Source organism: Cuculus canorus, chromosome 3, assembly GCF_017976375.1.
Source record: "Cuculus canorus isolate bCucCan1 chromosome 3, bCucCan1.pri, whole genome shotgun sequence".
NCBI lineage: Eukaryota > Metazoa > Chordata > Aves > Cuculiformes > Cuculidae > Cuculus > Cuculus canorus.
Window position 1 is genome coordinate 97,610,888 of NC_071403.1, and position 288,358 is coordinate 97,899,245.

The 288,358-nt window shown below is 39.0% G+C and overlaps 1 protein-coding gene across 5 annotated transcripts; it reads left to right on the forward strand.

Moving 5' to 3' along the window:
- The first annotated feature begins 42,600 nt into the window (after positions 1–42,600).
- On the forward strand, positions 42,601–208,707 carry EML4 (EMAP like 4). 5 transcript variants are annotated; one of them, XM_054061252.1, is made up of 24 exons: positions 42,601–42,889; positions 132,769–132,951; positions 143,293–143,422; positions 149,251–149,424; positions 151,538–151,666; positions 154,691–154,716; positions 155,168–155,200; positions 167,384–167,507; positions 172,630–172,779; positions 174,285–174,354; positions 175,670–175,780; positions 178,148–178,243; positions 180,355–180,489; positions 180,710–180,845; positions 182,655–182,806; positions 184,346–184,471; positions 184,590–184,721; positions 185,337–185,404; positions 192,069–192,157; positions 193,331–193,428; positions 198,209–198,296; positions 199,540–199,638; positions 205,370–205,500; positions 205,901–208,707. In XM_054061252.1, exons 1-24 carry the CDS (start codon positions 42,796–42,798, stop codon positions 206,363–206,365), a joined length of 3,039 nt encoding a protein of 1,012 aa, XP_053917227.1. In that variant the 5' UTR covers positions 42,601–42,795; the 3' UTR covers positions 206,366–208,707. The 5 variants fall into 5 exon arrangements, with proteins under 5 accessions (XP_053917227.1, XP_053917229.1, XP_053917230.1 ...); XM_054061253.1 differs by lacking the exon at positions 42,601–42,889 and adding an exon at positions 112,484–112,562; XM_054061254.1 differs by lacking the exon at positions 155,168–155,200.
- Positions 208,708–288,358: the final 79,651 nt, after the last annotated feature.

The following is a 288,358-nucleotide window of genomic DNA, read 5'->3' on the forward strand; positions in this document are numbered from 1 at the left end:
AAAACATTGTTACACAAAATAGTTGCTTTTCCACCTCAGAATTGGCACTTTGAGCTCTTTTTTATCTTTCTCCTTGGCCTGTTTACTTTCCCCGGACTTTCCAAACCCATCCTATTTTCTCTTAGGTGACTTAGAAAGAAAGTCACTGACCAGCCACAGTTCATCTCTTGTACAAACTGGATTGAAGGATTTGTGTTTTTAAGAAGGAGGGTAGGTAGAGGTTTCTGACTGCTTGGTGGATGGTGCAGTTTCCCCAGTGATCTGTCTTGGGCCATGCCCTGTTCACAGAGCTAGACAACATTGCTACACAGCATTAGCTGCCCAAGAATTAAGCAGGTTATATCACTATGTTCCCAAAAAGTTATTACTTCTCAGCAGTCCCTTTGTTCACTGGATGATTGAAGTATTTCTTGTAGCTTTTCATCATTACTCGGATCTGAACAGGTGCAGCCAATTATTAATTCATATTCATTGTGAGTCTTGGATACTCAGTCAACTGCATCACAGCACTTAGTCCTCAACATTTGCTAATTTCAGAAAACATTGTGAAGAATGGGACCTTTGTAATGTTCCTCTGAATATTTTTAAGCATGTTTGCTTGCAGTTTGTTTACAGAAATCACATCTGTTATTCCTGTGCTGGTGGAACTTGTGTGCCCTGAGCTATGTCTTGGCACCTACACAGAGATATTGTATAATTATATACATAGCAGATTTTTTGGCTGCTCAGGACTGGACTAGCTATTGCTTCCTGGCAATATCTTAGCAAGTAAGTTTATTGGCATAAATACTCAATCAGTTAAAACAAGTCTGAAGTGGCTCCCAATAGATGTCTATTTTGAATTGGTATCATGCAAAATCTCTGTAAGAACCCAGTTTTCTGAAGTATAGACATCCGATCAAGGAATGTACTGGAACACTCACAACCAGCAAACACGCTCAGCTTCACACTTTGGTATGTTATTAAATACTTGCAGGGAACTGATATTTGATGTGCTACTCCCCATCCTAAACTTCCTTGAGCTTCTACTTCAACACTCTCCCTATTGGGCTTTTCATCAGCCAAATCCCCAACAGCAGAAACACCTCACAAGGAGAAGAGATTCTAGTGTCTCTCAAGTTTGGGATATCCAGGTCGGAATTAATGGATTGTAGCTCCAAGAAGCAGCTTCTCTCTGTAGAGCCTGAGGGAGCAGACAGGCTCAGCCACAGTCTGTTCCACATCTGGTTGGCTGCTCCAGCTTTTGGCACTGATTCTGCACGGATATTTGCCGTCTGTCGAGTGGTTTGATGAACATGTCAATACTATGGTCAAGCACATCGGTTTTCATTTCATGTAGCATTCCCAAAGTATGTTTTTATTTAAAGTAAAGCTATTTTGAAACTCACTTTCGTTCTTCTGTGATGTCTCACAGATTACTGAAACTCATTTTTGGAAGGCTTAAGTGACCTTAACAGCTTAAACTCTGGGCTGTTCAGGGAATCTGCACACATGTCCCCACCCTGAACTCTACCACAGGCAGGTAGAACAGCTTTCAATGTTACGCTTTGTGCATACAAAAATCCCAGCAATACTCACATTTTGCAATATTTATAAGTAACCGCAGAACAGGTTTTCTCCCTTCTGGAAGGGTCTTGACAGGATTGGAACAGCGTAAGAGTTGTTCCACATTATGTGAGTCTTCTTCAAGGGAAGACATTATGTAACAAGGAAGGAAAAAATAAATCTGTTTGAATGAACCTTTCTGTATACAAGGGTTAAAATGCGCTCCCTTTCTTCCTTGCTCCTGGCAACTGAACTATACTTCTGCAACAAATCTTTCCCTAGGAATAAGTCTTGCTCCCTTTCTTCTCCTGAACTATTACAATTAGTCTTATTTCTCTCATATCCGTGGTTAGAACAAGGACTACCTCAAGGAACAAGCAAAATGCATATTACAGGAAGTTTAAAAAGCCTTCAAAAAAAGGGGGCTTCTAAAAAAATAGGAGGGAACAACTAAGCCATGATACGGGGGAAAGGTTCTTCATAAAAAACTAGAAGAGCTGTATACAGGGCCACCTCCTCATCCATATTTTATCTGTAAGGTCTCAAGGAGGAGATGCCAACTCTGCCCTCCTTCTTTGAGGCAGTTGGTGAGGCATTGCCTACCACGGAGTGCACTGTGCACCCGAATTAAACCTGATTTAAGTCTTTCCCTTCCTCCCTCTTTCTACAGCAGTTTTATCCAGGGGGGAAAATCTCACCAACTTCAGAGAGAGAAAGCAGTATCGTACCAGCCTAATTAGCACAACGTTCGCTACAGGAGAAATGTCCCAATGTCATTTCAGTTCAGGCTAGCCTCTGAGAGGGCTATGTGTTTCTGCAAGTGAGGAGACCCGTGAAAGTTAATCCTCTGTAGTCTGTAAAGTGGATTGGTTAAACTAAATTAAACTCTTCATATAGATGCTTTTAACCCTGCCAAAGGGAATAAGCACTGAAGCACTGACAGCCACGGTGGTGTGTTTAACAGTGTCCACAGGGCAGTTTAATTAATTAATTTTTGAATTCATTAATTAAATTAAATTCAAGTTCACTTTCTAAATATACGATTTATTGACCAGCCCTAAAAGAGCAGTCCTTTAAACAAGGCTATCTTTTTTGTTAACCAAAAGATAGGAGAAATTATTCTAGGACATTAGTGTAGCTCAAGGGAAAGGAGCTGTAGGAGAAGCTGGTACAAGGCACTGCTTGGCTTTGTTTTAAACTACAAGCCTTTCAATGGCATTTAATATAATTTCTCTATTCCTCCTTCAGGCTTCTAAGGAAGAGTTCAAGATGCAATTAAATTATAAGAATGTCTTTTGATTTGATAAGGAATCACCCAGTTCCTGTAGATCTCTAATGACTTGAAACTTATCAGAAACAAGACCAAGCACATTCTTTCAGAGAAATGTGTTACTAATAGGGCCAACTCCTCACGGAGCTCCATCTCAGCTATGAAGAGTGAACTTAAAGTCACATTTGTTTTTACACAAAGAAACACCAGGATTTTTGGTTCAATAAGTTGAAAACTCACAGAGATCCAAGACCTGTCAGATGGCTGGACAACTACAGCTTTTAGGAAAAAGAAAAATAAACTAATAACATAGGGTGACTAGTGACTAGTGCATTTATGGTACATTTTATGGTCTGACACCCCAACCTGCGCTATTTTCAGAGTCCCTGAATACATTGGTGTATAGCAACCTTCCAAGATCTTGTTAAAAGGCAAATGCTGAGTGGAAATCTTCACTTTCCTGAATTGCTGTTTATCATCTGAGAAACTTTAGGCAGCTAAGATACAATTGTCCAAGGGGTTATTAGGCATTATCTTAATCCAAGGAAGCTTTTAAGCACTGAGCTTCAGAGCTCTGCTGGATCTTTAAGACAGAGCGCTCTGCAGCATCTTGGTTATCAAGTCACATGTGAAAACTCTGCAGGGAGGAACGTGAAAATAAAATGCTTCCAGCCTACTAACAGTTAAAAATGCAGCTGCAGCATTCCAATAATAACATCCGGCAAACATCAGTTCCCATAAGATCACATTGACCACAAAAATCTCTCAAGCTTAAACACTCAGAAAATGACTAACTGCTACTTTTTAAAGAAGACCTGTCTAGTGACTGCAGGTTTATGAAGCAGTTTTGTAGCCACTGTTATGACCAGTATCAAGTGGATTTCCCCTTTGGAAAGAGAGAAGGGTAGTAGCAGACACTGTCTTCCAAAGGTCTAAGAAAGGAAAACCTTGAGGGACTATTCAAAGACTTTTTGCAAGTCCTCTAGAAGAGAGAAAGTGGGCATTAGAAGCCACCACTTTCCACAGTTACGTAAGCTCCAGTTCACACACGCACACACACATATCCTCCCCCAACATTCAACCAATTTTCAGACTTCTCTACCAACCCAGCCACACTGTAACTGTCTCATTCAACGTCTAAGTGTTCCATTAAGTGGGACAGCTGGGTCATCTGTTTCACTTACTAACAATATAGTACAGATGTGTACATTTGTCAGAAGCATAAGCACAGATCCATTGTGGTCCCAGATGCATGAAGTACATATGGGTAATCTGGAAATTATCTATAAAGAGGCTAATCAGCTTTGGTGTACGCACCCACGGTGATATGGATGTCACTGATCTTTACTAAATGTACAGCTGCTGCCTCAGCTTTCCTCTCTGAAAATATTTCTTCTGGGGTTGATTTCTCTCGAATGTCTCTTTCAAAGTAGTGAAGAGTCTAAGCTCACAACTTAGATCAAATCTCTCCCTTTTTCTCCCTTTATTTTATACGGGTTACCCTAATGGTCTTTAGGGACTCTACAGAGGGCCTTCCTTCCTGGAGGGCAATGAAGTGCTGAGTATTCTGAAGGGAGTTTTACCTCATTGGTTGGGATCTCTCCACAACTGTATCACACCAGTAGTTTCTTCTGGCCCTGTGTGATCAACTGTGTAGTTTACTCTTTCACCGCTTCAATGGAAACTGCTTATGAGCCAACATCACCTCCTCCTCCTCCAGTTTCTATTTCAAGGAGTATATTGAATGCTGTATAGCCAATTATTTCCCTGTCCCAGCTACTGAACACACTATTTCATTTTTTTGCAGGCCTTTGTCTCAGCCATCTTACAGTTTTCCTCAGCTTCTCCTTTTAATAAAATATCTTTTTTAGAGGTTGTGTTCCTTGCTGACTTTCTGACACCACTGCCCCTCTGCAGTCCCGCCCAAGGTGCTACAGAGCTATTGCCCAGCTCCTGAATTCTTCAGAATCCTGATTCCATGCTGCAACACCAGTGACTCACTGGGTTCCCATTATAGCCCTTTTCCCTCCCCAGTAAAGCCCAGCGTATACTGGCCTCATCCCACCACTACACTCTGCGATCCAGCCTACAAGCCTGTACTTGCTGCAGGCATGATCAGGGAGGAAAAACACATTAGCCCTGTGAAAGTTTGGGTCTGATATATGTCTCAGGTCAGTGATGTTCCCTCCAGGGAGGCAGAAAAAAATCTTGGGTGAATGGCCTCTGAGCTGACAGCCCCACTGCTGTAAGGGTGATCTAAGAGACTGAGCAGGGTGGAATGGCCTTTGCAGCCCAAATTTGCATGAAACTTACTTCTTGTCAAGGCTAAAAATTAAACATAAATAGGTACATCTGAGCCTAAGTTACTTTTAAGCATCATGGCACCCACGGTGGTATGGATGTCACTGATCTTTACTAAATGTACAGCTGCTGCCTCAGCTTTCCTCTCTGAAAATATTTCTTCTGGGGTTGATTTCTCTCAAATGTCCCTTTCAAAGTAGTGAAGAGTCTGAGCTCACAACTTAGATCAACTTAGTCATCATCATAGACAATGCTGTAGCACTTGTAGACTAATGAAAATTCATTTTTCTCCTCCAGGACTATTACTTGGGTTGATTGTCCTCAGCAGGAGGTGATTCGTGCACCCATGCACATCCATGGTAGATATCTGTAGGCTGGGAAACTCTTCTTGGGTGGTATTGATTTCAGCGTCTTGCCTTACTGATTCTTCTATGGCACCTTGACAAAATTCAAATTCAAATTCATCTGCATGTCTGGCATTAAGTACTTAAAAAACACATGCATATGCCAAGACCAGCTTGAAAAAAAATGTATGCGATTTGAAACCTACATGTACTTTTCTGGCTTTTGAGATGGCTTAGATCCATTTTTAATGATTACATCCTCAAATGGCCATGATGTTAGCAGAGCACAGAATGTGGCATTTAGAGACCAGCAAGTAGGCAACCGTTGAAGCAAAGTCTGAAAACAGAAGTAATACATTTTATACATTTTATTAGACTTGCAAGAAGAAGGAAATAAACCCTAGCCTTGTGCGCACTGAAAGTCTTCTGAATGTCTTTTGGTCACTTTTGCCTCTCTACAAACCATGCCTTTCTTATGTCTTGTGTAATAGAGGAAGGTTAAAAAACCAACAGGTATAAACAAGAAGACAAAATTGGTTCCAATTAAAAAAAATTATATATCCTTTTTTAAATGCTAAGATGTAAGTAAAATCCTGGATTCAAGCATAGTCAATCTACTTTGTGTTAGGTCTTACTATATGAAATATGGCCCGGCCCATATTTGTAACTTATTGCTTTTATTTTTATCAAAATAAAGTAGCCCAGAAGCTCCTTGCCAACCTATGTATTAGCACCACACATGCACAAAGCAGATCCTTCTTTGTTGTTTTTTTTCTGAGCATATCTTATGTCATTGTTGAAATCTTGGTAAAAATCTGTTCTCCAAAGCACTATAACTGCAGAACACTGAAATTGCAATCACAAATGTGAACTGTTTAGATTCTTACATGGGATAAGTCTGCAAGTCTAGAAGATTCCTCTAATTATCATTTTGAAACATATACAAGCACAGATACAAAAGGAGAGGAATTATTTCAAGATACTAAAACTAAGTGGTAACTGAATCGCACATGAGTTCTTTCAATGTTGGCCAAAACCTTTGCCTCTGCTAATGCCAAGGAAGCTTGAAGGATGCAACAAAATAATAGACATAAATTCTTGCCTGGCAATTGTTTATTTAAAAGCTAGTTCAGCACCACATAGAAATCATAATAATAATCTGGGGTAGGTAAAGAAAGCACAGTCTTACTCTCTTGAAAGGGCAGTTGAAGGCACTGCAGATAAATACAGTGATCTCTGAACTGTAATTTACTGCTGGGTCTAAAACTTTCCACAAACAAAACCACAGTGGCTGAATCAGAGCTTTTGCCAGGGTACCAGCATTACCATCATTAACCACACAGGAAAATGTCTTAATCCAGGAGTGGGCTAGAGCCTCACTTTTCACTGGCACCAGGAATGCAGACACAGAGGAGGACACCCACCAGCACTGTGGGTGACTCAGGTCCTGGTCCCCGAGGTCAGTGCCGGTTGAAAGACGAGGCTATCAGCAATCCTGCCAGACTTTCTGGGGGTGTGATCGAAGGCTGACTCAAAGGGAAACACATCACCTACTGAATCTTGCAGCACCCGGGATTTTCCCTGAAAACTCCTATTCAAAAACCTCACACGAAGCTTCACTGATTTACGGGTAAAGGGTCAAGCAAGACAAAGAGCATCACACAGAACGAGAAATTGGATCTGCTTACTGGACTTTCTCTCTTTGCTTTATACAGTTTAAACTTCAGTTTTTACTCAGCTAACCTGCAGTAAATGTCAGAGTAAATTTTGCCTGGGAGGAACTGGTATGGTGTTGTTCTGCAATATGCTGCAAAATAAACAAACTGCTATTTTCCAGTGAAATAATACTAGTTTCAGGTTTATGGGAACATTCTGCTAATGGTCATTCCCACAAATAGAGCCTCTGTGATTTTTATACATTATCTTCAGTGGACTTTTCCTCTAGACCCCAAATCCTCCAGATTTCATTAGTGATTGCAAAGTCTTATTTTCCTTTGCATGACATAGCAAATTTCATTAGATCAACTTGAAAGAGACTTCCCTTGAGAACACCAAGTGTAAGACCCATTGCATCCATTTACAAGCCAATTAAATGCTACACTTGCTGTTTCTGAAGCTGTGTAAAAACAAAGTCCTATTTTGACTATGTTCTCAAATATTGTCAGGGTGCTTTTGTGGCTGTTTCATTACGAACTGAACTTTTATATTTCAGAGGATTTAACCAAGTAGATAACCTGGTAAAAAGATGTACATATGTTGCCTGGCCTGGCTTTCTGACAAGATACCACACATTTTTCCATGAACAGCCAGAAACAGTCAGAAAATTGCTCTGTGCAAGCCCCTTCTGTGGGAAGGTGAGTGCACCGGATTCATGTTTAATCACATTCTGTCGCATGCTTACTCTCATAGCGATTTGTCTTTTTACATGAGGAATAAAATATACAAGCTGTCAGTTGAAAACACGCATTTTCCTTTCTGCTTCTGTTATTCTTTCACCGTCAGGCCCCAATGCCTATATCCTGAAACAAATTTCCAGAGTTAGAGAGTGTTTTCTTTTGGCAGGTCAAATTTCAAGGCTTTTCTCCTGCATGTGTGAGATCTGACGTTAGCTGAGCCTCATTGTCTTAAAAATGGGGCTACAAAGGGGGCATAAAAAAACCTGGAGTAGTCTGCCAAAAGACAGGGGTCAAGTACTCAGAAAGAGCATAGTATTTATTGAAAAGAGTTTTCATATTATCACATATTCAAAGCATACTTTCAGGCTCTGAATGATCAGCAGTGAGGTGGTGTTGTCACAAGCAAAATGTCTTTTGACTTCCTTTTACTTTCAGGTATCTTTGACAGTCCTGCCAAAACCAAGAGAAGTCAAATGGCCAGAAAGGTCACCTGCTACTGATATGGGGCTTGGCAGGGCCAGGTCCTTGGTATCTGGAGCAGCACTTCATGGCTATCTCCTCCTCTGGAAAGGGTGGGAGGGCCAAAGGACAGGACAGCATGGCGGAACTTATGACAGCTTATCTTTCCTATCATTGGGGCAGATGTTCTCCTTCCCTGGTCTACTCTCTTCCCCCTCATTGGGTGTGATAAGGCTGAAAGTTCACAAAGGTAAATTTAGAGAAACATCACAGACAGAGGAGATGAGACAGAAGAGGAGACAGACCACCCTCCGAGTAATTCATTCACTCAGTCTCCTGATAACATCCAGTATCTTCTTTATGCAATGTAATCTTTCACCCTGTGATTTTTCATTTCTGCTCTTTGTCCAGTCTCCTGTGAGGCCTACGTGCTCCTGCTTCTGCTCCAGTAATTGGAAGTCACCTCCCTCCACAACCAGTTGAACAACGACAGCTCCCCTTAGAAAAATTAACACAACTTCTAGCTGCACTGAAAGCTGCTAATTTAATTCTTCAAGCATCTGCCAGCACATGGAATTACTTCACATTTTTGACAGCATTCAGCATTCTGGCCATATGCCCAGCTGTTCAGTCTCCATCCTTCTCCCCTCCAACCATCTTTTCAATTCCTCCACTCAAACCAGGTCTGTCCAGCCCCCCTACCGAGAAGGAAAAAGATAAAATAAAACCATCCTAACAAATTCACAAAGAATAAACTTATTAGCAAAACATCAGACACCAAAACTCCTGGCATCTAAGACACATTTCTGTTTGCACATTGAGCAGCAATGCATATTATCTCAGAGAAATTCAGAATTTATTACCCTCTACTAGTGTTCCAAATAGACAACAATGACATATAGAGGAGGAAGCTGAGGGCAATTAAGAGGGACTTCAGGGCTCTGGGGAAAATGGTGAAGGGCTCTGGGGCAAAAGTAGTGTTTACCTCCATTCCAACAATAAGGAACAAAGAGGGAGAGATCAAGAAGAATCAGTCGATTAATACCTGGCTCCAAATCTGGTATGAGGAGCAAAACTTTGGGTTTTTTGATCCTGGACTGGCCCCTTGCACCTCCAGGCTTCTTTACCAGGGATGGGGCACACTTGTCTCCTCACCAAAAATCTAGCGGGGCTCATAAACAGAGCTTTAATCTAAATGTGAAGAGGGACGTCGATGAAACCAGGATAATCAGGAGTGAGCCTGGAAGCGGAACTCCAGTACTTGAGGGATGGCGTACCAGCGAGGACCTCCAGCGTATCAATACAGAGCACCTTGGGGCAAGTACAGCTGGTGAAGGAAAGGGTGTAACTGGCACTGATGGGTTAGACAATCCAAGCACCAGTCATTTGGGAAGGAACACTATTCCGTTTACGAGAATGGAGGGATTATCACCCCAGCTGAAGTGCATCTACACCAATGCACACAGCATGGGAATTAAGGAGGAAATGGAAGCTATTGTAGGGCAAGGAGACTGCGATGCAGCTGCCATCACAGAAACATGGTGGGATGACTCGTATAATTGGAGTGCTGCTATGGTGAGATATAAACTCTTCAGGCGGGACAGGAAAGGTAGGAGAGGTGGTGGGGTAGCCCTCTATGTAAGAGAGTGCTTCTATAGCTTCGATAGCCTTGAGCTCGATTATGGTGATGACAGGATCGAGTGCTTGTGGGTAAAAATCAGAGGAGCGCACAAGAAGGCAGATATTTTGATGGGAGTCTGTTATAAACCACCCTGCCAAGAAGAAGCAGCTGATGAGCTCTTCTGTAAGCAACTGGGAGAAGTCTAAAGTTCGTTAGCTCTTGTCCTTGTGGGGGACTTCAGTCTTCTGGATATCTGCTGGAAGTACAATACAGCAGAAGGGAAGCAATTTAGGAAGTTCCTGGAGTGTGTGGATGACCACTTCCTCACACAACTGGTGGAAGAGATGACAAGAGAAGGCACCCTCCTGGACCTACTGTTTGTGAACAGAGAAGGCCTTGTAGGGGATGTGGCGGTTGGAGGACGCCTGGGGCAAAGTGATCATGAGATGATAGAATTCTCAATTCTAGGTGAGATGAGGAGGGGGAGTAGCAGAACAGCTGTATTGAACTTCCAGAGAGCAGACTTTGGACTGTTCAGAAGGCTGATTGATAAAGTCCCATGGGAGACAGTCCTTAAGGGCAAGAGAGCCCATGAGGGCTGGGTACTCTTCAAGAAGGAAATCCTAGCAGCTCAGGAGCAATCCATCCCCGTGTTCCAGAAAATGAGCCCGCAGGGAAAAAAAACAGCTTGATTGAGCAGGGAGATATGGGTGGACATCAAAAAGAAGAGGAATGTCTATGAACTTTGGAAGAAGGGAGAGGCGTCTTGGATAGACTACAGGGAGCAAGTGAGATCGTGCAGAGGAAAAATCAGGAGGGCTAAAGTCCAACTAGAGCTCAGATTGGCCAAGTCGGTGAAAGATAACAAAAAATCTTTCTATAAATACATTAACAATGAAAGCAGGACCAAGGAGAATATTCAGTCCTTATTGGATGCAAAGAGAACAACTGTGACAAGGGATGAGGACAAGGCTGAGGTAGTTAATGCCTTCTTTGCCTCAGTCTTTAGTAGTAAGGAAAGTTGTTCCCTGTGTGTACATACCCAGGAGTTAGAGGAGCAGAACAAAGCTCCTGTGTTCCAAGAGGAGGTGGTTAGAGACTTACTTGCCCACTCACAAGTGTGGGGCCAGATGGGATCCATCCAAGTGTATTGAGGGAGCTGTTGGATGTGCTTGCCAAATCCCTTTCCATCATCTTCCAGTGATCCTGACGGACTGGGGAAGTTCCACTGGACTGGAGGCTGGCTGATGTTGTGCCCATCTACAAGAAGGGTCGGAGAGAGGACCCAGGAAACTACAGGCCTGTCAGTCTGACCTCAGTGCCAGGGAAAGTCATGGAAAACAGGTGACCTTGAGTGCTATCATGATCCACATGCAAGAGAATCGGGTGATCAGGCCCAGTCAACACGGGTTCATGAAAGGCAGGTCTTGCCAAACTAACCTGATCGCCTTCTATGACAAAGTGACTCAGCTACTGGATGGGGGAAAGGCTGTGGATGTAGTCTTCTTGGACTTCAGTAAAGTCTTTGACACAGTTTCTCACAGCATTCTGCTTCAGAAACTGTCAGCCCCTGGCCTGGACAGGCGCACACTCTCCTGGGTTGAAAACTGGTTGGATGGCCGGGCCCAGAGAGTGGTGGTCAATGGAGTTAACTCCAGCTGGAGGCCAGTCACAAGTGGGGTTCCCCAGGACTCGGTACTGGGTCCAGCCCTGTTCAATGTCTTTATCAATGACCTGGATGAAGGCATTGAGTGCACCCTCAGCAAGTTTGCAGATGACACTAAGCTGGGAGGAAGTGTCGATCTGATGGAGGGTAGGGAAGCTCTGCAAAGGGATCTGAACAGGCTGGACTGCTGGGCCGAGGCCAATGGGATGAGGTTTAACAAGGCCAAATGCCGGGTCCTGCATGTGGGGCATAACAACCCTATGCGGTGCTACAGACTAGGAGAAGAGTGGCTCGAAAGCTGCCTGGAGGAGAAGGACCTGGGGGTGTTGGTTGACAGACGACTGAACATGAGCCAACAGTGTGCCCAGGTGGCCAAGAAGGCCAATGGCATCTTGGCTTGTATCAGAAACGGCGTGACCAGCAGGTCCAGGGAGGTTATTCTCCCTCTGTACTCAGCACTGGTGAGACCGCACCTCGAATACTGTGTTCAGTTCTGGGCCCCTCACCACAAGAAGGATGTTGAGGCTCTGGATTGTGTCCAGAGAAGAGCAATGAAGCTGGTGGAGGGGGTGGAGAACAAGTTTTACAAGGAGCGGCTGAGGGAACTGGGATTGTTTAGCCTGGAGAAGAGGCTGAGGGGAGACCTTATTGCTCTCTACAACTACCTGAAAGGAGGTTGTGGAGAGGAGGGAGCTGGCCTCTTCTCCCAAGTGACAGGGGACAGGACAAGGGGCAATGGCCTCAAGCTCTGCCAGGGGAGGTTCAGGCTGGACATCAGGAAAAAAATTTTTCACGGGAAGGGTTATTGGGCACTGGCAGAGGCTGCCCATGGAGGTGGTTGAGTCACCTTCCCTGGAGGTGTTTAAGGGATGGGCGGATGAGGTGCTGAGGGGTATGGTTTAGTCGTTGATAGGAATGGTTGGACTCCATGATCCAGGAGGTCTTTTCCAACCTAGTGATTCTGCAATTCTGATTCTGTGACACTGCAACACCTGCATCTCCTGCAGTATATTAATTCTTTTTTTTCATGCAAAGAAACAGCACAATCAATGTATAAAATAGTGATATTCTTTTTTTATAACTATGCCCATATTTTAGCAGGGGGAAAAAAAAGACAGTTTGCTAATAGCCACAGGGAAAGAAAAAAAAGATTGCCTATAAAATATCACCAGTGTTAATGAAGACAGATTCTGGTGGCTTGATTTTCACATTGTCTATTGCTCATTACAGCAGCAGACAATTATACCAATTACAGCTGAGACTGACAAGATTTCCATCCTGCACTACTTGACCAGATGTATTTGCTCTGGGCTGAAATGCACATTGGACATACAGCATCTTTTATTAAGCAAACAACAATTGAGATGGTAGCAAGCCCTTAGCCAGTGATGAGTTTCCCTCGCCAATCTATGACCCCATGCAAATTATTATTAAAAGCAAGAGGGAAGTCTCCTGCAACAACAAAGCATTCTTAGAGCAGACAGTTTTAAATAATACCTCATTATTTCCCCACAATAGTATCTCCCAGTAGCAGAAGGTTATCACGGTGGCTATAAGCAAGGCAAGGCTTCTAGGGAAAGACAATTTATTTTATTAGACCAGTTGACATATTTGGAAGAAACTAATAAGGTTTGAGGAATGTAAATTCTTCTTTGAGGCATCATCTGAAATAATTTTCAGCCCTTTCTTTTCCCAGCCACTCCTCACTCCTCAGAGAGGATTTTCTGCTGTTTAGGGAAGTTAAAAAGATCATTAAGTTATCCTCTCACTGGATTTTGATCTGGAAGACCTGGAAGACTGAGTTTATGCCACAGATTTGTATTATGTAGCCATGTCTGCCGGTGCAGGAATCAGGGGATCTTTATCAGGGGTTGTAAGTCTTGAGGAAACCAATCGTGAAAGGTTTAGTGTAAAAAGATATCAAATATCCAAATTCCTAGCTTTAGTGATTGTTTAAAACTTTATTAAGCTTTTTATTAGCTATGCATGTTAAGGAGAACACTGTATGTGACAGGATCTGTGGCTGGAAGGGAGGTTTAACTCCTCTGGGGCCCTGCTGCACTTCAAGTTCCCTGTCACGCATCTAATGTGGTGGATTTTGCCAGAAGGCTGGAGGGGCATCTCGTATTGCAGGAAGGCCAAGTAGGTTGTGCTGGCTTACTGCTGTCAGCTCAATGATGGCAGAGTGCTTCTTTGGGAAACCCCCAACCATTTGTAGCAGTGGAAGAGCTCCCGTCACTGCAGTAATGCACATGCCTCTTTTTTGACAAGAGGGTTGGAGGACGTGTGGCAACGACAGTGGGCGACAGCCTAGGGCAGATACTGCAGTGCCAGAAGGACTCACTCGTGGGTGCACGCTCCCAGCCTTGCTCCACAGCAAGGAATGCACCTCATGACGAACTAAACCTGTGCTTACCCAGCACCCCAGGGAAGAGGTCACTCTGGCAGGCTGTCATACTACAGTCTGCACGTGTTTTCCTCATCTAGGGGCTGGCAGCCACCTCCAGAAGAATGTACACTGCTCCACCTCTGCCTTTAATAGTCCTTGCTGTCTCTTAAATACCTTCTTGATTTAAATGCCAGGCTCTTGTTGCAACCACCTCTCAAAGTCTTTTGGGTGCTCTTTTCCTGAATGCTGGATCTTCACAAATGAGGCATGTCACAGCTTGTATACACCTTTCCTGCTGTACTTCTCATCCTGAGGTCTGACCATACAGACAGGTTATCTTTCATAATGTTATCAGAATCTCACACATTTTGTAATTTCCCCAAGACCTCAGCTCTTGGCACACAGCAACATTTTGGCTTTCTGTTTTATTAAGTACAGTTCTAGCCCTTATAGAAGTAGGAGGTTTGAAAATGAAAACCTATCTATTTAGAAAATAAAGTGCAACCAAAACCAGAATACATAGTTATTCTTTGTAAAAATACATGATGACAGACTGTGTCAAGATTTCCGAAGGCTTGAGGCTGGCAATACAAAACCTGCCTCTAATTCCTTGACCCTGGAGAGAGATGTATCTGTCTTGCAAAAGCACAGCAACAGAGATTTCATTTTCATCCTGTTAACATCCATCATCATTCTGCCAGGCACAGACACACACATACACCATTTCAAGCAGTCTAGGCCATATCCTTATTTAGCGAAAAGTCTCAGCTTCCTCGTACTTTTGGTTGGTACCCGCTTATGCCATGCAGCACATTAACATAACAGCTGACAGAATTAATCAGCAGTAATAAAAGCACTTGCATGACTTGACCCATATAATCTATTTGAGGACATCTCTCTCTTGCCTGCTCTTTCACTCACTCTCTGATTTTATGTCTAGCTCACTTATTTTTACCCGTCATCTGCAGAGCAATTTAAACACACTGCAGCATTAGTGTCATTTCTGAGCTACACAGCAGAAGTTACTTTTGGCAGTGGCTATTGTATAAAGCTGGTCAAATATAGCTGCAAAGTTGTTCTTGGGTAGCCTTTTTTTAATTCTTTTTCTCTAAACGAAGATCTATATTGGAAAAATATCATTTGGTTTGAGATCAAAAAAGCCACTAAAAACATACTTTCTGAAAATATATTAAAAAAAGGCAAAGCAAAAAGTTGGGAAAAAAAAAAAAAAGGAAATAAAGGAATGGAAAAGCTATTTCTTGGAAATGACCACAAAAGTTATTACACATGACAGGAGATGTCATTCTTTTTTCCTGCTTTGTTATTGTTGTTAATGAAGTATATTTAATGTAATCAAAGGACACAAAAGGGTAATGTTCAGACTAGGGCAATGGAATTGTTTACAGACCTGTGGGGCTTCCTTATGAGAAGAGATGAAAATACCTGGTTTTATTTCATGTGCAAAGAAGTAAACTATGAGGATATGAGTAATTCAACAAAGCTAATAGAAAGGTCCATTGAAAAAGAGATAAAGGAACAATTATAATTTCAGATACAATCCAGGTGGAAAGATGGTTCTCTCCACGGACCGATGGACTAGGCAAGCCTAGCAACGGTAAATTCTTCCTCATATGCATGTTTTTTTCCTGGGAATACTGTTTTGTGTTACTTCCTAAGAAGTTATTCCAGGACATTTGTATCAGTGGGATCATCTGAAGAGTGACACTGCATACCGACCACCTTGCGTGGCACCAGTTGACAAAGCTGTGAGAGCAAGTTTCCAGTACTGGGCTTGGTCTTTCTGCTCCCACAAGTGCAGGTGACATCCACGATGTACTAGGGAAGTCTGATATTGCGACTGACATGGAAAGGGATGCCTTTCCGCCTCTACCTTCTCATGCAAGGGGTGTCATTATCTAACCTGTATCGAGAAAGTTAAGTGCACACAAATTTGATTCCCAGCGCTATTTTTAAATTTGAAAGTATGCAAATACACATGCAAGCAAGCCATAGCCCACGAGACCTGCCAGGGTACAGCTGCAAATTTGAGGGGGTTCTTAGATTAGGCAATTGCATGATTACTCCTTTTAAATAGGCTAGTAATTGTAATGCATTCTCTGTCTGTTTTAGAAATGTATTTCCCTTCCTTCATTCCACATTGTTGTGACAGACCTCACTTGGACAATTTTTGCCGGCAAAGCTATCGTAAGACAAGTGAAGATGAATAAATTATACCATAGCTTATTATACTTTCTACTTATTTAGCCTATACACTGTCCATTTTCATATGTCAGTTTTTCCAACTGTGTTTTATTAATAAATTTGTTCAGGATCTCTCTGATTTCATGCTTGGTGCAATGCCTGTGGAGCTGCTTGGATTGGTTGTGTAGGGCAGTGGAGAAGGCATAATTTCTGTTTGGTGGCTCTAGGAGATGTTTAAACAAGAAAATAAATATGATTAGGTCAGGTTCTAGAAGCCAGCTTATTTCTTTGAAATGCGCAAATCTTAACACTGCTAAATCTTCACTGTTAGTGTGTTGCAAAAAGCAAATCTGAAAATGGAATTTCTTGGTTGTTTGTTTACTGGGCCCAAATAAAGGGAAAGGACTTTTGGTACAGATAAAGAAATATGGAGTGAATGGGAAAGAGTGGGGTTTTGAGTTTTTCCTACATACCTCCTCCTTACAGTCTTTGATTAGACAACTCTATCCTGAAACTTACAGTTATTGATTAAAGTTCAATTTTTTTAGAAATATCTTCTATTTCAGATAGCCACTCTCATTTAATGTTTGAACCAAACCATTCACAAACAGAAGAGGTTGTGTGGTAGCTGAAGCTCTGGACTACACTGCCCGACACACCATGCAGTTTTTTCCAACAACTGCTCTTCTCTTTCTGTGAGTTGTCAAGTCATGAAATATCATCCCAAGAAGAATGTTTGAGCTCTTTGTAAAATATCAATTAATTAGTGAATGTTCTAGGTTTCGTGAACAGGCATCTATATTTGCATGTGCTTCTCTATGGTTTAACTTGCAGATCCCTGCATTCAAGTTGATGGTGTTCCTCTATTTGTCTGTCTACATTTTAGTGAAACAATATTGCTCAGGAGGGAAGCCTCGCATAAAACTGAATTGACTGGAAAATTTTCAGCCCTTCTTCAGATAAGTTTCTACACAGTGCCTGGCTGAGCTGTGGAACTCCTTGTCATAGGGCACTGCAGTTCCTAAACGATGACGTGATTTCATTAAGTCGGTGGATTAAGATGCAAGAGAACATTTTGGGGCTATAAAAACCAAAACTACTACCTCTAGGGCAGAAAGACAACAAGTAAACTTTTCTGGAGTTGGAGGAAATACCATATGGAATGTCTTAAGCTCCTCCCCAGGATTTGCTATTGGCCACTCTCTGGAGAAGGACAAAGAGTGAGGCTATACAATCTTTGCTTACCCCTTGCACTCTTTTCTTATCAACAGATGCAACAAATAAGGAAGTTCTACAGGTGTTTTAATTCACTTTACATTTCCCAAGTGACCTCTATATGCAGTTATACAACAGCCAGTAACAGTGCTTTTGGACAGTCATGTTTTCTTCCCTGAAGCCAGTTCTTGGCAGTTCTACTGAGTCTACCAAGCCTGGATCCACAGGAAATCTCCAATGGTACCTGAGGCCAAATGTATTCAGGAAGCATAATTTGCTTTAGTTTAACATAGAAAGAACAGGCCAACAAGAAATCTCCTGCTGGGAGGCTTCACTATTTACCTCTGGGACATGGAAAAGGAGGAGCCTGCTCTTCATATAACAGAAGGCAGAAATGGCCAGTAAGCCATGAACGTGAAAGGGAAAAGAACTGGGTAAAATTCTGCATAGCTGGAAGAGTTAAGCAGCATCAGTAGCACAGTGAATGCAGAAAGCAACTTTGAAATATTGAAAATAGCTACTGTAAGAAAAAAAGGAAGTTTACAATAAAAATATGCATTGGAAATGCATTGTAAAAAGTCGAAAGGGAAAGCAAAAAAATTAAGGCACAATTAAGAACAGTGAGAAGCAATCTTCAAAAGATTAGGAGTGAAATGACTGAGTCATTCAGTGCATGTATTGGAACAAATGGTCAGGTTTGAGAAAATGGCCAAATTTTCAACAGTAATAAACAAGTAAAAATGTCTAATTATAGTGGGAAGGCTTGGAAAATTTCTATTCAAGAATTTTACAAGAACTGGCTGAGGACTTTTCTGAACTCCCTCTTTGAGTCATTTTTTGGTTGTGGGTTTTTGTTTTTCTTCAGCAGGTCTTGGAATGTAGGGGAAAACCTGGTAAGAGAGATGAAAATCATTTAGAATTGTGCCAATATTTAAAACAGGTAGGTAAGATGAAAACTGTTACAGGTATGCTCATCTCTGAATCTTGAAGGATGTATCCATTTATCTTTCATCAGTCTTCTGGAGTATATCAATATTACACAGTGCAGCTTTTTGCTGAGATAATATCTCGGTTTCAGGAACATTATAGCTGTATCAGTGCAGCCTCTGCCCTATTTTAATTAGCTTGGGCATACCACTGTGCTGATGTAGCTAAACTGTTCCTAGTTCTGGATATGGTTCAGCTGGAGTTATGTCAGGTACTATAGCATATTTTGATATTGCACTATAAAGACAGAAAGGCTAGTCTCCATATGTCTGGCCACGTAGTATGTTGCTCAACAGAGGGATCGTACTTGTATGGGTAAAGAGAACTTCCTATTGGAAAGACAGGCAACAATACAACATAAATCTCACCAGCTATCCTTCCAGCAGGGTAATTTGTACTTGTCTCCAGCAATCGTGCACTTACAGTGTTGCAAACAATGATATACGAGCCTTCATGTGAAATATGGTTCAGATGTTGCCACCATATCATGAATTACTTTGCACAAGACTTCTTAGTGAAGATGAGGTCAACAAGGAGGTGCCAGCCATGATGATTTATGCACACAGAAGCAATGAGGAAAAAAGTTGAGAAAAAACTCGTGATTAGAAGGGGAAAGAAAAATACTAACAACGTAGAAAAATCATCACATATTCTGGAGCATGGTTTGTTAAAGAATACAAATGGGATCTCTCATCTGTGCATCATTTTATTTTTCTTTTCTGCAGTTGGAAGATTTTTAATTATTTCTCTTGGAGCCAGGGATGTCTTCCACCGTAACTGCCGTGGAAGCTATTATCCTGATTGTACAGATAATTTGTTCTACCCACAGGCTAGTACTTGGACTTGGCTTTCTTTGCTCCCAACTTTTCCTTTTCCGCATTGAATTTTCTTCCTTGTTAAGTGCCACACTCCTCATCTTTCTATTTTCCTCCCTGCTGTGAAAATATGCTTCTTTTCTGCTCTCTCTAAAACACCTCTTGCCTAAGACAGAGGTCTGGGAGCCTGCAGAACCATCTGCAGGCTACATGTAAATGGGAAAACAGCAAGTGCAGCGGCCCCTTGCTGGGTGGATGGCTGCCTGGGGCAGTACCCTCCCAAGATACCCAAATTACTTCCAGCAAAGCCTGCTAACTGAAAAGCATCACCAGTTATTCCTGGAGGAGTGAATACATGGCTACCCCGCTTCTCAAGGACAGCATTTTCTCCTCCCACTTACCCTTAAGGCACATGGTGAGCGACATTTGGTGCCATCAGCTCACTGTGGCTTGGGTCAGGGTCTGGTGTAGTTGGCACAGGTTTGGCTGTGCTCCGCAGTAATATCTCCGGGCACAGTGGAAAATCCAAGCTCTGTATGGTCCCTTTGCTTTGAAGACTATCAACGCCCTGACTTGAACGTATTTAATTCCTTTCATCATTACAATGACAAACAGATAGGATTCATGGGATCACGAATTAGAGGGAAGCCCACCTAAGCACAACAACTGGCTATCCCACCTATCCAAAATGTAACAGAGATTACAGACTCTCACCGGAACCTGACCTGATGTTGTTTGGCCTCTGTTCTCACCATTCATAAGCTTCCACGCCTAGTTACAAAATGCACCTCTAACAACCCTGAATGTGCATGTAAAATCTTAAGAACAAAGCTGTAGAGAAGGAAAAAAAAATTCTGTATCTATGACTCCTTCAATGACAGGCGAAGAGTGAGGTAAAATACTAAGGAAAGCTCAAGACTATTTTGTGGTAGCAGTGAGGCTTTCCTTCCCAAGCTAACACCCAATCTGCTTCACCATGAGATCAAGGAAGAAAGAGGTATGGTCTTTATGATTAGTTTCAGAATTTGCAGTGAGACGCTTACCTCTCCTCGCATAGAAGGGGTTTTGTGTGTATGTGTGCACTTTTAAAACTCTCTGGCAACCTCCCATCACTACAAGAGATTCACCGCAAACATATGCATCCTATTAGTAAGTTATGTTATCCTTCTTTACCTTCCCTGAACATGTCAGCAGTATCAAGTTCTGGAATTTATTTGATGCCATCTTTCTCCATTCTAATTATAGTAAACAAGTCTCTCCAGCTACTGATGTAGCATTTTCAATGTAATATTCTAACTCTTACCATTTGAGGGTTTGTTGGTTTGTTTGTTTTCTTTACTCTGGTTTCTAGAGTCCTTTAGGTCTCATTTAAATATTAATTTGCCCCGAGGATTGCAGAGAAATGTTGAAACAAAACTGAAAACTTCTGACAATCCAAAGCAAATGAAAAGAATTGCACAGACAATATTTTTCGGCAAATCTAATGACCTTTGTGATCTGCCTTTTGACTTTTAAACGTATAGGGCTGCTGCATCTGCTCCAGTCTCTGTTGCGCTGATGTGGCAGGCTCTTCACATGCTCAAATTATGGTATTTCTTAGGGAAGAAACTTTTTCCTCAGGAAGCAACTCTGCCATGTAGTTCAGGATGCTGCTCGTGTCCTGCAAAGAAAGGATCAAATACTGGGCCACACCAGCTCCAACTGAAGGAAGGGATTTATTGTCTTTTCCATCAGCAATTAAATGTGGATTTTTAAAAATTAGTTTTCTGCTGGTGCTTCTCGTCTTCACTCAAGCATTACTTCCCAACAGAAACCACACATGCTGAGGTGTACTGCCTTTGCTCTGCAAAAAGTGTGCACAGAGTAGATATAAGTTTTCACTTATCTGAGAAGGAGAGCCCATTTCTTCAATTTAGATCTTAACCTCACTGGATCAAAAAGAAACATACTCCTGATTCACATCTTTACAAAGTAGGAACAAATCAGGTTTCTGGCATCCTATGTTTCTCCAGAGTTTTTTTCAACCCGTGAGGTCTTGTTACAATGCTGTAGCCACAGACCAGGGTCCATCAGTGCAAAATGCTCATTTATCTGTCCCATGGACACCCACGTACTGCCAAGTCTCAGCTTTAAGCCAGTTCCCAGTAGACATGCTGTACTCTGCAGCCCAGTACATACGCATAGCTGAAGTAAAATAAGTCTTTTCCTGCATTCTCTGCACGTATTGTGTATCCCTAAATTTCATACAGCTATGGTAGAAGTTATTCAAAAAATGAAATATCTAAGCTTCAGAATGGAAATAACATCCATATACTGCATCTTTTCTTTCCTCTAGGTATATGTCCTTATCAAGAGATGTTAATAAGACTCCTGCTCACATTACAAATAAAACAGTACCACACGTCTTTTTTGTAGTATTATATTTTTTTTAACAGCATATACACAGACATCTGGCTAATAATCATTGGAAGACATCACAAAATACTACCCCAGTTCTTCAATTTATACAAAAACTGAACCAAAAATAATCTAGAAAACACTTCCTCTTTTCTTTACTTTCATAAATTAAATACACAACATCCCTCTTCTGGAAAATGCACACCACATTTCCAACATTTACTCATAATGAAAACCAGAAGGCCACAGTCTGGCTGCTCTGGGGTGTGTGTGTACTGTGGAGAGAAGGAATAAAGAACATTTCCTCTGTTTGCATGGCTCTTGTGAGAGAGCTGAAGTCACTGCAAAATGGTGAGGTCAAAGAGCTGAGGCTGCAGTCTCCATGTCCTGAGGTTCAGCTCTGTAAGCCCTGTGACCGCGTGGGGTCTCAGCTGATGTTTCAGCCTTGACAGACACCAGGGGCAGAGGGGAAGTGAAGGAAAAAAAAAAACCAAGGAAAAATAGTACTTTGATATATGAGCAAAATCTGATTATAGAAGCTCTGGTTTGGAGTAGTGGGAAGTGTCCTTCTCCTGTCAGCTGCTTGTTTGCACAAGGATCATCAGGTGCACATTTTGGCTCCACAGATGAGAGCTCCGGAGGGACAGGCTCAAGGGAGACAGTGCTAACAGAGACCTGAGACAGTCTCCCCATAGTCTGTCTGTTCCCTGGGGATAAGCAGCACTGGGCCATCTGAAAAAGCACAGGAGAGTCCCTGCCTCTGCAGACTCTCCAGTAGAGGGGAGCCCTGGGGTGCTCTGGGGACACCCTGCTGTCAACGCCACCGCCACCTCCAAGGCAGTGACAGGAAGAGAAACCTGCTGCCTGCAGCACAACTCATCCACCTATGAAATGGTGAGGAAGCGGCAGTTATGGCCCACACAGGGTTTTTGAAATATTTTTTAAAAATTGGATAGAAATATAACATACTCTTAGCTAATGTACCAAAGAGTCAGCTGAAGGTGCTGGAGACAGCCAAATCCTTTCCTCCCTCTGTAAATACATGATTTCCCTCCATCTGTGCAAGGCACTGCTGGATAACAACAGCCACAAACTCTACAAAATCGTACTTTCACACAGTAATCACATTTGCTTAATTTATATTCACATCCTTTTCGGATTCTTTTTCTGAAAACATCCTGATAAAAGCGTTTCTTGTCAAGACTGCTTGTCTTGAGAGAGCAAATGTAGTAGAAATTCCTAAAGACTATATGGGGTTAGTAACGGCAGATTTGCAGAGGCTAGGGGGTAGGTTGAGACAAAACAGTGTCCTGAGGCAGCAGCTGAGTATCAGGCTGGCATTGCTAAAAAGATACCACCAGCAGCTGGTACTCAGGTGTCCCCTTGTCACTGGAAGTCTGCTTTTGCAGTCCTCCTCCTGCACGTGCAGTGAACTGAAAACGTGGGATGACTGCATGAAAAACAAGGAGACACTGACCAAAACATAAAAAAAAATTAACTTAATAGCATCTCGGGGAGATCAACAGCCCTTTCAGGCTATAATTAACTCCATCAAAGACTGTGACTGACAAGAGAAGTATTTTGTGGTGCGGGAAGGACTTGTTATCCTCCTCTGCATAAGTGGGAAACTATAAAGAGAGGAGAGTACTAAATTACATATGCAATTTGATTCAGGAAAAGTTTGCAGACATGGAAAGACAAAGGTAATGTACTGTTGACAAGCAGAGCACAGGAAAAGGAAAACAATGTCGTGCTAAACACATTACATTGCTATCCAAGAGCTCGAAGGAGAGAACACTGCATTCTCCAAAGGATGCCAGCATGGAAGCGAGCAGGACTGAAGTTTATTTTCTAGGAAGTTCACCAGATCCAAACATTTGACTTTAAAACAATAATAAAGAGACAATTTAAAAGAACACTGAAATAAAAAGTAATTCCAAGAATTGTACCCAATGAATCATGAAACAGAAATAGAGTGACTGGTGCATCCAAATCAAAACTCTGGATCACATAGTTTAAATATTAACTGCATTTATTTTGCAAGCATAGAAACAGTTCTTGCAAAGTACGTTCTTCACAGATAGTTAGAACAATCCATACATTCATAATCTATGAGGAAAATGAGAACTGCATTGCAAACACAAATAAACACATAGCTTTTCTTCAACACTGTGCTGTTGAAATATGCTCAGATTTGCATGCACCACAGGTGGATCCGGGCTCTGTCTAATGCACTAATCTATCGTTCAGCCATGGTTTCTTCAGTGGATTAGTAATAAAGTGCAGGTTGCTGTCAGGATGTCTGTTGCAGGGAATCCATTGATGCGATTAGTGCATTACAATGGCAAAGAAAGAAAAGAGATTTTTATCTAACCATTATCTTCCCAGATTTTCCTGGCAGGTAATATTTTTGTACGCCAGGTAACATTATCTGTTTGTCTCTTTATAGCTCATAGCACTTTTTTCATCATAGATAAATCTGTCTTAATATGAGATTAAGGAAAACAACTATGTTTAGGAGGATTTGGAAGATATTTATATTTAAAAGGAAATATTTGGGATGGGAAATTTAGGGAAATATTAAATATATAAGATACGGCCAAACAAAAAGCAGTTATTATGTCTAGGCAGAGGATTTTGTCATGAAAAATCTGAATGGAGGTTTGACACTTGCAGCTTCAAAGGAAGGATATGGTACACTAACAGATCATGTGAATTTACAGAGCACCAATTATCCTATACTAGCTTCCTGCCTCAACACTCCTAATGCATAATGGATGCGAGGTACCTTATTCCTCTTTTTAAAGTAAAAGTTGTAGCTTTCCAACAAAAACATAAATAGAAGACTGTCTTCCATGACAGAGCAATGGGGGGAAGAGAAGAGGCAGTTTGCAGGGAAAACCCTGTTACCAAGATGTTATCTCACCTTGTGTCCTAGATGAAAATAAAGCATCTGGAGTGTTCCCAGCAGCTACTGAGGAGAATTGAATTAATTTTCCTTGCATAACACTTATGGGGGCAAAGCACTGAAGATATCCTGGAAATGTGAAAGCCCTGCCCATGGCAGGTGGGTTGGAACTGGATGATCTTTAAGGTCCCTTCCAGCCCAAACCAATCTATGATTCTGTGATATTAATGAAAACAAACAGGCACTAGAAACTTATACCTCATATTTATTTGTGAGTTCAATCATGCTCTCTTGAAAGGAAGAAATGAAAAATAAGAAAATTTAAGGTTCCATGGCTATAATTTTTATCCTGTACTATATATCCCACCAATTGCAGGTAGAGCTGTAATGGGAAACAGGAGTTTGGAAGTTTGAAGACAGTGAAGGAATGTCTTCTACCAAGTCATGTATGCAAACAGTGAAAGGGCATAGGCCATGTCGTGGTGGTTTTCCAGTACAGGTAAACACTTAGAGAAATAAATTAAGCTAAAACAGATTAGGGCATGGATATTGAAATCTTTTCCTGCTTTTTTGCACGTTGACAACACTCAAGGTCTGAAATATGAAACTCCCTCTGTTTTTATCAGCCTCAGATTTGGATCATCTTGATAACTGAAGTCCATCTCAGCTTTACTTTGGCAGATTCAGGAAGAGAGGGAAAAAAGGCAGAAAAAAAAGCTGATTTTAAACAATAAGAGTATTATTAGAATAATTACTAAGACATACAGTGTGTTGGAAAATTTTTCTCAGGTATTTATTCTTTCTGTATGCAAGCAAAGGTAGCAGTACAGCGTGTGAAAAATTTTTTTAATGGCGAAATATTAACCATTACATACATGAAAATATAATTATAGAAATTGAATTGAAATCCTGGTGGAAGGTTATCTTTACAATCACCAGCATTAACACTTGAATAATACAGAAATTTTGTCACTGACTTCAAAGAAATCTGGATTTTATCCTTAATTATTAAACCTTCTGAAGCTAACAACAAAAGACTGCCGTTGATATCAGTGGATTTAGTGGGAGTAGGTGGTAAATTAGCAATGTATAAAGAAGCTACTGGAAATATGCAAGAATATTTCCCAAATATTCTAGAATGCCTGTTTTGAATTCTGTACTGTATATTGATTACTCAGACTTATATCAGTAAGTGTGGGTGAACCAAAAGCAGTGTTAAAGTTTGAGCTTACTGCAGTTGGAGTCAGGCAAAATTTGACTCTCATTTTTATTGGAAGTAGTCCTAGTCCTTTCCAGCGCAGCAAAGAAGAACAGATCATGAAATGAATCGGCAACACATTATTGCTAGGGCAGTTTTTTTTTCGTGAAAATTATCCTTGTGTGCCAAGTGTCTGCTAGACACAGCCCTTGCTTCTTTTTTTATGCAGCTTATGACAGAATCTCCTTATCTCTGGATAAATTGATATTGATAAATAATATTTTAAGCACTATTCTATTAATCACTCAACTAATAGTTTTATTTGGTACAAGAAAGTTTTTGCTGTCTTTGCTTTTATTACTCTTAAAATGCAAATTTGTCCTTCTTTTCAAGGAGATGATGAAGAGCTACATGTATTTATTCCAAATATGATCCAGACTCAAGGGCTGCCCTCAGCAGCCAGCCTGCAGTCCTTTCTCACACTGGATGTGTCTGACTTTCCCTGGAGTCCCTCAGGCAAGGCCATGTGCTGGGGATAGCGTCGGTATCAATCACGGCCAATTCTTCCTCATATGGCAATGCTGGTGTGGTGCAACCGATAAATAACAGGTGGCTGGTGCAAAGGAATGCAGGCACATAACAATGCTGTGAAGGGTTAAAACATTGGGATTTTGCCTGCAGCTGTCCACGGTAAATATGCCTAAGTTCATCTTTTGCTTAGTTATGGGTTCATCCACCTGTTTTTCTGAGAGCACCAGAAATTTTGTACTCTAATTATTACCAGATCCTATCTAACGTCCACCTAAGTTAACACAAAAGAAGTCGTTAATGATATCAGGGAACTGGGATCAAGCCATATGGAGCAGTTTTGCTAGCATATTTATATTATAGGTTCTCAGTTTTGACCTTACAAAAACTGGGCATAGATTAAAAAACATTTGTCCCTTGTGAAAAGATTCTGTGCTGTTCTTATACCCAGGTAAATTTTTAAAGGAAATCCGTGCTCTTGTTAAATTGTGCTGATAGATATCAGTGCAGAACCACAAAGTCAAGGGAGGGCTCAGAGCTGCAGCCCAGGTCAGCAGAGACTGACACTGCTCTGCTGACAGCTCACACCTTACCTCATACTTCAGACCTTCCCAGATCAGCTTTCACTCTCTCTCCAGGGATGCTTCATCTGCAGGACATTGCCCATAAAGCAGATGAAGGATTGCTGCCACAGAAATGAGCACATTTCCTCCTTCAGATCACCACTGCTCCCCATTGACACTTCTGTTGCTTTCTGCTTGTTTTCTGTTATCTTACCAGTTTATGTCTGATGATTCTATCTCTATTGCCTTTGTACCAGGTCAGGCCACAGGGGATCCTACAGGAATAGTTAAGCAGAGAATTCATAGGTAGAGTAACAACCCCCTCAAAAATAAACGTATTGGGAAAGTATTTATAATCTATGAATGCCCCAGAAAACATCACATGCAGGGGTCAAGATACACCAAACAAAAACCAAAGCAAAATGCAACAACAAAAAAAGGAGCACGTAGAAGTAAGTTCCCACAGGCATAATTCACCTACGCTGTAGAAAATCAGAGGTACAAAGTGTCGAGCATTCCCAGTTTCCAGTGAGCACCAGGATCCATTTTATAAATCCAGATATGCATCATACATACTATATATCACTGAATACATTTAGCGATGTAAATCACTATATCATGCAATCTGGCCTTCTCTTCATTTTTCCTCTTAGTCAAACAATCAGTGAATCAATTTCTTGAACTCGACACTGTGTAGCTACTCAGAATCATTAAATCACATGCCTTATTTTATAACAAAACCTCCAGTTAATCAACATCAGACTTATCTCTTTTTATTACTGTCTGGTATTTACATTGAAGATGTTGGCTAGCCTTGAAACTCAGGCAGCAGAAATGTGGTTTGCATTTAAAAAATAAACCCATGGTCCCTGACACTTCTCTGCGCAATTATTTTCTGGTGTGAGTCCCTTAGGATGGAGATCCTTGTCAGCCAGGTTTCAGAAGGTTCATGGATATGATTAGGTGACAATGTCCCAAATGGCTAGTGCACTCCGAACAACATGAAACCAGTTTTCCAGTCTTGGCAAGTAAATGGAAGAAGAGCTGGCCTACACGTTTTCCTTTAATATGTTTAATTTTTTCATTCCTACTTTATACTTACTTTAGCAGACTAAGCTAAAATTTTACAGGTAGTTTTCCTGTCTGTAATATTGCAATTTGCAATAGCTGTTAGCATAGATCTACTTTTTAGACCCATCAGTAGCAGTCAATAATTTGGAGCTGGGGAAAAAAAAAACATCAGGAGGACTATTTTCATGCAGTACAGTCATGACTATTTGAATAAGAAAAGTACCACTGCCTCTTCAATACTATGCAGGATGGGAATCCCTCTGTCAGATCCAGACGAGGAGAAGCAGAACTGCTTGCTCAGGGTCCCCTAGGAGCAGCTGTGGAGAACTTAAATGTTCACAGTCCAGGGTAGTGCCTGCCCAAACGATCCATGCCCTCTCTTGCTACGTGCTGCGCAAGTAAGTCTAAAATCAGATCTATTCCCTTGATAGATTTTGTTTTTTGGAAAATATTAGGGCAGCACTGCTTCAACAATAGCAATTGTGCAATGATTATTTCAGCACAGAAACACTGTACAGCATTTTCTGCTTCTGAAAATTGTTGCAGCTTTGTGGATGTCTAATGATTTAGTCACCTTTTTTTTTTTTTTTGGAGACAGACCTCAGCATTTTGTAGAAGACTAAAAAAGCCTAATTATAGCTTTGTATTGCAATATATTGTATAAAAATACAAAGTGTACCATAGAATATACATTGCATTAAAATACAATAGTCAATGTATTTTTATATACGTATCACATAATTATTCTTGTCTTAAAATATTCATATTGCAAAACTGATTATTTGGAAGTCCCAAAAATATGAAATCTGATTGCAAGAGAATTTCAGGTATCATTTAAAAGCAGTTTCCATATACCCTGATGTGAATAAAGTTCAAAAACCTAAGATGAATGCAAACTGAATAGACCGAAAGAGAAGATAAAGCCTTCATTAGATGATTTCACTCTGCCTGGCAAAATTTGATTAGACATCTGATTAAAAATAGTAAAACTTGCTTGCAAGCAAAATCTGAAATAACTCTTCGCACAAGTATCAAGGCTGTTACTGAACTCTGGGCCTGAATGCCTTCCAGCCTTCTCTGGTATGGCTGAAAAGTTTTAAGAGCCACATTTTCCTCTTGAACTAATATTCAAAAGAAGAAAAATAGAATGGGACTTCCAGAAAAGAATATCCTTGGAGCTGAATAATGCTTTTCACTGCAGTTTGCTGTGGCAAGTAAGACTGCACTCACTACTGCTGGGAATTAGAGGTATTGGGCAAAAAATCAGGGAGAGATGCTTTAACTGGGTGAACCTGTACAGTTCCGATGCAATGTACAAAGACTGCCAAGACAAGATGAAAATAGAATTAAGACTTTGTTTTGCATTTTCCTTTCATATACAAATACAGGCACAGAAGTTTAAAGCCACATTTTAGTAAAATCAGATGGCTACAATACCTGAAAAATTGCACTTGGCTTTAAAAACCTGGCTCGCATCCTAAACCTTATGTACAAGAGGTCAGTAATTGATTTGGCTCTGTATGCAAGACAAAGCCTTATTTCTCAGAAGCATCAGTGTATGCTCTAAAAGGACTTCAAACTCATGGGAAAAACATGCATCACAGAAGCATGCTGATTTTACCATAAGTGATCTGCTTCAGGAAAAATGTTCTGCAAAGAAATATCCCTTGGACTTAATAAAAATATATAATGCTTATTCCTAGTAAGCCTGAACTTTTCTGGTGAGATTATCCTATGCAATAAATTTGGCAAGAACCACTCCTTAAAAAATTAACTGCTTTTACTATGTATAACTGCTAATGCATTTTAAATCTAAGACATACATGCAAATAGAGATTAATTTAGCAAAAGAATTCTGAATTTTGCAGCAAATTATTTTCCTTGCAGATGAGCATCTAGAATGATTTAAATGTAAGTGGGTATCAATAACAGAAGACTTCATGAGCACTGAGCAAGAATTTATCCTTGGTTTTCATAAAACTTCATGTGTAATGAACCTAAGAATGTACAATAGAATGAACCACATAGTACTAATGCTAGGAAATCTAGCCCTGTTTTATCTGGTTAATGGCAATAAGATTGCTGAAAATGTGTATGCTGGTATTTTAATTATTAATAGTAAGAAAAAGTATTATTAATAAATAAATAATAAATAAATATTAATAATAATAAGACGAAAAAGGAACACTTTCATAATTTAAGTGCTCTTTTGTCAGTGACTTCAAAGAGCTTTAAATAAATTTAAGCAATTCTGGTAAACATAGTTTAACAGTGAAAATCTAGATGGTCTGTTTTAATACTGCCTTTGATATTTCTGTGTGCCCTGAGACATCATGAAATGATTCTGATACTTAGAATCTAAAGGAGTAAATGTTAAGGATACATCTGCGATAATCCATGACTTACTGGTGCTGGTTCTTCATAAGTTTGCATCTGGTGTAGTCATTCAGAGACGTGCAGAGTCAATGCAAAACATCAAAAAATTAGAATCACATTGTTCCAAATCTCCTTATGGATGTGCACAAAATGTGGTGCAGGAAACTACAATCTCACTGACATGTGAATGTCCTGTTGATATTAGCTTTATTCAAGAGAATTCTTCAGATCTGATCCTTTTTACCTTTAATTCACAGTCAAAAACGAGATTTATGGATCTGAACTCATGAGTTCAACCACACACAATGCAGTCCCTTTGAAGAAAAGGTAACCAGCAATAAACAGGGGCAGACTTTCAATTAGTCTTTGTGGGGTTTTTTTAGGCATTCACTAGAATTCATACACCAAGAGTCTGCTCTGTGCATTTTGCTGGACAGATTATGTTCAAAAATATTTTCAAGCTAAATGCAGCTGGTTCTAATCTTCTGATAATTCAATCTACATGCATCCCTAGCTTTAACATGAACCAAGCCATCTGCGAAATGTTAGTTACATTAGAAGACACAAATCTAGTTTTTGACCAGATCCAAGCCAATCAATACAACTTTCTTTCTTTGATCTTTGTATTTTCTGGAATAATGGCAAGAAACCAAACAAAAGTCACCACAAAATCAATCCAAGCCACAATGCAGTCTTAAAACTACTAGGCACTCTTTTTGATGAGGGGCTTCTTTGCTGGTAGAGTTTGTCTGCTTGCCACACGCATTCCAGTAGCCATTCAGATTCTGCTGCTGAAACGAATTTAGAGGATAAACTGTACTTGCAATAATATAGGAAACAGTAGGAATACTAAAAAGACATATATGGTCCTCCTTGCTTTTTTTCAGATGAAATCCAGACCAAATTTGTTTAAATAACCAGTATAGACAATACAGGAATTGAATGCAGGAAAGAATGCTGAGAAAAAATAAAGCACAGTCAATTCCAAGTACACCAGTCAATTCCAAGTACACCAAAAGCATTTTATTCATATCATATGTTCATATTACATTCAAACTGTGCTTGTTCCATACTCTCACAATCCAGCTATTATGTGGTTTCAGTAACATTTACAGATAAGCGTTTGTATTTTAAAAAAGAGAAATTAGGTTGTTTCATTAAAAGCAATTGAATTCACATGACAAAAGCCATTTTTTTTTTTTTTGGTGAAAGTCCCTTTATACATTATGTAGTTTCCCTCCATTTCTAAGATGCTTATTATTGAGTCAGGATTTTCACTATCCTGTATTTAAGTGGGAGCTAGTTGAGTAGGAAAGCAGTGCTGCTGGAGTGCAGTAGTGTATTGATTTTTCTTTGTGACATTGTCAATATAATGGACAGATGATCAGAGTGAGAAACCACTACCTGCCCAACAACTCCTCTCTGGACCCTAGGGAAAGACAGTAGCACTCAAAATGCCCTCAAATCATTGTTTTGGCTACACACAAAGATGATTCACTTGCTTTTCACTTACTGCCAGAAGTACACAGAATGTTTTCAGCAGTACTCCTCCTGTGAACCTAAACCCATGAGGCACAGAAAAGAAGAAAAAGAAAATTAAATTGACTCCAAGCCTGCTAAAGAAAGGCTGCTCCATTCTTTCCATTATCAGGCATAATTAAAAAATTCTCCTCCACGTTTTCTTTTTTTCCGTTGCCACAATACTATATTTTTCTTGCCATTTAATTAATTTTTATAAGCTTCAATCTCATTGTCCTGCAGTCCTCAAGATTAGTCACTCTTTTTTACCAATGTGGAACCAGCTGAAATAATTTAATAACCCTTTGAAACACCTGTCATCACAACCAGAGAATCATAGAATCATCATAGAATCATAGAATAGTTTGGGTTGGAAGGGACCTTAAAGATCACCCAGTTCAAACTCCTTTGCCATGAGCAGGGACGTCCCACTAGACCAGGCTGCCCAACGCCCCATCCAACCTGGCCTTGAACACCTCCAGGGATGGGGCAGCCACAGTTTCTCTGAGCGACCTGTGCCAGTGCCTCACCAGTTATATGGTACCCCTGTGGTACTCCCAGCTCTGAAAGATTCTGGGAGGCTGATGAAGGTAGGGAGGAACATGACGAAAAAACATTCAGTTCAGGTCTCCTGGGCTTCAGAACATTACCTTAAGTAAAAAATATTGCAGGCAACAAAAAAAAAAAAAAGAGAGAGAGAGATATAGCTAAACTCCTTTCCTATTCCTTTCCTATGCTACCACCTGTTTTCTCCCAGCAAGGTTCTGGTTTGACAGGCTTTGTAGAAAGAACATTTAAAACAGATTTGATCTCCATAAATTGTAACAGCTGGAACAGCAAAACATGGAACAGCTTACAATGGCTTTCCATATGAACAAATGCTGGAAGCATCTCCAAATCTTTTGATTTGGCAGAGAAAAATAGTATGGATAGCCAATATAGTCTGTCTGGCACACCTTTAGTTCAGAAAGAAAATGTCATTCATTATCAGACGCATTGCAACCAAAACATGCAGAGATGCAGAGATACAGAGACAGAAAGGAAACCTTTAAAAGGATTCCATAGGAATAGGAAGAACGCTGTAACTTTGAAGTCACAACTACCATATGAAATGTTTAAATCTGAAACAAGTAACCTTTAGAAAATCACTATCAGTTTTCAGACTAGGACTGGAACAGGCAGTCAGCTTGGAAGGGCTCTCTAAGCCAAAAAAAAAAACAACCAACCAACCCAACTCTTATATCCATAGTAGACAAGAATATAGTGAAAGAATTCACAGAGTAAAGAGAAAAAACATTTAGAAATATGTGGCTCTGAAAAGGACTGGACTGCCTGATTTGAAATCTGGTAAAGGAATATACAGAGCATGAGACATCTGCAGGAAAACTAAGAAAAAATATCACATAAAAATGTCCATCAAAGTAGTACAATTGGGGAAAATGCTCAAAAACAAATTAAAAAATAAAAATGAAAAAAGAGAGACAATATTCACAATACCACAGGAATGGTTAACTAGAGACACATTTTCATTAAATATGACTCTGTACTGTCGTTTACTTTCCTCACTTATAAAACCCTAAAGGAAACTTACTCTTTTCACAGTTTATTTCCTTAAAACATATTATACCTCTGCAAAGATGGACCTCCAGAACCTAATGCTGATGCCCTGAACTGTCTTTGGAAAACTCACCTCCACTGGTTGCTGTTTAAAAGATGAATTCACGAGCACCTGGATATTAAATGAAACTTTAATGTCTTTAACGCCTGTCTCACAATTTCAGCAACAGTAGTTTTTGAATTACATTTTTCTTTCTCTTTTGAAAAGCACTGCCTTTGCCTGTGTCTCCATTTATCACATGATGCTCAGGCAGAAATTTTCCCATATCCTGTCTCCAGTCTAATACATTCTCTGCATCCAGAAGTAAACCCTGGGAGTTGTGGCCTTGACATATGAAGGATTTTGTTTGAGCAGCATGTTTTAGAAGGAAAAATGTTCCTGTTCAACAATATTATATTTAAAACAAAATAAAAAGATCAAGTTGCTCTGAGAACTCACTCATGCCTTCAGCATGATTTCTCAAGCATTATAAATCACATAATAGGACAAAGGACACTTCAGTGCCAGGCCAGAGAGATTAGAGCCAAGAAATACCTTTCCGGCATGCAGATCACAGATATTGAGATTGCATGCTTAAAAGAAAAGGTAATTTTCAACTTTCTTAAATTTTCATGACCAACTAGAAGATGTGTTAGCCAAGAAATGATTCCCCTACCCACCAAACTGAAGAAAGGAAACATTAAGGTTAGATGTACACAGTCTCTCCTGCTGCCATCTGCTGTCTTCATGCGGAAGCATGGAAAAATTCAAATGATACCAGGATTTTCCCCTCTACCCTAACCACAATTTGACAAAAATTCCATGGACTACACGGGGAGGTATCAACGATGCCAATTCATTCATTCCATGTTTCTAGAAAAGAGCAAGCACAGCCCTTTCATTTGCAGAGTTACTGACATTAGCTGCTGTTACTGAAGGCGTTGGACTCATATTGGCATTGCTCATGAGCACCTGCAGGAAAACCCGCCTGCAGCAGGAAAGGCTAATGCTAGCTGCACACCTGAAATGTTCTGCAGAAGCTGTTCTGTTAATCCTTTGGGAGCAGAAGGGCGTGGAGGTTGTGCTATCAGCCACTGATAAGATTTGAGCAGCTGCAAGAGTTGTCGTTTATATTACTCCGGTCTGACATGGACTCGTGAAAATTGTTCCCATGCTTAATAATGGTAGATAGTTTTTGGAAGTAATTTTTAATGTATTTTGTTCAGAAAGTGGCTGGTAAATCTTGCACATTATCTTTAAAAGACAAAATTAAAGTAGTTCATGATTCTATCACTGAACGACTCCCTTTCTCCAAGATATGGGTGGCTCAATCCCGTGACATTTTTCTCTTCACATGCGAGGGAATTGGTATTGTGTAGGATCAGACCTTGTTTTCTTCAATTTTTGAATGCAGTCATATAAGCAAAATTAAGGGGAACGCTTTCATTTTCCAAATTCTTTACTTAACAACTATAAATTAACAAATCGACCTGGAAAATTTTCCTCTACTTTGGCTGCAGGGTAGGGGTGTGTGCGTGACATGAATTCCCACTTGAGGCAAAAGGAAAGGTTGGTCACTTCTGCTGAAAAGCAAGGAAAGCAGATTAATAAGGGAAATAATGTATTCATTCTGGTACATTATATGCTTTCTATGAGTACATTTTAATTGGACAACTTGCATAAATGGGATGCAAATGTGTCTACAGCACAGTATGAGTCTGGTGCTTTAAAAGCCAAAGTTCAACTCCTGATGTCATTAATCAGGAACCATAATTTGTAAACGTAGGGTATGTAATGGAAATTAAAACTTATGTGCTTTATTAACTAAGTCTTCAGGCATAGGTAAATCTATTTGAAAATTAGTTTCTTTCATCCCAGCTACACACTGCACGCTTAAAGACCGCCTTATTATGAATAAGTTAATAATCCATTGCCTTTGACTACAGAAAATCTGACTCCCCTGGCTACATCTGGTAGGGAATCTTGTATAGAGATCACGGTACAAAACAGGTTTCAAGTTTCATCTTTGAGTCTTTACAGATTTAGTCCAAAGAAAGATCAGCTACCATCTCCATCACACTACCACCCTAAATGAGTTTCAAGGCCCTGTGAAAGCAGGAGATACAAAGGTGGGACACATGTTTTGATGGCCATCAAGAAACCAGGATGAGAATTTTTATTTTCTTGATTTAAAGTAATGATCCTGATATTTTTCATTCATCCTGAAAATGCAGTGATGGTATGTGTCCAAGAGGCTGGCAAAAACCTCCTTTCTAGATCTAAATTTTCTCATGTAGTAATAAAGTAAATGTCTATTATTGCAGACACTGGCGATTTCAGTGCCTAAAAGCAGCATTGTGCACTGCTGGTGTACAGATAGCAGGCTTGCCCTTAATCCAGGTTACCTATGCATAGATATTATTGCACAATTAGTATTTTTTTAATGGGGATAGAGTTTCTTTCCACTTTATTTCAGTTTAGCTCATGCTAAACTGGTCTGCGCTCTCTTCTGGTCTGTGCTCTCCAGCCTATGGTCTTAGATTACCATCCTTGTTGATGCTCTCAGCCTGTAAAACGGAGGATGATTACCGTGCTGCTCACTGAATTTGGGTGCTAATCCTTTTGAAAAGAAAACATTGCACACCTGCCATGCTAGCTAATAAACAGGCAGTAGGATGGTTGGCACAGCTTAAAGATGTAGAAAAGGAAATGGGAAAGAATTCCAAACTCCCAGAGGCCAAGCATAAAAAAGAAATCTACTGCTGAGTATGGGATAGCTAAAAGACAGTAAAAGATCCCTTAAGCTGGGCAAAACAACAGGACAAAAGTAAAATGAAACCTCCTCAAACTTGTCTGTTCATTTTTCTTATGGGGTCGGCTGCAGCCTGTTTTAAAATCAACACTTCACAGCAAGAAACTATACAGCAATGTATCACGTCTCTGCAGGCACTTCCTTCCACTGACAAATGTTTCAAGCAGAGTAATAGCTTAAACAGAATTGCACAGAGGGGTGAACCCCACAGATGAGGAAGGAGCTATATGAGTATTTATTTACAGATACACACACATGCACACAGGCTATTGTATAGACCAGCTTCTTATTGTGGATAATGATCTATATAAAATGCAAAGCTACAGGAGATGTTTTAACAGTTGGGGGAAAAAATAAAAATTCCACATGTAATGGTAATTTATTCTGTCCCCAAGGGGGATCCCCATAAGCTCTCCATTCTAAAAATCAGCTTCTCTTCCAGCAGTTTTAACGCTTACTAGCTAGCATCCCTAGTTAACATTGCTAACCCGCTAACTTCACCTTCTCCTTTTTTCTAAGTAAAGAGAACAGAAAAGGGATCACTCTAGAGCACATCATAGAGCTCCCAAGCACAAGATGAAGTACATTTTTTCCTGAGGCAGAGAATAAATAGCACTCTAATGTAAATGGCTGATACAAAGCCAATGCACCAATTCATGCTTCAGCTAAATCCTTAACTTAGCACTTATGTAAGACATTAGACTTGTAGGGCTTGGACCAAGGTATAATTTCATAAGGACCTCACTAAATTTGAGAAAACAACTGAGAAAACAGCTTTTTGGTATGACAAACCAGACAACTTATCCGTTGGGGAGAGATGAAGGAAGATAAGATTCTATTTTTCCAGATTTGTGAAATGTTTTTCAAATTTCCTCATTTAATATAAGCTCAATATCAACAAAGTTTCATAATAAAATTTTAACCTGCTCTCTACTATAAATACTAAGCCTTTCCGCTTGTGAGAAAAAAAAATGATTTGTGTACTGAGATTTTCAACTATCTCTGCTTGAATTTTGCCACTTTTCAAATGCTTAGGCATCACACTGGATCTGTTGATTCACCACCAGGGCTGGTGAATGAATCAGCACTAGAGGTCTGCAATTTTATTCTTACTTGGTAGTCACATTTCTAGGAGACTGCCATTTTCTAAATACATTCATGCAAAGATGTGAAATTTAGCTTAAGCTAGCAGGGCTTGTAGGTTTGCACTTCAACCAAAATGCACATTTAATGAGGACTTCAGGAAATTATACAGTTCTTGACCAAGTTTCATTAATGGCTTGGAACCGCAATTTTGGGATAACCAACAAAAACCAGCAAACTGCAAGCCTGATTTTTCAAGAAGTGGGTGCTCAGCACTTCCTCAAAATAAAAAGTCTCTATTGAGTTTCCATTATTGAGGCCCTCACAAATTATTACTATCTTTAAAAAGCATGCTTTTTTTTTCTGGCTGTTAATCAATTTATCGTATTAAATGAAGACATTTCTGAACATTTGGAAATGACTTTCCAAACTGCAATCAAAATCTATTTCCAATAAAGTGAAAAACTAAACATGCAGAAGTTAAAGATCAACTACATATAGCTGCAAAAGTCTACCTTGAGTTTTTATGAGGTTTTTTTTCATGTTAACCAACAATTAATTTGTAGCATCATAGAAACAAGACTACAACACATCCTACAGTGAAAAGGCCCACCTAACCAGAGTTTAGCCACTTGAAACCTTCTGACAAACTCTATATTTTTGTTTTGGAAGACGATTTCTGTTTCTACTTTACACAACAATGGAAGACCAGGAGATGCCTAGGTATGCCTTAACCTCAGAACACTAGGAATAATTTAGAGAAACAGAGAGGCAGGCACACAGTGATATCAAGAATACTGGCTTCTAACATGTATTTTACAATAGCAGCTGGGCACCTTTACCAAAATTAATGTGGACAGACACAGCAGTTAATAAATTCAGCCCCATTTTAAAAACTCTATGTCGTATTTTAATTAAACACATAACTAAAACCTTTAATCGAAGCTCTTCAGTTCTCGTCAAGTCTCTGGCAAGATTCTTGGTGCGTTTCAGGACATTCAGCATTTCAGGTGCTGATTCAGTACCCTTGGCTAATTTAGAGAGATTGAACCTCCCTACTTTCTATGGCGAGGCAAAATCCCAGCCCGGAAAGAAAAACTTCAGAGAGTTTGTGTTCAAGGTAAGTGGATTACCCTCTACTAATTGGGAAGGAGTAATTTGATCTACCTCTATGGCAGGCATCAGATTTTTACCCTTACATCAGTGACCCCTGGGAACTTCTTATAACTTAAGCCTCACAATATCCCATGCCTTATGGGAAGCCAACAAAGTTAACCCTCTTCAAAACAAGGCACCATAAGGAATCGTACATATCGATGAAGGAACACCACCTCAAATGAGCATGATCACAGCACGGGGAGCGAGCCTACCGTGCGGGGCACAGGTGGTTACAAATAGCAGCACATTTTCCCCCTTCTCCAGGCCTGCAGGTGGGAGGGGCAGGACCAGACCTGAAGTGCTGGGGCTCCCTGGCTGCTCCTTGCCATGCATCCAGGCTCTCACCACTTGCCCTGAAGAGGTGCACCAGAAAAACTGCAGGAAGAAGATTTCCTTCAGATGTTTCCACTTTGGTCCAGGAAACTAGACACCACCGTAAGTAACAGGAGATGAGTACTGTGGGAAGCTGAGTCCTCTCACTAACGGGTAAGATGAAGTGGCTCATAGGTTCAGACTCTCAACTTCACATACAAGAATCTCAGCAATTTAATTTTCAGTTGTTAATCATTTTTATGTTTCCTTAGTGGAAAAATGCTTAAATATAATTTACATTCAAGCTGCCAAAAAGTTATAAACAATTCCCAGGCTGAAAGTTGCCAAACTATGTCAATTTTTTTTTTTTTTTTTAAAAAAGAGGTATTCTTAACAAGAAGTACTGCTCAAAAAACCTGCAGTCCAAGGAAAATGTGCCAGAGAAATGAAACAATGGGGGAAAAATAGCCTATTTCCTTCAAGGGCTGTGTAACAATCTCTGGAATGTGTCTAGCCTCCACTGTGTATTTCAGGGTGACCTCTTTCATATTTTCCATAACTCCCTTCTAGTAAGAGGGAGACTCCACATGTATGTCCAGGTCCTCAGCTGGGATACGTCAATCTTGTTCGGTGAAGTCAGTAACACCAAACTGACTTACTGTAGCTGAGATACTGGCTGGTTGCTCACCAGATACCCTGAGCAGCGCAGCACAGGCTTTGCTCTGCCCCAACAACGGTCCAGCTGCCTCCTGCATCAGAGGGAGGAACAGAGCCTGCTGCATCAGTGGGACCTGCAAAGGGTCAGGCTGCACTGCAGAGGGAAGGAAGGTTGCAGACAAGAATTTGGCTTTCTGAAATTGTGAATCTGTCAAACTGATGTAGAATTCCTGCCCTATGGTATCACAGTTGTCTTTCTCTATTTTCTATCTATACATGCAATAAAGCACTGGAAATGTAGATTATTTGAAAGTTGAGGTGAGATATTCTAAGTTTATTCTGATCCTGAATAATGTAATCTGTCTTCAGTATCAAAACATAAACTAAAAGGAGACAACCATCGCACTTGTTAAAACTTTGTAACAACTCTAGTTCATGTTTTTGAATCTTTGTCAACTAAGAAACAGAAGTTAAACCCCTTCAGTACTATACAACTCCCTCCTCCCCCAAGTTAAGCACTAGGTAGAAAAACAGAGGTAAGAATACACCTTGTCCTTAAGGTTTGCATCTGAAACAGTCATATTTTTTATCAGGCTAGAGGCTATATTGAGTAATTTGCCAATATCTGTCTGAAACCTACACACACACAAAGTTATTTTTGCTTTAATCGTCAGTTACTCTCCTCTACAGCCAAGTCAAATAGTTACAGATGAAAAATAAACACCCATATATGTACTTACTGCAGATTTTTTGCTAAAGCTCTGATTCTCTATTGCATATACCACAATTACATCTGTTGTCTACACCATAAACACAAGCAGCAAGCAAGTTAACACCCCAAACCAACCCCACCTAAATTCAGGCAGCATTCAGAAAGTGGCTTAGACTGAAGAAGGTAACAAAAGAATTTTAAACCCTGAGTTTACCATATTTTGTTAACTCATCCATAGCATTTTCTCATCAGAAATCCCTAACTAACAAGTCACACAGGTAAACTTTCTTGCTTTTAAATGTCTTCAATATTGTTCAGTTCCTTAACTCTGCAATTACAGAGCTTTATTTTTAAAACGTTAGTATCCAGCTCTGGGTTTTCAACAGTACTTGAGTAACAAAGTCATCATGGGTTTAAGATAAGATTATGAATAACCATCTTTCTTTGCAGCTCTGAAACTTGTAATATATAAGCTCTGTAGGACCCGGATAATCAATTTGATTCCTGCTCTTAATAAATTTCAGTAGGAACCAAACATCTAGATAAGGATCCATGCTGTTGTCTTCAACTCTGTGCCTTGGTTTCTGGTCCATAAAACACAGGCAATGGTTCTTTACTTAAAAACCTAAGGATGTATGCAATAACTCCCTCACTGGTGTGAGGTCTGAAGCGTAGTCCTGCTGAGAGCTCAAGTAGGCAGCCGGGCACGCTTTCTTGTTTGTTTGGGGTTTGCTTTTTTTTAATGAAACATCATACCAAAGCACATAAATCCCACCTAAAGAATTTACATCAGGCTTTGCCTCAGAGGAAATGAGCCCTTTCCTGAGGAAAAAAACCAAACCTGTCCCCAGGCTCTGAATTCCCTGGACACTTTTCCTATCTAGAGGAGATTTCTCTCTCTCTACTCCCAGTGCTTGAAGCATGGTGAAAACCTGGCCCGAGGCAGGCAATAAATGGGGGTGGGAAGATGGGACTGGAGCTGTAGTGCCTTGTTGTTCTTGCTTTTTTCTTCATAAAACAAAGCAGTTTTGAAGCATTTTTTTACTGGAGTGCAGCACTCTTTTGCCACGGCTAAAAGAGCGTGGAAGTAGGCTGTATAGAGCCATTCTACAGCAATGGGCCCCAGGAGCAAGTAAGAAGTCTAATACCTGCTAGCAGATAAGACCAGAGAGAGTAAGAACCAAGAAAATCAGTGGCTAGCGGTGTCCAATTTATAGCAGATGGACTGAAAGGCATGTCTTTTGACAAGACTACAGGATATATGAAGATGGATTATTCACGTAGTTTGTAGGCTGTGTAGCCTACTGAACAGCTGCTTAGTAAAATTTGCTGGAAAATCTGGTGGAGGTAAAGTTTCGATGAAAAATTTCAAGGCATTTTCCTCTAATACGAGGAAGCATAAAGCTCTTGGGTTTATTTTATATTGCAGATCAGCAAGATAAAGACATTTTTTGCCTAAGCAGCTGGAAAGTGCTGGGGAAATGCGTGCTGCTACTGTCAGGTCTGTGCTCCTCTCCAGCACCACATTTCTCCCCAGTCCTGTTCGACAACATCCACAGACTGTCATTAAAGGACAAGGCTCCAGATGCCAGGGTGACGCTCACGAGGCAGTTAGCCATTTCTCTGCATGACCTCAGCACCAGCTCTTGAGCGCATTAGAGGAAAATACAGCAAAGCAGGATGTCGCAATGGGTACGTAGTTCTTCCTGACTGAGGAGAAAGCAACGCATCACACAACTTGATGATGTTGCTTAACGTACAAAACACTCTTGGCTAAGGGATTAGACAATACGCCGCATGGCTGACTTGACTTTCTGGTTCTACTTTCTATTTTCGCTCATCTTCAAGCCATGGCTGGAAGTTATAGAAGACAGTGGGTGGCGTGGCTGGCTGCAAGGAGAGACTGCCTATACACAGCTATAACAAACGTAAGGTTAGAGAAGTCATAGCTCCTCTGGGTTAATATCCTGCGAGGAAAAACTTCCGCGAAGTAGTTTGAACGAAGGTTTTTAAAGTAATCTAAGAAAAAAATCTGTTTTGATTGCTGGGATGATTATATTAAATGGCCCGATTAACCCTCCCACAAACTGCCTGTCAGTACAAACTTCTTAACGCAAATCGAGACGTTGCTTGGATGATAAGCACGATGTTAAGATGAACGGCTTATCCTGGAGCAGGCGTGCGGGCACGGACACGGGCTTGGCAACACCCCCGGCCCAAAGCTGCGCCCAACATCATTCCCCCCCTCCTCCAGGGAGCCCTTTGCATCCCGCGCATCCTGGCCGAGGAGCGGCCGGAGCTCCCGGGACGCGCATCCCCCCCCCTCCTCCGGGGAGCCCTTTGCACCCCGGCCGAGGAGCAGCCGGGGCTCTCGGGGATGCACCGCCGGAGCTGCCGGGAAGCGCAGCACGCTCGGCGCTCGCCCGCCCGCAGGGGAAGCGGCGGCTGCCAGGGCGGGCGGAGTCGGAAGCACGACAGCACCGGGGCGCTGGGGCGGCGCTGGCGGCGGCGGGAGGAGCTCGGCACTAGGTGCCGTGCTGGGGTCGCGGCGCAGGGACGGAGCCGGGCAGCGCTACCGCCAGCCCCGCGGCAGCACAGCAGCAGCAGGAGAAGGAGGAGCCGCCGAGCCGCGGGACCCGCTGCCCCCGGGGCGGCTGATGAGCCCCGAGCTGCGGCGCCGCCGCTCCGCGGGTGAATGAACTCGTTCCCGGCCGGCGACAGCGGCTTCGCTTCGGGCTGCGACAGCGCTTTCGCCCCGCACAAAATGGACGGTTTCGCCGGGAGTTTGGGTGAGCGGCTGGAAGCGCCGGGACGGGACCGAGTGGAGCCGCCGCCGCGGGGCCGCGCACCTGCGGGGGGGGACGGGGGACGGGGACCGGGGACGGGCGGGGGCGTCGCGTTCGGACCGCGGCGGGGATGCCAGCGCGAAATCTGCTCAGCTTCAAACCATCTGTTGCGAGAGCTCCGGCTGCACTTGCTTCCTTTGTTCTTCCCCTCGCCGGGGGCTTGAGCTTCTCTCGGAGTTAGTTGCTTGGCTTTGGGGCTCCTCTTGTCTCTCTCTATACAGATATTATTATTATTATTATTTTAAATATTATTACGTTGTTTTCCGTCCCTCCCTCTCGCCCCGGGGGTGGGTGTCGCCGCGGGACGCGCGGCTGTCCCGAGGAGCCGTGGAACATCGCTCCCCGTGGGCTCCGCGCAGCCCGTTCGCACGCCTTAAAAGTTGGGAATGCGTGATCCTAACCTTTCAGGTTTTTGAAATGTCAAAAGTCGCGGTGGCCCTGTGCTCCCCGAGCTCCTCTGCCCGGAGCTGTGCCGCGATCGAGAAGACTCGCTCCCGGTTTCCCCAGATATTCCTAAGAAACTGACAGGGCTGCGTTCCCTCCCGTTAGAGCCGCGGCAAATTGTCAGTTTCTTCAAGGAAAAAAAAAATAAATCCTTCAACCGCCCCCTTTCTGAATGATTCCGAGGACAGACTGCGCGGAGTATGAAGGAGTCCTGGTTAAAAACGTGAACGGAAGATGATTCCAGAGATAAGAATTATAAACCGTGTGACGTTCCTCGTGTTTTCTGCAAACCAGCGCGGGTCTCACCCTTCGCTTCGCAGGGAGGTTTCGTGCCGTGCCTACCTGACACCCTCCTTACATCCCTGCAGCTGTTGCAGGCGTTTTGTCATGGAACTCGCTCCATCTTTTGTAGAAGAACAAATCTGTGCCCCTAAAAATTCGGTTAATTTATATATATATATATATACAGCACACGTGAAATCTGTAATAATAGTGAATAGTTCTCAATTTTCTGGAAAAGTTGACTCATCTAAATGCTTCTTGTCCAAACTAAACTGGTGCGCCATAATTAACAGTGTGCTTTGGTGGTTTGGCTTTTTGCCTGATATACTCTCCTTGCTCAAGTAACTTCCATGGTCGCTTTATATCTGACGATCAAAAAGCGACACACGGAGGAATTGTATGGGTTCTGTTCCCGGTTTTCAGAAGGAAGATTGCCTCTGGGTGACATATGCAAATGTGTCTTGGTTAATATTTATGAACCTCTTTATCCAGTGGTGGAACTGATCACTGTCTCAAAGGGCACCGATATTGCTTTTAACTCCTGGAGTACTGGCCCTGCTGGTATTTAGAAGTAACTGGCTTGTCTTGTAAGTGGAAAAAGCCCAATTATTTTAAAGTAATAAAGGGCTGTTTTCCTGTGCAGAGGTTGCTCGTTGAGCGATGGTGCGGGCTGGTTTGGTGGCCCAGCACCTTGTCCTCAGAGCATCTCGCTTGCCTTATTAAAGGAGGCTCCATCTGGACCTTTAATTTGTTTCACTGTTTGGTCAGGAAGGCACTGTGATTTTATTAGAATTTAATGAGGATTAAGCTCAGCTCAACCTTTTAAACTGTATATCATGGTATTCATTGTTAGCTGGCTTTTGATTTTGCTTTTATGGGAAGCACTGGTGCACGGTCGTTTTCTGGACCTGGACTGAAGAGTGGGCATTCCTAGAATCTTTAGCTTTGAAGCATAAAACTTTATGTGACTTGCTTGTTTTCAGGTTTGAATCATGCTGCTTAGTCCTCTTCTGTATTTATAGTCCCTTGTTGGTTGCTGTAGCTGCTAACGAGCATGTAGCGTTCACAAAGATGTGTGAATTGTTCTGAGTTGGGTTTTTTTTTAACATTCCTAATTAAAATCTAATGGCTTGAATTTAATTAGCTCTCTGCTAAATGTCTTTTAGGAAGACCATAAATGTAATTTAGAATGAAATGTAAAAATTAATTAAAATTATTGCTGACAAAACGGTGCTATCTATGTATGTGCGTGCTCAACCAGTCGAGTGAGCTTATTAGAGTGCAAGTTGTCCTTTTAATGCCTCCTGTCATTATCTGGAAGGCAAAATGTTATTACAGATTGTGCCCTCCAGCACAGTCAGAAATACCTTCTTACATGTCTCTTGTAGTTGAAAACAGCTGCGTAAAGTATTTTCTTTTGGCTTCCACATTGAAATCTTTATGAGAATAAACAGAGGAAGGAATCCATTTTATATGTAATTTAGAAAATTGTTTTGGTAATTAGGTTAGTAAATGCTTATGTAGCACTCTGCTTGAGAGTGTACAATTACTGTATAAACTAAAAAAATGTATTATGGGTTAACTTGCACAGCTGAAGTAGGTATTGATTTACTCTGTTGATAAAGCACTGAGTTATTTCACGCGTACTAGGATTTAAGTACTTTTTTAATATCACCAGTAACAAAGTAGTTATCGAATCCTGTTTATTGTCTCAAGCAGGACAGTCACACCTTAGATTTAAGAATTTTCAACACAGTGCATGTCAGAGGTCTCAATGGATTTTGGCCATCTGCTTTTTCAGATGATCCCTTGAAGTGAAAGAATGTGCTTCTGAATGGAAACAAGGAAACTGGGAACTTGGAGTAAGTGCCTGGGCTCCTGACTGGTGTCCTTGCTGAGATAGGAGCGTAGCATGGGTGTCTGGCTCTGCCAAGTTCTTTTGCATCTTAGGGTCCTGATCAAAACAACCTGAAGATGGCACATTCATGGAAGAGAAAGCTCTGTGAATTCAGAAGAATTGAGTGAGAGAGTTCTACTGAAATGAAAATAAAGCTCTTTGTGCTGCTAACTATTGCCTTTCATCTCATCCACCTTCACGCTGGTCCCTGTGAGTCCGTGGTGAACTGCTTTAGAGATGCCAGTCAGAGGGCTGGAGGACAGTAGATGGCTAGCAGTTTTGCCAGCAATGACTTAGGGTTTGATGTATCATCATAGATTACATTCATTTACAGCCTTCCTGTTCACCTTAGGTGTTTGGGTGGGTTTCTCCCTAAATTGACTTGTTAGAGGGTATGAGAAGCGTGACAGGTCGTAGGAGAGAAGGGGCAGGGACCCTCGGCCAAAGGTGGGTGGGACATGGTGGTACTATGTAGTTGGCAGCTCTTCGATGAGCTCTGCTTTATTGTGAACCTGACACAGCCTGGAGGGTGATGCCTTCCTTGGGCCTAAAACTTAACATTCTGGAGCTGGTGCAGCTAATGCTCATCTTCAGCCAAAAGGTGTCTTGGAGTGCTGTCTTAATATGGAGCATCTGTCACTTATCTGTGGCGCCTCTTCAGCTGTTCATTTATCTTGCTTTCTGTAGAGTTAATTGGCTAAGGTATGAGGTCTGCTAGAATGTGGATTCTGAGGAGCCAGCCACAAGTGACTGCCTGGGGCTGGTGACGAGTGTTCTATGGTGGACTGCTTTCCATGGCTTTTAGCTGTTGCATTGTTTTCCCTTCTGAGAAAGCATCTGCTAATTGAGTTCTGTAACAATAACTCATTGTAAACAAAGATATGAAAGCATTCATCAGATTACATTATAAAAAATGACTACAGCAGTTTCCAAGTTTGCCACCAGTGAATGATGATAAAATGGTATAAAGCATTTCAAAGTTTGACATCATCAAACTTTCTCCTGCTATGATGTCTGGCAGAATAGTAACTCATACAAATAGCTGAAGAGGTCTCAACTTCTGAATTCAAACCACAGTTTTTGTGCAGCTGTCCATGATGCCCTGAAACTTGGAAGTAGTCTTTACTGAAGAATTCTCTATAATTGAAAATATTTTCACATAGAAATTAAAATAAATCTTCTCTTGAAGTCTTGAGCAAGCAGAATAATTTAGGGTGTCTTTTTTTAAAAAAAAACTAGTTGTGCTTAGGGTTTTTTTTCAGAGAAATAGAAGGCAAAGGAGAGCTATAATGATCAAGTAGAGGCCAACGTTTTGCTCTGCTGTTGACGTTATTGGAGGGAGAGCTGGAGAAATAATAAGAAAGATTCATTTTTACTTTTTATGTAGGATCTACATATTGTTCTGTCACTGTATGTATGGCTACTAACTGCAGTATATTTACTAACTAGTTACTGTAGGGGTGGCATGTAGGTCAGTTCCTAGATAGCTTCACACACACCCCCACCCCACTCCCCATCCTTTTCTTATACTGGATATAGTGTAAAAGCCATTGGCGAACATTCCTGTTTCATGGGTATGTCAAGTCTGCATTGGATGGCTGCTGAGGCAGTGTTATGTGTATGTGCTGCCCCTCTGCATTTGAAGAGCCAACAGTGGCTTTTGAACCCATGGCTTTGCTAAAACCCAGGGCATTGTCTTCTCTAAAGCCCCCAGTGATGCATGGGCAGGTGTGTGCGAGGGGTCAGGAGAGCTCAGACTGAGGGGATCTTGTGGTCACCAGTGCTCTCAGCCTGCGGAGTCTGTGTGCGTTGTGATTCATCTCTGGCTGCGTTCAGTACTGAGAAAAATGAGCGTGTGGAATGGCTACAGCAAATTGGGGTATTTATCATTTATTTGGGCTAGTATATGAAGTTTTCCGGTTGCCCGTCTAGACTGCAAAAGCAGCTGTAGTGCTGCAGTGCGATCGCTCATAGAGGCAGCGAGCTCGGCTTAATTCCTGGGACTCTGTTTGTGAGATTGCTGTGTGCTATTGTCAGTGTGCTAGTCTTCTTAAAAATAAAAGCTTTGGCAGGATGTCAGTCTGAGAAGGATGGCCTTGGTTGTGCCAGGGGTGATTAAACTAAAGCAGCCAGGAAGACTTGACTGTTTGCTTTAGAAACTCAGTGGTGGTCCACCTTTTACTAAAAGTGGGCTTTAGTTAATGGGCAGTGAGGAGGAGCCTTTCACTCAGTAGCCAGCTGAGGAGCAAAAGATCTTGTGTTTAAACTACAGTCCTTTTTTATTGTTTTCACAGAGCAATTGGCAGTATTTGCCCTGGTTGTGAGTAACACTTTTTTTTTTTTTTTAAAAAAAAAAGATTCCCAAATGCAGGCGACTATAAGAAAGACTTTCTTCTCCCTCCTTTAGAAAGGCTTTTAATGCCTGGGATGCTGAGAAGAATTTTTGGCCTCACAGTGTGTTTTCATACTCTAACCGAATATTTTTTGTATGGTAAATACAGTTATCTGACAGAATTTTCTCTTGTCAGAAGAACCAGTTCTGGAAAGATTTTTTTTTCCCTGGGCTTTGTATCGTGAACTATGTAAGAGGGGAAAAAATGGTCAAGAACAGTACTCCTTCAAATCTTCTGAAGCACCATTCTGTTTTCTAAGCAGTGTTATTTTGCTAATTGTGCTATTAGTAGTGCCCAGGAAGACCTGTATACCATGCCTGCTCTTCAGAGTAGCTGCTTCCCTTGTTGGTGTGGTTTCTATCAGGTATTCAGGTTTATTTGTTTTTTTCCTTCTCTCTTTAGGTCCTTGCTATATCTAATACTTAATGAATGCAATTTTAAGGCAAAGAATGTTGTTCCTGGTTCACCCACACGAAATAGGAATGGTGTTAGAGGGTAATTAATGTCATAGCGCATTGCACGTACAATGACAGTGCAAGTCTCTCTGCTCTTGCTGGTGTCCAGCATTTCTAGTAGGGACATTCTTCATCTATTTAGGAGGTGAGAATCACCTGATAAACAACTTTTTATAAGCTTCACTAACTTCTTTTCCAAGAAATCTTTCCACTGTTGCTTACGAGCTCAGGTAGTGCCACTGCTTGCCTCATTTTCCTCTCTGTAAAAAAGTAAGCACAGGCACCAACAGTTTAAAAATGTATTGTTAGCCATTTTTTCTTTCATCTGCTTCTTGAAATGGGTTCAGAACTTGGTTTTCAGGGTTTTCTTGCATGGAGCATTGAATGAATACCTGGAAACACCACATGGTGATGTGCTCTCCTGAGAGTTTTGAGTCATCTTTAGGACATGTATATTTGCACTCAGATTTGAAGAGGTTGTGTTCATGGGCAAGCTTGCAGTCTGAGCTGATAATTCAATTAGGCAGTGGCGGAAAATGAGTGGTGCTGCTGGAAGGGTGGGATGCAAAGAAAGACACTGAAGGCATTAAAGGATTGAGTTTATTGCTAAATCTTGGAAGATACGGAAAGTTTGTCTCCTCTGGTTTTGCCCATTTTTTAAAATGCTTTTCCCTTCCCTTCCCTTCCCTTCCCTTCCCTTCCCTTCCCTTCCCTTCCCTTCCCTTCCCTTCCCTTCCCTTCCCTTCCCTTCCCTTCCCTTCCCTTCCCTTCCCTTCCCTTCCCTTCCCTTCCCTTCCCTTCCCTTCCCTTCCCTTCCCTTCCCTTCCCTTCCCTTCCCTTCCCTTCCCTTCCCTTCCCTTCCCTTCCCTTCCCTTCCCTTCCCTTCCCTTCCCTTCCCTTCCCTTCCCTTCCCTTCCCTTCCCTTCCCTTCCCTTCCCTTCCCTTCCCCCTTTTCCCTTCCCCCTTTTCCCTTCCCCCTTTTCCCTTCCCCTTTTCCCTTCCCCCTTTTCCCTTCCCCCTTTTCCCTTTTCCCTTTTTTCCTTTTCCCTTTTCCCCTTTCCCTTCCCCCTTTTCCCTTTTCCCTTTTCCCTTTTCCCTTTTCCCTTTTCCCTTTTCCCTTTTCCCTTTTCCCTTTTCCCTCCCCTCCCCTCCCCTCCCCTCCCCTCCCCTCCCCTCCCCTCCCCCTCTTTCCTGCACCTCTTTATTTCTTACTTTTAGTAACCTTTTTTTTCCCTTTTTGTTCCATGTTGTAAATATTCATGCTACATATCATCAGAGAATGTTACAATATTATTCCTAAGTGTTCTGCCCTAAGACTTGTTACTGGGTTGGATGAACTGGGTTTTTTTATTACTGCTTTTTGATTGTTTTGCTTCTCAGTGTGTTGCCTCTTCTGCTTATCCTCAATAGTTTCAGCCTAACTTGTTTACTAAATATAGCTGTGTCTTGATATTTTTTAACTGACTACTCGCCTAACTTCTCAATGTCTGTACTGTTGTTCTACTTTGCATGACAGTGCTGTTCATTGGGAAGGACAATTATTTTCCTAGGAAATGTTGGAGAATCCAGTTTCTTTCTTTGGTGATGCTCTACGCTGCCTTTTTGCCCTGTCTAATGATGTGGATTGCACGGTCTTGCAACTTTTAGGCAGTGTACTCTTGAGCGCAACTCTGTCTTATTGTAGAAGTAGGCTTACTTTTTATTTTTATATACATTTTCTGTAGCTTTCTAGAGCTGTTTGTACTTGACATGTTAAAAGTGCGATGGAGGGGGCAAGAGAGGAAACAGATAAACTATAAACAGTTAAGATATATCTTGGAGAGGTACGACTACCACGGATTTCGAATGTATTAAATGAAAGAAAAATAGTCACTGGGTCTCTCGCCTGATTCTCTCTTGTTTCACTGAAACTCAGCTCATAGCTGTGTCTGCAGCACTCCAGCCTGGAGCTGGTTCCCACTTCTCCTGCCAGTTTCTTTGGGCTTAAAAAAAAAAGGGAAGAGGGGGGGCTGAAACCAAACTGATTTATATTTGAATGTATTTTGGATTTGTGTAAACGATTTTAAAGCATCAAGCTAAATTGGCAGGCTTTCATAATCCTCTGGGAAAATTGGGAGTTTGAAACCCAGTGGATAGATTAAAGTCACAAATGCTTCTAAGCCCCAGATTTGGCTCTGCAAAGGGATGTAAGTAAATGAAAATGCTTTTTCATGAGAACCTCATAATTTTAAAGACAAAAGAGTTAGATTTCTTTATTCTGAGTTGAGGACACAATAGCAAGAAGATGGCTATTAACAAGAGAAATTTATATTTCCTGTCCAAACACAAGGGGTAATGATTTCAGCACTACTTTTGTTTTTTTAATGAATTGTGGTGTAAGGGTAATAGAAATTGTTTTAAAATGCCTAATTTCAGTCAGCTGCTGAGGTAAGCAAGCACTTACATGTGTATGTAACTGAATTAACAATTCCAAATGTACATAAAATGAATGGTAGAACAATTAGTTTGCTTACAGTTTATTGTATGGTACACTTTTTTTTCCTGTTTTGAAAATAAAACGTTGCTTATATGTTGGGCTTTTGAAAAGGTTTGCTGTACAAAACAACAGCAACAGAGTGGGCTGCGGTTTGTTTCCTTCCCCCTCACTCAGGTTTACAAGCAGACCGTGCCACTTTCTTAAGAGGTTTCCTATTGTGTGCATTATATGGATCTTTAGTTAATTAGACCACTGAATTTCATTGGCCAGTTCTGCTTAAAAATGGCAGAGAAAAGTCAAAGGTTTCTCTTGCAGGTTCTGGTTTTTGAGGATGGGTGTTACCACTGGTGTTACCACTGAGAACTAACCACATGGTTTAGACTGTTATTCTATATCTTACAGTACCTCTGAATTTTATAGCAAATAGACAGATTTTGGAGTGGCTTGGAATTACAGACTTAATTGTTTAGGTGGGCCATGGTTGACCTAATTCCTTTCCAAGAGCAGTAGACATTGGAAACCTGTCCTTGTGGAATGGAAGGAAAAGTGTTGCTGTTAGATTTTCTCACTCATCTCTGGTTTGATGCAACTGTGGTGAAATTATGTATTGAATCAGATAGTTCTGAGATTACAGCTACGCACCTACACTGGGGCTTCTCTGGGACCAAAGTCCACTTCAGTTGTGTTAACACGCTTTACAACTATTATAGTTTGGGTTTTTTTTGGATACAATTTGATTGAATGGAGTTTCAGGAGAGCATACCTTGGAATGTGTTTCTCAGCAGTTCTGAAGAGAAGTGTGGGAAGGAGGAACCTTCAGCAGTAGGAGCCATAAATTAAACTCTTTCAGCTGCAAGATTCAGAGTCATGGCAATGCTCACGCCTGCATAGTATCACTTTGCTTTTTTAAACAAGAACTCTAACAAGGAGAAAAATACAACTTTGTTTAGCTATGAAGTTCAGCATTGAACTGCTATCGCCTCCTCTCCCAGTGTGTGCTGTGCAAATGCCATCAGAGAGATCTAGCAGGAAATCAGTGGTTTGTGTGGCTGTAATGCTTGCTTTCTGAACTCTAAACATGTCTGTTAAAGGCAAGGGTGACTAGAATAATAAGCAATGTGAACTATGCTTTTTGGCGTAGGATAAGCATGAAAGAACTCCAAGTCCCTATTGACAGATTTGCGATAACTGTAAGAAACACTGCTTTGAGATGGTTTAAGGCTTGCGTGCATCGGGATTGGTGATGGGGAGAATTTCTGCACGTCTAGTTTCTAAACGTTTAACATATGAGATAGCATTTTGCCATAAAAACGATATGACATTTAAGAAAGATGGCTTGTTGGCAGTGCTGTTCCCCAGATTTGGATTTTGAGCTGTATTTTCAATTATCTGTGACTTCAGTATTTTCTGAAAGATGCTAAGAGGGGTGAAGGATTGGTTAGCATGGATAAGGTAGCAATTAGTCTGTGACCAAACTGACAGTCTGCTTGTTCTTTGCTTGCTGCGTTTCTTGGACCCGGTTCTTGTTATAGGAGTGAATGTATAATTAATGTGAATATAAATATGGTGAAATGCTTACAAACTTAATTTCTTTGAATTTATTCGTTGTGCTAAAGAAACAGAGTAGTAAGGCCATTTATTTTGCAAGTGTGAACTTCATGGTGGTATTCTTGATGTAAATATGTTTTTTTAAAGTACTATGATTTGAAATAAAAATTTGTTAGTTGGGGAGATGCTGTTTCTATCTGTTAACACTTAACAATTAAAGTATTTTATCTTCTTTTTGATAGGTTGGATCTACAAAAACTGCTGTACCTTGGACAAATATTTAGTCTGAAGCTAAGAAATACCTGAAATCTTTTTCTGCATTTGGTACACATATTTGTTTTTCAGGAAGAGCTTCCTAGAGGATGTGCCTGTTCCACAGGAGTCTTTCCAGGCTGTTTTTCTTTGGTTTCTCACCCCGTACCAGATATCTGATGTAGCTAATGTGACTGAGGACTCATTTTCTGAGAGGCTGGGTTAGAGGGAATAGGAACTGCACAAAGATATTGAGTTGTTGCAGATTTATGGTGAAATGCGGAGACTGAACGTGCAGTGTACCCACTGGTGATGCAGACAGATCCAGTAAGACAGGGTAATACAGTTATTTTGTGTAATTCCTCTTTACATCAGGTACTGCATAACAGCGTAATGTTCTTTAATTCTACAACTAAACATGGGTTTCCTGACTTCAGTAAGCTAACAGAGCTGGTTCCTCCAAATTCTTATTGTTAGTTTGTCTTTCTTGTTTCTATTTTTTTTTTCCAGAGGTTCAGTATTTAGCCTTGATTTATACTTCTTGTTCCGGTTCTTTTTGATTTCTAAAGTCATATGAACATTCTTGTGTTATTGGTATTGTGAAGTTAAAGGACGCTATAGCTGTGAGGTGTTTAGTGGCTCTATAAACAGAGGTAGATGATTTGAGATATCTTCAGAGTGACTGTAAAAAAAAATTGCTTGTTTTCCTGTTAAACAGAGGAAAATGTATATTAGGCATAGTAGTAGAGAACTCTAAGCAATTCAAGTTCTTGGAAAAAGGCATTTTTTTTTTCTCAACATTTGATTTGGCTTACAGGTGTTTCCTTAGAAATGATGTTCCAGTATGGTGCTATTCCTGTGCTGTTTGCTAATACAACTAACTTGAATGGTCAAGTGCGAGCATTAAATAGATGTGTATCCATATCCGTTACTGCTTGTGTGCCTCTGCAGTTCTGGAGGTGAATGCGCTCACCGGGTTGGAGAGGTACAGCCAGGGCCCTGGGATGCTCTGTGGGTTGTAAGCTAATAAGTGTCAGTCATGTAATTATTCCAGTGGGACTTATAATACCACAGAGCAACACAGGTACCGGAATCAATCATCTCAGGTGTCTTCTGTGTGCATGTGAGAGCGTTGGGAGCTGCTGTGCCAGGAGCTCTGTCCTCATCCCGTGGTGGGTTTGGGAGGAAACAATCGCTTCCCCAAGTGTAATAGAGCTTGGGGTGCTGCATCTCCCAAATCTTCTCAGCAGATTAGTCAGTAATTGTATTACAAATTGTTTCACATGTTTATGATTCGATTTGAAAACTTTCAAAATGCTGAGAGTGCAAGTCGTTTCTGTGTGAGATTAACATCAAGCCTCAAGCTTTTCCATGCTAGTTGGTTTAGATGCAAAGAAAATAGATCTAAGGTTGCAATCTGCGAGTTTATAAACTCTATTTAGAACAACCGCAGCCAGGAACTGAAAAACAATCCAACTTCATTTGTGATGTCGAAGAATACCGACTAGAAGGTATTGTTTAATCATAGAATCATAGTATGGGTTGGAAGGAAACTTAAAGCTCATCTAGTTCCAAACCCCCTCCCATGGGCAGGGATACCTTCTACTAGATCAGGTTGCTCAAAACCCCATCCAATGACAAATTTAATTCTAAAATAGACGTCTATGTTTTGGTTTTTAGATGCCAAACTTGAAGAAGTTAATAAATGTTATTTTTTTTTAAATTCTGTTGTGGATACAAGCTTTTGTTTTAAGATGCATTGTATGGAAAGTACCTGTTTGTGGTTGATAACAGTGCAAATATCCCCAATGCTTGAAGACTTTAGTGTAATAAAAGTCTTATTGATTATATGTGCTAGCATTGGAGAGAGGAAGTTGGAAAGACACTGCTGCAGGTTATGGAAGTCAAATATTCAAGTAATTTGCATCAATGACTTCTTTAGAACTGTTAGGTACATACAGTGTACAGCACAGGAGGGAAAAAAATCTCTCCTGTCCTGGTCTTCCGAACACGATAATTTAATACAGTTAGTTTTAATATTTGCAAGAATCCTACTGTAAGAGGGAGTAAAACTCTTCTTATGTTGTTGCATGCCCTTCTGGACTTATAGACCAAGTGCTTTTGTCACAGTGCATCTTGCAGTTATTTGCGTATGTCCTTCATAATTTTTTTGAAGATAACTTGACGTATGGTTCTACATTTCACTCTGCTATTTTAAGTAGAGAAATGGGATCCCATGCTTTGGTGTATCAGTAATCATCTTACTAAAAGTTCTGTTTAAAAAATATTTCCAACCTAAATCCTAACCCTACTTGGTTCTTTTTGTATCTTTTTCTGTGCCAGGTCAGCAATGCTTTCTATGATAGCAACGTGCTAGTTTCCACTTACCTGACTTTATGTGTCCTTTTCCAGGTAATCCACTGACCCTTTCCTCAGTGAGAGCTCAGACCTCTGGTCTAGGTGTCTGTATTGCTTTATGTGTGTGTTAGGAACCTGAATTCCAGCCCTGAGAGAGGCTGGCTCAAATTCATAAAAGATGCTGTGATCCTTCTGTGGTGGCACCCGTGAAGGGTGCTTGTGAACTTTTAAGGAGTATTGAGGGCACTGGCAGGAAAAATGAAAGGTACGTAGAGGGGCTGTTCTGTGTAAGTATGTAACCAAGGTGACTTTGGTGTGAAGCTATTTAAGCTCTAGGCATCATTTTGGCGGTTGTTAATGATCTCTGGTCTTGGTGTACTGCAGAATGGTTTCTTCTGTGTTAAATATCCCATGAGTTGTATGGTACTGGATGGGATTTATCCTAGTTCAGACAATAGGATGTCAGATTAAGAGACAGGGGTTTTTTTTATATCAAGTCACTTGACTTTTGAACAGATTTTTGGTAATTCATTTTGTATATACGTACCAAGCTTGTGATTCTACTACAAAAAAAAGTATTTGTATGTGTGTATTGCACTTTACTTTTAAAGGAATATGGGGTTGGGAGGGTATTTAATTTGGATTTTAATAGTCAAATTTTTACAAGCATTAGAACAGGTTGCCTAGGGAGGTGGTTGAGTTACCATCTCTGGAGGTATTTATAAGATGTGTAGATGTGATGCTTAGGGACAGGGTTTAGTGGTGGGTTTGGCAGTGTTAGGTTAAGGGTTGGACTCGATGATCTTAAAGGTCTTTTCTAGCCTAATTCTATTACTTTAAATGTTGAAGTGGTCATGCATCTCAACCATGAAGAGTGGAAGCTGTTTCCTACTGTGTTAAGGTATTTCAGAACACGTGTGTGTTTAGCTTGCAAGCTGTGCAAGCACTGAGCGCTGTCTTCTTCTCTGTACCTGCACAATGCCTTACAGCATCATGTGTGAGCTATTCCTGAGTATGACTGAAGCTGCAGGAGGGAAGGGAGGCTCCGAGCTGCTGGATGAGCACTGCTGCACATGTGCGCTCTGAATCCCAAGTGCTTGCTCGGCACCAGTGACGAGTTCTTTTACAAGAGAGAGGAAGTTGCTTAGGGAATTGGGGAAGAGAGCATCTCCAAATTAAGTGCAAATGTGCAGCTTCCCTCCCCACAGGCCTCACTCAGTTTTTTTACTATTGCTGTTACAGGGGATGTGGACCTTTGATGCCTCTGTATTTGGTCTGTTTCCTCCCATTTATTTGCCAGATCTTCCTATTTTTAGTGGTACTGAAAGTGGGCCACCAAAGAGTTAAACATCTATCCTTCAGCTCAGGTATTTATTGGTGGCAAACTATACATTTGAAAATCTGGCTATGCTGAAGTCAATTAAAAGAAATATTGTGGTGGTATTGATGGAGACGTTTTACCTTTTGTTTCCTTCCCCTGAATCAGACCTCCTTCCTGTCCTTGTCTGGCTCCAGTTCTCTGACTCTTCTTGTCTCCGTACAAGGAGTCCCTGTTTGCCCTACACCAGCACATCTGGACACAACTTGCTTCCCCTAAGCCTTACAGGCTTGGTATAAGGGCTGGGGAAAGGTGGAGGGGAAGTGATGTCTGTGCAGGTGAGATTTGAACCCTTGGGTCTTGACTTATTTGATTATTCCACCCTCTCCCCTCATCACATCTAAATACTGGGATTTGAAACCTTTCAAAATATGAAGATGTGACTACTGTTTGTGTGCTTTCTGGATATTGGTTCTGTTATTACCTAGCTAAGTAATTCAGGTGTGTGCATAGGGGCTCTTGCTAACATGCTTTTAATTATCTACATTTAGGTGGCTATTATTTGTAGTAGAAATTTTGGTTTCCTGTTTCTATGGCAATAGCAGCTTTACCAGTAAAAGGGCTCTAACTTGGCCACTGATTTTGTGAGTTGAGGGCAGCATTTTCTGTTTTCTTTTCAGAAACCCCAAAGGGACTTTTTTTTTTTTTCTCAAAGTTGTAGATAAAATGGCGAAGAGAATTGCAAGAAAATAAAGTGGAATTGACAAAGCATCCAAAGATCATTTGCAGCATATAGCCTGTATGGTGTTTATTTTTACCAGTATATGCAATTTGTGTTTGATAGGATAACTTCCATCTGCCTTTCAGCCTTTAGTTGAAATTAATTTAAAGAAATAAAATTTGACTTGTCTTAATTTTGTTTCAAGAACTAATTGGGAAGTTTCCAGAATCTGGTATGTGCATATATAAACCACCTCGGTTTTATTTAAAAGGTCTCAACTCTGGCCTTTTTTAGGAATGCCATTAGCGTTTGATCTTGACCTGGTAATCTTACATTTTCAGCGGTATCTATAATGAGTCTTTTTGACTTCTACTAAAACTGCATAAAATCGTTATATGGTCCCTCGGTGATATCATTAAAATATATATGCAAACTTCAGTTGAAACAATTCTATTATATTACTATATTCTCTTATTTTCAGGTACTTTTTGGTCATATGATTAATTCATCTTTCTAGATTCTTTTCAAGATTATTGCTTCTAGATTATCTTATACATTGTAGTATGTATTTGCTTTTGCAAAACTTAAAGATAACTTTGAAGTAGTTTTATTTTCTCTTTGCTATATTGCTGCTTACAGGTCTTTTGCATGCCATGTATGGATTAAAACTTAAAGCTATCTTCAAAATTAAGCAGATTGGTAGGTAAAAGAAGATAGAAGTCTTTACTAGAAAGCAGTGACTTGCCTACGAAGAACAAGAAGCTATGTTTTGGCAAACAAGTCTTCTGTACTATCGTATTATCTTTGTGTATGTATTTTTAGAAAAAAGAAAATGGGTAGGGTTGATGTCATTAAGAGTTGCCTATTCACTCTTAACTCTTCTTCTCCATCTTAATTACCTTGGGATATTACAAACCCTTGAGTTGCATTACTGGTTGAACAGTCTTGCGTACTGGCTTCTGATCTGCATTTTCTCTCTTGTGGAATGGGGGTGCAGAAACAACTATTTTGTAGTTTTCATTATGTGTTTCATTGGCTTTGATGTGTATATGTTAATGCCTCCTTATCTGTGCAGTGCATTGTACACGTATCTAACTTTCTCCTCTCAGCTCCACCAAGTGTGGCTGCTTGAAAGCCCTCAGCCGCCCGCATCCCATCTTTGTGCTAGGAAGCAGGGCTGGGTTCCTGCAGGGTTTTGGGGTGATGCTTTTGCAGGAAACCCTCAAGGCTTTGCTCAAGATGAAAACCATCCCCGTGGCTGTTTAACCCCATTGCATACGTGGCCCTGAGCTATGTCTGGAAAAGCTGGAGATGGGTCATGCGACAGCAGAGGCTTCTGCTTGCATGAAACGGGAATAACGTTAGTCATCATTAAATGCAGTTTAGACTTGCTGTGAAAAAGTATTGAAGTGGGGAAGGGAAAGGCAAGCACCTGCCTCTGGAAGTAAAGCCTCTAATCTGGCTCTGTGGGAGCCACTCTCGGCTCCTCTCTGAGAAGAAAGCAATACTGGGATGCTGACAAGCTGCAGATGGTTCGAGAGGGGCTCTGCAGAGCAACTCCTATTTCTTCCTTTGTGTTAAGCTGCCATAACATGTGCTACTCAGTAAAAATGCTTAGATTTTCAAACATTTTATAATTTTGTAGAATTTTCTGTTGGATGTGCTTCTATCAGTGCCTTGACTGGGGCTCCCCTACAGTGTGTTCCCGACCTTGTGATTGAGATGAAAAAAAGTCATCCCTCAAATGTGGGGTCTGCTGTGGCATGCAGGCAGCAGAGCTAGCACAAACCTGCTCTGCAAATTTTTCTGTTTGCCTAAATCTGCTATTTTATGTCATGTCACTCTTTTTCTAAACCTGTGCCCTCCTTGCATGCTGGCTTTGAATGGTTAGTACTGGCTGCTCAGTCCAATAAGGATCTTCTCTTTGTGTCTCTTCTAACAAGAACCATCCTTATTTAATAAGATGATGGTTGCCATATGCATTTTCTTCTCTCTCTTCCCTTCTTTTTAATTTCACGTGTGTGTTTATGTACTGAAAGTATCAGGAAGAGCATTTTCCATGCTATTATAGCACTGAAAGCAGATAAGTTTCTGCTTGTTTTTTTGAGACAGTTTACTCATAGTTTAGTGAATTGAGAAAATGTTTTGTTGATGCTTGTAAAGTAGATTCCACAGTTCCTGAAGGCTCTTACATTTCTGTGGGTTTTTTTTTTTTTATGTTTGGATTAATTTTTCTTTTGTTTGCAGAATGGTTAATGCATTTTAAGATGATTAACTGGAAACATGGTACAACTTGTTTTTGAAATATAAAGCCTTTTTTAACATATAATCTTGTTTTAAAAGCATTTACATCGGAGGAATGTTTTTTTTGTATTGTAAATTATGTTCCACTTCTTTGTTAATCATTAAGGTTTGATTATTTTGTTTGACGTGACTCATTTTTCCAAGGACTTTTATTGCAGCAATTACACATGTACAACAGGAAGCCTAGAAGGAAGTGCAACATCAGAATACTGAAGATTCTTTGTTGCTTTTACTGTGTTTTCTTAGTTTTGTGGTGTTAAAGCTAATGATTTCTTGCTGTGCATGTTCTGTTTCACATGTGTAGTGTATATTGCATCTGATTTATCACTGAGAATATTTTTCTGAACCCACATGCGTCAACATAATTAGTCAGAAATTTACCTTTGGTTTTGTTGTTGAACAAATAGTTGTACTTCTAGTGCTGCTGCTTTTGTTTATCTAGGAAGTGACCTGTACCAGCCATATAGAACAGTTACAAATGTAATTACAGAACTAGAATAGTTAAGAAATGTAACAGAGGTGGTGTAGCTCTTCTGCTACAGATTGTGAACTTGTTGACATATGTGTTCTTTCTTTTGCAGTCATTTTGCATTTCTCTTCCCACTCTCTTTTGAGTGAAACTTGAAGAGGAGCTGCATATTGAGCAGTTCAGCTACTTTCTACCTACCAGAAAAAGCTCACCTTTAGTCTTGAAGTAGTATTTATAGTCCTTCAGCAGGTCTTTGTTCCCATTTGTATGAAAACATTACTAAAAGTGTTAGTGAGGACAAACCAGATAGACTGGACTTCTGGTTGCATTCTCACTGCATTCCCTCCCACCACAGATGATGCACTGGTACCTTCAGGACCATGCTTTGCTCTGTGTGTAAACTCATCTGTGTGCCATACTGGACCCAGCCTGGAGGTATTCTCTGAAACTCATGGCTGCAAACCACATGGTGCATGCATGAGGCTGTGTTGGAGGACTTCAGAGCATTTGTGAGAGGCGGCTCTGAGAGCAGAGGACAACAGGCTGCCCAGTGCCATTCCAAGAGAGGACTCCTGAGTGCGGCTCTCCTTAACTAGTCAGCATTTATAAACCCTCTTCAGGTGAAGACTGAGTAATAGCTGCACGTGTGGGCAGAGGGGTGAGAAGGATGAAAAGTGACTGCTTGAAACGCATATAATTTCTGTCTTGTGTAAAATGTTCAGGACTGTGTGCCCATCAGCATGATAATGGGCATGTTTCTGCATAAGATTGGCTAATTAGTGATTTAGGTTGCCAGGGTATATGGTTAACCTCATGTTAACCACTTTCTTGCATGCCCAGGGGTGACTGGGGTAACTCTTCCATCCTTTCAGTCATGCTGGAGAAGCTCTCCAGCCATTCTGAGGAGTTTGGAGATTTTTCTAGGCTCGGCTTTGTCCTCCATGAGGAGCACAGATGCAGGAGGTAGTGCTGATGTTGACTTAGTGGGTTGCTATTACTGACTTTATAGGAGGTTACCAGGACGACAGATTTGTCATCTCTACTCCAGAGAACCGAAGATGTCTGTTTTGGAAGTGTTTCTTGAACTAAACAAACCCCAGCCTTGAATGCAGCTAATGATATAATTATCCCACCTGGCTATCATTGTTTGTCTAGCTGTCCTTGTTAGGGCAGTTATGCATATATTCCAGATGAGAAAATGTATTTTAATTTGGTTTTACTGTTGCTGCGTGCTAAAAGAATAAATATAGCCAACTTAATTCAGTCTCTTAGCACATATACGTTTTATGGAAATAGCTTCGAATCAATGAATTAATAGCTGTAACTTAATATTTCATTTACAAGACCAGATTGCAAGCCCTATATTCTAAAGCTAGTATGTTGTGGAGCAGCAAATCATAAGAAAGGCAGATAAGTATCAGGTTACAGAATTTTTCTGCATTAAAAATGTGACCATATGTGCTTTTGAATAATTCCAGATGGAAGGATGCTGGTTTATAATTTGTTGTTTTGGATTTAATTTCTTCAGATTTCAGATTTTTTTTTTTTTTAATAACAGGTCAAACCATAATTATGTTACAAGCGTAAGAAAGTAAAGGAAGGAATTTGTTTTGCTAAGTGTTTATATTAACCTTTTCACCTGCTCATTCTCCCCTCCCACCCCAACATTTTGGTTGCATAGCTGAGCTATCAGGGATGTGTCAGGTTTAGATTGGTTGTGTAGACATTATCATTATGTAGTCCCTAAGTGGTCACATTTTACAGTACGATTATTTTTTTAATATGTATTTTTAAGAAGCATATTCAGATGCTTATCAGGTGCATTCCTAGAGTGAATGTGAAACCTTTCAAATAAAAAGGTAAATATTTGAGAACATTACAAACCTCTGAAAACAGTATTATAATGGAAACTGTTTTGCAACCTTGGCTTTGGCTGCCAACACTACTTCACCCTATGACTGCTTTTTAAAGAAACATACTTTGAGGAAAGAAAAAAGGGCTTTGTGTTTATCAGCTAATTTTAAAGACCTTTTTGTTACAAAAGGAACCTTAGAAACAGGCATAAGCTTAGTTCATGTTGTCTAAGACTGGTTAAATATCCTGTGTCAGTTAATTGCAGTTGAACTTCCCTAGTAAGGTGAGAAAAATGCAATTTTAGATTATAGTTAATGAAGCCTTAATTACTCCTGTATTTCTGCTCACTTGGGACTCCCTTGCCTCAGTAGTGGTTTCTAGTAATCCTCCAGTGCTCTTACTCTCCTGCCCTGGGCAGCTTGATCATTCTTGATCCCCAGCAAATGCCTGCATCACTTTTTGGGTTCTTATTAGTCCTTGTTTGCTTATTTTTTATGATAAGGCACTAGGATATCCCAGAGTAATTTGGGATGATCATTGCAGTTCTTACTACTAAGTGTGTCGTGTTTTCCTGGTGTGTTTTTTTTCTTAATTTACTAATTCCTCACACAATTTTACCAGTATTTGATAAGTCTGTGTTGTAGGGAATAATAACTGTACCCATGTCAATAGGTTCATTATTGTTATTTTCACTCAAAGTGTCACATGAGGTCCATGTATGACCTATTAATAGCACAGATGATGGGCTTGGTATCAAAAGTGCCTGTTCTAGGTTGCTTTTTCATCTTTATCATCCCTTATTCTATTTCTGGTGCCACAGTCCTGTTTCTGGAGTTTAAGAAAGGATAATATACTGTATATACTTCATGGCAGTGGAAGATAAAGAATCTAGCCTTGACCATGACAATTCAAGTCAGAATATCTGTAAAACTCACTTTCATGGCTGAGAACTTTATCGTTCTTCTATTACTTCTTGGGGCTAGAAACAGTTTAGTGATTATTCAGAAGTCATATAAAGTATAAAATAGGCCTTTCAGAGCCTTGTGGCTTTTAAGCCTTTGCAAGCTTGCCTCAATGACTTTCAACTGGTCATTAAGTAAGGAGGCTCTTCGTATGCTTTGATGAGAGCTGTTCATGTCTGCAAAATGTGTTTTCTTTATGTAATGTAGGAAAATAGAGTTCTGTGATACATGAATGTTTTTTAAAATCAGATCAGTTTCAAGTGATGTTACAAGTATGTGTGATTTAAGAGAAATCATCTTAATTTCTCAAGAAGTAGCATCTTTGAGGAAAAGTGCAACTTGAGTAAAATAGTTTCTGGAGTACAGAACCTACTGTACGGTGCTATTTCTGAAACACTGCTAGGAAAGAGGCCAGGATTAGAAGGAGAGCAAAATTTAGCTGTATGGAGGACTGGGATTGCTAAGAGTAAGCATTTTCTCATGCTTGTGACTGTACCAGTTCTATGCAGCAGTCTTCTTAAATGTTCAGAGGAAGGATAACATGATGTAGCTCCTTGGGTTCAGGTACTTCTGTGGTCATCTTTGTCTGTGGTTTAGACTTTTGCTTCAAATTCTATATTTTAAAGGGTTTTGTCACTTTTCTATGAAAACATTGCCCTGGCCCTTCAACATCTTAGATGAAAACAGTTCTGTGCAGCCAGATATTCCTGTTGACTGGCTTGTATCTCACTTGATGTATAAGTTTAAATATGTTCACAAACCCCTTGTATAAGAAGGAGGGTTTTCCCGTAAAAATGTTTTGAGAAACCAAAGAATGAATGAGCTTTTGCAATATTAAGCTTGTTTGTGCAGTGGCTGTTATAAGAACACCTTGGAAATGCTGCTTAGCAAATGAAATCCTACTTACTGTTTGATTCATTTCAGAATTAAAGACAACTTATTTGGTGAGCTCTTAACCTGGAGAACTTGCCATGACATGTAAAGCTCGTTAACTCGTATGGTGCGGTGTTCTTCATATGTTTTTTTTGGTGTTTTGGGTTTTTTTTATTCTTTTTAGACAGCTGATGTAGCAGCCGTGAAGCACTGTCTGGCATTTTTTAAACTCTGTGATCATTCCTTAGCATCAGAGTTTCAGGAAGACACTGTCACCACACCCACCAGCAGCTCCTTCTCTTGGGACTCCTCTTCCTCCTATTTCCTACGGATTTAGCCGTTTGGAAGCATTTGTTTGACTTGTTCTATGAGGCGACAGGATTTTGCTGGATGGTCATAAGCGCTTGAGCAAAACCATAGCAAGCTGATAAAATGAGCCAGCATGTGCCTCAGGGCTGGTGGGGTGATTGTGTGGACCTAAGATCCTAGATTAATTTATGATATAAACTGTGTTTTGGATCAGAAATGTGTAGATCACTCACTTATGTTGGCATAAAGATGTCTGAGGGGAGGATGCACAGACAGCTTAAACAAAAAATGGCTGAATCGGTAAACGTTCAGTCTTTCTACAGAAATTGCCTCTGGGTAGAAATTGGGCTTGAAGAGCAGAGACCCATGTGAAAGTAATTGGCTAGAGCTATGAGGAATTGAAATTTGGGAAAAAGAAAGGGGATGCTATAACAGGAGATGCATTTGCCACCCCCAGAATACTCTTCTACACAAACAAATTGTGCTTCTTCAGGTGAACATGTGCTAGGAGAATACAAACAGCAGAATTATATCTCTAAGTAAACACTTAAACATCAAATATACTCCATTAATGTATGTAAAACCTAAGACTCATGGAGGAGAGAATGCTTTAGGAGGTATTACAGGGGAGAGAACAGAGACCACCTATATTTACTTTAAAATAAAAAAAAATTAATTGAAGAAATACCAGATATTATTACAAATAGGATCATCCGTGCTGTCCTCTCCTGTAGAGCAGAAGTTGTTACATAAGTATGGATTTTTAAAATATGTAGTAGTTTTAATGCTATGCAAATAGCGGGTAGTCTCACTTCTTTGTAGTCTGGATTGCCACAGGCGATTGCAGTAACCAAAATATGTTGAAAGAGAAGATGATGCATTGCATAAAAATCTAAAGTATTATTGTATGACAAAACTGTGATACAGTTAATTTCTTCATAGAGAAGTTCCTCTGGAGTACTCAAAACACACCTTGGCTTTTGGCACAGAGAGGTTTATGAATGGATAACATTCTGTCTGAAAGGCACTTGTTGATTATTTTGTTCTTTCTATATGGGTATGATTGAAATTTTTACTTTGAGACCTCTGACGAGGAAAATGGTAGGCTTGTTCTTGATTCTGCAAAAAGTTGATGCACCTGAGTAAAACTGCTAACAAAATAAGTTGTAACTGTTTAAAAATTACCTGTAGGTGGGTGTTCTCAGGTCAAGATCCTTAAATATGTAGAAACACACTGTGAAATGTTTCAGGGTTTTGTTTCCCTAACTGGATTAGACAGTAGCTTGTCCAACTTTTTTGGTGGTCTAATATGATTATTTTAATTACACAAATAAGACAGTCTTGAGCGCAATAAGGAGACCACTGGAGGACAAAAGAGCATGATATACAAGGAAATTTTGTCAATATTTTTAGTAGACACATGTAAACCTTTAATCTGTATAACCTTCCTAGATTAATGAACTGTGACACCAATATTAAAGGCAACTATATACTTGCTTGAAATATATAAGTGGTTATTCAGTTTTTCTCTTATTTTCTAAGTGCATGAACCAGATAGATCTATTTAAATCCTGAATTTGTGATGCCACGCTATCTTGAGTCATGAAGTGTTTCTCGTTCACTCAGACTGCATTTTCGTAAATGATACTTGACAAACCAGCAGACAGGAATTTAGAAAGTGGTGTGTTGGCATCTTCAGTCACTGATGAAACTGTGACATACTTTTGCTCTCTCAAAAGGTTTTAGTGTTCTGAGTGGTTTAGTTTCTGGTTTTTTTTTGTTTTTTTTTTTTTTTTGGTCCCCGTATGTCTGTTCATATAGGGCTTATTCTTTGCTTGCTGGCTGATTTGCAGGCATAAGTTAAGTGGATTATTTTTGCATTTGAAACCAGGGAGTTAGCAAAACCTGTTGGGATTAATGTGTATTTGTAGATTGCTTATGTTATTGGTGTAGGTGGTTTTGTTTTGCATCAATATAGTGCATGCTGGATGTGTGAATTTGCAACTCAGCAAGAACGGTGAGGAATTCAGCATTTAACATCTTTCCCATGTTTTTGACAGCATTCCTACAGTACCTATTCAACACATTCAGATGTGCTTCTTTCATAATGAAGACTTAGCGTTTTGGCTAGCAAAATGGGGAGTCTTCCTAAGACTGAAAGAATATTTTCCCTTTTCCATTCTTTTTGTGATTTCAGTTTTTTCTTTTTCTTTTCTTACATGCATGCTCATATGCATTACACCAAGCTCAGTAACTTTTTGTAGAGCTCATGGAGAATCTCTTACAATAGAGGCTATGTCTTCTGAATGTCAGAATTGACATGCTTTCAAATGGTTGAGTAACCCCTCTGCATCATATCTCAACCTTTGTTTTTTTTATTACGGACCTTTTAGTGCATAAATTCTCCAGTATTTTAACTCCCAAGGTTACTTTCACCCAAGTGAAATAGTTGCATTAGTCTCCTTGATCTGCTTGTGGCTTCTTGTTTGCAGGTGCCCACAGCTTTAAGCAGCGTGGAGTGAGTGAATATTTTTGTTGGGGTTGTAGTGCTGGACAAGCCTGTTTTCCTTTATCTCCCTTCCTTCTCCCCACCCAGGCTATCAGTTTCCAGGGAAAGGATGAGATTTAGACTCTGTAGTTAACAGTGCCCTCTTAACTCCCTGAAATTTGCAGTCCCCAACTGCAAGCAAAATTCTTCAAACCAGTTTTAAGATGCAAGTCACTTTTTCGGTAGTGTAGATTAGGTCTGTCCTTGTAATTACAGGAAACATGGGAAACATGACAGTCAGTCTGTGTGACAGCCAGCTTATTACTGGCTCTTATCTGGTCTTCCTGTTGTACTGGCACCTAATTTTTTCACCAATGTAGATTCCTCTTACTTGTTTCACCTTGTGAGAAACCTAAATTATGGCCAGATTCTGATTTTTATAGTAAATTTCTGTTTGTCTCCTAAAGCCAACATGGACTTTAGACACACAGTATCTTACTTACATTTAATAGCAAAAATTAAATAATTAATTATACATTCTATCTGTATGGTAGACTGGTTTCTCGTTCTTCAAAGAGGTGGTTTACTTCTGTGCGCTCCCAACTTGAAGTATTAGACATTGAAATGACCACTCTCTTACCCTGTTCTCCTTAGCAGACTTTGTCATGAGGACTGTCGACCAGCATAAATTAAAGTTATTACGACAGACTTTACCAAAGCTTTTTCAACTTGTGCAACAAAAGCACAGCAGGCCAGATCCACTTTCCTTGATAGGGTTCTGTTGATTAATATCAGCTGAATTTTTGGCCCAGCCTGTCCAGTGCTCTGACTCCCAAACACAGCAGTATTGTGTCTTGTGAGACACCAGCAGGACATTTATATTGTAAGAAAGTTTGTTGTATCAGCTGTGTTACAGAAAATCTATTTTTTTTTTTTAACATATTTTTTTATTGTGACTTTGGTTAGCTATCAGATGCTTCTATTGAAATAATCAAGTTTCTTCCCAAAGTTTTTCTTGGGGATATGTATGTATTTAATAAGTGATGTCAGGATTTGTTAAAACACTATTGTGACTTCACAGTAGCGTCTCGTGGGACTGAAACAGCAGAGGGCTTCTTAAAAAAGAAAATTTTCATTTCAGAACACTGATCTTTCATCCCAGTTGTTTGTTCCCTTTCAAGTCAAGTCTGTACTACTGGCATCTCTGGTACCTGTGTCTGTTGCTCAAGAACGAGCTGCAAAAAAGTATGAGCTGTTGTATATAAGGTAGAAGTTCTTATATACAGATGTATCGGAAAAACTGTGTCTCCACTTCTTAATTTTTTTTTCCCCTTCCCCTTGCCCTTTCCTCTGAGTTTTGACCCAGCATTTTTGAGCATCTGCTGACAAGGGTATGTCAAAAGACTGTAGAGTAGATCTATTCTTGCATTTTGGCTGGCAGTGCATTTTGGCTTGTTGATATATTACATTTGTAATCCTATACCAAGCATGCCCTCCTAGAATAGATCACTGAATGATTGAAAAATGTAGCTTGGAACCTCTGGAGGTCATCTGGTCCAACACCCCCCAGCCCCGACAGTGCTGGCTTCAAAGACAGATCGTGTTACCTGGGGTCTTGCTCCAGTTGAGTTTTTAATATCTCCAGGGATGGAAAGGCTAAAAGTCTGGGCACAAAGGAAGAAAAAAGCCCTCACTGAAAGTAGGTAAAAGCTAAAATAGATGCCTTTGTTGCAGCTGCCTCCTGCATGCTCCTTCCCGGGTGCATCTCTGAAAAGTGTTTAGTGTGCTTTTCTATATAGACCTGCTTCCCAAGGTAATGAAGGGTAAAGCTGTATCCCAGTTCTACAGTCCCATGCATCATGTGTTGTAGCCTCCTTACTATCTTAATGGCCTTCCACTGGGCTCTCTCCAGCTGATCAGTCTCCACTGTACTAGGGGACTCTGAACTGGACATATATCTAGTTGCCATCCGGAAGGCAATAATACTTTCTGTCAATCTATTGGCTGCATATTTGCTCATACAGCCCAGTGCATGGTCAGCTTTGGTTGCTGCAGGGGATGCCTTACTGACCCCTGTTCAGTCTGTCCACCTGGATCCCCAGCTCCTTTCTGCTGGTCACCCCAGCTGGCACTACTGCGTGGGGTTATCCTGGCGCTGCTGCAAGACTCTATGCTTGCCTTTGCTGAATATTGTCATTTTAATAATAATAATTTGCTGAATAAAAGTCATTTTAACAGAAATACATGACAGTATAATCACAAAGTATCAGAAGGGTTCAGCATATTGGAACTATTTTTAAATAGTTTTTGCTTTAAAATCACTGAAGTTTTAAAGTCATCTTCATGTATGACTTTTTTTTTTTTCTTTAAGATTTGGGAGACTCTCCTGAAGATAGTGTCAAAGTGTTGTTTGTCAGAATTTGTTTTGAGAACTACTCAACATCTGACAATGAACTTGGACTTGGTTTGGATAGCCCCAAGGTCTATGAGCGTGGCTATCCTGAAACACTTGAGCTCATCTGAGCAGTGAAGTGTGGCAATAGGCAGGGTTTGACTGAAGTAAGGTGCTGAGAGATTGTTTTCCTGCATGGTGAGACAAGCTTAGCGTTTGTTAGGAAGTCACTGCTAAACACCATAGAGCTGTGAACTTGCAAGGGAGAAAACAGGAATAGGAGAATATGCTTCCCGCTCAGGAACAGCTGATGTCTGTGAACTTCATGGAGCATTTTCTATTCATATGAGTGTGAGGAAAGGAGTTACAAACTGTGGAGAACATTCTCTGGGCAGTGGCAGGGTTTCCGACATTGCACAACAGCTTAATGCTGGAGGGCTTCAGTCCAGCAATCCTGTTTTAAGAGAAGATCCGTATGAAAGTCTTGTGTTGTCTTGATTGCATTTTGGATTTTATACCTCTGTTTCTGCTTTTCTGCTCTTCATCCCCCTCCCTTCCTCAGCAAACTAACCAACACCCACCACGGTCTCCCACGTTGACAGGCACATCTGTTCAAATGATTATCTTGTCTTTCAAATATACATACATAGCTGTGCATAATTAAGGTAAATCTTTCCTTTACGCCTTAGTACATTCCTTTTGCTAACCTCACTAGATTCATTACTGCTTAACGCGGTTTTCCCTTGGTGGTTGTTTGATTTGGACCTGGAAAAGTTTGCACAACAACAAAGGTGTATTTGAGTGCCATTTAACTAAGCCAAACAGCTTTCATTGTCAAAAGATACACAAGCACGTTGACTTTGAAAGTGGACAAGCATTTGGTGCATGAATTGGGTAAATCTTGTCTATGAGACATCTTTATGACTGAACATTCATTTTCATTATGCCACAGCTGATTTGTATTACCAAATTTAATGGGCACAACATTATATGCAAAAGAAAATTTGGTGGCAGAGATCAGAAATAGTGTTCTGGAAATGAACAAAAAATTGGAATTGAAAATTTGCTTATGTTTTTTTTTTTTTGTCCTAAGTCTTGACACAATTTGTTTGAAGTAAACAAATTAGTCAGTAAAACTGACTAATACTTTCTCTCCACATAGCTGCTTTTTTAAAAAAACAAAACAAAAGCAAAATCACAAGAAATCTTACAGTGGATTGGGAAAAAAATCCATTCCAGTTATGTATTTGTACAGCTGTGCATGGTTGTCAGATATAAAGGAGAGTGGAGATGCATTGACTTTTTATTCTTAAACACTCATGTTTGCTGGAAGCAGAGAATAAAACTACGTTCTATTGCTTAAGGTGCTGGATGTATAGATTGATGCGAGCAGAGGAGTGTTTATAATAAAGAATGCCTTCTGTTTTGAATAAAAGCCGGTTTGCCATACTGTGAGGAGTAGTCACTTTCCTAAAAAAAAATCTTCTGGCAAATACACGGAAAAAGTAAAAACTATCAGATTGCAGCCTGGTTTACCCAATGGAAGATGTGTGACTTTTATTTTTTTAATTACTTCTTTTCATTGTTGACAGTGGGAAGTGAGTGTTTTGGTTTTTTTTGTTTTGTTTTGATTCCACCCCGGCCCTCTTCCATATTGCCTGAAGCTCATTTTGCTGTGGGCAGGTGTAGAGTTGGGCAATGAGCTGTATCTGCTGGAAGGAGCTGCAGAGTCACCTTTAACTGCTGTTACGGCATGAGAAGACCTTGGTATTGGGGAAAATGGGGCAGGGTTTTGAGAGGGAAGGTCATGTGTACAGTTGGGAATTTCCCTTATGATACTGCAGGCAGAAAGCACTTATTATGTTTTCGCTATATATGAGATCACTGGAGATCATAGCGTTTGTAGTGACTTAGTCAAGGTCATGTGCAGTCTTCAAGTTTCTGACGTGTCAGTAACGGTAGTTTGGAGGAGACCGTTAACTTTTAAGCAGTTCTGTTGATCATCATATATGCGCACCTATGAGTATAACCCTTGATTTGCACTTATTTAAAACATCTTGGTCTGTAAATCTGAGTGAAATTTAGAAGTCAAGTTAATTTTAAGGAATGTAAGTACTATTCTAATAATTACCAGTAATCCACTTGTTACTTTGCAGTTGCATCAGTTTCAGGAACACTCGTGTTGAGCTGTTGGTTAATTTGTCTTCTGTACTGTTAGAAATAAGCACAAAAACTTGTGATAAAAATCTGTTTGTAAGTTTTTTTAGATGGAGCTTGTGGCATTGAGTGTAAACAGAACTGTTTGAGCGTATGAGCTAACAATGGTGATGGCATCCAAACCTCCTCCTTTTTCAGCACACAACTTTGTAAGAAATTCCAGAAGAAAAAAGCTTTATCAGGTTCCCCGTGAGGTTTTATACGTTATTTTTGTATGGCAGAAATAGAATTAAGAAGGCACTGTTAGCTTCAGAGCTTAGTTTTTTACTGACAGCATCATGTTGATGCTAAATAGAGGTCTTTAATGGAAAATCAACTTAGATGTGAAAATATACCTGTAGCTTGTACATGTGAGACTGTGTAGAGCACATTGTCAGATAACGATATAAAAGTTTTGCTTTTTTAGTAATCTTTTTGTGGTTTTTTTTCCGATGCATTAAAAACCACAGTATAACTATTATACTTTTTATCAATTCCATAGGTTTAAATCTTAGTAGCAGTTTTGAGAATGATCATTGCTAGAAGCTTTTATTTTGGTCTTCAAAAAACACCCTGGTGCCAGACAGGATACTGAGCATTAAATGCATGGTTCTAATTACATATGATTTTATATTTTTTTTAGTAGCTGGTGTTCTTATTGTAGATAAATTGTTTTTTCGTTTTTTAATTCAGATTTTTGCATAATTTCAGTGGATTCTGTGGTTTCAGCAGGTATAAGACAGTAGATTCTTAACTAAAGCACTTGAGCTTAGAAAACGTCCAACTGCAATACTTTTTCAGGAAGAAAGCAGGTGATGAATTTAATATGAATTTTGAGCTTCTCTTTGTTGTGAGTTGCTGAAACAGACAGGAAAAGTTTGTGTGTTATTTTGGAACCAAGATTTGTTACTTTCCTGTTACGCAGTGGTCTGATTCAGTATTGCCTACAGCCAATTCTGTAATGCAGGAGCTCTTGGGGATTTTTGTTGTATGGATGCAGCAGATCCGGAGCTTGTGTTCAGTCTGTAACAGCATTACATTTTACATTCAGTGAAAATTGTGGTAGAGCAGTTTGTTTCTGTGGATTACGTCAAAGGATGCTCAGGAATGAGCGCATAGCTAGAGAGAGAATAAATGGAATTAAAACCAAAGTTGGAATTGAATTTAAAAGCAATGTAAGAAATCTATTCACTGAGTTCTGTAGGATCAGTCCCCAAGATTCATTCAATTAGACAGTTCAGTTGCTTTTACTATGAAGCAAAAGAAAAATGTAGAGGTTTCCACTACCTTTCTGAATATTTTTTTCCCCCTTGCAGATTTAAACTGTTGACTGAAGTTATTTTTGCTCTGTATGTGTGTTTATATGTGTGTCTACATAAAATTCAGACTGCAAACAATACTTTGAGGCATCAGAACTTAATTAAAATCATGGTGATGCATTAGGGTTTTTCTCCCCCACCATCTCTTGGTGTACTCCATCCCGCGTTTCCCCTGTCTTGTCTGCTGCATTTTCTTATTTCCCCCGTGTGCAGACAGGTGCATAAAACAACTTGCTGGCAGGGACTGACAGCTTTTTCCTCTTCATTGGCGGGTTTTGGTGAGATCTTGCTCCGGGAGCTGGGAAGTTGTGTTGCAATCTGTTCCAGTTAGGTTTTTGTGAGTAATTTTTAGCTTCCCATATCTGTGTTGTCTATAAGGTTTTCTATTGTTAACTGATTTGGTTGCTTGAAGTTGTGACAGCTATAAGCCTTATCATTTTTACTTCCAGTTAAATATTTATAAAACATGAATTTTACTGTATGTGGCTTGAAAATCCGATGGAGAGCCTCTGAATGTATTTGTTCAACCATCTGTAACCAAGTACAGTTAGCATGTACTGTAAGGGCAGTGGTAATTATCCTGCAGAATTCTTCCTTACTGGAAGATTATTTCAATATTGCCTTGATGTAACTTGGAGCAGCAGGGAGATAGATCCCCGTGCTAAAAATAATAAAAGAAGATGCACATTTGTGTGTTGCATCAGTTTTCAGCAAGCTTAAAATAATGTATTGTGCAAGAACATGTCTCCTTCGGCTGATACTCTGAAGATACTAACAAGTTTGACTGCTTTAAACAAGAACCCACCACATACCCCACATATGTATGAACGCAGTAACAGTAGATACGGAGAAAGCCATTTTCATCATTCAGGTTATAAAATAACTAATAAATTTTTATTTATTACTTTTAATTCAAAAGGATCTGCACTTCAGGTACAGAATAAATTGCAATAAGGAAAGGAAAGAATCTGTAAATATTACAAAATGGTGCAAGTAAGAGGTGACTTGGAATATCTCAGGGGAAAACAAGTTTGGTTTTTTAGTTTCTTGCTGAATTAGAAGGCTGGTGGTTTGTTAAATGGAAGAGAAGATGTAGTGTAAGCTTTAATTAAAATACAGCATTTTGAATTCGATTGCTTTGACGTTAGCCCTGGTCTAGTTGATTAAGTGCTTTTTGAAAAGATTGTTAGATGTCCATGTACTTTCTTTGGTTTCTTTGTTCCTCGGGGAAGAGAATTGGAGAATGAATGTGTTAGGTGGAAAGGTATTTTGGGAATGGGTCTGTGTGCAGCGTTTGAGGGTTTTTTGTTTGTTTGGGTATTTTTTACAAGTGAAATCATATATGGGTGTGTTGGAGTTGTGGGAAGCCAAGGCTTATTGTATTGCCTACTTAAAAAATGATGTAGTCCTATTGCCCATTTACAGGCCAGGACAATAAGAAGTTAAGGAATTGAGTTCAGGATGAGGGAGGTAATTTTGAAACTAAAGTACTTCTAGTGCTCAGTTTGCTGTTTAGGAAACAAAAAAGGTGTCATTTTAACACTTTTATGAGTTTAATCAATTGTTGCACTTGTTGATGTTAGAGTCAATACTGAAATATGGTTTCTAATATCTTTTTATATCGGTAGTGCAGCAAAATGAACCCATTTAATGGAAAGACTCACTGTGAGGATTTTTTTTATTGTAACTTGCTGTAACAGGACTGATGAGAAATCATGTGTCTCTAATTCTGTTTGCTAGAGCCAGAAATATTTCGTGATTGCAACTCTTATTCAATAATAAATACATCTCTCCTCAAATACTGATTATGCATTGCTGCATGTACTTGTTCATAAATTGAATATAGGAATAGTTGTATGAAATATCCTGTACAACTTCCACAGAGATGCTTAAAAAACACTTTTCTGTTTTGCTTTAGTTATAGAATAATATTTTTGTTCTCTGCTTTAGTGAATTTTGTGTTTTGCTTCGATATAGCCCATACCTAAAAAAAGGAGCATGAATGTTTTTTCCCTGTAGGGTAAGTAGCTGCTGACCTAAACGTTTAAAGCTTAGCTTGAAGATGTGAAATTGAAGTATAACTTCCATAAATGAATTCTTGGCTCCTATATTTGAGACATTTATTTATCTGTTAAAATAGTCACTTACACAAGTTTGTGTATACTGTTTCAAAACAGGTATTCTCCTTCCGAGGCATCTGTCCCCTCAGTTGGACTTTGCTTGATGTGGTACGTCACTGTTCTTCCTCCAGTGCTTCTCCTGTTTGTTCTAAACCAGAGGGCAGCTGGCTGTAAAGTTTATCTGTAAAGTCCCCAGGTTCAGTGCTTATTGCTCTGGTTTTCATCTGTCATTTCTTGGAACAACAGCAGTGGAAATTACAATGTATACAGATACCTAAACCCATCTGAGTTGAGCGACCAGTCTGTTGGAAATACACTGCAAGTATGTGTTTTAGTATAAGATTACATTTAAAAACCATCAGTGGATAATACTAATTCTGCTGTACGTTACTTCCTTGAGGAGAATTGTATAATATGTATGCTCAAAAAAACAGGATTACATTTAACTTGGAAGAGAGAAATGAAGAAGCTGAATAAAGTGTTACAGAGTATGATTATAATATTGTAGAGGAGACAAGGTGTAGAAAATTGCACTTTTACTCAGGTGGTTTATTTGTGATCTCACAACTAGGAAGTAGGTAGGCATGAAACAAAAGGTCTTTACCCTCTAAAGTGTAGGGGTTTTAATTGTTTTTTTCTAATGTTTGTTTTTTTTGTTTGTGTTTGGGTTTTTTTGAGACAATAAATTGAGGCTATTTTATAATAATTATTTTCTCTATTTTGAACGTGAGTGTAGTTCATAGAATAGACTTAAAAGTGAAGCACTGATTTTTGTCTCTAAATAACGAAAGTTTTCCAGATAGTACCATAAATGGGAGTCTGAAGTTACAATGGGTACTCTGTTAAACTGTATTAAAATACTGCTGCATTAAAAAAATCCAGATAAATGTGCAGAGTAGAAATGACATTGTACCTAATTCTGTGTTGATATTCTGATGGATTTTATTAGTCTACAGTTAAATAAATATAAATCAGCATTTGATTTTCCTGGCTGGAATTTTACATCGAATTATATTGTAAGGGGATTAATCATGAGCCCATTGCTCTTAACCTCTATTTTTTTCTGTATGGTGCAGGGTCTTTTTAAAAATGACTAAATAATCTCTTTCTTCACAATGAGTGTTCCTAGCCTTAACTAATTACTGATACAGATAATATCATGGCATAACTAGAGTTGTGTAATGTAGGGTTTTTTTACTTATGGTGAATAGAGCATTTTCTCACACTCATTCTGGTTAGCTGTAGGATTTTAAATATCTTACTTTTGCATGGCACTTCTCCTTTTTGTGTTTTGCTTCTCGATGTTTATTATCACTGAATGAGAAGGAGGATGATTTTTTTTTCCAGTATAACAACTATTTTATACTGTTTGCATTAAAAGGTATTTACTGGATTTCAGTGATGCTTACAGATCTGGGAAGATGAGCTAAGCTGCACAACGTGCTTTAACAGGTTCCTACAGCTTTGAATGCCTGCCTTTTATATGCAGCAAGTACAGAGGCAACTGACTGGGGTTGGCCAGGTTCTGCTACATCAGTCATAATTATTTAAACTTAGACATGCCAGCTGTGATTTAAAAAAAAATCCAATTAACATTTTAGAAAGGTCTTCCTCTTCTGTCTCCCCTTCCTTTATTTATTTGAAGTGAAAGCAGATTAACTCGGAGTCAAAAATGTTTTGAAAACCTTTGTGATAAACCAAGGAAACTTAAGCCAGGATATTTTGTCTTTTTTACATAGAAGAGGTTTTACTAGATATTTTCCTAAATATAATGTGCAAGAGTAGTGCTGAAATGTAGCACTGAACTGATAACTAATGCCGTGCCCAAACAGTTGTAGTTAATTGTGAAGGAAGGATTTAACTCCTGCCCTCCTACCCCTTTAGACAGAAGCGTGCCATTAATGATTCAACTTGGGAAGCAAATAAACTTGAATAATTAAATTCATGTCATAAAAATTTAAGTAATGTCTGGTCTCAGAAAGGATAGACAAGTCTTGAAGGAAAGGGGGGGGAAAAAAAGAAAACCAAGACAAAAGGTAAGCAGGAAGGCAGGGTGTTACACCAAGGCTGAATCAACAGAGAGCCTTCAGGAAAAGGGAATTCAACCCTGGCAAAACCAAAACAGAAAGCCGTAAAATACATCAGAAAAACGTATGGGAAGGAGTTAGATGAGTGATAGGTCTGTGAAGCAGATGGTCTACTTTGTAATGCATCACCTTACAAAAATAGGTAGTAAGTGAAATAGTTCCAGCTCCCATAGATAGTTAAAGTAAAAAATTAGGTGGGACTGTGTGTTAAATACTCTAGTTCTGGTGGGGGTTTTGTTAGTAAGAATGAATTGCTGTCAGGCTTTAGAATGTTAAATAAAAGAGATGCTCAAGTTGGTGCATCAAAGCACAGCAAACTGTTGTGGCCAGTTGGATATGCTAAAGAATTGTGATAGAATTTAAGGATGACCGGGTTGCTCTATTCAAACATGTATTTTACTATCAGCGTAAGCAACATGGTGAAATGACAAAAAATGTATAACAGTAGTTAGTTAGTTGATTTCGTTAAGACTAAAGAGGTTTGTGAGAAAATACACAGCACCCTGACAGAGCATCGTGAATGAGCAACAAGGAGACCAGGACAGCATGTTAGACTAAGAGGATTTACAAAGGCTTAATTACTGTATTAATTTCTGAAGGAAAGGGGCAGGACAAACATGAGTTTACAGGTAAAAGAGGACCTTGATGCAGATTCTAAAACTAGAATTTAGCAACCGAATTTTAAGCAATATATTTTCTTTTATATGCTTTATCTTAGTGCTTGTCTCCAAGGGATAGAAACAAAAAAAAGGTGTGGGGGAAACATATGAGGCAATGGAAAGGAACATATGAGGCACCTTTTTTTCCTTATCCTTGTTCTTACAGAATTAGTGTTTACATTGAAAAACATGTCTCCTTCAGAGGCTACTGAAGCAGAGAACTCTCCTGAGAATTGCGATGATTTAGACTTTTGTATGAGTAGCAAGCAGAGATATTGCAGTAAATAATCTGTTTTTAGAAGTGTGGAATTACTGTGTTTTGTGGGCATAAATGCATTTCAGAGTTGTAGTTCTGTTTTGTTTTTTTTTTTCTCTCCAGAAGAAAGCATCTCTGAATATATTAACAGAAATGGAGAAGCAAATGCTGGCCATTTTTAGAAACATGTTATAGTTAGATTCACTAGTAGTCTCGCCAGATCAATTATTTTTTTTTCTGAAGTACAGTGCTACTCCATGGGCAGCTTATGACCTCAGTGTGCATCAGGTCCTTCCAACATGGGAGTAATATTAGTTTGCTTCCTTTTTCAAAAAAAACAAAACCCCAAAAGCAAATGCTTTGGTTTGTACATTGCTTGTCTTTTGCTTGGGAACAATTGCATCCGGAACAGTTTGGTTTCTGAACATACAATTATCTTCTCTCTCCTGCTTTTAGGAAGTTGGTGCAAGGCTGTAGCACCAATGGGGATGCTGTGAGCTCTTAGCTCTGTGAATGAAACAGGAATTACTCTGTCTGGAAAATGGACTGCCTCATCAGTTAAGGTGCTTCCAAGCACTAATAACTGCTGGAGCCACGTACGTTTGTATGCTCGGTTCTGACTAGTTTGCAGCCACTGCTGTCACCAGGGAAGAAACTTGTGAGGAGTTGAGATCTGCACTGTAGCACATGAACTTCCACCTCAAATATGCAAATAAAAATCTGAGAGCTGAGCAAAGGTGGGTGCAATAGATTCAGTCTTCAAGTTATCAAATATAGCTCTTGACGTTCTTCTCTTGCTAGAGAGAAATGTGAGTTCGTTGATGTCAGTTTAGGCATGTTGGGTCTTCTTGTCACTCCTCAAGATTTTTGAGAAATGTTATGCAGTTTCAAAATATTAAATATTTTAAGCTGAATTTGTGGGACGTGGCCGTTTTGGCAAATCATGCTGGAGAACCATCTGATCTGGTGCAGATGGCAGGTGATTGTCATGCCCCCCTCTTGTGGTACAGGGAGCTGCATAATTTGTGTTTATGAAATAACCTTTTCTTTTTATGGTGAGGTTAAATCCTAACCAATTGCTGTTAGTAAGCATCAAATGGAAGGAAATATTTTTTTCAGGGCACTTTAAACTTTATAATGCACTTAACAGGTATTCTTCTCTCATTCACAATGTGTTATATAGCACGTCTGCAAAGCAGGTTGTATGCCTACTGCATTTATACTACCTTTGTTAAATTTTTTTCTTTTACTCGGGTATGTGCTTGTAAATCCTTGATGTGTGAATTGCTAGTGCAGATGTGTTCAAGTAGAAACCCACACTTCAAATCCTGTACTTTATGGACGTAAAGTACTTTCTTGGGCATGAAGAGACTCATGGCAGAGTGTTATCTCAGTACATATTTCTGAGTCTTGTGGAAAGAAGGTGCTTAATTTTAACTTTTCTGTTTGGGGGAAACCCCCCCCCCCCTTTTATTACTGTTTGCACTGAATTATAGGAGTTAATCATTGCTGATGTGTGTATGTGCATTTAGAGGGAATGTATTCACTGAAGGCAGTAAATCTAACAATTCAAGTTGTTTTCTTTCGGTCTGTGCACTCGGTGAGACCTTCAAGTACAATCTTCCTTTGTTAGGTGCCCTGAAAGCATTTTTAAGTCCAGTAACCACTGGTAAGCAGTGCCTTACCAAAACCGCTCTTGTAATATTTGGGTAGTGTTGTACATTCCGAAAGTAAGCTGAAGGGTAGTCATGAATCCTGAAGTATAGTTATATGTGAAGAAGCAGTAGAAACGACAGCTCGTACACTTGTCAAAGTAAAAAAAAAATACAGCAATCACATAGTTTTCATAATAACTTAGTATTCAGCTGGCAACTCACAATAACTGGGGAGGAATGCACAGGTGAATTAAAAGAAACTGCTGTTTTTAACAGTTGTGTAGGAAAGCCAATAGTAATCATTTTCACACGCTTGACCTTCAGTACAAGAACATACTGTGATCTGTCTAGTTTGATATCTTGTATTTAACTTCAGCCATCTTCGTCTGATTTCAAGAAAGGTTTAAAACTTCCCTGTAAAGACAAAGGTGGGATGATCTTCCTCCTTATTGCTAACAGAAGTTCTTTTAAACCTTTAAGAAGGGTGCTTTGTATCTCTTCTAAAGCACTTGTGTTTGCTTGTTTATACTCTTACTTATCACATCTGTTTTTAAAATGAGCTTTCCTTTCTGTTTTTTTTTTTTGTGAATACTTATTTTTGTCAACGGTAATCTAAATGTATTTATTGCCCTCCTGAAAAGAATAAGTGACATTTGTAGAAATGCTTGCAACTTTTGACTTTGCACTTGTTAAATGTAAATATTTTTATTAATATAAATACCACAATACTTGTAATTGCAACCAATTGTATTTTTGAGGAGAATATTGATATAGGTTACATAGCCTAACATTAACAAATATGAAAATCCTTCTTTTCCAAATATATATTTGCATTAAACTTCCTAATATAAAGGAGAGCAAAGTCCCTAGTTAATATTTTTTCTTCTCTTAAAATTATTTTGAAGGCAACGTTTTCTTCTATCAAAATAATTAATAATTAAACCTAGACATTTAATTACTTTGCCAAAGTAATACAAAATAGTTTTGATTGTAAAGAATGTTAGAAATTAGGTGTACTTGAGAAGACTGTGAAACTCTGAAATAATTATTTCTTTTTATGTATCTTTTTGTTCATGTTTATTTGTGGTCAGTTGGAAGGAAGGCATGTCGAGCGTGGAAGGCTTCAAGTATGTGTTGCTTGGTGTTAAGTTTTTTAAAACATTACTTATGACTGACACATCCCGGTGTACTCACTCTTCCTGCTAGTGACCTTGAAAGCACGTCTGTGCAATAATTGCTTTTTGCTGGAACAAAAGATAGTTCTGTCTAAGATTTGTTTGAATTCAGGAAGCTGTGTTTGCCAAAGTAAAATCTTGGTGACGCAACTATGTCAGGTTTCAGCAGCCACACCTCTGCTAAGTAGTTTCAAGTTTTCAGTTTTAACCTTTGTTCATAGCTATATTCCTTTTCTAACAAGACATCTGAAGCAGTTTTCTTTTGAAATGGAACTGTGCTAAAAAAATGCAAAGTTTCAGAGGAAAAAGCAGCAGCAAGTACTATTTAGGCTCGCAGTAGTTTTATGTTAAGGTAACTGGACAGCAGAAGGATAAATGGATTGTCTCCCCAATCATTGTGGTAAGGATAACTCCCATTCTTAAGTGTTGAATGGTATAGATGGTGTGGGTTTTTTGGAATAGGATTTCATAATGAGCTGTGCTTGACATCTGAAAAACAACGCAGAATGGCGTCGCGGGGTCTTCTGTTGTGCAGGGGTACTGGATCACGTTAAGCACGTACGTCTTCACTGCTGTAATACAGTTTTCAGCATGGCTCTAGGGTATGGGGTTAACGTTTGTCTTTGCAACTGGTGTTTAATGCAAGAATACCTTTCTAATGAGCCATGATGCTGAAAGTGCTCCCTCTAGAATGGCGCAAACATAGTTTTCACTGCTTTATGATGAGGATTTGCTTTTCTGTAATTATGGATTTGTAAAGTTTCCTACAAAATTAATAGTTTTTGAACAGCAACTACAACTCTGAAGCACTATTGATGTGCTGAGCTGCTGAGTTGGTCCCCTTGCCTGCTCTCTACCTGTGTATATTGACCTCTGTTCCTGTGCTCTGTGTGTTCTGGTGACTGCAGCACTAGGTCTCTAATTGCTGTAACTTCTCACCATTACCAAACTGAAAGTGAGCATGTAATTACAAATTAGCTGTTCTAATTGCTTTGGGGAAAACCGGAGCTTTTTGAAATTTAGTCCTGAAGGATCAACATTTCAAAAGCAGATCCATCCATTTCTGCCTGGAGCCATCCATATTTATGCATGTGCATACGCATGCGGCTTTTAATTATCAAATACTGAAATTTTGTACTGAGACTTCTGAAATTTGCCCCTCAGGTGCAAATGCTGATTTTGTCTGGCTGGTAAGTGCTTTAAAGCATCTTTATTTGAGTATTTCCTGAACGTAGATGGCTGAAATCAAGAACCGTGGTCATGGAGAGTGTCCAGTGCATTGTTAATACTCCTCTCCAGCCAGATGCAAGGCCAGGGGTCAAACCCTTGTTTACAGCAGAAGTAAATAAATAAAGAAGTCTTTTTACAAGTGACTTGTGAAGAAGTGATAGTTTTAATGTGTGGAGACTCTACAGTTTGTTACTGAGTTCAACTGTGTCTCATCTTTGTATTGCCTATATTTACTGCCAAATTATGGGACAGCTGCCAGAGACCGTCATGGAAAGTAGTTCGTAATCTTCTTCTATTGTGAGTTACCTTTGTCCTCAACATGGTGACATATTTAATGTGACACTTAACAGCACAGCGCCCTGTCACTGAGATAAATGGCCATGAAAAATTCACCATTTACAGAAAAAGACATTGTTTTTCCTCTAACTTGCCAAGAATGGCATGGTTCTTTCTCATATGTTCCTACTTTCTGACTTGACTTCTTCCAGAGCTACTCAACACTACTCCTTTCATCAGACCCTTTTAGGAGCTGGTCAAGGGTACAAGTGTATTCTGTCCCTGGAGGGACTAAGCTGTAGTTTTTGCTGCGCATGGACTAGGAAAATGAACTTACAAACCTAAGGTTTTTACATGTACAACGCTGTCCAACTAACTCAGTGATCACCAGATTCAGCACCTGTATTTGTTTCGTTTAAAAAAAAATCTCTTAATATAGTTACTAAGAGTATTTAGTGCGATTTTCCATTGGGGGGAAAAAAACCAACAACAACCTGTTTCCTCATTGAATGCATTCCTGGTCATTAATAAATGTTGACTTACCTGCTGCAGCACAACTAAGGATCTACTGTGCTCAGTGTGGTCAGAGCCTGCATCTGTCTAGGAGACAGTGAGTATCTGCAGAGGGAATAGCTTCAGCTTTAGTTGAAATAGATCTTTTATGTGATAGATGCAAGATACCTAGAACAAGATCCAGATGCTCAAAGAGTGATATCTCTGGAATAGTAAACGAAAGAAAACTCTGTGTGCCTCAGAATTAGTTTGGGGGATGTACTTCCACCAGGAATCAGGATAGCTGCTGAAGTTACTGATGTTTATTGAAAGTTTACCTGAAAAAATGGATGATTTTTTTCTCCCCTTTCTCTATAATGGTAAAAGCCATAGGCCTCAAATTAAAATGAAATAAAAAATGCTTGCTCAAAAAGGCAGTGAAAAAAGGAGGTATGCAATAGCTGTTATAGATTAAAAACCTCTTTTAGCTTCCAGGAGATTGACTATTGCCTTCCCCTTGGGCCACAAAGTGGTGAACACTAAGGTGATGTGAAAATGGGATGGGAAGAGACTTGGAAAAAGCATGAAATAATCTAGTTTAAGAATGTTTTCATTAAGCATTGGTTTTCTGGCTACATTTAGATATAAATGATGCCCATTTACTTGGTGTGGGACAACCTCTGAGAGGGGCTAGGCTATACTGTGGATTTTTTTGTTTAGTTAGGAAATATGTAAAACTAAGAGCATTGATAATTGAGTGCTTAAATTTATTCTATTCAGAGAATGATCCTTTTACTTGAAGACAGATTTACGTGATATTCACAGCCCATAAATCATTCTTGCATTGCCTCCCTGCAAGACTATTGGCAGTAGTGTACATTACTCAAAATATGCCTGTTTTCAATTAGCTCAAGGAAAATTTTCTAGTTATGGAAAGAACATCCATCTCTATTACCTGCCCTGAGAATTAAGCACCCAAATGCATTTGCATGAAGTTTACCAAAGTTTCTTCTGCATAAGCAGAGATAATTGCTGATTTTTAAATGGGAGAGGATAGGATGATTTGACACAAATGCCTTTCAAATATTTTTAATCCAGGGACTCAGTTGTGACTAGTTGTGGGATAGCTCTGAAGAAACAAAGAAGTGCAGAAAAAACCACTTTGGGCTTGGAAAGCAGTGAAGATTTCAGAGAGCCATCCGTGGCCAGTACGATTTGTGCTGGAGCTGGTTGGTTGCTGCCGCAGGGTGCCAGAACACATCAGGCATAACTGCAAGGCAAGGGGCTGCCTCACTCCTCTTAACTCACTCTTCTCTTCTGGACAGAAGAATAAAACTGTTGTTTGCTGCTTTTTCTCCTTAGCAGCAGTTTTCTGTATACTCCATATGCAACCTGCCCTCTCTTTATCTCTGGGGTGGGAGATCTGTGAGCTTTTTAATTTTGTTTTGTCTTCTCTTTACATCACTTAGGCACCCTTGCTTCTTGTTTGTGGCTTTGTCCGTTTCATTGTGCTTTGCTTAGAAAAGGTTCTTTGGTCTTTAGAATTAAAGGTTACAACACAGATCGTTCTGTGCTCTCACAGCATTTTTTGTATAGCTAGTTCCACCTCTCCCGCATCGACTTAGTTCTCTTAATTGGGAAGGAGGCAAGGGACATTGCCAACTTTCACAAAAAGCTTCTTTTCTTCCAAGGGGAATTGAAATAGTTTCATCTGTGACTTTTTCTATTGAAAACCAAGTTTATGTGAATTGGCACCCTTAGAAATGAACAATGTCCTATTAACGTGGTCGATCCTGAATTCCTTTTTGAAGGGAGAATGGGTGATCTTGATTTGTTTGAAGCTGCCAAAGTAAATGTCAGTTGAAGTCTTGCGGCTTGCATTTAGCTAGAACAATATACCTGGCCTTTAAATAAAGCCTTTTTTTCACTGCCTGATCCAGGATGAAGGGCTAATTTTATTCTGTTTTGGTGTTAGTAAACAGATTTCTGTGGGTGCCAGACTAATAAGCACAACTGTTTTCTGTTTTTCCGATGAGAGAGGCATTTACTTCAGCACATACATTTTGACGCGTAAAACTTATGACAAAGATACGACTTTTTTAGAGCATCTTGTCAGCTTGTTCTAGTGAGGAGTGCAGGCTGCTTGAGAGCACGTGTGTATAAATTAGGAGTCTGTTTTGTGAAAGTATGTCTTCTGCTTCTAGAGAGTGAAAATTTCCATCAAGTAATATCACTACATGTGTTTAGATTATAATCATGGCATTGTTTATTTGGGCTGCTAGGGAAATGCTAAGCATCTAATAATTTAAGTAGTTACCTTTCTACTGTGGTCAAAAGAAGTGAGTCATTTTGCAATATGCGTAAAACGGAGAGAAATATACTCTGTGGGAGGGTATATTGAGGCTTGTTGCTCAGACAAAAGACCTACTGCTAAAGAAACACTTTGTATTTATATGTGTATATATTCTGGGAATTATAGATTTTTTTTGTTAATAGTACCTAAGTCTCTCTCTTTGTGAGACTTTAAAAATACTTTAGAGAGCTTCACTGGTGGTTATGGCTGTTAAAGAACCTGATAGTGTAGCTGTGTCCGTCAGCGTGTCAGTAGAAAACTGGCCTTTTATTAAAGTTTAAGTAGACAGTTCTGATGGGCTGTACTTTATCGTGATCTGAAATGCCCAATGAGAAAAGAACTGTTGTAGCAGATACCTCTTGAGGGACCTTTATCTGCTTACATTACACTCCTCAAGATGCAAAATATTCTGTACTAAACTTAACAACCTGGCGTAGTGGATTGAATGTAAAATTTGGATGAGCAGAATATTTTTATATTTTTAGGTGGAAGTTGAGGATGAGAGAAGGAAGGCCTTGACCATGATAAGCAGACTTGTGCAGGTCATGAGTCAAGGGGTAGCAAAAGTCATTTTATGTCTCATGTTTGTAAGACTTTGATTTTATTTGTTTTTTTTAATACATACGTGGTCTCAGAAAGCTCAAGCAGACTAGTGCCCAGTTCTTAAGAATCTGGGTATTAGATAAGTACCTCTCTACTGTAGGCTTTCTAGAAAGTGTCATTTGTCCTTTACTTGCACAATAAGGAAAAAAAATTGTAGAGCTGGGAACAGATAATTTATTACTTAACTATTGGTTCTGTGCTTTAATCACAATTGTGTGCTTCCCATCTGAGAAATGCTTTTACATTCTTGGCTGTTGCATCCCATGTAAACACCTTCCACTTGAGGAAAATTTTGAAATTCCAAAACCCACAAGTTCATTGCAGGAATAGAAAGGAAATATTGTTTTAATAATAATAACAACAACATTTTAAAGATTCCTGTAATTTTGTTTATTTATACACATATATCTAAAACATATATATCTTTTTTTTTTTTTTCAGGTGGCCTCAGTAACACTTAATAAGATGGCTGGTTGTTGAAGTTAAACTGTTTTTGTAAAATCCAAAGAGAAGGAGGGTTAGAGTTGCCTCTGTACCTTTGAGGAAGTAGCTGTAGGGAGGGAACGCAGGGGCTCTGGCTGAGCGGTGCAGAGGGAAGAGGGAAACACCACCATCAAACACAAACACATGATGCTGTTTGTTGCACCAGATTGTTGCAGTGTTGATAGTGAAGTCCACTTTAATTTGATAATAATTGTATTGTATATTTTTGAGGCTAACGACTGAGAGAGGTCCTGCTCTTTTTGGACTTAGGGGGAGCTTTTCCCTTGGCTTCTGGGGAGGAGAACAGGTGAACTCCCAAAATTAATTGAAATGTGTATAAATTACATGTATCTTAGATGTCTTAATTTTTTGTTGCCAAAAGTATTTTCTAGAAGAACTTTTCTGATGGATTACTGGGTTATCACCGCATCCCTAAATTGAAGCTGTTTGGGATGGGTGTTACACTAGAACATTACACTAGGCTATGAAAGGTAGGCAGAGCTAGCACAACACTTTGGGTTGCTTTTCAGGAACAGACCATGCGCTTTGAAAAGCTCCCTTTTAATGCTTTCGAGAGAGCAATTTTTTGGATTTAAACATCCTGTCTCTTCAGGTTGTTTGGAAAGAGCTCACATGAGTGCAAGGAGGAGAGGGTAGGTGCTTTATGCATGAGGAAGTGCTCTGTTTAGTATAGTCAAAGGTTGATATGTGCCAAATACATAAAAGCAAGAAAACTGCTCTTTATTACTGAGGAGTTGTGGAGGTGGAGGGGAAGGAAAAAGTGTAATGGGTTTCTTCCAGCCATGACTGATAGGATCTCTATTGCTTACATGATTTGTGAAGAAGAAATAGTCCTAATGGGTTTTCATGGATCATTGGTTTATGGGCTTGGCTCCAGAAAACCTTCTGGAGCAGAGAATAATTCCAGCACTGAGGCTAATCAAGTGAAACTGAGAGGGTAGATGCCCAGCAAGTTCAATAACAGGATGTTGATTCTTTTCTTGATAGTGTCTCCCAGGTACAGTAACTGTAGGCTTACTGGTGTTACTAGACTTTCCTAGGTGGTATGCGAGAGCTCTATCTTAGTTTGTTTTTTCTTTTTTCTCTCTCTCTTCTGGTGTGGCTGCTTTTACTGGCAGGTGCCAAGGATCCGTGCATCTCTTACAATCCATCCATGAAGGCAGGTGATCATCAGTGAGGTTTTTGGATTTGAGGTGGTGCTTCTTGAAACTCATTTTTCTTAACTATGTGTCTGAGCCACCTTTGGCTCTAGCAGAGGCAGTATTTTCTAGAGAACTGAGTATGCTCACACCAGGTCCTGCTGGTTTCCCCAGGGCTAGCAGCAGCAGCAAGCAGTGCCCAAATTCAGCACAGAGGTCTTGGCTCCCAGCCCCATATGTTAGGCATTCTCGGTGGTCTTCCCCTAGCATCTCTCTTTTGCTGCTTGGCAATGAATATAGTTTCAGAGTGGATCAAGAACGCCCTGAATTGTGGAACACATGGGGTTCCCAGAATGATAAAATTCTTGTTGCCTACAAGATTTTTTGGGTTTTTTCCTAAACAGTACCATAGTTTTCTGAACAAATTCCTTTATACTGTACGCTTCCATGAGCGTGCTTATTTTCAAGTTTCTAGCTTGAACTAGAAATAGAGATATTGTTTCTTTCCCCTGATACCAAGCACCCTAGTGAGTCTCTAATACAGAAGCAGGTGCTACCATCAGCTGGTAGGAACTTGTGCACAGGAGATGTTGGGGCTGGCAATGCAGTAGGGTGGCAGTAGCTCCTGGGGCTAATCACAATGTCACACTGTGGAAAAGCTATTGGCAATAGCTAGATGTTTCATGTGTGTTCTAAAAGCATACTGTGCGCAAGTTTAATGTGAGCAGTTAAATACCCGTACCAGTTTGAAAACTTATCTGAATCATGCATTAACCAGTTCTTTCAGTGGCGTGAAGCTATAGCAGCAGTGGGAAAGTTCCCACAGGGCTCATGAAAACTTGATACACCAGGCTGTTAGTGACACACAGTGCCAATGCTTCCTTTTGCTTTTCTCTGTAAACCCCCATCTGTCTTTCAGCCTCTTTCCTAAAGTTGAACCCAGATCCGTGTTAAGCCTGATGGTGAAATTCAAACTCTCAGCCTCTCTGAACGGTAGTTTCCTGTATTATTAAAGGGATAAGGATATAAATGGTTTCTTACACACTAGATGTATCTGCCAATCATATGAGTGCCAGATGGGAATCAACTGAAGGATGCTCCCATTATGTTGATATAAGAAATGGTGGAAATGCTTGCTCAGACTGAGTTTCAGATGTCACCAGTGTTTAACTACTGGTGGTACTAAACCCCACATTTAACCTCTTGCATTTAAACAAAACAATTTGTATACCAGTTTTCTATGAAAATTTTCAGGGTATCAAGTGAATTTTCCTTATGTTCCTACTTCTGTGTGACAACAACAGCTTAGTTCAGAAAGAGGTTTTTTTTGCTTTCTGGTGTGTATGTGATTGTCATGCTTGCTTTTGACTACATATAATCCTCAAACAAAATTAAGTTGCTGTAGTGTATTTTCAAAATCAATTTATAGCTGACATAATGAATTAATGTGCTGTCAAAAATAGCCATATGTTCTTATGGAGGAGGGAAGGAAAGGAAATGACAAAGTTCTGATAAATCACAGAATGGTTTGGGTTGGAAGGGACCTTAAAGATCATCTAATTCAAACCCCTCCTGTTATGGGCACTAATTACATTCTTATAAGGTAGACAAAGCTGCTGAGAGAGAAATAGTAAACTTTCTGAACAGTTTTGAATACTGTCTTATATACTTACATACTTTATATAGTGTACTTGGTATACTGTCTTAATTTATGCGTTTCGTTAATCAAAGCCAGCAAATCACTGCTGCTCTGTGAAGAAGGTTTTGTGAAAGTTTTCTAGTGCTTCTATTCAAAGCAACAAAAAAAGAAAAAAAACATAATTCCTCTGCAGCTGGAAGGTCTTGACTATCCTTTGTTTTGTTTAAACTACTTGTCCTGCTTTTCTTGTATCATTGCTTAAGTTTTTACTGTTCAAAACTTCATAAAATGACATGCGGGCTGGTGACCTGCAAACGACAACACTTGGACAGAAACTGAAATAAAACAGGATGTTAACTCTGGACCTGTAGTTTCAGGTTCTTACGTACATGTGATGTCATTTCTCATCCACTAATCTTGCCAGAGCTTTTCAGTGAGGTCTGGACCTCATAATTTATGTATAGAAAACAATGAGAAAATTAAAAAAGTGCTGAAATAAGTTTAATATAACAACGTAACCTTTGTCCTTCATTCTTTTTTTCTGTGATTTTTTCTTTTTTTTTCTTTTTTTTCTTTTTTTAGTGTTTGTAAAGTCACCATCAAGCAGGGATAAAATCAAAATCAGTTACGCAAATCAAATGCGCTTTCCTCCTTTCACAGCTCATCTTACTGCTTTGGACTTCATAGTAGCCTACTGCTTTTGGACAACTAAAGACTGTTTTCCAGAGCTTACCGTAATGCAATTTATTAAAAATCAAAGCAAACACCATTCTTACCCTCCCCCCCCGCCAAATAATCAAAACTACTAACAATGGAGAGCTGAAGTTAATTTTTAAGTAGATGCAGACATGTTTGCATGTTGGAGAAAGAAACATTTTTCAATGCTAACTATTTCAAAGTATTATAGAGTATAGCAAGCTGAACTAGTCTTCAAAAGAAAAAAACGCAAACCAAAAGGCAAGCCTAGAGGCATAATACATGCAAAGTAATATGTAAATTTGCTGAAAAACAGTCATTTTCAGGAATGCATGTGATTTCTATTGAAGTATCACGTAGATATTCTTCTTAGACTTTATGCTTTACTTACATATTACTTGTTTTCATATTCTTGATGTTATATATAGTTTTACGATTTAATGATTATAAATTAATTTTAGGTGCTACTGTATTTTGTATGTTATACCCAGTGCAGGTAGTCCTGTTTTGTGGGATGCCTTGCAAACTTGTGAGGAGTGTTACTGTGAGGCATTTCAAACCAAATGAATGTGAAAGAAGTGTAGGTTTCATTGGTGGTCCAGGACAGTTATACAAACCAAAGGTGTTCCCAATAAAATGAGTTGAGGGAATTCCAGTTTAATTTCAAAAACTTTATTTCTGTTTGAAACCAAAACCTAAATAAATATTTCCTTTTTCTTTTAGCACTGAGCTTTTTAGCAGTGGGTAACTTCTTGTCAAAAGTGCTTAGTGCATACCTTGTAATGGAAATTGTGGGAGAATGTGAATAGAACAGAAATAGACCCAGCGTTTATCTGATAGTTCAACAAAAAGTAAATATTGAGATTTGTTTCTCTGCTTTTAATGGACTATTGGAGTACAGCTGACTTGGAATGGATTGCTGAAGGGGGCAATTTCCCCTAACAGTCATGTAAAAAAGAAAAGTTTAAATCTAGATGGCCTGTTGCTCACTCTCTCCACTGTTCTAACAAATTCAAAGCCTTAAAAAAATCTGAAAGAGTGAATAGACTGTAGTATAATATAGGAAGACAGCAAAAAAGATCAGAGACTTTTTTCTATTATATCCCTGTTATTAGCAGGGAATGTACTAAATGTAAAAGTCTAGCCGAGTAGGAGAATAGACTATACTTAGACTGTAGAAATCTGACTCAGGACAGATTCACTCAAACAGTTGTAAAAATGTGAATGAGGTGCAGTGCAGATTGTGCTGAAGTTTTTTTTTTATGTTGAAGTACAGGTTGCCCTTAATCTTTCCAGCTGGAGTAATACTTCTTGCTTTGTGTCAGTGGGAGACCTTCCACTCCTGACGAGGCAGTGGGTTCTTGAAGAAAATCAGTGGAAGCTATAAGTACAGGATTTAAATTACTATGATATAGCGTGTGGTGCATTAGCAGACCTTCTTGTAACTTCTTTCTTAGGAATTTGGTCAGATTGAACACCTGAAGCATCAAACCAGGAGTGTTTGGGTCACTTTTGTTCCTCACAAGTTTGAGATTTCATCTTGAAACAGTTTTCACTCCTGATCTGCCCAATCCAGTTTGACAGGCGTTTCCATCCTCTGGACTGGGACCAGCCTCTGCTTTCTTACCTTAAAAATCCCATTCATTTTCCTATGAAAAGACCCCATTTTCCTATGAAAAAAACCCAGCAGATAGTGGTTTACTGATACTTTCTATAATTGATCAGTTCTGTTTTTTTACTAAAAAACCCTTTTTTTTTTCCCTGTCTTTTGTTTGTGTGTGTAGAAATAGTGCGAGCCATCATTATCAGTTGTAAGAACATGTGATCTTTTGATGCTCTGACAGCTCTATTCTCCCCTTCATCACTCGTTAATGTGTCCCAGATCATAGCAGAAGTCATTATTCCTAGTTGTCTTTTGCTTTGTATGCTTAAATTTTGTTGCATTTGTGTTGCTCCAGCTTGCCCAAAATATTGTCTAATTTCTGTGAGATGCTTTAAAGAACAGTGAATTCTCCTAACTTTGGTCAGAAGTCATTAGTGGATACTTGCTTTTTTGCGCAGTCACAATGTAGCTTCTTAAACAGCTCTGATATCACAAAACTTAAGGAAAACAGTATCTTCTCTTTGTCTGCTTATCTATAATCTTCTTCATTGTCTTTCTTTCAGCCAGTGCTTTGTTCGTCTTTAAAATGTTATCAGTCTGTACCTTTAAATATTGTTCCATGAGATGTCACATCACTTCTCACTTTAGCTGTGGGTTGACTGTATTACCCCTTCTTTGAGGAATAAGTTACCAAGGTAAAATCAAATTTACTCATCTTCATTTCACTGCTCAATTAAATTTCCTTGATTTCTTTTTTTTTCTTTCAGATCTTTTATTATCAAGGTCATGCTTATGTGCTTTTAGTACCAACATTGATTTTCCTTCTCTCTCAAACTACTTCCTTTCCCCCTCCTTGTTGTAATTGCGTTTGGCGTATCTGTCATTGTAGTGTGTGCCAATTATTTCAGTGTTGTGGAATGGAGATTATTGAGATCCTCTTATTTCTTTAGTGCAAGTGGTCTAATTTTTTATCCACACTGGCAATAAACATTCTTAGCCCCATTTTCAGTGTATCACTTTATTGTCTGTCTTGAAACAGAAGGCAGAGTATTTGCTGCACTGTTTGTTCCTACTTATTTTTTTATAAACATCCTCTTCAATCTTAGTGTGTAGGTAGCTGCCTTTCTCTCTTTTGAAGCTGTGATGCCTGGTAACAGTGATGTCCCCGCTGTTTCTTTTGCACAGGCTCTCAGTTGGTTTTACTCTTCTGTTTGTACCCTGTAACCTCTGAACATACTTTTTCTTTCTGGAAAAAAAGTTTCCCGCTTACTTTTAGAGTAACAGGTCAGGTTTTTATTCATCCAGGTGGTCTGGGGTCCTCCTCAAAAAATTTGTTATTTACCTTGGAAAACATACCACACGAGGGGAAATGGGTTTCAGTTAGTGTGCAAATGTCTTCTGAAATCTGTCTGCTTTACCAGCCCCACTAACAAATTTTAGTCATTCCTTGAGCTTTGCCTTTCCCAGATTCCAGACTGTTTAAGATGTTCTTGTGAAGTGATTGGAAGTGATCAGAATAAGCTTGTGATTGCTTGATCTGCGCATCATCTCTCCTGTACAACAGCATGAACCGACTCTGAGACAGCATTCCTGTTGACCTGTGGCTGATGACGACTTTTGACCAAAGGAATCCTTCAGCTATTACGTCCGTGCCATTGCTGACGTTGATTAAAAAATGAACAAACAACAAAAATACCCAACTTCTGAAGAGTTCATAGTTTTAGTTGGCAGTGCATGTGGGGTAATCTATAGACCGCAATCTGTGTTCAGGTGTAAACCTCTGTAGAATCCCAGTTCTCTCCAACATAATTGCAAAGTCAAAGTTGGTATGTTTCAACTGTTCTTTATTTCTTAATCATTTCATTGATGTGAAGTGCTTTCTCATTTCTTTTTTTTATTATTATTTTTTTTTAATTTAAATCTGGTTTTAATATCTTGCAGCCTTTGGTTCCAGTGTTGAGGTTGATGTTGGTATGTTGAGGACAGATGTTGTCCATGTGCTGCATAGCAGCTGGCTCTGCGTTCTGCAGTCAGCCTGATCCTCCTTAGCAGTGAAACACAGCCAATCAAGCTCTTAAACTCACCGATATGGTCGATTGCTCAGTCTTTCTACACTAGTTCAGTTTGATGGATGGATGAATCCAATGATGAAGATTTGTGTGTGTTAGTACTTCTCTTCCTTTATTTTTCTCCTCCTTCATTGACTATCCTACCTGGTACTTATAGCTTTTGTGTAAGTATTGGCTACCTCTCAAAGGTTATGTTTCTCTTAATCTACTTATATTTCATAACGTGGCAACAGCTTGTCTTTTGCAAGACTTAACACTTTTTCTTTTGAATCTCTTAATTGCCTGCTGTGGCAGGACACTCCAGTGCTAGCATTCTTAATGTGGAAAACAATTCATCATGCGAAAGAAATGTGTGGCTGAATTCTTTTTTGTGTGTTTTTTTTTTTTAAAAAAACTTTCCTGCAGGAGACTATTACTTTAGCACCAAAGACTGCGTGGGAGAGCTGAAATTGCTGGAAACGAGCTTATAGGAGAAATTCTGGAAGATTTTTAACTGCCATACAAGAAATGTGGCTGTCTTAAATCAAGAAGTTGTACGATTCTTTTTCCAGACATGATCTTTTTACCTTTAATTGCAGTTTTAGTGTATGAGAAGGTTTAGGAATGGAAAGACTCATATAAAATATCTAATCACACCACTAATTATTTTATCTTTTTTCTAATTCCAGGTGCCCAGTAATGCATCTGCTTGGAGATGCACATGCTTTCTATGCACTTGTTAGTGACTCTTCTCTTTAAAACTGGGATGATAGATGTTAATCGTGCTGTGAAATTGTGTAAACTCTGAATGGTTAAAATTTATTCACATCTAGATGTTCTATGCATGATAGTATGCCGTTTCCGAGTCCTTCCATCATTGAGTTGCCTAGCACCTCTTCTGTGCTTACTGGGTTTCTATAGCTTTCATCTATGTGTGTGTTGGCTTTCTTTTTTCACTTTTCTCTTGCCTCCCTCCTTTTTATTTATTTTTTTTCCTTTAGCTTTACTTAAGCTCCAGAAGGGGAAGACACCATCAGGTCTGGTTGTGGGTCTGTAAATTTGGGTGTCCAGAGGGTGTGAGGGTTTTTTTGCTGGTTTATTATTTTGAGTTAATAATGAGGAGAGACGGGCAGAGGGAAAGCATATCATGATGCTGGCAGGGTTTGATTACATTTGAAATAGCTACTTGTGACTTATGTTGTTTAGTTTTCGATGAGGAGGAAGAGGAAGTGGGACACATCCTGCCTAACAATTTCTAATGCTCTATGATTTATCTTTGCAGTATGTGCAATATTATTGTTCAGATTATTTTCTATGTGGAAAATGTTCAGTATTGTCAACTGTTGAGACTTCTGCCTGGTATTGTCTGTGCTGGTAGACAATCCCAGACTTGATATTTCTCTGTAGACCTTCTTAGTCAAGTAGCCCCAGGCATATTGTTGCTGCTGCTCTTGTTTTTAATGTTAATGCCATCGGATACAGGGGAAGATGCAGAGCTATTCAGAAAGGGCAGGGTGAGACAATGTCTATTACTCTTTCTAGAGATCTACAGAGATATTAGTGTGATCTCCCTTTGACCAGTGACTCATACCAGAAAAAAAGGATCTCAAAAACTGTGAACCCAGAAGTGACTCATATATAAATATAATTTTGTCTTCTCACTTAACACAGCACTTCCTTCCTCTCCTTTCTGATCGCTAGGTGCAGCACCTGTTAGAACTCAGTTACATTTTACAGTACGCACTCTCTGTGCACCCTAAGTAAGCTGCTCCGAGGGGCCAAGTAGACACCAGATTTTGTAGGTCACAGATGCCTCTGTCTATACGTACATATGTATGCAAATTGGTCTTGCAGGCTATTTTAAACCAAATTTGTCATTAAGCTGTGGTGGTTTAAGTTGCTACTGGCCTAGCATGGCACATAACTTAATGTTGGTGTTTGTCATTGTCCGTGCAGTTGGCTTGCCCCTACGAGAGCTTCCCTCGCCTGCCATAACACAAGGTTGGTGATGCAGCTGAGTCCTCCCAAAAAAGCACGTGCATAACTGCCCTGGCACCAGCTAGGCATTCCTTCGTAGCTCCATAGGCAGCTACTGCATGTGAGGGTGTCTCTAACTGCAGTTGGGGAATAAATACCTTGGAGTGATAAAAGAAATCTAAATCCTGAGGGCCACTATTCCTTGACCCCTCTTCCTTCCCCTCCTGCCCCCTCAGCTAGGATCTTGTTTGTTCCTATTATTAAGGAACCTGTTTAACTTCTAAGCAGGCTATTTTTATGATAACTTCATGGAGATGTAGAAACTATTATAGCTAAATCCCACTTTATCAAGAAAGGGAACCTTTAGTCTTTATTTGAGGAAGTGCAGAGTTTATTGAATGTAGAGTTCTGTTATTGCCACATGACAAAAGAGGAGTTAGTGCCAGGTCTTTCAGCTCTCTGCATTTGTGCTATGGAGAAGGGTAAAAACCAAGAAATAGGCATTTAAAATAAATCTCCCTGACGTTTCATAATCCAGGTGTAAGTTTTGATTTTATCAAAGTCTTTTTGGGAGTGGAATGAAGTGTAAATGTTGAATATCTTTTCTCTGTCTGTCCTTTTGAAACTCAGAGGGAGCTGAAATTGTGTGTATTATGAGAAACTCTGGACTAAAGGTGTGTGTTTCTATGCCAGAAATACTAAGAGAAACTCATTATACTGAAAAGTAAAAAAAAAAAGATCCTTTCAAAATATGTGTAAACTCCTCTTTTAGCATAATAGGAGCTTCAGAACAGTTATCATTTTTGGTTTAAGTAGGTGAGAAAATAAAAAATAAGCTAAAAGTAAATATTCAAAGGACATAAAGATATTTCAGTGGCCCTTTGTTCTATGCTCATTGCCAGTGTCCCTCATATATTGTTTCCTGCTTGGTGCTTAGTGCCGAACATGCCCACTTTATACCCTTTCTGTTCTCAGAGCTCTGGACTTAAAACAAAAAGGAGCAAACAGTTTTAGTAGAATTGCTAAAAGACAGTCCCTGGAGGAATTTGGAAATGGAAACAAACCCATCATGCTAGCTCTGCTGGGATTTTGTGGCACCTCCTTCTGTGATGCACCCAGGAGATCGTCTTTGCTTTGGGGAGTCTGTGGGGCCGGTGTGTGTCACATCTGTTGTAGAGCTGGAAGTGGCTCTCATCTTATATTCACTAGAAAGCGTTGAAGCTAAGGGTTCCTCTTTGGAAGGGGTCTTGTACCATGCAAAGTTTGGGAAACAAAATGCTGGCTGAAGTAGAGAAATCCATCCTGTCACTAGGAGAGTGTAGGAGAGTTTGTGGGGTGGTCTGTATTCATGTGGCTTGTGTTTAAGTTTTTACTTTATGTGTCGGCAATACTGTTGTGTAGTTCTGAATTGTTGGTCATGGCTAATAATTTACTACTTTGCTCGATTTTATAGTGGGTTGGAAATTTGACTGTTTTCCTTGATATGGAAAGACCATGAGTTTGTTTTCATTAGTATGCTTTACTGCTTTCTTTTCATGATCTGTTTTCATTGCAGTGGACACAGAATTTTGACATACATCTAGGAGAATAAATACAGGCAAAAAATACACAGTCTTGTCTGTCTTAACTGAAACTCTAGGAATTTTGCACTGATAATTCAGATGAGTGGATTTGCTGTTAAAAGGTAGCCTGTCCTAGCTCTATGGCAAATAATTCAGCAATGTTAGCAATGCCTAGAGCAGGGTATGTGGTTGTTTTTAAGGACCCAAAATGGTGTTAATCTGTGGGAAGTATAGAAAGGTGAACTCATAATTCTTCCTTACCAGTTATGTATTTAGAAATTACCTGTCCGTATGTGTGATCAAGAATTATTTTGCAAAATGGCACATGCTTCAATCCTTTCTGATACAGCCACTTGCAGTTAAATATGAGTTTAACTTGCAGTTAAGTATAAGAGAGTCTTAAAGGCTCTCTGCTTTGTGCTTTGGTGTACTTAAATCCTGGCTTTGTAGAAGATATGATTAGCATGCATTGAAACAATCAGATGTGACCCATAAAAATAAGAGGCTTTATTCATTTTTCTCGTGAATGTAAGCCAAACTGAAGTGAGCTTTACCAGAAGCTGTGTGCTCAGGGACTGAACTCCATCTATCTTCTTGGTAGAGGAGGCCTTGCATAGCTCCTGATGTGAGCTTTTTTTACAACGTCATCGTCTCTGCTGCTAATACACATGACTTTGTTGTGCATGTTTCACGTTTGGTTTTCTTTAAAGCCATTCTTGATGAAGCTGTGAAGTAGGACAAGGAGAATTTCTGTGTTTATTTAATAAAAAGGGGAAGTTAGCAGCCCTCAGAGATGTAAAAGCAAAAAGCATGAAAATCAGACATCTCAGGGATACAGCATTAAGGAAAAAAATACCCTGAATGAACAAACACAAGATGACCAAAAAACATTGCCTCCCTTCAATGTCCTGAAATTGGCCTTGTATTTAAGATCTGCTTCATAAATTATAAAAACTTGGATGTGGCAGATACCCGTTGTATAATGTATGATTTAACGATTTAAACTGACACTGTTTACAGTTGTTCTGTTCAAGCTCCTGTCTCACCGAACAGATCCCATTATCCTTGTGGCTATGTCCGGCAGAGAACCTCGCACACCTGGAGGGGTTTAACTTTGCTTTGGCAGAGCATAGAGTTGATATACATGGAAAAATATTTTTGCAGTTGTAGAAGAAATTTTCTCCTTCCACCCCGCAATAGGTGGCTGATATTCTTCCCTCCCCATTCTCTGGAAACATTGACTCATTTCAAAATTAATCCCTGGTACTCCCTGCATCGGTGGTTCATGTCAGGTGTATCAGTTGAGGCGAACTTGAAACACTGATTCTGCTGTACTTCTTTGATGTTTTGTGAAGCCAGAAGAGTGCTTTGAGTAGGTTCATGCTCTGTATGGGATGGTGCACCTCTTGCCTGTGCTGCTTAGGTTAGATCGTAGAGAAACCAGAAATAAAAATACACTCAAAAATATCCTGCCTTGCTTAGGGAGTAGTTTATACTATCCCGTAACATGAAAGGTGGTATCTACCAACAGTACTAGGGCAGCGACCTACAGGAGGAAAACATGGCAGTTTCCTAGGAGGCAGAACTGTCCTTAATGTGTTACTACTTAATACAAAATAATTCTAGTTTGCAGACTCACTCTGCCTAGAATTTTAATACACAAGTGGAATTAATCTAGTGAAGAAGCAAGTCAGTAAAACCTTTGCTGGTCCTGAGGTGCTCTGAAACAGTTTTGGGGTTTTTTTATGGAATTCTGTTAAGTCAGCATATATTTGGTTTTGTCGTCTCTATGAACTTATTAAACATTTTTCTTCTTTAACAAACCAAGTAGGAGATATCAAAGTACTTGAATAATTTTCAAAAGCTTTTTTTTTAAACTGATGGAGAAATATTAATAGCTATATTTTAAAATTTTTTTACAAAAGTAGCTCTGATAATCATTGGGAACATGATTCTATAAAAGAAGGAATGACAGTATCATGATATTTACTGTAGCCCAAGCTGTCCAAAGTGCTGCTTAGGTATGGTTTATTAAAATGCTATTTTTCAAAAGATTTTTATATCTACAAAGATGCCTTGCTTCAATAACTTGTTGGAATTGCCATGTTTGTTAAAAAGTATCGGAGTAAAGGGTATAATAGTCCTGAGGTGAGTCCCTATTTCCTTTTCAGTCAGCTGGAGTTTCTCACTGATTTTTTTTAGCCTGTCCAGCACCTCACTTAGGTGATCTGTATTCAGAGCTGTGTCCCCCTCCTGCCCAGTGCTGCAGCTGCCAGGCAAACTCCTTCCAGCAAAACTGTGTAACAGGATCTGCATTTCTTACCAAATCAAATCTTCCAACAGTGAATCTCATTTAAACCGCTCATTTGCTGATGATCTAAATCAAACTCCTGACTTAAGAGGTTCGTGCCAAGTACGGGTTATTTCCACTCTAGTCCTTTTGCTGAAGGGAGGTGCCTTCAAAACATTTATCTGGAAGCGTGTTTTCAGGGATGTCTGGATTCATTCCCACAGCCAGGATCTGGCTCAGAGATCCTGTCAGTAGGAGAGTGGACCTGTGCTGGAAAGTCACCATACTCTCCCCACCTACATCAAGGAACTCCATACCACGTAAACATGTGTGATACAGACAGCCCAAGATGTTGCCTTGGGTTTGAAAGTCAGTAATGTGCTCTTTTAAATGAACATTTAAAAATTATTGCCATTACAGATTCAGGCAGCCTTTAGTTTTAAAGAAAATAAACATCCAGATTTTCTGTAGACCAAATGCTAATCACATGGTGATGTTGACACGCGATGACCGTACTCAGTGGTCTTGAATGCAGTCTACCTCTAGACCATTTTGTGTGGCTCTGGGGGTGGACAATGAGGATCTGACTGCAAATTCAGTTTACTGTTTGGCTACTTTGTTCCTTCCAATGTATATCCTGCTTAAGGATAGCAATTGATTTTTAAATGAGAAAAGGAAGGAGACAATGCAAATAAGCTGTGTTCTGTCACATTGTTTTTAATGCCATAGGCCTGATTTCATCAGTGGAAACAGAAACCGGCAAGATGTTTCCTCCAAATTGTTATTTAATTTAATCCTTTTCTCTCCACTTCTCTCCACCTCCCTCCAATACACATATCCTCCATGGATTTTCAGGATGATGCAAGAACAAACTGATTTCCTCTGATTGCAGGTATGCTTTAAAACCTGTATTTTACGTAATGGATGGTAATAGCAGTGATAGTAGATAAAATCTGATAGGAACCAAGCAGATAAAATCAGGTGCCTGATTACTCCTCAAATCAGGTAATGACTAAATCAAGTACTTCTCCTTTGGTAAAACAAAATGAGTGACTTGAATTGTCAAGAGACAGTTCTGAGATGTTTTTCCTCAGTTTAATCCTCTGTTAAGAAGATCTTGAAAGGTGTAAAATCAGTCATTTGCAGCCCACAACTTGTGCTCTCTTGACCTTGTTTTAAAGGTGCTGGAGGGAGCTGGCTCCCGTGTCAGGCGCTTTGCATGGTGATACAGACTTCTCAACACGCAGGTGTATAATGACAGGGGAAAAAAACCCCACAGTTATTTTGAGGATTACTTTTGAGATACAAATATGTTTATATTAAAATGTAAATATCATAGCTATTCAAGTGTTGGAAAGTTGCACAAGTGACTTAAAACAATTCATTAATTCCTGATTGCTGTAGTATAATTTTACACTTCATTTTCCTGTGGGTTGGAAGAATATTGAGCAATCTGATAGAAGATGGAAAATGTGTGGTTTTGATCAGCCTCTAGGGTTGCTTCAGATGAGTTACCTTGCAAATTGAATGTGTCCTCAAATGACGCCTAAGGAAACATACAATATTTAGTGAGGACTTCAGAAAGAGGGACTGGGATTTTCTTTCCCGTGGTTATAGCCTGTCTTCTCAATGCTACCTAATACCATCCCTGTAATTCTGTTGTCCTGCAATATAATTTGATAGTGCGGGCTTTCCTGTAGAAGGATTTTCACTTATGCTGAAAATGGAAAAAGCATATTAATGCTGTAAATACAACCAGAGGAGAAATATAACAAGATGTCCAGCATTACAGGTTTGTTACTTTCAGGTAGATGTTGGTGCAGGCTCTGTTGTGTTAGTTAGTCTCTAGCACTTGGTTGAAGGAAGTAGCCGAGTCTTCCTGTTTATAGTGATTGCGGGCAAAACATTTCTGCTAAGTTTAACTTAGCTGGAAATGTAATTTTGTCATTTGCTCACTGTCCTGTAAACTCCTGTGCTGATTACAGACTTATTGATAAATAAATTGCTTTTATGGGTTGTCTTTTGAAACTTTGTTTTGAGAAAAACGTTTTTTAAAACAATGGAATTCTTTCTCTTAGGGATAAAAAAAAGGAAGAACGAGTCAGAGGGTTAGGATCTGTACACTGGACTGAGTAATTCAATGGTCATGTGTGACCTATGGTGTATACATGATTTAAAACCAACTTATTTTTGTTAACTAACTTAGAGGACTTTACTAAGTTTGAACATCTCTTATGGCTGAAGACTGTCTTGGGATCAAGTCTCGCGTACTTTAAAAAGTTGAAAAAAAACCATAGGCTGTGAACATAATAATGCTTTATTATGTCCATAATTGAAAAGCTGTGTAGCCACATGTTACAGTTCTGTGATTCTCCAGTTGGGTTTGTGGTGTACTTTAATCATCATAAAAGCTAGTATGAGAAAAAATGTTTACAGTCCATTTTATAAGGAATACATAATACAAATTTAAGTTGTATGTTCAGATTATCTGAAGGTTAGAACTTTGTGTTAAAAAATATACACACAACCACCCACCCAAATTTACATTAAAAAAAACGATGTGTAAAGGTATTTACCAAATTTTTATCTAAAACCTAAAACCCTGTGGTGGGATTGTGCTCCTATCAGTCTTGATTATGTAAACTTAGACATAAGTAGCTAGTTACCTGAAGCCTGCTGACTTCATGGATTGGGGATACCCCCTTGTATTAAGAAAAATAGTTTCTGCCATAGCCTGTATTTCAAAAAAAAGGTAGGGAGGAGGAATAGTTTCCATGTCTTCAGTTTACTTCCTTTGCATATATGTATGTGTGTGTGTATTATTCCTTATCCTAAGCCTTAAAGAGCTTAGAGCGTTCAGTACGATTGTCTCTTCTGCTAGTGAAAAAGTTGCTTTTAATTGTAGTCCCATCACTGCTGAGATTTTATTCACTCAGTTCATGGACTTTCATACATTTCAGAGAACAGATGGGTGAAGTCTTCATTTGAGGCTGGTTAAATTCCTGTTAAAGTTGTTACTTCAGTATGTTTTAGATTGTTCCCTTGTCTTCCAGCTTTTATTACTTGACGATGACTAGGTAGCTCTGGAGTACAGAAACTCCTTGTGGTGAAATAAGAATATGTTGAGCTTGATCATATCCTGCTGTAACCATCCCCACCTCCTAGGGCTGGTGGTTTTGCAGTGTATGGAAATGCCTCTTGCGTAATACGATATTGTCAGATTCCTGCTGCTTCTGACCTTTAGTAGGTCTCTGAAGCTTTGGTAAGATGGATTCTTAGAAAATACAACTGCATTTCTTAAAGCCACCAAGGACCTTCTCTATTTTTCTTATGTGGTGTTTTCTCCCCATAGCATGGTGTGTCCTTGCCTACACCACACCTGTTTAATCTGTCAGTTAATTTGCTGCACAGCAAAGCTTCCCTTCTCCCCACTCCCCCAATTAGCCTTTTTGTTCTTTGTTTTGACCTTTAGCTCTCATAACAGTATTGATGATCCAGAGGAAGAAATTATTTTTCCTAACCTATAGAATGGGGTTTCTGGCAATATCAACACACATTTCTGTAGTCAAAAGTTGACCTCAGTCTTGACCTATGAAGGAGCTACCAGTTAAAATGATGTCTCTTGCTGTCCTTTGTTTTTTCTCCAGAGAGGCTGGCAATGGTATTGGTTGGGTCAGTTTTTTGTAATATTGCTATTCCTACAGGAAGAATAAATTGGAAGTCAATACATAATTTTGTGTCAATAATATTATTCAGACTTTCAAGTAAGCATGACTTCTAGTGCAGAATATTTCGTTTGTTGACTTAGTTGAAAGGCCTTTTTTGACCTCTGTGTGTGAAACAAGTTGGTTCCTTCCGACGACAATATGTTTTATCAAACAATTCATTGAAATAGTGTGCCTTGTTCTTCATATTTTGTATTCACCGAATTTTAAAGTAAGGCTGAACTACAGTACTGAGAACACTACTGAAAACCAAGAAAAGTAAACTGGAGTTTACATATTTGTATTTTTTTAAAAAAAATACATATATTGTTTATGTTCTTCCAGCAGCACAGGGCATAAGACCTGCCTGAGGATTTCACTACAGTTCAATCCTACATTTGTAAACAAACCATGATGTTTATTATTGTGACCCATTTTACTGAAAGTACAGAATCTGCTGGCAACTAAATTTAAAGGAATGACGCGGATGTAAAACTGTCTCTACAGATTCCCTTTAAGCCATTTTGTTTAGTAGTCTGTGTCATCAGAAGGGTAATTAATTTATGGACTGTACAGCTGTTATATATAATATGTCAAAACTGTGTGGCTGTAAATGATCTTTTGATAAGGTCAAACTCTGAAGTGTTGTAATAGTTGAAGGTCTGACACCTACATCACATTTGCGTGTACTAGATAATATTTAAATTGGAGATATTGTGTTTATACTGCATGGTCACAAGTGGAGATGATCACCCCACCCCTCAAGGGGAAGATTTGGATTCTGCTGGTGTATGCAGAATTCTGGAAGCCAAAAGGTGTGTTCTTAGCCATCTAGATGAAGCCAGATTAGCGTCTGTGGTTTTTCTTCCTCTTTTATGTGCCATACCAAGACATGTGATTATATCTGAGCCACCTTCTGAGATGCATTTCCCATCTCTTATCTGCTGCCCACACAGTAGCTTTCTGTTCACATGAAGAATTATGTCGTCCCAGTAAACTCCTGAGGTGGCTGCCCACTGTACGAGCCTTCAGTGCTTCCACAGGTCTCATGCTGGACATCCCCAATAAGAATCAGTTTTGTGTGAAGGATTGTCCTTTTTGTTGGTTGTGTTTTCATAAAGGATCTTCTCCTTCCTTAGCATCTCAAAGTGGATACTCAAAGAGAAACTCTCTGGTCTCTGTCATGAATAATGGACTCACTAATTCTGTTGGGTTTTTTATGCTTAGTTTAGTTTATATTTTTACAACTTTTAAAAGCAGTAAAAGTAGTTAACACTGAAGTACTATGATAGTGGAAACAGGCAATGTTTGTAGATGTTTTAATATGCAAGAATGGCATTTAATCTTTTATTGAAAGAATAAACAACTCTTAAGCAGTGTAGTATTTCTACGAGTAGATACTTATTGGAAATGCTTTGTTAGAAAATGCTTTTGCATTTGGTCTCTCCTCCACTGTTTCCTCAGTTCTGCATGGCAGTAGCAACATTTTTCTTTCTGTTGACATGAGCTAAATGATTAGACAGCAGTCACTTAACTATAGCTAATCCATAACCATAGCTTTGGTATGACTATGACTAACAGTTACTTGTTTATTAAGAATCAAAATTTTGCTGATCACTTTCAGAAAAAGTAAATGCTTCATATTAAACAATCTTATATGATTTACCTGTAGCTTCAAAAATAGGAGTTATGTAAAACTTGTGTGTTTGAAGCTGCATCTATTTTTGACCAACGATGAAACTGTAATGATCTCCACAAAAATATGGACTGCAGCCAAGAGGGATGCTGCTGTTCAGATTCTTCCTTTTCTCAAGAGGCAGGGTTGCACATTTTCCCGGGCCACTATGTCAGATGCATGGTCTGGACTGTGGTCTGGAACACATGCCCAAAATAAAATTCACAGGAGAAACCTTTCTGTGGCTGTGTTTTAGATTTAATACATTTTCATCTTGTTTGCTGGTTATTTCCATATTGCATTTGCTAGGTAGGCAGGAAAGCAGCTGCAAGCAGTCTGCTGTGCAAGTGCTCTGAGCAGGCAGCGGAAAGCATGCTACAGCTGTGGTTTGATGCTATGCTCAATGAAATACCAGCTTTAAACGTTGCCACCCTTCCTACTCTCCACATCAGCCTGCTGCCACCTCAGTCAAGCTGGTGCAGCTACTTCTGCAAATTAGAGTAAGCAGCTGGTGCGGCAGAAAATCCACCTTACACTAATGAGCATCCAGGTGGTTATTCTTAAAATACGAATGTGCGTTTGTGCATTGTTTGTGGGTTTTCTTTTATAGAAAAAAAGAAAAATCCACATTAAAATTTCTTTTTTTTTAAAAAAAATTCTTTAAATTTTTTTTTTTCATTAGCTAATTCACATTAAAATTCACATTTAATGTGAATTAGCTAATGAAAAAAAAAATTCCCTTTTTATATCCCTTTCCTGGAACGATTGGCCACATGGACATGAGTATTGTTTAGTTCTGGAAGACAGCTTCAGGACAGTTTTAAGATTTGATGTACATGTGTTCTGCATGCTAGCTCTGTTTGACAAAATTACCTGTAGGATGAAGGAGCTCAGTTTAGAATCTGAGAGGAATGATAAGGGAATGACCTCTGACACTGCTGTGTGCTCTCTGCCACATTCTGCCCTGGCACCTGTCTCTTGGGGACTTCCCTCTCTTCTCTGTCAGTTTGTGCTTCACTCCATTTTCTGGCAGTGAAATGTGGTTTACAAGTGTAGCTGTTTCACAATCACCTTAAGTCATCTGCAGGCAGAGCTGGGGTTGACAGGCATGTTTCCCGTTGCTCCTTCCAGTGGGTGCTGCCACCTCCTTGCTGCTGTAACGTGGTTTGTTGTGCCATAGGTCATATGGCTGGCCTGCTGAGTTTCCTTGTTTTGCTGTTGATAGTTTAGTTTTCAACCTGTTCAGACTCCCTGTGTGCTTCCCTGTGCAGCTCCACGAGCTGTTGTGCCAGTGGCAGGAACAGGATGAGGATGAGAACGATGCAGAAGGGCAAGGATGCTTATTTTAGCAGTAGCGCTGCTGTATGCCAACTGTAAGTGACCTTAATCGTAGCCAAAGGTCCTGCCTTCCGTCACTCTTGGTATTAGTGCTTCAGAGAATGGGACTTTAATGGGTGTTATTACAGTGCCAGCACCTGGAGTGAAGAGGAGGAGTGAGGAGGGGCAAGGATCAGAGGCTGCTGCATCCCGCAGTCAGACGTGGATAAGAGGCTGTCCTTGTCTTTCATAGCTTGCTATCTGTACACTTTGCAAGTCTTGCTGGAAACAGGCCTGATGCAATGAGCATCCTTAACTTGAAGTGCGTGTTTTAAAACTGTGCCTAATTATTTTTGTGTCATCTGACGAGATGGTTTTTACCTGTTATGCTAGTTAGGTGACTGCGGTAAAGCATGGTTTTAAAAACAGTCTCTTGATTTCAGAAAGGATTTTTTTCCCCCATAAGGAAAGTGGAGTAAAAGCGTTCAAATCTTTAGAAATTGGATAGTTATTGAAGAAATTGTTGCTATTCTGTTTTCCATTGGGTAAAGGTAATCCTGGAACAGAGCTGCAAGCAGATGCTGAAAGGTGGTACTGTTTGGCCATGAGGTTAATTGCCAACTGAAACATTGCTGCAGTTGCTTTTCAGAAAGAAGAAAGCAAAGTAATTGAAGGATTGTTTGCCAGTAGAAACATGATTAATTTTATACATATAAAGAAATGGAATTAACTAGTGCTGCCCTCATGCAGCTCAGCAGCAAGAGTCATTAAACTAGTCTCAGTACAGTTATCAATTTACATTGTTTAGTTACCGTTAGAGCTACAGGTTTTCTGAAGGAAAGGCAGGTAGGGAGAGTTTCCAGTAATCCTTTGAAGGGAAGATAAGGTGATTGTCTCATGCAGCAGCTCTTGGATCTAGTCTCCTAAATTTGAAGGAGATGGTGAACCTTGTTCTGTGAAAACAGGCTTAGAATTTTTCCAAATTCCATGTAACTGCAGTTATCAGTAACAGGGTTGCTTGCCAAGTGAACTGAATAAATAATCTTCCTCTTTGATTTTAATTACTAAAGGTGTCCTGGGGAGAAGGTCTGTTCTGCAGTCTGTGTGGCTGGGGGGTGTAGTGGCTTTGACAGGAGTGCTGCCAGTTCCCTTGGCTGGGGCTGGTTCAATGAAGTCAATGACTGGGGTATGGAGCAGGAGAACCTGCTTTTGACTCTTCATGTGACAATGATGACTCCAAAGAGTTCCTGTGGCTCCCTTCAAAAGCTGGAAGAACCATTTGCTCTGAAAAAAAAAGATGGTTTGGAGTGGGTTTTGGTGTATGAAAACTTGACGTGTGTCCAAAATGACTCCTTCCATCGATTCTAAATCTGGCTGATGCTTCTGTGATTTTTTGAGACATCCTCTGTTCTTTCCAGAACATTACCAGATGCGTAATGTTCATAGGTATCTGTATGTTGGGGATAAACAAACAAAACCTGAGCCCGTGTTTATGCAATATCACAGAATCACAGAATCACAAGGTTGGAAAGGACTCATTGGATCATCGAGTCCAACCATTCCTAACACTCCCTAAACCATGTCCCTCAGCACTTCATCCACCCGTTCCTTAAACACCTCCAGGGAAGGTGACTCGACCACCTCCCTGGGCAGCCTGTTCCAGTACCCAATGACTCTTACTGTGAAGAATTTTTTTCTGATATCCAACCTGAACCTCCCCTGATGGAGCTTCAGGCCATTCCCTCTTGTCCTGTCCCCTGTCACCTGGGAGAAGAGGCCAGCTCCCTCCTCTCCACAACCTCCTTTCAGGTAGTTGTAGAGAGTAATAAGGTCTCCCCTCAGCCTCCTCTTCTCCAGGCTAAACAACCCCAGCTCTCTCAGCCGCTCCTCGTAAGACTTGTTCTCCAGCCTCCTCACCAGCTTTGTTGCTCTTCTCTGGACACGCTCCAGAGCCACAACATCCTTCTTGTGGTGAGGGGCCCAGAACTGAACACAGTATTCAAGGTGCGGTCTCACCAGTGCTGAGTACAGAGGGAGAATAACCTCCCTGGACCTGCTGGTGACCCCATTTCTGATACAAGCCAAGATGCCGTTGGCCTTCTTGGCCACCTGGGCACACTGCTGGCTCATGTTCAGTCGGCTGTCAACCAGCACCCCCAGGTCCTTCTCTTCCGTGCAGCTCTCCAGCCATTCTTCCCCCAGTCTGTAGCACTGCATAGGGTTGTTGTGCCCCAAGTGCAGGACCCGGCATTTGGCCTTGTTAACCCTCATGCCATTGGCCTCGGCCCAGCAGTCCAGCCTGTTCAGATCCCTTTGCAGAGCCTCCCTACCCTCCAGCAGATCGACACTTCCTCCCAGCTTAGTGTCATCTGCAAACTTGCTGAGGGTACACTCAATGCCTTCATCCAGGTCATTGATAAAGACATTGAACAGAGCTGGACCCACTACCAAGCCCTGAGGAACCCCACTTGTAACTGGCCTCCAGCTGGAGTTAACTCCATTTACCACCACTCTCTGGGCCCGACCATCCAACCAGTTTTCAACCCAGGAGAGTGTGCGCCTGTCCAGGCCAGAGGCTGACAGTTTCTGAAGCAGAATGCTATGAGAAACTGTGTCAAAGGCTTTACTGAAGTCCAAGAAGACTACATCCACAGCCTTTCCCCCATCCAGTAGTCGAGTGATTTTGTCATAGAAGGCAATCAGGTTAGTTTGGCAAGATCTGCCTTTTGTAAACCCATGTTGACTGGGCCTGATCACCCAGTTCTCTTGCATGTGCTTCATGATAGCACTCAAGATTACCTGGTCCATGACTTATATGACTAATATGCTGGGCTCTGTTCCTGATCTTCAACCGGCTTTATTATGCCAGATTGCAGAGGGTTGGTTTTTACATAGTGTAACATTGTACTTTGGGCTACTAATATTCTGAGATGTTTTTATCTAGGCAAAGGTTACTTGCCTACATCTATATGTTTTGGTTTAGTCTGTGCTATGTTTTAAGTACTTGTTTGATCATTTGTACTTACCTAAAATACTTAAGAGGAGTACCGCCTCTTCCCCCACTATTTGTGTTAAATTACAGAGGAGAAGAGGAGCCTCAAATAGTGTTTAAGCCTGAAACGGTTGGAAGTAGACAGCTGCTAAGACAGCGAGATTGCTTTGAAGAACAGGCATGGGCCAGAGCTGGAAAAGTGGAAAATCCTAATGAGAAGTTATAGCTTTCATGAGAGATTTAAAGGCAAGTCAAGGAATTTCGATCACATTCTCAGCCCAGCAGGGAGCAGGTGAGGTGTGGAGACTGTTTCTGCCATTTTCAGAGGGAGCTGTATACACTAGTCCGTCAGAAATCTAATTCCAAACGTTAGCATGCAGAGAATAATTCTGAAGCTGCTCTGGTGTTTGCTTTGGTTTATTTGGGTTCACCCTGCATGCTTTTGATTCACTAGCCATTAATCTCTGTTTAAAATACAGCCCTAATGCAACTTTTTTTTTCTATGCCAAGGAAATCCATTCTTTTTAGAGCTAAAAGTCAGAGTCATAGATATCTGGAAATATCAGTATTTCATATCCCTTTAGTACAGTAAGAGTTCCTAACTTTTTTTTACACAAAGTGTTTTACTTGCTCTAAAAAAAAATTATGAGTTTGAACTACATTGGATGCTTCCTGACAGTTGTATGTAATCTGTCATCATTCAAAGCACTAATGGCCACTTAAAATGGCAAAACATAGAATTATAGAGTAGTTATGGTTGGAAGGGACCTTAGAGATCATCCAGTTCCACCCCCCCTGCCGTGGGCAGGGACATCCCACTAGATCAGGCTGCCCAAGGCCCCATCCAACTTGGCCTTGAACACCTCCAGGGATGGGGCAGCCACAACCTCCCTGGGCAACCTGTGCCAGTGCCTCACCACTCTCATAGCGAAGAAATTCTCCCTAACGTCCAGTCTAAATCTGCCCCACTCCAGTTTATACCCATTCCCCTTCGTCCTATCCCTGCAAGCCTTTGTGAATAGCCCCTCTCCAGCTTTCCTGTAGGCCCCCTTCAGGTACTGGAAGGTCGCTATGAGATCTTGGAGCCTTCTCTTCTCCAGGCTGAACAGGCTCAACTCTCTCAGCCTGTCCTGGTAGGGAAGGTGCTCCAGCCCTCCAGTCATCTTTGTAGCCCTCCTCTGGATCCGTTCCAACAGTTCCATCTCCTTCTTATGTTGAGGATTCCAGAACTGGACACAGTATTCCAGATGAGGTGTCACAAGAGAGGAGTAGAGGGGCAGAATCACTTCCCTCGACCTGCTGGCCACGCTTCTTTTGATGCAGCCCAGGACATGGTTGGCCTTATGGGCTGCGAGTGCACACTGCCAACTCATGTCGAGCTTCTCATTGACCAGCAAATGAAGCCTTCCTCTGCTCTCTGTGCTGGTCTTTACTTGCACATACAATGTCTATTTGGCCTCATGGAGGTTTTTTTGCCTGCAATTTCATTTGAGGCTTCATAGTTGTATTAGGAAGGATGTTGAGCTTAAAGAAATATTAAAATATTTATCTGTGCATACTAAATAATCCTGTATGTCCAACCCATCTAAGATGATAGTATTTCATCTTGCAGTGAAGGTTGTTTAATCTGATGATGTGGTGTAACAACATTTGGGACAAGTTGGAAGCATGAGTTCTTAGTCCTGGTCCCGTGACTGTGTGTTGAAGCCTTTGGCGCTGGTCAAGTCCCATTCCTTAGCTGTGTGCCCTTGCCTTTTACTGTTTATTGTCTTCTACCATTCAGTTTCTTGGTCCCTTCCTTTTATTAATGACAGTAGTTGGCTAGCTGGCTTCATACTGCAGCGATATGTTAGGCTGACTGCCCCTGTCTTTTTTTTTTTTTCTTTTTTTTTTTCTTTCTTTAATCACTGCAGAGTGATTTCTCTGATGTGGCAGGAGATGCTGGAAAATAAAGATACTGCTGAAATTATGTACATTGATAATTCTGGGGAAGACATACAAACTCCATTGTGTTCTGTCTTAAGCACATATGTTGTTATGAAACTTCTTATCAACAGTTTGTGAGGGTGGAAAAAAGTGCTGCCCCTCCTTATTTTTGAACGGAGTCATGGATTTCCCTCTGTTTTGTTTTTGGGTTTTTTTTTTTGTTTCCTTTTTTTTACTATCCCACTTTTGTCTGGAAATCAAAGCTTTAATCCAGAGTTATTTGATATGCTTGCAAAGCTTGAAAATAATGAACTATTTAAAGTATGATAGAGGCGGCAAAATATATGCACTACATATTCACAAATAGTTTTGTTTTGACATTTATCTTGCTGTAGTCATTCTGCCAATTGGCTTCAGGCACGGCTACCAAAAGAACGAACACATGTTGCATTCATTAGTTCTCATCTGGCTGTGCTTCATCTTGCAAGACGGGCGAAATCATGATCATGCTAAATAGATTGTAATGCGTTTGTAATACCAGTTCCCTTCTGCTGAATAGTGTGTTTGGTTTGCAAAGCTGATGCTTCTAAGCCTTGATGTTTTGCTTTATTTTAATATAATGGATACAAGTATATTGCCAGGGGTGTCAGTGCTTTTTCATCTCAAAAGATGTCATATGAAAAATATTCAAATATAATACTAAACAAACAACCACTCCCTCCCTCTCTGTGCCCCCTCCCCCACCATGAACTTGCCATGTTGCATTGTGCTTTGCCATTATATCTCTGGTGTCTCTGACACATGGACAGACAGGCTTTGGTACAATAATCATAGAATCATAGAATGGTTTGGGTTAGAAGGGACCATAAAGATCATCCAGTTCCAACCCTCGCCATGGGCAGGAACACCTACCTCTAGATCAGGCTGCCCAAGAGCCTGTCCAACCTGGCCTTGAACACCTCCAGGGAAAGGGCATCCACAGCTTCTCTGGGCAGCCTGTTCCAGGGCCTCACCACCCTCGTTGTGAAGCATTTCTTCCTAATGTCCAAATTGTCCCCCTTCCAATTTAAAGTCATTGCCCCTAGTGCTGTCACTACATGCCTTTGTAAAAAGTCCCTCCGCTGCTTTCCTGTAGCCCCTTCAGGTACTGGAAGTTCGCCATAAGGTCTCCTCGGAGCCTTCTCTTCTCCAGGGTGAGCAACTCCAGCTCTCTCAGCCTGTCCTCATACGGGAGGTGCTCCAGCCCTCTGATTGTCTTTGTAGCCCTCCTCTTGACCTGTTCCAACAATTCCATATCCTTCTTATGTTGTGGATTCCAGAACTGGACACAATACCCCAGATGAGGTCTCGCAAGAGAGGAATAGAAGGGCAGAATCCCCTCCCTCGCCCTGCTGGCCACGCTTCTTTTGATGCAGCCCAGGACATGGTTGGCCTTCTGGGCTGCGAGCATGCATTGACGGCTCATGTCGAGCTTCTTATCGACCAGCACCCCCAAGTCCTTCTCTGCAGGGCTGCTCTCAAGCACATCATCCCTGTCCTGTATTGAAACAGCGGATTGCCTGAACGCAGGTGTAAGATAAGACCTTGCACTTGGCCTTGTTGAACCTCATGAGGTTCTCACAGGCTGGCTTCTCCAGCTGGTCCAGGTCCCTCTGGATGATATCCCGTCTTTCTGGTGTGGCAACTGCACTGGTCAGCTTGGTGTTGTCTGCAACCTTGCTGAGGGTGCATTTGATCTCGCTGTCTATATCATTGATGAAGATATTAAACAGCGCTGGTCCCAGTACGGAACCCTGAGGGACTCCACTCGTCACGGATCTCCATCTGTACTTCCAGCCATTGACCACTACTCTCTGAATACGACCATCCAACCAGTTTCTTATCCACCCACCAGTCCACCCATCAAATCCATACCTCTCCAATTTAGAGAGAAGGACGTTGTGCTGAGGGTGCATTGGGATTTCAGGTGGGAAAGTGTGCAAGACCCTATCTGCGTGTGTAACCATCGTCCGGCTTCCTACTTGGAAGCAGGTCTGCGAGCTGCAGTGTCCTCGGAGCGGAGGGCACCGGGGCCGCGGTGGCGGCGGGGCAGCAGCGCCCGCGGAGGGGGCTGGCGTCCCCGGCCTGGCCCCTCCCTGCGGCAGCCGCCGGGCTTCGTTCCCTGCCCGCCCCCTCCAGCCTCTCGCCGGGTTCCAGCGGCGGCGGCGGCTCGGGGAGGGTCTGCTCTCCCCTCCGCCGAATGCCGGGGTCGGTGGGGAAGGATGGAAGGCAGCGCGCCCTGCCTGGGAGCCGGCTGCGACCCCGCGATGCTCGGCGGGTTCTGCACGGGTAGGTGGCTCTTCTCGCCGCTGGGAGAGGGGGGAAGAAGGGAAGATCTGTGAAGTAAACAGCGTGGGGAATGTTTAATCCGCGTGGTTAAGCGTGCTGGCTCCGAGACGGAGGCATCTCGCCGCCGCGCGGCATCCCCACCTTGAAATAATTAAAGCGATGAGTTTTGATGCGAGGGAAAGGACCAGGGGATGCTGGCGGAGCGGCTCCTCGCTGGGCAGAGGGCTCCCCAGCGGCGAGGAGCGTCTCCCTCGGGAAAGAGCCGCCTGTGTGCGCCCAGGCTTTGGTTCGGAGCGCTCCTTTTTAACTCGTTTTTGCGCTTTGCAGAGGCGAGGAGTGAGCTGGAGCGGGGGCTTCAGGCAGGAGGCAGCACCGGGCTGCTCTGCTCGTGCTTGGGCGAAACATGCACCGAGGAAGGGGGTTTGCCCGCTCTCTTTTCACTATTGTGTTAGTAAAAACGAAATACTTCAACGCGTATTTCCTTTCTTCCAGAATCTGCTATCAAGCCAGTCTCTCCTGAGTGTAAGTCTAGTAATTAATCGCGACGTTCTGGCCGTACCAGCCAAAAGTAGGCGAGTTAAGTCTTTAAAACAAATAACCTTCACCAGCACCAACAAATCAGCTCAGAGATAAAATATATTGCTCTTGTGCGTGGCGGGGGAGCGAGTTAGAGCGAATGAAGCGGACGTCACCGAGCGGCTCCTCTTTGTTTGCTGATTCAAACCGTGTGTATTTTGATAGGAGTACAGCAGCTTGTGTAGAAAAACTTGTGCTCTTGGCCTAAAATAGGATCGTCAACAGGAAATTTTGCTTAAAAAAAATGAAATAATTAATAAAGTCAGGGCTGGCATCTAATGCTTAGTTTTCTGTGTGTGTTTAGTGGGAGAAAGGAATGACCTTGTGCTTTCTTAAAGTGAGCAGTGCGCTGTACTTTATCTGCTTCAGAATTCAAAGCATTCGGGTTAGAATTCAAGATGTTGCAACTCTCGGGAAAGAGGGAAGACAAATTAGAAATTTTAAAATTACAAGTGCTTCGTACAGTCTTTTGCAGGCTCGCAAGGGTTTCTTACCACAGAAAAGCAAGGGTAATATTTAACTGTTTCTCTTCCAATGGAAATTCAAAGGAAGAGCAATTATTATGGCTATAACTTGCAACTTTGTTACTAATGAGTTAGACCTTTATGTTAACGCATTTCCATTGATTTTAATGGCCCTTAGCAAGAGTTTCTGTGCTCCTCTGTAAAAATGTAGCGGTGTCCTAGGCTTGAGCTTGAGGTGTATCTTGAATTTCAGAAGTACGTGTACCGTCGAGATTTATCTAGAAATCCAGTAGAACAGAGTGCAATCAACACATTCTTTTCTCAATGTCTATGTTCTACTTCAATTTTTTTCTGCATTTTAGAAAATAATGTAGACTGAAGTCTCGATACAAGATGAGCATTTTGCCGAGTAAAAGACAGCATTTGTAATCAATAAAAATGTAGCTATGAATACTTGTAGCACTGTAATATAGTCTGGTGATTTAAAACATGATTCCTACTGGTATCATTAAACCAAATACAGTTTTCTGAGGAATGTGTCTTGGCTGACAAGTAAACTTTAAGCAATAGGAAACTGTGATGGAGAATCAACAAGTGCTTTGTTTGTATGAAATTTCTAGCCTTATCCTCAGAGTTCTCCTTGCCTTGAGGGCTATTACCAGCTTTGCAGTGGTAGCAAGTACGTAAAAGCCTGAGATTAAAGTGCAGAAAGACTTTATTTTTTAATTTTTTTTTTTTTTTTTTGCTATACATGCTCATTCTTGCTTTATTTGAAGGTGATTAAGGCTTTGTATGAACAGCAGGGTATTTCAGGTGAGGTTTCAGTGGATATTTTTAATAAGTATCTTATTGTGATATGCTTTTCTGTAGGAACTTTGCTACCTCACTTTTAATTGTGGTTTGTTTTGTGCGCAGGTATCATTGTACATTTGTTCAGTTACTCATTTCTTGACAAAGCTAAAAATAACTTCCTAATTCAGCAGTGAAGAACTAGCACTCCCTTTTTTATATATGGGATATCAGTGCTGGTGAGCAGCTTAATCAGATTTTTAAAAAAGCTTGTTTGATGTCAGTAGGAATCACTTATATTTTCTACTTGTATTTAATTAACATTTTATAACTAAAGCTAAGGCAAGGGCTTATGTTGTAACATGTCCCTTCAGGAAAATCTTAGCTATCAAACGAGACCTGGGCTAGAATTTATTTAGCTTAGGAGATACAGATCAGGATAAAAATTTTTAGTTTGGCCAAGAAAAATATTTACTTTCAAAACTTTAGTTAGGCCTACTTCTTTAGTAAATATTTGCCCCCAATGGCACTTGACGTTGTAAACAGTATTTATAAATGGGACATCACCCTGGATATCCCCAAATTTGTGAGCTTTATTGCTTTCAGACTCTTAACATTAAAGATAAATATATCCAAATCCATTTAATGCTATCTTAGGTGGTGTTCCACGGTGGGGATTTACCAGTTGCTGGAGGTATTGATGGAGAAGCTGGTGACGTTGTGATGGCCCTGCAGGGTTTCCACAGGGGTGGGACTGAGTCCTCCTTGGGCTGAGTGCCGCTCACCCTGGGCATGTCACTGTGCCGTGGAGTGCACCACAGCCAGCAAAGTCTTTGCCCTTCACCTCGTCTTGTTGGCAAGGGGTGGTGATGGCTGACGCACCATGCTGTTCCTTCTGCCTTGCTTCCCCGGCTGCCAGGCACTTGTGGATAAGTAGTACTTACTTTGAATTAGTATCTAACATACGGGAATTGACTTTAAGTATTTAGTTGTTACAAGGGCTTTTTTCTTTCTAGTCCTTGTTATGTAGGCAAAAATAGACAAATTTGACACAGAAGTCCTACCTTCAGCTTGATATTTTCCCTAAAATGGGTAGGTACTGGATGGGGACCAGTTAAATAATTGAAGTATTAGCCTGTTTTAGGGGATTACATCTCCCTAAATAGTCTTTTCTGTTGTAGTCTCGGACCGCCACAACTGCAACATTAGTGCTGATGCAGTGAATCTTTTTAAATGAGACCACTCTTACTGTAATTGCATTGAAAACTTTTGAGCTAGTCATACTCTAGGTGCTGCCACTAATAATGATGATAAATTTAAAACTCCATATCAGTATCTTAATACTTAAAAACCCGAAACCAAAAACCAGCCTGAAAATGTCTGTATCCTCTTAGTTGATACGCATAAAATGTTACAGTATTCAGTGTTTGATTAAAAATTTAACTTGCCGTAGGTTTTGGTATATTTGATGTAAGATTTTACTGTGAGAGTCAATGCTATCATAGCTAGTTTTAAAGCTACTTTATATTATTTGTTCTAAGTAATTGTTAGTTAATCAATACAAAATGGTCAGTAGTCACCAAGAAGTGAATGCAAAGGGTTGCATTTTTGTAGGCATGGCCATTCATGCTTATAATTGAATTGAATTAAATGCCTGGAAATTGAGAATGTAGGTTCTGATGGGATATTACTTTCCTTCTATATGTTTCTTTGCTTATTATGCTGTACTTTATAGAAGGAAATGATGACAGCCACCACTCTACTGGAGTAATTTTCCAAATCGGTTCAACATTCAGCTAGGATCTTTGTCTTATGTCTAGATATGAAATCCCGTCTTGTTATAGTTTGTGAAAATACCGTTGCTGTCTCTTCTATAGCTGTAAGTCTACTAGACTTTGCAGAATAGGGTATGTTTGTTTTTTAAATTCTACTTCCTTATCAAGTCAGTATAGTTTTACTCACCACCGTCAACTAACTGGGCAGAGTTAAATGAAGCTTTTACTGAGTGGCTATATTGAGTAATTATAACTACGGTTGGACTAAGCAGTATTTACTTGCTTTGTGAGTTACCTGAGCCTATGCGTGATGAATTGAGCTTTGAGCTAGATGGGCTAGCTGATTCCAGGCTTCAGTACATAAAATTGGTGGTCAAAGTGCCATTTCCTCATCAGATACTATCTCCTTTCCAGGCAAGTGAGAAAAAGGATGTGCTTGGTCTGACCTGACTGTGTGCAGGACTAACTGGTGCGGTGGCATTGCACAGAGCCATGGGGATCCCTCTGTCAGGTCAAACGTGGGCTTGACTCAGCATGTCACCAACTGTGGATGTGCTGTAAATATCTGCCTATACACAGCTCATTAAAAATCTTTTTGGTGTATGTCTTGACTGAGAAACAAAAAAAAAGTATATCTGGTACATACTTTAGTAAATATCTGCATTATTACACTATAGCATGTGACTAAACAGCTGCAGTATTGCACTGTAACAGCAGTGCTATATGAATCTGACGTAAAACTACAAGTATCATGAAGGTTGGTAGAGGTTTTCATCTTGGACTGTTTAGAAGGTTAATACTTACACTGACTCCATGGAAAAATCTCATTTCTGTAACTGGATATTTAACTTTCAAAATGAGGTTCCATTTTTAGGTAATCTTTCTTCTGCTTTGTTTGGGTATCTCTCTCACTTCTAACAGTTCTAGAAATATGTATTAGTCATTAGAAGGGGGTTGTGAAGATAATGATGGCTTGTGCAAAGTAACGGTTATGTTTTCTTGGCAGTAACAGAAAATAAAGTCAAGGTGAAGTAACTGCAAGCCATGCTCAAAGTTACCGAACTGTCAAAAATGGTGAAATATCAAAGATGCAGTTGACGCAGCAAACTTGTCCTTAAAGGCCAGATAAAAAGGTTCAGACTGCACATGCTTTCTCAGCACTGAGTCTTTGCTCTCAGATTTTGAATAATGCCCAGATTAAGAAACTTAAGGAAGTACCTTTATGAACCCTACATCACACCCTTACTTCAGACAGCATCAGGAAAGTAGCACCATTAGACACCTCCCTTTTGCAGCGTGCAAAACTAAAGTGCTTCTTCAACCTGCTCATTTGCAATGAGCCAGAGTAGCTCAGAGCAGAACGTGCAGTGAAGCAAGAAGAACTGCTGGACATGCAGAACCTGACTGAGAAGCAGGGAAGGAGAAGGAATGATTAGATGTGGCAGTCATTGGGTCACAGTTGTTTATTGTGCAATGAGAAGATGCTCTTATATATCATAAAAACCATGTGGAATTTAGGTACCTTATGTTCTGCCTTTGCTTTTCTCTCCCAGCACTTTTTTTTTTTGTTTGTTTTTTTACTTGCTCTAAAAGTGCATGAATTTGCCCTTGTTTGCCCATGATGCTCTTCAGAAGCATTTAAATCCATGAGAACACCCATAGTAAGATTTCTAATACATGTGAAATGCGTCAAAAGAAGCATTCCCTTCCATGAGAAACTGATTGAGTAGATGCTTCGGGGTTTTGCGTGCCATGCCACCGTTGCTCTTGCCCATTTGCTCAGTGGCTTAAAGTGGCGTGGTGTCTTGTGCAATAAGGTTTTTTTTGGGGGGGGGGGGTTTAGATGATAAAGCGGCAAAAATTGGAGCTGAAAGTGGCTTTTGATTCCTGAGTGGTTTGCACTGATCACATGGTCACATGCAGTTTCTGCATCAGGGTTACATTATGTGTCTAGAGGTGAGGTGCCCTAAGGACTGCTGGGCAGGAGTTTGGCAGGAGCTAGCAAGGCCAAAGCTGTGCTCCTGAGCCCTCCTCCCTCCGCAAAAGGGTAGTGATGCTGTTAGAGAGTAGTCACTTGTCCTCTCTGCCTGCTGGTTGATGCTGGAAGGTCTTCCCCAACACTCAGAGGCACAGACAGCGTTTCAAATGCCACTCTGATACAAAGACTTTTTGCCATGCAAGTTGCAGGTTGCAAAAGATGGTCACACCTAGTTAGAGTTTGGGCTTGCACACAAGTTGCAGAGGGCTAAGTGAAGATGGAAATTTAAAGCATGTTGACACACTAGATTAGTAAATGTGGATTAGTAGGTTAAATAACTTGGCATTTATTCCTGCGTAAAGGCATGCGCTTGAGTGTTTTCTTCGTGGAAGCTCTGATGCTGTGAACTCCCTCTTGGGCTCATTCCCTGCTAGTTTATGTGACTGTATCTCAGACTGTAGCCGAAAGAAGTTGTTCATACTAGATCAGTTTTAATTTTTTCCTGTTAATGCTAAAATAAAATAAAATTTGTAAAATAAAGATTATTGGTAAGGTTCAAAAATGCTGAAAATGTATTTTGTTCTTCTTGATGTGGTGGATTCTTTTTATGCATGAAGTATCCTGTTATTTTGGCTGGCAGTATTATGCAGAAATAGCATGCTCCTGGATGATTCTTTTATATGTATAAATAGCTGAATTAATACAGCTAATGCTTAGTAAGTGTATGTGGAATTAGTCAATCTTAAAACGTAAGCATTAAAGGAATAGAACTGGATAGTTCTATGGATAAGATGATAGCAGCTTTCAGAGTAACTGTTATTTTTTTGTCTTTAGATTGTTCCCCTTACAGATATCAAAGTTACAGAAATCTCCATGATTTTAAAAAGGGAAGAGAACTGAATTGCAGACACTGGAGACCTACAATATATAGCTTTTTCCAGTATACTTTTCACTTCATTGGTTTGTAATGTATTAGTATGAAACTATAAACTTTCTTTCCATGGGTTATTGGTAGGCTTTACCTAGCATTCTGGTCTGTTGTGAAAAGCTGGATGCAATACCCAGTGTAGTGAAGAAAAGAGCTTTGAGGTGGATCTGCAAGGGAGTGGTGGCTAATGTGGCAGTAGCAGGGTGAGTGGCAACATAGAGGCTGTTGGTTTGCATCAGTGCTGGTGTACATTTGCAGCAGAACTTTCCTGCTTATGGACTGTAGCACATAAAAATTCCTTTCAGAGGAGGCTTTGATTGGTGTCAGTTCTTGATTAATTAGTGCCTTGATTTTGGGGAAGAAGGAAGAAAATGAGAAAAGATGTAGCATATACCTGGTCTGTGATACTGCTGTAACTTAGTCCCAACCAGATTTAATTATTGTTTCCCTATCGAGTATTTGATCATTTCTAATACCAGACACATCCACGATCACTCTCCCTTGTTATTTTTAGGGGTAATTTATTTAACTAAAAACTGTTGCATTGTAGCAAATAGTGGGAAAAGAAACCTGAAGAGTTTTTCCACTTTAGAGGCTCTATCCATGGGAAGAACAGATATGTAATCTATTTATGATACAAAATGTGATGTATTTAAGCAACTTTGATAGAAATGTGGTCCCCTTTGTGTCTGGCAAACATTCCACGTAAGAAATTATGTATTTTTCTACAGGTTTCTGTAGAAAAGGAAGGAAGAAGGAAAAGGTATCCCTGTGGAAAGGTGTAAGTTTTTCCCACGCAGGCAAATTCCTTGCACATATTCATGATGGTTTCGTATGATTTATCAACAGCAATTGTGACACTTCAATTTTGTGAAGGACTTCTACATAAAAATATATATTCAAGGTGAAATTTTAGAAGGTCTTAGCCTGCCTATGTTGTCAAATATGTACTCTTCAGGGATTAATTTTTCTCTGGGAAGTTGTTGTAGCATCACATAACACTGTTTCTGCGTTTGTGTTTGCTTGCAAGTGAATCGATTCTGAAACCTGCTTTGTGCCTTAACCTAAAAAAGGATCACACCTAAGTGCTCTCTTTCCAGCAGACTTTTCTGTTTTAGGCATAATAGTGCCAGGATTAGCCACTGAAATTACTGTTGAAACTGGCTTCGTTTTTGTGTAGGTACTTCTGTGGAAGTAGCCTAACTATAGCTTTTAACTATATGTGTGTAGTCACACATGGAGAAGTTTGTCATGCTGTTTAAGAGTTCAATTTCGCAGTTACGTAATTTGTTTGTTGTGCATTTGTGGAAGCTTTGTTGATCGTGCCCTTGCTAAGGAGCACTTGATATTAGATCTGCAGTCTGGATTGTTTATAAAACATCTTTCTTTGTAAAATAATAAACAAATATTACATATTTCTACAGCTGTTTAGAAGCAGTGTGTTACAGAATGGCCGACCGATGACTAGGCACTCAGTCTCCTGCGAGACAGCAGCAGCCACAGCAGCAGGAAAGGTGTAAGCGATGCTTTCCACCCACACCTTGTTTATAGGTGTTAACTTCACTGGGGCTATTTAATTGCTAACATGATAAACCGAAAGAACTAGTCAGGTTTTTAATTGTGTTTGTGCTCAGTTCCCCTCTTTTGAGGGTGGCTGTTGACTTGCACCAGCGTAGCTATTTCTGTTTGCTGTCTGATCTGAAATGCTTTCTATGATGCACGATTTACAATTATTCCCTTTATTTCTCAATACTTGCTCCTCTGTAGTAACTGAAATGGAGATTGTGACTAATGCACAATGAGTAGTAGCAGATACTACCTCAGAGGTTGGCTGTGTGGTAGTCACGCAACTTGTGCTTTATTGTTGAAACTAAGCAGAGAGCTGAGCGCAGTCAATACTATGATTAGTCTGTACAGAGATGTTTTCATTCTTTTCTATGCAAAAACAACTACAAAAAACGCTGTTGATTTGATTCCGCCTGGAGTAAGCATTAGCTGTCGTAGAGGTGTTCCTCTAGTACCAGAGCTGCAAGCAGCTGCAGAAGCTGGGGAGGCATCTTGGTAGCAGTAAACAAAAGTGGGATTTTGACTGCTGCTGTGGGAAGTGTCGTGTTAGAAGTAGTGTGTAATGACAGAAATTTAGTCTTGCACTCCCAAGAAAGAATGACTTTTAAAAATATCAAAACCAACCTGTTCTGACCTACAAGGTACAGGAGAGGTTTTATGACTGCAAGATGGTATCCCCTACTGCAATAGTGGGTGTAGTATTTTCACCGCATAGCTGAGATAAGGGGTGTCTTATGCAGGAGATGCTGCCCGCTGGGACAGAGCTTGACAGGCATGCAAACGCAACCAGTCACTGTGTCCCGGCTGTGGCAACACTTCAGCCATGGTGGGTGGTCATGAGAGAAAACTTCACACTGGAAATAAAACTCCCTCCAGTAGACTTGTCTCTTAATGAAGCTTATTGTTTTACAAGAGAGAGAGAGTGTATTATCATCCTTAGCTTTTTGGATAAGAAAATGGAAGAAGGACAATAACTTTTCAAAATCGCTTTTCCTTGTTGGAAAGAAATCTGGTGTTACATTGGATGGGCTCTGGTATTGAGAGGTAATAAAGCAGTGGCCATGTAGAGGTGTGAATAAGTGGAAGGAATTCATATACTTGAAGCACCAGAAAACTAAGATAAGGCAGTGAGTGGCTAAGTCTCTTTCCAAACAGGTTTTACCTTTATCAGAAATCACATTGTCCTGTGACTTGGAGAGGTAAGAGCTATCAAATACCAGTCTGTGTACACCAACCTTTGTCCCTCTCCCCTCCTCTGTTGTGAATATGTTTGTGTTGAGCACAAAAACTTGCCAGTTCCCACTGTTCCTGCACAGCCAAAAAGGCAGGCTTGCCCCATGACCGGGAAGAGGAGTGTTTTGGGGGAGGACCTCTCACTGCCCAGTGGGATGCTGGCACCATGAAACCAAATTGCAGTGAGTTGGTGTCCTGTGGGGATCCACCAGCCTCCCTGGGATGAGGGCACAAGCCGCTGTCCCATTCTCGTGGGAAGAGCATGGCATCCTCCCCTGCTATCTAGGCACCCACAAGAGGTTCTGTGTGAATTTGGAGGGGTGCTGATGAACAGAGGTGTCTGTAATTTAGGGCTGAATGTTAAGCTTTAAATGATGCTGCAAAGGACAGACCTGAGCAGCTTTCCCTTATGCATGAAGGGAGATGAAGATGAGTGAGAACAGCGTACACTGGGCTCTGTTTGATATCAGTATGAAGAAGTGAATCTCTTCAATGTGGCATACCCTAATGCTGATATTTCTATATGCATGTCCATAATTTCAATAGGAGACTATTCTTGTTGTGTAAGCATAATAGTAAATCCATGAGATAATATTATACTGCCTGTGGAACACAAGCAGCTGCTGGCAGCTGCACAAACATGTGCAAACCAGGTTTGTAAGTGGACAGTATGGAGAAAAACATATTTATTTGGGAAAGGAAATTAATGTGATAGGCCAGGACACACTTTCTCTTTACTTGATGGAATTTTGCATAGTGGCATTTATGATAAAATGGATTAGAGTAGCATAGAATGAGATCAAAGAAACTTTGTTTGTACAAGTGATATTAGAAATTAGGTACTTACTTATGAGCCCTGGGGGATGGAAAAAAGAGCAGCACCGTGAAGCAGCCAGTGCAACAAATTTCAGAAATGTTCCAACACTTTTATTTACATAGATAATGTCTAAATTGATCACTAGGTAACAGAAGCTGGAGATTATTAATTTGTGTTTCAGTATTTGATATGAATAAAATTTTGCAAATAAATTTTGCATGGTACAAAATAAATCGTATCCATAAAAAAAGGAGTGTCGCTTTGCCTGATGTTCTCTCACTTAATTATTTCAATGCTTTTCTGTTTTGCTGCTGAAAATGCACCCTAGAATTGAGGAGACTATAATGAGCTTGAAGGGTAGAAACAGCTTTCCTCTGGGACAAAAGTGTACTCGTCAAAAGCACACCACAAACAAATCTCAGATAAGTTTGCTCAAATAAGCAATAAATATTGATGACGTTGGGAGGTTTCCTTAAGTTTCAGATTAAAAGTATCTTTGTACTACTGAATTTGAATGTTTCACAGCAGAGGAGATGCAGTGCAGTGATGGGGAATGTTGATCTTCCCCTGTGTTGTTGCAGTATGGAAGATCGGTGGTAACATGTATGAATTTGGGCCTAAATTTTGAAAAAAACATACTGTAAATATACAGACGCTTCTCTGAGCAGAAGTTGCCATTGTTACATTGACTGGAGCATTAAGGAAGTAGAGTAGTCCTGGGGAGAGGGAGGGATCTAGGAAGAGGTGGAGAATGAGATTATGGTGAGTAGTCTTTCTTTTTTAATTTTTCCTTTTTTTTTTTTTTTTTTTAACTTCCTGTCTCCCTCTGTTTCTCTCCTTCCTCAGCCTTTTTTCTCATTGACAGGCCTTCACACAACTTCCTTGCCTGCCTAGTGGCTACCCATCCGTGTAATGAGTTTGTAAAGTAATCCTGGAAAACCAGAGTGTTTGAGATGATCCCATGTTTCTCAGTGAGCTCTCTATGATGTTTGCTGGACTTTGTGATGTTTTAGATACTACTACTTTTGTCCAAGACTGAATATGGTTATTGAGATCATTCCTTGTACTGAGCAGATCAGTGACAATTAATGCTGCGGTCTTTTGTAGATTTATGTAGTAATGAAAAGTGGTTAAAGAAAAGTGTTATGAGTGGGAAGTCAAAGACTGAACATAAAACCCAGATTTGGAATAGTCCTTCAAGCCTGTATTTAAACTTCTGGATCATCTAAATATTAATATACAGCCTTCAATTACTTGATCATAGTCTCCTCCGTCTCAGTACTTGGAAAAAGTGATTCTGCCTGAAAACGGGTTGCTCAGTATTTTGAGTTGCCTTCATTTTCTTTGCATATCTCCTGATGTTATTTTTAGGGCAAGGCTCTTACTCTTGATTTTCAAAGAAATGCATGAATTTCAGTGTTGAGTTTGCTGCAGCACTTACGGTAGTGCCTCAGTACCCCCCAAGTGTTAATTAACCTTTATGTAGTGTGGGATGATGCTTGCATTTATAACAGATGAAGACTGAGGTTAAAAAGATTAAGGTCAAAAGCATCTACTAATTACCTAATTTTCTAATTAACTAATTGTCTAATTTGAAACTGGGAAGACTTGATTGTCAAAGTGTGTGGGTAGGATAGCCCTGTACACTTCAAAAGCCTGACTGCTGCTGGTGGGAGGTATCTGTGAGCCCTCAGCACTTTTCCATGCCTACATCTGGTGTTTCAGGTTAGGCAGAACATGCAGGTTTTTCTTCCATGCGGCCTCAGGAGCGTGGGAGGGATGCTTTCTGGCTCTTAGAGTCCTGATTCTGACCACTCTGGAACCCCAGGCAGTGTCTGGCTATGCCTTCATCCCACAAAGCTGGAGACTGTTGTGTTTCTCCATGAGGTGACTGGGTTGCCATCCATTCATGGCATGGGGAGATAAGTGGTGGCGGAGCCCCTGATGAAGAGGAAGGCCTCAGTACCTGAAAAGCTGTTTTTTCAGGAAATTCTAACTCGATCAGTTTGACCATGGGGAAGGATAAGGCAAAGGAACACCAGGTGCTACATAGTTTCGTGCTTGGTGTTAGCATTTTATCTCGGAAATGTTCTAATACTTCTAGCACAACATGAAATACTTTTGACAAAGGATTGCTAATATGTGTGCGAAAGTGTAATTTTAATGCATGTGAAACCTACAGTAGAGCAGTTCATTGCAGCTGTCTCTTCAGTTGCTATGTGAACTTCCAAGCATACATGTTAGAAAAGATGCTTTATGCTCTTGTCTTTTACTGTGGCATCAGAATCGCTGGCATCAAACGTTAAAAAGAGCTTAGGGTGACTGGGATTGCTGCTGAGCAAGTTATGTGGGGGATTCCAAACAGGTGACTGTAGCCACCAGGAATTCTGTCTGTGGGGTGTAGACTTCGCTCATCTGTTTAGCAGAACTACCGTTTTGGAAGATAAAGGCATGTCCTGCTAGTTGAAGGCCAAGCATTAGAGAGTTCTGAATTTCAGAAGAGTATCAGAGGGATCTAGAGTTAAGCAATGCCAGGAGAAGAAAAATACTTAAAAGACACGGGGTTTTTAAAGTAGTGGGTGGTGAAAATCCCATGAATGATCTTACTGTTGAGATGTGTCTTAGTGGAGGTGGAGCTGATATGAAGCGTGCAGTTGGGGAAAGATACATTAGAGAGTCAGCATAATTACCTGCCTCTTCAAGTAATTACGTGAATACCAATGTCAAATGTGAGAAGTGTGTGTAAGTGTTCGCTTTGTTTTGTTTTCTCAGTCTACATATCAAAACTAGTATTGACAAGTATGAAGTCTGATCTGTTTCTTCTTAAAACTTGTGTGTCTAGTAAATAATGCAGTTACTGGAAACCTAGGCAAGCAAAACACTCACGATGTTCAAACACAGATGGGTGGAGTTGTGCCTGTGAATCTCTCTCTGATATTATTTTTAATACAGAAGATCTAGAAATATATGAATGTTTACAGCAGCAGAAGCATTGTATTATTACGAACATTTTTTTGGTCATAAGAGCTATAATTTGTGGTTATTACAAAGTTATTTTTTCAGGAAATTTTTGTATCATCTTATAATCTTTCTCCTTCCCTTCCTTTTTCATGTCAACAAAAAAAAAGGGTATGAAAGCCTATGTGCACAAATCTGTTTAACATACACAAGTAGAACTACTGATTATGAGGGATAAAGTGGTAGATTATCCTATGTGTCCGACCAGCCCTTTAAAATGAGATTGCCTGAAAACACAGGTGTTGTTCTCTATAAGGTAATGGTGCAGTAGTAGGTTAGTAGACATGAACGCACTTCAAATAAACCATAAAGCAGTCCACAAACAGCAAAGGTCAGTAGTGATTATTGCATTGCAGAATATTATGTGCTAGAGTAAAATCTCATGGATCATCTATAGACAAAATGCTCCAGTTGCATAATGTATGTATGTTGTGCTTAATTGAATAGTCCTAAGAAAACTTTGTTTGGTGTAGTTATATACCTTTGTTCTTATTTTAAAAAATAATGCAGTGCTTTAATGATTTGAATTTATAGCTTATGGCCCAGTTTTGTTTGGTGTGATTTGTTGTGTTCTTTTATTTTGTTTTCTTTTAATTGAGTTTTGGAGTGTATGATTATCTGTACAGATATATATACACACACAGATCTGTATAGATCTATTCGAGGTGGTCCGTTTTACATTTATTCAAGTAAATTCTTAATGCATAGATTCTTAACAGCCTAAACTATATTCCTGTTAGGCTTTTAAGGGTTTTAGGCACAGTATAGATTTTGAGACTTGAGTGAAGGTTGTTATTTTTGTTGGTGGTGGTTTGTTGGGGTTTTTCAGGGCCAAGTTCTATATCGATCGGTGAACACGTGGATTGCATGGCTGTTTTTTAGAGTCAGTAATAAGCAATCTTTTTACATGGTTTTTAATTAAAAATGCAGATTAGCCATTGGAGTGATTACTTTTGATGTTTAGTTTAAGGCATTATCCACTAGATGTTGCATTCTCATTTTATGGTCTGATTCTTCAGTAGGATCTGTGCAAATAAACGTACTGCTTACTGTGGACTTGTGTTTGAAGTGGCTTCTGAAAGGCTAGTAGAGGGTAATATATCTTTTTTTTAATTAACTAGCATGTAGGGGACTAAAATAATATTGCACTATGCAACATTAGGCAGTTTAATGAGGTGCATGAGGAAGACTTTTCTCAACGTGATCATCCTTGTGTGGCATCAATCTTGAGCAAATGAATCTTCTGTGACAACATGCATTCTTCCTTAAAACCTGGAGAAACATCTGTGCGAGAGAAAATATAAAAGGTTTAGCTTGTTTTGGAAGTACTAACATACTGTGTATTTGAGAGTTGGGAGTTGGGAACTAGTGTCTGTGGTCAGTGATTTAGCTGTACCCATCTCAGAACATCTGTGTTATTGTTCTGCAATAAAGTACAGAAAGAACTTTTACTTTTGTCTCCAGTAACAAGTATGAGATCAAGCAGTGCATTGTTTTTAATTCTGAATGGAAAAATTGAGAAACTAGGAAAAGAGAATGAAAAAGTAGGAAAAGATATATAGGTTAATTGAGAGTGTTAAAGGCCAGTCTTGCTTTTGCAGGAAGGGAGAGCTTCTCACTCTGCTTCCTTTCCGACAGGTTTAGCTTTTAAGGATGTATTATAACTTTGTACAGTATTGTTTGCAAGGAGGGGGAAGTTTTTTAATCCTTCACATTCATGTTGTGTGTTTTAATTCCTGTTCTCATGTTCCTTCCATGACTCATATCCTTCATGAACCCAAGATAACTTGTGTGTGTGCTGGCATTTGGAGAAGGAGCAAAAGATACTGTGGGTAAAAGATTGTAACAGTCTACTAACATTTTTTTCCCCTTTATTTTTAGAGAGAATTATGTATTAGAGATATGGAACAGAATTCCTGATCTTTGCACCTTTTATAAGCTAGTCTTAAGGCAAGTCAGCTGCAGAAAATTTTCTTTCAGTTAACAGGGCATGAAAAACAACTATGTCAGTTATCTCTCTGGAAATAAAACCCTCCTCCAGAGGCAAATTATTTGCCGCTCTTCAGAATAAAAATTGCAAGTTGTGCAGATGTGTTCCTTCTTGCACACATGGACAGATCACAGTCCTAGTGAGAAAGGGTTCTTTTGGGCCAATTATCTCCTGACATTGTCAGCCAGATCTTTATAGTAGTCCAAGTAATTTCTGTTGCATTTCTGTAATAAAAGTCTTGTACCACTCTAGGGAAAACATAGACAACTCTGTGGGTGCCTTGGCAGATAGGAGTTTAAAAATATCTGTGGTTTGTGTGGTTTTGTTGGATAAAATGTAGGATTTTCCACCCTGTGGTTTAAATTTCCATGTGCTGGAGTCTTTAGAATTTTCTTTTATGAAATTGTGCTTATGTCTGAAATCAAGCCCTTATGTTCAGTCAGGACTGTCAGGAATTGACTGAGAGAACTGATAATGGAGGCTCTGGAATTGTTGAGGGGCCCCAGTATAGGTGGTTAAGTACTGAGATATATTTTTTAAAAACGTAGTCAGTTCAGATTTCCCCTAGGCAGTAAATGATGAAGGGTGATACTTTTCAGATGCTGTTATACTCACATGCCTGGTTAGTGACATGTGAGGAGAGGAGTGCTGTGTGTGTTGGGAGGTTAAAGTACCATCGCTCTGTATGGGATACCCTTTTCAAAGTTCCTGGCCAAAGTCTGAGGGTCACTTTGAGCTGCTGCTTTATTCAGTCTGCTGGGAGTGGTTTGATGCATGTGGCTTTGAGGAGTCCCACACAGCATAATGCATCTTTTTAATACAGTTTGTTAGCTATGAAAAAAGAACCATAATTTTTAGTCATCCAAATGTCTCATGAGTGCTGAATACAAGCATCCCATATATATATCCCTGCTTACTGCAAAAGGGATATTTTAGCTTTAATAGCTAAAATTAAAAATCAAACTAGTGAACTATGGTAATATAAGAAGGTATCTTATTTTGGAAGATATGATACTGTATGTTTAGACCTTTCATGTTTTTGCTGTCATGTGAGTACCAATACTTTTATCTTGAACCCGTTTTTAAGACTGAAGGACCTTAGATCCACATCTGTGTGGAGTCTGCTCACTACTATCAGCAAACTCTGCAGATGGTGCTTTTTGGTTTTTTGGCAATGGATCATGTTCCCAGCGGCTCCCTTGAACACAGAGGTCGTGGATAGCTTAGGAAATGTGACTGACAAATCAGAAAGGGTGCTGTTTTGTTATAATAAAAATAACCAGATGACTAAAAAGGTATTAAGTGAATGAATCAATAGTCAATTGCACTTACAAATTCCTTGCTATATTCCCTAATCTACTTTACCCCTTTAACTAACTAACTAACTAGATAAATAAATAAATAAATAAATCTCCCTCCCTCTGATTTAGTAAATTGAGGGGCTCTTGGAAGGCCTGGATAGATGTCTGAGACAGCACAAGGGAAAGACTAAATGCTTAGGAAGGGAGAAGAGGAAGGGAGGAGATGGACTTCATAGTGACTCTCTTTATTCTTGCATAAGTTCTCTTTCCGTTCTGAAGGTGGAAGGGCATGCCCTTGAAGGAAACTTTTTGTTTAAACTTCTTTTGAAATAGGTCTGTAGATTATAAGAATGTATTCTCAACAGAAGAAATCTGAAAGAGATGTTGAAAACCTCCATGACCAAAAACCACCAAAAGTATAGTTTTATACTGTGCACATTTGTTAAATTAATCTCGAGGATTGCAGTTGTGTTTACTTTCAAGGCATCTTCTTTTAAGCTAATCCCTAGTTGACTTACTTTTGAAGACACTGCCAAGAAGGGCATGTTGGAGTTCAGTTGAATATTTGCTGTGAGGGTATTTGAGTTAGGAATCGTTCATTTTAATTCTCTGATAGCTGCCAGTGTAATAGATGATTGTCATCACTTGAAACAGATGCTGCTTCTATAGGATGATAAAGAACAATAAAACGTCTTCCCAGTGTGCTACTTTGTTCTTTGATCAACCAAAATGTTCCTGATTTCCAAGTGATCTTCTTGCTGTCCAACTTCTTTCAGCCGCCATGCCCTCTCTGCAATGCAAAGTGGCCATGTGTCTTTGAAAATTCTCCTGTTGTAGACATGCAGCCCATTGCTTTGTCTATTTTGTGTCAGCTAAATGGCTTAACCTTTTTAGTTTCCTACTCGTACCATATTTATACAGCTCCGACCTCTGACAGGCTGTGGCGATGAAGTTGAGTTTGAGGGTCCTTCTGCCTTTCAATGTATGTCTAGGAGTTAAGCCTCCATAGTGCAGGTCACAACGCTGAATACTGACCAAGTCCTCTACCACACCATTTGATAGGTTGAGGTAGAAAAAGCATTGCAGCTCACCCTTACAGGGAAGAAAGATTTGCTCTCTGGTTCCCCTTTGAATTTAGTGACATAACTGTGCCTTTGTGAGCTGCAGAAGCCATGTAATGTGTCCCTTTTTTTGGGTGTTGGGCTTCAGCAGAAGCAGTCTAGTCAGTGTTGTTAGTTAGTGGGAAAAAAGATGCCCAAGTCAGGCAGCCACCACTCTGGTAGAGTGCTTGCATCTGTGCTCATCAGACTGACTAACAGTGGAGCCTTTCCTGGTTTGGTAATTACTATTATTTGGACTCCACAGAGGGAACACAGTAATGTCTGGCTTCTAAAGTGATGATTTGACATAGCTACTTACTCCTTATATGGATTACTATAAAACATTTGTAAATTTATATGGCCTGGGAATTTATCCATAATTTATCCATTATAAGAGCTTTTAATAGTTTATTAATTGAAGGCTTTGGCAGACAAAAAAAAAAAAAGCTTTCCTTTTATTTTTTTCTTTTCTTTTTTTACGGAAATGTCAAACTTATTTCTTCTGTGTTTGGACTACTGCTCCAGTGTAAGATGAGATATTAAGATCATAATATTTTGAAAGTAATTTCACTATTTTCTGCAACGTTCATTTTGACTGCCCTACTGCATATTTTTAAAGGCTAATATTGTAATGATTGCAATGAATTACATGGTACTTTTTTCTCTTTCAGTCCATTTACTTCCCTGAAGTGAAAACTTTCCTTCATGAATTAATTTATGAAAATTTACCTTAGTTCCTTTTTATATGCTCCATACATATGTGTGTTTGTAGCAATTCTACTAGCTCCATAAAACAGATGATATTTGATGTTTTGAAAATGTTTTTTTTAATAAAAGAATCTTACACAGATCTTTCCGGCTTGGGGTAGCTGGTCACTGGTCTGTATTTGTACACTACTATTGAGAGAGCATCGGATGTGCTGGGCTTATAGAGTCATTAAAATAACTTTTCTGCAACTAGGAGGTAGAGTTATGGCTGGCAATCTTAAAAGTATTTTGTTCAGAGTTGTTTTGACCTACTGTCTCCAGACCTCAGTCTAATTGTCTGCCTTATTAATTCTCCTGCAGTTCTTTTTATTTATTAGCCTGAATGAATACAGTATTAACCATGAAGTGATACCCTTCTGCTTTTGGTTTAACCAAATAGTGAATTAAATCAATATGCATAACTGTTGTCTTGAAAGGGTTGTTTTATTAATGTAATATTAACTGTTCTTTTCCACTTAAAAATAATTGTAAATACATTTCACTGTTAATATTAGTTTCTTTTGTGGGAGTTTTGCTAGTGTTGTGGAAGTATTCCTGTGATTCTTCGTTTGTTTCACTTCTTGGTTTTTCCGCAGTGAGCATCATGTTTTACTGAAGGAAGCTGGCATGAAGCTCCTTAATCTCTTTCATATTGAATTCATTCGAGGAGTTTGGCTCAGTGATTCTTTTGCTTACATTTATTTTAAAAGTGCCCTTATGGAAGTATTAAAGAGTATGGCATTTTTAGTGGAAAGCGGAGTTTTAGGATTGTGGCTTTTATTAACCTTTTTCCTTGGTATGTCTTCATAAGGTTAGTGAACTAAAGTTTACATTGTATATAGTCACAATAATAGTATCTAGCTATTTATCCTTAAGTGTAAGTTTGCTGTTTGTATGTATTTCATAGAATATGGGCACATACTGTCTTGTCTGTATAATACAGGTAAATTTTTTAAGCCTGTATTAGAAGTTCCTTTGCGGGTTTTTAGTAAACCTAAATCAGGATGGAGAAGGATTCGGTACATTGTGATTGAGCAACGTACTCATTTGTGGGTCTTTTTAGTGGTTGGCCTGTGATTTATTTGAACAGCCAAATACAAAAATCTGTTATGTGTTATTTTGGCTTGGCAGAAATAATGCAAACAACTGTCAAAGGCAAAGAGTATGCAGAAGCTGTAATTTCCTTTTTACCACTGAAGAATAGATTTGGCTGTATTATGCCTTCAATGTTAATCTATCCCTGTGTGGCCAAACAGATTTTTGGAACCTTTTTGTAGTGTATTTAGTGTCTGCTTACTTCAGGCCAAATACTATAATGTCATGTATTTTTTTGGCACATGCAGGGTAGTGATGTGAAAAAAGTTAAAGAGAAAGAATTGGAGTCAAAGAACTCTGACCTAGACCATCTGAATTGAGATTGCCACTTGATGGTATTAGGTCATGGCTATCAAGACTTGTACATTCAGCTATGGATTTTTTTTAAAAAAAAACTTTACATCTTGATTTAAAATTAAGGATCATATTTAAAATTCTTGGAAGTGCCAAAAGAATATGTTGCAAAATTTTACTACAGTTTTATACCTTTTAGATAATTTGGTTAGCTATTTGAATAAGCCTAATTTCAGTCCTCCTTCTGCTGGTAGGCATGTTTTTCTTTTGTTACTATTTTAACAGAAAGCACATTGACTCTTTCGATTGTAATAGGCCCACACTCCTTAAGCCTTCTGTGGTAGCTAATGGTTAGTAATGTTTCTATCTTGATACGTTTAACGTAACAGCCATTCCTTCTTTGCCTGCACGTTTGTTTGAACATCTTTAGCGTTTCAAAATGATGGGACAGATATTTTCATGCTTCTTTCTGTGGCTTTTAGTTTGGAACAAAACAGTTAAATCCCTATTTCTACTCTGCTTTCTCATTGTACAGATGACAGCATCTCAGCTGCGAGCACGTCTGATGTCCAGGACCGTCTTTCAGCCCTGGAGCTGAGAGTACAACAACAAGAAGATGAAATCACTGTGCTAAAAGCAGCCTTGGCTGATGTGCTAAGACGTCTTGCTATCTCTGAAGACCATGTAGCATTTGTGAGAAAATCAGCAGCAAGTAAAGGTAAGCCCATATTTGGTAGATTCTTTCTGGAGTCAGAATGTTACCATTTAGTGTTTGGTAGCACTTTTATGTATTTAGCACCCCTGAAAATTTACCTTACTTCTTGTTAAAAGGTTTCTGGTTTAATTTAAAACGCTTTACAGCTACAGTCTTTTAACCTGCCACTGGGGATTCTGGGCCTTATGGGCAGCACTGAGTCTCAGCTTTGACTTCACCTAGAAGTGGTTCAACTGAAGGAACATGTGAGAGGCTCCAATACCCTTGCTTCTGAATTAAAAATAAAAAAAAAACACCACAAACCACAATGCCACCAAAAAAGGAAGTTTTCTGAATATAGTTAATTTTCAGTTCAGCTGCAGAGATAACTCACCACCAGTAGATTTCTTATAAGAAGTGGCCATGTAGCCGCTCAGCAATATCTCTCTTGGCTAGTTGTGAGTAGCTTTCATATTGTAACTTTGAAATATATAGGATTGTTTAAAAGCAAGGAAACTAGATGCTATTTGTGCTAATTTTTACATATTTTTTTTCCTGTGGCCGTTTCCTCTCCTATTCTGGGCAATTATTTAAATCAAGTTATTTGAATTTATTCCAACTTAAAACTGTGTGTTCAGAGAGAACTACAGCTACATACAGTTGTGATACATAAATAAAAGGTTAGGTCATATTTCAGGTAATTCACAGTTATAATTCAACATAAATGCATGTATCTCTGTCAAACCATGCAGCACAAAGTTCTCTGGGCTCAATCCTTGTGTTTCAGCCTTGAAGCACACACATTACACCAATGCCAGTATGAGACTGAACTGACACATCATAGCCTGTGTTTGTTTGGGTGGCTGCATTATACTGGCTGAAAATGCAAAAGCTGAAAATTTGAATTCTTTTAAATGTGGCAGAGATCAAATTCCTTAATTAAGTGATTTTGCAGTCACTTTGTCAGATGGAAGGAAGTGATGATGCTTAATTGGCTTGGGTTTTGAATCCTATCATTCTCTCTTGCTTGCTAAACAGTAGACTGTTGTCATCCCTGCTTATAAATGCAGCTTTTATCTACCCGATGCATATCTCCCTGGTCTCATCAAGGCTGAGACTTCCTTCTCTAACTCTGTCTAAATAGAACTGTAGCAGGTATGTCAACTAAATCGATCTTTGCTTAATGTTGTCCATTAAGACAAAAAGAAAATGTCTAAGTGGAAAACTACAGGCAAAATGTAGGCAGCATAGGACCTTCTTAGTTTACTCTTCCCGTTTACATGCAGAGGATCTGGGATGTGCACAAACATGGCTAAAGACCTTTGGCTTGGAGCTGTGTAATATCCAGCAAACTATGCACACAGGCAGGGTAAACTTGCTGTGTTCCGCAAAACGCCTTCGGGCCATCTCCTTGCTGTGACTCTGGGGATTTTGGGGCCATACAGAGTTCTCCAGGTCAATTTTAGTGAAAAGGAATTTTTTTCTTGATGGGAGAAGAGTGGAATATTTAAATACGTTTAGTTATGTGCTGTTAAATCTCTACCAATTAACGACAGCAGTATGTAACTCTGAAGAAAGTCATAGAGAGGTTTAGATGTTCATATACAAGCTAATACATTGAATATAAGTGAGTTATGAATAACTGGCACTGTATTAAATTTGTGGAGGATATGTCCCTATTGTATTCAGTTACCTAAGGCCACCAGGCAACAGATTAGCTTCACATTTTTTTGTTAAATCTGCTGTGTATTGATAGCATAAAGATGTCACAAAAGCAAAAGTTTGTTAACATACACTCACTGGAGTTTCGTGCAAGTCTAAAATAGACTTGAAAAATATGCCTGAGATAAATATTGATTTAAACTTAGTAAATATTCCAGAACAAGGTTGTACATAGCTTCTTGCAATAACTTAGGTTCTACTTTTGATTTCTGTATTTTAAGTTCATTCAATGAACTTCGAAATTTTTTTTCTTGAAATTTTTTAAGTGAAAATGTTTTTGTGAATGACTAGCATTGGCAGAAGATCTGAATTTTCTTGAAAAAATAATACTCTAGAAGGGGATGGATGATTTGAGAACTGTATGAGATAAGCTAAAGGATGATTTTGGTTTTTTTGAGCCAGCTAAGTGCCTCTTAGTAAAGCATGAAGTGGAGATGCTCTATGAGGGAAATACCTCTAACTGGGATTGCAACAGGTTTAGTACTTGTCATTGCACAGTGAAAAGCAGACTGAGAGTGTTCAGGTGTGGCTTATTTTCCTCTTTAGTATTTCTCAATGCGAAGTCATTTTAAATGGCTATGATAGTAGTTCTCCATTTCTGCACACAACGAAGAGTGATGACATAAAGGAAAATTTACTAGCTGGAAGGATAGTGTTGAGAATTCTTAGAATGTGAAAGGCTTTGATTTAGGACCAAGCAGCTACAGGGTTTGAGGGGATCGTAGTGTGCGAGTGCTTTAGTGGAAGGGTTTTTTTTCCTTTTTTTTTTCCTTTTTTTAATGAAAAGTTTGATAAGAAGAACTTATTTGGTGGGGAGTTCTTTGCTTTTGGCAGCTCTGTGCTCTTGTTGCCACACGTCTCTGCTGTTGATACGTGATTGATGGTGTTAACATTCACAAAAAGTTCCAGAAACAAAGATTACCTGGATACTGAAGAAAAGGAAAGCATAAAGCAGTCTAGTGCTTGTGGCCGCCACCAAGATAAATTGGCTCGCAGCTGGTGCCTGGTAAGCCTATTAAAATCATCCAGGGTGTCAAAATGTTTGTAATAGGAGAATTCATCCCTCAGGCTCTGGGTGTGGTGACAAGTTTGTGGCACACAATGGCACCGGTAAAATACCTCACACTAATTGTATCACAGGGGAACTGAGTTGTTTAGTCTGGAGAAAGAGAGACTGAGAGGAGACCTTATCCCTCTTTATAACTGCCTGTAAGGAGATTGTAGTAAGATGAGTGTTGGTCTCTTCTCTCAAGTAACAAGTGATAGGAAGTGGTCTCAAGTTGCACCAGAGGAGTTTTAAACTAGATATTCAGAAATTTTACTTCACTGGAAGGGTTGTCAGGCATTGGAACAGGCTGCCCAGAGAAGTGCTTGAGTCGCGATCCCTGAAGGTATTTAAAAGTTGTGTAGATGTGGTGCTTAGGGACATGTTTTAGTGGAGTTGGCAGTGTCAGGCTAAGGATTGGACTTGATGTTCTTAAAGGTCTTTTCCAACCTAAATGACTCTGTGATTCCAGGTATTAGCTCTTGCCTGAAAAAGTGGCCATCACCCGGAAAGTGCATCTGATATCTGCCTGCAAAGAAACAAAGGGTTCAAGTCCTTTTTCTGGACTTGGTAGTAGTGAGGAGGCTTGTCACAGGTTAAACCTTTGGAGGAGTATTTCCTGTTGTTTGGCAAGAGTTGATATAAAATAACTCGTATGCACATTCAATTCGCAAAGTGAAATTGAAGCAGAGAGGCAGTTTGCATGGCAATGCAGGCTGACAGACCAAAAGGCATTTGAGGCATTTGATCACTTAGAGCAGTGATCTTGGGGACCTGCAAAAGCAGCTATCTACTGGAAGTGCAGATTCTTTTAATATTTTATTTTATTGTATTTTTTCTTTTGTGCAGTGGATATTTTTAATAGGAACCTGGAGAGTCTTCCTAGCTTTTCTGCTACATTCTCTCATGTGAACCAGTGTGTCTTTTCAATATGAAAAAAGTAGTATCTTCCATCAAATTCCATTTCATTGTACTAATATAAGCAGAGCACTTTGACGTGTATTTTTTTACCTTATCTCAACAACGGTTTCATTTTAATAACATTTAGTAATTTTGTTTTATATTAACAAAAATTAACTTAAGGTGTTCAACAAGCTTCATTAACTGAAAGCGTAAGATAGACTTGCATTTGTGGTTTTAAACTTAACACATTTTAATGTACAGATTTGTTCTAATACCTGGATAGGTACGTGTTTATGTTGTCTCATCAGTAAATGTTAAAGGAACAGAAAACAGAAGCGTAGAGAGGAAAATTCGTATGGTAAAGGTAGGATATAGGCTCTTATCCACAATATTAAAACTAACCTGGCAAGCTTGTACATGTGTCATTTTACTCATGGGAATAGTCCAATTGAAACCTGCAGGCTTTATGCTCACATAACAAATATTCATACTCTCGAGGTCTTAATGGATTTTCCAGGTATTGATTTTAGTGCCATCTGTTCTTTCTGCATTCTTTTTTTTTTTCATTTCTTCCCCGTTTTTCCCTGTCTTCTCCTCTTTATTCTGTAATATTTTCTTTTTCTTCTACTGTTCTTACTGTTCTTGATGTTCTTCATCTATTTTCCTTTACACAAAGGATTTGTGTCTGAATGGTGTTAATGAACTAAGGGCCACTAACCAGCTAAACCAAGTGTAAGGAAAGAGAAGTCATGAAGAAGAAAGTTCAATTTTTTTAACTTTTGTAACCTGATAATCTTGTTCATTGTAGAAGATATTCAGAGCATTGTAGAGGAGTGCTTTTCAGTTGTGGTGATAAGTTCTTATTATTTTTCCTTATGCTTATTACAAGTTTGGATCTGTTTTGTGCATTTGTGTGCTTTTTTAGAACAGTGTGGGCAAATTTTCTTGAGCAATACTCTACTGTTCTCTGTGATGCTTCCTAAACTAAGAATTGCAGTGTTGGAAGAGTTAAATAGTGCCACTAACTTTTTCAAATAAAAACTAGCTTGTTTATAACACTTGATTTGCCCTTTCATCACTGTTTGCCAGTGTATATTGTTTTATTACACTATTGTTAAAATTTTATTTCCTCTGCTTGGGTATAGCTCATTTGGCAGTTGGTTGAGTAAGTAGATGGTGCCTCTGAGAAAGCATAGCAAAAGAATAAGAAGGTAGGAAGGGAGGAGGAAATGGGCTATGTTGTTTGAATAAGCTGTTGACTGTCCCTCACTAAGGAAATCTTCAGTTTTCCTAGGTAGTAGGTTTTAAAAGACCTGCCCCAAAAGCCAAGCATCAGAGCAGTGGTATGGCTTCCCTAGACTGTTAAGAGCACGACACCTGAAAAACTAGTTTTATGTCTTTAGGAGGATCAGTTATAGTTAGAAACGCATATGTTGACAGTAAGACACTAGTTATAAAAAGTATGTAGGAAATCTCTAAATAAATATTCAATTACTCTTAATGTTGTAGTTAATTGATCTGCATATTGGGAGACATTCACTTGCATCTCAAGATGTTTATGCTTTAGCTATACATTCTCAAACAGTTGCATATTAGCATACTTCTATTCAGTTAATTCTTTTACTAGGAAATGACAAATAATTTAATAGCCAGTTGTAGGTTAAGTTTTGTGAAATTTGGCATCAGTTAAAAAAACCCCAAAACTGTAAAAAGCATCTGATTTTTTTCCCTGCTAGTTCTAATTGTCGTAAGAATAAGTATGTCAAAACTCAAATTTGTCTTAAAATTGGATTACTAAACAAAATGCAGTATAACCCATCAGTACTGAACTGAATCATTTTTTTCCTGATTTATGTTAGTCGTTATTTGAGAGCTAGTATCTCACTGTGACCTGTAACATTTGTTCGCATGATAGAAGAGACTATTTTTTCTACTTTAAGAAGTCTCAATCAGAATTTGACTCTTATTATGCAAGTGAAACAGCTGAATAAAACAAAATGCTGAAGAATATTTTCCCCTACCCTTTGGAATACACTATTTGGTTTTGAAAAAAGTTTTAGCCAGTCCCAAGCTATTTCTTTGCCAGCATCTTCCATGAGCTTGACAAGCTTTGAAACTTTGGAAGCAAAGCAGTGACTACAGTTAGTTGCTTTGATACAATGTATTATAACATTTTGGAGTAAGTTTAGGGTTTTTCATAATTCCTAGTTCATTTTTTATGTCTTTATTTTAGGAAGGAAGTGCATATAAAGTCTTATGTTCTGCTACACTTAGAACTATTTCAGTGTGTTTTTCTGCTGCTCATCTATATGGGTTCTCTGGTGATTAATAGTGTGGATGAGCACACACTCTATGCTTCTTTAGTAATAGTTGGGTTTCTGTCCTTCAAGCCATTAGTATTATTTGCACTAACCCCCTAGGCATCTAAGATATTTGAAATATAGAAACATTTGTCAAATTTTACTGGAAATGAGGTATTTAAAGGTTGTTGAATGACTTGGATACTGTAAGAAAAGGCAAGCTTAAAAAAAAACCCAGTATAACTAAATCCTATTTTTTTTTTTTTTGGTAACACAGAATTTGTTGAGTTTCTTGTTTTAAATCCACTTGAATGAAGTCCCCAGAGAAGTTATTTTAATGTAGCTGCAGCTACTTAATTTAAATTGAAATTACCTGAAGAAAAGGGTTTGGGTTTTCTTAGGAAGAAAGTCATTTTACCTGTCAGGATATCAGCACATACAAAGATGATATTAAGCAAATCATTGTTCAAGTTAACACAAGTAATACCATAATAAACTATATTTTAACATAAAGAACTGTAACTTTTGGGTTTGGGAAAAAAGAAGTGCATTACTAACTAATACTCATCTCTAGCTATCTTATATGTGTGTTTGGAAAGAAAACCTATCATGTTATCACAGGACACACATTTTCAAAACTTACCACTGTCTCTTACAGCTCAGCTTCATTTTTTCCCCAGTTAGCTAATCAAGGGTGATAAAGAGTTGGAAATAGATTCTTGGTTTATTCTAATCCTACTTATCTTTCATTCACACGCTTGCATACTTGACAGATGTTAATGAAATGCTTCTTTTGTGCTCAACAGAACCATTCTATGAAAATTATCAGAACAGAGATGAATCCTTTACCCATAAAAGACATTTTTTACCACTTTGATCTCTGACAATTTGGCTTTAATCCTGATCACTATACACTGGCTTTCATTTTATGTTGAGTTTATGTTCTGGCTTTTGTTCCAAACTAACAGATAAAGCTGAGTGCTATTCAGTCTGAAGAATTTCAGACTGTTTATATTTGCAGGTGATGTATGACATGATATTGGCAGAGATATGCAATACGAATGCTGGGAGAACTCTATTGTTTTAGTCTATTGATCTGGAATTTGTGTTCTGTGCTGCTTTGTCATTTTCCAGATCTCTGAAGCAAAGTTGCTTGGCAGCTGTGAAGTACTGTGTGCGGTGAAGAAGGTTACAGTGGTGTTATTTTTGACTTGAAAAGTGGTGTACAACTTTTGACTGTAGAGATTCCCTGGTTAAAAGTCGTGAAGAGAACTGCATGATTTGGAACTGGTGTGTCAGATTTTGACTCAGCTGGGAAGATCCTGGTTGTGTGTCTCTGACCCCATGGGCAGCCAGGCTTCACTGCTCCACTGCCTGGGATGTGTGCAGGGCTGAAACTTGCCCTTCCTTCTCACAACTTAAAATTTAAACACATTTTATTTATATATAATTGCAGATTAACTGAATTTTAATTTTTCCCCTTGAAAAATAGGTATTTCAAAGGTCACTTTTTAATATCTGGTTAAAATTAAATATAGAGAGTCTGTAACAGGGCTTGTTTCTTAGGGATGTTGGGTTTGGGGATTTGAGTGAGATTTTTTCTTTTTCCCCACTTCGTTTTTGTTGTTTTTTTTTTTTAAATTGTGTTGCACATTGATTGTGTCATAAAGACTTTGTTCTGTGCTGTAAGAAATTGTGATATATCTTTGCTACTCAAAAATCTGTCAGTGCAGTTTTTTCTAGATCTTGATATTTCAGCCTGTCTCTAAGTGTTTTGATCAAGAAATGAATGATTCAAGAGATCTAGATTATGTGTAGTTGATTCAAAAACTTTTATCTCAGATTTAATTTTGCATGCCACATGTTGAAATTAGGAAGTGCTCTGCAGATCTATCATCAACATCCACTTTACTGAAAAACAAATAAGCCCAAACCTGCCATATGGCTCCTTTTTTATTATTATTTTTGCATTCATCATGTGGAGCAGAGCACATTCCTGTCATGAGTATACAGTTTTGTCCTTGGGCATAAGCAGGAACTAACATTTTTCATACCTAGTAGGGGAAGTTAGTCTAGACACCTTCAGTGAACAAAATAGCAATGTGCCCCTTGCTTGAGAAAAGTGAGCAATTCTTTTCTCCTCATCTTATTAAGTTCCTGTACCCTGTCTGTAGTACCACTGTTCTTTATAATTTCCACTGAATGCTTTCCTCTCCGTACTGAGAATTACGTCTATTATGTCTCCTGATTCACAGTTCTGGAAAGCCCTGCTAGTGCTGGATGGAGAGGCATTGATCTAATACGATGAGCAGACAGAGATGCTAAGGTCGTATGCAGTTCAAGAGTGAATCATTGGCCTTGATATTATGCATCTCCACAAAGAAGATGATTTACTTTGCCACAGAAAATAAAAGAAGCTAATTTATAGGCTTCTAATACCAAAAGTGCTTTTTAAGCCTATGTGCTTTTGTTCTTGCATCTAAATTACACAGGGGGATAAAAATCTCTTGAGCTTTAGAGGTTTTGTACAGTATATTAACTTCTAAAATAAAAATCGGTATTCCAAATGTGGATGTAGCAAATCGAACAGTTTACAAGAAGTACCAGATGGAAGGAATCGTGCTAAGTTTATTTATGCAGAGTTTAGGAAGAAAAACAATGATCTTTGCAGTGTTCCTGTATTCGGACATGTCTTTACTTTCTTCAGATTTCTTTTATTCTTATTTCTGCCCAGGATGTTCTACATGCACCTTTTGGCTTTCCTGATCTGAATTTCAGATGTGGTCACATGCCACTTGATGCGTTTGAAGCAGTGTATGGTTAGTGTAGGTCAGCCCATTTCTGCTTTCGTCCAAATAGTTCTGAAATCTAATATTCCTTTGATAGCTATCTCTTGGGTGTAAAATACTTGTTTAAAACAAGAATTAATTTTCCTCTCAGCCCTCCTGATAGAGCTGTGATGTGGCCAATGGTGTTGTTCAAACAGTGCATCTGCGCGAGGTTGCCCTCACTATGCCAGGCAGTCGATTGTCTCTGACTGCTTTTCTATTCCTCACTTTTATATTCCATGTGAGGCCTCATGCCTTATCTATCTCACACTATTCCAAGCCTGCCATGAGCACAGACCTGTTATTTTCCTGTCAGTCCTGTCCTTGGTGCTTGTTGCTGAAGTCGGAATGGCTCGACATCATGACCCCATGAGGTGCCTTTAACAACTGGCTTTCTGTGAAGTGGGGATGTAGCACAGAGATGGAGTCAAAAGTGACCGCTGATTTTTGAATGCTTAATGTGAGATTAGCTGAGAGATTTTTTCAGGGCATGTAATGCTTCAGAAGGGAATAGTACTTGGGAGGAGAGGGCAAAACTTTTGTCTGAGTAAGACCTTAGAAATAAGAAGGGCACACAAAAAAAAAGGAGAGGCACATAGAAAAGGAGAGACGTACAATCAGTGGGAAAGGGTGAAATGTCAGGTTCAAATGAAATGCCTTGTATTTCACTGACTGTCTGTGGCAAAGACAGGTCCGAGAGCTGATTGCCAGGCTAGCATTCAGCTCTTTAAATAGAAGAGCCTTCATTCCCCCTCTGTTCTTCCCCACCCCCACTCCCATCTTCCTTGCAATCCCCTCCCACATTCACTGCATAGTTTCAAACTTCTGTAGTGAGTGAAGTGGACATCTGACAGACAACAGCCTTCTTCACATATACTGTCTTGATTCATCCCTGGAGGGAGGCTGTAGTGTTTGCTTGATGTGGCAGATGTTCTATGGAGTGAAGTATATCAGAAACTTAGTAACTATACCATAGTGCATATACTCAAAGGTCAATACCTTTTTATATGGAAGGAGCAGCTGAAAACAAGCTGAAAAACTTGATTTTTGAAGCCTTAGTGTCACAACCCTTAAATATCTTAATAATTCCTTCAGTAATAATTATTTTCAGCAACTTCTTTGACCTTTAGTGAAAAACAATTGTATTGAAAGTAACAAACCTCATGTGGTGTTATCTGAGCTGTGATGGTTTTGAACAGCGGAGGTGGAATAATCAGATTTGGTGTCCCACAGCTGTTTGAGCTAACCAGCTTCTCAAGGCTAGCTATAATCTAATTGTCCTGTGGATCACAACTGGAAAGAGATGTGGCATGTTGCTAAATAAAAGCACTTGCTGACAGCATGGCAGTAGAGAAGCTGACCCCTACCAGAACATATTCTTGCCTGTCTTAGTGTCACGGGTCTCCCATCTCCAGCTGCTTAAGTTAAGGCTTTCGTGAGTATATATCACTGGATATAGACTAGATGGTTGTTCTGAATGCTGGGTTTGCCCCTGTGTGATACCAGATCCACATCTGGGAACTTTTGGTTGTTAAACCTTGTGTTCTTCAATGTTGTTTTTTCCTAGGTCAGCCAAGCCTCCGAGAAGCTATCTCGATGTCCTGTATAACTAATGGGAGTACAGGAAGCAGGAAAACAAGCCACGGTTCATCTGTTTCTATTGCTAGAAAAGAAACTCTTTCATCTGCTGCAAAAAGGTACCGACTTGTTATTAAAATTGAAATTGCATTTTTTTTTAAAAACAGATAGAGCAAGAGTTTGACTTTTGCCCCTGCATGACCCTTATCAGAACTTCCTGAAGGGTCAAATAAAGGCTCAAATAAACTTTGGAGATGTACCATATTGCTGGGCTGCTTAAAGCAGTGTTCTAGAAAGAATTCATAAATTGAGAGTATTTCTATAGTGTATAATGTCCAAAATGCATTATCCCTAAGGAAAAGAACAGACAAATGTATTTCCGGTACAAACGGATAATTTTTCCTTCTGGTATTCATCAGTGTCTTTATTTTTTTCCGAGGAAATCAAAGGACAAAACTGACTTCATTATCTGGAGTGTAAATAGTAGGCAACAGCATAACAGCTATGAAACAACAGTGAATTGTGTGTAAGATAAAGGTTTACATTTTTGTGTAGAAAATCTTAACCCAAAATATGGCTACTTATGAAGTCTTTATGAAGAATATATGTATCAGATCTCACATTTATAGTAATAGCACTGAGTATTTGTAAGTTAAATGAGCTGAATAAGTAGAGTTTTTTTCCTGCAGGTAATGATTTTGACTGCATACAGTAAGCAAAGCATTTGTATAACTACTTTCTTTTCTGAGTCTGTTAGGTATTGGTTGCATGGCTGCTTTAATCAGTAGATTTTGCAGCTTTTCGTTTTTGTTGGGAAGAACAGGCTGCCAGATGTAGCCACAGAGCAGAGAAGAATGTATAAATGTGTTAAATTGTGAACAAATTCTTGGCCTCTGTAGAGTACTCTTGGTAACTCCAGTGGCTGGTTTATCTTCTGCTGTGGATGTAAATACTGTACTGTACAACAAGACAGGGAAGTGATATATTTCAGGGAATAAAAATGCTGCATGCAAATATAAACTGTAGGAGAACAAACCAGAAAATGCTTTAGTGCATTTGGAATTTGGAAAACAAGGGTAATGCCTCGCTCTTTCCTCTTCTCCATTGTGTAGCATTGTATATCTTTCTTTTTATTGAATCCTTATGTTTACTTTTCAACAGTAAATCAGAAAGTGATTACGGTATGTCTCTGTCTGCTAGTGACAGGCAGTGGGACAAAAGGCATTCCTGCAGGAAGGTATTTCTTAGTTAGCACTTTTCCATTAATCTTACCCATGTGGTCATTAGCACATTGATGAGAGCCAGTCCGGTTCGTGTGGTGTTCAGCTTGTGTTTGTGCTGAATCACCTTCTTGATTCATTGGCTATTCGACATTTGACTGCAGAAGAGCAGAGTGGAGTGGCCAGCACGACTTTCATCTGAGTTAATGTCTTTAAAAGGAGACCTGGGTAGACCAAAAGAAGAAAACCTTAATATGCAGAGGGCAGCGTTCCCCAGACTCCCAAACACCTGTCCAGGGGAGGTTTTGATGCTTCCAACGCATCTGAAGATATGACACCCTTCATCAGGTCTTGTTTTAGGAAGGCTGAAGTCGCCCCTTTGGTTATGTTTTCAGCAGGTCCTTTGTCATGGTTTAGCCGCACACAGCCAAATTTTTGGAACTAAAACTGTGCAGTTGAGCCTCCAAAATTCCCCCCCACACCTCCCAGGGAAAGGGGAGAGGGAAATGAGAAGAAGACTTGCGGGTTGGAAACTAAAACTGCAGCTTTAATGAAATAACAACAACAACAATAATAATGATAATGATGATGTAATAAAATATATTAGATTGCACCCCCAACCCTCGATGACTGTATATCAGAGCAGAATTGGGAGAAGGGATCCACATCTGGGAGGGAGCTGGACTCAGACATTGCACTAAGGAATGGGCAGATCTGGGATGAGCAACAACCAGACAGACAACATCCTCACTGGACATCGGCCATTGTAGAAGAGAATGAGACCCTCGTGATCTCTGAAGTTTGTACTGAGTATGACGTATATGGGATGGAATACTCTGCTGGTCAGTTTAGGCTCCCTCCTTGCAGGTGTAGCCCCTTTTTTTCCACCAGCTTGAGGATGGCCTTGATTAAGTACAAGCATTGGCCTTTCTGCATAGCAATGCCCTGAGTTATCACTTTTAGAGAACACTGTTTCAAAAACCTGCAGTTAGCTTTCAGAAAAATGAAGTTAATTGGAGTGAGTTAGTCACAAAACTGACTCTAATTTAGCTCAAACCATAACATCCTTTCACTCTCCTATCTTTTATATGCTCTCCCATTAAATTTGTTTGATATTTGGAGGAAAATAAACTTGCCCTTTCTTAAAATAGACGAGGAGCTCAGGGACATGGTTTAGTGGCAGATAGGAATGGTTGGACTTGATGATCTTTTCCAACCTTGTGATTGTATGTTTCTGTGAAAATTATGGACGCAAGAAAGGTTAAAAGATAATTTCAGATCTTGGGTTTTGTGGCTATGGTTTTTTAAAACAGCAAAACTATTCAGTGCCGAGTAGTGTTCCTAGTCAAAGATATAAATGAATGTCAGTAGTATTTCCCATTTCCTTAACGTCAGGGTAAACATGTCTGTTTCTAAGATTATTGCCACAGTGAATAGGAAGGAGATTATCAGTTGGTCATGGGATGCCCATTTGTCCAGGCTTTTATTCAGGCTGGAGGTTGAACTGGTGCAGCAGGTGGACATGGTCATCTGTTGATGTAGAATTACACTTCAGTTACCAAACAGCCCCTATAGCTTGCCTATAGCTTTTCATGTTCTAAATATAAGTGGTCATACATTGCCACAAATAAGAGAAGGCCTTCTTGTGTCCAAACTGTTATTTTTGTTGAAGGCTCTGTTGGGGCTCTGGCCTCTGTAGACCTGTCATCTCTTGAGAATTTCTTCTATTTCATTTTCTGGACTGTTTAATCTTTGTTCTATCAACTTGAACACTGTGACCATGGAAATGATTTGGTGGCTCAGTAGTTGCACAGCAGCAGCGTATCTCATTTCAACAAAGATATGCTAGAATACTAGCTGTTGCTTAAACCAGAGTTCAGGAACATACCATGAACAACAGGTAGATGGTGTCCTTTTGACAGAGATGAAGTCATGTACATATTGGGAAAATTTTCACCCTGTAGTCTGGAACTGACTTGTGATAGAGGTGTTGAAACACTTTAGAACGAAAAACAGGCTGTGTACCTTGTACTCTCACTAGAGTTGGGAACAGGTTTGTACTTTGTACTGCATATGACTGTCACAAAGATCATTTTCCTTAAGACTAAACATTTTTCTGAGAACAGCTCCTGGGTAAGAATAGTCTCCAGAAAGACTAACCTCTGCAGTACTGCTGATGTGTTGTGATCCAAAGGATGAAACACTGTGTTAAGTGAAATTAGAGAATTAGAAACAGATAGTAATAGAGCTCCAGTGATTCCATGCAGATCGAAGAAATGCCTCATCAAGCTGGGATTTGGAAAGAATTTTTGGATGCTTTAAACGATTCCTTCCCAAAATAATTAGTCTTTAGAAACCCAGAAGAAAAGGTACTGTTGTTGTTTTGGTTTCAGTTGTCGCACAAGTCCTAATTCAAGAGGTGTTAGTGTACTGAAAGATGCTCTGTAATAGCAGTCATAATTAAGCTGAAGACTTTAACAGGACAGAGCAAAACAAATAAATTCGGCACAGAGATATTCAGTACCAAGGCTGTCACATATCTGCATAATTTCACATTAAAATGACAGGCATAAAAAAGAAGGCTGCTTGCATTCTGGTGGTTGATAAAAGCACTGTGTTGGAACCTAAGGAGTACCTTGTGCTGCAGTTCAGGGAAACCAGTCATTCCGTGACTTCCTGGCTCAACAGAGAAGGTAAGGAGTGAACCTAATGGCAAAGGTGTGAAATGGATAGTCCACAACTGTCAAGCTCAGTGAAGTCATTGAAGAGATTCTCACACTGAACCTGTGATTTCTAGGAGATGGATCAGAGGAGCTAAATGAATTTGGGTAAGAACACAGAAAATATGATCACAAATTGATAAGTTGATGATAGTGCTGCTGTCAGCAGGTGGCATTCACCTGAGCATGCTGGAAGAACACAGAGAATTGCAGGATTGCTGCTGTGTCATTGTAAACAGAAAAAGTATGGGAAAAGAGACTGCAGGTAGTGACTAGCTCTTTTATACCACGGTCAGAGTCAGAACATGGTGCCAGACGAGCCATTGTTCTGACCAAGTAGGAATAATCTTTGTTGATTGCAAGCTGTAGTTACGGAAGTCATTGTGTTTATACATTCTTTTTTCACTTCCATTTCTCATCTCTTTTACTATTATCAGGAGTGTGAAGAGCCCTTTCTATTTTTTCACCCATTTTTCTGAAAAGAAATTGTAATCTTGATGGATTATATTTGCATTTTTAACTAGTTAATATGGTTTATAGAAGAAATCCCGAGTGATCCTTATAAATGTATTTTGAGTTTTAGATTATTTTTCATGTTTTGACCTGTTCTTCAATGCTTCTTTGAAAGCATTTAGAGAAGTTGAACTTATATAAGCGTTGAGGGCTTTGTCTTGGTGGTAGGTGATATACTTTAATTGAAATAATGAAACAATAATGAATGCTACATTAAAATGCAGGAGCCCATTTTAATTAATTTATTTTTAATATTATCTTACTGTTCTACATCATTCTGTGGTGAAAGAGAAATGGAAACATCAATAAATAAGAATATACAAGAGGTTGGGGCAGGGAGTGGAAATGGTGTGCGGGAGTAGAAATCTGGATTCTTTCCTTCATAAAGATGCTGTTTCTTTTTTACCTTGCAGATTACTTTGAAACTAAGAGAAAAATAATTCTTTTTCCTATTTTAGCTGATGTTTGTGTCTTGCTTTGTTTATTCACAGTGAGAGGAAATTTATCTTGGAAGATTTTTTTTAATCTTAAAAAAAAGGCTTTATGGTACAGAATACTCTTCTCTTCCAGGTCCTGCTACTGTTTGTGTGATTCAGTATATTGCAACGCATGCTATTTTATACAAGAGCCTTTTAATCACTCTTTCAGTTTACTTAATGGACCTTTGGTTAGATCTGTGATGAATTTAAACTTGTTAATAACATATTTAAAGCTATTTCAAATGTTAACCTAATAAATGCAGCACCATGAAAACAAAGATGAACTATTCCAAGCTTTCGTTTACTGAAGGCATTAAAGAAGTGGCAAGACAGTCTGATGGTAGTGGACTACAGAACAAAACAGCTATGAGTTCTCAGAGGTGATTTCCTTTAACCCGTGGTGCAGCCAAGGAGAGCCCAGGCGATCAGCAATGGCATTTTGCTCCTCCGGTGACAGCATGAAGCTAAGCAGTACCATGCACATCCAGAAATACAGAGAGAGCTATAGCTTCATGGCAGGCTTAAGCTAATCAGAGATAGCGCAAGTCACACGCCGGCCTTTCGCTTGTGCTGAAAGGCTGGCAGCACGGTAAGGTAGTCAGTGAGCTGCGCTAGAGGATGATTTTTTTCTGAAGGACGGCGGACTTGCAATGTGTCGACTTGTGTCAGCTTTGAATGCTGTAGAAGGAATGCTGTCCTGCAAATAAAGGACATACACTAGTCAAAATTTTCATTTTAAAATCAGAATAAACATCGTGCAATTATCTTGTGTAAATAAGTAAATAACCTTACATGCTTCTCTCTCCTTTTTGATTTTTGGAGCTTATGAATGAATCTTATTTTAGCAAAACACTAACCTGAAAAGAGTAAGTAATCAAAGCATTCTTTCCATGATTATATATAATAAGTTGTGACATGCTTCCCATCTTCTCGCAGAGGGCATTTTCTCCCACCTTTTTAATTTGTTTGCTTGTTCTCTTTTTTTCCCTCCTCTGTGTTATACTTTATTTTGCAGCGGTACAGAAAAAAAGAAGGAAAAACCTCCAGGACAGAAAGAAAAAAAAGAGGACTCTCATTCTAATGATCAAAGTCCACAAACTCAAGCATCACCTTCTCCCCAGCCCTCCTCACAGACTCTCCAAACACACAGGCAAACTCAAGAAAGCAAGAGTTCTGCTCCAACTAAAAGGTTTTCACAGTACCACAGTACAGAACTAGACAATTACTGTGATGATACTGAGTTCATATTGGACAACAAGTCATGTGAAATAGCTCCAATTTCATGAGCATGATTGAATGTTTGATCTTTTTTTTTGCGCTAGAGTAGGTGCATTTAATATGCATAACTGCAGAGCAAATATCTAAAAAATGCAATTTTTCTCTCAGTAATTTTTTTTAAGATTGCAAAGGGGTTTTTTGCTCTCTGTTATTGAAATCCCAATATGGTAAAGTTAGATTACTTTTAATCAGTCATTATTCGAAAATATATAACAATGACTCTGATTTGGTTTTCCTCCAAATACACCCCGCAGGTTTTAGCTGTCATAGCTGAATTGTGGACTGTATTGCAAAATGTGCAAACATGGCCATTTACTGCATTGCATTTGTTAAATACTGGTATTGTTACAAATTTTCCTTTTGGAGTTTTTCTTCTCAAATTATTATATAAAGTGACTGCAATTTTGACTTTTTTGTCACCTGCCCCCTTTTTTATTCCTACTAGGTTGCAGGATGGTTTGTGTCACTTTTTTTTATGATTCCTTACATGAGTAGAGTTCTGGTTTTACACTCAAATCATAGAACTGCTAGACTTGAGTGAACATAAAAGTTTATTTAGGATTGCCTCTGTCTTCCTGCTCATTTTAGTGGGATTTAGGCACAGATTTTTTTCTTTTTAATGGCTTTTTCAAGTCAAATTAAATAGATTTTAAGATTTGGGGGATTATTTCTGAGTTTCAAAACTGTGCAGATCACTTGGTGTGGTTTTGGTGTGGCTTTTTTTTTTTCTTTAGTTCATTGTCACCTTATTGTTTTTCAAAGTATGATATTTTCTTTTACTATTTGGCATTTAGGAAGCTGAAACAAGCTCTTAAATAAGTGGAATTTGTTACTCTGAAATTTACTGTGGTTCACAAGATTGTTGTCTTGCATTGCTCGAATTCACAGCGCTAATAAATATTTAAACTTTCACTTGACTGATGCATGTTGTAACACTCATAAAGGCTCTGTCTCCGTGTCTTGCACAAACTCTTAAGTTGTCTGAAGCTGAACTTGTGGCCTGTTGTTCTCCTGCCTGGTATCTTGCTGTAAAGATGTTTGTCTGAAGTCTTGTTTACTAATCTTTTGCAATGTGGGGAACAAAAATAAATCCTCTTTTTATTCTCTTAATGGTTTAACTTGATTGGATTAACTTGTTTGTCGCAGGACCTTTCAGCTTCTTGAGGTGCTGTGGAAGGAGCTTGGCATTTCTGAGGCTGCGGTTCAGGACTTACTTCTGCAAAAGTATTTCTGACGGGATGAAGTATAATACTGTTAGCAGGACATATGCAGGCGCTAAATCAGCTGGTTAAAGAATAATTTGGGCTAGATGTTTTCCGTGATTAAGATGTGTGTGAGATTAATGAACTAGTGACTGCAAAACCTGCGGGTTCCCATTAGCGTAAATTGGCTACAATAAGATAGCTGAAATAGTATATCAGAATTCATGGATTTAATCATCTGTAGTATTGGGCCAAACCCAGCATGTCTTATTTGTGCAAGAAGTTTGCAGGCATTTGTTTCAAAAAGGTTAAAGTCATTAATGTGGTTTAGAATGTGCCATCTGCAAAACAGCCATATGAAACTGTAATCTGAGCACTTTTCTGCCTCAAAAATTGATGTGTTGAAGCTGGAAAACACTTAATCAGGGAAAAGAAATTCTACTTTTATTTGTTACCTTCTCAAGTGATTTTTTTTTTAATAATTCTTTAAGGCTAATATACGTTAGCCTCATTTATTTCCACTTTTGTAATTTATTAGCGATATAGTAATGAAGTATAGACTTGTTTTGTTCAAGTCTATATAAGAGCACTCAGAATTAGAAAGGAATGGATAAAACATTTGGCAACTGTCTTGCTCAATTGTTTTCATTCATCCAGTTAGAACTTTTTGACTAATCTTTTTTTCCTGTTTCATGCTTCAGCTTGAGGGAAGACCTAGCTCTGCTTTTGTCTTCTGCTGCTTGATCTGTCAGTTGCATACCAGTTCCAGTTATCATTACCTTATTATCTTGTCACTGTAAAATATATTTTTGTTTCTTCTAGCATAAAGAAATCCTTGACTGCTGAAAAACCTCACAGTGCTTGGGACAGTTCAGATGACAGTCGTAACAAGCTGCTGAGAGTAGCATCAACATCTAAATTAATATCAAAAGTAGCAAAGAATGCAGACAAGTACGTATCAGTTCGGTACATAAAAGAAAGTGAATTTTAGAGTCAAAATGTTATGAAATTGTATCATTTTAGTGAACTTATGTATATATATGCTAAGATCACTTGTGTCTTCATTTTTAGCGGGAGTAATTACTGGCCTAACCTGGCAACATGATGCTCCAGGGGCCTATGGAATCTTGGAATTATTATAAAATATGAATGCATGATTTGAGTGTAAATATGTTTTAATGTAGTTTTAATGTAAGTATGTTTTAATGTGGGTTAGTGGAATTATTCAAGATTTATGGCATAATGCCACTGTTGTGAAGCTTTCAGACATTTTTTTTCCTAATGAAAACTGATTTGAAAATGCTAGTTTATTTCCCTGAAGGTAATTTACTGCATTTGACATAATATGTATGTTTCTAAAGCAGACTGTAATAATAAGAACGTATTTCTGATTTCAGGTGGGTCTCTCAAATTAACTGTTTAACAGGTTCCTGACTAGAGGTCCTATATAATAGGCAATGATCTTTTCAGCTTCACCTGCAGTAGGTGATGTGCTGTAGCCTGTTGTTGCCCTCATGCTCTTCTTCAGCAGCAGGTTTTCTCAGTTTGTGGCCTCCAGTGGAGGCCTTGCCAAGGATGAACAGCCCAGAGTACTTGCTTCTGTTCCTGTCAGAATAGGGACAAGAGTTTGTGTATTGCTGTTAACTCCGCATTGTTGTCCCCTGTTGTGACCCACTTCTCAATACTCTTTGCCAATTGGGCTTCCCAATTTTTATTCACATACTTACTTTCTTTTTTTGATTTTTTTTTTAAATTTTGCTGAATTTGTTGAAATTGTTGTGTTGACCTTTTGTCTGACCCCTCTCCTATTTGCTGAGATCCTCCCAGCGTGCTGGCAGCTTCTCCCAGATTGATGTCATCTGCAGATTTCATACATCTGCACATTAATCTTCATTCAAATAGCCATTAACTATTCCGAGGCAGAACTACCTGAAAACCCCTCCCATTATGACAAATAAAACTCTTAAGAACTTTTAATTTCCAGTCTTTCTAAGATCACGTCCATAGTGCTTTCTGTAGCTTGCATATAAGACTAGTTGTCAAATAGATGCTTAAAATCAAGACTGGTGTAAGTACATTCCTTCTTTCCAAGGAATGGGAAGAACAAAAACATCTTAAATTAATCTTGGGTGTGGATATCAGCACATTTACTGAAAGCTTTAGATTGAAGAGGTCTGCAGAACAGTGAAGTGCTGTGTGTGAGGGATTATGGACTAGATATTTTGCAAGTATTTATTTTCCTTTTATAATCGGTTTGCACTGTTGGAATTTAAAAGCCCTTTGGCAATTTAGATTGTAGCTAGATATTATTTTGGAATGAAAAAACATCTCTTGATTTCTACTTATAAAGCTTCTGTTCCTGATTTTTGTTATGCTACTAAAGTATCTTTCACAATGTGGTATATACTTCAAATTTGCTCATAATAATAAAATTTGCTTTTATTGACATTTTCTGTACTGATTTAGGCATGGTCAAAAAATTGTTTCTTTTTCCTGTGATTCTTCTTATTTTCTAAAAGACTTTAAATGCTGTCCTCCTACAGTCTCTGATGTAGAAAAAAGAAATTGGATATATAACAAAAGAATGGGCAATGAAAGATTAAGATTAATTGTTGTTGGAGAAAGTTGTCTGTTCACAGCTTGATGCTGTTATATCTTAAACTACTAAATAAAATTTCAAACTTTATCAATTGTAGACCATCATATGATTGAAGACTGGGTATTGTATTATTTGTATATCTTATTCTTGTGCTCAGATTTACAATAAAAACAGTGTTTGCATTCAAGAGCACAAATCAGTACTCATTTTTTTACATCCTCTGTGCCCAGTTTCTAAAATACTTGGTTGGTATTGCGCAAAGGCAAATTGTTAAATTGCATTTATCATTTCCAGTTAAGAAACGTTGGCCTGATCTGCCTGAAGTTACATGATTGTTGTGCAAGGGAATAGAACTCAGCCCCTAATGTGGGCCCCAGGATAGAAATGTTTTACATATACTTTGAGCTACCAGTCGAGGACATGAACTTTGTTTAGTAAGCTCAGTCTTTAAGCCAGAACTGAGCTGTAAATTAGTCTGATAAAGCCATAAGTAAGGGGGTTCCCATGGCAGTCCATCACTCAATGTTTTTCAGGCAAAACTGGAAATCCAGTTTTAATTATTCATTTGGTAATAGGTGATTCTACCAATAGCCAGAGATTACTTTCCTCATGCATGTACTTCACCCTTTGTATCTGTTACTCCTGCTAAAAATACTGTATGCTCCACATGCCTTCCTGCTGAATTTCAAATGAATTCAAGAGGGTGTTCTATGCAGTACTTTCACCCATCAAGGAGCATTCTGTAGCTCTGATGCTGGAAATTAATAGTTCTTATTTCTTCACAAGAAAAGAGAGGATTTTGTGAGTAGTTCATTCCTGGTTCTGGCGAAGAAAGATATCTCAACTACATTTCTATAAAGACTGTGTTGTGCGTCCGGTAATGCTGCATGGATCCAGTTTAAATGAAACTGCAACTTGCTCACATTTAATTCATGTACCCAACATGATTAATTCCTAGAAGAAAATTGTGGTGTTGTGTGCTGACAGCATATTTGCATGCAGGCCTGAGGGTGTTTGGCAGCTTAAAACATTTGGTTACAATAAGTTTTCTCTCTCATAATGGAGTTCTCCATGCATAAAGAAGATGCCGTCCATAATTTATTTTTAAAAGCATTTTTGGTATTTTGTTGTTACCACAGTAATTCTTAGAGACCCTTGCCATAGGCCCAAAAAGATACAGTGAACTGCATAAAATATTATGTGGGTAAAAATGCACTACGGTGACCAAGATTCGTTGTTTAGCATCTTATACTACAGTTACACTGTACACAGAATCTGATGAGATTGCCAAGTGCAATCATTTGTAAGAACTAGGTAGTATGGCTTGATAAGCATTTCACGTATTATTAATGATACTATTTTGAATTTCTCTCCAGGCACAAAGATGTCATCATCAGCCAAGGTAAATAAAAACATTTATTTTTAAATACTGGTTGAAGGCGAGAGTTGTGCTTTTGACTGAATAGTATTTCCTATAAATAAATTAATTGGGAAGTATCTTATGAAACAGAGTTGTAGAGCTAAAATAGCATTGATAATTATGACAAGAATTCATCTGGCTGAATGTTGCTCAAGACCTGTATTAGCATCTTTGAAATTATGGAGAAATCCCTCATCACATTGGATCTTTAGGAAGGAGAGAAACTTTCTGTGGGTGGTGGGAGGATTCCTTTTATTTTTGTGAAAGAAAAATCCTTTTTTCATTATTTCCACTGTGTGTTTGTGCATAAAGAGACAGAGGTTATGAAAACAAAATCCTGAAGTTTTGAGCTATGTGCCAGTCTTCATCCAAGCAGGTGTGAGTGAGACTTTAGAAATAGTTTTAAGATATTTTGTTTCTGTCTCATAACCAGCAAAAATGTCAACTCGTGAAAAAAACAGCCAAGGTAAGAATTAAGCTATGCCCTTTGATCGCTTTCTAATTTAGCGTTCTCACAAATCTTTTATTTGGCTTTTCACCATTAAATAGCATCAGTGCATGATCTCTTAAACTTTTTGCAGTTTAAATATTTCAGCTTTCTTATTATGGAAACATATATGCATATACACACCGTAGTCTATGTGGGGATTATTTGGGGATAGTCTAAAATAAATTGCTATGCACATAATTCCCTGGGAGAGGAATGTGTGTTCAAATAAGGTTCTAGAAGTCTTGCATTGTTGCCTAAGATATTAGAATATTAAGAACTGCCAACTAAAAGATTTGTTTTATCTCAGCTTTCTGTCTTGCCAATATTACAACATATACTTGCTGATTAGACAAGAACAGAGACTGAAGGTTTTAATATAGTCTCCTAAAATGAAAAATTAGTCTCTTCTAAAGACTATGTACTTGCACCAATGATTCTTGCATTCCGTGGCTACCTGCTGCTGCTGGCTTGTTCAGACAGGAAAAGGAGCCATCTAACTGAACATGGTGGGACTTGACAACAAAAAAAATCCACTTCTTGTATCGCAAAACTACTGTGCTTTGATGTCCTGCAAACTGTACTGAAGCATGCAGTTTCAAAACTAAAGCATGTAACCCAAGTGCATGCTGTACACAATATATGTCTATGTACAGAGATTCTGTCTTATGCTTTTTTGCTGCTAATTAACAAATCTGTAGTCTCCAAATTCTGTGCTGTAAGCAAGATTGCATCATACGAAGTTTTATTACTTCTGCTTTCCTCTGGATTTTCTTTCAAAAAGAAAAAAAAACACTCAACTTTTTTGGAACTTAATATGTGAATTGTTGCAATGAAATCAAAACCAACTTGAATCCAATTGCTTTATCTTTTTCTAATTCATAGAGAAATTACAGATTTAAAAATGTCCTGAATTGATGCTTAGCAAAAGCATCACTCAAATACAATAGGGGTGAAGGGAGTTGTATAAGAGTCAAGAACAAAGAAGAAATGTTTCTTTATGCCAGGTTGCTTAACTCTGGCTGTGGAATGGTACGTATGTGCAGCAATGGTTACTGTAAAAAGAAAACTGATCACTGACGTCCAGACCAGCTGCTATTTAGCCGTGCAAGAATTAAATATATTTTTTATATTAAAAATACCCTTTCTGCCAAACACGGTTTTTTTTACAAAGCCAAGTTGCGTACAGCTGAAATACCTTCAGTACTAATTATCTCCTTACAATGTGCTTCTACAAGCCTATGTGTTCTGCAAAGAGTGGGCTGTCCTTCAGTTCTGTCATCCTGGCAGCTATAACTTACGTGGCCTCGATGTGTACCCTGCTATCTATTGTGTTACTCCACAGATGATGTGTGTTTTCACTGGATGTTGAATGGGTGCCTTACATGTGTGTCGTGGCATAGTCTGTTCTGAGCCCAAATGGAATGAAAGAGAAATATGATGCAGATGAGTGGCCCCACGTATGTGGAAGATGGAGATAAAGTCTTGTCACAGAAAATGTGTTTATTAACATTCTAATCATGTATGGCAGCAAAACATTCTGCCTTGAACATGGGTGAAGTTGTGATTAGCAAGATTCAGCTTTCCGAGATTCTTTTTTTTTTTTTATATGGACCAATGAGCATATTTTTTTGACAACTTGTAGAACGTGTGTCTGTGTGTATAAGGCTGTGTTAGGGTTTGTGCTGTGTTTGCTGCCACAGAAGTAACTACCTGTTAGTTACTGTAGTTGCAGAGGGGTTCCCCCCATCTTTTTCAGTATAAGCTTAGCAATACTTGGATAATTCACTGCAGTGTAACATCATGTTCAGGGAAGAGGACTTTAACCTGTTTTGTAGTTGATAGTTGCCACATAAATAAACCAATATCCTTTTAAACCTTGACCCAACTGGTCAGAAAGTTGAAGAGTTGCACAGACCAGTTAACATGGTTTCTGGAGGTAAATCCTATGCAGCTGGACAGAGTTCTCTTGGGCAGGCTGGGATGAAGGGTAGCCTTTGCTTGTGCTGTTTGTGCAGGAACTCCCTGCTCTGCAACCCAAATGGATAAAAAGTTATTGCTGCTTTAGCACTCCTTAGTGGCTTGCCAGCCTTTGCCACTAAAGGCAAGCAGCCTCTAGCATGGTGTTAATTAAGTTACAGCAGCTCCTCTGAGTTGCTCGTTTCACTGGACTGTATGTGAAATATTGCATATGCCCCCAGCACACACCTCTCATGCTAACAATTGTGTCAATGTGCTTCCTAGAAACTGTGTGAAAGGGACTCTTGAGAAGACTGCTGGTGTGCCAACTGTCAAGCTTCAAAGCAAATCTACGTAAAAATACTTCAATGTCTTTATACACACATAAAATGAGTTTAGAAACACAGTGAAATTGCAAATTATCATAGCAGAAGTTATTTGCATGAGATAATAGGATGGAAGATGACAGTTCTTTGTAGCTTTGAGCATCTTGGAATCACTTTGTTTCCTTTTTATTGATTCAGCTATTAAAGAAACTGCTTTGAAATATGTTGATGTAGTACAGTAGCACACATTTAGTTCTTGGGATCTTTATTTTTCTGACAGCAGAAGTTACTGCAATATTAGGTGTTGTGACCATCTGCGCACTTTCATTGTGATTTCTGTTGATAGTATGTGTTAACTATGCAAGTGAAAGATTTGAGAAGTGAGAATCTTAGATGAGCTTCAGTAGATGAGGACATTAGCTTTGTCAGAGTTGGCTTTGGTGTAGAGTCCCCCAGACAGAACGCTACAGGTGTTGCATGTAAATATCAGCAAGACCTAAGCATATCTCTCCTCCTGCCAACAGAAGCAGCGTGGGAAGCCACAATCTGCAGCTGCCTTGTGAGCAGAGTTTCTTCTGTTTAGCTCCATGCCAAGGCCATGCATTTTACTACTGTTCATCATGTACCTTTTGTCTCTGTACCCAGTTTTGTTCCCTCAATGCCTTTATCTCTCCGACTTGGATTGAGTTGCATCTACTCCACTTCAAGGTTAGCCCTGAGCTTTATGCATCTGGGTATAAGCTGGAGCAGAAGTAGTACAGGCAGCAATATTTTGGTCAGACCAGTTGAATGAGGGAAGTAGGATACTTCCATACATTTGCTGAAGAGATTTTTTGATTTAGGTTTTTCAGCTTCTTTTTGAACATATGTTTGTTTATCCTTGCAAGCCAGGGCAACCTTTTTACAACAGAACCAGAACTTGGGGGTATTAAAATTCTGTGAAAATCTGATGAGAACCGTGGGCGAAATGAACAGGTGCTACTGCAGCCTTAAAGGGGCACAAACTGGAGTTATATTTTGAACTTCTTTACCAGCAGGTGTTTATAATTGCCTATAAAAGCCATCTTGCTTTTCACTTCAGCGGAGACATTTTAAAAATATTAATCATTAAAAAAAATCATATTTTTATACCCAGAAGTTAAAGATCTTGCTTATTTTAAGATGAAAGTTATTTTTTTTCACCGAGATTCCATGTTTGAATTTGGCTTTCAGTAATAGCAGCTCGGTATATGAATCACTTGTTCATGTACTTTAAAGTAATAAGAGACACTTAGATGGTTTTGGATGGCAATAAAAACCATATGTGAAAGAACTAATGAAAAACATTCACTGCGTTCCTAAGTTTGTTTCTTTTTAGATTGTGCTTTATTAGTCTCCAGTACTTTTTCTTCTGTTGTTTTAACTGCACTATAGTTCTAGCTTTGCAGAGCAGGGCAATTGTGAAGCACACAATGGAAAAATTTACCCTGCTGACAGTGTGTCCTGTTCACAGAGAGTGCAAAATTCAGTAACTACCTCAGATCAGTTTTTTCATCAGACAGATTTTCTGCTAGATGCTTGTTGAAAGTGCTTGTGTACCTGAGGGCAAATGGAGATTCAGTCTATCTCATTGTAATTGGGTTGCTTGCTGTCATTCAGGCACAGTGCATATTATTAAAAACGGTAGATACTGCTCAGAAAAGCAAATTGGTATTTGAGAGGTTTTGTCGCTGGTTTTTCATGAAGTTAGGGTTTATTAGTTAAGCAGGATGCATTTAGATACGGTCTTACTGAGCCTGACTGCGTCCAGTACTCCTTTTTGAGTTCTGTTTTTTAATAAAAAATCTAAAATGTAATATTAAACTTGAATTATTTCAATGCAGATGGTAACTGAATACCTAGATTCTTAATGGCACCTGGTACATGCAAAACTGAGGTTTTCACTATGATTTACTTATCAAGTTATATAAAATCAAAAACCAAAGATTTGTTAAGCCAGAGCTGTAAAATTATTCCAAACCAAGGCAAATCTCTCATCACATCTGCCTTTTTTCAACTGTTTAGTTTGCATTTGTGACATTTAGTGCATTTAGTTTGCAATTGTGACAGTGCATGTCCGTGTCTGCCTGTCAGATTCAGCAAGAATTGTCACATAGCTCAGGGTGAGAGATGGCAGACCTGCAGCCACATTATTATTCCAGTGTAACTTGAAATGTAGTGGGCTGGGCATAATGGTTGAATTTGGTTGTATTCGTCATTATGCTGTTAGCACTGGTTTGAATTAGAAACAGGCTTCTACGCTTTTGTCCCTCAGGTTAGTGGTCCTACAGAGTTCTTGGACACAGGCCTGAAAGCAGAAAGCTTGTGGGAAAGAAGCCATTTGTAGTATTACAAAGCATAACTTCACTGGTCAAGCAGCTAGAAGGTGAAGACAGATTAATAAATGTACTGTGGATGTGGTAGTTTATTGTATTTTATTAGAGTCCTGCTTGGCCAAGCAAGTTGAAGTCTTCTGTGTTCTTTTTATTTGCTTGTAATTCACTTTAAGGGTACAATTCAGATGCTAAACGCAGCTAGAATTGAACTAAAGGTTTTGATGCATCAGTCCATGTTGCTCTTTCAAACTAGATGGGATGGGACCTATTGATAAATAGTTGCTAATAATTTGCAAGATAAGATTATTGTAAATTAAACTTATAACTACGTAGACAAATATGTAATTTTGTTACTTATTCACTGTTGTCTTCTCAGTGTTCATGTGTATATATATACAAACACATATAAAATTTACTGTATGCTGATTAGACATCCCATAATACATATACTGGATAGCTGAAGAGCATTTAATGACAGTGCAGACTTGTGGGTTTATGTCAGTATCTAGATAATGAGGAATAGTATGATATATTAGATCAATGGATTTTATTTTGTTCAGTTTTGTTGAAGAAATCAGTAATTGAGGATGAGGGCTGCTCGCAGGCTTCTAGGAAACTACTGGGTATTCCTCAGTGATTTCATTTTGAGGCATATTTTTTGGAAGCCGAGAGGCTCTTGCTTTTGCTATGTCACTGCCTTCAAATTTGTGAAGGATATGAACAGTAGTTTTCATGTCTCCTAAATTACTTTTCTCTGTAGATATTTCCTAGTTAATCCAAAAAGAGTTCTTTGATCTTTTTGTTTCTCATCCTTTCAGTTCCTATTCTTTTCATTATTTGAAAACGTTCCATATTCCCCTAAGAATATGATTCACAAAGTAATAAATGGTTTAAGTGTCACTGCATGAATCTTTCTGTGCTAGCTTCATGGAACAACTAATTTCAGCCTTTCATATGGTTTGCGTTGCCATATCTTTTCTGTCTGTTATCACTTGCAGTGTTTTTCACTGGCATTACCTTCCACCTTTGTTTGCCTGAACTGATGGGTTTTAAACTTTATTCCAAGAGTGAATTAGTTGGCATGGTTTGAAGCTGAATGTTACTGTTACCATTGTGCTGCTTTTTCACATTTTTAATACAGCCTGGTTAAAAGCTTATTTATGTTAATGGGTATCTCCTTCTGATACAAGGAGTCTTTTTTGAAAATTTTCAGCCACTCTCTACTGTTTGTCTACATTATTTTATTTGCCCATAGTTTTAGTCCTGAATTCTTGGGGTTGCCTGCTTTACCAACAGTTTCCTTGCATGCAAGGTAAGCATGCTGGCTTACAGTGACTGTCGATGAAGAAGACGCACCTGTTTCCTTACAGATCAGACCAGCTTCTAGGGTAAATTCTACTGCAGCACCTTGTTTCACTGACGTATTTATTCCTCTCTTCTCTAGCAGGCTATAAACTTTCAAAGAACCCGTGGTAGGTACTCTGGTTGCTAACATCTGCCTCTGGCCTATTGGGACCTATTTGACTTAGTGTTTACACTAATGAACTTAACACAGGAAAGCAGAAGCACTGATGAAATTTCACTGATGACATGAAGCCGAGAGACCAAACTGATAGAGTGGAAGCTGGGATTTTAATAAAGTAAGACCTAGATGTTCCAGAGGCCTGGAGTCATAGAGGACAAAATTAAATTATTCAAAGTGCAAAATCACACATACAGGAGTTGCTAGAAATGTTTTAGCCATAAACCAGTTTTCTGCCAGAATTAAATGGTGAGGGGAAGGGCTCTAACATGCTAGTTAATCACTTGGAGACCGAACCGCTCACTTACTACGAAAACACAAATACAACCCCAGGATGTATCAGAAGTAATTCTAATGGAGGTACACAGCCTTATGGGAAATACTAGTGCATCAGAACCCTGGTAGGTTCTCCTTTGTGATACTGCATGCAGTTATAGCCACAGACAATGATAAAGGGTAAATTTCATGGTGGTGTGGAGACAGACTGAAACCTTATCATGGAAAAAGGGTTAAACAACTGAATGTTGTTTGGTTTTTTTGGTTGTGGCTTTCCTCCCCCTGCCCCAAAATGAAGGCCAGGAGTTGCCTGGTTGCAGTCTTCATGCTCACCTGATGCCCTTGCAGACAGCAGAATGACAGATCTACGTAGAAGTTAGAAGCCATACTGTCCTACGCACAAAAATTAAACCAACTGGCCATGCTTTATTGTCAGTTGGAAGTTGAGCAGTTCCCTACTGCTAGGATAAAGAGTTTTTTTGGGTGGTATTCCAAAATCAGCAGAGTGTGTTTGTGCATTTCCTCATGACAGCCAAGTCTCTGCTGTTCAAAACAAGTGCTGCAGTACTCTGATTAAAAACCAGTGATGCAGATAGAGGCCACTGGGGAGAAGGGCATGTTGTGCATCCTTTGGGCTGGACTCAGCTGTGATGTTCTTCCAGTTCATACCATAAGCTTGCAGAGCCTTGTGGCTGATTGTTGCTTAAATCCACCTTTAGGTGTGCCCTTGCCAAGTCGCAGGGCCCTGTCTTTGTGTCAATCCTACTGAGCAATATTTTGTGTTCCTTCTGCTGACTGAGGCTATGGTGTAGTCAGATCAAGTGTTTCTGCATTTTTTGGGCTGAGATAATAATTTCCCCAGACCTCTGGGCATCCTACAGAGAGCTGAGACCTGCATGGAGTTTGCTTGGGTCCAGCACACCTAGAGGGCTAATAATCCTTAGCCAGTCCTGGGAGTGAAAATTGAGAGTGCTGGTCTTCTGTTCCCTGGCACTTGTGCAAAGACATTGTCGAGGCTCCAGAGCTGAATTGTTGTGGAGCCAAGAGGAGTTTGGCAAAGGCTGTGAATTTGAGCTCAAAGCTGCACGAAAACAGCTACAGCTGTTCCTGGTGAAGAGCTGGCCCCTGAAGCCAGAGTGCTGCATCCACTTGATTATGCTTTTTTGTAGCAGCCCTGTGTCTGGGCTATATCTTTTTGTGTGGTATGGATAATCCACAGCACCAGGGTGTGCTATCTACAGAACTTGAACTATACTTTTAGGTTGGTTTGATCCATATTTGAAAGAATTTGTAGGGCATCTGCAGTTGCAAATTAATTAATGTAGCAAGCAGCTAAGTTTCTCAGGTATGCCCCTCTCCACCCCTCGCAATGCTTCTGCATAGTGGGTAGCAGGGTCTGAACGTCTCTTTATATGGGGCAAGGAATTTTTACTTTCATATTTACTTTTTCAGGCTATTACGTGCCAGAATTATCCAGGTTTTTTTATTTATTGGAGTTCCCCCCGAACTCTTTAAAACTTCTGAGTTTATCTTCCCTACACCTCCTTACCTACATATCTGTTATGAGATGATCAAGGCTCTTCCAAAAGATGTGAGGAAAAAAGTGGCTTGACAAACTGCTTTGTACCCAGAAATAGTGAGAATGCAGGAAAGAAACAGATAGTCTAATGCTCTTTAGCATTTAATTAAGTCAGTATGCTATGAAAGAGTTAAGTCACTGGTTTTCGTGACTTACAAATACAAGAGTTTGGCCTCAGGCAATTAATTGCTGTTTGAGAATACTTTTGTTGATATAGTGCCATCCTCTCTAGTATTTCAAAAGATTTTTACATTAATATTGTATCTGCCCTACAGGTTATCCTGATGAAAGGAGATTTACAGACTTAGACAAAAATCTTTCAGTGAGCTGTCTCTTTTTTTTTAATCCTTCCTCCTCTGTAGGGAGAGGCTTAATCAAGTTATACCTAGCCTACATCTCTCTAACAAGTGTGTTGAATCTGTGTCTTCAAAGGTGATCTTCAGTAACAGGCAGCTAGCTAATAAAAACAAACAAAGATCTTTCTTTAATGGGGAAGTTCAGAGAGGTAATTTGTATCTGAATGCCCTGCAGATAATCTTTCCCATGAGCTCCAGGGAGCTCTTCTCTTCTGGCCTGACTGAGTGCCTCTTGGACTCTTCATCCCTCTCATCTGCAGAGTCAGGTGCAACTACCTCCATCCATATGAATTTCAGTTGCAGCTTGTCTCCACTGTTCTAAGCAGCAATGAGAAATTTGATCCTAAGTATCTGATGTCATTTGCACTGGTCTTGTGGGACAAGAAGTGCCAAGCTCAGTGTTAGATGAAGAGTTTGGCTTGCACAAATGAGTGGTCTTTTCTAAATATCCTTAGGCTATGCTGTGCTTTAATTTCTAGGAATGTTGAGTGCCAGATTTTAATAGAAAGCTCATTATTAATATGTTACTCTTCAATTTGGCCAGTATTGTTTTATCTCTGTGAAATAAATACTATACAAAATATTTTGGCGGAAAAAATGAAACGTTAGTTTGGATTAATTAAACATTTGTGTTAAACAAGAGACAATACTGATCTTTAGCTTTTCTCAACAATGCAACTAAGCAATGCACATTTGGTAAAATAACCGTTGGTTCTAATTTAGCTACTTTGAAGCGATTTTGTCTGTTCCTTGATATTTGATCTAAGGCAAATTTTCTGCTGTTATCAGTGGATGGACTCACCAGGGTTCTCCTTCAAAGGAGCTCTATATTTTCTTAGAAAGAAGTGGGACAACTGTTTTTCATCTCTTCTGTATTTGTTCCATTGACACTGGACTTAAGTGGCTCGACTTTCATTGTATTAATATTCTAAATAAGGAAAAACCTTTATACGTGTGTTAGTTTTACACTGCTCGATTATTACAATTTTGTTTGGGAATTAGTTTTTAAGGCTGTGGGGTTTTTTGCAATAGCTTTCAGTCGTATTTAGACTGTTGTAGGGAAATGCCCCTCTCTTCCCTCCTGCACAAAGTAAACCTACTATCAGGGTCAAAAGTGAAAGGAAATCTAAGTAAAATGAATCTTGATCTCAGAAAGTTGATTTGAGCAGACTAAAAGTGGAAAAGGAGTCAAACTAATCATATCTTAAGTCTGGGAACTTGCTAAATATGACAAACTTTAATCAGTTTCATCAAACAATGAAAAAAATTGAAACTGCTAAGCATCAAGAAGTCAAACTTCAGCACGTTAAGAGGAAAAACAAAATTTTGACAAATTAAGCTTTATGTTATGAAATCTTCAGAGTGAGTACCATGTACGTAGTCGGTACACTTCTAACAAGCGTATGTTTGGTTATATGGATTCATTGGCCTGGTTAAGTTTAAGCAATGCTGTGACAAGTGATGTTAAAACCACACAAGGTCATGGGTAGTTCTTCTTCTGTCTAGAAGTTACCCAGAAGGGAAGAGACCCTGCTGAAGGTTTGTCTTGCTCACAAATTTGATTATTTCTCCATCTTCCCATATTCTAAAATGTGTAAGCAAGAAACATTGCATTTTGTGCAATGCAAGAAGCATTGCTTTTTCAGTCACTGAAATTATCTGCCCGTTCTTGCCGTTTCAGATCTCCAAGTTTGACTTGAGCTGTTAAGTTATAATTCTGTGAGAATAAGTCTGATTTTCTCATAATTTCAGTGTTAGGTGTTAAATGTTTTAGGGAATGCAAAATGTATTAGATTGCACATTCATGCACTCTTGAGTTGGGGAACTGTTTACAAGCATTTCCATGGCATTTGTGTGAAGTCTGTTTCATGTTTCCTTTTTGAAAGCAATACGAAAGTAATTCTTTAAAGATCTTAATTTTAGAGCTCAATATTCATTGTTTCAAATGCAAGCAGAGATTTCTTAATACTGTATTGCTAATTCACAGCTAGTTTTCTTCTACTTCAGTCCTACTCAACTATGTACATTTTGGCTTAAAACCCTGAGATACCTCTGTCTGCTGAGATTTTCAAATCCCTACACATAAAAAATATCAGAGTTCCAGATTCACAGCAGAATATTTTATTACTTTGGGATTGGGATATTAGTTACTTTAACAGTGGATATTTATTACTAAAGAAGTTGAAGAGTGATAACAAAGTAACTATGTAATCGATGCAAAATTAGTGAAATGCTTGGGTCTTTGTCATCAGTGTTTTTCAAAATTAAACTCCTGTGTTAGCACTGTTGGAGGCTGGCATTAATTCTTGTGGATTTTGAGGGCTGATTTAACCATAGTTAAACAGCACTATGACGCTGATTTTGCTGTGTGAGTAGGACATAAAGGTTTTTAAAAGTTTGCAAGGTCTTTTCTGGTCTTCTGTATTTAGAAAATTGTTGTTGTTATAGTGTAGTGGGAAGACTCCTTTAGGGTGCCTAATATACTAGTTGCAATCATGTGTTCCTTGAATCCAGATGACTTATCTTTCAGCTGCTGCCTTATGTGCTTGACCAAGCCACTCAGATGCTCTGTAATTAATTCTCTGGAGGAAAATAAACTCATGTTTCTTCACAAGCCTTTAGAGGTTCCTTTTCAGTGCTCAGGTACTCTAACAGAGATATGCACGTATTTTGTCACAGCTATAGACAATGTCTACAGCTGGAGTCATTAGGAGCTGTTGCTTCTTTCCATTCTTCAGGATATGATGCAATATGTGATAGCATGCAACTGAAACAATTTCGATAAACTAATAATTCAGATTGGTGTATTAGTTTGTGATGATATATATTTTCAGATTATATTCCTTAGCAAAGCTTTTGATACATTTTCCTGCAATATTCTTGTCTTAGCTGGGCTGTTATGGCTTGGTTAGGTGGAAAATTAGGTGAGTAAAATGACCAGTTGGTTGTTCCGCTTCAGAGGGTTGTGGTTAATTGTTCACACTCTACCTGTTGGCTAGTAGGTAACAAGTGGAATCTGCCAGCATTTGTCCTGGACCTGTCCTGTTTAACATCTTTAGCAATGACCTGGAGCAGGCAACACGGTGTACTTTCAAGTTCACCAATGACAGCAGAATAGGGGCCCGGTTGATATGCTGGAGAGAGCTGCCAACTGAGGGGATCTGGGCAGATCAGAGGGGTGGCCCTTCAGGAACCTCGCAGAGCTAAGCAAGGACAAATGCCAAGTACTGCACCTCGGGGAAGAGCCCTTGGCAGGCATACAGGCTAGGAACAGAGAAGGCTGCAGGGAGCAGCTCTGCAGGAAAAGCCCTGGGGGTCCTGTCAGACAGCCAGGTCAAAAGAAGTTGTGCCATCTCTATCGTTGGAGGTTTTCAAGACTAGACTGCCTCCATAGCTGAGCCTGGTTTGAGCCAGGACTTGGACTTAAATACTTCCTGAGGTCCCCTTCAACCTGAAGTACCTTGTCCGGTGATTCTGTGACTACATATTTATTCAATTTCAGAATTTAATTTGAAATTTGCCTTTGTTGTTTAATTTGCCTGTCTAAAATGTTACATGCTCTGTCTGCTCTATCACAAATTCAACTAATGATTACTCCTTGTGTGTGTGTGTTTGTTTGTTTTCTGTGTAAAAGACAAATATTAAAATCCAGGCCTTTACCAAGATTGCATTTCAAAAAGAAATTGTATCACAAGTGTTATTTGCATCCCTGTGCTTATTAGTGGTTTCTTTTGTGCTTATTTCTTGTGTAAACTTGTCATATGATTAATATACATTTTTGTTTCAACAGAGGGAGAATATATCAAGATGTTCATGCGGGGTCGACCAATCACAATGTTCATTCCTTCTGAAGTAGAAAACTATGATGATATTAGGACAGAGCTGCCTCCTGAAAAGTTAAAACTGGAGTGGGTGTATCCTTAATATCAGAAACTACCCTTTTTTGTCTTGTCTTTTTTTCCTTTAGAATCTAGTTTATGCCTTCTCTGTTCAGAGATAAAAAATACTTAAAAGTGAGGGGGAAAAGCTCAGTTTAATATAACAATTGAAATAGTTTGTAGCTGCTTTATAGTACGGCTTTAAGCTGCAAAATCTGTAGGCCCAGAAAAGCTGTACTTTTTCTTTGTTTTGCTGGTGAAACTAATTACAGTTTATTTTTAGTTTGAAAGTAAGCGTACTTGGAGAATTACTGAGTTTGAAAAATCTCCCCTTTTGTCCCCCACTGTATTAATGTATGTTTTGCATTCAGGAACGTTGTTAGTTTTTAATCTTTGTTCATTTTCAGGAGGTTTTAGGACTATGGAAAATCTTGCATAAATCCAGAAATTCTCATTGTCCTTACCTACAGAGTGAGGTTTGCAAAAGCAGCCATGCACAAGGTTCTTAGCACTACTTCTGTGTTTCGGCTCCCAAGTGAAGAGGTTCGCTTCTTGGAGAATAATATGCATTAAATACATTTATCATGTGAAAAATGGAGTTAGTTTGTGTGTGGCTGACAGCAGTGCTCCAAGCTTAGTAAAACAGACATTAAGTTCATTATATTAATGTCCTTCTGCACACAGTTGGGTCTTCCTGTCATGCACTCCCCTCCACCTCTGCAGATTCTTCCAGTAAGCTGTGATTGTGTAAGTTTCTTAGTACTTTGGTAAAGTAACATGCCAAGGCAGCACTGCAGTTGGTGTAGTAATCTCAAGGTTGATCCTTCTAATGTTGGTGAAAGCAGGAAGGCTTTTAGAAATGTTGATGATACACTGTCATATGTGAGGATGTGTAGAGACAGAGGCTGCCCGTACCTCTCTCAGCATATCTGTTAGTGAATAAGACATACATGTAGTTTAAGCCACTCCTTGTTACTCACTTTAGGAAACAAGATTTCTCTGTTAATTTTCCCTGCCTTTATAGTAGATGATTGAAACAGATAATGTTGAGTACTAGGTTATGAAGAGCAGCTGTGGAGCTCATGTTCTTTGAACTTTTCATTGATACTGTGGAAACTTAGACCATAAAGGAGGAAAGTTTTCAATTAAAAGTCTAATTGGAAGGAAAAGGGAACTCTTATTCATGCTTTGCAAAGCTGTGGTGCCCAGCTTTCCTACTGTTGTAGCTCTTGGGTGCTGATGCTGGCACGCACAGTGAATTGGGTCAGCCACTGAGCTGGCTGAAATGCAATCTTTTTTTGCGGAGTTAACTTTCAGCAGGATCAACTCATTAATTTTTATTTGCCCCACAAACATGCAACGGCTAGAACTGGCATACTGGACGAAGATCAGATCTAGTTTTTCACCAGCAGTAAGCAGTGTGAACTGATGAAAACTGATCGTGAAATCTCACCCTCAGTTAAGTAGGTGCAAATCCCAGTGTGGACACACTTATTTAATGTCCAAGGACCTTAAGTTCAGGTTAAACTAGTTTCCTGCTGAGGGCTAATAAAAGTGAAATAAATCTAGTTTAAACAGACTGATCATATGTTTTTGGAATCTGTTTAAGGAAATGTCATCTTAAATCAGACCACTGTATTTATGCATGTAGGGTATCTTTTGGATACAATGATGAAAAAAGCAATGAGGAAGAGCCAGTAAAATTTATGAGGAATTAATATTGTTCTCTATGAAGTTGCACTGTGTCTCAGTTTTGGAGGCAGGAAGATACAACAGCAGAAGATCTTGTATTCCTTGCACAGGTTTAACAAGAGGAAGAAATCTGTTAGTCTGCCATAACTTCCAAAGATGATGGCAAACTGAAGTCTGTACACCTTATTAAAAAGGTATGGGGACAGTGATTCACAGAATATTTTGGTAATGCCAGTGTTTTGTAACGGAAAGACCAGTTGAGTATTGAGTTGCGTTATTAAATCTATTAGTCTTGTTTTGAACACCTTTAAATCTCCTGCCTTTTGGATAATTTTTTATAATTCCATTGTCCTTCAGTATTACTGTTTTTGAGGATGCTGATCAGCTATGAACAACTTTAAGACAAGAAGAGGTTCTAGGGGTGCATTTTTGGTTTGGGTTTTGGCGGGGGGGGGGAGGGGGGGGCGCAGGATTGGGAGAGGAATGTCCTTTCTAAATGACATATATATACTCATACCTGTGCCCTGCGGGTGTATTCAGCTACTGATATGCAGTACTGTAGATTCAACAGAACACACTTAGCTTTTGTATGCCCTGCAGATTACTGTCAGTTAAAGAAATACCTAAGCTGCTTGGCAAAATAAAGTAGCTTATGGGAAGTCTGTGCTCTTGGCTGCATCTGGTTCCTGACTGATTTCATTTGAATTTAATAATTTTGTTTGGGTATCCCTGCTTTGTAGTGCAATCTTTCCAACCACATTTCAGAAGTGGTTAAAGCATTTCTGATATTCCTACTAATAGTGAAATGGGCTTCTTTAGTAGCTAAGAGGCCACTGTCGGTGCTGCTCTTGACAAGTAGTGATTTTATAGACTCTTTCTCACAATGTACAGTAGCTCAGTTTCTGGAGGGTATTTCTGACTCTGTTTTATAAGATTATTTTTAGCACTAGTGCCCTTGTTTTTAAGAGTGATGGAAGGCAGCAGTAAATATACTATTGAATTCTAGTGTACAGTGGATCACTTTTCTTGAGGGCCATGACTGTTCTTAGCCAATTACAACAAAAAAACCCCAAAACTAAAAGCTGTTAAACCTATCAAACGATGTGACAAAACAATCCTTATGATTGGTGAGAAACATTCACAATATGAAGATAAATATCTCCCAATTCCCCTGGTTGAAACATCAGTCTCATTGAAAGATTAACATTGAAATTTATTGGAAATTATGCATCAAAGTTATCACCCGTTTTTTTCTGTAGAGAAAGACAGTCAATTATTGTATTAACATATCTGCTACTTTGTTCCGAGTGTGTGGAGAAGGAAAGAACTGCTGTGGAGCAACAACCCCTCCTGTTTTCTCTCAAGAGATTCTGGGATGGAGGAAGCAAAAAATTTCTCTACAAAACAGGTTGTTTCTTTACATGTTCCTTAAAAACACATTCCTAGAAAATGCAGCTGCTCTTTGTTATTTTGTTATGAAGAAAGGGTAAAGGGAAAGGAATGGACTGAGAGAACTTAATCATTTTTTGCAGCCTCGTGAATGCCAGAGCTCAATGGTGGGTGCTAAAATATTGTCTTAGCTTTGCGTGGTAGACTTCTGCTGTGGGAAGGCATATTTGTGTACATCATTAGTACTTTTCTAGGGCTAATGTTCAAAGATGTCAGTCTTTATAAATCCTTATCAATACCTTCCCTGTTGTATACAGCACATTAACAAGATCTGCCTTTCTCTTCTGAGAAGGCATTTAGAATAGTGTTTTTCATGCTTCAGGACAGAAAAAAATATTTTGATTGGTTTGTATCCCATCATTTTTGAAAGTTCAGTGGTCTGGTTGTTTTGGTTTGGTTTTTGTTTTTGTTTTATTTATAAAAGGCCATTCTAGAGTTTCATTTTTGTTCCATCAGTGTTTAAAAGAGGAAGAAAGACAAAAAATGGATTGGGGAAAGAAATAGTGATGGAGGAGTAACAGAGGCATCCTTTTTTTTCTGCCTTCAGCATTGTGTTTTATCAGCATTTCTCTCAATATCATTTGCTAAGCGAGCCAGTGAATAATCTCTGCTTCAGAAGAGCCATTGTGGTGTTCTTTAATAAATGGAAGAACACAAAATATAAATCTATTTTGTTTCCCATACTATTAAGGGATTTAATTGACAACTGAATGCAACATCCCTCTTTGAACCATTGTTTAGTTACAGCATGTGTTTAATTTTTTGAAGTGTTTCTGTGGTTTGATGGGACTGCAAAAGAGGAAAAGTTGAGGGGAGGGGATTTTGGAGGGCATGGGGTGACATTGGAAGGACTGTGGTGGTATTTGTTGTAAAAAGGCAGCCCCTTTCCAGGAAGAATAGAGGCCAGGCTGTCAGCTTAGAATATGTCATTTTAGAAACACCCCAAACTTGTATTACTGCAGCTACTCTCATTTATGACTTCATCTATCCAGCTTTCTCCTACGTAGATCTTTTGTATTTCTTTTATTTACCTGATTAACCACCTAAGGCTGTAATCCTTTAGCTAAAGTTGCTTCATGCATTTCCCATATTTGCCTTGCTGTTGCAGGTGTGTTAGTTGGCATTGACGTGGGGAACTCTTTGAAGTGCAGGACGTAACAGGAAAATTATACTTTTTGAGGCTATAGAACAACTGTTAAAGTCTGAGTTATGATGTTAATTGTACATAGTGACCTTGAGAATTGAAATACAGGCAGACAGCCCCAGTAATAGTCTAGATGAAGAAAATTGCACCCGTTTCAAAGAATTAACGAGTTGTAGTAACGTTTGATCAGTGCCAACTAAGGCCGTTTCGCAGTGTGTAAAACTTCTGAATGTCATTAGGAGTCATGCAGTTTTCCTACCAAAAAAAAAAATCATTCTCTTTGATGTATTTGGGGTAGATTTGGATAGAATATGTTTCACTATGTCAGTTCCTTTCAAGTTTTGTTTGTTTTAAAAATACTCTAAAACAGTCTAAAAAAATATTTCCTGAACTTGGCAACTGCTGTGCAGAAGTTTGCCTTTTTCTGAAGGGCATTAGGAATTTTCACACGCACCAAGTAGAGGTATACTCTGGTGCCCAGGGTGGAGATGCACAGCGCTGTTGCTATAATAACTGTTAAATCAGGACAATGAGTCCTGCTGTTACCTCATGGCATGTCACATGGATGTTTTTATGAAATGACAACCTGTATTTGTTTTACTTCAGAGTGCCTTATATATTTTGTTTTTAACATCAATGAGCATCCCTTTTTAAGGGATTTGGTTTCTTGAAGTCCAATTGTATGGAGTTTGGTTTGGTTTTCCAAAGCATGTTACTGAAGCTGTGCTGTAGTTCCAGAGGAAAAGCATAAAGGGCATTTGCTGACATAAGAGCTCCCCGGGAATGCTTTAAAAAAAATAAAATAGCTGATTTGTTTTGTTTTTTCTGATATGCAATGATTATGAAAGCCTTGACTTAAAAATATATGTATAGATATGGGTATCGTGGAAGAGACTGTCGAGCCAATGTTTACCTCCTTCCTACCGGAGAAATTGTATATTTCATAGCATCAGTGGTGGTACTATTTAACTATGAGGAGAGAACTCAGCGACACTACTTGGGTCATACAGATTGTGTTAAATGGTTAGTATATAACATTTGCATGTAAGTATGAGTGTAATAATGCAAAATTTTTTTTTATTCTTTCCTACTATGTGTATGAGTTTATTAATGTAATCATAATTGTTGTTATTTTCTGTTTCATCAGTCCCAGTAGATTTTAGTGATGTAAACACTGCACAAATGAGTGATGCTAGAGTAGTCCATGCTATAATATCTTAGGGTTTCTGGCTTAAATGTAAAACAATGGGATATGTAAACAATCCAAGAGTACGAGATTAGAGAAGTGATCTTTGTGTAGATCATTCTACATAGATGTCCCAGAAATTAAAAATTATTCTCAGCCTAATTCTAAATCTAAATTTAAAGGCACTATGGCAAAAGCATAGTCTGAAAGGAGAATTAGAAAACCAAATGGAAAACTGAGCAATAATTTTATCTTCTTTTTTTTTTTTTTTTTACTAGATGCCACATCCAAGTGTTAAGACAGTCTAGGGGAATGAGAAAGATGTTTGCAAACCAAAACACAGAAGCTAGGAAATTGAAGTCAACATCATTATGGGTGCAAAGGCAATTGCTGCCTTTGTGATGTTAGTCTGAAGGATAGCGAACCTAATGTAATGGTGCACATAAGCTCCCCGCTGTACCTGAATGGAGAAGAGTTGCCATCTAAACCTCTCTTCTCCTGGCTGTGCTTTGATATCTGTAATTGCTTCCTATGGGAGGAATGCTGTTGGTCTTGTGTTCTCCACTTTCATTCAAAAAAACTAGACTGAGTTGTAAATGTGTTTGGTGCCCATCGCTCTGACCTCTTCAGGCTCTCCTCTGCTCCTCCTTTCCTGTTTCAATGGTTTTCTTTGCCTTCATAATTTTACAGAGAAAGCAAATTAAAAAAATCTCTCAAAAATCACCAGGACTAAGAGAGATGTGTACTCTGAAATTGCACTATTATCACATCAATTCCTGAGCAAAACGTGATAAGCAAAAGCAGATTTTTACTTATAGTAGTAGTGCACCATACTGGAGAATTTCATTAGTGCAATTACATCAGTAACTTATTTCAAGTGGCAGTAATCTGTGACTCCTGGGTGCACAAGCCCTCGGCAAACTTTTCAGCTGTTTTTTCCTCAGTTTCATGCTAGTTTTAGGCATAAAATATGCTCTAGTATTTATAAACATGGCACGTAGCTACATACAGGAAGTTCATAATGAGACAGTGTATGGTTTGTTACAGTGGCCTCCTGATATAGTACAAACCTTGGATTTGTCACAGCTCATGGGGGAGGTGGCGTTTCTGGCACTCCTGGTTGTGTGCCAGCAGCCATTGGAAGAGCCTTATAGACCCATTAGTGCTGTGTGTAATGAAATAATCTGATGAAAAGCATTCAGGTTGTCTCATTAAAAGTGGGATTTAGGATCATAAGCATCTTCATGGGCTTCTGTTGAGAAAGAAAACAAAAAAATACAAAAACCTCTTAGTTTTGAAGACCAATGGCAGCAAAAGCAAGTCATATTTCTGTCTGTCTTAGTCTTGCAGTTCATCCAGACAAAATTAGAATTGCAACAGGACAGTTAGCTGGAGTGGATAAAGATGGAAGGGTAAGTAATAGAGCTGTTGAGCAGTAGTATCTTGTTTTGAAAACTAGGAAAAAGTATTTTGGGTTTTCATAATATCATCCTCACCTTCTGTTTGCAGTTTATTTTGTGCACTGAATTTACTGAGATATTCTGATGTTCCTAAGGTAACAGTCTGTATCTCTAGCAAAAGACAGTAACAACAAGGCACTCACCCATACATCAAAAAAGGCAAAAGCCCATAAAGTCCTTTATCTGACATGGGAAACTCATTTCAATTCTGCAAGCGTGAAGCTTGTAACTGGTTTATAAAGCCACGTAATTTCTGTCCCATTTTATTCAATAAGTCTTTTCTCAGAAGAGAAAAAGTCGTCAGTTCTGTGGGTCAGGGTACTCTTAAGGCTTCATGGAAGAGGAAATCAGCTTTGAGAATTCATGGAAGGTGTGTGAAGCTCTGCTACAAATGTGTGTTTAAATGCACTTATCCCTGGCCACTGGCAAACTGTCAGAATTTGAATAATTCATGAAGGTACAGACAGCGAAAATGAAAAGGGGATTGGGGAGAGGAAGAAGACTGATACTATGAGGTTATGAAGTACAGTAACTATAACCCTTATTCAGATGTTCAACTTATTTTCTTAGATTTTGTAAGAAATTGATATGAGTGTGGTTTATTTTATGGATATTGTTATGCTTCCCACTGAACATTTCTTGAATCTCCTATTAGGGCTAGTTGATTTGTTAGTGGGGTGATTTATTGCCACTTTCTATGGTGTATACTGTACTTAAGCCTACTTAATTTCCACTTTATTTGTGATCGTTTCACATTTATGAAGCTAAGCTGGTTTGGGATAGTACTTCTATGAAATATAGCCATGGAGATTTTCATTGAGTGGTTGATGATGGTTAGGGGACTTGGTGCATCAGTGGCTGGTTGGTTTGTGTGTTTGTTTTTCTTTCCCTTTTCCTACTTCATTATTAAAAAGACAAGGTTTGAACTTTGTTTTCATTTGTTGCATAAGATTGCTAGGTCAAGGGTCTGAAATGCAAGATGACTTTTCCGTTATTTGTTCGATGACTTATATTGGGAAAAAAATTATTTTCACAATTTCCAAATGCCACCATACTTAATTTCTTGCCTCGACAAAGCGCCGCTTTGTGTGTCGTTCAGACACAGGGCACAAGATTGTCTTGACTCTCACCTTTTGAGCTTCAAGATACTCATCCTGCATTTTGGACTGCAGTTTTTAATTAAAGTAGCATCTGCTTAAAACTTGACACCTGCATATGTTGCTTTCATAGTCAATGACACTGTTTGTCCTATTGCTTTTTCACGCAGCCTCTGCAGCCCCATGTTAGAGTATGGGACTCGGTGAGCCTGGTGACACTGCAGGTTATTGGCCTCGGGACTTTTGAACGTGGAGTAGGGTGTTTGGATTTTTCAAAAGCGGTAAGACGGACGTGATTACTTGCCATGTTAAATAATTTATCCAATCCTGTGTAAACGTGAGTGAAATCTCCGGAGGTTCTTCTACGTGGTTGTCTAGCTGATCTATTTTGGTATTAAAAGTGTGTCAGTAAAGTTTATGTACACTTTGTAAAACCAGCTGACAGTAAGCTAGCTGGAAAAACAGGAAATTGCACCTATAAAATTGCAGTAGCAAACTGGAACAGTGAATAAATAGCAAGCAAGAAAAGACTTAACTAGAAATTGAAGTCTGTGCTGGGTTTGGTTTGGGCTTAATTTTTTGTTTGGATGTTAAAAACAAGTTCGTTACTGAGATTTGCGAAGAGAAATTTTAATGAGTTCTGATATGAAGAGTAACTTTTCTGCTTGCATAGCAGGAGTAAGTTTTTATCCACCAGCAGGAAAATAAAAATAAAAAAACCCCACATTATCTTGTGCTATTTTTACCTGAGGAATAATTTATTCAATTTGTGCTTCTACTTTTACATAGAGAAAAAAATAGAAGTCTTGTTACCGAGCCCGCAAAATTTATTGAAAAAACAGTAGCAAATGGGAATGTGCTAGTGGGTATTGATAAAGTTCTCATTTCAAAATTTGCAATGAGTTTATTTTTTGAAAAATTTGTATATTTTAATCTTTAAGCTGCCTTTGTATTATTGTCAAAGCACTGAGACATATCAGACCTCCTGAAAATTTGGGCTGTGATTCTTTCATGCCAACAAGAAGTATTAATATGTATTAAAAAAAAAAGGCAGAAAAAGAAAGTTTACTGTATTTTGCTAACAGAGGAAGAGATTCATAGGACAGCAGAGGTGGGAGGGGAGGTCTGGAGATCACCTCATCCACCGCCCTGCTCAAAGCAGGCTGAGCCAGAGCAGGATGCTCAGTGCTGTGGTCCAGCTGGATTCTGGGTATTCCCAAGGATAGAGACTCAACGGTGTTACCGGGCGACCTGTTGAAAAGAAATGCTTGCACTCTCTTGCTGCAGTTTCACTTAACATCGAAATAATAGTAAGTTAGTTATATCTAGGTTTTGTTTCTCAGTAAACAGAAGATTATTTGTTTTTTAAACAGGAAGTAGCATAAATAAAATAGAATAATGTGAGAATTACTCTCATTCCTGCCACTCTAACAAACCAATAAAACTTTTAAACTCAGATATGGGGTTTTTTCCCTAAGGTGAATAAGTACATGTTCCATTATTTTTAAAACAAAACAGACAAAAAAAAAAATGGAACTTTTGAGGACTAGATTTTAGTTTTTATTAGTTATGTTTTACAGCTGAAACTGATTTTGATACCTTATTACAGTCTTATAAGATTCCTCACTAGACTGAAACAGTGAATGTGCAGTGTCTATAATTGTGTTTTTACCATGTAATTTCATTAAACCAAGCAAGAGCTGTGTGTCACCTAAACTGTCTTCAGGGCTTCTTTCCACTTAATAATTGACACATGTATTTTCATATTACTGCTCATGATAGTATTTGGGATTAAAAATTTCAGCCACCTCTATTTTCATAATTTGTTAGAGAATGCGGTTGAACTGCAAGAATCAACTTTAAAATAGATAAGGCCTCCTCCAAATCTTTCTGCACATGTCTTTGAAACAACTGGTTTGTGCAAGTATGTGTTGCTGTGAATAAGTAAGATTTTGTTCTGAGACTTTTTCTGTCTGCTCTTTTTATTCTGCATAGCTATATTTACCATTTTGTTATAAAGCTTTGAAATAAACTGTTTTCAGTTATTTAATACTGTAGATGCTAGACTTTCTGCTATATAATTTTATTCAGAAAGTGTTACCTTTGCTGCAGTTTTACCAACTACATGGTGAATCTGCTGGTGCTTAATGCTCCGTGGAGAAAAACTAAAATGTTCTTATAAAATCTTTGAATGGAAAATTGTGTATATGTGATGGTAACACGTAAGAAAAATCCACAAGTAGACCTGTGTGTCTGTTGTCTCCAACCTGAGGAAAAAATACTTGCAGAATAGTAGAAGAGAGAAACCTGTTGGCTACTAGCATGATTTTGCAAGCAAGAAAGCAAAAAAAAAAAAAAAAAAGGCACTCAACAACAACAAAAACAAACTAAAAGGAAAAGATACTTCTAAGATACTTCTAAAGCTTTTTGACAGTATTATTTGAAAGATGGTCATTTTTATGAGATTGCGTAAAAATCTATGTCTGTCTTTAAGAATAAAGGAAAATACCAGATATGCTAAACTTATAATTCCTTGCTTAATTTATATTTCTACCTTTGAGGGTTTTAAAAAAATGTTGCTACCCTACTCTGTTTCTAAATGTGGTGTGATTGTACTTTGTCAGCACTTTTTTGTCTTTCTCCTTTAGGATTCTGGTACTCATTTGTGTGTGATTGATGACTCCAATGAGCATATGCTGACCGTGTGGGATTGGCAGAGGAAATCAAAAATAGCAGAAATAAAGGTAATTATTGCACAAATTAATATGCTGAAATATAATTCCCTCTAGTCTCATAAACACAACTGTTTGAGAGATACACTTTTGATATTACTGAGAAACTACAATTGTGTAATACTGCTGGCTTGTGTAAGGGCACAGAAGAATTGTATTCTTAACTTGTATATTGGAAGAGGTTTGAATATTGGAGCACTTAAAATTACATTTTACTCATCCAGGAGGGCCATTCCAAATAAAGCAATTCTCTAATATATTTTAATTTAAAAAAAAAACAAATCTTGGGAACTTTAAGGAACTGAAGTGGTGATTCAGTTTGTGGTTGTTTATTTAAAAAAATGTATACTTTTAGACATTCCTTATTTTCATTTTTGTCTGAGTCAAGTTCCATACATTGATTCTCAGTACATGTGTCTCTTCTCATTTAAAGTCCATTAGTACTTTTGTAGATTGCAATCTTGTTTGCTTTTCTGTTTCCTGTGTAACCTCCTAAAGCTCTGATAATGAGAAATGTTGAGAGATCTTGCGCTCAGCGTTTGTGTAAAGTTGATTCCACTGAAAATATCCAATCCAATAATAGCTTGCTGTCAAAGTCTATATTTTGAGACTTCTTGCTTTGCATTATACAATATCAAGCAAGGATATATTACATGGATGTGGAACTAAGTATTTTTTAATATTTTTAATCATGAGTCAGCAAGTGGAATACTCTACAAGCATATGTGTCTGTATGATTACAGACTTGCAAAAATCAGGTTGGTTTGGCCCATTTTCTTTAAATTATGTTGACCAACACTAATTGTATTCTGTAAGTTCTAATGTGTTACTATGTCAGTATTTTAGTTTCCTTGCTGATATGAATGTGTAACTACTTGAGAGAAGTGTTTTATTTTCCATTTTATTGACACTATGCTTTGACTACTTTAACTATTCAAGGACTTCCTTGGTGTTTCAGAATTGGCTAAAACCAATTTGGTAGGGACAGCTTGACCTTCAGTGTTTATTCATGTTTAGGACTTGAACTTAGAGCACCTTAAGCAGCTTCCACGACAGTGGGGCTTGATGTGAGCAGATTTTCATCCCTTGAGCTAGGGTGCAAAACAGAAGCCTTTTCTTAGCTGAACTCAATTAAATTTTTCAGTCCCTAGTTTCCATAGGATTTGTGGATATAGCAGATTTGCTCACGTGGAGGAAGCTGTGTATGAGAAGCCGAATTTAATAAATATGGCCATCAACAAAATTTGAAACTTAAGATTTTTTTTTTACTTAAAGTGAGCCAAAAATCATGCTCATGCAAAAATGCACCCACGGGTGCTGATTCATCAGCACATTTAAGTATACTCCTTTAAAGTATGGGCTCAAATCCCATAGAAGTAAATTCATTGAAGCATTTACTTGAATGTTTTTTATAGTCATTGCCTCCAGGAGATTGTCTTCAAAGGCAATTTGTTTGAATATACATTAGAAGTTGGATAAATGACCAGTCAGTTTGTTATATTTGTAAAATCTGTCGGTAAAGGATGAAACTCATAAAGGTGCTCATGATCAGTATATGAAGTCAGTAAAAATACAAATGTGGGACCCTGTGTTTCAGAGTTTTGAGTTGTGCAGCCTTCTTTTTTCCTCCTTTGTGAGGAGGAAGGGAGAGGAAGAAAGAATCAGAAGGAATTTTTATAGAATTTCAGAAACACAATGATGGATATAGTCCTGCTATTTTACCCTTCTCTCACTTGCCTCTGTCACAGCTTCCCTATCCAGAACAGAAAGCTTGTCTGTGTAAAAACTAAGCAGGATTTTCAGCCTCAAAGAAGGTCTTTTATGTGTCTTAGCTATTGCAGAGAGCAGAACATTTTGCCATTTAAAAAAATTAATGTAAACCCCTGACTTTTCTACTGAAGTTGTTTAAAGAACTCTTATGAATGTAAAAAGTCAATATATATATAAAATGATATGTGCAGTCATTCAGACAGTCGATTTAGCATGGAACACTTACAGATTCTTTCAAGCATACAATGACCTGTCTAGTTCTTCATATCTCTGTTATGAAATGTGGGATTTTACATGTGTTTCTAGTAGATTATTCCCCATATGAATAAATATTATTTCTGTTATTGTTTCAGACTACAAATGAAGTTGTTCTTGCTGTAGAATTCCATCCAACCGATGCAAATACCATAATAACATGTGGCAAATCTCATATATTTTTCTGGACCTGGAGTGGCAATTCATTATCAAGGAAGCAAGGGATATTTGGGGTAAGAATGTCTTGGTATCAGCTCAGTTTTAAATCAATGGTCAAATGATCTGTTCATACTTTATATAACTTTGCTCTGTTGTTATCATGTACTGTTTGAACAGAAAGGTAAACAAACAGAAAAAAAAAGGTGTATGCAGGGCGTGTGATTGTGGATACATTATACTAATCACGTAAAGAGTACAAGCAATTATCCCTTCCTTTTGCTTATTTTGTTGCAGAAATATGAAAAACCCAAATTTGTTCAGTGTTTGGCTTTTTTGGGAAATGGTGATGTGCTCACTGGAGACTCAGGTGGGATAATACTTATATGGGGCAAAACTACTGTAGAATCTACTCCAGGAAAAGGACCTAAAGGTAGGATACATTCACAGTTGATCACAGACTTTAGGTAATCTGTAGAAGACAAACACAAAGGATTGCATTTGAAAAAGGAATAGGGAAAGAGGCCTGACTAAGCACATAAACTTCGTATTATTAACAAGTGGTTCCAAATTCCTTCAAGTCTTAGGAAGTTGCTGACTTAATAGCAGTCTGGAGTTTCTTGGTAATTAATGAGACTGTGACCAAAGTTAATGAAAACTATTTTATCTGAATGTTTCGTGGTTAAAAAAATGTGCATTTAATTGGCTTTCCTTTCATCCCATGACTTCAGAAAGGCTGTAGGATCAGTTTGAGGATTCTGCAGGTGCCTTTGCCTCTTAAGTCCTATGTTGTACCTTTAAGTGTTGAATCTGATATTAATAAGAATTGCATGTGAAGGAAAAATATAATGCATAGTTGTACCAGTTACACAAATAACAATATCTGGTTTAGCAGATACTCAGGTCTTGGCTGTAAAATATACTTTCAAGCCAATCTTATTTGAAATTTGAGTTAAACTCACTCGTTCGGGCAAAGCTTTTGTCAAAAAAAGAAAGGAAAATTATTTGTTACCAAACATATGCAGACCTGGCACAGTTGAGCCCTAAGGTAACTTACAAATTCAGAGATAATTTATTTTACTTGGCAGCTATTTCAAATACTCTGGTTTAAGCAGGTATGCCAGGAAAACATTGATGTAAAAGGTGACTTTAACAGTAAATCTGGTTTTGTAGGTACATCTTTTCCTTGTCTTTTAAGCTAACCACAATGGAAAACTAATTTAGCAAATTATCTGATGTTTAATTTTGAAGTTCTTATTTAAAAAAAACCCTTTTTTTCAGTATAGTCTTAAAAGATATCAAATAGAACATTTATTTATATTGGCTTAATTAAATGTGGGAACTTCTGGTTGTTTTATCACATTAGATTGATCACAGGACTAGATCTAAAATTTTTTACGGTGTGAGAGCATGTGGAATTGAACTGACTTAAACCACAGGCAGAGTCAGTGAAGTTAAGCTGGTGTTTATTTGGGTGGTGGTTTAGGCTTTTTCTGCAACTGCTGTTTGAAAATATGCAAGTCTCAAAGCACCAGAATCTTCTTGTTTTGTTTTGTTTTTAAAATATACATTCCTACAGCAGTTCTTCTGACATGAAGACGCAATTGGGATGCAAAAGGCTTCTTTTGCTACCTTTGTTTAATTTCTTTGTATCACTCTTATTCCTCCAAGTGTTTTCCTTTGGGTAGACTGCTATATTGATGGATTCCAAATGCCAGTTTTGCTATTTTAAGTGGGGCAACATCCAGCATTAGATATTAGGTTCATGCATCCTGGAAATTGCACTATAAATAATTTGCTTTTTATTCCCATTAGATTATACACAACACTGTGAATTTCTTTTAATAAAATAACATTAATTCTGTTCTAATAATGACTTGCTAATTATTTATTGATTCTAAAGGACAATTGCCCTTCCACCTGGAAAAACTGTGTTCTCTTTGATAGCAAAGAAATGAAAGCATTTTGGAAATAATTGTTCTTGCTTTCACCAGTTGTAGGACAATAAATCTCAAAAAAGTTTGTATTCAGAAAGGCAGGTCCTTTGGTTTATTTTTTATGCTGTAAGAAAACACTACCACCTTGTGTTTGCAATACTGATGCAATACTGACAGTCCAAATGTAATTATTTATTATATGCTGTTACTTTATTCCTCTGCCAAAAGGCACAGCTTCTTCTAAACTGCAGGTAAAAAAAAACCTAGTAGTGTTCTTTATTAAGTTGGTTTTTTTGTGTACGTAGGAGTATACCAGATAAGCAGACAAATCAAAGCTCATGATGGCAGTGTGTTCACACTCTGTCAAATGAGGAATGGGATGCTGCTAACTGGAGGTGGGAAAGACCGAAAGATCATCCTGTGGGATCATGATTTGAATCCAGAAAGGGAAATTGAGGTAAGAAAGCAATAGTGACAAGGAAATTTGCCTTGAGTAGGATACTAACAAGCAAGCTGGATTCCTCCCCACCGTTCAGAGAATCTGTAGTTAGGTTGACAGTGTTTGTTCTGGTCCCCATCTTCTTAGGTGGATGATGGTGTTTTATTATAAAAGTGTTTACGTTTTCAGCCTATAAATGAGCCTGTCTACGACTTCAGTTCTTTTCTGCTTAGTAAACAGAATTTGTAAGGTTTATCTTTACTCCATACCCTTCCTTAGTTTCTTTTATTCATCCATTTTTTTTTTAGGTTATTCTTTACATTTTGTTAAGTTTGCCTGTCTGGAGAAAGATAATATTAGTGGGATTTGAGTTTTTTTTATAGAATTTTTGACATAAGGCAAGCAATAGATAGGATACATATGGGTACTCTGTAAGAATGTAAAAGCTATGTTGAGGAACTTTTTTTGACTTTAACCTAAAACAGATGTTTAGTCAATATGTATGTCTTTGCAATTTGGCTGTATGGCAATGCCAGGTAGATGAAGATGAACTGGAAAAAAAAATGTGCATTATGGATTTTAAAATACTTTTTTTTGTCCAGACAGTAAGATGATGTCTTGAAATAATGCATTCTGCTTCAACAGTTCTAACAGTGCTTTACTCCACTTACTTAGTATGCATTTATAGCAGCATTTTTTCCCTAAGATACATGTTTAGTTCCCTCTAGAGTTTTTATTACTTTGACTCTAATGTTGACCTCTAGAAATCATTGCTGAGAGTATGTAAGCATTGACTATCGTATATAGTGCTTAGTTTTGAGTAACACACTTGATTCGTATCTGTCTCTATTTTCCTTTTGGTAATAATGTTATATTACAGCTATTTTTTGATGTTGAGAAATAGTGTCAGAACCCTGACATGCAACTTTCTGAACAATTGTTTGGATTTTCTATCTTGTGTGCCTAATATAGAAGTTAAATCATTTAGAAAACCAAACAGATACACACTGTAAAGTTAAAGCAGTGTGTTAAAATTCAAGCATGCGAGAAACAAACTCAATAAAATTTGAAGTCATTGCTGACATGATGCACATGAATGTTTGTTTAAGGTTAACCAGGAAGCATTAAGAAAATCGGGAAGCATTTACTGTGTGCTACAAGATATTTTTTATTTTTCATGATCTGTGTTGAAAAGTAAACAGTAACTGTATTGTTTCTGTCCTTAGGATGATGAGATGTAAGGATGTGGTGTGCATTTTTTTAATGTATTTGACACTTAAAATCTATGGAACTTAATTGGTAATTATTTTCTACTGAGACTTGTTAAAATGGCACAACTGTGTTTGTTTTGGTGTGAGATCCTCTTCTATATGTCTGTACTGAACAAACAAATGAGTTAGGTTTCAGGTCAAGTCCTGATATAGCGTATGCTTGGTTAGATTATTTTTACTGGGAGAACTGCAGTTCTGGTATTGTCACTGTGCACTATTTGTAGACTTCAAAAATAAGCCTATATTAAGATGCATGATGTGGCTTTACAGAGGTTTCTTTTCCTAGGTTCCTGACCAGTATGGAACGATCAGAGCAGTGGCAGAAGGAAAAGCAGATCAGTTTTTAGTGGGTACTTCACGAAACTTTGTTTTGCGGGGAACATTTAATGATGGTTTTGTAGTTGAGGTACAGGTAAGCACAAAATTTTTCTTTTAAGCCCAAAAATGTAAAGGGTTTCCCTGTTGGTGTGTTATTTTAAGGGAGTCTTTATTTTTTTTATTTTGTTAAATTGTGTGTGTTTTCTTTCCAGGGACATACAGATGAACTCTGGGGACTGGCATCCCATCCTTTCAAAGACTTATTTTTAACATGTGCCCAAGATAGGCAAGTCTGTATGTGGAACTCTGTGGACCACACACTGGAATGGACCAGGCTGCTAGACGTATGTCAACCCTTTAACATTACATATAAAGTTGGAAAACAGGGAAAAGCTTTAATGTTCTGAAACACCCTTGTCCCATATGTTTGCAAAAGAAGCAAAATTCCTGTAGTTAAAGCACTAAAAACAGCTGTTTGGAAGCTTTGATAAACTTAACTAAGCTCATCCGACATTGTATAGACTGTAATCTGGTTACCATTATCTGATGTAATTGTAACAATCCAAGTTGAATAAATCCCCAAGACCTTTGTTCTTGTTAGAGTTTAACTCTTTTTCCTGTTACTCAAGCAGTTCAAAAGAAGATATTATACAAATGTACAAGGCTGGCTTTAGAAGTCCTTGCTTACTGTCATTATTCATTTCTTTTTGGCTAATTCTGTCCTAATAACCAACCCAAACTATCTTTCTACAGAGAAATTTAGGCTTTTTACTTGCAAAAAAGAGGAAGGCTGTGTAATCCCTGTCACTGATACATTAAAAGAAAAGCATGCTGATAGCTAATTAGTTTTTCACCCTGTCAGTTCATCTCAGGCTTTTAGAGTAGCTTTGGTACAAGGGAAGGCGCTTGACTGTAAGGAAGTGGTTTGGTCAATGACTTATCTGTGCCTCTCCATTCAGGAACCGGGGCACTGTGCTGATTTCCATCCCAGTGGAGCAGTGGTAGCAATAGGAACGCATTCGGGCAGGTAAACACCTTTTGATTGAATTTTGAAAGTTTAAAGGAAATTATTTGATCCTAGGCATCTTATGTATTGGAATTCATATAGCATTTGGATTTAATTCTTTTTGCTTGGGGTTAAGTAGCCTAAAAAGATCTTTTTCAGATGGGTTAGACGAAAACAGAAGGATTATTTAACTGTTGGACTGTTTTGTTTTTTTAACTACTCCTTCGTGAAAGCCCAGGTGTTGATTTTTTTTTTAACTGTTTTTTGGGGAGTGGGGTGTTCCATGAGCAGTCCTTATTGGTTTTACCAAGTATTGCATATTTTGACATTGTGTATGTGTGAGAGAGACATTGGTTTATAGGACAGGTGGTACAGTACAGAACTTTTTCCTTCCCAAATCAAACACACTTGCAACCTTCTAAATTGACATGGAAAGACAAGTAAAGAGTCTTCTATTTTGATTTTATGTAAGACAGAGTTCTTGTAAAAGTTCATGTAAAACATGGCACAATGCTGAGTGCTATTGAGCTGTTTGCATTCATTCTTAAAATGTTTGTCTATTTGAAAACGATCAAAACACAAACCAAATCCTTTAGCTCAGGCTTCTTTCAGGGGTTGAAAAAATTGTTTTAATTCATATCCAAACTTTGGCTTGGTATAACTTCTAAAAATAGCAAGTCCCATGCAGGGGATTTTTAGCAAGTGACAAAAGAGAAAATGGATTATTCATAGCATGAGAAAGGTAAGAGGAGCAGATAGTAAATCTACTGGCATTTTTATTCTGATTTTAAGTTCTACCTCATGTTTGACAGCTTGATGGTAAAATGGTGCTGAGTATACAGTAAGAAAATTGGGGGGGACAGGAGCTAGTTTGCCTCCCAGGATTTTTTTTTATGCCTAAAATCCATTTAAATTTTGATTTTAAAAACTGTTGGACATAAACAACACCCTTTTGAGTTTCGGGGAAAAACTGCATGTTAAGTACTTTTTAAGGAGTTTCGTTCTCCAAGATGAAGATGCAGCCTTCCCTAAAGTCATTAAGTGTAGCATCGGGCTACATAGTTAACTGTCCTAAGAAAAGTCTTGCTGAGCTCTTGTATAATTGGTTTCCACATTGTAACTTTCCATTTTTTCATATCTTTTTAATTATAGCATTGAAGTGAACAAGTGTTTCTACCTTCATTACACAGAACAGTGATACTGTTCTAATAGCACTTGAATAGCCTACAGCACTTGAAATAGCACTTGAAACAGTGAAAAGGGAGAAGGTCAGGTTACATTTCTTGAGGTTTATTAGATACTTTGAAATTACATCAAAGCACAATGTAGGCATATTGAGCAGCCTTAAGTGTTCAGCCTGGTGATTGCTTTTGACTTTTCTTTTTCCTGCCAGAGTATTTTAACATTACTTTTTCAGTTTAAATGAATATTTTTTAATTACTTGAAGCAACTGTTTTATAGTATGTTTGATAAATTTATGATAATGGTCTTGAGTGCTCTGGAGATATTTTAGTCTGTTCTTCTTGGAACTGGGCAGTCATATTTTCAGCCTTATATTTTATTGCATTCTGAAATTGCATGATTCAGTGATATAGATTTGAAATATACAAATTGTACTGGATTGAAATCAGGCCTGGTGAGTGTACAGGATTACATGGAGTTCTGAATCAAGATAAACAGTTGTAAATTTTCTGCTTAACCAGCAGCATCACACATGGTTTCTGTACCCGATAATCCAGTCCAAGGGAGGTAGTTACCTGGAAATGGGGGCTGCGTGATGTATCTTGATTAACATACAGGAAAAAGTAGTCCTAGGCCCTTAACAAGTTATTAAACAACTTACTTCATTCATTGCCCAAAATGCATAAAGCCAATATTATATGAGACTAATTTATTTAGAGTTCAATAAACCTCAAATGTGTGTGTCTGTTGTCATTCTAGTGCTGCTATGCTTCTAGTACAGAGGTCGGTAAAATAGCAGTAGGGAATGGAACATTAAGAGAGATGGATTTGATGGCTAAAATTGTGACATCTGAAGAAAACTTAATTTTCTACCTCTCTTCCCATTCTGTCTGTTCTTTCACAGTGGTGTGTTTTTATCAGGCCAACACATCATGGTTTTGGTGTGCTTTCACGTACCACTTCCCGTGATAAGTATTTCAGTATCGTTTCCCTTTTGGGGCTGTGTGCAAATGGTCTGCTGTAGGTTTTGTTAACCACTTTTTTATATATCTTCTGTGTGCCTGACTGTCAATTGTCTGAGATTAAGCTGGGTTTGGAATGAACTAATACTTTTTGTGGATCCTGCTATTTGCTAGAAATGCATTACTGAAAAACTAAAAAGGGCTGGCAATCAGAAATCCTAACAGAAAAGTGGGGGTTTCAAGGCGCTCTACAAATCCTTTTGCCATGCTGCCAGTGACGATATTTGCAGGGAAGTAGACTTTTCTGTGAATACTCATGTAGAATGCCTCGTGTTGTGTCCACTGCAGACAAAAAAAAAAGAGTAGTGAGATTCTTACAAAAATATTAATGTAATTAGGAAAACTGAAGGCTGGAGGACAAGACCAGCATAAGCCAGAGCCACAAGGAGGTAAATCACTCAAGACTGTGATTGAGGTCTGTAACAGTTTAGCATCTGTTGTATTAAGATGAAGAAGCCTAAATATCCTAGGGAACAAGATGTTGGTTTGTTCATTCTGATTAATGCCTTGCAGGTTAAACATTCAGTATTAATGTGAAAATTGCAAGTGTAAGTGTAAGTCCTACTGAGTTACTCCTTGAAGAACTAGAAGTCTGCTTGCCTGAGATTTAGGGTCCTGACTATACTCCCCGCCTGTCCCATATCCCTCAGGACCTTGAACTCCACCCGTTCATGATCACTGCAGCCCAGGCTGCCTCCGATCCTAATGTCACTGATGAGCTCACTTGTATTGGTGACCATCAGGTCCAGTATTGCATCCCCTCGGTGGGGGTCTCTATCAGCTGGTTTAAGGAATTATCTTCAACGCTCTCCAGGAACCTTCTGAATTGCCTACAGCTTGCCGTGCTGCTTTTCCAGCATATGTCAGGGTGGTTGAAGTTCCCGAGTAGGATTTGAGCTTCCAAGCATGAAGCCTCCTGTTGCTGGGGGAAGCAGAAGGCTTCAATGGTTGTCTCTCCTCGATCAAGTGGCCTGTAGTATACACCAACCACAAGGTTCCCTTTGGTTCCTCAGTCTTTTAGTCTGACCCACAAACTTTCAACCTGTTTGTGGCTACTCTTCAATGACAGCTCTTCACATTGTATCCCTTTCCTGACAGAGACTGCAACGCCTCCACCCCTCCTTCCTTGTGTGTCCCTCCTGAACAGCCGTCAATAGGCACATTCCAGTAATGGGATTCGTCCCACCAAGTTTCAATGATGACAACCAGATCGTAGCTTTCTAGTAGCACAGTAGCTTCCAGCTCCTCCTGCTTGTTGCCCAAGCTTTGTGCATTTGTGTAAAGGCACTTCGGCTGGGCTGCCAGTTGCATTGCCTTCTTAGTGGACCTTTTATTACCTATAAAATTATTAGTACTTTTTTAAAGCAACGGAATGGGAAGACAAAAAATGGATAAAAATGACAAAAGTTCTGTTTTGTTTTGGGGAGCTTACAAACAAATTAAATGTTATATTCAGTAACAATTTCCAGAAAATCAGTAAAAAAAAAAAACCCACAGAAAAAGCAAAAGATCTCCTATCTTACAGCTGGGGTACCATTCATTTATTTAATCTGAACTGTGGATCAGAAGTTCACTTGGCAGCCAAGCTTTGCATTTCACAGCCCCATAGGGCTTTTTCAGGGTCAGCTGCCATCTGCGTGTTGCATACCTTTGTGTTGGAAGGAAGATCCTCTCCGAAGCACAGCCTCAAGGTGGACTCCAGCTGTTTGTGAGATGGGCTTGTATGGGGGTGTGCTAATGGACTGCTGTAGCCGTTGGATTGGAGATACATTTCATGGAGACAGGCTTTCATGCTGACATTTGCAATGTTTGCCAGACACTGGGAGATTCTGGAAGATTGAAGAGAACATGTCTGATTACAGATTGTGGAAGCATAAAGAAACAGCTGAGCTAGATGTGACTAATGCTTCCTTTCTTAAATTAATATCAAAATTTTCATGGTACATTGACTGTTTCCTCTGTCAGCTAAGATTGCTGCTAAAATTTCTTGTTCAGAAATATTTTTTGAGAAAGACTGGTGTCACAAAATGCTGTCTTCTAAAGCCAAATGAAGTTCAATGTGCAGTCTTGAGAGCAGCAGCAGTTTTGCATTGTGTTTGATATCACGCGATGCCACCTCTGTGCTATCAGTAAAATAGCAGGGCAGGGGGAATTTTGCATGGTTTTCCAGTTGCGCTTTAGGTTTTGAGTATTTTGGGGTACACTTTATTCTACATAATATTAATGGGAGGATTATTTGGTTCAGGTGACCGCCTCAAAGGACCAACCTAAAGCGCCAGTCTCAAGAGGCAAGTCCCTGTCCCAGCAGCTGCCCTGCCACAGCAGGACACAGAGGGCTCAGCTCTCCCCTTGGCTGTCTGGCAGAAGCTGTTTGCAGCATGGTCACCTGTGGGATTGCATGGGAAGGGGGTACCCATCTACTATGTCAAAGAAGGCTGCTTTTGGTTTTTACTGCGCCCACAATCAGTTTTTATATCCAGGTGCTGTAATTATGCTGCTCAAAATAAACAGGCATCATGCTGTGTTGCCTTACTAGATAAACAGATTTTGCAAGATACTACCCAAGTTTTTCGGTAAAGCGGAATGTCTTTCTATCCCGTTTTGCTGTCTCTGGACAAGAGGTGTGTTGCCCACTTGGCTGAAGCAGTGAGGAGCCTCCGCCTTCTGAGAATGAGACAGTGGGGCATCGGCTTTCAAACCAGCTTTCTCCCAGAAAAACAGATAACTTAACACTCAGTGATGCTTCCATATGTGTTCTCCACACTTCTATTGTAGCTACCCTCTCTCTTTGACCTCACAAAACTTTTTTGTGATTTTGGTTGGTTGGGGTTTTTTTCCTAAATTATTTTGATTTGTTCTTGCATATATACAGGGTTATCAGCCAGGTAACATTTTAGTGAAGCATTTGGCAGGGCCAAAGAGGTGGGCATAGCTTGAACTAAATAGCAGAATAGCAGCTTGTAATCGTAACATGTTCAGAGAACCTGCAAAGCTTCAGTGCGTAGATTGGAAGATATCTGAAGTCCACTTTCAGCAGAGGAACACAGCAGAGACTGAGTGTGGTTTCTACTGCTGTCCAATGCAAACATATTAGCTGTTTTCCACTAGTTCCATCTGTCTTGCACATGGATTATTCAGCAGTCTGTGTCATGCAGGGCTGGGTTTTTTCAGGCGTATATAGTTTAATTTCTTTTATGTGGTTCTGTAACCACAAGTTGGTTTTAAGCCATTCAGACCAGGCCACTTTCCAGATACCCAGCTGCTGGATGGAAGATCAATGTGAACTGGAGTCTCATCTTCATCCATAGAAAGCAGCAATGTGTGCTGTTGTTCCTGAAGTTTACTTTAGGTTATATAAGTTTGTTATGGAATAAATGACCATAGCTTTAAGTGGTGTTCCACTGAGTTCACAATGAGACAGCAGGTGGAATTGTCTTACTCGTTTCCATGTTGTGTGAACTTGCCATGCTCTACTAGGGACGGAAACCTGGATGTGGCATATGTACATGATTGTGAGATCAGAAAAAAAATAAATTCTGAGTACGGCTTTAATGTATTTAGCCATGTTGACTTCTTATGTTTTCATGGTATACGTGTATGTGTATACATTTTTATTAAATTTTATATGTCTTTGTTTTGCTAATGTTTGCTGTGTTTAGGAGTTAGATGGACATCAGAACCATTGCAAAATGCTCAGGATCTGCTGATCTAGCCCATCTTGATGTCAATGGCCATTTCAGTGTACAGGCCACTGAGTGTTTGTAAGCTTCTCTGAGCTTTTTACATGTGCTTCATAACTCTTACTACAAGATAAAAGTTATTGTTAAATAATAAAAAATGCAATTAATTATCTTAGTTATATATCATCCAAGCAGGAAATTAAAAAAAAAATCCTTGGTTATGAACCATCAAATTTCAGTAAACGGCTATTCCTTCTTACTTTGATAAAATTATTCATAGAAATGGAAAGGACTGAGGATAAAATACCAAAATAGAATATACTTTGTGTTTAATATTAGTATGGAAATGTTTCCCACTCTCTGCTACTACTTCTATTTTTATTATTGTTAACTTTGCTTCATACGAATGGAAAGAGCGTTTTTTGTATCAAAACTGTTCTTCAAAATGGGGAAGAAGTAGTAGATTAAAATTCCACTGTAGTCTTAAGGCTTCAGGATGATAAGGTGCAGTCATATTAGCTATCCGATGGCATATTTATCATCCAGTAGACATTTTGATGTTTACTACAGTGTTCGGGGGAGAAGGAAGAAATTGGGCTGCATTTAGAATCTTTTATATATTCTTCACTGACACTTTTACTGCTTTGTGAACCAAAAAAGTGTTCCATTAAAAACAGATGTCCTCTGCACTGCCCTTGAGGGACTAGCATGAGAAGATGAAGGCAGGCAGTGATTATTGCTCTTTTGCTTGCTTTTTTTGTTTAGTGGAAGTCATACTCATTGGAATTCTTCTTTCTCTAGGTGGTTTGTTTTGGATGCTGAAACACGGGATCTGGTTTCAATACACACTGATGGCAATGAACAGCTCTCAGTGATGCGCTACTCAGTAGGTAGGCAGACCTGTGCGTCCAGAATAATTGCTAATAAATGAGATGTCTGTTCTGTTAAACAGTGTTAAGCTACTCCCTAGTCATTAGAAAAGGCAGAGCTTTGAAAAAAAAAATAAGATGCTAAAATATAACTGACTGCTTGCTTACAGATTTGGTTATATATGCCAAATCTTGGAGTTTTATAACTGTAAATATTACAGTTGCCTTTCCCAGCCTTTCCTTAAGTTGAACTGTACTATTACGATGAATGTTAGCTTTGTTCCCAGAAAAATTAAAATTTCTCAACTAAACAGTTGACAGGTTACCAGAAAAGTCTGTAAAAAGCTTAGTATTTCAGTGACATTTTAATATACTTCTTAGTTAATTTTCAAGTTTATTAATACAAAACCATAAACCTAAGCTGAGGTTTGCCTGAAACTCGGAGCTATTTGTTAAGTATTTGCTATGGGATTACATGGAATTCAAGCCAATATTGAGTCTCCTCTTCCGATGTGACATGACAGATCATCAGAGGCTGACTCCTTCCTGTTAAAACTAGATGGAAGATCACTGTGTAAATCTGTTTCTTGTTTGCTTTTGGATAACATGCCATGTCAGTAGGCAAAACATTCCTCTGCTACTGCCGCATCTGCCAAGCACAGATATTTATTTTAAAGTACTGATATTCTTTCACACTAGCAGCATTTGATCGTGATTCAAGGCAACTCTTGTCCGCATACTATTTTTTTTTTAATGGAGATAACACAGGTTAGAAAAGTGCTTGTCATGTTTAAATGCTCCACTTCTTCAGATGTTATTTAGCACTGATTTATATGCAGTCCTCCCTTCCAAAGCTAAACTAACAGAATACTGTTCTGCATTTTTTGTGGTGCAGAAAACTCAAGCCTGCCTGCTGTCAACAATCTCCAGAAATCTGGTGCAATCTGTGGATTTATACCATTTATTCATTGGACACTTACTTAAAAAAAAAGCAGAAGTGTGAGAACTTGCCCCAAAACATACCCACAAAGTAAACATATACTGTCTGAAAAATAAAATTAACAGTTGTGTATCCTTAAATACAATTTGTAAACAGTAGTTTAATTGAGACTATTGTCATAGTCATAAATTTGAAAGTATTAAAACTTGGAAAACAAAAACTCTGTTCATTATATCAAATATTTTGTATTGTAGATGGCACCTTACTTGCAGTTGGATCCCATGACAACTTTATTTACCTCTACATAGTAACAGAAAATGGAAGAAAGTATAGCAGATATGGAAAATGCACTGTAAGTTTTGGAGCAAATATAATCAGCAGTTCTTACATTTTGATGCTATACATACAGTAAGATGAATAAGCAGAGGAACTCTCTCCAGATTGATACTTCTCCATTTTTAGTCTTATATATACATTTAATGGGAGTTTTTTTCAGCATTTGATTGATGTTAAACTTCAGTCTGATGGGTAGTATAGCTGTTAGTGTCAGTCATATTTAATGCAAAGCATTCACATAATTTCTTTGACTGTTGGGTTTTTTTTTTAAATGGGAAATCAGCAGCGAGATGGAAAAATGTTGTATACCTGTATGCTGAAACTCTTTTGGGAAAACCATCACATTTTGGGGGCATTTTCCCCAGTTGTTAAAGTATTCTTGGGCCAACATAACATTAGATGGTGGAATATCATTAGAATATGTAATTTTGGAGGTTGTAAATAGGCACTATTTTCAGCAGTAATTGTTACCACAAAATTTTGAATTGGGGGGATATATTAGCAATAAATTTTTGTCCTAGGGTAAGTAGATGTAAGTCTAGCACAAGTAGTGGAGTTTATATTAGTCCTTATACTTCCATGAGTTTGCCCCAATGCTAAAAAAACATACTTTTTTTTCCTTAAGTGTAACATGCTGGCCATAAGTTCAGCTGTCTCTTTAGGTTAGCGGGTTTATTTACATAAAGAACATCTAAACTTTAAGGGGATTTGCAAATGATATTGTAAGAATAGGTTCACATTTAAAATATGAAATGTTGTAGGTTTGTGGGTTTTTTTAAGGAATGCATCCCCTGCTCAAAACACTTTCCATGTATAATCAGTTGCATTTCTTTAATTTTAAGAATTTGAACTTCTCAAGCAGCTTTGTTAATTTGGAAATGGGATGTAAAGAGACTAAATTGTAAGGGAGTTATATTTTTATTTCTAAGATTTTTTTAATTTTCATATTTTCTACAATCTTTGATGGAATATTTGCAGTGGACACTGTTGATTGGGGGGGAACAAACAGTCATTGGCCAATCCTTTAGTGCCATGTATGGTGTCTTTGAGAGATTTCTACTCATCGCTTGGCTGAGGACACCTCACACTGCTAGAGCATGGGAGGCAGTCCAGCTGCTGCCAGAAGCATGGGGCTGCCAGGGCCAGTCAGCAGCAGTGGGTTTGCTCCATCTATCTGGTGTGTAAGCTGGCAGGGAGGGCTCAGCGCTAGCATGGGATGTGGTTGGGAGGGAGTGTTCTGGGGACTCCTCAATGGCAGTGTTGTAGTGCAGGGCGAGCCAAGGCATCCCGCAGCTGCGAACACGATGGTGATGGGCTTAGCTGGTAGCACAATGGTGGTGAGTCAAGAAATCAGATCTGCAGCCTTGCCGAGGAGCTCTGGCAGTGGGGAAAGGGCCGAGCCTACAGGGAGGTCAGACCAAGGACCCAGTGGGATTGGCAGTAGATGGCTGTGCCTCAGTATGGCATTTCACCTCATCACTTATTTTTTACCATAAAAGGTAAAGTTACTCAAAGATGGGTAATCTTAGCATATGTAGTATATAGCTTGTTATGTACTTCACGGTCTCTGAGCTTTTTGAAGATGTATGAGATAATTTATTTCTGTATATTGTATGTATTATGTTCAGGAGGTAGCATATGGTAATTTATACCAGCATTTGCTGATGCTTGGGCTCCTTTGCCCCTGCATTGTGGGATAGTTTTTTGGAGGTGCAATTAGTTTGCAATTAATAACCACTTTATTTCATAGCGTTACTAGTATGTGGTCTCATAATTCTAAAGCTGCCAATAGCATGGAATATTAATCAATAATCAGTTTCCAGTGTGCTGAGTATGGTGAAACTGCACTGGAATGGAAGGTACCACCCCAGTGATGAGGGTTTCTCTCCTTCTTTACCTTTTCCCCTCCTGTATGCAGCTTCTTGTCATGCATCTAAGTGCCTGTCTGTACCTCTGCCTTGGCAGGAAAGAGGTTTGTAAAAATTGCTGTGGAAGAAATGAATGTAGTTATTCTCAGGCAGGAGGGTTAAAGCTTCAAAGCAGATTTCTGTTAACCATTTTTTCCTCAGTCTAAGTGACTGTGCATAGAAGCCAAAACTAGCAACCTGGTTTCTGTTGGGGCTGAGGTCCCCTGGCTCTTCCAGCTTGTGCAGAAGGCAGCGGCATGTTCACTGAGCAGAGCATGCTGTGAGGCTGCCGGTTGGGTTTCACTCACCCTGAGCCTCCCCTCTGCTGCCTGCCAGCACGCTGGCAGATCAATGCCAGCTTGATGCTAAGCAGGGAGACACGCAGGCATGCTCAGGACCCGGAGCGCTCTCTTAGCTGGTCCTTGGGTGCTGGCACCGCATCCTTCTGGCATTCTTCAGTCATTCAGTAGCCTTGCGGGTGACCTCCAAGTAGTATGACTCAGTCCTCCTGGTAGTCTACTTCTGGTTGTTTCTTCCAACTTGAATACGTTATTTGAATACTTCCAGAAGGATTTTATCTACTGAACCAGCATCAGCTTGCGCATAAGGGCTGTATGCCCACTGTTACATTTAATCTCCTTTTGGTCACAACCAGGTTTATACTGCTGCTGGAGAGGCAAGTCTCTGACCTATGAGCCTGTTCCCACAGTGTGGGATGGTCTTGGTTGTGATCAGAAAGAATTTCAGATGAGCCGAAATAACCATTTCGACTTGTGCAGCTGTTTTTTGAGGGCTCCAGCTATGCAGACGGCGATGTGGAGGTATAGGCTGGGGTATGAACTTCCAGTGTGTCAGCAGCTCCAGGGTAGCTGGCGCTGTCTTTGTTTGCCTTACATCAGAGATATCCATTAGCAAAAGAGAAGCAAGTGCCATAGTTTTGCAGAGAGCTGTGGGGTGACAGCCACACTGGTAGCCGTGCTGATGTATTTTATGGACTATACTTAACTTGAAATAATTAGTGTGCCTGTCCCATAGGCTGTGGGCATTTCAATGTTAAGCCTGAAACAAATAAACATTACCAATGAAGGAGAGGGCTTCCATTTAGTCTGGTTTAGTTTTACCAGACAGTGATAATGTGAGTAATTACGTTCACTGTATATAAATGTACAGAAAGGCTAAGATGCTGCGTTATCAGTGGGCAGCTACCAAAGAAAGATTTTAATAGAAAATGGCATTGTCGTATTGAAAATATTACTACAGTGTTATGTTCCCGTTCAGTGCCTGAAGGGATTTTGCAGTGTGGAGCCCCCTGGCCAATTGCTTTGTCCCCCTCCATCTCCCCCCCGCCCCCAGGAATTTTAACAGCTGCCAAATGTCTGGCAGGATTTAGTAAATGACTGACCAATTCTTTTCCATGTTGGAGTTCACTTGCAAATTTGAAGACTTGGAAAATAAGATGGGGAGATAAAAATCTTTGCCAATTGTGCATTCATTTTTTTTTTTCAAACTACCAAGTTTGCATGTCAATACCATGTATATCATCCATGACTGCAAAGCACTTATTTCAATACACAGTTCCTCTGCTTGCAGCAGAGACTAGTTCATAAGTAAATAAATCTTAACGGCTAACTTTTCTCCTAAATGTTTTTGCAGTCCTTCACAGAGAATCTGGGGACAAGGAGACACACATGAGTCTATTTTCTACATGTAATTCTGGAAGTAATCAGCAACTCTTGGAGCTCTCTGTAGAGGAAGCTGGTGTGGTAGGTGGCATGTGCCCAACACAGTGGGTGCAGGCCACACCAAGAGACCTCAAGGGTGGCCAAGGGGCGCCTTGTTCATAATGTCCACTGAGAGAGGGAGATTAATTGGCATCTGTCATTCAAAAAAGTGGTGTTTTGTTGCCTGGCAGAATGACTAGGAAGGAGAGGAAAACGGACTGCCTTACAAGGGAAGAGAAGTAAGAAGAAATGGAGCAGTGGAAGAATAAAAGAGTGAAATGAATGTCACTTCTATTAATTTCCTACCCTTTCCTCTACAGAGGAATAATTTATTCATACCTTATACAGATTTGCTGCTTCTCTGGAGCCTCTCATGTCTTTATTATTACTATTGTTATTACTGCTACTAACAAGTAAGTTTGTGCCTAGGAAAAATATACTGACTAGCTGTATTTAGCTTTTCCCTCAGAAACAAAAATGGTTGTTTGGCCATCAGTGTGCTCTTGATGCTGGTAACTAAGCAATTAGGTCAAAGTTTCTTGATTCTTGCATAGAATTCTTACTTCCAAAAAGCTTATGAGGATATTCTTGTAAAACCTGTCCTTGATCTTATAGCTTTACATGGTGTTTGTTAACCAAGGTATCCTAAGTTTTTAGGGTGAGCAAAGATGATTTGAATATGTGTGCATTTCATGGAGATTGTTTTGGATGGATAGAGAAATAAAAGAGCCATATCTGTCATTTTTCTATTGGGACCTGAAAATGATCCTGTGCAAGTTACTTGCCTTGCTCAGTTAGTAGCAATGTATACTTTCTTAGTGCAAGAACGAGTGTGAGTTCATCCATATTTCAGAAACATAGGAGTAAATCTAGGAGTAAATCATTATAGGGTCTGAGAGGGATGACAGCATTTACAAGTGATGAATCCACCATGCGGTGGGAGAGGCACAATGTGCAGCCTGTGTTTGTTGAGCTGTTAGTGAGTGTGGCACTGTGAAATAAGGAGCTTTTAAAGGAGCAGAAGTGAATTGAGGCAGACCTGGGGTGGGTGGGAAGGTGATTTTTTTTTTTTTTTTTTTTTGCTGTTAGCTGTCCCGGCTGTGGGTGCAGCTTCTGCTGCTGAATTAAAATAAGTGTTTCACATTGATGTTACTGCATTCTTCTCCAGGGACATTCCAGCTACATTACACACCTTGACTGGTCCCCGGACAACAAATATATAATGTCAAACTCAGGAGACTATGAAATACTATACTGTAAGTATGCAATTAAATACACTGGAAACAGAACTATGTATTAGTTGTCAGAATATTTAGAAGGGTGTGTTTAATCGGGACTGTACAAAATGCTTACCGACAAAGGAACCAATTTTGACTTTTGTAACCTGATCTCATGATGTTATTCAGAGCTGTGTATTACCTAATGGCAATGCCAAATATAGCATACTTCTTTACAAGGTCATAAATCAGTTTAACAGCATAGAATTTACAGAACAAGTGGTGCTATGTTTTGATGTTGGCCCAAATTTCTGCAAATTGAACATAATATATACAGTTACCCAATTAGTGTCAACAGTACTAGTTATTTTGGGGTAATAAAATCAGTGGGTCTATGCCACTGTTCTGTTCTGAGATTTCTTTTTTTTATTTTAATGTTGGCTGGTGGTGTTGAAGACTAAGCAAGGTAATAATGTTACTTAATGAGTTAGTGGCAATAATGTTTTTGTGGGGTTTTTTTAATATGTGAAAATAAGAATTTAATAATACAACAGTCTGTTTATAAATTGTTTTTTGTATTTTTGTCTGCCTCTGGCTTTAACAAGGTCCAAGAGGATTGTAGTTCTGCTCCTGTGCAATTAAGAAGAGACGTCAGTTTATATATCTGCCACCTTAACATGTTCTTTCTGCCTGTCACAACTTAGGTTTCAGATCTGGATAGTGTGTATTTCAATCTATCAAAAAAAAGTGTTGGTGTTTATAATTGCCTGTAAAGGAAAGCGAAGAGCTGTGACTCATTAATACTGAGCTGGTGACAGAAAGATGGACTTTATTTTGGGAAACAATCTTTCCTTTTCAGGTTACAATTTGAAGAGCAGTCTAAGATTCCTCTGGCAGTAGTTTCTCACTGTTTTAAAAGCAGAGCTTCCTGAATGATTGATTGAATTTTAGCACATCAATGAAGCTGGTAGAAATGAGAGATTATTCTGTTACAGACTCTATTAAAGCTTTGTAGAGTATGTAGCAGGGCACCCAAGCTGCAGGGAAGTATTTTTGAGGTATGCTGATCTGAAGAGGGAAATGAGAAGTAAATGTGACTCTTAAATACCAAGCAAAGCTTCAAGTATCTGGAATTTGAAAGAGGCAATGGTCTATCTTTGTGACTACAGTGTGATTCCAGATTGGGTTTAAGATGTGTTTATGTACTGTCTTAGCACCTTCAAAGAGCACGTGTGTAAATATAAAATTATATGGCATAGTTCATCATTAACTGTTTTTACAGGGGACATTCCAAGTGGCTGTAAGCTAATCAGGAATCGTTCTGACTGTAAGGATATTGATTGGACAACGTACACTTGTGTGCTAGGCTTCCAGGTGTTTGGTAAGCAACATTTAACCTGATTTTAAGCTATTCATACTGTGCTTTTGTTTTCTTTTTCTTCAGTTTGTCATTGGAAATATGCTGTTAATTAATTATTGAGGATGACAGCACTATGATACCCTAAGCTTTGGAGCTTGAAGTTAGCAGAAGTGAACAGGAGTGTGCCATTTCAGGAGACAAATACTTTTGTTTATTGCTAGTTTGAAGAAAATATCGCCTCCTATTAGACTGAGAACTAATGGGATTGTGTATCTGTTTGGTTTTATTCAGTCTGTCTGGGTGAAGTAGAGAGTGGATGACTGTTTCCTCCTGATGCTCTGTCCGTGTAAGCCTTGGCTGACCAAGAATTTGTCCATAGCAGTCATTTACTCACTTTCTTTGCTACTGTGACTGAAATAATAGTGCAACACAAATGCCTTCTTTTTAAATGGAGTATCAGAAGATTTAAGAGACACTAGAGGAAGTGAAAAGCATAACTCTTGTTGCTAAAACGATGTCTTTCTCCAGCAGAAATGAAAACACTTTGTAAGATCTGAGGCTATTCCATGGCCTTGGAGCTGAAACCATTTTACGTTTTTTGGAGAGCAATTAAGTCTACCGGGAGCACAAATATAGTAGACAGTGGCTCTGTTGCTTCTGAAATTTTACCACCACTTGGTGGTAGAGCAGACAGAATATGGGGAGCAGCTCTGTAAATCCCAGTGCTTTCTCAGAAGTATCCTTTATTCCTGACATAAGGACATGAGGTGTGGAAGTGCAGAAAGAGTTTGGTTTCACATGTAGACCATTGGTTTTGTCTGTGTAATAGCTGTCAAATAGAACCTACTGGTGACAGGGATCAGGCTGGAGATAGTATGAAGTTCCCATTACCACTGGTTTGAGAAGCCTTTTTACTTTTCCTTTTTAAAAAGTGGACAAGTCTGATCTTTTCTGCCTTCCCTTTTGGATTAATACAAACTTTAACCACTATGAATTAAGTTTAATTAGTCTTAACTGCTCTCAAAATCTCAGTGTGCCACAGGACCTGGGAGCAAAGTAGATAAAGGACATAATGTGATGTTATTCTGGGGCAGAACAGGATATATTTAAACTTTATAGCCAAGATTCATCATGCCTTAGTTTTATGTTTTCTGGTAGCCTGACGCTCTTAGCAGCATCTGAAAATTGTGGCTCAGTCTCAGACAAAAGCAAGTATTTTCCCATTAAATCACACAGTGCAGCTAAGCCAACCTAGCAGATACTTGCTGCCCAAAGGTGAAGTCTTGGCTTTTACCCGAGGGTCAGCTGGCTCAGAGATCCAAATAAGCCAGGGACTGCTCACTTTGATGCTCAGGAGAGAGGATTAAGTTCATGGGATTTTGGCTTTTGGGGTATGTGTTTTACTAATTTAGCTCTGTGGATAGTGTGTCCGTAGGCTCAGGCACTGCACAGTTGTCAGCAGAAGAAAGAGGATGGAAATGCATGGTTTGGATGAGAATAGCATCGCTTCTTTTTGGCAGCTGATACTACTGTATTGGCTCGGCAGTATCATCGGTCTGCACCCCGAGCACTTGAAATCACTCTCATTTACTGCCTATTTCCCACACTTCTGTCTGAACAGATTCTTTTGAGAGGCCTACTGCTGGCTAGCAGCGTTTATTACAATCAAAGTGCTGCTGTCATACCTAATTACTAAGTCCTTTTATTTTGTATGTTTTGTTATTTTTACAGTTATTAAGAACTAAGAACTCAATCATATTAATGTCTTGGTTTTTCTGTTTGCCTGATGCACTGAAAGCAAAGAGTTATCTTTAGAGCTGCTACATGAATTTGTGAACACAAAAGATATTTAATAAGAGATGCAATCTCAGATGTTAGTCTTTTTGATCTTGAATTAAAAAGAGGAGGAAATAGCAGAGCTGTTTGGCACAGACTTCCAAAGCTGGTAGCTAAAACTTGAGGAAGCTGATTTGAATTTCATTTGTTACTCCTGCTTGATGACAATATTTTATGTATAGAATGCAGGAGTAAGTTAAAATTCATTTATTTTGAGCTACTTGAAAATTCTTAAATTGTGTATATATGTAGTATTTTAAATAGTGTTCAGATTGATTTCATTTATATGAGAGCACTAAAATGTTTATGAATACTTTCCTTAGCATTTCATGTCTCTATTTAGTAAAGTACCTACAGTGTAGTTTATTTGCATTGTAACAGGCTTGACAAGCTGCCTTGTTATTCTTCAGAAAAAATAAAGTTCTTGCTCCACCCACTGAGAATGAAAAAAATGAGAATGGAAAAAAAAAAAACCCCAAACCTTTAATGTGAAATGCTATTTGCTATTTTGCTTAAAACCAAGAAGAGATAGTGTAGGAGTTTGAAAAACATGAGGCGATTCTAAGTTGGCATTTTATGCTGTATAAAAAAGTAGACAGCACATTTTTATTATTTTCCCAAAGTCAGTGGTTGTAAGGGAATAGACTCCTAGAGTGCATTGAAGATAATTTCTTAATTCAGCTAATAGACACTCCCACCCAAAGGGATGCTATGGACCTGATGAGCACCAATACAAGAATACAAGTGAGCTCATCAGTGATGTCAAGATCGGAGGCAGCCTGGGCTGCAGTGATCACGCACTGTTGGAGTTCAGGGTCCTGAGGAATATGGGACAGGTGAGGAGTGTAGTCAGGATCCTAAATTTCAAAAAAGCAGCCTTCCAGCTCTTCAAGGAGATAGTCAGTAGGACCCCCTGGGATATGGTCCTCAGGGACAAGGGAGCAGAACAGAGCTGGCAAATATTTAAGGATACTTTCCATGAAGCACAAGAGCTCTTAGTCCCCAGATGTAGGAAATAAGTCAGGAAAGGGAAGAGACCAGTGTGGCTGAGTCAAGGCCTGCTGGTCAAACTCAAGAGCAAGAGGGAACTGCACAGGCAAAGCAAGCAGGGACAAGGAACCTGGGAAAGGTATAGGGATGCTGCCCGGATGTGTAAGGATGGGGCCAGGAAGGCCACGGTGCAGCTGGAGCTGAACTTGGCAAGGGAAGTGAAGGCTAACAAGAGGCGCTTCTACATGTATGTCAGTCAGAAAAGGAAGGTTAAAGAAAGCGTATCCCCACTGATGGATGAAAATGGTGACCTCGTACCAACAGACGAGGAGAAGACTAAGATACTCAACAACTTTTTTGCCTCAATCTTTACCGACCACTGCTCTCCTCACCCCTCCTGGTTCAATGGACAAGATGTGGTTCAGGGGGGTAAACCTCCTCCCACTGCAGAGAAGGTCAGATTCATGACTACCTAAAGGAACCTGAATATATATGTCTATGGGACCTGATGAGATGCATCCCAGCATCCTGAGGGAATTGGCTGATGTGGTTGCCAAGCCACTCTCCATGATATTTGAGAAGTTATGGCAGCGAAGGGGAGTCCCTGGTGATGGGAAGAAGGGTAACATTGTCCCCATTTTTAAAAAAGGAAGAAAAGATGACCCTGGGAACTATCCAACTTGTCAGCCTCACCTCTGTGCCTGAGAAGATCATGGAACAGATCCTCCTAGAAGCTATACTAAAGCATATGGAAGACGGGGAGGAGACTAGTGGCAGACAGCATGGCTTCACCAAGGGCAAGTCCTGTCTGACCAATCTAGTGGCTTTCTATGATCGGGTAGCCGCAGCAGTGGACATGGGAAAACAAACAGGTGTGATTTATCTGGACTTCTGTAAAGCCTTTGATACGGTCCCCCACAACATCCTTCTCTCTGAACTGGAGAGATATGGATTTGATGGGTGAACAGTTCAATGGAAAAGAAACTGGTTGGATGGCCGTATTCAGAGAGTAGTGGTCAGTGGCTCGATGTCCAGGTGGAGACCCGTGACAAGTGGTGTCCCTCAAGGGTCCATACTGGGACCAGTGCTGTTTAATATCTTCATCAGTGATACAGACAGTGGCATTGAGGGCACCACTAGGAGGTTTGCAGCTGACACCAGCCTGAGTGGTGCAGTTGTCACACCAGAAGGACAAGATGTCATCCAGAGCAACCTGGACAAGCTGGAGAAATCGGCCTGTGTGAATCTTGTGAAGTTCAACAAGGTCAAGTGCAAGGTTTTACACCTGGGTCAGGGCAATCCATGGTTTCAATACAGAATGGGGGATGATGTGATTTAGAGCAGCCCCGCAGAGAAGGATTTGAGGGTGCTGATTGAAGAGAAGCTTGACATGAGCCTTCGGTGTGCACTTGCAGCCCAGAAGGCCAACCGTGTCCTCGGCTGCATCAAAAGAAGTGTGGCCAGCAAGTTGAGGGAGGTGATTCTGCCCCTCTATTCTGCTCTTGTGAGACTTCATCTGGAGTATTGTGTCAAGTCCTGGAATCCCCAACATAAGAAGGATATGGTGCTGTTGGAATGAGTCCAGAGGAGGGCTACAAAGATGATTGGAGGGCTGGAGCACCTCCCATACAAGGACAGGCTGAGAGAGTTGGGGTTGTCAGCCTGGAGAAGAGAGGGCTCTGAGGAGACCTTACAACGACCTTCCAATACCTGAAGGGAGCCTGTAAGTAAGCTGGGGAGAGACTTTTTACGAAGGCCTGTAGTGCTAGGACTAGGGAGAATGGCTATAAATTGGAGAGAGGCCAATTTAGACTAGACGTTAGGAGGAAATTCTTCACAATGAAGGTGGTGAGGCACTGGCACAGGTTGCCCAGGGAAGCTGTGGCTGCCCCCTCCCTGGAAGTGTTCAAGGCCAGATTGGATGGGGCCTTGGGTGGCCTATCTAGTGGGAGGTGTCCCTGCCCATGGCAGGGGGGTTGCAGTCTTTCAGGTCCCTTCCAACTCAAAACATTCTATGATTCTAAGAAGAGACTTCCATATCTGATAATGGACGTCCCTCTCAGTCAATCAGACACACAGTTTTGTGGGGTGGAGGGTGAAATTTGAGAGTGGAAAATTCCTCATAATACCTGAACTAATCAGAAACCCAAGTGTAAAAAATATGGTGTCTGTTAGTACCTTATAACCCCTTGCTTACCTTTTGTTCATCTTGCAGTTGTGATTCATCAGTTTTATATGGGAGTCTCTATGGTCTTTATCTTTTGTTAAATCTGGAGCCTCTCCCCTCCTCAATTTGCTCTGTGCTTTTCATCCAGGCAATGTTGTTATTCTTTTGTCTAGACATATCAGTGTCATTCTTTTCACTTAAAAGCATATTGAATTGTACTTAAGCACTTGACAGCACTTCTATCTATGAAGCTTCTACAGGCTGGGTTTCTGTGCAAGGTATTATCAATCAGTGGTGTCCTTTGAGTCACGTAAATACTAAAAGGTGCTCCAGATTTAAAACAAAACCAAAAGAAATCTCTGTATAACATACAGTACATGGGCCTCTTCCATGCTTCGGCATCAGTCTTGCTTTTTTAATGTTTGTGCATGAATGAAAGTGTTAAATAAAGAGTTACCGGTTTTAGCAGCAAAGTTAAGATAAGCTTTAAACAAGACTGAGGTTTTGAACAGGAAACTTATCAAGCCCGAGAGGTTATCCTGGCCGAGGCTGAGGGTTTGGGGGAACGGGCTTGGGGAGCCACATTAGTCTAGCAAAATGTTAATGACATGTGTAATCCATTTTCCAGTTAAATGTCCTATTTACCTTGTTGAGCTTTCTGTTTCTCACAGCTTTATATATTTTATTTTTGTTTATGGATTGTCTTTTAATTTGTTTCTAAAATTAGCATCACTAAATGTCTGCTCTATTCCTTCCTAGGAGTTTGGCCCGAAGGATCAGATGGTACAGACATAAATGCCCTTGTCAGATCCCATAACCGAAAAGTGATAGCAGTTGCTGATGATTTTTGTAAGGTCCATCTTTTTCAGTATCCCTGTTCCAAGCCAAAGGTGAGTCTCAACCAGTCTAGTCTATGTGCTTGTTAGCACTACATGAATCTTGCCTTGCGAGTTGCCTGCTTCAAGCTCGGTTGCTTTGGAAGCTGGCAGCCAAATGACTCATTTATATCTGAGTTATCCTTGAGTTTGGTAGCAAAGGCTCAGTAATTTCTGTTGGCTGGCCTTGGTGTTGAGTCCACTACTTTTTGCTTAAAGATCTAAATCTGTCTCAAGATACAAACCTGAAGAAGAGAGGGTGTGTTTTGGAGGGAAGAACAATCTAATTCTTTAGTGTTGCGAGAATAAAGAGCTCTCTTGAAGGGCTAGACAAAAACAGTAGTAGATTTGTATTTCAATATGATGTGCTCTTCTAGTCAAGCATGTGATTTATCTTTCTACTTGTTTTCCATAGGCTCCAAGTCATAAATACAGCGCTCACAGTAGTCACGTGACAAATGTCAGCTTCACCCATAGTGATGGTCACTTGATTTCAACTGGAGGGAAAGACATGAGTATTATTCAATGGAAACTTGTGGAGAAGGTAATTCTACCACAAAATGACATTGTTGTAGACATCGGTGCAGCCAAAGTGCCCATCCCTGCCAGTGAAAATGCTGTACAGTCTCCTGTACCTCTTCCACAGCCTTTTAATGAAATGAACCAAAATGAAAGTGTAACTGGCAGCTCTCCAGCTTCTTTGGAGAGCAACTTGGAGCAGTCTGCAGAGGTCAGTGAAGAGCAAAGTGAGGAGCAAAGTGAGGGTAGCAGTCTGGATCCCGCTGAGCCAGGCTACGAGGAGCCCTCCAACGAGACCAGTGAGGAGCACAGCGAATCCACGGTCACGGAAGAGCAGCAAGATAACTCACCAGTGTCTTAATGCTCACAGCTCAGGCGGTTATTTTCCCTTGGTGTGCGTGCTTTCATTACAGGGTGAGGGTTCAAATAGAGAAAAGTAGCTGAGATTCATGACCACTCCAGCTTTTGAGTTTCAGTAAGATTTTTAGTCTGAGCTTCCGTTCAATGTGTGGAACCACCCCAAGGGCCTGGCTTGATGGTCTGTGTCAAGATCTGGTCACAGTTAGTAGTGGACATAAACAAAGATCCATTTCAGTTCTGAAATTGTTGTCAGAAAGTGGCATGAATATACACTAGAAAAAAGGTTAGCTCTGAGACTCAGCTGAAGTAGACCACCTTAACTATGTGGAAGTGCTTTCTGAAAGAACTAAGCTGATGGGAAGCGCTGAACTATTCCAGCTGGGGAGAACTGTGCTGATTTTTCCAGGTGCAAAGACAAAACAGACAAAGAAAAAAAAATAACCAAAAAGCTCTTTGTGGGGCTGTTTTCCTTTTTTTTTTTTTCTTAATAAGAAAAATAGAGGAAAAACAATGTAACAGTGCCACATGTATGGCAATGCCTTCTTGATCTAACACATGCAGTTTTCTAACACTACTAATTTCTAGTGGAGTCTTGATGTGCTCACAGTTGGTCTGCCCTGGGTGGTGCTAGTTCTATGGTAAATTCTGTCAAAGTACCGTGTCAGCTGTTCCATTTTCACAGACTAACCAAATACTGGTGTTTTTCTTTTTTCATGACCTGAAAGTTGATTTAAACTGTAGGACATAACTGTCTTTTCAAGAATTGCTTGCCTAGAGATTTTGCAACTTACAGTGACTTTGATGTGAACAGCAGAGAAGTATGGCAAGAACACAGAAGTCAGATGGGCTTCAGAGTTAAACTCTAAACCTTCAAGCAGAACTTGCTCCATCTCTAGTAGGAGAAATATGAATAAAATTAACTTAAATTATTAAATTGGTGCTTAGGATTAGGATATTAAGTTGATAATTTTTTCTTCTGAATTTTTAGAGTTAGCTCTAAGAATTATTAACTGCAATCTTTTTCTTCTCTAGCTCCTTTAGCAGTTGTGATATAAGCATACAGTAATTTAGATGATGATGTGATTTTTTTTTTCCTCCTCCCTAGACTTGTTGATCTACTATTTTTGTGATTTTTGTTTCCACCCCACTCCTCCTCGGGTTGCTCTAAGCCATGCAGCTCTAATGTGGCTATACCTGGCCAGTTATGGGATATCTTGGCATTTGTTATGCATTTGGAAAGTACTTTTTTTTTTACGAAGTTTGTCAGATGGCTACATTTTTTTCTTAAGTGCATAAGTTTCCTACTTTAAAAAGATACAGATTTACTGACAGATATCCATTTCCTATGTACTTGTTTATATTTTGATTATGTAGAATTTTCTTTTTTAATTTGCTGCATTGTGCTGGTATTTTTAGTTCTTAGTTAGAATATCATGTTTAGAAACTTTGGATGAGTTCATAAGTCTTAATTGTGCAAGCGTTTACGTGATTGTGCCATTCCAAAGTGCATCAAAACTGTCATTCCCTTACTAGTGTCTTCTCAGGAGAAATGCTACAGATCAGGTATTTAGTCATCATTTGGAAAGGTAAAAACAAATGGACTCCCAAAGGACATTTAGAACATTTATATATAAAATATATAAATATATATATATACACACACATATATATAAATATAAAAAGTATCCTCTTGTTTACAACAGTTCCAGAAAACCTCAAAGTAGTTCCCTTCAGTTGGAGGGAGATACAGATTCCAAGCAACCCATCTGTTTAAACTGTGCTTTGTACATAGAGTTTTACTGGAGAGCTCTCATATGCCTGACTTGCAAATTTGCCAAATAGCAACAATGGAATATAAAAATCAACTCATCAAAGTACTTGTTTCCAAATGAGGAATGTGCTGTAGGTTTATAAAATAATCTTAGTAAAGGAGGAAGGATGATGGAGCTAACAAGGCACAGAGCTCTCTTTGTCATTTTTATGAACTCCACGTAAGCAACACATTATGTTTTAGAACATCTGCCACCTGGGGTTGCCATGTAAAGTGAGAGTTTTAGTTGTGATATTCTTGTGTTTGTAGTTCAGAAGACTCTACTAATATGCAAAAAAGCCTTACAGCTTTCAAATGCTGGCAACTACTGTTTAAGAAATAATTAAATCTGTGATAATGGATGGAAATGGGTGGGTTTATGTAACTGTAGATGTTTTAGAAAAATAATTGTGAATGAATTATGATTAAGAGTGTTTCATGTGAAGATGTTTGAGCCATTTCTATCTATCATGCATTCCTGTCTCGAGGCAGAAAATTTTGAAGATTAAAAAAATAAAATAATCAAAACAATATATTGCACTGTCTCTCTCCATATCCATTCTGGTTCCTTCTGAATATAAAGTGAATGCTGTGATTGCAGTTTTCATGTCTGGTTCTATGATTTTGGAAGAACATTTTTAACTTGTGCTTTTCTGATAAACTCCCAGATTGCCTAAAAATAAGTTAATTCGTCATCATGAATAATGCTGGCACACCTAAACACTGATCTGGTTTGATTTTTGAAAGTTTTATGACACTTCCCTTTTCCATTTTTTTATTAATAGCCTACTAGCAGTATCATACCGTAGCTAATTGACAGGTAGCAGGGGATTGCAAATAGGTATTTGTCCTGCTGCAAAGCGCAGTCTGCCTTTCAGGGTTCTGCCACAAGTTTTCTTCTCAAAGTCATACGAAAAGTACAAGGTTATTTTGGATATACCTCGTTAAATACTGTGATGCTTCCACATTCATGGTAGTCTCTGTCCAGTTGCACACAATGTCTTTGATCTATTGCTTGTGAAAGATCCTCAGTCTTTTAAAAGGCTTTGAATCATTTGCGTTTCTTGCAGCTGGTTTCTTGCAGCTGGTTTCCGTCCTTCAGAGAAGAGGAGGGTGGAGTGGAGAGGAAGGAAACCTGCAAGATAGCTAAATGCCTCATGTTTATCCTTGCTTAAAGGAAAAAATAAAAACAAATAAAAAAACATCACTGCCACCCCCTGAATTTGGCTGGAAACCTCAATGACCACCAGATTGTGAGGAGAGCGCTGCTGTTCTAACGTGAGCAACTGATAGATGCACTATTTCCAGCACACCCACAGCATCATGTACCAATTCACAGTGGGAGGCAGCTGTGCGGTGGTGTGCTTTTCTAGGCTCTGCTCCCTTTCTCTCCAAATTCAACAAAAGGCTTCTGCTATCTCTTCTCCTGGGATGCTCTGTAAGGCAGGAGTCTTCCTGAAGCGCAGGTAAGCTGGACTTCTGTGTGCTCCCCTTCATTTGGAGGCAGGTTGGGGCTCCAAGTGCCCCCTCTTACTTGGGGCAGCAGCATCTGCTGCCACCTTAAGTAGCTGCAGTGATGGTTCTTGTCACACGGAACTGAAATTCAGCGTGGAAGCTCCACTGAAGACATAAAACTGTGACACCCCATTTCACATGACCGAAATGTCAAATTCTTCATTAAAATGTTTGCTTAGGTTGCACAGTAAAGCGTTTGAACGTTAGGAAATGCTAAGCTCATGGATTCTTGCACCATATTGGGCGTATGTTGTGCAAAGTGAATATGACCAAAAACTTTGGGATTTTGTTCCTCTCAGGACAGATGAGGGAGAGACTATTGGTGTGGATGACTAATGATGAACCAGGCATTTCTTAGGTTTGATCTTACTGTAATTCTCATTACAAAAAACAAGTACTAGTTTTTGGGTATGATGCATGTCAAGTTACAGCCTCTTATTTTTTCTAATCAACCCTGAAATGCATAGATTCTGTCTTTTGCTCTGAAAATAAGGCAAAAATGGTTGTTATATTGGTTACACTCTACACTGAACAATATGTTGTATTTTCTATTTTGTGCTTCACTCAAAAAGATGTGTTCCACTCCCTTAGATTTCCTTCAGTTCAGTGCAGGATTTCAATTGAATTAAGATAAAAGTAAGTAGAACGTCCTTGTGAAATTGTAAGCTTGGCTAGAACCAAACAAACAACAAATTCTCCTTTCCAGTGCCTCGTGCCAATAAAACATTGGTTCCTGGCAATGAAAGGATTAATAATACATGAGATAGATTTTATTTATGTGATATTTGTGCGGCTTGTTTGCTTTACTTCTAAGCAAGTCCGAGCCCATTGCCTAAGCTTTATTTCTGACAGATGTCTTATGTACTAATACTTTAATCAACTGAGAATGAAAAAGTGCTTATAGTAGGATTATACAATTTAGAAGACAGGGCAGTACACACATTTTAATGCATTTGATGTACATGGTGATGTCTTCATGTGCATACAAGTATACAAACATCAAACAGATACAGCTGCCCGAGGCCCTTTTTTTATTGTTTGAGAGAAAAACATGGATGAGTTTATGCCACAGTGAATTAAGAAGGTTTAGGAGCACAAGGAAAAAAATCATGTTTCCAGCAGGAGAGCAAGAGCTGCATTTCCTAGATTAGGTCCCCAGTACCCTCCCGTGCAGGTCTGGCTGTGGTCCTCCACCAGGATGCACTAAGCAGAATCTCCTGATACATCCTCTAGAGGTTAAAGTTTTCTAAGCAATATTTCACAAATGCAAGATGTTTTCAGGTAAATGAAGAGCCCCTTCAGAGATCTGCGAACCTCATTACCTTAAACTTGCTCAGTTTACTTAAACTGAGTATAAGCCTCAGATTTCTCTATATAAAGAGAAAAACTTAAAGTTGGGAAGCTCAGCTGCCTACTAGCACAGCTGAGTGTGTTACAGGAGCACTGGTGGGGATGGAAGGAAGGAAGGATGAAATGCCCAGTTGAAGAGAAACTCCAGAGGATAGATTCTTGTTGCCATTGAAAAAAAGGGGGAATCAAACCAAAGCAAAAACCTCCTGCTACTGTTCTTAAGGCATTGTGTCAAAATGACTAAACTGACTTTAAGATAAGAAGGGGGACATTATTACTGGATAATTAAAAAAAAAAAATAAAAAGAGAAATTAACTCTCTCTCCCCGACTCCTGGAAGTTGCCCTCTGCCAGGTTTGTGTCTGTATGCTAAAAACTACAAGAGCTTTCACTTCTTCCATTAGAAGTACTGGGTGGTTACAGGGTGATTCTGAGAAACAGCAAGTCCATGGAGATTTTGGCCGTGGTTTTTGGGTTTATGTATAAGCAACTGTAGAAAACTCATTTTCTTTCAAAAAGTTCTACCCAGTATCTGGAAGGAGTCTACATCTTCAAGGGATATGTGTGTCCTTGTGATTTAAGTGGTGGGTTTTACAGCCCAGTATGTCCTTCAGGAGGGGACCTCTGGGAACTTCCCAGCTCTCACTAGAAAAGTGATCTTCTGCTTAGTCAGCCTCTACTGCATAATTGTGTATATGTCATGTTATTTTGCTCCCCAGTAACCACCATGCTTTTTTGGTTCTTTGGGACTACTGTAAAAAACACTTCTTACAAATTCTTAAAATTCTGTCTGAATTATAATCAATGACATTGTCCCACTTTTTTTTATAAAGTGCCTTTAAGTTGCTCTTTCTAGTACATGCTTTTGTGTGGCGAACCAATGAAGTGCTCTAGATAGCTCTTGAGATAATATTCCCTGTTGCAGGATGTTTCAGCAATTAGATGTTTCTGTCATGCATCACTTCTTTCACAGGTTGACCTTGTTCTGGATCCTCCCTGTCATGCAGCCCACCCGCTGCCCTCCCAGGCTGAAAGCAAGAGGTGGCGTTGCTTTTGACGCTGTTTCAGAATTTATTTCAGCTTCCTTTAAAAACACCATCTTGTCATTCTAGTTAGCATCTCTGTGTGTGTCCATCCCCCCTTTTCCCCTCCCATAGCTCTCAAGTAAGAGAACAGTCTTTGCACTGGCAACAATTTTTCCTTTTATTCTCTGTTAAATCCATTCACACTTTTGTATGCATCTATAGCAGTATAAAGGAAAATCATAGAGGAGTTATGAACTATCTGGATCAGACAAGCTATAACAGTTCAACAGCTAACTAATATGCAAGCACAAAAATTTGTAGTACTTTGTATTATATAAATGAGCGTCTGTTGTCTGAAGACTAACAGTGGAATTGGGAACTTAAAAGACTATTTATGTCCTAGGTAAAAGGAACCTGGGACAAACTTGGTGTCATTGCTGTATCTGGGGGGCCTGGAGGTTCACATCATGTGGGCTGTGTGTGGGCATGCTCTTTCCTAGGGACCCTACGGATTCTACCATAGGCAGAATTTCAGTGGAAAACTTTTTAAGCATTACATTGGTTAGAATTTTTCCTTAAAGAATTGAACAATGCATAATTAAGTCTGGAGAGAACAATCAACATCTTGTTCATACAGAGGTATCCAACATTTGTCATGAATGCTTAACATAAAATGGCTCTAGTATACACAAGGCACTTGAAAGAATCCTATTTACCCCAAGTTTGGCAAATGGAAAATTAAATGTTAGTTGATCCTGTGAAGCTGAATTTCTTATGTCAAAGGTTGCAATGCATTTTTTTAGACTGATTCACAAATCAGGAGATACAAAATCCTGTGGATTTTCTGCCACCTGGGAGAGAAACATATTCGAAGCATTTTAACTTTCAAAAGACATACCTGGGGGGATTTTTCAGGATAGATGTCCATTCCATCCTTTGCCAGGACTATACAGAACTGCTTATGATATATTTCATGTGTGCATGTACACATTAAGTTCTGCTTGTTTTGGAGTATTTTGAATTAGACTTAATAGTTCTCTAAGGAAAAGAATAACCCTGTGAATAATTATCTTCTGGATTACTCTATCAGAGGCCTTTATAGAGCTGTGCATCTGAAACATCTTTCCCTGAGTAGGCCTCTTGCTCCGATACATTTTTTTTTTCTTTTTTCCAGTTATACGTGGTGTTTCAAAATGGCTTTTCTCTCTTAAGAGTATAATGACCACCTAGGTCATTTCCAGGAATTAAATCAGGGTCATCAAAGAGGGGAGTGGCTACAAGTTGTATCTTTTGAAAATTTTGGCTAAGGCTTTAGCTGTCAAGACAAAGCCATTTTGTGCCAATGCTACATTTACAGACTAAATAGGATTGGTTGCGTACGTATGAAGGTGCATATACTTAAGGGCTGGGTGGGAGGTGGCTGTGAAGGGCTTTCCTGTCTGTGTCTGCTTATGGAGTGCCATAAAGGCTGTCTTCTTTCGGTGAGCACTGCACTACAGCACATCATCATTACCAACCCGTGTGATGTTCCTGGAGCAGTTTCTTTTACTCATATTAATTTCTCCCAGAGTGTCTCCAGTTTAGCAGCAGCACATGGGCTATGGCAATTGATGAATTTCTCAGAGAGGATGGGAAAAGATTTTTTATATGTAGCATTCTAAATTACTTCTTTGACTGGAAAACTTATTCCCGTGTTTCCCTCCATCACTTTGGACCCTGACCAATGTCATGGATGTTAATGTCACAGATAGCATGAAGGACATTCTGTTTTAGCTCTGCAGTAAGGAAAGGACTAGGGAAACTATTGGCTGTAAACCACTTTTGGGTCCTGAATTATTGCCAACTATAATATCTCGCCACTGCGTGCGCTATCTCCCCAGAATCACCCTGTGGGAATAAATCATAATTCTACAGCAAAGAGCAGAAAGGATTTTTGTGTGTAGGGGGGGAGGGCAGCAGATGGAGAGAGCTGCCATGAACGGCTTACTTGACTGTCCAGCTTTTTGCTGAATTGAAAATGTTTTTAGAGACTTGCTGTAATTCATGGGAATCGTCTCCTGAGTTTTAGTACACCCTATGTACATCTGCATAGAGTTTGGCCTAGGGGTACTCGGTTCTGTGCATATGTTCTTGCTGCACATCTGTCGTGCTGCATCTTTGTAAAATATACATTTAATGAAATGGGGAGGGCGGGATGTGAATATCATGTGTGCAAAGGAATGGGCAAGTTTTTGATCAGCCCAACATGCAACTCTTTTGTAATCCTTAACCTGATATTTTGTTTTCCCTTGTTCCCTCAAACATTGAAAGACTGTCCATGAGCTTTATTCCTGGTAGTACTCAAGAAGTACCCTTTCAGAGTAATTTTCAGGGCAGAGTTGCATTTAAACAGCAACAAAATGCACCAGTGTTTTCTCCTGTGATCCAAAATTGATCAACATACTGCTGGTGCTTTGACAAGACATTAGAGTGGTAAGGTTACATGGTTACTTAATATAATAGTGAGGAAAAGCCAATTCTACAAATAATGGCAAATAAAACCAAGAGCAGTAAAGGCATACCATTTTCTTATAGAAATTTAGACATAATAATTAGACTTGAATGCCTTTAGTAGATGCTTTGGCTAGGTAATATGCTTGTTTTTCCTTGACTCTTATGCACCAGCCAGTGACCATATGAAAAGATAATTGCAATTGTTGCCTCTTGACCTGTTGTGCTCAGAGAACTTGTGACTATTTGCTGATGTTCATTTGGAAAAAATTTTTTTATGTCAGTCAAACTTTAAGCTAGCATTAACAAATATTCACATAAGAAATTTAACAGGTACAAATTTAAGCTTTGAAATGGAAAAGTGACTCTGTGAGTTGATTATGGCAAGGAAATATGTGGTCTCATATGACCGATAGAACAAAGAAAAAGAAGCCAATTGAAAGGGTAGAAAAGATGATCCTGGGAACTACCAACCTGTCAGCCTCCCCTTTGCGCGTAGGAAGATCACGGAACGGATCCTCCTAGAAGCTATGCTAAAACACATGGAGGACACGGTGATTCAGCCAGCATGGCTTCACCAGGGACAAGCCCTGCCTGACCAGCCTCGTGGCTTTCATTGATGGGGTGACCACATCAGTGGACTGGGGAAAGAAGTGGATGTGATTTACCTGGACTTCTGTAAAGCCTTTGATTTCATAGAATAACAGGATTTGAATGGATGTGTCATCCTACTTTTCTTAGCAAAGGACTGTGCTCACCCCTGTAGTGCATTGCAGGCTAGACAGTGGTTTTATGATTCTGCTTCTCTAAGCTACAAGAATTTGACCTTTTAAAAGTCTTTTATATTCTAGTAGAGAAAAGGCAATAGGAAGTATATTGTGCAATGCTTTGTCAAAACTAGTTACAAAACAGACTTTCCTAAAGGATTTCACTCGTTGATTATTTTTAACCAATTGGTTTTTTTTTTTTTTTTTCATTGCTCTTTTTCTGGAATCATCTCTGACCACTGTTTCAGTATATATTGATATGCAGCTGTGTTCTTGACTTTCTTACCTGCAAGTGAAAGATCTGCCTGAGTGGAAAAATACTCATACCTCCCAATGTAGAAATGTGGAAGTCTATAACCAATGATGACAGGAGGATATGTAATGAAACTGTTCTATTTCTCATGTTGAAGCTAGTGTATAGCTTGGGAAATCCTGCAGCTTTGTTAAACCTTCTACAAAGACATTACAGATACATTTTTTAGATTTCCACCTTTTTTTATGAAATATTTTGATTAATTTACAGTGTCTAAGTTGGTTCTGTGTAGCCTTGTACTGAGACTGAAACTAAACAGTGCTGCACAGTTGCTTTTAAACTTTGAGAATGTTTCACAAAAATATACTCTGTTCTGGATATTTTTTCACATTGTTTATTTTTACTTTCTCATTCACTTGCAGAACATGTAGTATTTCTCTTTGCTGAAAGCAGAAATTGATTATTTAATCTCTCTACCAAAACTTTGACCCCATGGAAAATGATATCAATCATCAGGCTCTCTAGTCTGGGCAGTGGGCAAAAAGGTGTTTTTTTTTTCTTTTCCACCAGAGTAGACCGTATGCATGTGGAAGTAGGAGTCTGCTTCTCATTAAAAATTAAAGATGGGGGATGGTTGTTTTTTTGTTGCTTATTTTTATTTTTTTGGCGACTTGTATTTTGATGTAGCTGGTCAGTAAAGCTCAGATTTAACCTGATTATTTTCTGGGAAGTGTTTCCACAGGCAGCCTCCTAGCACAGACAATGTTTTGTTGCCACATTGGCTCGTGAGCAAACACTTCTTTCCAACTCAATCTGTGTTTCAAACAGCTTCACCAAGAAACTGTGGAGGGCAAGCGAAATTCCACCTCTAGCAACATATTAAATCAAAGATTTTGATCTCTTCTTTTCAGACAATGAAAAAACATTATACTGGTGAAATGCAGGTGTCACATCCTCGCATCAAACTTCTTGCTGCTGCAGTCTGCTTCTGTGTGGGCGGTGTGGGTGCAAGCCCCTCCGTGGTGAGCAGTTGCGCCCAGCTGCCGTCAGGGAGACTGAACTTGTAAATTTAATTCAGCTACTTAATCTGATAATCCACAATATGGAACCAAATGTTTGCATTAGTTTGAAACTATATTTTTTTTTATATTATGTTTCTAATGCACAAGTTGTTTACTATCAGCTTTTTCACTGACGGACAAAGTAGACCTTTTAAATCAAGAGAGATATCCATGCACCTCCCTGAGGCTGTGACGGTTTGCACTGACTGTATATGAGGCTTCAGCATTACAGTGGAGCTGCTGGCTGCCTAGGGAGCCCAAGCAGGTAGAACTGTGCTGGTGTGAGGATGCATGGCATAACAGAGGGTATGTGCAGTCTATGCTCTACTCAGTAACATCTCATTTTATATCTAATCCAAGATCCAGGCACAGGCCTTCCAAAGGCAAGCTTTGAACGTTAGTTTTGTTTTCTTCTTAGCGTGTTGCACCTCTAAAATTTTCATCCGAGGTTCTGGCAGGGATGCACACATTGATTTGTTTTCTGAACTCTCCTGGTGGGCAGAAAACCCATTTCAATGGGAATCTCTTGCCCTGTCTCTTGTAAGCTGTGAAAGAGACTCGGTAGTGAATTATCTGGTTTATTTTTCTGAGGGGACCATGATTATGTGAGGTAGTGATGACTGAATACTAGTAAGCTTCTTGTCAGCAAGAACAGCACTGAAAAGGAGAGGTCTGTCTGCCTACACACATGAAGTCTGATCTGCCATTCTAAAACCGCCGTGAGCTGGGTGATGTCCCACACAAAGCGGAGTCAGGGACCGTCCTACCCCTGCTCTGACCCTGTCAGCTCCAGCTGCCACCCAGGCTGGTGTGGCTTTTCCTTCCCCTGCTCTTGGAGGTGGCCTTCCTGCAGCGATGGGGTTTGCAGCGTTAGCTACATGGGCTTACCCCAAGCTCAGTGATATTGCAATGAATGTTGAAACATTTAGACACTAGGGATATGACTCAGATGCCTGTGCCAGATACATGAAAAGAAAATAAGAGCAAAAAAATAAACCCTCCAGAACAAGAGGAGGGCCTACGTGCTTGTTTAATTGAACAAAAATCAGGCATTTTAAAGTCTTTCTGAGAAAAACAAGCTGAAACTTTAAACTAAATCCTCTACGGCCATTTTGAAAGCCATTCCCTTCCCTCCAGCTGATATAACAACTGGAACCAGTTCCACCCTCATCCCTCTTTTATCCATTTCCCTTTTGAAAAGTCTGAGGAAAGTATTTCCGTTCCCTTGCCCTTCTCAAACCAGAAGGCTGCCCGATATCGCCTCGGTCCAGGGCAAACAGAATGAGAACTGCTAGGGGATGACTTGTTCCATTACAGACGTGTACAGATCCTTATCCCAGGGACGCAAAGTGCCAAAAGGTGACAGTTTTGCACACGCCTGCGACTGCCTCAAAAACCCAGTCTAAAATATATATATATATGTATGCTGTGGGAGAGAAACATGAGGTTTGTAAGCACACATCTTTGAAAATATGAGAGCTTAAGAAGAATTGGGTCATATCTGACTGCTACCATCTGGCCCACTTCACTCCAAGATTACCCAGGAATGTATTTCACATGTGCCTTTGGAACAAGATTGTGAGCTGCCAAAAAGAAAATATTTTACAGCTGAGTATTGTGTTTCACTTTGAGCAGTTTAAATGCAGTAACCCAAGGAGGAGGATTTCACTGGAGGGTATCGCACAGGCTGTTCAGGCTCAGACTCTTTGTTTTGTCTGCACGGTTTGGGAGACAGGACTCTCGTTAATAGCTAGATTGGGTTGAAAGGTCCTCAGCTGGGACAGCAGCTTCCCAACAGAGATGGGTCTTTTAAACCAGAATCCCGGGAAGGCAGCTAACCTTGTGTTAACCTTGTGTTAAACTGGAGTCCTGGCTTAAACAAGGTGACTATCCTTGTGCAAATGGCACCTCAGGAGCATCAGTGGGGAAAGCTGAGGCTGGGCGAGAAAACAGAGTGCGTCTCCAGCTCAATGGGAAGTTACCAGCAAAGAGCTTCATCTTGTGTCTCTGTTTCCCTGTGTGTAGAATGAGGGCATCTCACTTCTGTTAAACTGAGATGTCCTGCCCTGCCAGAAATATTTATATTTATATTTATATTTATATTTATATTTATATTTATATTTATATTTATAATTTATATTTATATTTTAAATATTACTTAATAACATGCTTTAAACCATATAAAAATAGGTGTTGTGGTTATGATATTTACTTGCAAAAAATGCCCCTGCATGGCAAACTGGTGTGTGGGCCAAGAACTTACATGATGAAAGAGCGTGTTGTATATGTTGTACTTGGGCTGAAGTTGGTACATTCCATGGAGCGTGCACACCCCTTCACAGTAAAATGGTAAATGTGAGGTATGTCAGCACTTTTCTTTGCCTCCGTCTGGGCATCCTGTAAGAGGAAAGGAGCTTTTTGTGAATTATTCTTACTAGGATGGAGTTAATCCTCTCTCTGTCTCAAGCAAGAAGGTTTGCAGGACCAGATTGAATGATATAGATTCTCTGTGGGGACTGCTGAGGTAGTCCTGAGAAGGGAGTGGAAGTTCATCCTTCTCTTTTTTACTTTTTTTTACAATTAGAATCAGCCACAGTTCAAGTTCAATTTCGTTCTAATTACTATTATAATTTTTGAGTGAGTGTGTTTCTTCTTTTCAAGATTTAAAAAACGGGGCACTATCATTTACCTCTGGCATATGAGCTTCATCACACAGAGTGAGATATGAAACTGTATGCAAGTATGCAATTCTTGCTAGCTGGAGCCACCAGTCCCAAGCTTTGGGGCGTGGCAGGAGGGAAGGTGTATAGTGGGACTAGCTTGATGCTTCAAAAGGATGTCCATGAGCTGCTTTTCTCAAGGCCACTTGCTTACAGTGGCATCTCCACACCCTGCCTACTAATGAGCTGCTAGACTTGCACCAAACTCTTCTATCATGGTAACAATGGCTACAAATAGGCATAATCTCAGCAGGGTGGGATCTCTCTCTTCTTTCAGGATAAAACTTTTGGGTCAGAGCAGTTGACTTTTGCTTGTAACACGAGGGAAGTAATTCAGGTTGCTTTTTTTCATACAGTAGTTGCATAGCAGACAAAGGGTTCAAATTGTTTCACCTTTGTATTTTACTCTTCTTAAGCTCGATTTGCTTTAACCAAAAAAAGAAAAGGAAAATCAACTCACGAATCATGCTAACTTCTCCCGCTGCAAGGGTGTATTTGCTGTATTTTGAAACATTCACTAGCAGCTATGAAATATTGTTCTCCAAACCAGAAGAAATTGATAACATTTATGCAGCAGTCTGTACTTGTAAATTATAACAAGTTCCAAAGCCTAACAGTTAAAGTGGTGTTTCATGGCTTTGTTACAGTCTGAAAGCACTGAACAGGAGTAGACAAGAATCAGAATAATAAGTCAGAATAATTCACTAAATTATTTCTTGACCAAATCTCCCCATTTCTACTAGCCTAAACATAGGCTGTGTATTTTTGTAACAAATGTCAATTAATCTTAGTTTTTCTCTCAAACACACCCAAGGAAGAAGACAGCACTGAGCAGCAAATAGACTTTACCTCAGTCTGTGTTTTCCTAGGAATATCTGTACTCCACCCTGACAGTCTGCGTGAGCCACTTGTTCATAACCGCATGTAGTGCTTATTAAGAGAAGGAACTGAGGTTTCTGTAGTCTGGGTATCATTTTCTGGGAAATATTGTTTTACAAAACACCTGTTGTTGGGTGTGTTGAAGGTTTAAGAATTTTTTAAAAAGAATATAAGGCTTCTCAGTTTTTCCACTGTTGATCTGGGAGAATAATGTCTACAGCATGGGAACATCATCTTAGCCAGGGAAATGCTTTCTCTAGCTTAATACTAGGAAATACTTGATCTCTGTTTGAGCTGTCAGGGAATTTCTTCCTGCCTCCTCCCTTTTTTAGCCCAAATTCTCCCTTGTAACAGCAGTAAAAACATTAAAGGAGTGAAAACTATTGTGCCTCTCATCTCTGTTTATGTCTAAGGCCATTTTCACAGCCCACAAACAGAGTTTTCACCTCTCATCTCTTCAGGGATCTGTGGAGTATAGAAATATTTCGGCTGATGTTTGTTGAAGTCAGTAGGTTCCCTTCATCTGAAGCTCAGAAGATGTTCCCGGCGCTGCATGATGTTTTCACAGGGGATTTAGATTTTCTCTTGGTGAGAATGACTTTTCCCACTCCCACCCCCCTCCATTCTTCAGCATTTCTAGAGTAGTCTGAGCATATTTTTCTCACATTTTCTTCTTCAATTCGCATGCATCATGTTATGCGCTAAAACCTAAAGGAAGTGTAATAGTCTAGATGTACTCACCTACAAGTGCAGGGCTTCGTTAATGGTGCAGCCTTGCCTAACTTTACAAAGAACATAATTAGTTCAGGCTCTTTTATAATCTTCCCCCCTATTATTTCATACACTTTTCTTGCACCCTCTCGGAGAGGATGTGTTATACTGCCCGTACACATGAAGAGTGAAGTTTTGATCAAGAATTGCTTACAGATAAGAGCACACCTTTTGGATTCAAACCTGCTTAGCACTAGGTGGCACTCTGCTATAATCTAAATTAGTTTGCCTTAGTTTTGAAGTTTGGTAAACATTTTAGCAAGGGGAGTAATAAGAAGAGATCAGATTTGTCAGTAAGTTACTAGGGTATGCACCCATCTTGTGATATGAGGGGAATTTTAACTAGATCATAAAGCTGTCTGAGCCTCTCTAATGTCCACTGCATGAGAGAGCAGGAAGAAAATTAGATATGTGTTCTTATTCTAAAGTGCCATGTACTTCCTGCTGAGAAGTGGTGTTTTGTGGGTAAATAATGCGATGGTCTTTGGAGAAGTGTTACAATCTGAAATAATTCAAGGCCACATCAGTAGAGAATGGGATGGTGTTTGTGTGACACCTCCTAAAAGGGCAGGATTTCTGCCAAATTTATTTTTAGTACGTTTTATGTCATGGAAGCTAGGAGAGAGGAACTACACTGTTTGCAACATTCATGGTTTTACATTGTTTTTCTGTTTGCTTTTTTTTAAATTGTAGTGGACTGAATGCATGATGTCTGTGAAGATTTTATTGAGAGGTGGATTTCTGGAACAAATACTGCCTGGGTTGGGTACAAGATCAACTATGGGTCTGAGGGGAGGATAGGGTCTTGGTGGAGGATAACGACATGGGAATGTTTGCAGAGCAAATCATTAGCAGAGGAAAAGAAAACCATGGATGTAGGGTTTGAGCACTGAAACTCCAGTGTTTAGTGATAAATAATAATCTGGAAACTGGAGAGAGGCATTACGATCCATCCATGCTATAATTCCAGGAAGAGCTGTTGTCTGGGAATAGTGCTCAAGTTCTCTTCTAATTACATCAACAGTGTGATGAATGGTAGAGGAGTCTAATGCACCACACACCTGTGAAAGAGCTCTGAAATTCTGTCTCACGGGGCTAACCAAGGGCAATAAGACAATTTCCTGGAATATGAGTGAATGAAAACTCTCTGCAACCATTCAGGAACAGAATCACGTGCTCAAATTTCAATTAACGTAAGCTGTGTCCATGGTAAAAAGTAATGCAGCCCAGCAGAAGCAAACCTGTCAATCTAAACAGCTGCAGCTGAACTCTTAGCATCCTTGTTACAGATTTCAAGAGTGTATACTTTGGGCTAGCTCTAGCCTCGCCCCACTGATTTCCCCCTATGGGCTAGAGGATGTTAGATGCCTTCTTGAAGCTCATCTAAGCAGGTTTCACATGAAATGAACGTTGTTTGCCACCTGTGAGACTGCAGATGCGAACTGATGAACTGCATCAGGTGATGCAATCAGGAGGTTTGCTTTAGAAGTTTTTTTCTGATCCAAGTTTTTAAAAAATCCTGTCCCCTAGGACAGCCAACATCTAGTAATGGAGCCCTCCTGCTTCCTTGGAAGTGATTAAAGCACATAATGCCCCGTCCCTCCTCATGTAGCAGAGTCACATGTCGTAGAGTGTCAGCCAGTATCAGTGATCAGACCAAAGCAGAGTAGCACAAATGCCATGTATTATCTCTGCATATGTCTAACCCATTTTTATTCAAGGATGAAACAGAATTTGTATATGTGCCACCCATCGGGAAGAAACAGATACAGTTAGAAAAACTCAGCTTGTGAATGCTGTTAAGAAAAATATGTAACTTGGAAGAAGACTGTCACCCATTGATCTTACATCAATGTTATTTCTGGGCAGCTTCAGAGGAAGGATTACCTGTTGCCCAGGACAGAAACCCATCCCTGGGATTACTGCTTTGATGTTTGAAGTCTTATGATACATTCTTCCTATGTGACCATGAGCTGGATTCAGTCAAAAGCTCAACTGCTTTAGCCTAACTCCCTCCCTAACTCAAAGACCCTAGGACGTGGGTCTCTGTAGCCCATATGTGATCAGCTGGGATGTCGGGTGGGCAAACAAAGTATCTCTGCTACTGACCAGAGAAGAGAAAGCTTTTGGTTAAGCTGAGGCATATGGGGAGTTTTCTTGTGTTTGACAGATCTTAAGAACACGTCTGAGGCTGCTGGAGGTACCCATCCCCTTGGGATACAGGGACTGAGGTCCTCTCAGCAGGGAGGGAGCTGAAGGCATTTCCTGAGAAAACTCACTGTTGATGCTTGAAAATGGTGCTGTCAGAGAAAGGCACCATTTTTTATGAACTAATATAGGTGTTATATATCTTAGCCAGATATCTTGGGGACCCTAGGCTCAGTATCTTCCTTGGCGTGTAGCAATGCATGTCCAGATTTACTGTTCATCAGGAAAGAGACCCAGGGCACCCGCAGCAACCAGCTACAGGAGTTGTAGGGCTTCTACCTCCTGCCTGAAGCAATGCTGGTGGGCAGGAGGATGGAGGGAAAGAGAGCCTGGCCCAGCCCAGCGTTTAGTGCGTTCACTCAAGAAGGAGGACTGGAGTTCAGATACCTCTAAATGCAGACTTTGCCAAAACAAAGCAAATGTGTTTCATATAAAATGGATGTGTGTCTGTTTGTTGCTGATGAACATTGACTTTTTAATGCTAGTCTATGACCTTTGTGGTTTGGGTCCTGTCCCAAACAAAGATCCCTCCTGAAATACCTTTTCCTGTGCTCTGTGTGGACCAGCTCTTATCACTCCAAGTGACTGGTGTCATTTCTCTGAGTATGTCATTTGTTTAGCAGTTTTCTCCTAATAGTCAGTTTACAAGGTTGTTTACACTTCCCCTGAATTTTAGACAAGGGCTTGTTTTTTTTGTTGTAAGACAGCTCTAATATTTTGGATTGCTTCTATTATTTACTCATCTTCAAATTCTTTCAAATAATTAACTTAAATTTCTATTCTATAGCAGATCTTTGGTTGCTCTTTATTGTTTGGGGTTTTTAAATGGGAAAAGGGGAATATTTTGTATTTTTCTTCTTTTCTAAAGTGGGTAGAAATTTCAAAACTTCTACGTTTCTGTCTGGAAACATGCATGAAAAGAAGCATAAAGCCAAAGAGTAAATGTCTATCTGTACACACTTGTGGAAACCCTATTTTTTCTTTAATCTTTCTGTGAGTTATTGCTTCCCTCTCTGTAAAGATTACATTACAGGAATTTTCCTTATAAATTCAAACCCTTCTGAGGTTGTTCATGGTGAAAGTGCCTGATTTAACTGTTCTTTGTGGTGGAATACAACTGCAATCGATGGTTTCAAATCAGTCCAATGTGTGATGGAGTACTGGCAAAACACACCGAGGCAGCCTGTCTTCCAGTGTATATTTCTGCTGGCAGAGACCCTAGATCTCCTTGGCCAAGCATTCAGTGCTGGGATATAATCTAGGTTCCCAGCAATTTCTTAGTGAAGTGCAAGATATGTCTTGAGCATGGAGCCAGAGATCAAACTGAAATGAGGCTCACTCTCAGAAATATCTTGAAAACTGTTTGAATAACCTAGTGTATACAAACATTTCAGGTCAACTATGATATTCTCTCAAGATTTGTAGGCGTTTCTGTACGGGCGCCAGCAGCACTGAATCTCTAAAGAATGGAATGAATGCTGATTTCGTACTTCCACTACTGTGTCAGTGAATCCACCCACAGCTTGATAGTGTCAGTGCAATGTGATGGAAAGTTTTAATTATCGTTTGGCTCTTCTGTTGTTTTAGTGATTTTTTTTTTTTTTTGCGTCAGCATTGTGAGAAAAAGGAAAGGGTAGTATCCAGGGATATGAATCAGAAAATAAATCATCTAACTGCTAGAAGACAAATTCACCTGGTCTCAGTTTGCAAAGTGGTGTTGGCAGCCAGTCCTTCATTTTTTTCATCTTTAAAAGCCTGGCCTTAATTTAGAGGATAAACAACCCTCAGCAATTTCTTCTGTTGCATTCCTGAAGGTCTATAGCTCACATCTGTGAATAGCTCACACTAACTTGCATGCCTTCCTAGATCCACAGACATGTTCAGATAGTCTGTTGATGGAAGCAAATATAACCTAGGATGCATTATACTGACAGATGAGCCCGGATCAACAGGCTGTACTGCTAACCTGCTACCAGCTTGGTTAAACTTGTGGTGCAGACAGAGCTCAAACTGGTGCCTCACTTCGTCACAGTAACCACTGTGCAGTCTGCTGACCAGCTATATTTAAGTATTTTGGCAGAATAAGATTTAAAATTGGAAGGAATGCTTTTAATAGTCTGTACATTTCTCTTGGAGGCCTACATTAAGGATATAGTTGCATCCCACACATATGTAATTCTGACTGGAAAACACAATATGGCATGGATGTACATTGTGGCTATGGATGTTGAAAGACATTTAAATTACCACTGGCTGAATTACAGAAGAAAGATTCAGACATTTTAAGGTTAGAGCCCAGAATCAGATCTTTCATATATTAAAGCAGCAGTAACTTTTTGAAGCCAATGTTGTTGCTGTGCTGTATTGCACATGCAAAGGTTCTTCATGCTTAATTATTTGAATCAAAGCACATTGTGCTTTTATGTCACTTTGAGATTTTGTACATGGAGCTGTGAACCTCCTAAGAAGCCACTACGCTTGCCATTCACAGAGAAGAATTTAGTTCATCCAGAATTCCTGTGGCAATTGAGAAGTTGAGAATTCCGTCACTATTCTGCAGTCTGTGGTATCTGAAAAGAGATGAGATTTCCATATGCCTTCAATCAGGTTTTTGGGGTTGTTGAAAAGCTACCCTGCCAACTTCTGGGTTTTCTGCAGTTAGAGAGATCTCGGTGGTTTGCATATACAACGTGCAGGTCTCACTTTGCATAAAATGTTTGCAAATACTGTAACAGGACTGTGTCAGTATGTGGGTTGAATGAAGGAGTTGTCAACCACACGAATGCACAGTTCAGACATTAGTCTCTTCTCTCCCTGCCTCCCCTCCCCAGTTAAATTACAATAAGAAGAATTCATTTTCTTATTAAATATTTTGCCTTTTTTTTTTTCCTGGCTCACAAAATGAAGAAATACTCTTGCATTAGACTATAAAGCTCTCCTTTACAGCTAGCAGAACTAGAAACTTGCTTTAAAAAACAACTGAAAATTTTACCGAGAGGTGAAAGTGAAGATCTTTCCAAAAGTTGTCATACCCTGAAACAGGCTTGAGGGAAAACACCAATGAATAGAACACCAATATCCAGAGTCTATTGATAGGACCCCAAGAACAGTGAAATAAAAGATCCCCTTATTTTCTTTTTTTACTATTGTATAGAGACTAAAACATGAGCAAAATGAGCAGAGTGTCAATTATGCCCTGAGCAGAAATAACAATATCCTGGAAAACAGCGATAAGAAAAAGTATCTGGAAAAGGGAACGTGTAAACTGTCATCCTGCCCATCAGAACTATGCTGAGCAGAGGAAGACATTCTACCTGGTGTGTAAGTGAGTGTGTCACTTCATGATGCTCTCTTGTTCTCTGAAGGATCAGAGAATATTCTACAGAGTAAGTCTACTTGAATTAGGTGATGTGGATTCAAGCTTACACTTCAAAAGGGAACTTTAGTAACAACTTAATGTTTTGTGGTGCTTAAATATATTTCTGACATTTCCGTGCAGAGTTATGGGATCAGCTGTTGGTCTGTGTTGTGGATGTGGCTTCTCTTTTTTATACACAATTTCTGTACTAGTTGCAGTGAGGACCTTGCATCGTGGTCATCTCAGCAAACCTGAGTGTTTTCAGACTGCTGACAAGCCTTTGAGTAATTTGTATTTGATATATGCTGAATGAATGTTGGCAAAAATAGTTTCTAAGTATGAAAAGATATATGAATCTGCAGATAGGTGATCTCATCCTTAAAAGCCTCAGTAGTGAATTCTGCAGCACACTCATGCTTTTGATGGCATCATTATGGGGTCACGTGGTAGAAAGTATTTCCTGAGATTAAGTTTGAAAACTTACTGAGCCCGACAGACCCATATCTGCTAATAATAATCGTGGGACTGGCTGTGACAACAACAGATAGTGAGAGGTATAAAAGGGGTATATTTGAGAGAGGTATATCTGTAAGTGAAATACTGCAGATGGAAAATCAGTCAAAAGAAGGAGAATTAGGAATATAAGATGTATATGAATAGACAACACAAGGCCAAATAGATCTTTTCAGGTCTCATTTAATGCCTTTTCAGATTGGTTTGAATGAACTAATTATTCCTGTAAAGTTATGCTGACATTAACAAAAAATGATCTGCAGTAGATGATGATCTGTGAGGTAAAAGAGTTAGTGCTGGGGAGCCTGATGTCTGCAGCTCATGCCTTAGAGGAATAGTTCTAGTCTGACTTACTGCCTGTTAGCACAGTACATGCTCTCCTGGAGTGCATCTTCTTACTGAATTTAATGCATAAGGAATTGTGTGCTCTGAGATATTCTTGGTATATAAACCAAAAACAGTAAGTGGCATCAACCAGAAGACTTTATGGAAAATTGTGCTCCTGTCCCAGGTGAACATAGAGGGACTCCAGGCCGTGCAATTTACCCTCTCCCCCATTTTTGGGAGAACTGTACCTGGGAATCTTAACCCTCGTCATGTCTGTGCATCTCTCAGTCTGTTCTGCTGAAGGCTTTGGGAAGCATGGACAAATACACCTGCTGTTGGCAGCTTGACTGTACAGAAACAGGACATTTAACCAACAGGTATTCTGTTCCAGGGAATCCAAAACAGAATCTTCTGCATCTTGTTTGCACAGTTTTAAATATGAAATCAACACAAAGAAAGTGAGAATGGAATATTGGAACAAATCTGCCTGATGTTTGCTGTTTATTACACAAGCATTTCTCTCAAAGCCAGGAAACTGGAGAGAGAGGACTTTTTAACTCTGCATGCTCACAGGCTGCATCATAAAATTCTGCTCTTTGCATATCAGTAAAAAAGGTGCATGTTCACTTCATTACTGTATAGCTCCTTGCATTAATAAGTTTTAAAGCTCCCTTCCTGTATTGTCTGACTTTCCATTTTTAGCTTACATTTTTATATTCCTATGGGAGGTTCCCTGCTTTCATTTCCATGCAGCCTTGAAGCTGGGAATCTCATTACTGTTGTTCATATGACCTCTGGAATGGGAGTAAATGTTTCATAGTAGTATATCTTCTTGGCTGTTCTTCAGTGCCTGTAATTAACTCCACATATATTCCTCTATCTATTGTGCCTGCTAAAGATCTGACCTAATAGAAGCAGTGAAAGCTGGAATCAAAAGTAAAGCTTTATGGAAAAAATGAAATTGGTATAAAAGGATGCCTGAAGAAATTGCTTTGCTTGCTGATAAGTCTTTAAGTGTTTACTGGGCACGTTCTCTCCTTTTAACAAGATTGAACTTCTAGGAAAGTGCTGCAAGTATAAAGCAGCTTTACTAAATGATCACTCCTTCCTACCTGCAGCGTGGAAGAGCATACAAAGTGATTTGGAATCTTTAATTTTTTAAAGCATGATGGTGAGCACAAATTGCTTCTGATTGAGTAGAATGAACACTTACTAAGATAACAAAACTACTTGATTTAATAAGTCATTTAAATACCTTGTCATCCTGACTAGCAAATGTTCCAAAAATATTTGCTTTTCAAATAATGTACTTAAGTCCTTTTTCCTATTACTTACTATGATATTTGCTTCTGGAAAATACTCATTCAGTCTATCCCAATTTACACCAGGTTCTTGACATGACTGAAGTAATTCTAGGCCTGATGGAAAAAAAAGGTAGTATTTATAAAAGACTACAGGTACAATACACATCCTTTGCTGGAATATCAGTTAATTCTTGATCCATACTTAGATTAGACCAGACTTAGATCTTAGCTAAGCTGCTGTAAATAGGGAGTAATAGCACTGAAACCAGTGCACCAGCAGACCTGAAAGTCAAATTTGGCCTTTATTTTGTTGTGTCTCATTAAAATTTCCAGCCTTTGATACATTTGTTTTTCTGTGCACTCAATTTGTCTTTGATATCTGATTATGTGTATTTAATCTCAATTAGCATAACTATTCAGAAACCAAGCTATTCTTGGAGATTCTAGGCTTAGGCTATTGAAAAGCATTAGAGAAATGTTAGTAGCTAAGAAAGCCTTTATATCATATTCTTGCTGATGGCTTTTATGTCTGTCATTCACCTGGAACAGATGTTTTACCTCCTTCTTTCACCATCCACCAGAAAAATCTGAAAGAAAAATTAAAATGCAATTAATATGCATGTCTAGCCAATTAATTTAAATAAATTAGCATTAAATTTTTTTCTGGATTTATTTAGAAACTTTCTGCAGTAGCCAAAAATAATCTTGATGCAAGACTGAATTTTATCAGATGCCTTGGTAAACATAAGAGACATTTGTTTCAAAGCAGGGATCTTTATTACAAGATGGTAATTCTTCCCTAGAACTGGCCTCTGCTTTCTGTGAGCAGTGTGAACCCTTGGATTTTTTTGTCTGCTGCAAAAATGACAGAGAACAGCACTAATCTGAAGTAGAGAAGATGACAGTCTGACGTATCTACTGAGGTTTTGAGAGAGGGCAATGAAGAACAACTGCTTACAATTATGCTTGAAAGAACGGAGTATAAAATTCTGCACTGAGTACTAGTCAGCGTAGTAATTTCTAGACCAGTAGTATTTCTAATACACTGGAAATACATTTTACAGGGTGTTGAAAGCTCAAGAAAGGAGAATTGTGAATCCATGATCAGAGGATTTGAAACATCAAATTTGCCAGCTCTTCTAGAGACCACCGGCTAGCTCTGATGGCAATATAGTGGTATGTTTAGAGACAATCTCCTATGAAATCTCTGATGCCAGCTCCAAGCATTCTCCAGCCCACGCTATGCAAATGTATTTTTAAGATTGGCCAAGATCCTATAGCTAAATAGCAACCTGTTTTGGACTTTTCTAACTGTAGTCTTAATTGAGATAGGACATAACTTTTCTCTGGCTTTTAGAATTGACAGAGTAGGAAATGTTGAAACCAAGTGAAATGCAGATACCAGGGCTTTTATCAAGGGCATTTCAAACTCAGTCACAAGATGGTAATGGAGTGTGTATACTAAAATAATGCCTATTTACAGTGTGAAAAAAAAAAAACAAAACAGGAAAAGCTGAAGGTGTTGAGATTAGAATTGCTGTGCTTTCTTATATGGTGTTTTCCTCCTCTCCACATTGTTTTCTGTGGCTCAAAATCTTTCCTCCAAATTGTGGTACTGCAATCTTGGCAGTGGGTTGGTGTGTGGAGGGTTGTGGTCTGACTTTGGTTCCTGGAGATATCAGCAGCTTAGAGAAGCAACAACTCCTGGCGATACAGCAGGTTAGTCAGGAGCTTTGTCACCAAGGAGGGGGTGAAACCAAGTTCTCTGCTAGGACAGCTCTCTCCCTCTTACTCTTTCTTTTGGATTTGATTTTGTGCATAAACCACTAAAACATTAAGCACAAGTTGATGCAAGTTGTACATTCTAATGACACCTGTAAAAATAGCAAATAATAACAAGCTATTTTAAAAAAAGGTGCAAAATGAATCATGATTGTTTTCCCTTTCCTCTCCCAGAATATAAGCAGTTAATCTTGTTCCTCCCAAGGACTAATGATATAAAATCCTTCAAACAGCAGTCGAAAGCTAAAGTTGAACCAGAATACTAAGGAAATTTTATTCTGAGATAGTCAGAAAGATATATTAAGTAAGCTTGAGTAATCTGTATTTTTTTTTAATATAAAGCCTGAGTTTTCTGAAAAAGCACAACTTGGAATTTGTACCTGGCTGCAAGAAAAACAACATAAACATGCCAACTACTTGTCACTTTATTTTAATGAAATGATGCAGCAAAAGATCCATTTTGCTGACTTTATAAAGGTTTTGTCAGAATACCATTGAAAATGATGAATTATACAGTGGTTTGTGCATAACTTTTGTGTGCAGTTTAGTATACTCCTATATGCAGCAGAGTCTTGATAGACTTTAAGTAGTCTATAAAAACAAATACGTCAATGAGCATGAGTCATGGTGTGCTTCCTGGTCTGTTTTTCTTTCCTGAATATTTTAGCGCTAAATGTTTTATGTGATTTGGCAGTTAATTGTTTTAATTTATAAGACCTTCTGAACTGAGTAGTTGCGAGGGCAGGTGTGGGGTGAACACTCGGGATGCCCATCCTGCTTCTTCTCCTACCCAGGGAGATGCTCAGGTCAGGGTATGATATGGCAGTGTGTTCTCATTCTGGCAAGGAATGAACATCAATATTTTAGATTGCGAACTTACTGCAACAATCTTACAAAACCAATGACTGATTATATGATGAAGATAGCCAAAATTACCACTTCATTCTTGCAGAATCTTTCACTTCTGAGGCTAAAATGTTGCTTGGGGAAGGCAGCCCTGCTTCATTGTTCAAGAAATGTTGTTGAGATGCTTGTAAACACAAAAAGGCTACAAAAAAAATAAATTTGCCTTTTATGAAAACATTTTAAAATTACTATTTGTATAGATCTGCAATTACAAGTTGCGAACTGGCATTTGGCAGAGATTATAGCTTTAATTGAGAAACACTCTTGCCTGAGTTATTCCCTGTTCTTAAAATTTAGCCCCACAATTTGAAACACCATTGTGGTAACCTGCTCCTGTGCTTCTTCACCTTAATTATCGTAATTGTTTCTTAATATCTAACTTTTACCTAATATCTCTCTGGCAAGTTTTTTGCTTTACAAAGTATTTATGTCCTTTTTTATAAATTTTCTAAATATTGAAACTGTCAATGCGGCCTGTTTGCCTTGTGTTTTCTCATCTGGACACACTCCTCAGATTTTTTTATTGTATTTTACATACGATTCTTATTTGCTGTGTTTGCAATCAGTTCAGGTAGTCAGTTCAGCAGGAAAAATATATCCAGAGAAGTCTGTTAAGTAGTTTCTCACATACAAAGCAGAAAATCTGGAATAAATCCACAGATCTCTTTTTTTTCCTATTTATTCTTTATTTCTCAGAAAATCCTACAGATCAAGGTAGGATAGGCGGAAGACACATCCTCTGTATCTTCTTTTCAAGCACACCAGTAGCCGGTGAAGAACTCAAGATTTCAATACTAAGTGTGAACCTGGCTCTACAACCAAATGGCTTTCACTTAGGAGGAGGAGGAAAGGAGGGATTCCTGGCTGTGTATGCTGTGGCTCTGCCTTTTTATGTAAAACACAGATAAATTTCAGGAGCAGAAATCAAGGCTGGACATGCACTCGTATGTAACCTCATCAGCTAGTCAGTGGGTGAACGTTTTTCTGCAAGTGAGGACTTAGCCTCAGAAAGCTTACTCCTGCAGTAACCTGCTGGTACACACAAGTGATACATAACCTGAGGCTGCAAGTCAGGAACTGGAGCATAAGTAAACTGGAGAGAGAAAATCCTTATCAGTTTCTCTCTAGTGTGATGCTTCTTGAGCATCTGCAAGGTCAAAAGCTGGCAGGAAGCACAAGGACTCACAGAGGAAGAAATTGGGTAAGAGAACTCAGGCTAAAGGTATGCTTCATGATGGGTTGTGGTCTTTACTGGGAATACAATTAATGTTCACTAGGAGACAACATGCTCTTTCAATAAATGCCTCTCCCCTCTTTATGAGAAGATAGAACTTCACAGAATAGAATCTATTTTTATTTAAAACCATTCAGTGAAATATGGATATAAAAGTATTTATTTATATTTTCAAGCATATCCTAAAAGAACATCCTCTAAAACACTTGGCAGACTTTCCACGTTTCTTTCCATGAGAAAATTTTATTGTTCTCCATTAATTCCCATCTCCCCAAAGATTTCAGTTGCTGTCACGTAACAGTAGAGAGCTTTTCACATGTCGGGGGATGATTTATTTCTTGAATTAATGAATGTAATTTCATTGAGCTTAATATTTTAGCCAGAATTTGTTATAGCACAATCTCTAATTTATGTTCAGCTCAGGTGTATAGTGCCTTACATTTGTCGTAATAATGATGATTGATTGGAGGTCTCTTATTACAATGCAGAGGTGTGATGGATCCCATTGTATTCTGAATAGAAACGACTACAAAAACCACTGCTTTATGTGACAACTTATTGCTGTTCTTCTGCAGTCTCAGCTGAGGCCAACTGAGTATGAAGGAATATTTTAATATTTTTCTTTATTTCCAAGGTCCTTTTTCAGGCTTAATGTGAGGAAAGTGCCTCAAATCTGGAATACTGCTTGCTCCCTGCCCAGACTTACCAATTCTTGTGTCTACTACGTACCTACAGTCTTTGGCTTTTAAGCTTTCATTTTTGTTGAACCTAAAACTCATTTGTATGACGAAATCTACCCTCAGAAAATTCTGGGTTTCATGAAGTTCACTCAGTCATTGTTCTCCACTGCCATAACAATAATCAAGGAAATAAAAATTGCCTTATTTATATAATTGTGTATAATTATACCATCACAACAATTATCTGTATCTAATGAACTGTTCAAAAGCTGTTCAAGATACTAGTTGAGTATCTAGAATATTTGTCAGTTATATTCTCTGTCTTTCTTCAAAGATATGGATTTTGAGTCTTTAAGTACCAGCTGCTCAGTATTATTTGTGCCAGCTGTAGAGGTTAAAGTGACTAAAAGGGAGACGTGTATGATCACTGTGTAAAACTGACAATTTACTGAGTAAAGCTGCTCTGTTGATTGCTTGTGTAAACAGAGTAAAAGGACTGCTCGGCTCTGAAGAGGCAGTGAGTAGACCAGAGACACATACTAGGAATAAAAACTTCTCACTGGAGAACAATATGATGTTGAACTCTAAGTGTGCACACCACTCCCGACATACACATCAAAGACTGATCAAACTTCATAACTGTACAAAGCATAAAAGTTAAAACCCCATATCTTTTCTGGACTCAGCCTGAAACAATACCAAGTCAGTCGTGGCTTCTACTGCGATCTGAAGACTTCTGCTGGCCTAGTCTAAGAACATAGGCTACCTTTAGGCCAGAATGGATCTGAGGATCGAAACTTTCATTGAGTTCATTGCTCTCTTGCAATTTATCTTGGATTAAAGCACTATTATATAATCAAGGATTAAAATCATTAAACCATCTTAAAGAAACATAAGCATGTAATTTTGTCCAAGTTACCAGGTAATACATCTGAAAGTATTTTGTGATTCCTTAATTAGAGCATGTCCCTTGTTTGTTTGGAGCAATCTAAAAATATATTATTAAAATCTGAGGGTTTGTTCTCTTCCTTTGCATATCTGGCATTTGAGAATATGTCACAAAGCTGACCATCTTCCTGATCTACTTAAACTTCAATCAGGTTTAAGTGTAGGCAGCTCACTAAACAGCAGTGACAAGTATGCCTTACTTGATCATGAGAGAATTACAACTAGGGCTTAGTCCAGTCAGATATAATCCCAGTGACCAAATTAAAAATACAGACTTAGGTGATCATTTGTACTGTATCGGTAACTTGTGGGCATTTATTTGAATTATTCTTAATTCTCTTAGAGTTCAGAAATCATAATTTCAAATATTTTCATTTGGTATTTCTTTTACATTTAAAATTAAATGTTACATTAAAATTCTATTTAATGATTTTCACTATTGGTATTAAAATAAAATAAAAAATATTCCATAAATTCACATAACATACCTAATTTTTGTTTAAATACCCTATATAATGCATTGTAAATATTAGACTGAAATGCAGAATTCATTTGGAGGGAGAAATTTTGTAGCATGTACTAAAAATGGCTGGTTTAATTAAGCTAGAAATTTGTCGGGAGGTGTTTTATATGAGCTGAAATAGCTAACAGTGGTTTGTGAGAGACACACACAGAATACACTCAGCCAGAAAAAAAACTGCTTACCCTTTCCACAGTAAGAACGAAATTATCCCAGATCATGAAATACAAGATGTTTGAAAAAGTGTGCACTATAAGGAAGTGCATGGCACTGACGAGGCAGCACAAATCTCTTGTGACACTCAGGGAGAAGGGCATTCAGATATTAAATTCAGGGTCAAATTTTGTGCTTAGCCTCCCGCAGGTATATGCTGGAAAAACAGAGGCTGTATGTTTTATATCCTAATTTCTGGTCTGATTCAAAGCTGGAATAGTTCCTAGACTAATTTAGGCAGCTCATGGCGTTCTAAATTTCATTTCCTCACTGAGCTTTCTATTGGTTTTCATTTTCACCATTGGGCAAACATGTGCCTTCACCTGCTCTTTGGGCTAGCAAGGTAAGGGCAGTGTACGCCTGACATCTGTGGGGATCTGGGCTCAGCAGCCTTAGACAAGGACTACCAGGGCAAGATGAAGCCTTTGTCTGAGCTGTCAACAGTTGTTTTCAACTGTTATTTAAGAATGGATTAAAAATTCAATCATTTCTGAAGTGTAATGTAAGCGATTGTAGGCAGGCAATTTCTCCCCTGCTCTCTCAGTAATTGGATTTTACTGTTTTGTGGCTGTATTTTCCAGACTTCTCAATAATAGTAAACACTTTCTTACATTAGCACTTTTAAAGCCAATTTTGATGGTAACTACCTTGCCTGTGCTGGTTGCTACAACTACAGAGAGGAGGTACTGTCACTGACGCAAAAAGCTAAGAATCAAAAGACTCGACATAAAATGTGTTATTCTCTCTAAATACTGTGATGTGCTCTTGTGCAAAAATACTTACTAGCTCTTTGTTTCTGTGCTCTAGGAGTGGGGCACTTAAACAAGGAACAATCTTACAGAAACATATGACTTTCACCAGGAGATCTGAAGGAATGTATTTATCTTTCTACAGGTGTTCTGCAAACATTGATTGAGTTGCAGATAGAAAGGATTTCATCTGTTAAGGATTAGTTGCTTAAACTTACCCTCTAAACATATAACTCAAAGTACATTGATTGGACAAGCAAAATTTTCTAGGGAACTGTAGATAAAACAGATATTAAACTTGTACAAGTCAGAAATTAATTTTAGCTGCCGGTCACCACATCACATGAGACTGTCAAAGAAAGACACTTGCAAGCCACCAGTAAGATTTTTAACCTGTTTTGATCGTGTTTTTTCTGAAATAAGAGAAAAAGCCAAACAAACCAAACACCTACTGTTCTGATCCATTTGTTCGCATTACATTGATAACCGGTCTTTATCTTGTGTTCTGCTGGTAAAACCAATTTCCAGCCCTGCACCTTGACTGTGCCAGGACTTTCAGTTCCTTTTCTCCTGCCTCTATAAAAAGGCTAGATTTCCTAATCATCTTCTTATTCCTCACCAGCTTTTCTGGCAGCCATCATACACTGGTCCTTCTTGATCTAATTTTTCTCTTGGATGACCTTAGCTTTTCTCACGTCTTCTCTGATGCATAGCTTTGGTTAGCTCTTTTCAACTTGCTCTTCATTCATGGCTGCTCTTAGTAAAAACAACCTTTTCTTTTCCCTTGCAAAACGCAGAATAAGTGTTTAATCAAAATATATATATCATATAAATTCTTATAATTTTGGATGGTGAATAATCCTGATATTCCGTATTTTTCCCTAGTTTGCCATCTGGTCCTTGAAATTAGGGTGCTGGAGTCCTTTACTGATGATGTCTTACAAACCTTACCCTGCAAGCTGAAATCATCTTGTCTAATCTCATCAGAAAGCATTATGTTCAAGAGTAAGTGTTGTGATTTAGTATCCTGAGTAGTGTGGGAGTGTTTTCTAACTTGACTTTTCTCAGCAGCCCTGCCAATAATCCCACAAGACAAGAGGTTACTCTGCCATCAGCCCAGCTGTCAGCCTTTGCTCTCAAATTTACTGGTAAAATACCATTTTCACTATTAATAGAATATTTAAATTAGGTTGTATGCATAGTCAAATAGTTTCAAATTCATCACGAACTAGCAGGTGATACTTATGGTAATATTTTAATAAAACACAGAAAATGACTTGAATTTTCTAACTGTTTATTTCAGGGGATATAAAATGCAAAAAAGTGAGCTGAGGTAGTACTGTGCATTAACAGATTAAGAGAGAGGAAAACACAGTGACTGATGTAATTGTTCAGGCTTGTACTTTAAGTAATCTCACATTTGTGGCAGAGAGATAAGAAGTGACTAGTCTGAGGTACCCTCAGGGAACTGATAAGTGAACTACTAGAACAAATGGAAGAAGGATTATGAGACTGGGAGGGAATAAAATTAAGAGTGATAACATATGGAGTCTTGCAGCTATTTTTTCTGCCTCCCAAAGATTAATTTTAGCTGATGATATTTTTCAGAATGATTTAATAATGAACAGAGCGCTGTGGCTTAAAATGCTGGCAAAGGGAGGAATTCAGCAAATCACTACAACATGGAGGTCACAAGAGCTGAGGATTGTATTGGCAAACTGCAACTGAAGCTGTTTTCTTGTGACCTGCAGAATGGTAGATTTATTTCTGACTGAGAAATAAAGAATGAATGAAGAAGGGTAGGTGCACACCATGATATCTTTAAGTATGGTCAAGCAGTTTTATTAATTTTAAATTTCTGGATGCAAGTGTTTGTGCTACTGCTGAGGGTAGTGCTTACAAGATGATTTGCAGAGAGAGTGGTTTCTGTCTAGCAGTGGACACAGAATAAAGGAGACCCTGAAATATGTTGACGTTGCTCAGAAGGGCAGGTGGTGACAGAAACTCTATGATATTTCAATATGATATTGAAGTGAAGTGAGCTCAAACAGGATTCAGACTTATTCACCAGATAATATTAATCCCTAAAAAAAAAATAAGATAGCCATTCTTTTGATTTAACTTTATCAGACATACTGCAGTGAGATGTCTCTCCATCACCAGAAGTTCAGTAGAATGTAAAGTAAGAAAAAAACAATAGTGATGTGTAAAAGCCAAATAGACAGGATTTTAGTGGGAGTTGAATGAGATTTGTTTCTCCTGTTCCTAACGCAAAATATGAATATCTGGGCAGAGGAAAGGAGTGAGAAATTTGCTGTCTTTATTGTGTGTCCTATACTTTACAATTCTCCCTCTGTCTTTATTTTACAATTTCGAGTCGTGTCCACTGTCTCTTTTTCCTGCTCAAACACTTGCTGACATTTTTTTGTAGCAGTTCTCCTTGCTTCATCCCTCTCTATACTATTTAATTTTCTTCTTATCTGTCTTAAACCCTACCAAACCAATTCTGTCTCACATCCTCCCCTCACCTACAGCTGCTGTTTTCCTTCTCTTGTTCAGAAAAATCCATCCAAGTGATGGTGATCAGCCTGGAGTCTTTCCTCAAGCATTTTCTCAATGTAGCTGTCCACCTTCCAGGAGTGATGCGTTTTCTCTTTGGAAGAGCTCCTACCTCTCATCTGCGCTCTTAGTGCAGCAAAGTGTTTCCTTTCCTTCCAGAAACTGTCCAGTGTCTCTCATTACATATTATCTAGCCTGAAGAAGCTAGGGCAGAAAAAAAGAGAGGGCCTGAGAATACTCAGGATTAATGAGGATAGTCTGGATTTTTTACTAACTTGCCTATTTCTCTGTAGCAAACCAGCGTACATCTGGCTGTACACTTATGAGGTACAGCTTAAAGCCCCGATACCTGGGCACTGCAAGGCATTTGCTCAGCTTGGGTCAGCCCAGAGTACCTCTGAAAGCGTATAATACAGTTCTCTTGGAAGCTTTTTCTAGCTTGAGGAAAGGTTGTCTGGATAGCATCCTGAAGGTGAAATGAATCTAAAATGAAATTGTATGTAAAAAAAGCAATAAATATACGGTGTGGAAAGTTAGAGGCAACAGTTCTACAAGCAATATCTCATCTGTCATTTGTTTGCCTATAGAATCCCACTTGCACAGCTATAATGACCAGAATAAACTTCTCCCTCACCTTTTCGCCTTCGTACAGATTTATCAGTAAAGTATGAATTTGATATTGCATGACAGCAGAGCCTCTGAATCTCAACAGGGCTGGCACGTGAGTCAGGCACCAAACTTCAGCAACAGCGAGACATAGTCCTGGCCATTTTTTCACATTTAAAGTGCATGGCTTGAATCTGATCTCCTCTAAAAGAAAGGTGTCACAGATCCATCTCATGTGCCCTAGAAGGGACTGTACTATCTTATCTTTCGGACAGGAGTTTTCTGCCAACCAACAATAAGGCCTGTGTGGCATGTGTTTTACATTTCATGGGAGTTCTCACGTGACATTTCATTGGAAAGAAGTCAAAACTGACTCTCAGGAAGGAACTGGGATCGTATCTTAACATATTGGAAGGAAAGAAAAGCATTTTCCCTGCAAAAAGTATTGACTCTAGAACTTTTTTTTTTTTTTTTAGCATATAATCTATTTTAAGCTTGTATGTACAGTTTCTGTGACTAGTTTGTTGGGACCAGAATTTCATGGTCTTCATGAACTGGCTTTAAATTTCCTGTACTTGAGAAGATAAATTATGTGAAAATCAATATTATTTTGACAGGCGTTTGTTTCTTATATCTTGCTTGTCTAATAGTTATCTCTTTTTACAAAGAAGAAAAACCCCAACTGGTGGTTTTACTGATATCAGTGTTCTTCAAACTTTTTGCTAAATTTTTCAAGTGGATGTGTGGACTCCACGCAAATTATGTTTTCTATATATAGACAAGAAACTTACTTTCCTAAGTTAACTTTCGTAGCCTTTTCAGAAGTATTTCAGAGATCCCCAACAGACTGTCTACCACATGGTGAAAATTAACCACTTGGGTCAATTTCATTTGTCTACATATTATTCATATAACTTTTGTTATTCTTAAGGGTGAAAAATAGATACTCTTTATTATGTCTTGGCCTGGTTTTGTGTGTGAGTAACAGAGGGCAAATGTTCTTCGCTTTTTGGTGACAATCAGTCCTGACATCCCTAGTAGCTTGTACCAGACCTGCAGACAGGCCTTGAATTGATGGGAGTGATCAAAACTTGTTCCATCATGTGCCAGCAAGTAGTATACTACCCTTTTGCTGTCCTCTCATTGAAAAGTCTTTCTCTTAATCCAATTTGTGCATCAATCAGATGAGAGAAGAATTTAAAGTATAACGGGATGGAAGGAGGTGTTGGAAAATGTAGTTAATGGCTTACTTGAACATTTTCGTGTACAGTACAGACTGAAATTCTCTTGCCATTATTTAAACTCCCACTGTCTGTAGAATGGAACTTTTGTGCCAATATGCTATACAAAAGTGCAGAACAATTAAAGGCTGATGTACTCAATTTGTTGCTTTTGCTGGACTGCTGCTGCCAAAATGTGTCACTTCGAAAAGCCCATTGTAATCCTATTCTTCTGTTTTTGTAAAGAGTGTTTATATAAAACTCCACTCACAGCAGTTACTCAATCAAAGGCCTTTGTGGACAGATAAATAAAGAAGCAACAGCAATATGTTAAAAGCAGTCATTAGCATGTACCTCACACCAAATAAAAAAGTGCTGCAATTAATCATAAGAACATCATTTTTCTTAACCACATTTTAGATTGCTGTTTTAAGTGCAATTTATGCCACACACCCACCGATGTCTATTTTAATCAAACATTTTGTACTGATGGGTAAATTAAAGTTATGTAAGAATAGAGAGCTGAGATATGTAATAGAAGAAAGAGAAGGTTGTTAGGCCCCTCATTCTAGCACCACAATGCACCAGATAAAAGACCAAAACCAAAATAGGTAACTTTTTTTTGTATAAAAAGACCTATGGATGTTCCAAAACAGTCTGAAAAAAGACAAAGTAACATAGCATCTCTTTCATTAACCATTTGGTGTCACCAGAGCATCTATGAAAATGTGGAGAAATTCACATGCAGACAGAAGACAGTCTGATTCTCTCCTCATCTCTTGCAAATGTCGTAGATGTGGAAGAAATAATTTCATTTAAATCCAAGTAGTTTTATTTCACTGACAGAGTCCTCCTGTATAGCCATGTGACAGGGTCATCTATGTCACAGCAGTCACTTCTAAGAGGCATTGATCTATTGATGTTCTTGGTACACGTCTATTGTATGTTACCTGAAATTGGCTGCCACCCTTTGATTTGCACTGATTTTGTTTTTCAAAGAGGAAATTATCTGTATGAGCAATAGTGAAATTGGAGAGAGTGTGTCTTGGCAGCAAAAATTTAAAAAAATATCGATGTAAGCTGTCTCACTATGTCACTAACCCTCCTACTGTTTCTTATGCTTGAATTTCCTCTCTCTGAATATACCATCCATCTGCATGTGTGTGCTGAAACATCAGTCCAAACTGCGTATTCTGTTAATGAGTGAATATAAGTGTAATTTATTCTTGCTTTTGCCACCAGTCTAGCAAAGCTTTTCTGTCTAAATCCACAGGAACCATTTCCAAAATAGTTCTGCCAATGCCATTTCCCCCCATAATGGAACATACTGGAAAATTGTTGCCAGTATTGGTATTCTTTTAATGCCACAACATGGTGCTGTAGCTCAATCTCCTCTGTCCTATTTTTTTTTTCCTTTTGAAAAATATAGATGTAAAACCCCTCCACAATGTTCTTTTCTGTCTCATTTCATTCCATCCCAGTTATTTGATTATTATGACTAGTGGTTTTAGTACATTAATAGTCTAAACTAAGTTATTTAGTAGTCTCAATTCAGACTATTCCAAGAATTCATGATGAAACATTCACAGTATTTGTTCTACTGAAAACATCAAGGTACGTAATATTCTGAATAAAAAAGATGGAAAAACAATGTCAGCTTTCCACTTGAACAGAAATGCTTAAAACTACATGCTTCTGAATGAATAATGAATCTGTTTTAGAAATTCACTTTCCTTCAATTACTCAAATAATAGAACAGCTGTATCATGCCAATGTCCACCTAACTCTGTATTGGATCTTTGATGCAAATGATGACTAGTGCTTAAGGAAAGGTATAAGAACGAGGAAGGCATAGAGCAAAAGGCATATCAATCCTTCAGCCTTCAAAAGCTGGCAGATATACTTCCTGAAATTGTAGCAAAATATTTCATGTTAATGCCCAGTAGATGAACCAAAATGTAGTTTGCAGAATTTGGCTCAATTGTTTTAATGAGAAATGGCATTTGCAGCATTACCAAAAGAAAACAGTAAGTGATTTACATATAATTTCCATCTGATGTTCAGATGCAAGCAGGTTTTTTCTTTAGCAATGGTAGGAAAAAACACCACGGCCCCTACAATGTTAGTGTCAATTATTAATATGAAAAGAATCTACTTGGGATGCAAACTCTTTGTAAATCAGGAGACCTGAGACTGTGATCCAAATTTAGTAAATTAGAACATCCTCTATAAGCATGTCTGATTTAGAGTGTTAAAGATGCTATTTGGCTGATTTCTCACTGCTTCTGCATCTGTTTGTTCCTCTGTGCCATTAACTTGGTGAGAAGTATTCTGAAGAAACAGGAATTGCTACAATGAAATTATTATTTCTCCAGATTAATAGAAATGGTCACAGTGACAAATTCTACTTTTTAAACCCTAGGATGTAGTGTGGCTATATGCACTGGCATGTCCATGTCTTAGATTTTTTCACCCATAAAATATCTAAGTGTAACTGGAACCAAAGCTTACAGCTGCATTTGGATGCATGGTGGTTAACTTCCTTGAGCTGTTTGTGATGGTATGCTACCCTTATTAATCAGCAGCTGTGTGTGGAGAGGGGATTTGATGAGGTGATCTGGCTTGAGCTGTCTACACTGTGTAGTTTGCTGCAGGCACCGAGTTTGTGTTTCATTACGCTCTAACGATGCAGATAATTCACTGCCTGGCAGTCGACTAAACCTAGACTTTGTTATGGAGTAGATGACTGCCATATCAGGCTATCCGGGTTGTAGAAAATACTACATAATTATACTCGAAAAGATTCATCCTTTAACTCGTTTTAGAGAGCCGTACACTTCCTTAAAGCCTGTAACTTTTGTTCATCTCTAGAGAAAGCTGAACCACCACAACTCTATGCATATAGATACATGTACACCAGTATTGTGTCATTACAATCCCTAAATGCCCATGCATATATATTGTGCCATTTAAATGGCAAAGTTTTTGCTTGAAAACCCTGCTAATCCAAACTCTGCCCTCTTCAAAAAACGTATTCCAGTTCCTGAATCTTCTCCGTTGATGAACTGTTTCCATGATGCCTCTGTATAACCCAAGTCATCTCCAGTTTTTTCTCTGTTGTTCCCTTGCAGCTTGTGCACTGCTGGAGCACTTTGAGAAGATAAGAGCCAAGGGAGACTTTCACCAATGGGGTACAGTCCCACAGCATCTGGGCACCCCAGGCAGAGCTGGGTGCCGCTCTAACAGGGTCTATCTACAGCCCCTGATGTTGTGCAGGGATGAAAAAGCTCTGATGTCCCCCCAGAGAACCCTCCCAGGAGCAAAAAGAGATAGGGCTGAAGACACAGCTCTGGTGACACTACAACAGTGCTGGTCTCCAGCCCCACATCTGACCCTGCCTCTTGGATGGACCTAGACTATACACTGTGGGCAGACTGTCTCCAGGGCAGAGACTGACAGCCTAAGCTGAGGTGAAATTGGGTTTCCAGGAATTGGGTAGGGTGGGAGGAGGCACAGGGGAGGTTGAGCAAAGACAGTGAAGGCTGTTAGTGCTCTCAGGGTCCTGACATCATTGTCCAAATCCTCAGTTTGGGTTTTAGCATTTGGATTATGTGTATTTGTTTCAAAATAATATCAAAACATTAGTTATAAAAAATCATTGTCAAAACCCAATCTTTCCGTGCCCTGAGGTTGCATTGTAACTCTGAGCTGTTAATCAAAACTCCTGAGCATGAGTCAGTGACCTGGGAAAGTGGCTCTCAAATATGACAGGGGTGATGGCACGTCCCTGGACCAAAAAGCCATTATGCCATATGCTCTGTGGTGAGAGCTTGGAAGCAGGGGCTGTGGAGAGGAGATCTTGTCTCCTTAGAGAGATAAGAAAGCAGCAGATTGAGTTTGCAAAGAGATTTGGAGCAATGAAATGGATGGCAGAGTAAATGGAGCTGTAGTCAATAGCCATCAAATAACAGTTTATCACCTCAAAGGTCTAGGAAAATCTGGAAAAAGACAACTGATAAGAGAAATTTAAATAAAACCCATGTAACCACATAGCTACCAGGAAGTTTCCTGTGCAAGCTCTGACTTGTAAGTAAAGCAAAAGAAATGAAGGAGGCGATCTAAAGCTGGTGCTGCTGGTAGCTCTGCTATCTCCTAATTTTTAAATGAGGAGCTGAGTCAGAACTCTCCGTGGGGTGCAGGTTTGTGTTCACTCCTTAACTTGACTCAGAGCACTTGAAACCCAACAGATGCACAGAGGCACATCCTGGATCACAGAAATCAGAATTCATACAGGAATCTCATTTTCCTTGATTCCCTGGCAGCCACTACAGCTTTGCTTCTTTCTTATAGAATTTTCTGTTCTTAGGTGTTTTGATTTAACCTCTGGCAAATTAGAGTATTAGCTAAGCTTTTGTAAAGCTTCATTGCCTCTCTTTTATGGCAGATGTCAGAAGGAATAGAGATGAAAACTTCTACCAGATACTCAAAGACATCTTGATTAGCAGAATATTTTTCCATAAACAGGCTTATATTTTACAACATTTGAAACCGATCTAATTACCACAGAACAGCAGAATGAGTTCAGGATGTTGAGAGAATCTGGAAGGCTTTCATTTACAGTAAATGACTTTAATCATCATGATAACAGAACTGTTTCTTGTGTGTAAAATGTCTTGTTTCCTCTCCCCGCCCCAAAATGTTCTGTATCAGCTTTCCCTCGAGCTCAAGCCACAGAGGATGTGGACAGTCATGTTATATTCCATTTGCTCTGTCTGCTGATTAAACAAGAAGGATTAGGGTCAATTTATGTTACCATTTCAAAAATCATTACTTTTACAAGTAATTGTTTTGTATTTTAAAGAAATTTACCCTTTGAAAGAGAGAGGTTACAAAAGCATAAAATCAATATAAAGAGAGTTTAGAATTGTGCCTGGTCTAGATTTTTGCCTTTTAATCAAAAATGCCTATATAGTGTTGTGTCTTGCAGTTCTTCCACAGCCTTAGCTGTATCCTTTGGAAGAGATCATCTTTCATCATCTCAGATGGGGATCTGGCAAGGAGCTTCTGTGCTGAGGTTGAATTCTGGGAAGTCTGAGCTCCGCAGTTTGCTTCTGTCAGAAGGAAGAAGGTAGCAGATAAACTTAACTGTGATGTTACCACACAATTTGGATGAAGAAGCAATGTCTGGAAACAATTTAATCTACAATTAAAATCCAAAATGCAGCAGAAATAAGTGTATTTATAAAAACGACAAAAGGCATACAATATGCTAGCTATTGAAAGCTGGTTGGGTGGTGCTGAATGGTTTTAGCTGACTTGACACTAATGGTTCAAAAAAGTTCCTCACAGAAATTATGTAAATTTTATAAATTGGATTTGAATATTGTCACTTGTCTGCATTCATGCAAAACGAAAAAATACTTTCTCTTGAAGTTACGTCTTGCTGTGGAAAAGCACATCACCCCTGGGCTTTCAACCCCCTTCACATTGACTGCCTCGCTCACCCCAGGGTGCTTTCCCTGCTCCCTTGCACTGTCAGTGGGTAGCTGGGCACCCCGGATTCTGGCAGAGAGACAAACCTCTGCTTTGTCATGCTTTTCAAGACATGCTGAGTTCGAGGGAAGCTGAAAGTGATGGGAGAGGAGGAAGTCTAGCACCAAGGACTCATGTATCAAGTGCTGAATAGACTATAACTTCAGCCATGTGTTTCTTCCACAATGAATGTTCCTGTGACAGCCTTTTCAAATGTTGTTTACTTAACTGTTTTCATTACCATAGCTGGCAATATTTTAAAATGCACACAGGTAAGTCAGAAGGCAAATCACAACAGAAAATCAGAAAGCAAAGCCTAACAGATTGTTTTGCTTTTATAATCAGCTATTGCAAATAAACACGCATGCTGGAACTGATTAATTGCTTCCTTTCCAGTGCAAGCACAATTATTCATTGATTTCTGTCAGGCAAGTTCCAGGTCTCTTTATGCTTCACAGCTTCTCATAAATGAAAAGGGAGGTTTACCAATCATGTGGATCAGTTCATTAGGTTTTTAAGAACAAACAGGCTGTGGAAGAGAGAGGAGAGTAGGAGGATACAGGAGCAATCACACTGCAGCTGAGGGCATCTTCATGGGTCTGCTGCTGGGCATGCAGAGAGAGGGAACTGCATCCCTTGCCTGAATTTCTGAGGGTATTTAACAAAGGAGAAGAGGAAAAATACTTATGTGGGTCTGGTCAATCTTTTTATTTTAAGGTCTTCTTTTGCCCTCTCTGCAGATCAAGATTTCAGTGTATCAGCAGAGCTGCCTGGAGAACAGATCTTCCCCAGGACCTCAGTATGATTTTTATCTCTCTCTTTCTTTCAAGAAGAAAAATATGGAAGAAATGAGATGTAGTAGAAATCTAGTTGACTGGCCAACCATAACTTCCACAAAATAGTCTCCATATTTTTGTTTTCTAATAATGCATATATAACAGAAATCTGGTTAGTTTATTGTTTTGTTTAATTTTATCGCTTTTGGTTTTTAGTCATCGTTAGAAGTGATACAGTAGTTGTATCTTTGGATGTTACAGGTGATTTTTCCTATTTAGCTATCAAGTTTGCTCCTATGGCCTGAGATCTTCTCTTGAGGAAGAATGCTTTTAGTGAGCTCTCCAAAGATATCCGAGAACACCAACTGCTCATTGCCAGTAACTAGGTTAAAGCGATCAGAGTACTATACCTGCTGTGAATAAATGCTAAATAGTCAGAGTGATAATTCACTTATTTATGATCCTGGGTAGGACTGGATAGGACTTGATAACGTGGCATGACTCATATTTTGAAATTCTGTATCTTAAAAAGAAATTATTTAAACCAAAAACATCCCCTTCCTGCCATTGTTGGGATAATGCACTGTTTTACTGATACCAAAGATCTGGTAGCTGATATGGTTGTCAAATCACTCTCCATGATATTGAAAAAGTCATGGCAGTCAGGTGAAGTGCCTTGTGACAGGAAAAAAGGAAACATTGAACCCATTTTTGAAAAGGGTAGAAAGGAGAACACTGGGAACTACCAACCTGTCAGACTCACTTCTGTGCCTGGAAAGATCGTGGAATAGATTCTCCTATAAGCTACAGTCAGGCACATGGAGGACAGGGAGGTGATTCGAGACTGCCAGCATGACTTCTCCAAGCGCAAGTCCTGCCTGACCAGCTAGTGGTCTTCTATGACGCAGTGATTGTATCAGCTACAGATGTCATGTATCTGGACTTCTGTAAGGCCTTTCACACAAGGCCCTCACCACATCTTTCTTTCTAAATTGGAGAGATATGGTTTTGTTGAGTGAACTGTTCAGGAGACAAGGAATTTTTTGGATGGTTTCATCCAGAGGGTAGCTAGTGGTCAATGGCTCAATATCCAGATGGAGATTAGTGGTGAGTGGTATCCCTCAGGAGTCCATACTGGGACAAGTACTGTTTGATATCTTCATCAATAACATGGACAGTGGGATTGATTGTACCCTCATCAAGTTTGCAGATCATACCAAGCTGAGTGGTGCCATTGACAAGCCTGAGTGATGGGATGCCATCCAGAGTGACCTGGACAAGCTTAAGAAGCGGACCCATGTGAACTTCAACAAGGCTAAGTGCAAGGTCCTGCACCTAGGTAGGGACAACCCCCACTATCATTACAGACTGGGGACTGAAGGTAATGAGAGCAGCCCTGAGGAGAAGGACTTGGGTGTACTGATGCATGAAAAGCTGGGTATGAGCCAAGAGTATCCACTGTCTCCCGGACTGCATCAAAAGAAGTGTGGCCAGCAGGTTGAGGGAAGTAATTGCCCTACTCTTCTTTGCTCCAGTGAGACGCCACCTGGATTACTGTGTTAAATGCTGAAGCCCTCAGCACAGCAAAGGCAATAGACCTGTTAGAGCGGGTCTGGAAGAGGGCCACTAAATGTTCAGAGGCATAGAATACTTCTATGAAGAAAGGCTGAGAGAGTTGGAGTTGTCCAGCCTGGAGAAGAGAAGGCACCACAGAAACCTTATAGCAGCCTTTCAGTACTTAGAGGGGGCTTGGAAGAAAGATGGGGCCAATCTTCTTAGCAGGGCCTGTTGTGATAGGAGAAAGAGTAATGTTTTTAATCTAATAGAGGGTAAGTTTAGACAATCTGTAAAGAAGGTATTTTTTACAGTGAGAGTGGTGAAACACTGACGGAGACCAGCTCACAGGGACGCCTAAATCGACAGACGGACTACCGCTCTGGTGGCAAGTAGCAACATTTTATTCTCCAAACAGAGTTTTTATACTCTTCTGGTTCCTCTTCGAATAATGATTACATGCTTCTAGTTGAGATAACATCGTACTTGTATGCACTATTTACATACTTTATTACTATTCTTGTCGTGAGAAAGCAGGCTCTATAAGTTCTACAAACAAGGGTCTACGTGTCTGGCCAGAATTCACATAACATCCTTAACTAAATCTGCAGGTGTTCCTGGAATGTATACATTTAGCTTGGGCCCTGGAATGGGGAGAAACCCATTATATTGCCAAGAACCTCTGTGTCCACATACTCCCTTCCAGGAGGAGCGGCTTTTGATCTCAGCACAGTGTTCTGTTATTGACCCTTCCAGGCCCTACAGAACACTGCTCTCAAGGCCTCTGGCTTCATCATTCTGCCTTTGACCCTTTCAGGCCCTCAGAATGTATAATGGTTCTCCTCAAAACACAGGAACAGGTTGCCCAGAGAGATGGTAGCTGCCCCATCGCTGGAAACATTCAAGGTCAGGTTGGATGGGGCTCTGAGAAACTTGATCTAGTTGAAGATGTCCCTGCTTACTGTGAGAAGGGTTGGACTTGATGGCCTTTAAAGACCTCTTCCAACCCAAACAATTCTGTGATTCCGTGATCAGCTTTCCAATTATAATGCTGATATCAGTACATAAATTCCTAATGATTGTTTAAAAAGTATATGCAAGAATTGATTTACAACTTCCACGAATATCTGTTTTAGGCCAGGATTTCCAAAAGGACTACATTGGAGTGGCTTTGGAGTGTAGAGATTTGTTCCTTTTCACAGCTACCTTCCTGAAATCTGAACAGTTTTGTCAGTGGTTTAGTATGATGCATCCTATAGCTTTGCTGCTTGTGGTACCTCTATGTGCATGTAGGTCTGGTTCATTGTGCAGCTTATTTCTTGTAGTATTTCTAGTAGTAAAGCCCAGGAAAAAAAAAAAACCATACCAATCAAGGTAATGAAATGCCTAAATTGCTAGCCTAATATATAGTCATACTCTACCTGACCTCACAATCTGATGGTTCTGGTGGATTGTAGCAGAGGTTATTAACTAATTGCTTTATAAGTAAGCACAAAAAGCTACATAGATCTTGTCATAGGGGTTTCCCAACAAATATAGAACATTGCCTACTATTTTGGTATTGATCACATGCAATATTAAAAAATTAGCAAGTACAGAGATCTGTAAGTAACTTATTTTACTATTGGACAGTATACAGTTATACTCAGTTATTTTTATTTTTCACAAATATTTCTAAGGATGCCCAGAGGCCAACAGCCAAGAGTCATAGGGGAACAAGAGCGAACTGTTGTTGGAGATTGTGCTGCACAGTACAACCTAAGCACAGGAACTAGAGTGTGTTTCTGAGGCTGTCAGATTGGGAATCACTTGATATTGATGGGATTTTAAGAACTAAAGATGCTTTAACTAGAGCACGTTTCATGTATCCTGCATAGGTCTAGGGGGAAAATGAAAGAACAAGGAGAAAAGGAGAATTTCCTCTTGTGATACATGTCTCTGTGGCTCAGCACTGAGGTGCTGGGATGAGAGAAGGTTGGGTCTATCAAAATGGTTGCCTGCCTCTCCTGATTTACCATATTACTGTACAGGTTCCCACCCACATTGCAGCCACACGCAGCTACGTCCAACCCTGTCTATAGCGGTCTTAAAATGCGTGTCCAAACACAGCTGTGAATAGCATTTTTAGGCATGCAATGCATTGTGTATTTGGAAGACTATGAAAGGTTCTGGGACGTCTTGGTAAATCCAGAAGTGATGCTTTCAGCACAGTGGAACATTAAAAGTTCCCAGTATTTTTATAGTTTTATAATGCCGTGACAAAAACTATCACTCAGACTAGGCAGTCTTCGTGGAAATATTTACTCTTCTATCATGTGAGAAACAGACTCCAGCTCTTAAATTCTGTTCTGCAAATTCAGAGTCAAAAGGTGATGATTTCTCATGAGACATAAAATTGATATATTACACACAGTTGCTAAAAGCAGTGATTAGGAGTAAGTCCTTGCAAGACTCCTGAATTCTAACATTGTTATATCAATGATGTTGTTATAACAGAAATAATTTAATAATTAAACCAATACTGTCCTTTAAATGGACATTCTTCATCTTTTTTAATGTTTTTGGGCCTCCTCTTGCATTAGACATATTAGGCTAAACTCATCCTTGCCTTAATTTTACTGGTGTGGCTGGAGAAATGTGAAGGATGTACATATAGGCCAGTTTGCAGCCACAGCACATTGTGAAACTCTTCATAATAAGCAGGACAGTCTGGATTGCACAATCTCTTGTGGTTTTCCAATGTAATCTCATCCTGTTTAAACTGACTGCAGACAGGGATGGGCAAGAAACCTTCTGTTTGTATGATTGTGCGGTTTGGACGTTCTTTGCGACACTGAATTTTTTAATTACTCCATGATGCTCAGATTTTACCTTAGTTATGTGCTCTAATGGATTTATGCAAAGATATCATATTTCAAGAATGATCGTGATTTACTTTCATAACCACAGCTTAATTACATTAACGTTTTTTAAAAGGAAAAAAACACAACACACTCTTGAACAATGTTCATAGTATTTTTGTTTTGCATTAAATATATTAATATGTTGTACCAGTATTATACATTTTAGTAGTTTGAAGAGCTTGAAAACAATGATTACTGAATCATTGTACATATGTAAAATGTACACATCATTTGCATATACACCCACTTAGATGAAACCATGTATACAACATCTGGTAACTGCAGTTAATCTTTCCAGGCTATCCAGGACAGAAGTCAAATGGCACTAATTATCCATCTCCTGATCATATGTCAGGTTATATATAGAGAGATATAATGATGTTATTCCCACCTTTATTGAGCTATGGTCTATGTATTTGCATCACTGTCTCCACTTCTTGCCTTGTGTTCACAAGAAAACCCCATCCCTCTCCCCCATAACTATAGGTTGAATTAGATACTCTTAAAAATATGCCTTAAATACATTTTATTTCAGACTACTAGTATTACAGTAGGTATGTGATAATTTCCACATTAAATATAAAGATGGAAACAGATCCTGGAAGACTTTCATAATCTGGAAAAGACACTGCCACGTATAAAGCTTATCTCTCCCCTCCCTAGGACCTGGCTTTGCTGCTCTGTAGATCAGGGCTTTGAAAAGTGGGGGGTTTTTGTCCATGCTTGAGAGCAAAATAACCCAATTTTAGTCATAAATCTGCCCTGTATGCAGCAGGAACTCTTTTCAAAATTTTTGAAAAACAGACCTTGGGGAGGAAGGAATGACAAAATGACACAGAAAAGTTGCACTTTATCTGATGTGGTGGGGAAATGCACGCTTTATGTCTGTTAAAAGGAGCCACAGGAGAGGACTGTGTGCAAATGAATTTGGGGATGTCAAGTCTGCAGGTGGTGACTGTCAGAGGTGAGAGGTGTTAATGAGGCAGCCCTGCCTTACAGTGAGCCACAGCTCTTTACGATTCTGCTGATTCACACAGAATAATTAATTACCCAGCACTTCTCTTTGATGGTCACAAACAAGTCATGGGCTGGGATTCTTTGCATCCTTCTCTCCACCTCAGAGGCTGCATTTTGAGTATAATGAAATTTTTACGTTAATTTTTTTTTTACTGCAACTGGTCAAGGAATAGGATTTTAATATGATTTTTTTTATTCACATAGCATCTAGTGCACTCAAAATATCATATCCACTTGAGGGGAAATCCTTATGTCATTAAAGGGAGACATTTCTCTGCTAAGGTCACTGAAATATTTTAAGCTAAGTTTTATTTTCTGTCTCTGCACTTACTTGTCTTACCAGATTCAGAATGTGTCACAGCAGTGCAGAAGCTGATGATCTCTCTCTTTAGAAATACAATACTACGGAAATTTCAGAAGAAACTGATCACAAAGATGCCTTTTATTAATGTTTAAAAACACAGGTGAGCATATGGATATGATGATGATTATTCAAACAGGAAAATGTGTACACCTCTGCCACCTTTCATTTCAAGACATTTTGCTGCCATGATAAAGACAAATGAGTCACATATTTTTAACTGACAGAATTGTGGACCCAAATCCCTTCTAATTAGGGGAGCGCCTCTTCAGATAATGTAGAGATACATAGAAAGGTATCATTCCTTGATACACTGAGGCACTGATGCATGGTATTGAAGATGATCTTGATGTGCTGTTGCTGTCGTGTCATTTGTATGAGCACCTGAAGGGGTACATTACCTATGTTGAGTTTCAGTGCATCAGAAGATGATTTTTTTGAGCTTTTCCCGCCCCCGCAGTGTTGAAACATGAGTGTTGGAAAGTATGGAAAACTAAGGTGATATTTGAACTCAAATCTAAGATGAATTCTTATTTCAACATGCCTCAACAATTACCATGAGATAGGCAGAAATTATCCTACCTGCAGACAGCCCAGGTAAGACCTCAGATGATCAGTGCTGCAGAAGTAGCTTAGGCAGAACAGCCATTCAAGGGTCCTTTCCTCTTTACATGCTTCCTGGGAATTTAACTGACATTTCTAAGATGGAGAGCAATACTCCTTGTACTGTGGCAAGGGCAAGCTATGATGTTTTCAAGGAACTAAGTAACGCTCCTGAGCTCTGTTCACTAGAAAGGGGAAATTTTTCCCTCCCCACTAGCAAGTTCTCAGCCACAAACAAAACTATCTTGACTCACACAGAAAATGAAAAGATATTTTTATTTAATCCTAGAAATTTTTACCCTAAAGCTTTATCTTAAAACATCCAGAAACTTTTCTCTCTCTCTTGGTTTTTTTTTTTTTTTCCTAATTAGGATGAGAAGAGTTAAGCTCTTGATTTTCAAAGCATTTGGTTCAGTTTGGCTATCAAAAAAACTTCATTCTTGCTCTTTCACCTGTGCACAATTATGACTAGAAATGCATATAATATCTTTTGGCAGTTGAAGGCTAAGCACACATCTGTTGTCACAATCAGATATTTATCTATCCAAGTGATACAAAACAACTGTAGAGATATTTTCACTTTCTTCATAATTACCATAAAACCAAGAGAATGAGAAGAATGAAGTCTGGCTTCATCTCTGAACAAAGCAGAGACTTCTAGAAAATGCAGCTTAATTGCATTCCTCCTCTTGTTGGAAAGGTTTTATATCAGGAAAACTGTACTGAGTCTTTTCTGTGGCAGAAAGGTAGCTACTTTATAAAACTTGTGCATCAGAGCAGCAGAAAAACAATATCATGGTTTCATGGGAGAACACAGTGATTAATATTTGAAAGACAGAGGCACAAAGAGTTTTTTTGTAATGTGTATTTGTTTTGTCACTGCTGGGACAACAGGTTGAAGGTGGGAGATGAGTGTCAATTCAGCCAGGACGATGTGCCAGGGCTGGGAACCCAGCATGTGCTGCCCAGAGAGACCGGGGGGAGGGTCAGAAGAGTATGTTATGGGATATCTTGGAGTGTATATAAATCAGGAGGTATACTATTGAATTTTGAGGTTTTGGATTTATTTAAAAACAGAGTGAGATTACAGCCAACTCCTGCAGATTACCTGTTTATAATAGGCTGAATAAATAGGCGAGTTTTTTGGAGAAGCACGTAACTGGCTCTCTCCATGAAGTAATGCAATTTTAGTCTCTGTGTGGGTGACTAAAAGAATATCACAGATTCACAGAATGGTTCAAGTTCAGAGGGATGTCTGGATATCAACTAGACCCAACCCCCTTTCTAAAGCAGATTAATTTAGAATGGGCCGCACAGGAATGCATCCAGAGAAGGAGAATATGACAGTGTCAATAAATGACAGGTACCTTTTTTTTCTTTTTCTTTTTTTTTTCTTTTTCTTTTTTGCAAACTTTGCAGGGACTTGGAGACATCATTATTAAAACAGCCAGAACCTGAATGTTGCATGTTCCCACTGACATCAGTAGAAACCTATTGAAGTGGTTACACTCCAGTAGAATCATATCCTGCTGGCTGAGCCTCCAGTTGTTGACACAGTTGTAAATTAAGTGTGAATCTACTGTAGCCATCACAGGTACTAATCACCATGTCAGCATAACAGAGAGCTCCCTTCGAACCTCCAGTGGATTTGTTGAGGTTCTTACCCTGTGATAAACGTACTGTAGCAAAAGTGGCATGGAAATGCTTATCACATACCATGATGTTCCTTCCCGTGCACACAGGTGTTTGGGAGCTGATAACACCCTCATCAGAGGTGCTTTAGGAAACTGATCCATGTTTTGTCCTCAGTGACTATGAGGTGCAGCATGCTAGTTGTCACTCATTTGGTCGGGCTCAAAAATCTGTTTACCAAAGGTCTTTGCTACTAACTTGAGACTTGTATCCCTCTCCTACAGCCTTATTTTGTCAGATTCAGTAATGCTAGTTCCTCAGAAGTCATGGTTCAGCTCAGACAACGGAGAAGCATCTCCAGAGGACAAATTAAGTCAGCATAGCTCTGAAGTAGTACCAGCCCTGGAAGACAACTATACATTAGCTGCTTGGCAAAGAGCCTTATTGCAGGGTGGAAGGCAAGGTTTCCATGATTAAAATGGACTAAAAGCCACTACGGTAAACTACTATCGGTACGAAAATATTATGTACACACAGGAAGATAAGTAGGTGTTGTAAGAATTTATTATTACATTGGTTTGGTTTTTCCTTTGTTGCTAAATTGAAAAACTGTTTCATGTTGAGATAGACTCAGGTTGAGATTGCTCTTAACTTGTTATTTACGTTAGTAATACAGATTAAAAAATATGGCTGGAATTTTCTTTCATCTTTAAAACACAATAAACAACACTGTTGTTCTGAAGTCCAAACTGAAAAGTTGGCTCTTGCTGCTTGTAATTACACACATGCTCGCACGCGTGCGCACACAAACACACACACAGTATTTGGTTGCATGAAATGGGCCTTGGGAGTCAGCCTAGCTAGAGAATATCTGCTTTCCATGTGTGTTTTCTTTTTTATATTGAGTTCTGCAAGTCTGGTTAAAACACAGTAAAAATAAGCATTTTTTTTTTTTTTAAAAAAAAAGAAGTTTCACTCTTCATAACTGATGACTTATGGTTTTGGAATGTTCAAGATGAGCAGGTTTTTGTTATAATTGTTATTGTTATTATTAAAGTAAGCAAGGGTAAGGACACAAGCCACAGGCTTCACCTAGAGTGGAGTACTATTTGTTCTGTGCGCGTGTCTTGCAGCAGATTGCAGCTGTGCTGTGGGGAGGAGAAATATGTGTCTGTGCAACACAAGTGGTATGCGGGAATATTTTTCTGATGCTGTGAGTGAGCCTGAGACACACACACTGCGCAGGTGTGTGTTACCTCCCAATAGGTCAGGTTTCCCATTGTCATAGTCTTGAAGAAGTAACACCAAATAAACTAAGGGGTATATTTTGTTCTGTGGTCTCCAGAAATACGGCATTGTTTCAATTTAGTCATGGAATACACTGTTCTGGAGAGATTTTATTTTGTACTAATAAATCTTTCTCAAAGCAGAAGTTTTGGGTTAAATAAAGTGTTCAAAAACTGAAGCTGAATCTTGGCAGTGGCCTTACAAGAGAGTTGTGCTTGTTCAGTGTGGAGAAGAGAAGGCTCCAAGAAGACATTGTAGTGACCTTCCAGTACCTAAAGGCCCACAAGAAAGGTGAGAGGGATTTTTTACAAAGCTCTGTAGTGATAGGACTAGGGGTAATGGCTATAAATTGGAGAGAGGAAGATTTAGACTAGGCATAAGGAGGAATTTCTTCGCAATGAGGGTGATGAGGCACTGGAACAGGTTGCCCAGGGAAGTTGTGGATGTACCATCCCTGGAAATGGTTGGATGGGGCCTTGTGCAGCCTGATCTAGTGGGACATGTCCTTGCCCATCGCAGGGGGATTGGAACTAGAAGATCTTTAAGGTCCCTTCCAACCCAAACTATTCTATGATTCTATGATTCTATGATTCTATGATTCTATGATTCTATGAAGCTATGATATGGCTAATATAAAATTCTTAGTAAAATTTAGACAAATATATCCAAAACCCTGCTTAAATAAATCCAATCTTGATTTCTAACTGCCCAGGCAGTCATTCTATAACTGCCCTGGAGAACCCTGGCATGCATGCATTCTAAAGACTAGGATGCTACAAATTGCAGAGGCAATACAATGCTGCAAATAATTTTAATTTGTTTGTTTGGGGTTTTCCCCCATTTTATCTTGAATTAGTGAAGGAATTTCTTCCTAGTTTTTCTTTCTCCATCATGAGTATTGAAAGAAGTTTACCCTGACCAGTATGCTTACTGATAATGTAATGAAGCTGAGAGTGAAGAAGGTGGACATGATGATCCCCATTCATTCATTTGGCCCAGAAGTTAAAAAAGATTATGTGTAACAAAAATAAATTCAATATTTAAGCAGGATAAGCAAGAATCTGTGCTATAATTTGGCCAGGAGCCACACAGAAGAAAGCACAAGTATAACTCATAGTTGCAACTTCTATGAGACATCGATATAGACAGCGAGATCAAGTGCACCCTCAGCAAGTTTGCAGAGGACCTCGAGTTGAGTGGTGCAGTTACCACACCAGAAGGATGGAATGTCATCTAGAGGGACCTGGACAAGCTGGAGAAGTGGGCCTGTGTGAATGCCATGAAGTCTAACAATGCCAAGTGCAAGGTCCTACACCTGGGTCGAGGCAATCCATGGTTTCAATACAGGAATGATGTGATTGAGAGCAGCCCTGTGGAGAGGACCTGTGAGTGCTGATTGATGGGAAGCTCAACGTGAGTCGGCAATGTGCGTTCACAGCCCAGAAAGCCAACTTGATCCCGGGCTGCAACAAAAGAAACATGGCCAGCATGTCAAGGTATGTGATTCTCCCCCTCCCAACTTTTTTGCTGGGCTTCCCAGCACAAATAATATTTTGGATCAAGCAACACTCTTGTGGCTTTCAATGTGAAATAAATTTGCCTAAGTCAGAGGAGAATGGGGTCTGTAAAGATTTATGGTCAAATGTTATGCCTTGAGATGACAGCTCTTCTTTGCTTTCCTCAGATCTGTAAGAATTTAGACCAACCTGTGTGTTGGTTTGGACCAACTCAGAACACATTAATGACCTTTGACAGTGTGGGAAGTGCTTGGCAAAGTATTGCCAGTGAAATCACTTGTCACTGGAAGTTAGCAGGAACTTTGCCATTAACTTTGTTTGGGACAGATTTCTGCTTTTTGCTTCTCATCCCTGGTGGAATCTGCTTAATTCTGCTTAAAAATAAGGTTTGCTAAATTGCCAAGATGAATGTTACACCCAAAACTGAAAAATGTTGTAAATATCTTTCAAATGGACATTTAAATACAAGACACATTTTCAGTCCCTGGGTATGCTCAGATATTTGTAAACTACACTGGATTTAGTCCAAATGTACTTTCCTGTAATCTAGTGTATAAGTTTACATCCTGACATTAGTTTTGATGGCTATATTTGTTAATTCTTGCCTCTTGTAGGCGTATTTAGGTGTGAATATTGCTGCTATTTTTTTTTCTAGTTATAGTAACATTTGGTGGGGGGTCAATGAGAATATATGCCCCCAAATACACGATGACTGCAGATACCCTTCCTCATGCTGCTCCCTGTGAATGCTTTATTTGTAGCTCTGACTGTGCAGTCTTTATATGAAGTGTTAGTCCTCAGGGCCATGGGGAATGTCACCTTATATAGTAATATTTTAGGAATATTGTAAATATACAGCGCAACAAATTTTTGTCTTGTGAGTGTGAGATACCATTGTAGTAGCTCAGAACCTCATCTGGTGTTCTATTGTGTCTGGTATTGGAAAAAATACTTAAACTACATGATTACTTCCTAACATTGAATCAACAGATTCTTTTCTAGCACCGCTATTCTCTAAAGTAAAAATTAGTTTGTTTATATAGAACATTAATTACTGAAAGAAATGAAAAAAAAAATCCCAGGGGAATCCATGTGATCAAAGATTCTTTGGCGATAAGACAATTAGTTTTGTGTATGATTTGGAAAAGTTTATTTTCTGTAAGTAGTAGAATTCATATGAACCCTTTGGAACTGATATGAGATGCACTAGATCACATTCTTGAACAAACAAGGGGAAAGGAGCATAAAATATTTGATATCTACATAAATTAATCATTCTCTGTATCCTTTAGTATAATTAAGTAATATTTACTAAGAATAAAGAGAAAGAAGAACTTGAAACAGCAAAGAAAATTTCTCATTCCTTTGAGATGCAGATATTCAAAAGAAATTGGATCAGATTGTTTCAGAATTTAGATCTTCTATCTTTTTCAAGTGATCAGTTTTAAATCATGCGTGCCTACGGTCCCAGTGAGCCAGAACACAAAGTGTGTCAGTGACATTTACATCCCATTACAGATGATGAATTATAAATCACCACAAAACATCACTGGGATAAAAGAAAGCAGCTAAGTTTAACCTGTTTAGTGCTGCAATAAACAAGTTAAAAGACATTGTAATCAATTTTCCTTCTTTTTAAGTAAAATCTAGGGATTTTTGCTTCAATTAATCTTGTTAGAGCAAAAGATTGCATTTTAATGAAGAAATCCAGAATTCGTGGTGGTTTAAAATTACTTTACTCAAAATGAGTAGACTCTCCAGGACCAAAAATGTTGACTATTCATTTTTTACAGTATCCAATATAATGAAATGTATTTTTGCTTGCAGTAACTATGTTAGAAAACATACTTTGTACAAAGACTAAAGCAAATATTCCTGTAACATCCAGCATATTTACATAAGTTAAAATTTCTCTGCATAAAATGGTACCTCTGTCTCCCTCTCTCTCAGAAATCAGGCCTGTTTTATTGATTTCAAAGAGTTACAATGAAATTCAGTGAAGGCTAAATTAATTGTAAAGCTTTGCCCAGCTGCATACTACGGAATTTGGTCGCTAGTGACATCCTAACTGAATTTCTGCCTGAGTGGATTCACATCCCCAGTTCCCATCAGATTGAAATAACTACTAGGCTATTCATAGTTTTGAGACGGTGGTTATTAAGCTCCACTTACTTACATAGTTCCCATTGCACGGGCTGATCCGTTAGCTGCTTAGAGGGGAGTAAATACAGAGGGCCTATGGAGGCAAGGATTGGAGTTCTGATCCTTTTCACATGTATACTTAACAAAATACCTGAATAGATGTTGGAGCAGTGACAGGGAGAAGAGTTCTTTACTGAAGAAAAATTTCCTCAGCTTTTAATCATACTTAAGAGCATACTCTGTCCAAAGGCATACTTAAATAGTCTGTTGAAATTGAGTTCTTTTCAAAGAAGAGACTACTAAGTGCAGTAAACTAATTACAGGTGTGGCTTAGCACAGGCATGATGTAGCTGGTATCTGAGGGGATAAATTAAGAGAGAGAAAAGGAGATGACAAGGACGAAGGGACAGAAATGGAGAGGCAGGGAAACATAGAAGATGTTAGCAAGAAAGCCTGCCCGTAGAAGCAGACTACTCTATTCCTCTTCCTTGCAGGGCCTGAGCGCAGATGTGCTTTGAGCATGTCCGTCACATCAGGCTTCACAAGCGAGTCACAACGAGTTCATAGTTCCCAGCAGAGCTTAAGAGTAAGGTGGAAGTTTTGTAGCTCTGGCTTGTCATGCTGTACTTATCTTGGGCATGCCTAGAAGCAAACTCTATCCCTTCTCTCTCTCTCCAGAGCATGACTCTTCAAATGCCACAGGACTCTCGAAACAGAGGAACATGGGGTTTGAGGAATGAAATCTTACTCTTTGACACCCATCTTAGCAGTTAGCTTTATTATTATTGTATTTGGTTGGCAAATGTCTGTCCCTCTAACCTGTTCGCAGTCTTTTAAACTACCTATATAGATTGTGGAGATTTTTTCTATGCTGTTTCAGGATACCAAAGTTCAGTTTTTAAACAAAAGAGCCCAGAAGCCAGAAAGACTTTGCTCTGCTGTCAAGCATAACCTCACCTCTCAAGCACTTGAAAGCCTGAAGGGCTTGGAGAGAATATGAAGAAGGGTGTATAACTTTCATGGAAATGTGTATTTCCTCCCTGATCTCTTTATTTATTTTGGTAAGAAACATACCAAAACAGGACAAATGTGTTGAAACGCATCATGTGGGACTGATTTCTGCAGGAGAGAACATGAGATAACTGCAGGAACCCGAGCAAAGCCCAGATCCTGCCACTGTGATAAGCTGATAGAAGGAACCTGCATGACAAGTAGTGAAATGCACCATCATGCACAGAGAACTGAGCTGCCATCAAAATCACAGTCTGATTACATGGGGCAGATCAAACATCAACTGGGAGACAAAATCAAGGCCTCACACAATAAGTAACACAAGCAGAGAGAAGATGAGGTGGAGCTATCAGGTGATGTCACACTGCCAGTTTCACCAAGGAAAGTGTGGGCAACAAATCATGACCTACGTCCTGTGGCTGGTAGACATCAGTCTCGGACCCTTGTATGAAAGAAGGCAGTGGCTTCTGGGTGAGGAGACTTCTCATATTTAAACATTTCTACTGTATTTTTATGCTATAGCTATCATAGCAGAGAGAGAAATTCCAAAAGAATTAAGTGTTTGGTCAAAGTTCAGGTGTACGGGAAATGTATGGTGCCGTGCGTTCAGCAAGCAAAGCACTGAAGCCTTGGGAATATTTTCTCTGACATATGAGATGCCCTTGTGAAAAGCACATAGCAAAGTAATCTATGATTTATGAGACTGAACTTTAAGAGTGAGATCTTCCAAAATAAATTGCTAGCAGCAAGGTCTGTACAATCCTGGAACACTTAGCTATTAAGTACTGTCTTTTCTTCTCGCTAGTCATATAATTTGCATTTTGATTGAACCAGCCAAATATTTTGTTAAACAAAAGAATATCTTAGTAAACATAATTATGGTTTTGGTCTAGATGACCTTTTTCCTAAAAATAAAAAAAAAATACTATTGTTGTCTTTTATATTAATAAAAAGTTGAATAATGTAGTTGAATAAATTAATAAAGAAATAACAGGATTAATAATACTCAATCTAAAACCAGATATCTAGGGGCTTATAGATGAACCTAAGAATTTCTTTTCATGTTATAGGCTAATACAAATAGATTTTATTCAAAAGGACTATGTCTATATTTTTCCTGTACTTGCCCACAAATTAAGAGTACACTAATAAAAAACTCCTGGCATATAATAGAGACAGGGTAAAAACTGAGTTAAAAAGACCACAGAGACCCATGGTTTTTGATACTTGTTTTTAGCAGGAACTGGAAAACTGTTCTGTTTGAAAACATAGATTTAAATTGTCACACAGGACAAAAGTCAGGTATTTATTCAAGATGGATTTGGAGATATTCAGCCCTTGCGGCTAATGTTGCAGTTTTGAGCTGCTCTTTAGCTCCACAGCTGCTTTGTTAATTGCTGTCCAGTAGGTGAGACATGAGATCTGAGATAGATAATGCAGCAGTTGACTGACATACTTTCTAATGTTCATATTTTTAGAGTAAATTCAGTTCTATTATTCCTGTTCTTTTGTAGACCTTGCCATTGAAAAAACTGTCCTTGTATCAACAGCTGGGACACATGCAGAGGATGAACAAAGCAAGCAGGAGCCATATGATAATATTTTTCCACTCTCTGTGAGTGTGTGATTCTTCTTGAGGAAAAGACTGTCTGAAACTGTTGGATTCCAGTGTAGCTCAGTCTATGACAGACCCAAAAGTATAATCGCAGCCCTTAAAATGTAACGAGTCCCTAATGTACAGTGAAACGACTCCAGACATACATATTTGACGTGGGAAGAACCAGGTGCCAAAGATTTCTCTTTTATCTGACTATAAAGTGCTAAAATGTAAAAATTCAATGGGCTCTCTAACAAAATTTTGTTTATATACCTTCCTCTTCACCAATCTTCTCTTCAGACTTTTTTACAGTACCTTTTATTTTAAAAAGGACTTGAATCCTCCTCTTCTGTTCAAGAAGTTGTTGGGAAAAAAATCATATAGCTTTCATGCATGTGAGTGTATGAGCATGTAGGCAAATCCAGAGCTTTACTGGGCATTTAGTAGCATTTAGCTCAGCAGATGGTGATCAGCAGAAAAGACCTAGCCAGCACCATCATTGGCATATACCACCTTCACCTACCAACAATAAGCTGAGAAGTGATGGCTCTGGATAGAGAGGACAGTAATACAGAACAGAAAATGATATTCAAAAGAAGTTGTGCAATAAGCAGCTCAGGAGGCTACCACAATTTCAAAAGCTGGGTTAGCTGAATATTGTTGTATCCCACCCACCATGCTATACCTATTTGAGAGACAGGCAGGACCCTTTTTTGCATCTTCTTGTCTCCTAAGAACACCTAACGTAATGAAATGTTTGCTGCTAAGGTAATAAAATAGTTGAGCTGTTGGATGCAAGAAGTAGGTTTGCAGGGAAGAAGCCTGCTAAAGGGCTGGCCAGACTGGGTCAAGCCAGAGATTTGTCTGGTTTAATATCTTATAAATCGTTGGAGCCAATTTTCAGAATGTGAAGAAAAAGCAACAAATGCAGCAGCAAATTGAAACAGGGTAAACATGCCAACAATCCTTAGTGGGTGCAAGAGACTTTGTCACACCAGAAAGCCTTTGCTTGCAGTCCTGTTAGACCCCAAAATGTTCATATCAATTCAATGTACAGTCCTCTTTGAACTTACTAGTAAATTCTGAGGCAGTAAGGTCTGTAATTTAATCATGTGAAAAGGGTGCACGTGTGAGGGGGACAAGGAGGGAAGAGTGTTGATATTTGCAAATTTTCATTTTCAAGGAATTTCACTTTTTTGTTAGATCTGAAGCTGTGCCTGGCGTTCTCCCAGCTTTAATTTTGGTATAATGGTTATAAATACAAATAGCAAAAGTAGAGGAAATAAACAGAAAAAAACAACATATTTGCTCACAGTATATATAATATGACCATTTAAAACATTCCCAAGGTAAATGTTTATTTATCAAAGATGTTTTGCAAACATGTATTTGAAAGATTTAAAAGATTCCTATGTTTTCTCCCATAACTTTCTTTATACTTAGCTCCACCATAGTCTGATACTTTCTGGCTGAAGGAAACAAAAATACACTACCAAACCTGAACAGTTCTACAATTACTGTTACGTATTTTGGTTGGTTTGTTGATTTTTTTTTTTTTTAAAGTAGTTAATCTCAAGCTTAAAATTGCCTGCAATCTGCTAAACTGCTTTCAAGATTGATATATAAGTAGAAGAAAGAATGGCCTCTAGAGAGCTAATCTTACAGTTAGTAATCCTTTGGGTTTTCAACCAAATAGGATTGGAGATGAGGTTTTCTATGAAGAATGATTAAGATGTCTACGTAAATCTCAGATTAGGAATTAAAAGAAGAAAAGAGGCTGAAAAAAGTTTTAAATAGAAAACTAAAATGTCACAAATCTCCTGTTTCATTAAATTCAATACTTCTCATTTAGATGGAAGGATTTTTGTATTATTTTGTTTTCACTGCATGCAGTTTCCATGGTTGTACTTCAAACTGCAGGAAACTGGGTTAGTATAGGAGAGATTGTGTATGTGGTAATGTATTTGTTATACCCAAACCAGTATATTAGCCTCCTGGAGTGTGCATTGAGCTTCATCTCCTTAAATCCGTGTGCAATACCAGACATGAAAGTGAAGCAAAAATGTCTGTACATTCTTTAGCAATACCATGGAAATATGAAAAATGTTATATTTCAGTCAAAAGGAAGAAAAACTAATTTTTAATGCTGAAGTGAGTCCCGATTAATACACTAATGACCCAGTGGAAAATTATGATATTCTAGTCCAAGAGGAAAAGAAATTTCTCAGGAATAACTGTACATTGATTCCATGCCTAGACTAGAGAAGTTTGAGTGGGAGGCAGGGCAAAGGCAAAGCTGACATCAGTTTTAAACTATACTCTGAGGTTGTTCATTTCTGTGTGAAACAGTAGCTCATATTGTGGATGTATAGAATACAAGCATTTTTCGCAAGAAACAAAGTGGACATGAGGTTGCAAAGTGCTAACAAAGTCAGATCTTCCTAAGGACAGTTAGCCTTTGATAATCTAAAAAGAGAGGAAAAAATGTAATTATCAGCTGCCAAGTCCTTCAACAGCTATGATTTTGGCATACTCTTTCTGATCATGCGATGCACATTCTACTAGGGAAATCAAAGTTGCGTAAATTCTTGCAAAGTATTTTTAGAAAGCCGTGAATACGTGTTTGGAAGCAAGTCAGAGGAAGAGAGAATTGCCTTAAATTCTAGAAATATCTTAAAATCTTTGTTAAATATCTGAAAAAACATGAAAAATAACAAGCGTCTCTAAAAGGGCTATAATAAATCACTCTGTATAAATTTTACATTCTGTATATTGTTCTTGTCTAGGTTTGTAATTTAATTTCTACAAATACTGTGAGAAATCACTTAGCCTGGAAGGTTTTCAAGGGTAATACTAGTTTCTGGAAACTTAAAATCCCTTCGTGACTCCATATACCGAACTGCCATTGTGCCACTATGGCTGTGAGTTTGATGAACTCTCAGTGTTACATTAACAACTCCGAAGATGAAGTTGCCTATATAGGTATTCACAGGAATTCTTCTAAAAGTGATAGAATTTTTCTCACAGATCATTTAAATGACTGTACTGCAGCTTTTACATCTCCAGGCAGAGAAATTCTTGTCTGAGCAATTTGATTCAAGCAAATGCACCTGAGGCCACTTGTTTATATTTTCTCCATTTCTGATTCATTTGGTTTCTTTGAAAACAAACATTTCCAAACAAAACCTTGTTTTTATCCATAACAGTCATTTGTATCCCTCTCTTCTGGCATTTAATTGTTATAAACAGTACCAGAACATTCTTTTCTTATGTTTTGTAGTGTTTTGTTTCTGTCATAATGGTTTCAAGACTTGAGGAGGCACCCTGACTGTCAGGGCCAAATGCAAGACCTTGGCAGCTGGGGGGGATTAATGTTTTCTTGCTGGAGACCATCCCATCTCTGTTCTCAAAGGGTTTTCCCACATCTCTCAAACCACAGATGACGTCATTGCTGAATGAAGAACAAAAAGTTCATCTAGGTGAAGATGACAGCTCTGAACTAGCTTCCATCTGGATGTTCAGTGTTGGGCTTTTCTTTTGAAAGCACTCATTCACTAGGGTGAATTTTGTGAGGTGATGCATTTTTTCCTATGTGATGATGTGATAGCTTCAGATGAAAGTCTGTAGCCTCATCTGCGAGATATTCAGTACTTGTATACTATTAAAACCTAAACTAGTCCTATAGATGGTAGTGAAATAACACTAAAACCCTCTTTTTTTCCAGACCTGAAAGGTGAATGTTTAACATTCGCTTAAGTCGTTAGGAGTCCAAGGGCGTCGGCAGGTTGAAATCCAACCTCTATTCCACTGCAAAGAATGGAAAAACTATTAAGAGATCAGAACAGTAGGCAAAGTGCACAACAAAGACTACAAGAAAGGCAGAAAGAAAGGAGATTGGAAGTTGTTGAAAGCCTGATTTTAGGAAAGGTCTGAATCAGAACTAAGAAAGTAAAGTTTAATAAAACAAATGTTCATTCTCATAATCTTTGTATAATCTGTGAACAACAAATGGTATAAAATTGCGTAGGATAAAACGTAGTCCTCCAATCAGGTTTAAAGCAGTACTTTCTTTCCTCTCACTACATCATCACACTCTTTAGTAAAAATGGGGATATTCTAGTCTTTACAGTTTCACTCTGTTGTTAAAGGGAAAGATGGATCATCTTTCCACCTAAAAAAGTAGAGGAACTAAAAGAAATCCGACCACAGTTCCATAAACAGAGTAAAATCGCTTCAGTAAACTCAATAAAATAAACATAGTTTATTCTCCTTATACCAAACAACAATATTTGTCAATGTCTGTGGTGCAATATATAATCAGTGAATGAGCTGCTATGTATTTCTCTATTACTGTCTGTGCAAAAACCCATCAGCTACAAAAATTTTCCTTTAAGAATCAACCAAAACAACTTTGTAGACTCTACTTATAACATAAATGACATCAAAAATAGTAAAGAAAACTATTTGAAGTAAAATTAAGCATAAGTGGTAGTGTGTCTCATACAACTTCAAGGTAGGAGCTATCTTCATTTTATACCCTTAATGGACGTATTTGTAAAGCCTAATAAAATCAGTGTTTCTTCTCAGTGTTCTTGCCAACGGTGAACTTGTTCTGTATTTTGCGTTGAGCAAGGAATTGTACAACTCTATAAGCATGCTGTCGGAAGCGAAGATGCAAGTAATGATGTGAGGATGGTGACGCTAACTTGTATGAATGGGAATCAGAGAGGGTCTTACTGGGCGGCAAAAGTGCAGACTTGTCCTTTTATTCCTAACTGTTTCCAGTACACAGACTCCCTGGCTTTTCTAACCCTGTCATACAGTAGTGCAAGATTGCTTCTCCAGTCTTCAAAAAAAGTGGCAAATAAAGAAACAAGAAAAGCCTGGCTGAGCTGAATAGGTAGCAAGACCAAAATTTTTAGATGCAACAGACTTAGAAATTATGAATTAATATTTTCTGTAGTAACAGAGAATTTTGACTGAAAGAGGCATCTTTACAAGAAACTGTTTTGGCTTCTCTCATATTCAATATAGTTTCTAATCAAAGCTCTCCAGATGCTACTGTGTTCTCTTCATTCAAAACTATCAACAGCCATATGCTACAGAAGCAAAAGCTTAATTTCAAATATGTATCTGGAATCCAACAGAGTCAAGGGAGACAAAGTGGAATTTCGTTAGTTACTGGGGAAGCAGATATGAGCAAGACAAATAAGTAGTGAAGAAATATGCTCTGCATGCTTGTTATTGAACAAGTTCTATATTACTTCCAGGCTCTAAAAAAAAGAGAATTAAATTTATGTCTCGCATACACGTATATATTTACCTCTTATATCTTTAAGTGCCAACCAGCAATTGATGCAGGAAAGATGGAATTAGGGAACGCACAGTGAAGAAAATCAAATGCAAAGAAAATATGTAAGGCCACATTGTGGTGATGCCTTAACACTGATCTTGTGAGGGACCAACACTTGTCCAAGAATGGAGTTGAGGCGGAGGCAGTGGGAAGGTGGCATCTGTGGATGGGCCAAACTGGTGCATAAAAACGAAAATGGATTAGATTATTGAGATTGAGTTTGTCATTATTTATGATGACTGAGTGGTTATGAACAACACTAGTGAGTAGCTGGATCTGTGCTTTGTTACAGAGCATTGTTATCCTGGGTCTGTGTTATTGGCGTGTTTCACACACTGCCATTTCAGATTTACTTAGTTTGTGTAAAACTCATGAGCTGGCTTCAGAATGTTTAGCACAACAGTCGCTGTGATTAATCACTTTTGTTTTGGGATCTGGTTTCTGGTTTCTGGCTGCCATTCCCATAAAGTATTTGGATATACCTTGAGAAGAAAAGTAACATGTATCCAAATTAGTTTTGTATTTTTACACAGTCAAACATATAATGCAAATTAAATAAATTTTTAGCACTGCAAAATCCCATAGTCTTCATAATATCCAACATTAATTGAAAAAATATTCCAAAATTTAACTTGTTTCCACTAGAGGTCAGTCAATAGATGGTAAACTTTTATGCTGTGAAAATGTATACTGTTGTCTGCTTTACCTGTATAATTTGTGCAAACATGCTAAACAGGAAAATATTGTATATTAAAAACTTATGTAAGAAAAATTCTTTTAACCATTTGGCAAATTTTTAGACACTTATCCATCATTATTGCAAGGTGAAGTGTCACTAAATGCCTAAATACTGAACAGAAAATGAGCTTGAAGAATTGCTGTTCCATAGTTGCAGCACAATCTGGATAGAAAGACTCTGTTTATTGTGGACAGTTATGTAAATTGCAGAAACTGATAGCAGATCTAAATAAGCTTTTGCTAAGCTGAAAACTCAGTGAAACTACCATTTTCTTAAAAAAATGCAATCAGTCTTAACATAAAACTTGAAAGTACGAAAGTGCTTAAGTCCAGCTCTGTGGAGCTAAAGCCATGTGCCAGATGAACACGAATTAAAAAAAATTGCACTGGCTGCATCTACCATTGTCCTTGGGGTATTGCCCTGGTGTCTTAATGTTGAAGAGATGTGGCTCATTAAATTGCTTTATTTGTCACAGTTTTAGTTACTACCTTATTTGTAGTGGTTTTACTTATTGCCTTTTCTGCGAGCAGCATGTTCTGAATTTCACTCGTTGTTTCTGGATACCAAGTTTAGTTTATTGTTAATGTAATCATATAGTTTATTGATCTCTCTCATCTCAGGTGAAACTCCATTCAGTAATGAGGTCCTCAGCCTCAGGTACTCTTCTTTGCCTTTGGACGTGAAAATAGTTGGTCTTCAATTTAGAAAGCAATACTATTTCGTGAGATAGTCTCTTAGGAACCATTAAAACTTGTCAGTATCTACGCCGGCTGCTATATTTTGTTCTCAATGAGTATTTACCTAATAGTTCAATTTAAATGCTTCCACTATAGTTGCAAAGATCACCCGTTTTCCCCTGTGTTACCAATGATGACTTTAAACACACTCAAATGTAGCCACCTCTCTGCTACAACTGCATCAAGGCTGAGACACAAGCAATTTCTCCCAAGGATTCACGCAATATTGTTCACATATGCACTGAGAACATCATAAATGTGACTGCTCCTATTGATTCTACCAAGATGTTACATATATTCAAAGGCTATATGCTTTCATATCTGTGCTTGTTACTCGGGTATGGATATGAGCCCTTCTTGGCATTACTTGGGTATAAGACTCAGATATTTAGCCATCCTACTTCAGGAAAACTGAAGTGCAACGTTTCTAATTCAGGAATCATTAGCTGGCTTCTGCTGCAAATCATGTGATTCAAGATTACAAAAAGCTTTGAAATATTTACATTTTAAAATTGTTTAATTAAAGATAATTTTTATGCAGAAACTGGTAGTCCCAAATTGCAAGTCACTAACGTCTTAACCAAGATCCATGGAGTAGGAGTACCATTAGCACTGAAATTGTTTCTCTGTAATTGAACTTGGCAGTTAACAATGAGACAAAAAAAGCTCTTCTCTGTGGAGCCCCTGGAGGAACAGAATTAACATTTTCAAAAAGTCCCATTTTCCTAAAACTATCTGTTGGATTGGATATCTCAATATTAAGCTGAAGTGGCAAGCACAGTTTTTAGCATAGGTCAGAGCAGTTTGGAATTCAGTGGCCATCTTTTCAAAAGGAGTTATATCTTTTACCCTTCTAACCATGCTTTTTCTGACACATGACATTTGAAAACCTGTTTCTGTGTGTTTTAGCAAGAAAAGGGTGTTTGTAGAGCTCTTGAATCTAGTTTAAAATATATTCTTTTCAGTGTTTCACAGCCATGATGATATAAAAGAGAAATGTACTTTGAGATAAATTTGTTGAGTTGGTATCTGATATCTCAAAATGTTTGGAATTTTTTGTTCTTTGACTTTCAGTCCTTAAAATTCTCTGCTTCAACCTGAATTAGCTGAAGGTTAAGCTTGTGTCATCTGTGTGAAAATTATGAAGTAAACATATCCATAATCTTGTTCATTTACAGCAAACAAGGATTTGGCAATTATATCCCTTTGTTCCTTTTGGTATGACCCGCAGCAGTTAAACCACTTTCAGAAACCTGGGAAATATTGGTTTTGTCAGATCCCTTTTGTGCTTTTACTGTGACAGATAGCTTTCACTGAGAGAGAGAGCAGAAGGAGTGGTGGAATGACAGCAGAACTGCACAAAGTGATGAACATTCATGAAGACTTGGTGGAAGAAACCGATTCTGCTTGCGTGTCAGGAGAGATGTGGGGTATGCCCAAGGGAAGCAGATTTCAGATGAAAGTTGCTGAACTTTCCATCTGATGCTCAGAAGTGAGCACTTTGCGTAACAACTACTCTGGGAAATTTACCCCGAAGCTTTTTAACAGATGCTGACTACAAAAAACAGACAGGGATTTTTATTTTTTTTCTCCTTACCAGGTAAGGCAAAGGCTAAATGAATTTGAGATTTCTCTAAATCAAACTTTTCTGAAGATGCACCACACTTCGTTCTCCTCTTAGGTGTATTTACTGAGGAGACACAGAGCTTTGCTTTTTTCTTAGCACAGTTACAGTCTCCTTACAGCAGTGGGAAACACCAGCCTGCCTTAGAGCTGCTAAATAGCATATTACCACAGCTGAGGGGTGTTATCTCATTATTCCATCTACATTAATACCTAGGACAGTCACTCCCCCCTTTCTTCTCACTGCCCTAGATAATTTCTAATAGGCTGAATAAAATAAACTTCTGTGAAGGCTTTTTATTAAGGGCTTTATTCACTGTAAAAAAAATCCCACTAGCTAAAGGCTACTTTCATGCTGGTATGAGTAAACATGTATCAGTGATTCCAGATCTGTATTGGGTGTACAGCTCTAGAGTAGTTTTGCCTATTTCATCAAACTGCAAACGCATCATGTCCAACTGGATGTCATGAAAAGAGGTAAGTTGCAGAAGCACTGTTTCTAGGGACACAGTGCCTTGCTGTGAATATCCAAAATGAGCAAGCTCACTTGCAGTTTATATCTCCTGATAAGTTATGACGAGTTTCCCTCGGCATGAAGAAATCTTGATAGCACTTTACATATGTTTGAAAAAACTGTTATGCATCCTTCAGATTTAAATTCACATAGCTTCCAGGTGCAATTTTATCATCTTATACCAGTCCTCTTCAGTTTCTGCCATCTGAAATTCTGGTCCAGCAAAAGTTATTAAAGAAAATGCTAGGAAAAATCTTGTTCATTTACGTCAACTTGCACTCAGAACCAGCCTAGCCACTTACCTACTTCTAGTTGAGTGTACATTAAAAATCACCTTATCCAGGTAGAGGACATACATATATATATATATATATATATATGTACAGATACGTATGTGCATATAACAAGCTGTAGCCTTATCTATTCAGTCACATACATTTTGGATTGAATTCAATAGAAAGATGAGAAAAAATAATTGAAAGGAGAGTTGAGAATTCATAAGAAAAAATATTTTGGGATGGATTTCTAAGACTGGGCTATGCATGCTTTTTCATGTTAGTTTTACTTGAAGCACAACACTTTCCACTGTGCTGCAAAGAAGGGACATAGACAACACTAAGTAAGTTCAACTAAGAGTTGCTATGGATGGAACATTTTACGTGCTCATGGTTTAGCAGCAATTTAGAATGTATTGATCATTTAAGGCAGATCAAACAGCTGGATTTTTAGCAGCATTTAACCATACACTAATTTACTATTCAACAAAGTGATTGTATGGAATCTATTACAATCAAAACAGCAACTTAATTACAGACTAAAAATGACAAGATTCACTCTTATTTACTATACAGTATCTAAATCATGAAGCACATATACAAGCACAAAGATATAAGTATATATATGTGTACACAGAGATATAAAGATAAAGAGACAAATAAAGAGGCTAGCCTACTAGTTAAAATTTCTCTCATTTTGAGGTTAGTGAAATACTCACTTAATGCACTGGCATTCCTCCACAGATGATGATCCAGTTTCAAGAAGCCAGCCTTAGCCTTTCTGTCCGCTTTGTTGGCAAACGATTTTGCAAACTACCCCTGAGAGGTGTCCCAACTCAGCCCACTGCAGTCCAGAATAGCTCCTAGGCCTTCCCTAGGATTGCTTACCTATAGTCTTTGAGGTACTTTGCTTTTGTCAGGTTTCTAAATGTTTGTTTGATATTTTACTGTTAATTTTGGCCACAGCTTGGATGACCTAATGCTGGCAACTTTGGCCAGTTACATAAGACCACCCTACTTGGGCCACAATCCAGGTATCAGGTTTACTAGGCTGTCAAGGTGACTGATTTTCAGTCTCTTTCTGCAGGCAATGAGATGGTGCTGTTCCAGACTTGCAGGAGTCCAAGTGTACTGCGGGGGTGCCATCACACACTGGCCCACTGCATTTTTACAATGCTTATTCTCTCCCACAATATGCCTGGTCAATTGTCAATCCTTTTCTTGGACAGTTTCAAATACTTTAAGGGGGCACCTTAGCAATCTGATTCACTGCCTTTTCACAATGGAATTCTTTTCCTTACCAAGACTAACTTCTGGGTCAACATGTGCCTGGTTTCCTCTGGACTGGCAAACAGCCTGGAGAGAAGTGGGGAAGGTGTTGCTCCAAGTGACGAAGGAGTTGTAATCTGTGGCCCAAGTGTTGCATCTGTGTCCTGGTGAAGGGGGGGTCACATCCCCTGTGCAGGTAAAACAAGACTCTGGGAAGCATTTCTCATCAAATATCACAGAGCAAATTGATATCTAGAAAATACTGTGGAATTATTTAACTCATAGTGGCTGATGCATCTTCTGAGAGGAAAAAAAGCTCAATTTGAATGTCTTTCTCTTTACTAGTATGTAGAAGAGTGCAACATAAAGAGTGGAACACTTTAAAAACTGGTACAATAAGACAGCTGCAAAATCCTGTAATAAAAAATCCACAGAGACGCAGAGAGATGAATACAGGCTGGACATATGATACACTGTTCAGTGCTGGGAATCTAAACCTCGGCTGCTCAGCCAGAATCAATAATGGTCTGCTAGCCAACCTTCCTGATTCCTCACACAACCATGAGAGAGAAATGAAGAAGTGCTGAGAGTTTAGATGGTTAGAGCTGCTCGGATGTGATTGGACTGAAAAAGAAGTGATAATATGGTGCTGTGAAAGTCTGATTATTTTAGGACAGTTGTACCACATTCCCTCCATCCAAATCCATAAAAAAGTCTGTATGCTAAAAAAAAAAAACAAACCCAAAGGATTTTGTCACTTTCAGTCCTTTTACATAACCAACTCTCACAATCAAGTTACCACAACTCAGCAAGTTAAGTTGTCAATGTGTGTTAGTTAAGCTGGGACAACTCTTTGTGTGTGTGGCTGACACACAAAATGCCAAGTGATGTTATTTAGCTCTCTTTCATTGCCTGAAATTACTTCCACTACTGCCATGGGCTAGGAGTGCATATTGGGAGGGATTCACTGTTCTAAATTTACATCTCTGTATTAGAGAGGTCTACATCCCAGCTAGTTTTCTAAGCTCATGTAAAGTCAATGGAAAGAAACGGGTAGTTCTGGACTGCACTTCATCTTCTTTTCAGATAGCTCTTCAAAATAGAGCAGGTGAGTCCTGCTCCACTGAATCTACTTAATTAACTCAGATATAATTGTCTACTGTCAAACGAGATTCATCTTTGGAGAGCTACCATATCTCAGCTCATTACTTGATCATGAATCTGAGCACAAAGATAAAGTACTTGGTTTGGTGTAATCTTTCACTGTTCATAACAAAGAGAAATTAAGATTTTGGTGAATATCGGTAAGAACAATCTTAATCTAGATATTTTCAGGCTTTAGACGGCATTCTTCTGGTTTATTAAACTCGAAGTAAACAGGCAGGTTATATAGAGAAATCAGTCAAACTGAATCTGCCAGACTTCCTAGCATTCTTTGCTTTTAGTCACAATGATTCCTCCAAGCCATTTGCTTTTTTATCTTCTTGCTACTAATCCTGAAGATATTGGATGAATTTTCATTTTTCAGTACAAATGGACCTGCTGAAGCAATCCAGAGCGACTGTGAACTCAAGCAGCATTAAGGAAAAATTACAGCTCCTCATCTGGTCTGTTTACTCAATATTTTCAGCAATTTACTGTCAGAGAATCGTTTGCTGTGGGTTTAGTTCATACAATGTTTCTGAAAGCATACAAGCACCGATAGTGCTGTGGGATTTGGCGGTTTTGTCCTTGTCATAAACTTGTAAAATACCTGGAGACCTGATTTTGTTGTCATATCCCAATCTCCTTTGCCCAATAGTGATTCCCACTGGATATTAAGAACCCCTTCTTCAGCACCCCATCTTCTCTATTTTGGGATGGGAGTAGGGGAACTTTGGGAAAAAGAGCTTCCCTGCGGTCCTCTTCATGGGTATATAAAAGGTCATCTGAGATTATTAGCAAAAGAAAATACAGCACAGCCCTCAGATAGTTACAGAATATATGTGGAGAGCTGAATGCCATTATATGAACCAGGTGAAGCTGCCTTTAGTAATTGCATTCCACTTACTAAATCTAGCCCAGTCTCTACCTCATCCCCTTTTAATGAGTCATGTGAGCATTACAAATAACTTTTACTGCAATTTTGGTTAAGCAATAGCCATTTCTTTCTTACCTCCTTTTAGGCTTTCCAGTTATATATCCTACTTTGTTCCTGCATGAGATTGATTATTAAAAAAAAAAATGCACTTGGAGAATAATTTTTCCACTTGAATCTGTCTCACGTTGTAGCTGCCCAAGCACTTGCTCCAGCACAGCAAAACAAAAGAGGGAGAACGGGGACAGCTGGTGAACACTTGAGTACAATCTCAAGACTAAGGAAAGAAAATTCTTCTTTTCCCTTTAGCAATATCCAAACAAATGAACAGGGGGGCAGGAATCATCTTTCCTAATAAAAATGAAGTTTAAATTCAGGATTATGATGCTAACAAGTTACAAAACCTTTAAACAAAATAAACTGCATGGGAGAGCAATATTTGGCTTTCTTCATCTAACTCTGCATTTTCTGTCAGTGCAGACTTTTATAGTTTGTCTTTTAAAGCTTTGCACCATTCCCTTCATTTATGGGGACTATTAGCTAATTAGTCATAAAAAAGCTAAATCTAAGCTCAGTCTCATATTCCACTCATGACTGGCTTGCAGCATGTTTCCCTCTATGTTCACAAATACCTGTCATGCCTATAGAGAGTTTGGTTTCGCTCTGGCCTTCACACACATCTATGACAGATCACATTTTAGATCCCTCTTCTTGGGGTGTGCTGCAGCTTTTCTAGTAGTCTTCTGTGTTTATAGCTGAAAATAATACCTATAGTGACATGAATAGGATTTCAGTCTTTGACTTCAGCAATGTCATAACTTTTCTACAGATTAGTCCCAATTACTGGTAGTTGTGAGAAATAATGTGATACACATATGTATCTTAACTGTGTTTTGTAAATTACCTGTAAATGTAGTTCACACCTTTGTGAAGAGTTCATCAAATTCCGGAATGTCAGTAACACTCAATTTACTTGTTAAGTTCACAAAGGATACATTGGGGTGTGTTCAAAAGCAGCGGCACTCAAGATTTACCGAATGCCTGTAGAGGCAAGGAAAATGTCAGGGGAAAACTACTCCAATTCTGCTGGATTCTTTAGTAGCTTAGGGCCTTGGTCTGTTCCTTCACTTTGTCTGGAAGTCTTCAGTGAGGTCAAGTAAACATGGAGGGATTTGCTATTCCTTTTTTTCAATATTTCCTGTCTCCTCTGTGGTACGGATGACGAACGGGGCAATGAAGGCTCTGATGCTTGGTGGGTACCACTAGTTTTGCAAGTATTGTTATGTCTCACCATGATTAACACTGACTTATTCCAAACATTATTCTATCTTATTTTGTATATATTGTTATGCCGCTTTAAATCGCAAAATAGTATAGTTCCCTTTGTGGAATATTGTATAAAAGATGCAGGGTTTGATATCCTGGCTGACTTCTTCCTTTTAACTGATAGTTTGAGGAGCAAGGTTCTATAGCTTATAATGACTTTTCAAAGCCTCCTTCTTCTGAGTAATGGATCTTTTCTGCTTTCAATAAAAAGAAATCATAATTTCTTAATTAATTGCATCATTTAACATGAGCTGTTTGCTGATTATAAATATAAAGGAGGTGGTTTACATTTCTATGACACATACAAGAATTATATCACCATTTTGTATTGACCTGCCACATTGTTTTTTACAGCTTCGTAAAAAAGTCCTCCTTATATCAAGCATTTTCACAGTTAAAAAAACAGAAAGCAAGGAGAAGGTATTCAATAAGAGAATTCTTCCTGCTCTTACAGTTGCTTTTCTACTCAAATAATTCTCCCAGTATTAGGAGCTAACCTAATTGATTTTTAAAGAGATTTGTTAGCATTACACTCTGGCTCTGCCGATAAGACTTTTAGAAAGTATACGTTGTTAGTGTAAGAAATGGCTAAAATGACTGTGATAAACCTGTTTCCACACTGTCTGAGAGGGTGTTATGTGAGATGCTGGCCTTAAATGTTTATGCTTGCACAGATGATTGACTTAATATCGCAGCACCTGTGATCTCTATAATGTTCAATCTATTTGTGCAGCTGTTCCTCTGAGACCATTACATGCAGTAATTGATTAGTTCAGCAGTCCTTCAGCATCATTGCAGTGTTATGAAAGCTGGGGGATTAATAAGCTACATTTCAGCAGTCTACAGCCTCTTCCTCTCAGTTTGCATGATACTTCTCATATGTGAATAGTTTGCTGTAGGAGCCCTATTTTCCAAAATGGCTTAAAAATTCCTAAAGTTTTTAAACTAATTTTAAAGGTAGGAGGGAAAAGTTACTGTCCTCATAATTTCTTTTCCAGAAGTCAAATATTCTTTATATTTCATTTCAACTGATGAAGATAATAGTCTTAAAAAGAAAATCAGGAGTTGAAGAGCATGAAGGATGCTCAGTGGAGTACAAGCAATCAAGGTACCTTGTTTTTATTCAGTATCTGAAGGGAAAATATCATGTTTCAAATAAAGAGGTGATGATAGATTTTGACTGTACTCACAGAATTAACATAATGTTACTGTTTCTGAGGGACTGATATGGTGTAAGGAAGAAATGCTCTTAATGAATCTTCTCCCATGTTATTTAGTTGTTAGAGAATAGTTCCTTAATTCACCTACACATATTAAGAAAATATCTCTCCTACAGAGCAACGTTTAAACCAATGCTATCACATAGGCTGTTGAAACAAAAAAAGGAAACAATACAGTCCGTGGTCACTTCCCAGTCTGATACGCACAATTAAGTCTATTTTTCAGACCAGCATTTTTCTAGTGTAACAGCAAGTGATTATCAAGCTGCCTAAAAAGCACTGCATGAGTCACAGATTTTATATGCATTAAAAAATATATTACTGGGCTTGCACAATCATAGTATTCTATCTTAGATGCGTGTCACGTTGGTTGATGCTTAACATTTCTTCGAGTTCCCTGGAGTAAGAGTTGACTTAGGACTAAACAGTTCTGTATCTTGCAGAGCATATGGAGTCTGACAGGGGACACTTCATAAATATATGAAGAACTGAGCCTCATTCTTCCACTATGTTTCCGTCCGTCTTCCTTCATCTCACAGTCTACTTTGGGCTTTTTAAATGCATGCCTCCCTTTTTTTTTTTTTTTTTTTTTTGTTTTTGGTGGCAACAGATAGAACTCTCATAATTTGTATTACTCATCAAGTCATAGTCCTGCAAAATGCTGGACACCTAGCGTGCAGTGATTTTCTCATGATGAAGATGGTCATACACCTAAATATGTTGTTACTTCACTTATTTGTAGATTCAGACTGCATCATTTGTATACACATTCGGGATGCATATACAGATAAAGGATTAATCAAGTGATGATTAGGAGGATACCTTGACTTAGATCAGATGAATAAAGTTTCACATGTAGGTATAGAGGCAAAACAAGGTCAGTGGAGTGAAAGGCTGTTTTTTAGTAAGCCTGGGCTTGAAAGATTGAAATTGAAAGATGGAAAATCAAAGACTTGTGATTTAAATGGCAAATAAAAAATCAGGGAAAAAAAACCACGTGAAAAACATCACTGTGATATAATAAGTAAAAAATAAGTAGAAGAAATACAAAAGGGGTGAAATCCCTTCAGATTTTTACAGGCTTTTTATCACTAATGAACACAGAAAAAAATGAGTATTTTGAGTAGCAGCTAGTATACAGTAATATAACTATTGTAACTATCGTTACAGTGTAGTAACTATATTATACTCCTGTCATGTGTGTGGTATGGAATGGTGCCTGTCAGGGTGGGAGAAACATGTAAATCTTATCCAAGCAGTATATCAAGAGCATCATAAACATGGATTAGTCTCTTTTCCCTGTCATGCTGTGGCAAATTAATAGAACACATTCTGGCATAATTTCCAGGTATTCTGGGTTTAGACACTGATAATCTTTTTTTAAAAAGTGATTGATTGTGCTAGGAATGGATTTGTGTTATGCTACATGCTCTCATGTAATTCGGTTCAAAGAAACAAAGGATAGTCCAGGGAAACCTGGAAGATGAGGTCTAATTAAAAAGTTTGGGTTTTTTTTTTTTGTTTCTTTCAGTATTGCAAAAGTGGCTCATTAGGATCCTAAGAATCCAGTTGAATGCTTAATAAATCCCTGTTACTTCATTGCATCTATTCTGGCTGATAAAAACTATACTAAGTTCCTTAAAGAATGCAAGATAAGAATAGGATGCTTTAAAACCCAACAAGGAGGAATAAATTCAAATTTGGCTTTCTTTTGGAAATTCTTTGGAAATTCTTTTGGAAATTTTTTGATATTAGAAGAAAATACTTATTTCTTTGTCTCATGAACAGTCCTAAACATTCAAAAAATTGTTCATCAAACTGCTTGAACATCAACATTACAAAAAGTGAATCTTGTTATCTTTGATTTCTGAGTCTTGGATTACACTTTGGCCACATTGCCAAATTTTTCTCTGTAGTTGCAAGGACTGTAAAATCTGCCTTTTTCTTTTTTTTTTTTTTTTTATAGTGAAAACTAGTATTCTCTTAAAATCTTACGAATGATGAATTGAGGTCTTGAAGTCATTGCACACCCTAAGGTCCCCATAAAGTTGTGAGCTAGCAAGAATTATAACAGACATCTGCGACTGCCTTTGAAATCAGTGTGAGAAAATCTATCAGAAAAATACAGATATATTGGAAACCGAGGAAAATATCCTCCTAAAATATATGAAAATCACAATCTCAGAAATAAAGAGCTGGAAAGTATCGCATGTTTTTCTACTTCATCTTCTTGCTCTGAAGTAGGAGAGGTCACATTGAAATGCTCTTTAGCAGATATTTACGTGACATGCTACTCAAAACCTCCAGCTTAATTTTCATAACCTTTGTAGACACTCTTCTAGAACTTTGCTGTCCTTGTTTTTATGTAGAAAGTTTCTCTAAACTCTAACTTTTCCCTGCTGTGAAACAAATTACTTATTCTTTGTTTCACCCTCAATAACCGTGAAGAATAATTAATCACTATATTCTTTTTAGTCATTTTCTATATACTTGAAAACTGCTATATGCACTCTATCATCTTACTATCCTCTATGTACTTATGAACTTATCATTTAACACTTGCTCTGGCATCTTTCAGGGTATGAAGCCAACTGATACATAATTCCCTGGACCCTTTCAATGTTAAGAGAAGTATAGTTCTTGCCTTCCACCAGCTTTCCATAACTTTTGAATGACACAGAAGAGATTCCTTTGACTTTAGGGTAGATTGCAGCATTCCCCACTGATTTCAATAGAGCCCATCTATCCACTCTCTATCATGCTCTTTAATTGTTCTGCCCTGCTTTCTATGCACCTGTTAATATTAATTGCATTAAGTGGTTGTGACAAATTTTGTGAATGTTAATGCAAAAGGGCAACTCAGACTTCTCCTTGTCATCCCTAAAGTGCTTTCCACCTGCTGCTTCAGCAAAGGAGTTAGTCAGACTGTCTAAATTAGCTTGTTTCCTTTGCAGCAGCCCATAGCTTCTGCTGTCCTTTCCTCCACTTCTGCAGGAGAACCACAGTCTCACCTCTTCAACCCACTATTATTTCCCTCCCTGGTGCTGAGTGTTATTGCTGATGATGTATTTCATATGAAGTGCATTCTGCATGTAGAATATCAGGTGCTAGGATATCAGCTGGTTATCTAGTTATTTCTTCTTCCTTTAAATACATAAATAAACAAGTAAATCTGGGGACCAGGGGATTTTGTATCCTGCTGTATTACCTTTCCTGCAACTCTCAAGTTAGTTAAAACCTTTCCTTATTGCTGCTGTTAAGCAAACCTGCCTTTGAGTGCTTTTATCTGTTAGAGAAGTGACAACAAAACAAATTTTGAAAGTACAAACATTAGATATATGTCCTCTCAGATCCAACTTTTTGAACAGACTGTCTTGAAGCTGATATAAAGGCTAGTACAAGATTGAGCTACAACACAGATTAAAGTATTACACAGGTTTCCTTCAAAAATAAGATATTCCAAGAAGATATTGAAAAACTCGATGATTTACTCATTGAAGAAACCAACATCCTGCTAAGAATACAGAAGTAAATTCCCTGATTTCAGACTAGCATATAAAAGCAACTATCTTGCTTGCACAGTATTGATAATGTCTTCATGCATCATAATAAAATGGGGTTTTTTTACTTTAGTGGAGAAGAGATAAAATGAGTCTCTAAATTCTTAAGCTGGTAGTCTGGAAGCAACATCTTTATAGAGAAGACATGCAAACAGAGCAACTCCTCTGTTTAAGAAGATGATCTAATTCTACTTAGAATACATTTCAGACACTGTTTTCTGAAGTCCAGTTTTCTTGTGCTTTTGTCAGGCAGGTCTGCTTCTTTCCTATCAGAAACAACCCAAGCCCAAATGTTATCCTGTTGGTTTAACTTCAGCTCAAATGCATGAAACCTCTAAAACATGGTAGATTCTTGTTTTCTCGGTTAGTTTTATGCCAGATCTTTTGGTTTTGACTAGTGTGTGATAGAGAGAACAGAAGAAAAGGGTAGATGTGCTATGGAGATACCAAACAGAACATAAATTGCATATTTATAAGAGTGGGGGGGAGAGCAGAATTTAAAAAAAATAACAAAATGATAGTGCAGAAATTCAAACTGTAAGCCTGAGTGAAGGAATGGAAAATTAGTGGATTTTTATCTTTTTTACTGCTGAAAAGTGGCTGTGAGGCAGAGGGAAATACAGTAACAGAATGGAAGAAAAGATAGAAAAAAAACTTCCTCTTCAGGAAAAAACTTGCTATTCATCTTTTTCGATATTTTGAGAGCACAGTGAATCCCTGTGCACTTCTTTGGTGTCCCTTCCCTCTTGCTTTTAAGCTAAACCTGGACCTGAACAGTTGTGATTTGTAGGCTCTTTCTTCATCTCTGAGATGCATCCGTGTGGACAATCTCCTCCTGATTACCTCATTCAGTTGTCTTTCAAGCATTCAAGTAAATTTATTTGACTTAAAATTAATATCTTGCCAAAAGTAAATGTTTTAAAAATGCTCATTACCTTTATGGGACTTATCTGAAATATTAGTCTAAGTGATTGCATTTTATTATCTTTCCATAACATTTTACTGCTCACGAAATAAAAATCAGTTTAAATGTAATTCACTATTGTCTGCCCAGAGATAATGAATATCTCTGAAATAAATCCAAATACATAACAACCAGTTCAATAGACATCATACTCCTGTCTAGAAATCTTTTTAATTTCTTTATGTTTGAGTATTTTACATTGTTGTTTGTTGTTTGAGCTATTATTTTGTACATTAAAGTAGGTAGAATTGTCAGGACTATAATGTTTACGAAGGAAACTCCAGATATGCTAATTAAGCCAAAGCAAAATGTATGTCCTTTATGACTACCTTACAACTACCTGAAAGGAGGTTGTGGAGAGGAGGGAGCTGGCCTCTTCTTCCTAGTGACAGAGGACAGGACAAGAGGGAATGGCCTGAAGCTCCGTCAGGGGAGGTTCAGGTTAGATATCAGAAAAAAATTCTTCACAGTAAGAGTCATTGGGTACTGGAACAGGCTGCCCAGGGAGGTGGTCGAGTCGCCTTCCCTGGAGGTGTTTAAGGAACGGGTGGATGAAGTGCTTAGGGACATGGTTTAGGGAGTGTTAGGAATGGTTGGACTCGATGATCCAATGGGTCCTTTCCAACCTTGTGATTCTGTGACTCTGTTAGATTGTTTCATATTTTTAAGTGAATTTAGCGCTTTATGCTTGTAGGTATCCTGTCTGTGAATGAATAGCCAGTTGTCGTTATCGTTAGGCCGAAAAGCTGCAAGTGAAGAGCAACAGTTAAAACCTCTGTACATGGAAGCTTGCTGAACGTGCTCACTTACTCTTCCTCCCCTTCTCTTTTCTGACAAAAGTGCTCAGCAAGCTCTGAGAACTCTATTGGATTTGGCCTGGCAGATCGAGTGGTATCCATGTAAGGTATGAGTAAGTCTTTTTGATGTTTAGAGTATCTTTAGTCACTAGCAGAGCTTTACTGTCAGGAATCTGTTACAGGATTTTTTTGCTTCAGGCTAGCAATGAATAGGATGCATGAGGTCTGACTCATAGATTTAGAAGAGGAGAGCATATTCCTGTATATACAAAAAAGTTTAGCTTGAAGTGTTTGGTGTGATGCATTTGCTGGAGGTGCCCAGGTCTGAGGACAAACACCTACACAGGTAGGAAGTGTGCTCTTTTTCCAAGTGTAGCTCTGTGGCCAGTGTATTTTCAGTCAAGTCACAGCACTGCCGTGGATCTTTGTTTTATCCTCCTTCTTAATTTGCATGCTTCCTGAGGCAGGGGTTCTTATTTTGTACCTACGGCATCTGGCAGGGATCTCAGGATACAACTGTAAGAGAGATCATCACGGACAAAACTCTTTAGTAGAATCCTGCTCTTCCTTCAAAGTAATCTTATTTCTAATGAGGTTATTAACTGCATGGCTCGCACTCATTTTCATTGACGGGGTGCTTTCAAATGGATTTGCCTATTTACTATTCATTATTAACAGTAATGACACTGCATGGGCACAAAATAGGATTAATGGAGTAGAGAGCAGGATTTGAAATGTTCATTAGCCCTTTTGCAACCTAATCACATGCCAGAGCTCTGTGTGCCATTTCTACATCGTGATAGTAAGTGTGCTATAAATAATTATGCTTGTCAGTTCTCAATTAGTTTTTCTACCTTTAGATTTTTCCTTCTGTTTACTAGTTTAATTTTTTGAATGCATAAAACCCAATGCTGTCACATGCTAACACACTCATATTATCTTGTTTATGCACACTTAGAAACTATGCTTTCCACCTGTCAGACAAGCCATGTGGTCTTTTAGTAGTGATACGTAGATTTATACTGTAATTAATATATACTGCTTCAGCATATGTTTTCCTGATTTGAAGGATAATTTAAAGGCATAACTGTTATAGCCAGGCAGAAAAACTTTTTTACACACTATTAAACGGTTTATAAACCAACAGTACACAGGTACCTTGATACGAAAAGCTTACACATGGGCATTTTACATTTGAAAAATACAACATAAACAGGTACATCACAACTGGATACAACCAATCAACCGGTCTGCTTCAAGTCACTAAGTATCATTCTGGTCACTGGGGGTCAGCAGCACCCAGGAGGCAGCTACTCAGGGCATCCCTTATCCCTCTTGTTGCCCTGGGTCTGTGTCTGGGCTGATGAGCTCGCTTTCAGGTTAACAGACCAAATTTAGGAAACCATCAAGATACACTCATACAGTGAGAACAGCTGCTCACTGCCTCACTGACAACGCCCAGTGGGCTTCCAGCTTATCAACCGCATGGGGACTCGTGTGCACCTGGATGGCAGAATTAGTATCATTTTACCTCTCTAGGCTGCATCCAATGCTATGGTAACAGCAAAAAAAAGGTATTTTTTAACATATTTTTAGTATGTTTTGATGGCAGAAAAGCAAATAAAAGGAAGGGCTGATTTGCTATTGATAAAAATGTCCTTAGGACACATTTTCCATATTTCTTTAACAGAAATGGAATGCTTCCAGAAAAAGAACAGAATAACACCCTCTGCATCCGACCTTATCTGCTGAATTCAGCAACTTTTCACATTTCAGGAAGACATGAAAAAACTGTTATGGTCTTTGAAAACACCCAGCCCATGGGCTTAAGCCATATAGTTGACCAACGCTCAGGAGCATTTGATTTAACTTAATTGCAGCTCAGAAGCACGGAGGGAGTGATGTTTTTAGTGTGGTAGGTTGGAAAAGCCTTCATTAACGGCGCTTCTCTTTCTAAAACAGCACCTGCTTTTTGAACAGGGAGAAAACAAAGAGATGCCAAGTAGTCCCAAAATGCAAACCTGTTCCTAGATTAATTTCAGTGCAGATGGTGCTGCAAAATGGGAACTACTGCAAAGATTCAAAGTAGTAGCTGGAAGTACCTGACTATGTGTGAGCAAAGGCAACTACCCCCTCTCTGCACTGTTTGAACATAAACCATACAGCCCACATGATTACAGCTGCAAAGCTGTGTCCAGTTAGCTAGATCCTTGAATTTAGTTCGTCTTGCTGTGTCACCCTGTTCATGCAAATGAATTGCATTTAGAAAGCGTAAAGGCAACTTGGAGTTAGTAACTGACTGTGTGAAAAATGGTTCTAAGGAACTATCTCTGATTTTTACTAAACAAGAAAAATATATTTCCTTAGTGTTGTTTACATTATCCATACTACAGCAGTTGAAGACCCCACCAGCATAAAAAAGAGACTGTGGACCAATTTATCTTTTTCCTTTTTCTTCTAAGTGTATTCTGATGTCATTTCTTGATCAGTAATGTTTTTGCTTTCTCAGCTTCTGCAGAAACTATCTCTTAAAGATTTAAGAGTCCTGAGAATTGTGCTGGCACTCTATACATTTATTTTATATTATCTAGTGGTGTTTTTAGCATACAATATTCAGTCTTCAGGTGAAAGTGTTAACCGAACTTTGTAAATGAATTTCTAAGACAATTTGTATACAGGATGGGAAATGGCTATGACTGTATCACAGTCAGTTCAGAGATTCATTTTCCTCTTTCCTATTAGTTCAAAGAAAATGTGGCTCTTAATAAAGACAGAAAAAAAACCCTGCTTTTCCCAAGTGTCCAAACAGTCTACATGTGAGAAATTTTACATTGCTGGTTTTACAAAGACGCACCTCTAATTGCTAAATTGCACATCTTAAAAAAAATTGAAGTCTTCCCAGAAGTAAACCAGCCTGGCAAAGCTAATTGATTATTACTCAGCCCACTCCTGTGAAATTTGGGCCCTTTTTCAGAAGGCACATTTTCAAAAATAACTTTTAACTTTGTTATTCTAAAATGACACTAGTGCATTTTTGTGGAATTATTTTTCAGCTTCAGAATATTTTGACTATATCTGAGGCTCCATGTTCTTGAATGGATATGCTACCATTTTTGCAAATTATTCAATGTGTCCTTAATTACTGCCTAGCACTTACAATACCGTATCCCATCTTTGTGCTCTTCTCTCGCAATACTATTTCCAGGTGATTTCTGGTCTTTTGTCATCTCACTACTAGCTTTCAGCTGTCATTCCCTGAATTTTTCACCTTCATACAAATGCTTGGGTAAATTTTATGAACGTATCGATAAGCAGGTAATTATTTTGTTTGTTTGTAGGTTTCCTGTTGAAGCTGGAAATAGGTGTGTTGTATCTAGTTAAATTTCTAGACATCCTCATAGACAGCATTTCCTTGTCAGTGTGTTTTCACCTGTGCCTACAAGACTGGCATATAATTCATAGGTAGAGAAGAGTAGTCACTACAAATCACTTGCACCCGTCTATGAAGCACTGAACAACAGAAAGTATTTTTAAATAAATTTACAGGAATCACTGAAGTGTAAGCAGAGCATGAAGATGCAATTCCAAGGTGTGAAGGCAATCATAAGAGAGCACCTTGAGACTACAACCTTTAGGCCTCTGACTCTTTCTTAAGGAAAGCATTCCCAGAAGACCTAAGGTCTCTTTATGTTTCCATCATTGACTTAGGAAATTATGAACAAAACACTTAACTTTCTCTTGCTCACAACTCTGAGATAGTACTTGTCTCTCTTTATGAAGTGCCTAGAGTTCCTGTGGAGAAGGGTTTGTGGGTGAAACACCTCTTTATGTCCTCTCACCCATGCCCATCACCCAATTCGCATGTAAGTTTTCCGAGACACTTCTGTTACTGTTCTTGAGGTAGGCTAGAGAAGTTTATTGGGCAATACAAATGCTTGCCTAAACTATTCTTTGTTCTGCAGGATGCATTTGCTGTGAAACCAGTTTCCTGATAAATTCCTTTTGATGATAAGAATACCAAGTGTCAAACAAGGCAGGACTGCAGCTGCAGTCTTGAAGAATAGAAAAGAAACCATACAACTAAATCGCTGTCAGCTCACAATTGATGGTTATGTCTTGCAGTCTACTGTCCTTCCATGATGCTAAAAGTCAAGCAAATTTTGTATTTTGTACCAAAGAAAAAAAGTAACTACCTTTCTTGTAAAAGTCACGCATTAAGAAAATATCTGCTTGTGTTTCATAGTATTAAAAGGATAATATTTTGGGCTTGTTTTTAGACCTTCTAATTCCACAGGATTGGGAAAGATAATGTAAGCTCATTAGACCATAAATATCTGAGTTTTGTGGTGTATTCAAAAAACTCTGTAAAGAGTTAAAGGTAGAAATCACATACAGAAAACAAATGCCCAACTAAAGATGAAGACCATGCTTGCAGGGAAGGACAGCCTTGAGAAAGAAGGAAGGGTTGTGATTAATTCTATGCACAGCTTGAAGGAAGGTAGAAAGGGAAGAAAGGTTATCTTGGAGATTCCTTTTTCCTATATAAGCAAAATTTTTGCCTCACTATGGTAAAGAAAATCATAACTGGAAAAGCAATGAAGAGTATTCTCTAGCAAGGAATGTTCAGACCTTGTTTAGCACTGACTAGGTGGTGTCTGGAGGAAGGGGCTGGTGGAAAATCATCTCCCGGAATTCTTGAGGCAAACAGTCTCCTCAAACCTTGTTCGTGTCTTTATTTGTCAAAGTGAAGAATGTGTTTCTAAGGCACACTTTTCTGCTTTCCAGTACAAATCATGCTACATATAATAGGTATAGTTACAATCGTGCTAGAAAAAAAAAGGATCAAGACTTATAATAGAATCATAGAATCACTAGGCTGGAAAGGACCCACTGAGTCATGGAGTCCAACCATTCCTAACACTTCCTAAACCATGCCCCTCAGCACCTCATCCATCCGTCCCTTAAACACCTCCAGGGAAGGTGACTCAACTACCTCCCTGGGCAGCCTCTGCCAGTGCCCAATGACCCTTTCTGTGAAAAATTTTTTATACTATAGGTATAGTTACCATTATGCTATGCGGGAAAAGATTAAGACTTTTTTCTGACAAGGATGATTTTACAGTGCCTGAAAAGAGGGTGACCCCAAACTGGGGTACAGAAAGGAGGCATGAAAGCAAACTCCAACCTGGCAGGAGAATTTAATGGTGAAGCCACTTGTGTGTAACAAGCACACACAGTGTGTTGTTACAGACTCTAAGACTCCACTAGCAGAAGTCATGCAAATATTGTTATGAGAAATATGATTATAGCTCAGTCTCTATATCAAAACACACAGAAAAAGCACCGAACTAGTATTCCTGAATTGTTTCCTTTCCATGTTACATATTTGGGCAAAAATGATGGGCAAGAGGAAACCATGAAGCCTACATGGTGGTAAATTATTTTCTTTGGTCTTCCCTCTTCCTGTAATGGGTGGTGAAAATACTTGGTTTACTTCTTTGCCATCTGTAATTGTGTTGTGATCTGTACAGCAAAAGAAGCCGCATTTCTGTGGTTGTAGATGTGCAGGACTCTTTGTGACCTTGTTATATTCCCATGCTGGGGAACAAAGTGTGGAAGAAATGTATTCCCTAAAACATCTCTTTCTTGATAAAAATGAAGGTAGCCACAACTTGGTCATCTTTACCTGTAAGAGGAATTGAAAGGAAAATAAGGTTGTAAGACCAGGAGCTTCCTTTAAATATAATTATTTTCTAATTTAGTGTCTCATAAATGCTGCTAAGGAACAAGGCAAAATTCTGATTTTTCTCAGAGATTTTTAGTGCAATATTTCTTTTCAGC

Coding starts and splice junctions, on each gene's coding strand:
- EML4 (XM_054061252.1), top strand. CDS start 42,796: ATGAACTCGTTCCCGGCCGGCGACAGCGGCTTCGCTTCGGGCTGCGAC. Junction 42,890..132,768: donor CGGTTTCGCCGGGAGTTTGG/GTGAGCGGCTGG, acceptor CTCATTGTACAG/ATGACAGCATCTCAGCTGCG. Junction 198,297..199,539: donor AGACTATGAAATACTATACT/GTAAGTATGCAA, acceptor CTGTTTTTACAG/GGGACATTCCAAGTGGCTGT.